The sequence below is a fragment of the Castor canadensis genome, chromosome 19 (genome assembly GCF_047511655.1).
Source record: "Castor canadensis chromosome 19, mCasCan1.hap1v2, whole genome shotgun sequence".
Taxonomy (NCBI): Eukaryota; Metazoa; Chordata; class Mammalia; order Rodentia; family Castoridae; genus Castor; species Castor canadensis.
This window is the reverse complement of record NC_133404.1, coordinates 33,790,669-34,079,026: the sequence shown is the minus strand read 5'-3', so window position 1 is coordinate 34,079,026 and position 288,358 is coordinate 33,790,669. Positions and strand designations below refer to the sequence as shown.

General features: G+C 36.0%; 2 long non-coding RNA genes across 3 annotated transcripts; one reads left to right on the top strand and one right to left on the bottom strand.

The window, feature by feature from the left end:
* Positions 1-66,040: 66,040 nt before the first annotated feature.
* Positions 66,041-166,576, top strand: LOC141419197 (uncharacterized). Of its 2 annotated transcripts, XR_012443853.1 has the most exons (6): positions 66,041-66,265; positions 66,348-66,498; positions 84,854-84,954; positions 158,250-158,385; positions 163,044-163,140; positions 166,310-166,576. It is a non-coding gene; the product is annotated as an uncharacterized lncRNA (long non-coding RNA). The 2 variants fall into 2 exon arrangements; XR_012443854.1 differs by lacking the exon at positions 158,250-158,385 and having other exon boundaries at positions 166,310-166,570.
* A 54,489-nt stretch (positions 166,577-221,065) lies between these two features.
* Positions 221,066-268,405, bottom strand: LOC141419218 (uncharacterized). Its single transcript, XR_012443879.1, has 8 exons — positions 268,345-268,405; positions 265,745-265,856; positions 264,579-264,733; positions 258,841-258,914; positions 257,527-257,608; positions 251,878-252,101; positions 227,959-229,147; positions 221,066-221,590 (listed from the first exon to the last, which is right to left on the bottom strand). It is a non-coding gene; the product is annotated as an uncharacterized lncRNA (long non-coding RNA).
* Between the last annotated feature and the right edge of the window lie 19,953 nt (positions 268,406-288,358).

Genomic DNA, 288,358 nt, shown 5'->3' with positions numbered 1-288,358 from the left:
GGTGGGGAGGATATAAGGAAAGAGTGTTGTGGGGTGAATATGGTGGAAATACTACGTACTCATGTATGAAAATGGAAAATGAGACCTGTTAAAATTATTCCAGGAATGCGGGGAGGGGGAATAAAACAGAATGATAGAGGGTGTAAATTCAACTATGATATATTGTAAGAACTTTTGTAAATGTTACAATGTACCCCCAGCACAATAATAAAAATAAATAAGTAAATAAAAACAAAAATCAGCATTCTAAACAACAAAGATGTATAGAACAGTAGAATTAGTTTTAAGCTCTAGAAGAATGAGCCATCTTTTCTTTTTGATATTAAATTCAGAAGAACTTAAACTTATTTCATCACACAAGATGAACAAGAGAAGAACTTTCTAAATACGGCTTAATAACTTTTTCATTACCAAGAGAACAGTTACAAACTATCAAATGGGCTTTTGTGACTTTTCTGCCAAAATTTTCAGTGACATCTTTCTGTTTTTCTATAATTTTCCAAAGTTGGGTAAGTGTGCTTTCTCAAAAACACAATCTATTTAGAGAAAAGTGTATACAAAAAAGGTCAGTGTAAGTAAGTAGCTAGTATCATGGCATTAGTCTTACTGAGTCCCAATGAAAACAGGAAGACATCGCTGGTGAAGAATCCTCTCAAAATTTTACATTCGGTTTGTTTCCAAGTGATCACATATTTTAGCTTCAGGTTAAATAATGTATTTTATTGCTGTCTTTTTTCCCTTCTTGCATTTCCACATCTTTCCTGTAATACTACATCTCCTTTCCCCACTCCATACACACACACACACACACACCCCATTCCCCCACTTCCTCACATTCACCAACACACACAGCACATAAACACACACGTACACAACACTCAGCACACAAACATAAGCAAACACACCTTCTTAATCTGTTTATTTTCTCAGTTCCTGCAGAATTATGGCTTGGCTATCATGAGTATTTGGGATGTGTGCAGAGTAAGGAATCAAGAGACAAATGGAAAAGGTGAAGAATAAAACTGTCTATAACATGCACACATCTAGTTTTTTTAAATAATTGATAATATGTATTATCAATTGATAATATGTATTAGAAGCTTTTAAATAATGTCCACTGATCTAGCAATTCATATTTTTAGAATATTGACCAAGGAAGTTATCAAAGGCAAAAAAAAAATAAAATTTTGTGCCCTGTTTTATAGTGATAATTATCATGTTATTAATAGTGGCAAAAACTTGAGTATAAAAAATACCCAACAATGATGACACAGTAAACAATCAGGTATTCTCATAATGGGATGATAAATGCCATTAAATTTCTACCTTTGAAATGTTTATAATAATAATGAAAAATGCAAATTGTAAAATTCTAATTGATATAACAGAATTAAAATCTGATATATATACTGACCTCAATAATGAAACAAAGTCTATTATTTATTTAAAAAATAGTATTTAAAAGATAGGTACACCAAAATACCAGTAGAAAGGATCTACAGGTAATATGATTTTAAATAATGTTTTCAAATTTCTCACAATAGAAAATATGATCTTATAATAAAAGTAAATTAAATAAACTTCATTCTAAAAATACAATGAGATTGATTAACTCTGTTTAGCTTTATCCATTTGCATTTTCCCAGTGGTTTTATTATTTAAATTACACTACAAAAAGAGTGGAATTCTTGGACACAGTACAGGTACTCTTGATGCACTAAAAATGTATTTGCTAGAAAAAGTGTAGCTATTAAGAAAAAGTTCATTAAATATTACTTAAAACTTGTAAAATCCAAGCTCATACCAGTTTCTCATAGCTAGCATCTAATTTGTAGAAAATGTGGCATGTTTCTATTCCTATTTATAAATTTCAAACAATCTTGAATAGTACCAGTGATACCCAAATTCTAATAGTGAGCTAGAACTTAAAAGTGAATTATTTAATTTACTTTTATATCAAATGTGAAATGAGGATATGGGATTTGATTAATCATGTTTTTATTTTCAAGAAGAAGAAGACAGATATTTATTCAGTGCCTACTGTTCAGACTGTTTTAGATCTCTTCTAACTTTGGAGCCTATGCTCAGAGGTCAAAGCCCAGCCTCTGGAGTGATACAAAACTGGGTCAGTTTTCCATACCAGCATTAACTATGTGACCTAGGGCAAAAAATGGGCTATATGTCAGGTTCTTTATCTATAGATAAGGGCATAAAAATGGCAGAGATTGGGGCTGGAAGTATGGCTCAAGTGGGAGAACCCTTAAGTGCAAGATTCTAAGTTCAAAATCCCAGTACTGCCCAAAAAAAACAAGACCCAATAAAATAATGGTAGAGAGTACATTTGAGACAAAGACAGAGAGCCATTTTTTGCAAAGCCTCCCCCTAAATGCCTACTCTATTTTTGTGATTCCCCCATGAAGATGGAGGTAAGGGTATCAGTGGGAACAGAAGAGAGAGGTAGGTGAAGGTAGATAGGCCAGATGCCTGTCAATACCCATTGGATCTAAACTTCTAGGTTTCAACTTTACCCTGAGGACATTAGGGCACAGCCAGTTGGGTGACATGAAAGGGATATGCTTTTCTACAATTTCTAGAATTATAGGACAGGGTATTAAAAACTTCTCTGCCTGCAGAGCCATTACCACATATATTTTGTCCTAGGTCACGTTTGCATAGTATAATATGGTTTAGAAAAGGTACATAAAGTCTTTAAGGCAGTCTCCTCTGATTTCCTAAGCATGGGTTAGGGGGGTAGATCCTATCCTGGGTTTAGTGTTTTCCTGGGGAAGGAGACCCCCATGACAAATGTGTTTAGTCTTATCCCTCAGTCTCTCCTGCCCAGGAATGGAGCTATCTCAGCTTAACATAAGTTTGGAAAGAGGAATTAGCCTACCTGGCTCTCTTGCTTCCTTGTCTTCCTGCAAAGGTTGTATACACCTTGGGACCTACAGTTGGCTTAGCAGAGAAGGCCTTATACTAACTGGAGTTCCCTGGTTTCCAATACCATTTGTCAGATGGTGATGGGTTGTGTACAAAATACCATTCTCCAACCCAACCTGAATAATGGTAATATTTTACCTTCCAGCTACACAATTCTTATCATTCCAAGTTTTACCTGAATCGACCCTCCACAAATCCTGCAGTGCCTATAGGAACAAAGTCTGTACCAGTTACGATGGTGTAACACATAGCACAGAATGAATATATTTAGCTAGTAGAGTAAAACAGCTTTATAATACTGGTTAGGGAGACCCTAACAGCTGCCTTATATGCAAGGCATATTACAGTATGGTCTTGTAACTGTACTTCAAGGGACAAGATAGAATTCACTCTCCATCTCAATCCATGCAATGATGACCTGTGTTAGCCTATGGTTCTTCTGAATACAGAAAAATGTGACTGAGCAGAGCTATCTTCTTCTAAAATGCTCTTAATTTGCAGCTACAGGATCACAAAAAGCCCCTGATGTCATCAGACAATATGCTAGCATCAGCCAAGGAATATGTAACAATTTTGGTCATAATGGCCACAGTGTGTTCACTGTTGTAGAATGATATTCTGGGGGTTTGGAATTTTCACTAATATAATTATGCTGTTTGCTCTGCATTACTATCAAGTAGATGAACAAAAGATCAAGTTTCTGCCAAATTCATCATCAACAATGAAAAAATAGCCACTATCTTGAGACTGTTGCCAAAGTTGATTGGGCACAGCATGACATTAGTTCTTAAGATTTTTTTTTAATCAGATGGCATTTTACTCATATAGAAATGCTATGTACATTTTACAAAGTTTTGCTGTAATCATCATAAAAAGGAATGCAGGGTCATTTGGAGAATTGGAAATCACTGAAGGGAGTTTGTTCTGTAGAATTAGTTTAGCAGTATCGTAGCACTAAATGTACTGAACAAATCAATTCCAGATCCGGGCACATACAACCAATTTCTAAACTATATGGAATTGTCACACCAAATTTCTATGCTAAACAGCAAACAATCAAACTGACCAGGAAGCTTTCCATAGCTAAGTAATGTTCATTTTCCAATTCTCTAAACTTTCAGTGGAGGATTCTTCTCTTTCCACATTAATGGGTTTAATATTTCTAAGTGACGTGATGAAGGACATTAAAGGCCATTACATTCCTGGCTTCAATCCACCAAAATTGGGGAGAAGAAATTATCTTCTTTATTCTGTCTTGCTTAAAAGATCAATTGGTCCTCTAATGAGAGTACCAATAATATAAGTATGCATGCTTTAAACACATACATGCATAAGAAAAGACACATTTTTTAAAGAAATGGCCAGAAAAGTTATCTTTTCTCTATCCTTTAGTAATTCTTTAATTTTGCCATTAACAAGGCTATGACACTTCATAGTAAAAACAGCTACAAAGAATGAAGACACCTTACAATAGCATTACACTGTATTGCAGTGATTCATCAAGGGTATGATTAATTCAATAGTGGCACTACCTAAAGAAAATGAGCAACAATTACTCTTTTATTGTAAATACAAATGGTTGTCCATCATCCTTATTAATTATTGTTATTATATTATAATAAGGATATTTGATGGGGACTGGATGGTTAGGCAGAGAGCTGTGTTCTTTCCCTCCTTCAAATACAGCTGCTTTCTCTCTCCCATAGAAATTGTCTCTATGAAACACATTTGGCTTATTTCTTTTGCAATGAATTAATTTGCTTACCAGTACAAAATTTTTCTTTAGTGCATGTACAATACACAGAGTTTTGGTGGAGTGAATTGTATACTTTATATTTCCTCAAAGTTGTCAGTACTTTTGGTTATAATTGTATATATGCTGTTCTGTGATTCTAAAACACTCTTCCCATTGTCCTCTATATTACCTCTTTTTGACTTGATAACTTCTATGTTCTATTTAGTTTAGATATCACTTCCCTTTCTTTCCTTAGACTGCATTAATTTGGCTTCATATATAGTTTCACAGCATTGCTGTTGTGGAAATTAGAAAGCAATTGTAATTTTCAGTTGTTCATACTCATATTGAACCACTACCTTCCTTCGAAGGAGAAATCCGTCATCATTCTTTTCTTAGTACATGTGCAAGATTGAAGCCTAACTTATATCCAGGGCCGTTGGCTGCTTAGTCTTATCTCAATTCACCCTGGAGAGATGGGTTCTTCCGGAATGCTACCCATCACCACATAAGCACAACCCAATAGCACTTCATTTCACACTTAGCCTTCCCCAAGGTTATTGAGGCCATCTTATGTACAATTCAGAGATGCAGGAGGATTAGCTCTTTGCCTGGCAAGTCACTAGGACAGTGGAGCCAGGGAATAAAGGTCTCTTCCTTCCTTCTGTATAATGAACTGTCCTGAGTCACAGACTTTCAATGATTGGATGGAAAGCAGTTCTGAAAGATCTGGACAGCAGGCTCAGCAAGACCTCCTAAGTAAGGGCCCTTCAATTTCCCTTCTCATTTTTTCTTTCCTGGGATTATAGCAACAAAAGAGGAGCACAGAAGCTATTGTTTAAGGCATTCACTCCTGAGAGACTCAGTTAAAGACACATAGACAGTAACTAGTACATTGTAGTTGTTTAATAGTGATTTTTATGGTTTTGACCTTAATTGTTCCCAAAAGGTAATATGTTGAAGGTTCCTCGCCATTGAGAGACTGTAATCTTCAGGAGAATGGAGGTTAATAGAAGAAACTTAGATAATAAGGGAGATGCCATCAAAGCAGATGTTGGGACCCCAGTCCCTTCCTCTCTCTCATTTCTTCCTGGTCACCATGAGGTATACAGGTTTCCTTCATGTTTCTGCCATGATGTACTGCCTCACCACATGACTACAAGTAATGGGAACAAGCACCCATGGACAGAAACTTATGAAACCATGAACCAAAATAAATCTTTCTTCTTTTAGAGTTGAGTAGCTAAGGTATTTTGTTATAGTGACAGAAAACTGACTACCAAAGTTATTAACTGAATTAATAAGCTCTTTTAAAATCAAAATTTTAAGGCAGAAATTGTAGACTGATAGGGAAAATTGCTCTTGATAGCATTTTATCTCTTGGTAATTTATAAAGGTACAATAGTTGATAGCTCAGAACTTCCTCTGACATTATCCTTAGTAAGCCCAAAAGACTTACAGTGCTGTTTGGCATAGCCTTGGATATCACACATACGATAGAGAGCAGTTTATTGGCAAGAAAAGGGGCTGGAAGAAACAGACAATGTTTTAGTCACTTGTCAACCCTCTAGCAGCATGGGTTTGGTTAAGTCAACCAAATATTTTGAGATGTGGTATCCACACCTATAAAGTGAGAAACTAGACTGAATTTGTCTTCCTTAACCCAAACAATACTATATATTTATAAACTAGATTCACTACCAAAATCCCAAGTCTAGGGAGGGATGGAGAGAAACACAGCATAAGAATGGCTTAGCTATAAATTTGCAAGGAGAGTTGTTAGATAAGAGAATGGTCACAGAGCTGGGCAAACTGGCCTTCCTCATCAACCAATGGATCTTTGCCTAGAAATAACAATCAGAAAGAAGCCACATATTTCTTTCAGAATCAAACTCACATATATCATTGGATTCATTTTTGAACACCTATTCTAATTGGAAAGACTGAATTTACATAAGGGAAAATAATTTTGAAGTGACCTATCAGTAAGCTCAGTCACAATTAACATCCTATGATGGAAAGAATGCCTACCAAAGAAGGTTAGTAGGTTACAAACCCTATTTCAAGTGCTTTATATATGGCCACACACACACACACACATTCTCATAAAAGTTGGCATTGATTTTTTTTGTGTGTGTAGTGTACCAGTTGTTGAACCCTGGTCCTTGACCATACTAAATACTCTACCACCGGATGGTACCCCATAAAGTTGGCATCCTTACCAAGTCTTTGTAAGAGGAAAACCTGCTTTGGTTTTCATCTCAAGTAAATGTTCTGCAAGTTTCTCTATTCATTCTTTATTTTAGATTATTGTACTTTCTTCACTTTAACACTTTTTACCCAGCATAGATGGATTAAATACCCTCCACAAGAATTAGGTCAAGTTATTTAGGTTCAAGAGAAATATTCATGGTGTGAAAATTTAAAGAGAGGAGAGCCTATGCCAAATGGCAGAATGAGCATGGGTAAATTATTTTTTGACCTCAAACCATAGAATTGCTAGACAAAATATTATAACACACAAAGTTAAAATCCACTACAGAGTTCATGTGAAGAGCAGGAAAGTAGATCTTCAGGAGCTAGAAGCAAAAGGAAACCCACAAGTGAGAAGTAAATGAAGCAGTGATGTCATAGTTAGGAAGTGGGGTATTTTTAGTTTGGCTATAGGCCATGGGTTTGGAAGATAGAAACAGGGTTTTAATACACATTTAAGAGGAGTCTCAGAAGTAGAAACTAAAGAGCAACTAAATATTCTAAGTGAAAAAGATGAGAAATACTAAAAAAAACCAAAAAATCAAGTAGTGAATTGTTGTATCAAGAACTAATGAAGATAAGCTTAAGTCAACACACATGTATCTCATATTGTCATCACAACTTGTTCTCAAGTATGAAGACAAACACAGATAGCCTATAAGGCATGACAGTCAGACAAACAGCATCTGTAGGATGTATTCATGATTCTTACTGTAGGTTGATGTCATTGAGTACAATATACAAAACCAACAAACATAGGAATGCAGCTTTATGCAACAGGGCTATTAAGAATTAGAAATTCTGTGGCCTAGTTTCAATTCAGTCTCTAATTGGGATCACACATTCCCTGTCTTGTTTCTGAGTTTGGTTTTTGGAGAATAGAAGTGCAAGTTTGTGGATAATGGATCCTGCAGTTGGTAGTTTCCTTGATGTATATCCTGCTCAGTTCATACACTTAGCCTCTCCTAATCCTCCTCCACTGCTTCTTGCTGATCCAGGGCTTTCATTCTCAATAGGATCAAAACATCCTCAAGGTGTGTCAGACTCTTTGTTGTGCCTTTGCCCATTTCTGGGCCACAGGTGCAAAAATGAACCTTTGATAACCTACAGCAGTTGTTCATCCCTCAAACATTTCCAAAGAGTTTGCATTCCCTTCCCATCATCACACCAAAGAAAGGCACAAAGCATCTCACAAACATAAGATATTAGTCACAGATTACATATCAGAGCATATGCAGATTTCAACATTTGTTGTCTCACCTCCTCATCATAGAAAGGCCCTAACACACGCATATAGAAAAAAATATGTGTTAATTAAAATTCATAAAACACATAAAATTAAAATTCATCCTACAATGAGAAAGAATTTGATGTTTGAAAATTTTGATGTGTGTATGGATGTATGTTTGTTATGGATTTTTCTGTAGAAATTATCTAGATTTTTTTTCAGCCATTCAAGGCAATATATTGGTTATATCCAAATATATACATATTCAAAGTATTTCTATTTGTGTAACCAATGGATTTTTCAATTAGCTTTTATAATACTATTTCAATGTCTTCTAAATGGAATCAAAAGATCCAAGTTCTTACATACTTTATTATAGCATAAACACAATTTCAATTTTATTGAAAAATTCACCCTGAGTAGAAAATGGTGTTCATTTTCCTTTTTTTCCCTAAATATACAACTTAACAGAAAAAGATCTTTCACTAAGAGAATCTGTTGGTTATTTTGACAAGCATTATAATTAAAAATATACAGCAAACTATGAGAAAGATCCAACTAAATAAACAAGGATGCTTTATGTTAATAAAGACATTACTGCCAGGAATTTTGCAATTCTTCTATGTCATAGAGACCCATGAAGACCACAGTGCAGCTGGTGAGAGACTTACAACCTCCAAATAATGACCCACCTCAGTCCTAGGCTTCTGGTTTCCCAAACAGCATGTGTGCAAGGAAAGTTGGAAAATCAGCCTTCTCAAAGACAGAGTGGACTGTTGGCTTGTTTGTTTAAACCTGCTTTCTGGGATTAGCTCTATCTTACTTTGTGCGTTTTCAGCTGAAGGTTAGACAAGGGTCAAGTAGGAGATTTCAACACATCTGATAGAGGTTTGTTCTTTGAGAGAAGAGGAAAGCTTTTCACCAGTTGGCCCTAATGCCCTCTTCTTAAACTCTTTGTACTATTTGTATGTGTAAAGAGACTCAGGGCAGGACAGGGCAATTTTAAACCCCAATGCACAGATCCATAACATTCATCTTTATCTATCTTCAGGAGCTAGTCTACAGTCTCAAAGCTTACTGTTCAAATATGGCCTTGCATTAGCATCAGCCAGTTCATGCAGGATTGTGTTAGTGGATAAGAAACTACCTGGAAACTTTCTTTAAAAAGAGAAATTAGCACAGCTAAATATTTGTGAAAACAAGAGTATTCTTAAATTGAAATGCTATTATTTACTTGCTGTTCTTAAAAAGAGGCTTTAATGATTTTAAATATCTTTTCAGAAATGATTGTCCATTCTTTATACAGATCACTGTGTGTTTGTTGGGGTAGATTCTGGTCTTATATACTTTCATGAATGCATAGAGTTGCTATTAAAAGTTTCACCCTCCTCGATGATATTGTTGTTTATACAATTGTAGTTTAGCAGAAACAGAGAAAATGAAATTAAGTAAATGTATACGGAACAAGGATGACTGATCCCTGCCTCAGACCTTCAGTGTTTGCACTAGGAATTGCAGCCACGTGAAACTATCTGTCATACACTGAAGGGTCTGAGGACTGGGGAAAGGGCTAGGGAGACATTTTCTTGCCTGCATCCTCAAGCTTGTGCATGGACTTGGGCCCTTGCCTTTGGATGGTGGTTAGGAGAACGAAAATTACTACATATTTCTAAAATTAAATTAATCACTCTGTATTTAATGATCTGTTTCCTGTTTTCCTTGCTGGAAGATAGCTAACTTGAGTGGAATCTCTGTCTCATTCAAATCCATACCTCTAGATCTAGACACAGTTTTCAGAACAGAAAATCTTTCCTATAAATGTTTAACAAGCGAATAAAAGAAAACTCACTATTTCTTCATCCCCCTACACACACTTAAAAGTACATAATATTCAAGGTCCATGCAACTAAAGCCCACATCTTGAGTAAATGGTTGTGTCTTTTTGACAGAACTTTTCTGTCTTTCACCATCGTCACGTTAGAGTGGTACCCTGATCTGTCCTTACTGCTCTTGAGTTATACAGGGCATCATATATAGTTAGCAATAAAATATTTATATGGTTCTTTCTACTCTTCATACCATAGTCATAAATAGGAAAATGTTTTTTAAAATATGCAATAATATCAAATAACATCCTGAGGAAAAATGGATAATAAAAAAATCAAGGTATAAACTGAAGATGTCAAACACTCAAAACTGAAAGCAACCAAATAGGTGTGCATGATATGACAAGTCAATTTGAACGCAACTAGATAATAATGTCATAATTAAATGTTTTCTTCTACATTACTTTCTAATTAAATCCCAAAGCCAATCACATGTTAAAACAATCCTCCAGCAACATTCCTGGGCTGGTAAACTTATAACATTCTTTACTCCCTGAATCCTGTTTTATTTTAAATTTGAAATGACCATGTTTTAAATTGCATGTCACATTTTTCTCATGCACTGTGATTTTATTAGGTAATTGTTTGGGATTAACCATGTAATTAAAATTATAGCAATTACCTCATTCTGATAAAGAATAGTTACAGAAAAATGACCCAAGTGCAACACCAAGTATGGTCAGTAGGTTTCTATAGTTTTTAATCTGGGAATACCATTACTTTCTTTAGTTCATCCTCAATGCTCATAATACATCTTTTCTTAATCAATCATTTTCCATATTTTGAATGAGAATTAACTATTTCCATGACATTGAATAGAAATCTTTCATTCCCCAGCCTTTCTTTTCTTGAACTTGCTTTTTTACTTGCAAATTCATATTTTCTCTTCTCGGTGGTTTTCTTTTTCTTCCTAAATATCAAAATCAGAATCTGAGACAATTCATTTATCCCTGGTGTTTTAAATACCCTAGACTTTTCACTCTTATTCTAGATCACAAATATCTTTTCCTAGAGCCTCACTTTTGCCAAGCCAGATTCTACCTTTGCGTCTTTGGTCTTGCCAACCTGGAGGGTCTTTCCCATTACTTTATTGCAATCTTGTCTATTCCTACTCTTTTTTGGTTCTTGAGGACTTCTCCAAAAAAGCCCAATCCTTAGTGACATTTATTTGCCAGAGTTAATATGCCTATATCCCACAAAAGTCCCATTAACAATTGGCATATATACTCTATACTCTCTTTCATTGTTTATGTATTATTTAATGGCTGATAGTAGTGGCCTGTCATGAGCTAATAATAGGAATTATAAATTCATTCTGTAAATGGTGAGATAGTAAATATTTTAGATGTTTTGGACCTTATTGTCTCTGTCATAGCTACTGATCTCTGCTGTTGTAGAGTAAAAGCAGACACAGATCATGCATAAATCAGGAGGAATGACCATGTCTCAGTAATGCTTCACTTATAGACACTGAAATTTAAATTTTGTGTAATTTTCACACAATGAAAATTATTACTCTTCTTTTGAATTTTTTCAATCATTTTAAAATGGAAAATCCATTCATTGTCCTAGGACCACACAAAAATAGATGGAAAATTGGATTTGACTAAAGAGCCATAGTTGGCTGAGCCCTGGATTGTACCTTTCTTAAAGGAGGAAATGTGTTTTATAATTTTGCATGTTTTCCCTTGTGTAACAGTCTTCTTTAGAGGCCAACACATGTTCCTCATTCACCTTACCCAAGACAAGGACCAACAATTTTAGTTGGAAAGTATGGAAATGTTTGGAAAAGCTCAGATTTTAGAGGTTGTAATTCTCAAGGGATAGGGAAGCAAAGCCTCAAGTTGTCTCCCAACTTGGTGAAGTTATCAGGATGTCTATGTTCAAACACAGTATTTCTTTGAACTAAGCAGAAACTTCTGAAAGGACAGAAGGCGGGTTCAAAGATACAGATGCTGTTTTGAATGCAGACTTCATACGGTCTCTGTGGGAGTCTGTAAAACCCAGTGCTCTCCTCTGTGGGAGTTCTTCACTCTTAGCATGATGGTTCTGTATTTAATTACACTGTATATTTTCTTCTTTAGTGCTGCGATACAGAAAGACAGAAAGAATCCCAGAGAGTGGAAGAGATAGGAAAGTGTTGCACCCCAGCCCTATAGATAAGGGATGTCCTCAACATCCAAACCATGAAGCACACTGAGATACTCCCCCTCGACATTATTTATCTAGAATGTTCCATTTGAGTTATAGTACCAAAGGGAGGAAATACACATTTAATGAAGAGAGAGTTTGGTCCAGTTTTAAAAGCCATAATTTTGTATGCATGTCAGAAAAACACATAATCTGAACAATAAATTCATCCAGCCAGACTGAGGGCCCACTTGCCACTGGAATCTGTTTTTCTTTTTAACACAATGAGGAGACATCCCTTTCCTTGGAGAGGAGAGTTCAATAGTTTAATTTTTGTTAACTGAGATCCCTTGTACGAAGGTAAATTACATTGCCGTTTCTATTACTAGCTCTGTTAATTGTCAAGCAATCAGAGTTTATGCACTCATCCAAGACAGCGGAGACTTTCCTATAATGTTACAAAATAAAACCTGACAAAGCACAATAATCTTTAGTTTATTGATGTGCTACTGGGCTGTTGAAAGAATCACATCAGTAATGTGCTTTGGTTAGGAAATTGGGGTCTAGGGAGAAATATTGGGAGTTACAGAGAAAACATCAGGGCTTGCAGAAAAAATATATTAGTAGTTAAAAGGGGAAAAAATGTTTGTGGTGGGATTTTAGATTTTATGAAAAAAAACACCAAGATCTTGTAGAGATTCTGAAGGAAAATACATCTGGGGTAGACAGATGAACTTTGGCCCCAGTGGGCAAAAAAGATTTATATTTTTGTAGGGGGAGGTGCTGCATATCATGATATAAATAACACACAATGCCAGACTTCTTGTAAAAACACACTCTGCGGAGGTTCATTGCAAATAATGAGAGCTTCTACATCATGGTTTCCAAAAAAAATTAGGAGGCCAGGATTGCAAAGCTGAATCTAGATTTGGTTTTCAAAGGTTAAAAATAGGGGGCTCAGTAAAACAGCCTAGGTGTTTCTCACGTATCCTTCAAAATCTTAACTTCTGATGGTGAGAAAAAAAACAACATATGCTTTGAGCCTTTAGGACTTTTAAGACCTGCAAAATTTATTTTTGGAGGATGGCTTTCATCTCATTATGCTCTTTCCTAAGTTGTCCTATTCTTCCCCTATTCTGTGTCAGATAAGGCATTCTGCCTTGGACTTGCCAGACAGACACCCCTTAGGACTAATGTGTGTAAGTCATGGGTCCAGTGCACTAATTATTATGAGCCTGTGGTCTAAATGCTTCCTTCTAAATATTTGTAGATTTGAGTTTCCATTTAAAAGTCTAACTTTTGCATCCATATTGACTCTAGAAATTGTATTTGATCTGCTTTATTTGACTGTTTCCTGGAATCGGGAGATTCAGGTATAAGAAGCTAAATTCTTTATGGCTTGACGGAGAGCTCACGTAGGAGCCAGCTTTACATTAATATCGTAAGCATACACAAACTTAATTTAAGAGGATCGTGGACAAATTTTCCAATCTATGAAAAGAAAATATTGATCAAAAACTATTTCCATAATCCCAAATGCAAACTAACTAAAGGCAAAAAAATGTGATAAATTTCTGATTGGGTAGTTTAGTATTTTTTTAAAGGATCGATTTAAAGTTTGTGAGTGTGTGAGAGGCTGTTCAGGTAATATTGCATAACATTGTGTCTGTGTGGGGGTGTAAGGATGCATGTGTATGTGTGTGTGTGTGTGTGTGTGTGAGAGAGAGAGAGAGAGAGAGAGAGAGAGACAGAGAACAGAGATTGAGATTCTCTACCTTGCAATAAAGATGGCAAGGTGATAAATTAGTGCTCTCAACTGAAATTGATTACTTTGTGTTCCCATCCAATTCATACGGCAGCCACACAGATGCTCTGAAACACCTTAATGACACATTGGAGAAAACTTCTCAAGTGGGCCCCCATGCAGTGTTCTCTCTCTTCTTCCTCCCCCACCCCAGCTCTCAGAGTGAACTGCTGTGAACGCTGCATACATTAGGGGAAGTACCATGCAAACACCCCTCCAATCCCTCCTGTCCAGAGATGTCTTCATTTTCTATCTCAGGAATCCTTTAGACAATTCTAGGAGCCTAACACTAAAATGACAAATGTAAGTGATTGTCTCCTCAATGCTTGGATCTATCTGTCCCCTGTTCTCTGGAGAGGCGGCACATATAGCAGAAAGATGAAGCTACATCGAGCCACCTAGAGGCAATCTTATCCAAGCCTGCCCAGCAAAGCAAAGCAAAGGAAAGTTATGAGGCTTATTGCCATAATTGTAGATTAAATGAAACTGCTTAGTTTACTCACAGGGATTGAAGCAGACACTGTACCATTTAAGCCACATCTCCAGTCCATTTTGCTCTGGTTACTTTTGAAGATGGGATCTCACAAACTATTTGCCCAGTCTGTCCTCGAACCACAATTCTCCTGATCTTAGCATCCCAAGTACCTAGAATCACAGGTGTAAGCCACCTATGCCTGGCTAAGATCCTACATCTTTGAAAGGGGACAGAAATTTCCATTTTCATGTCAGTCTGTAACTGGCTCTGTTAAGCCTTGTGGAGATTGATCAAATGTTCTGTAAGTTATTCACATAACATGATTAAGCTTACATGATTAAGAATCTGTGTCTAGGGATGATGGAGTGGTCAAGTGGTAGAGCACCTGCCTAGCAAGTGTAAGTCCCTGAGTTCAAACCCTAGCAACGCCCCCAGAAAAAAAATCTGTATCTATGTTTTAAATAATTCTAGACACTGAATAACTGAATTTGTACTACCTACTTTTTAGTGTTCTATATAATCTTACTCTCAAGCACTGATAATTTCCATTTGGGAAACTCAAACACAGAGCAGTTGTCCCAAGAGTGATATGAATTTGATTGACTATGGTCAATGTAGGAGACTATAGGGGCCAATAGATATAAGCAATTGTATATGCTTTTAATATAGCTCAAACTTATAGTTCACTACCCAAAGGAATCCAAAAGCCCTCAAGTTCCTACCAAGGTGTTCTGCAGCTCAAGCACACCACCCTCTAACAGCACAATTTAATTGCCTGGAGATATCTAATCTCTCTGTAATCCCCTGGCCTCCTCCCCACAATTTTATCAACCCTAGCTCCGTTCCTTCCTGTTCCTCTATTGCAAGAAACACTCCACAGTTCATCCCAACCATGAGACTAGGTGACACAAAGATCAGAGTGTGATGACACTATGTTCCAGCAAGATTGGGCAACTGTCTTGCCTTAGTCCCACTACTACAAACATAGTACAATAGTACCCGCATCATCTCCTTGTGAGCAAGCACTCTGGAAATGTATACATTTCCCAACAAAAACCTTACAGAATTTATTGTTGCCAAAACACTGTTTTCTTTTTTTAGTTTTTTTGTCTTCTCTCATGGTGATGGTACTGGGGTTTGAACTTAGGGCCTCATGTTTGCTAGGCAGACACTCTACCACTTGAGCCACTCTGCCAGCCCACACAGTTTTTGTTTTCTTGTAAAGAAGAAATAGTCTCTTGTGAAGTAAAGCAGTTTTGACTCTTTTCCCATCCTTCTTCACTACTTGTCTGTAATTTAAAAAGAACTACATTGTTAAGATCTTTTAATAGAGGAGAGCTTCAAGTTTACCAGCCATAACACAATGACTACAGAAAAAGTCTCCCAAAACGTATAATGATTAAATTTGTCTCAGTTCGTATACCAAAGAGATTTCATTAGGTTAACCAAAGCGCCAGTACCATGGTTATTATTGTCTGTTTTCCTCTTCAAATAGTTCTTCACATACTCTCTTAGTTGGTGTTTTTCAAGGTAAGGGCACTGGTACCATTCCCTATTCAAAGATGGAGATACTTAGATCTCAAACAACTGGTGCAAACAGGGTAGCAACTGACCTTGGTCTGGTGCAGCTAGACAATGTAAGGGGTGGGTAGATGGGTAGCTTGGCTGTGGTGCAACTGATGTTGTCCAGGGAGTTTTTTCTAACCCTACTCAGTTGGCCTTTTGGCAAAACAATTAATCTGTGACTTGTGTAATACAACTTGCATAGAATAATGATCAATTAATACTGACAGTGTCATTAAATTTCTAAAGTTCTACCCTTTGTTCCCTGTGAAATTGAAAGTCATACGGGCCCTACAAACCCTGATGTACCTCTTAGTACCACCAAAATGTCTTAAGCCTTTGACACTCAGTATTGACCTCTTTAATAATAATCACATTTAGAGAAGATGAGAGAGTGTGGTAAACAAGGAAGGTACATACCTTTGTACCTTGCATCTCATTTTGTTGACGAAGACCAAACCAGTACACCCTGTTTTGCCTAGGAGAAACTTTATATTCCAAACAAATGGTTGTCAAACATTGTTTTTAAGCATTTTAGTGCCTATTGACCTCTCAGGACCCTAGAACTCTGGACAGCCTAATTTGAGAATTATACTCCAACATAATCAAGTTAGAAACATGTCACCTTGAACAGTGGTCTCGTCTATTTGTGTTATTGGTAAATTGATTCAGTCATTATCACCCCATGTCCTCCCCTCCGGATATTTCTTGAAATCATCCTAAAGCCATTTTTGTGGTTTGATTAAACATTTTCTTACAACACTGACAGAATTTCCTTGTAAGATTCTTTTTTACCTTCATGTTAATCCACCCTCCACAAATACCTTTTCCATCCAATAATATCTAATTGAATATCTTCACTGTGTCAGGTACTAAGAAACTCAAAAATTTATGTTTAGAAGTTAGATTTAATTCCAATATAAATAACTCTTTTGTCTTTGCCTTCTACTGAAAATCTATAGATTTTTTTAGATATATTCAACCAAAAAATGAAAAAAAGAGAATGTAAAAATTGTCATAACCGTGGAAATCTAAATTTAAATAAGTGGGAAGTCACATACAGTTACACCTAAGAAGTATAAGCAGATTTTTGTAGAATAGTTGTTGCATTGCCTTTTATTAAATAATATAATAAATTATTTGAATAGTTCTATTATCTATCCTTAACTGAAACATACAGTGCCTGTCCTACTTCCTCAAAAAGCTTGTTAATATGCAATCACCTAGTACAACTGCTAAGTTTTTAAAGGTCACCCATGTTTTATTCATAAAGGGTGGTTTTCTGGAAGGGAAAAAGGTTACAATGTCATGTAATGCCATATTCTGATAGAGGCTTTGCTTCCCAGCATATGTCCTAATGGATTGGATGGGAAAACAGTGAGATATGGGGAGAGGAAGTGAGTAGTTTCAGAGTTATCAGGAAAATTTCTTTTAGAGCCAGGGGAACAGGGGAAAGGGGTTTGTTCTGTTTTTTAACTGTCATGTAAGACTGGCAGACTGTGTTACTTATACAAATACTGGTTATGTTATAAGACCAGATATCTGGATATGAGTAGTTCCCAGTCCCTTGAATTTAAGCTTGGTCATGTGACTAGTTTTGTTCAATAAAATGTGAATGGAAGTGATACAGTCACTTCAAACAGCTGTTTTCCATTGACACTGTTTGAACACAGCTCCCTCTTCTTCTGTCATGGCTACTGGAAAAACAGCATTCTAGATGAATAGATGAGTATCTGGGGTAATGGAGTTACTGCTTGCAGGACCATCACCCCAGAGATTTGTCCAAATGCAAAGTTTGATTGGAATTATCTTCCATGAGGAAAAACAATGAACATTTGCTGTGTTGAGTCACTAAAATTTTGAGGTTGTTACTATAGTGTAACATGGTCTTTTCCTGGTACTGACCAAGAGATACCTTCTATACTTAAGAATAGTTGAATATCTAATTTCATGGCCAAGTTTAATCATGAAAACTAGTGCAACCACTATAGAAAGCAATATGGAGTTCCCTTTAAAAAAGTAAAAGGTGGACCTACCATACAATACAGCAATTCCACTCCTGGGCATATAGCTAAAGGAATGTGCTCTAGGACACTATAGAGACATTCACTTGCCAATATTTATTGCAACACTATTTACAATAACCAAGCTTTGAAAGCAGCCCAGACACCCCATAACTGCTGAATATATTAAGAAAATGTGGTATATATACACAATGGAATTTTGTGTAGCCATAAAGAAGAACGAAATTATGTTGTTTGCAGGTAAATGGATGGAACTGGAGAACTTCATGGTAAGTGAAGTAGGCTATGCTCAAAAAGTCAAAGATCATATGTAGAAGCTAGACCTATAAGTTAAATGTATACATAGCTATGTATGATCATATATAGTGAGAGAGAGAGAACAAAATTGTATTCATTTGCCAGTCTGAGTAGACTGCAGGAGGTAGAGGAGAGAAAGAAAATGTTAGAGAACAATAAATTTTGGAACAACCCATCTACTACATGTGATTATGATATAAAGCACTGTATTGTGAGCTGTTGAATATTGGGTGAGCATGGTAGTAGAGAATGAAAAAGTAATGAGAAGGTTGATTTAATTAAAGCACAAAATATAGGCCTGAAGTGCCAAGATGAAATCCCCTTGGACTATTGATATTCACTTTAAAAAATGCAGGACAGGAGGGTAAAATACATATTTTCCAGGGATGGGTTCCAGTGGGAGGTGGGTGGACATAAGGAAAGGAATAATGAGGGTGAATATGGTGAATGTGTTTTGTATCCATATATGAAAATAGAAGAATGGAACCTTTTGAAGTTGTTCTTAGAAGGAAGGGAGAGGGAAGAAAGAGAAAGAAGGAAGGGGTTAAATTATATATCTTATAGCTCTAAGATATATAACTAAGATATCACAACATACTGCCCTATACAACTATTATCTGCTAATACATTTTTTAAAGAGGGTATAAAACTTACCCAGTTCATCATATTTTTTAAAAATATTAATCCAGGTTTTCAGTCATAAAAATTTTCTAAAAACATACAATGAAAAATAATTCACATATTTGATTCCTAGTCCAAAGATGTACAGACATGTAGCCTGTATTTTTTTTTCATGTTTTGTTGGGTGGAGGTACATTGTGTCATTTACAAAAGTTCTTAAAATATATCAAATATATCATACTTGAATTCACTCCCTCCACCATTCTCCTTTATCCCTTTCTTTCCTCATTCCTGGAATAGTTTCAACAGGTCTCATTTTTCCATTTGCATGCAGGTGTACATGGTATTTGCACAATATTCACTCCCTCCTCCTCCTCTCCCATCCCAATGATATCAACCCTCGAGACAGGGCCTATTTTGCCTTCCAGTTCTGAAATTTTGTAAAAGAAAAAAAATGACATTTTTTATTGTTTAAGATAGCTATACAGGGGGTTTCCTTGTGAATTTCCATGTCTATGCATTACAGCCTTAATTGAAAGTAACCTGTGTTTTAATAGGACACTATTACCATTGGACAACTTTTATCCTTGGACAACTTATGCTTTCCATTATATCATGCTGAACTTATATGTAGACAACAAAACTGGAACTTCTGAGAAGTTCCCCTGAAATTTCTCATAGTGTCTTGAAGTCAACCACAGAAATCCATGCCATGCATCATCACAGTCTTGACAAGGTCAAACATATTTCCTTATATTAGAGCTCAATAAATGTTTGACCTTAATTGCATGAAAATGTAACTTCCATTTTTTCCCCTTGATTCATTTTCACCATTACCTTTGTAATATCCAGAATTAGACACTGCAAGGTCATTTTCAATTTTTTTCCTCTTCAATACTAAAGGCCAGATACTAACAAGAAGTTTTATACTATCTTTACTTTGGATCCAAAATCTATACTCCTCTTTTCTTACTACCCATTTAGCCCTTTGTCTTTCAACTTTGACCTGTCTTTTTAATTTTGGTTTCTGATATTCCAGCCTTCAGTATTGGTTCTAAAATTAAATCATATTTCTTCTCACACTCCTTCTTTCTTAAAATTGTCCTTCTGATCAGAAAGGAATTTTTTTCCTGGAGGGAAAGAGTAAACATGCATAGTGAGTTGGTAAAAAAGATAAGTCATAGAGCTCAACATATCTAGGTTTGCATCCTGAAGTCTGGTTTTGCAGCATAAAGACTGCTAGGATGTCAATACTTCAGTTTAACTCTATTTATAATGATGGTCTTGGCAGTTACTTTTTACATGTTTTTAGTGGTCTCCTAATAAAATGTATTTATGTACAAACCCATACATACACCCACACACATCCATATTGCAATGGTGAGAAATATAAAAATAATGACTGATTTCTTAGGGCTAGAGCAGAGAAAGCCTTACATATTACCTCCAATAGACCTTTTCCTACTACCACTGCCCACTTTCATTTTAGCTCTATTCTAGGACATCCTCTTTACACTTCAAACAACTCCTTGTCTTTGTTTTTACATGGAAGAAATTAGCAGCCATAATTTTCTTGTGATTTCACCCTTAAGTTCAAAAGTTTGTATATGTTCTAAACGTATATATCATTCACCAAAAGTAATTTGCACTTAACATTTTCTTGCCCTGCTTAACTTGGAATACTACAATTGTCCTTATGTTTTGAGGGTATTCCATGGTCTAAGGTATGTAAAAGCTTAGGAAAGAACCTAGCAGCAGCACACCCAAGTTCTCAATAAACATTGGGTATCAATAACTCTTTTGTAGAAACATGGGTGCCTTGTTTCTTTGAGTTTTTGTGAATGACAATCACTTCAGATGCTTCTGTGGTTGATACAAATCAGAACATTAGGGATTTACAGGTATTTCATTCACACAATAACCAGAGACCCAGGCTCCTTCCCTCCATTGTTTGCTGTGATGGAAAAAGAAGAGGGTAGGAACTACAGGACCAGTTTAGAAGACTCGTACATCACTTCCGACCACTCTTCATTGGCTAGAACAGTCATATCACTGTACCATAAGCTGAGAAATTGGGAAATGTAGTTGTTTTTATCCAGAATAAGGAAATAAGATTAGTGGTCTAGTCCTGGATCCAATTCTTAGCCATAAAAGCTATGGTTAAGGGCCAGATATAGTGTACAGCTATAATCCAAGCCACTCAGAAAGTAGAGACAGGAGAATCTAGTGGGAGACTAGTCAGGGAAAAAAGTTAGTATCATCAAACAAGCTGAGTGTGGTTATGAATGCTTGTAAGTAATCCTAGATAGTTAGGAGGCAGAGATAGGAGAGTCACATTCCCAAGCCCACCCAGGGCAAAAGCATGAGACCCTATCTGAAAAATAAAGTAAAGTATAAAGGTCTGGGGACATGGCTCAAGTGACAGAGTGCCTGCCTAGTAAGCTCTGAGTTCAAATTCCAAGAAAATCTCACAGTTATATATATATATGTGTGTGTGTGTGTGTGTGTGTGTGTATGTGTGCACACACACACATATATAAAACATTTTTGTAAAAATTTGCCACAGGATTACACTAAAGTAATATTTACTATAACACATACATGAATATATATAAGTGTATCTATTTATTTCCAGACCTAAAACAATTTAATGACTTTGGAATTTCTTCATACTTTATACAGAGAAATAAAAGTTTCTAGATTACCAGAGTCCTCATTAATACATTGGAAATAATATAATCCAACATGCATGCTAAGAGGCACAGATATTTGGTAAAATGGAAAAATAGACAAAGCTAAGGTTAGACAAAATGGAAATCTTAAGCTGCAAATATTAGTAATGCTAATTAAGAAAGATGAAGTGTGTCAAAGGAAAATTGGTGAAATACTTATTTGTTTGTTTTCTCCTTCAAGCAGCTTTAAAATTGGCCAGTTTTTGGTACAGTTTATTCTCTCCTCTCTCTTTTTCATTATCTATATCTATATCTATATATGTATGTATATGTATGTGTGTATCCATTCTTTTTTAAGCAAAGTAACACATTCTTTCAAGCTGAACTTATATAAGAACCAGATACACTTTTGGGAAAAGGGCCCCTCTTCTCACTGGCCCCTTTATCCCTTCTCAAATATGATCAAAAAGAGCCCCAGTATGATATCATAAGTCAAGAGGTAAAGTTTAAATTTTAAGGAAGCTGCTGTGCAAGATAAAGCCTGCCGAAGGGAAGTAATAATACAGAATACATTGGTTTATTGTCTAGACTTTTATTTGTTAATATTGCTGCTATTATATTTTAAGAATATATTATAATAAATAATTTCATTACATTTCTACCCAGAGGCTTTGCACGAAGGATGCAATTTTTAATTACAACAAAATGGATTAAATAACTTGTGTGTATATGCATAGAATGCACACTCAGTCTGCATCTGTGTGTAAAAGAAACCAGCAAGATTGGTGATCTGATGGTCGACACTCAAATCTTCCACTTTACCCCATTCCTGTTTTTTTCCTGTCTTAGGAAGCAGAAGACAGTGCTAAACTTAAACAGTTCCAAGGGATTTTTGCTTTTAATGGTACTGGGGTTTGAACTCAGTGCTTTGTGCTGTTGAGGCAAATACTCCATCACTTGAGCCATGCCTTCAGCCCTTGTAGGATTTTTGTTTTGTTTTCCTTGTTAGTAAGAGACAGAGGAGGCAACTTGGCTACTTGTGAGGTTAGTGATAAAGTTGGCCATCAAATTTACCCACGTTTTCTCGACTCTTGCCCCATGTATATAACATAAAAAAAATTTAGCTTAAACATTGTCTTCTGTAGCAAATAAGTTCCTTTAAGATATTTTGCCTACACTTTTGTGTGTAAATGCATTTTCATGTTTAAATTGAAAAGAGGAACAAGGTGCCCAATCTACATGTTTTCAGATGACTATGCGAGATTGTTGTCTTGGTTCTCTCAGTATCCAAATTAAAAATGCAAATTGACCCAATAGAAAATTAAAGTGTCAGTTCAGTCAGACCATAAGGCACTTGAGTTTAATCTAAGATGCATTTGTGAGCATTTTAGATGAGCTAGGTAAGGAGGGTGAGAATGGGGCTTTGGACAGAGTAAGATAAGAAGGCCTGGTAATTTGGAAGTAAGGAGTCCCATCCCCTGTACACTGCTGTGAGTGGAGGGAATGTACAGAAACAGATTTGAAATCCATAGATAGGAGGAAGGGTCAAGAGTAGGTTTGCAGGTCCATATATTCACAGGTTGGACACATTGTTTTGATGGGCCTCAGGGCTTCCTTCTTGCAAAGCTGCAAAGCAAGTGCTCTACAGCTTGAGGGAAACCTTCAGTCCATTTTGTTCTGGTTATTTTGGAAAATGGAGGATTCATGAACTATTTAGCAAAACTGACTTAAAACCTTCCTATCTCACCCTCCTAACTAGCTAGGATTACAGGCATGAGCCACCAGTGCCCAGCACAGTGCGGGGGGACTTTAATTGCAGTCATTCCAGAAAAAGAAGCAAACATGAGTGGAGAGCAAAGCTATAAAATTAGATGACTTCATATTTTCAATTGAAATTCAAAATAAAATTTTATCTTTTAGAACCTGTGTGTGTGTGTGTGTGTGTATTTCTGTGTATAATCCACAAATTCAAATAGTACCTGTCTTGATCAATTTTCTGATTGCAAAATTCTTTTTAGGTTCTATAAAACTGATCTTTCAGTGTTGGGAATGTAGCTCAGTAGTAGAAAGTTTGCTTAGTGTGCAAGGGCCTGGTTCATCTCTACTATAGCTGGGGGACTGAAGTTCCTTCCCCCATTTTGTTTGGCCAAGTCTGACTATAAATACGTGATTGTTTCGTTTTTCTCAAATGAAACACAGAGAACAAAGTTTCCTGACAATTTATTATGCCTTTACTAATTTTTGTTATCTTTACCTGATATGTCCTCTAAAATATAGTCTATACAAAAAGAATCAATTTCTTCACCAAATACTAATGTGTTCATTTCTTGCAACTTCCATACAGAGCTGCCAGATGAAACACAAAATGCCCACTTAAATATACATTTCAAATAAGCTATTATTTGCCAAATATTTGTCAATTTTACTCTTGGAAGTGTCCAAGTCCTTATGGATCATGCAACAGAAACACATCAGGCACAGGACATAGAATCCAGAGTTTCATTTGCCTCCTTTTTTCTGTGGTTTTGAACACATCTACTATTTCAGAACACACAGACAAAGCATTTTCTCTGTATTTAGTACATACTTGGTGTTGGTTTAGGTGCTAGACATAGCAAGATAAATCAGTGGTCCTGTAGAAAAGCAATGCTTTTAGATTCTAAAAATATAGTTTTCAAACACTACTATTTTCAATGTTTTTCAAACATTACTATTTTCTTTTTCTCAAGAACTTACAATGGAAGTACAATACATACAATACATTAAAACAGAGCTGCCGTGAGTGACTGCAAAGACCTGGCTTCATGCATTCTTGGCTGGTTTTTATTGAAGACTATGGTCAGCTCCAGTGACCTGTGTGGAACATTGTGGGCTCCAACTCACACTCCAGATAGTACACAGCTTTAATTCACTAGTTTGAGTGTAAAATTGCTAATCGGAGATTATACTGAATGGAAAAAGATAAAGTAGAGTCAGATTACAGGTGTTGAAACTATTTTGCTACTTTTCCTCTCAAAGACTAAAATAGTTCCTTTTAACATGAACACCATGTAAAAGAAGATTTTGATTTCATTTTTGTTGAGTTTTTCTCCCATTTGGCAACAACAAGGAATTCTTGAGACAACTCAATGATTAGGTAGAAAATTCCCATGTCCAGAGTTGGTAAAATAGTCCATTTGAGCACCTCCTTGGGCAAAATAATGTCTGTTGGCAGGTACAGTATCAGTATAAAATATCTTAATATGGTTGGCTAGTATGCAAATTCCCTAAAGGTACACATTCTAAGAACAGATTATATTAAGAAAGGAGGTAACTAATGGGTCACTTGGAAAGATATTTTGTTTTGGCCAGGCTTCACTGGGGACAATTTTTCAGCCTTCCTCTGCTGAAGGCAAAGCTAAAAGCCACTTAACTCAAAGATCTGCCTGTGTTTGTGGAGGTGTTTTATTATTGCCACTTTATTCAAGCCTAAGAGACGTGACTCTGAATTGTAAGTGAATGAAGCAACTCTTTACCTTTTACAACTAGCAAGTTCCTTGGAGTTATTTAACCAGTGAAAAAACAGTTTGTTCCAGCATTTAGACTCCAAGTGCACTTACTAAATAAATCCCAACATAAATAAGGTTCTAAATCTATGCATTCATTAAGAATGTTTACCAGTGGTGACATTTCTTTGGACTCTCTAAGAGTTTCTATTTTGCTCTTTAACTTGAAACCTTGGCACTTGGAAACAAATAGAGTTGGTAGCTTCTACTCTCCACAGAAAGTATTCATAAGAAGGTAAGATTTGTGTGCAAGACCCTAGATTCAATTCCAGCATCATACATACATACATACATATACACATAAATAGAGATATGATCAGACAAAGCCTCAGAAATATGTCTATTAAAACAAAAGTGTCACAGAGACAAAAAAAAAAAGCAGGCACATCTTTGGAAGGAACCAATTTACTAAAACATATTTATTTGCTACTTTACTCTGCCTTATAGGTACGCATTAGTCACATAAGTTGAAAAAAGAAAATTTCTTCATCCAGCTTTATTCTGAGTTCTCATTATCTTAAACATATCAAAGATATAAATATTTACTGAAAATTCAGTTGGTTAGACCTTTTCTCTTCCCAGTATCAATGACTGGAGACATCTGGTAGAAGAGAAAAATTTATATATTAATCGCAAACATTAATTTAGTAGTTGGCATAAGCCTTCAGAAGAATTCTCAGGGAGCAGCTAGGATATCTAAAAATGTGACTGAAATGAGTAATAAAAGTATTTGCATTGATAATACAAGTTTATGATTCTCAGTGTTTATGCATTTATCATCTCACTTGGTTTTCACAAATTCTGAAATTCATATTCATATTAAATTCTTTAATTTCTTTAATATTCCTTAATATGAAAAATGAGAGTTTCAATCACTTGTGTTTATAGTTCAGATCTTGCATGTCCCCATACATTAAAGGCTTGGTCCTTAGCCGATAGCACATTTGGGAGGTTTTGGAACCTTTAGTTTGTTGGTCATTGTGGAAGAATCTTAGGTCACTGAGAACACACTGAGGTGTACTTTGAAGTGGATATTGGTACATCAGCCTTTTCCTGTCTCTCTCTTTGCTTCCTGGACATCATAACTCAGCAGGTTCCTCCTTCATTCACCTCCTTTGTAATGTGTTCCTGGTCACAGGTCTGAAAGGGATGGGTGTGCTGCCTAATCATTACTGAAAACTCAACAGTAGTGAACCAAAACAAACCTTCCTACCTTTTAAGTTTATTGTATCTAGTATTTTGTGACAGTGATGGAAGTTGAGTCACATACTTGACTATGCAGTTGATCTGATTTTTTCTGTCTGCTAAATGATACCTAGAGAATCCAAATTTAACAACCTCAATATAACTTTGGTATCTGAACATCTATATTTGATGAACTGACAATGAGCTATTGAATTGGGGATATGAATATTGTGAACCTAGCTTTTAAGCAGGTTGTTTAAAACTTGCTCAGGTTTCCTTCTGCCAATCCTGGGAATTCAATTTTGAGGTTTTCCTAATTACTGTTTGAATTTACTTGGCTCACCTTTCCTTTCTTTTGTATATAGTAGTCTTATTTTAATGAGAAGTTTGGGTCTATATGACTACGTAAGTTTATCCTGTTTTTAAGCATTCTCCTATGAATAGGCTGAAGCTCAAAGAATAATTTCCAATGCAAAACGGAATAGCAAAGATATTATTCCAATGAAAATTTACCATTGATTTTGTGTGTTATTCTTCCCTGTGCTGTTTTGCTACTCAGACTCAAAACACATAATCTAGGAATTAAGTTCTCCATAGAATCAGATATCCTGCCTGAGGTCTTTTCACTTCTTTCTACCGTGTGTAAATAAGACATTTTTGAGGCATGAAGCACTGAATCTGACGCTCATTTTTTCTTCTATCATTTCGTTAGTCTCTTCCTGCTCATGAATCCCCAAAACAGTGCTATTCCTGGGCTTGCCAGAAGATGAGAAGCAGGGAAAAATGAAATGGAAATATCAGTCACACAATACTTGCCCTTACTATATTTTCTTTCCTGAAACTAATCATTCTGGCTTGAGAAAGAAAAGCAAAACTAATAAAATATTCTGTGAATCTCTGCTTGGTTTCAAGATTTGCTTAGAATCAAACTGTTGGGCAGGGCTCAGGTGAAAAGTCTGTTAGTTTTTCTATTTTAGCAAAAGGTCAAGTCCCATCATGTAGTCATTTCCTATTAGATTATTTTGCGGAATATTTTCTCCCTTTCAATTAAAAAGTAAATTCTCTGGTTTAAAAACAATAAGTCTCCCTCTTTCACTTTTAAATGAGAGCTAAATTTTAATTAGAAGGGAACATGTCAATTGATATTGCTATAAGAATGCTACCAGCCAAACTCACCAATTTACACCTCAGGCATTTCCAACACACTAGAAATGACAAAAAATCTTGTCACCTCTTACACCTTCAATGAGGGACTGCAGGCCTGGGAGGGGCAGCCTTGCTGTGTTCTTTCAACAGTTTCTCTTTTCTCCTTAATAAATTTTATTCATCTTCAAGATTCAATTTAGGAATCCCTTTCTTCTCAGTCCCTCCTCGTGTGTTCTGTTAGCCCTTTGTCAGCTCACAAATCCTAGGTACTTTTTTGGTCCTGTTTCACATTATTTATGATAACCCTGCAAGGTAGGCTTCTTTCTTGTAATTTCATACATAAAGAAGCAAAAGACCCTACCCAAGTCATACAGTTACACTGGGATATTTTTGTAACTGAATACAGAGCCCACCTGCAGACTGTGTACTCAAAGATTACTAAGGAGGCATGCTCTGAAGACTTGTATTGGGATTTTTAATGGTGTTGCTTGAAATACCCATGAGGAAAATATCCTAGGCTAAAATGCATACTATAGAACTGTGCTATAGGAAGGTAACAGTTGAGATACTACATGAAGACAGGGGCTCATAATTGACTCAGTATTGAAAATACTGACTGTTCTTTAGATTTTTAGCTCACATGAGCCTAAAAACAACTTGGAGAAATTGTTAAAAGAAAAACTTGATGAACCTTGTTTTTCCCATTGACTCACAAATGTACTTCTGGTGGAGTATTCATAACATCCTTTGGAAAAAATGCTCCTGGAAGAACACTATTTGTGAGTTGAACGTGGAGGCACTTGAAATGGTTCCTAAGGAATCTGTTCTCCCCTGATCTGAGGTAAGAAAATATCTGCTACATGATAAAAGTACCTTTTCACACCTCTGCTTAAGATTGGTTGCCAGGTATTAGAATAATTTATTAATCAAGTTCACATAGTTCTTGCCCAAGAATACTACCACAAACTCTGTCTTTTGTCCTTACCAAATATCTAAATGGGAGATGCAACACTCAGTGATCTGACGTGTAAGACAAATCACAGCCAGCATCTCTGCATCCACGATGGGTATGTGGGTATACAAACTTTGGTCTCTGGATTCACTAATCACCACAATCCCTGCCTATGGGGATGAGATCTCTGTAGAGGTCAATTTGAAAGTCAGTTTTCTAAAATCTACTGTGGGTTCAGATAAAATCATAAGAGAGCTAGATGTTTTAGTGAAATAATGTACCTCTTCACAGACTAGTTTTTGCTGTATTTTTCACGGGTGTTAGATCCCTTTAAGGACATTAAAAGAATTGCCACATCAAACTAAACATTTGAGTTGTTGTATGATGTTGACATGCCTCTCATTCACTGTATAGTACAATATTCTCTAAATCAGAATCATTGGGGATTTTTTTCCCTTTCATCTCAATACCTGGAAAATCTCTTTTGTTTGGTTTTACCAAAAGACCTATTATCTTGAAAGTCTTCATAACTGATTGTGTTTCTTGCTTCACTCTGACTACTGGGAAGCAAGCTTCAAGCCAAGTTTACTCCTAGAAACTTTACAACACTTCACAAAAATTATGGCTTGTTTCTTGGTGTTAGATTGCCTTTACTCTTTCCCTAGCCATGTTTTCTTTCAAGAGTCCCTTTATCATTTGTTTGATGTCTTATTCATGCAAACTTATACAGTACATGCATACATTCATATAAACATTTGTGTATAAATGAATATGAACAATCACAGATTACAATTGCTTTCTGGAATGGAGTGGGACATAAAGAAATACTAGGACATATTGTAAAATTTTTTGTAAATGTTACAATGTACCCCCAGCACAATAATAAAAGTAGAGATATGCCATGTTGCATGCAACGTCTCACTGTGTAGCCTTATAAGTAGAAGGTGCTAGATAAATATTTCAAGATTAATAACTGGAGAGATGAGATTTACTTAAAACATCTTCTCTGTTAGATACTCCAGTAGTTTTATTATTGGTACCCTTTCAGTTATTTCCATACTAGAAAATGTCTTTAAAGCCTATGTTTTGTTATCACTTACCAAAGGAACTTCCAAAGAGTGCCAGGAGCACAGTGATGAGGCTGGAGTCTAAGGCTGAGTCTGGGCCCTCAGGAAGAGCACATTTGACTAGTATTGATTGCAGGTGCTGTTGGAGGTGAGGGTCGTGGTGGTACATGTGTCCTAACCTTGCCAGCCCTATATGACAGTGGTATTCTCAACAAAATCATTCACTTCACTTTGTCTACATTTAATCCATGACATGAGAAAGAAACCAATAACTTTCATGTAAATACAGACATACTTGGCCACCAAATAATCTCCAAATTTTCATTTGTTTCTACAGTTATTCCTCCAGTTAGTGTCAAAACCAATGGAGGAAATAGTCTCTAGCTTGACATACTTTTAGTTCTGTTAGTACATTAATCTTCTATTACCCAAAAGGTTTAGAATATCACTGAAATGCTTTCCTGTGGATTCCCACATGTATTTTTCACACAAGGAAGATTGAAATATATGTAAGCATGTTTCTGAACATGCTGGTATAAAAACAGGGATTAAATTTTACTCACCACACTTCTAACTAAATTTCACAGATGTTTTATGTGAATTAGGATTGTAAAGCACTTAGAACAAAAGAGCAAGTGCAGTGATTACCTTAAACTCAGTTTTAATGCCAGACAAGTTATTGCATCTGTTACCAAATGGAATTTCAAATTAACAAATCTCTACAACCTGTTCATACCATTAAATAGAACTCTGGTATTTAAATGTCTAAATTATAAAAATTCAAGTGATAGGCATGAATTAATTTGTTTGGAGATTTAATACTTGTATGGAACTTCTCCATTGGAAGGAATGTCCTGGGATAAGATAAAATATTTCCAAGAATTCCAGCCTGCCAGTGCAACCCTTCTCTCTGATTTTAATGTTTTCATTCAGTTTCCATAGAATAACCTGCCACTGCTGTTTGACATAATGTTATTCTATTACTACCAAGAATTCATACACAGAACCTAAAATCCTAAATTTTGGGGGAAACAAAACTAGCATAGCTAGAGCATTTTCCATGGAATGGCTGTATTTCTGGATTTTTAAAAGCTTTATTGTATTCAAATATATCTCATATAGATATATTCCCTAAAAAGTATAAAATGAAGTAGATTGAGATGAATTAGACTAATTAATGCATATGAACTAGTTTTGTACCCCAACAGTTGTACACAAGTTCAATATAAGAACCTAAATCAGGGTTTGCTATTCTAAGACCTAGTGGACATCAATTCACATCATATAATTTGGCAGAGTTGGCCGAGAAATGAACTTGTCACAGAATTGATCCTCCCATCATAGTTGGGGCAATGCAGGGAAAGAAAATGAGAGTTCGTGCATGCACCCTCTCTCCCCCACACACATCCCAAAGAACTGCAGCTCGCTGACATTTGCTTCAAACCAAAGGCATTACTATAAAGGAATCTACTGAATTCATTGGTTCCCAATGAAAATCTTATCAAATACCATCATTGTTCCTCACTCTTAATTGGTTTAGATAAAATAATTCTAGTTAAGACTCAGAAATAATCTGTTTATTTGCATCCCAATTTAAGCCCACTGGGCATTCATCCTCTAAAACTAGTAGAATTTTAGCATACAGGCATCATTAATATTTATCCGAGCTCCTCTGTAGCTTGGTATTTTTAAAAAAAAATCCATAAAGGAATAAAAATTTCCCCCAAATAACTCATCTTTTGAAAGTACACATTTTTTGCAATTACAAGCTAGAAACTCTTATAAAACAATGCAAATGTAAGTGAATGCACAAATATAGTTTATACATACAGTAGTTTTGTTTACAACTAGCACACAGTATTGCTTTTCTATGAGTCTCCCACTTTTTGTACAGAAATGAAATTGTGGCAAATAATTCCAATGGGGAGCCATCAGCAATCACCCCAGGACAGAGGGTCCCTCAAGGAACCCCCTGCCAACCAAGAAGGACAGGGCTCAGGGCAATGGGTCAGCCAGCCAGGGTGGGCGCAGAAGCTGGTTTGAATCAGAAAGTGGTGAATGACAGGAGGGAGGATGGATTTCAGAGAAGCTTTCTGTCACAGCAGCCATGCTAACATGATGAAGCACTGCTTGGGGCCTTGGAGAGTAATATTGCTTAGTGAGTATTTGTACATTTGGCAGTAAGAATATTATTTTACTGTTAATGTAATTTTCTCAATGCTTGGTGGCTGAAATATACAGCAGAACCTTTTCTTAAAGGTCACATATCCAAAAAAATAGGAAGTAATGCAATTTCCTAAAGGCAAAATATTATTTTGTTAAAAAAAAAAAAAAACCTATGTCAATACATACCAAGTCTGAAGAATTTTAGCTAAAATGGTAAGTGATCCATAGTCAGGTGCAAAATTTAAGTTGTGCATTTTTAAGCTCTAAATGCAGAATCCATTCAAATAGTTGAGAGTCCTCTAACTGAAGCATCGTATCCAGTGGTAGCAAGTCTCCAATTAGTACACAGTGACTTCCTGACTGATTTTGTTTATTTAAACTGTCCCTAATCTGTACATGTATGTTTTCAGGGTGTTTTGAAAATAGGCACCTTCTAGTAGTAAATAAAACAATAGCAAGATAGGTAGATGTCTCATTAATAAATGTATAATCATTGTGTGTAAGGAATCTTGGCAATAACTTTTGGGAGTCTCCTTGCACTCACAGTTGATGACTAAATGATTTAGGAAGGGTGAAATTGAAGTTATTAGGAGATTTTCTATGTAGTTTTGTAAAATTCAAATCCTACACACATGGCAATGGAATTTGGCACATACTGTATCCAGTCCAACATAACATTGTAATTATCAGATAACTGTGCATTTTCCTTTCTCATCTATAAAGAAGGAAAAATAAATTGTTTTAGTTTATAAGCTATTTTTCATTATCTAAGTAACCTCCACCCTGCTAATTTTTTTTCTACTGTAAGTTTTGGTAAGATTTAAGCCATCTTTGGTTACTATTATCAAGAGAGAGTACGAGAAGTCATAAAGATTATAAAGATTTATAAAGATCAATCATATATATGCCTTTTGCCTTTACCACATTGTTACAAAGACTTTCTGCATCAAAGTCTATGACAAATTCATTCTGATGAGAAAATTAGAAAAGTTGGACGTATTTATACCAGTCATGTAGTTAAATAGGTCATTTCCAATTTTAACAATTCCACCCCTGATTTCATTCAACATCTTTGACACAGAAACCCAGTTTAACTTCTCCTGGGAGGGGCAAAGCCCTGGAGCAGCAATCCCTGAGTGGGGTTGCACGTCCCTGGGATACCTCTTTTACTTAAGGACAGTCTCTTCCACGTGCCTGCTTCTCCCAGCAGATGTGCTGCTGGGACACCAGGGAAGGGAAAATTATTTAAAACATAAAGGGAAATTCACAAAATGTATTAACTTCTAGAGATGAAGGAGACTAAGAGACACTACTTGTCAAAAAAAATAGAATAAAAACCCTGAATTTAAGCTCATGTATGTTCATTCATCCTTGAGAACATTTAACATGCTATCCGTACTTTTCTTTCTTTTATAAATTTGATATAGAGTGTTTAAACTCTGGGATTTCTTTATCAAATGATTAGTTTATAATTGACAAAGATACCACTGACTCCTTCATTTCTTCTCATTATGGAAAATCAAATCCTTTCTTCCATGTTTGTTTCTGCTAATAGAGGCAAAGATCACAGTCAATCCCCTTTTCCTTGCATTTTCAAAAATCACAGACCCTAATACCTCTCACCAACTCTCACCAAGTTGCAGTCTGGAATCACCTTTAACATCTGCATAATTTGGTAAAACTACACAGGAAAGAAATAATGCAAGTAGTAAAAGCCTTGTGAGGAATAACAATGGCTAGTGCTGGAAAGGCGGATGGCAGAGTAAATTGGGTCATTGACCTTGACCCTCTAAAGGCCTGAGGTTAGATCTGGATTAAATCCCGAGTGAAATGATCACAGAGGTTTTGCCTCAGAAATTAGCACTCAGGTTGATTTGCTTTGACAGGAGAAGGCGAGGATGCCAGGGACTAAATTAAATAGAATTAGATTGTTATGCCTAACTGGGGCATCTGTTGAAGTTAAAGCTTTATTCTCATCCATCTTAACCTAATGAATACTCAAGTTGGATTTTTTTTAATAATGCATGGTTTAAAAATAGTTTTGAGATGGCATAAAGAATATCAAGATAGTACAAGAGGCTAAAAATGTATAGTGGCTGTACTCATTTGGCAAAAATAGTTGTGAAATTAATTACAGTTGAGTGGCAGTCCTTGAAACCTACTAGATACATCTGTGCTTCATTAAAGTATTGTTTTAAATTTATATTCAGTTTCCATCTTTATCAAACCTTTCCCCAGTATGGGGGAAAATACCTCCATTCGTCTGATGGAGATTATGCTTATGTGGGTCCTTGTATCTCAAAACGAATAACCATTTTTAAAGAGAGGTAAGCCTATATCTAATAGTAGGTAATATTTATGTAGTGAGTGTTCTTATAATTCCAAAAACTCTGTAAAGTACTTCATGTTTATTCCTTCAAGTACACTTCAAAGAGTAGCATAAGAAAATTTTAAGGAAAAGCTTAAGTAGTTATAAAATCACTCCATTTTAATAATTTCACTTCAAAAATTATATTTTATCTATTTTTTGAGAAACTATCATATTCATTTAGTTAATAATTTCTAAAGTTTAGACAGTAAAAAATATCTCCCTTTCACCCATCATTCCATTCATTCATTTTTGTACAATTTTCTAGAGATTCTTCTTACTTAGATAGTAAGTACATGTATATATGCTACTGCATATATATATATATATATATATATGGTTGCAAATATATTGTAAACATTATTTTACTTTTAGCAATGTTTATGTGAAATTATTTCATATCAGTAGTCAATACTTCCTTGGGTTTTTATGTAGTCATGTTATAGTCTTCCATGTTTTCATTAATTATATAAAGGAGAAAAGGAGAAAGATTTGGTGTGTTTCCAGTAAGTGTAAAATAGATTTTTTAATGACCAAATTTCTCTTTCTCTCTCTTTCTCTTTCAGTCTCTCTTCTCTCTCTCTCTCTCTCTCTCTCTCTCTCTCTCTCTCTCTCTTTCTGTCCCCCTCCTTGCCCCTTCCCCACTCTCTCTCCTACTTTCTCCCCCTACAACACAAAGGAATTAATCCTCAGATTGTACACAGTCTTCATAAAAATAGCTCAAAGCCAGGTCATAGTAAAATAAGTAGGAGCCAAAATTTTCAGTAAAATGAAATGGGTTATGTTATGAGAAGAATGTTGAAGACAACTGGGCAAGATTGCAGAGTGATCAGGCAGGAATTCTTGGGGACTTATTGCAGGATTCATTCACATCCAGGTTGTAAGTGGAGTTTATAGTTGATCTTTGCTGGCTGAAATATCAATGAAGGAGCAGTCAGAGTGGTCTTCCATCCTCCATGAACGTGATTTCAGGACTTTGCCATTAAGTTTGTTTCTGCTTTGCACAACTAATCCAGAAAGACTACGACAGAGGGGATTGGGGTGTAACATAGTGATAAAACATTTGCCTAGCATGTGCAAGGCCCTGGATTTGATACCCAGCACCACACACACACACACAAAAAGGAGTAGGGCAGAGGGTTCCTGTATGTCTTTGCTTTCCATTACTATAACAAAATAGCTGAGATAATCAATTTAAAGAAAGAAAGGTTTACTTTGGCTCACAGTTTTGGAGGTTTTGGTCCATGTTTGTCAGCACCATAGCTTTTAGGTACATGGCTTGTAGCCAGTGGTGGAGGGGGATACTTACCTTATAGTGACCAAGAAATGAAAGAGAGGGAAGAAGAGGGGCCAGGATCCTGTTATCCTCTTCAAGGGCATGCCCTCAATTACTTAACTTCCTTCCACAAGGTGCCTTCTGTAAAGATTCCATCACCTCCAAATAAGCTAATGACCAAACCATAGATAAATGGCCTTTGAGGGACACTCAAGATCTAAACTATAGCACTAAGGGTCCTGTTCTCTGTGTCCTAACTTCCCAAAAAGAGAGTATCTGCTATTTTCCCTTGTTGCCATGCTTTAATAGTGTCATCTTCAACATTAGAAGTTTTTAAATTACAGAGGTCTATGATGAGCACCTGGCCTGCATATTCTGTTGACCAACTATAGTTATGTGTTGGCACAGTTATCTGCTTAGTACCTTACTTAGATCTGTCTGCGAAATAGATTGAGCAAGGACTGCCACACACAGGGAAGGGGTATTGTTTACAAATGTGATGGAACTGGATTCAGGGCACCCTGATTCCTGGTCTAGTGTCGTTGGCTCTCGGTCCCCATAACAAATTAAAGTTGTTAGATTGTTAGGTATTCTTCTCCATCTGGAGGATGAGCTCCATGTGACATTGTCTTCTCTTTTCTAATCATATCCTAAAGAACTTGACCTAAACATAAAGAAAAAATAAAAGCTTATTTTATTATTTTATTTATTTTATTTTATTATTTTATTATCTATGCTTTACACATAGATGATACAAATAAATATTTATCTCCTGTCTGTTTTCCTCCCATTCTTCCAAAACATGAGTTCCAAACCAAAATTCTCCTGCCCTGGATAAGCAAGCCCTACTAAGAAGGACCAGTGCCTGACACATAGCAGCACTCAATACAAGTTTGTGGGCCTAAGCACTTTGAGTTTGAATCCACAAAATACTAGCTTTTACTAAAGCACTGAATATCAACCTCTCATGCTATAAAAAAAGGGCAGTAGAAACACTTACCTTATGGGAAGGGAAGGGGAATGGCAAGAAGGGGAAGGAAAGGCAAAGGAAGAGAAGGGAGGGATGGAAAAAGGAAGAGGAGGGAGGGAGGAAGGAAGAGGGAGGGAGAAAGGAAAGAAGGAAGGAAGTAAGGAAGCAAGGAAGGAAGGAAAAAAGGAAGGAAGGAAGGAAATCTCCCAAGGTAGTTGATACATAGGAAGTGGTCAACAAATTTTGATCCACATTTCCACTTTCACCAAAATCTCTCTGTGTTAAGCCAGCTCCCTATTTCCCTTTTTCTTGTTCTTTCAAAAGCATGAATGATTATCCTTAGAAAGTCCCAAGGGATCATAAAGTCCCCTAATTAACTAAATTCATCATTTACTAAGCTTAGGTAGGTTTCTAGATAGGAATAGGACAATGAACAAAGAACCCCAAGCTCAAGGGAACTACATTCTTAATAGTACCTATGGACCACATTGATTATCTTTATTGCTTCTCAAGGGACCCCAAAATCTGGCATGACATTTTGGTTTGTAATACTCAACCACAGTGAAATTCATAATCACCCACAGTGGAACATATGCTTGCCTAGTCTGTCTTCTATGAATTAGAATTTTAAAACATTTGTCACATTGACTATAAATTAATGTATAGGGGGTTGGAAGATAAGACAGTTGATTTCCTAGGTACACTAGAATTTGATGGTATCCAAGATGCACAAAGGTTATGCTCTCCTTCAACTTTTTATTTTAGAAAATGTCCAAGTCTATGAAATCCTAAAGGAATGGCATGATGAACCTAGGTATCTGGGAACTGGATTCAGGAATCATTCACAATTTACCAAATCATTTGAAAGTAAGATGTCCGTGTTGAACCCTGCACATCTAAATCCTTTGTCGAGTATCTCCAAGGGCAAGGGTTATCCTCCTACATCACGGCATAGTAATCCCACAGAGAAACTAATACTGATTGGACCTGCAGTAGAACTACAGTTGTAAAAAAAACTTTCAAGGTGTGCTTGCTCTGGTGGATTTTACTACTGGAGAACCTGCCCTATTAACTCTGATGACCAGTGGTCAGAATCCCACTCCTTTATTTTTTTAGATTTATTTTCTTTTCACATTTTTATTGTTGTGCTGGAGGTATAGTGTAGCATTTACAAAAGTTCTGATAATATGTTAAATACATCATACTTGAATTCACCCCCCACCATTCTCCTTTATCCCCCTCCTCATTCCTGGAATTATTTCAAAGGGTCTCATTTTTCCATTTACATACTATAGATTTTTCCTTTTACATTTTGCCATTTAAATACTGTGTACACAGTATTTATATCATAATGACCTTTCCGTACTCCTTCCCAACCTCCTCTCCCCTCCCACTGGTACCAACCCCCTTGGACAGGACCTGTTCCACCCTCCTGTTCTGTGGCATCTTTGTTTGTTTAAGATGGCACGACATTTCCATGTATATAGGTATTATAAACTGCATTGGTTCATCTACTCTATTTTTCTTTTTTTTACCTTAGTTCTTGTCTTACAATTACAGCAATATAATGAAAAACAGGTCCCATTATGTGGAGGTCGTATATGAGAGATGGAGTTCAAAAGAAGGAAGTTAAGAAGGTGAATATGGCTGATGTACTAGCTATACAAGAATGAATATAAAAATTTTTAAAATCTGCTGAAATCACCATAAGAAGAATTCCACTCCTTAATAGAAACAGAGGGGCCAGGAATTTTTAGCAAATTACAGAAGTTCTGGAAGTGCACAATCTTGTGTTTGAATGCTAGTCCTGCCATTTACTTTCCATGAACTTGACCCAATTTAACCCCAACTAACCTCTTTTCTTTCCTTACAGAAGGGGATAAGAACATGCATGCCATTGAGCTGCTATGAGAGTCAACAAAATGAGAGATAGAAGCATCTGGCCCATAACTGATATCTAATAAACATTGATTTTCTTTCTATGTGGTACATACAAAAAAAAAAACAACAACAAATACCTTGGAATTTGGTGGAAAAATATCTCTTAAGAACAACGAAAAGGTAACAGCAATAATAGCATTGCTGGGGATTCAAATAGAGCACAGGAAAGAGCCAGAATGAGAAAGAAGACTTGATTCTGCTCACTTGTCTGAAATACAATGATAGCAATTGAGCCTGATCTCCAGTTCAAGAATGGGTCAGAGTTTTCAGAGTAAATGTATGGATGATTACTTGTTTTACTTAAGCAGTTTGCATAAATTTAATAAAACATCAATAATGTAAATAGTGGTAGAAAAAATGAGCAAGAAACCCAGCCTGATACCCATGTCTATCTCAGTGTGAATCTTACCAGTCAACAGAATTGGTTCCCCGGTAGGCAAAGGGTTTTATTGATGTCTCTGAAAAATGCCAGCTTATTAAACGGTGTCAGGTCCATGTTCTGAGGGGAGTAACTGAAAAGAGAAGATCAGAAAAAGAGGCTAATATATTTTAGATCATTTTGGGGCCAGACTCTATATAAACACTTCATATCCGTTGTAAATTAATCCTAACTAGACACTCTTGTACACAAAGTTATCATACCACTTGTCAGATAGGCAAAGAAAAAGAGAGCTAGGCAAGAGGATTTTTTTTAGAATGGCTTAACAAAATAATGTTTACAATTCATCTTGAAGCCTTTTGAGGAGAGAGTTACCTAGTTCTGCTCTCTACTTCCATTTAAACATATTACATTCATCACAGAAATTTAAGATGTATGTTTTTGTTGGCATGCGAAGTAACTGGCTGGTGTTAATACAACATACTACTTTAATTAAGTCCTTAGTGAATAATTTTAAAAGTTCCAACCTCTTGTCTCTCTGCAGCTGGTTATGTTACCTTAGGAATCTTCCTATGTAACTGTGATTCTAGTTTTTTAAATAAAAATGTGTCTTGAAAAAGAACTGTAGTGTTAGCATAGTTTTCAGTAGATAATAGATGATATAGGTATTTCTTTTTCCTGCAGGACCACCAGAAAATCAAATATTTTTGAAAATCAAAACAATGTCACTGTGACTTTCAATTAGTTTCCATTTCCATGCCGCCTCCAAACTTCCTGATTCCAGCTGGGATTGTGATCAAAAATGCAAAAACATATGTAGAAAAGTTATTCTTGTGGAACATCTGACCGGAAGCAGGAAATGCAAGCTATCTCATGGGACTGCCTGTTATCAAAATATACCCAGCTCAGTATTGCAAAGAAAAGAGAAGTTTGTTTGTAAAACATCCAGATAAAGAGAATCAGAGAGTTCTGCTATGGACACATGGCTAGGAAGTGAGATGGGACAGAAATGTTCCATATAGTTTCTAAGTCCCTAATCCACTGCTTTAACACTGGGTTGACCTTGCAAAGTCCCTCTTCACCTCCACATACCTCATTAAATATATCCACAAAACAAATTTTAATCACTAATGTACAGCCAAAGGACTAATAACATTATGTTATAGTTGAGATTTGTGTTATATAGAGACCAGCTGCTCTTGTCACAAAAAACTATGTGGCCTGATAAGATTTGTGAATATGCCTCACTAAGTCACTATTTTACTATCTGCATATATCCTGTAACATCATGCCATAAATATCAGATGTACACAATAAATTTTATTTTAATATATAATATTAACTACAAAGCACATATCCTTTTAAAAGTCTCATAAAATGGGAAAATTCCTATTATTATTACCTACTCATAAACAGATTTATACTCAAGGGAGTCACAGGTAGAGAGTGCCACAGTCATTCCATCCCTATGAACAAAAGTCATTGGATCCTGCTTTTTGAATTTAAAATCACACATTTAGTTTTTCCTATAAGCCTTGAAAATAATTTTCCCAATAAAATCAAATTTCATGAAAACCTACATTTTAATTTAAAATGGTGTTAAATTTTAAATGATGTTTTCTCCTCATTTAAAAAAAATGAGCAGAAAAAGTAGAAATATTCCTCAAGAATTCTTGCCATGTATTCTAAACTCATCCATCATAAAATCATTGGCACACAGAAAACAAGTGGAAAAAGGATACCTTTTAACCTCAACTGGCATAAATGTGTGTATTTACTTTTAAGAAGTGAAATATAAACAGACATGCTGAGAGCCAAGGGTTTTATGAATAAAAAAAGATTCCATACGCACACACACACAAGTACATATAAAACTTTCCCCAGTGGGCCACCGGGATTTATATGAACGTGAGATCTATTTACTGTTAGTATTAAGGAAATAGTGGCTTTTTAACAAGTTACTCATGCCTGGAAAAATTCCCAGTTTTGCAAGTTATCCAAGATTCTTTGCCAACTGTCCGTGGGAATCATTGGGATGGGAAAAGTTCAAATTTGTTTTAAAAGAACTTGCTTAATGGAAAATTTTTTTTTTTAAAAAGTAGAAGAAAACCAGCAACCCACTGTGCTAATCTTTTGGTTAAATAAGAATGAAGTATGGCCCAGTTGCTTTATTTTTCTTTAGTATTATTTTAAGGAAAGGAGAAAAAATTCCATTTTTATGCTATCCCATAAAGCCACATTAGGACTTTATTTCAGTTATCCAAGGGCATGATGACTTTCTGGCTTTGATTAGCCTAAGATTGTATCAAAAAATGGTATGGGCCTTTGGTTAGCACCAATAAGCCAGATGACTTGAATTGGGTTCTTCTGTTGTATTCTTAAAGCTCTTTTAAAATTTTTTTCTAGAACAACAAAGTCCAGTTACATTGTTGCTGTCAATTTCAAAACTACCAAGGACTAAAGAAGTCAACACTAAAAGTTGTGCAATTTGCAGTTAGAAAATGCCAGGCAGTGTTCTCAGTGCTTGTCTTGGTTTATTCTGTTGAAGTCTTAAGCCAATCTTGCTGATTTGGTAATTTAGGAATGGGCAGAATTACCTGGTGTCACAGAATTAGCAAGTGGCAATGCTGGTCCAGAGAACCATATGAGTGGATCTAGCGTGATTATTCAACTTTCAACCTCCTAAACTATGCTGCTTCTGAGAGATTTTTTGCCAAGAGGTTTTGCTAGACTACATCAAAGATTAATGTGATTCTAATTTGATATGACAGAACCTACTTTTCAAACAACAAAAGATGTGAAATGGAAGCTTTGTTTTTCCATTTATGATGAAATAGAATTGAAAGTTACCTTGCAACCATCAATCCAGTGGGCATGGATGTTCTAGTCTTATTCTTCCAAAGGGTGCTTGGACAGAAACATCAACTGTAGGTGCAGGGGCCCCTATTTTTTTTTTTTTTTTTGAGTCAGGTATTCACTATGGTTGACTGCAAACTCTCAATCCTTCTGCCTCATCTTCTCACATTCTAGGACTAAAGGTATGTACCACTATGACCAGTTTTAGGGACAGTAAACAAGCAAACAAAAAAGAGTCTCTCTTCCTCCCCCAAATAAATCTAGATAGTTAGAGAGTTACTTTTCCTTTCTGGAAAATTAAGGTGATAGAAAAAAAATTCTAAATATGATCTATTTCCAACAGATGGTTGAAAAAGTTGGTTCTCCCAAGTAGATGTTTGATTAAAAAGACTTTTTCACTGTATTAATACTTAAAAGCACAGTTGAGCATGTTCTTGATATTCTATCTATAGGTTACTCATATTCTAAAGAAGAAATAGTATCTAAGGTCTTTCTTAAAGACCTGTGCATTTATTTCCTTGACTTTTTCAAAATTTGATATCTCAATATTTTCCTTTGCTTGACATGCTGGGGAAACACTGCCAGTCCAGGTCTATATTTTTCAAGAACACAAAACAACAAAACAAGAAACTTGTAGTTTTCTTAACTTTGTTGATTTGGAAAGTTAAAAACATTTCATCTCTGATTTTGTCAACTTGTAAACCAAGAAGTCATAATTGGAATTTTTTCCTGACAGGAAGCTAATTCTTCATTGATGATAAAGTACTAAAGTACTTATGTAAAATAAGGTTTAAAAATGGCATTCAAGTGGGATTACTCACACTGTTCCTTGATATGTGACATAAATGTATATTTTCGCTTATAGAATCCAACTGGTATGACTAGAACAAGGTTCATGTTACTGATTGTAGTGGTAATTTTCATAACTAAAATACTAGCCAGCATTATTTAATATTGAAATTTTATGTTGAAATCTAAATACACTTGAGAATTGGGGTGGAACATGTTATAAGAATAGATTTAACTTGCAAATTAACATAATGAACTTCTCCAAGAACCTTACAATTTATAAAAATAACAAGTGTGTTCTTACATTTTAAAAACATAATATTAACAATACTATATTTGTAAATCACAGAAGAATGTCGTGTAGGACACCTGATTATTATCTATTTTGCTTTAAAATATACAAGATGAGGCCAGGTGTGGTGGTACATGTCTGTAATCTCAGCTACTTAGGAATTGGGGATCGGGAGGATCATGGTTTGAGGCATGTCCACGCCAAAAGTTAGGAAGAACCCATCTTGACAAACAAGCCATGTGTAATGGTGTGCATCTGCCATCCCAGCTACACAGGAGGTCATGGTCTGAGACTGGCATCAGGCAAAAACGTGAGCCCCTTCCTGAAAAATTAATGCAAAAAAGGACTGGCGGGTGCGTCAAAAGTGGTACAGTAGCTGCTTGGCAAAACAGATGGAATTTCAAATCAAATTTTGAAAGATTGTATTATTCACTAAGTCTTGTTGGACTGAATTATTATCATTAACTAAGAAATAAAGTCAGATTCTTTATTTTAACCTTATTTGCCAAAATAAATTCCAGAGGTATTAAAGTTAAAATAAGAGATGAAAAATAAAAGACAATTATTTTCACTTGATTAATGTGTCCCATTACAAATTATGTCTTCAATTAATGTCAGTTACAATTGCTTCAAAAGTAAATATTTTTTAAGCAGGACACCCACAGAACAATGATTGATAGGCTCATTGCATTAGAAAAAAAATTTGAATTGAAGATCACTATATGAAAATGTCAGGCAAATAAAACCTGGGTAAAATATTCAAAATATTCAACTTGCTAAAGATAAGATTCTTTATAAAAAAAAGTTTTGCAATTCTGTAAGAAAATGGCTAACACATGGGTAAAAAAATTTAGTACATTTATGAGTGTACATAAAATTTCCCAAGTAAAACACATGCTAATTAAAATAACTGCCTATAATATTTTCTTTTTCAGATTAGCATAAATTATTGTCAGACCTTGTGTGTGGGGCTACAACTCCAAATACACTCCTCCAGAGAACAACATCTTGAATCCCAGCTATTTTACTTTCAGCAATTTATCTTATGGGGAAAAGAGTGGAAATTCACAAAAATATAAGTTCAGGGGCAATTGTAATAGGATGTACATTAGCAAAAATTTGAAAAATATTAATAGAAATATTAAATTATTTGTGGAAAATATAGAAGGTCACATGGTAAATTATCCAAACATTGAAAATAATATCTAGATATATACTAAATGACATGAGAATTTACCCGTGTTGTGAGGTTAAAATCTATATTTCATATGTGTGTCTGTGTGAGAACCGATGCTTCTCCTCACACACATACCCCATGTCCAGTAGTTGAATTCTTTTCTTCCCTTTTTACTTTTAGTTTTCTGCATTTTTTCTATTGTTTGTATATTGCTTTTGTGATGTTTGAAAATTTTAATGATCCCACTTTATTATCTAAATGCACTGTGTATTTTACTGTTTTCTAGAAACAAATTCATGAATACTATAGATTTTCATTAAGTGTGAAAAAGTTTTGATCATATTTTTTATTCATAATTTTTGACTTCATAATTCAAAAGAACAATGGGACCTTAACTGAGTGCCTATACGGTGATATTTCACTGTCCTGTGGTAAAGGTCTTATAAAACTTCTATAGGAAGAACAGTATGAGACACGTGAAAATGAAAGGAAAGACTCTATCCTTAACTTTTGTTTCTCAGATCTGAGAAATTAAAAGCAAATATATATACATACATATATATACATATATACATATATAAATATACACATACATATATATATATAATTTGAACTCAGGGCTTTGTGCTTGCTCGGCAAGCATTCTACCACTTGAACCACATCTGTTTTTTCTCTGTTTTGTTTTGGGAATAGGGTCTCACTTTTGCCCCCACTGACCTAGACTACAATCTTCCTATTTATGCTTTCTGCTATAGCTGGGATGACAGGCATGTGCCACCATCCCCAGCTTTTATCCATTGTGATGGGGTCTTGAAAGCTGTATTACTCAGACTTGTCTCAAACCATGATCCTCCAGACCTAGGTCTCCCATGGAACTAGAATTACAGGTGTGAGTCACCAGCTCCCAGCTACTAATTCTAATATTCTCAATATTGAGAATGATACATTTATGAAAACCCAAGGTGATCATTAAATTATCAACCACCACTTCTTCTTTGTTTCTCTTTAAAGGGTCACAGTATTATTTTAACCAAGGTTAGTTTTTTTTTCCTTTTAATTGTTTCCTGCCCTTATTTTGTTGGTGTGGAAAGTAATTTAAGCTTTATGGTTCATTTGAAGCAAGATGATTTACATCTGTATGCAATGTCTGTGTTCATGTAATTTATACTCTATTCCTACTTCTCAAATTACTTCTTAAATTCCTCCTACTTTGTTGAATTTATTTCCATTGTAACCTTTTTGGTTTTTACTTCATTTAGATAGAAATTAGAAAAAAAATTAGTTTCTCTAAGAACTGACAATTGTTTGTGTGTATGTTGTACTTGTGTCAAGATTGCTTTTTCTCTTTTTTTGTGTTTGAAATTTTGCTTTTGTTAGGAGGGAAATAAACCATGGAGTGAGTTTGATAATGTTAGATAAAGCTTTAATTAATCTTTTTAAATATTCATCTAAAACTTATAACAAAATTACTATGAAGGAGTCACAGGAAAACATTTCCTTGAAAAGTATACCTTTAATCAATAAGGTACAATAAATTTATAACTCAAATTAAGATTTCATATCTTTAGAGCAAATTAGAAGTTCTTCATTTTAACTTAATTAAATTAATTATTTGTTCATGTTTTTGAGGTGCTGAGGATTGAACTCAGGCTCACACACATGGCTAAGCAAGTACTCTGCCACTGAATTACACCACAAGCCCTTCATTTTAATTTTAATTATGGACTCTTGAGTTTTAACTCTCTAGCTTATCATACTGCAACATAATATAGTATAGCTTCTTTTAGGAACTAAGATTTAATTGAGAAAAGGATGTTTATGAAAGAATGTTCACTGTGGTTACTGTATTCTGCCTGAATGCATCCTGAGAAAATTGTGTGTCAATTCCTATGAGCTGGTCTGCGTACTCATGGAGGATTTTTAAAAAAATGTTTTCCATTTTAACGTTGATGATTATATGACATGTTTGTCTGAAGAAGTATTTTAAATAATCATTAGGCTGTTCAGATACACAGATTGAACTCAAAACTTTCCCATACTTCTGTTTTCCTCAAACTTCCCAAGTTTCTGTGTCTCTAAAAAATGACTTCCATAGAGAGACATTCATTAGGGTATGATTTTACTTTTTTAATTTTCACATTCCACATTTCTAATTTTTCCATATTTCTCAAATTTCATAATGCTCTGTTCTTCTCTGTTCATGCCTGAGATTCCACTTCAATTCAACAATGAAGTTTCTTTTCCATGTGCTCCAGACCTGTTCTTGTTCATTAAGAACAAAAAAATGAAAGTCAATGTTGAAAAGGAATGTTGGGTAAATCTTAATATTGAAAATGAAAGAGGTATAGAAAAAAAAGACTAAACATTGTACCAACCTCCTCTTGAAGAAAATAGGATTAATCAAAGTTCTAAAGATCTCTACCTAAGTTTTTCTGTCTTGCTGTTAGTAATGACAGCATTATAGTTAAGTGGCTTATAAAGAGAAATGACCAAGTGTGGGGTTCCGTGAAGAGCTTCCTCCTCAGAAGTAATAAGTGGCCCTGGTGTGTGGTTTTAAGTAAATTTCATTAGGGAAAGAAATCTCTCTTTTGTTCTTCTAAGTGGCACCTGATTCAAATAAAAAAACAATTTCGTCTAAACAGGTTTGTTGAGAGTGGCACTAATTATTGGCCTTCATTTTTCATAAACTTACATAAAACTTGCTGCTTTATGTGTTTTGTTCCTATTGACAACTGAATTGGATGAACTTCTAGGGAAAAGATGTAGAACAAAAATAGAATATAGTATGTAAAACAGTCTTTTTGCTAGAGAAGTCTTTGTTTCCAAGTTCTCATGGTACATGGGATTGTGTTTTATGTAAATGTTGATGTTTAAGATTATAATCTCAGGTTCCAAATCAGAGAATTTCTTCCTTACATCTGATTCCACCATCAACTTCTTTTTTCATTATTATTTTTAAGGTAAACAAATATTCTCATCTTCTCCCTGCTATTTAAAACTGTGCAGTCACATTTCCAGAATAAATACATAAATAAGACCATCGAGGCTTCAGTTTTGCAGAAACTGAAATAAGATATAACAGCCATTTTATTTTTTGCAGTGAGACAAGTTGTCAAAATAAGCTCAATTGGGCAAGGAGGAAAAGCTATCACTTTGCAAATGCATTTGTAAGGCATTACAATTAATATTGATATAATGCCTCTATAGATCTATTCGGCACCTGTTGAATTGCTGTACTTACACATTAACACTCCATTTAATACCAGAAGGCAGTTAATAAATTCTTCCTTCCTGTGCAGGAAATTGACTAAAAGACACAAAATTAGCTTTTAAATTTTAAAGAATTAAGATCTGTACAGCTGACTTTTCCCTTTATTCAGTTACATAAGAGAATGGATGTGCAAACTTGTTCTTTATACAGCTAGAACCTGTTAGATCCCCAGACCTCAGACTCTGCCTCTGAAAGACACAATGTATGGCCTTTCTCAGATCTTCTTCGCAGCAGTTCTCAGGGAAAATCCAGGCTTGGATGATTGTCTAGGCCTCAGGCTTCAGAGGCCAGAGAGGTCAGGCTTTTGTACTGAAATGGTGCCTGGATTTCTTTACATTCTTTGTCTGATAAAAAGATAGTAGTGGCCTTTTGCACCATCTACACTCCACCCCCAACTGTATGTACAAAGGCATGCTATCCAAAAAAAGGATAAACCAAAGAGGGGCATCTTTATGGCTTCCACGGAGATTTTATATGGTTGTTTTGAATCTACGAAACAAAAAGAGAAATTGTCCAAAAATACAATACAAGGGTTATGATTCTTTGCAAGAAAGTCCCAATGCAAGAATAATGCATATACAATATAGAAGTAAAAAATACAACCTCTTGTTGATCAATTCTTATTTAGACCACCTTATGAACTTTGTGGAAATATAAGATCGCTCTAATTATAGACACCAACAGAAAAAGCTGCTAGTAAGACAATGTAGGGACAGTAGTGAGTTTACCCCTTTGTTTGTTTAAAAGTTTAACTATTTTGGGGTTGTCAGTGTGGCTCAATTGGTAGAGTACCTGCCTAGCAAGTGAGAGTCCCTGAGTTCAAATCCAAGTACCAGCAAAAACATTAAGTGTTCATGTGCTTTCAATGTCTATTTAATTAAGGAGAGAAATATTTATTTTCTTTTATATATTCAAAGGAATACCTAAAGTCTTTGTCTCCACTATCTCATGCTTCCCCAAAATTCTGTTAAAAATGCATCTGATTCGAAAATCCAACAGAGTTCATCTGTTTTTTTGTCCTCTAGCATCAAAGGTCTTCATCTTCCCCTATGTCCCTCAATGGTAGTAGAAAACTTCCCAAAAATATCATAAGCATATACTTTAGAAAAGGAGAATTTATATCTCCTAAACAAGAATAGCCAATTATCTCCTGAGACACCCATAATTTGTGAGGGTGCTGGAGAAAAGAAAGACAGGTGTTTACATTAACCTCTCCTCTAGGCAGCCTTTGCTCATCTGTTGAGTATTTGTGTGGTCGACTTTTGAAAAAATTCTCTGTATATAGCATAAATGTAGAACAGTGGTGAATAAAATAGTATATATATATATATATATATATATATATATATATATATATATATAACTTTTAGGTCCATCTTTCCCTCCTTTACAGTATTTGAAAAGTCTTATAATGAGAAACAATTCTTTGGGACTCACTTCCAGAAATTAGGGAGTGAGTCCCTAATTTCATTCCATTCTTGGAATATTCTCTTTCACATAATAGCGGTGCATACATAATAAATCTAAATTTGTCTTTAATAGGGATAGTACATTTTAAAAATATTTTAAAATAATCAATTAATTGCCCTAAAATCTTTGAAATCAGAGCATTAGAAAATGTTGAGACACACAGTTATTCCCTATATATTATTTCTTTATTTTATTTTTTTTTGTAATTTCTTTCTTCAAGTTGACTTGTTTATAGGACAATGAGAAGTGCTGTTGTCAAAAACTAGAACCACTTATTAGCTCTCCAGTAAACATACAGTCATGAGAATTTTCCTGAAGGTGTTGGAGAAACTGACCAAGGTAAGGTATTCATGCCACTGAGCAGAATTTTCCAGGTAAAATCATGACTTAAAGTGGAAAGAGCAGTGCTGGGGTAAAGTCAGAGCTCTTGACCTGAACTGGAAAAAGCAGTGTTGGGGTAAAGTCAGAGTTCCTAACATGGTCCTGTAGAAGTTGGTGCTGTGTCTGCTAGCTACCACAGATGTCTGCTATTTTCCATTAACACTGAGCCCTCTGTGGACTTTCTGATTCCTTAACGTAAACTTGGTGTCCAAGACTGAAGCACGGTCTTTTATTGGTCCTAACTAGAGCTAGGAAGTTGTCAAATGATGCATACATACCATGCCACTTAACGGAAACTTTGATCTACACTTGGGTGGTAGCCTAGCTATTTTTAGGTCATGCTCACAAGTGCTCTATGCATCCAACCTCAAGGGCTCCACAGTTTCAAAGCTTTGCCCTGACCTGAAGAATCGCAATCCATTTGACAAACATAATTAATTCCTACTTTATTCCAAGTACCAGACTAAATAATGTGCAAATATTATGTAAAAAAATTGATACCAGTTTGCCACCAACATATAATTAAGATGTTTCAACCCTATCCTAGCATTCTTATAGAGACATAAACTTACTCTAAGAATGCTACTGTCTCTGTGGGTTTTGTAGTCTGATGGAGAAAAATATATGTTCACAATGAAAACTATTTCGAAATAATAAAGATGGTATTCTCTTCCTTATTCTACAAGAATTTTCTCCTGTCCTCATAAAGTTAAAACATAATAATCTTGCTCCATTTCTATGAAATGATACATTTCTAAGACAATGCAGAGAAAGAGCATATTCCAGATCTAGAGAGATTTTCAAGCATTGTCTTTTCTCTGAATGCTGAGCTTCCTTATGCAGCTGAGGGAGCAAAAAGTCTGCTCAAATGCTGGATCTTTTGAGTTTCCCTAATTGTTAAGCCTAAAGTACAAACCAATATATGCCTAATCAATGAACGTGTTTTCACATTCAGACATGAAAAGCACAATTTTGATTGAAAAGCACAGTTTTTGTAGCTTGAGCACGTTTTGGAAAAGCTATGAAATCTCAGAAGGGGAAGATCCAAATGGTATGAATTCTGTTTTAACAAGCAAGCATTAGCTCACAGTGGGTCCCAAGGCAGGATTTCTGTCTGTCTGAAATGTTTAAATTTGTCCTCAGATTTAACAGACACTTGCTAATCTTGTCTTTGACTTGTTTTCCCTACCTCCTCAGAACATATGCCTTATATTTGTGCCTCACCAGGAGTGTCATATTTTGTCCAATTGGATTGCATTTTGGAAGTCATTGCTATGGCTTGTCACTAATGAAAAACAGGGAACTCTAACTGCCAAGCCTCAAAGCTTACTGGACAAGGTTATTCCACCTGGTCACCATTTTCCTGGACACAGAGAAGAGTTCAGGAATGTTTGTCTGGCTGCCATGATATACAGCCAGGGATTTTTTGGTCTCTTGTCTTTTAACCACTGAACTGCTGCCCACAGTCCACTTTGACACTTGGGACAAATTTGAATCCAGGAAACACTGGTTTCATCACTGTCATGTTGGTGAAATCATAGAAAGACATAACGAGAATACAGAAAGTCACATTTTATAAACACCCTAATGTATGGCACATGACTAAGTGATAAATCTTGACAAGTTTACCAAACAAAGGGAAAAATCTTCATTTGTCTTATGGAAAGAGAAGTTCTCCCATGTGTTTGGACATCTGCACAGTCAACATGTGGCAATTATTGTGCAAAAAGTAGGATAACTGTAATTGCTGTTGCAAATTACACCCTCATTGATTAGTTATTACTCTCCCTCACATTCTCTACTTCATCACAAATAAAGAGACACATAAATTCATGGCCTTTGGAGTGATTTCCCTCAAACTGTTTTAGAATAGCTTTACTCCCAGCAAGCTCTCCTACACCATTATACAGTCATTGCTTTCCATGTAAGGATATCTGGAATATTTCTTACACACCCTCCTTATATGTTTGCTTAAGCACACAATTAAGTACACATAATGAGTCATCTGCCACAAGCAGAATTAATAAATGGAGTACCATATTGCTTTGAAGATGTATGTTCAACAAACAAGTACCACACACCTTTCTCTGTGGAACTTGGCATTTCTAATTCTTTCCTGAGAACATTTGAATGGGTCCAAAATATTTTTGGATTGCCTATTAAGGCAGGAAGCCTCACTGATAAGTTCATCCCATTAAATGTTTCCAACTCCTTATACAAAACTTTCTGTCATGAAATGGTAATGTAATATACATACATTATGAAATATGGGAAATTGATCAGATGAGGATTGTAAGATGTCACTTGTTGCTTAAAGTGTTTCTGCTTTTAGGTTTGCCTTTTGTTTTCCTTTCACATTCTCCAGGGTTGATTATTTTTCAAGATATGTATGAGGGACATTCCCAGATGATATCAACCTGTCCTATCACATCTATCAGAATTTCTTAGAAAAGCAAAGACTTGAAGTATGAAGCAGTCATCCATGAGCAGCACCTGACTTCTACATAAATATATGAAGGATTGATTATTTATGCCATTTCTTTCAACCCTGTGTTTGTCTTTATTTCACAAGTAAATTCCATATTATGCTGGAGATGCTATAAGGCCTAGCTAAAGTAGAGAAATGGAGTTTAGCCTTTGAGCAGGGGGAAGTTAAACTGAAGTTCAGATTCATTTCCATCGTGTCACTCTTAGATAAAAGGGGGCACAAGTTGATATGTGTTCAGCAATACTTCTCATCTTAGAAAGTGAAGATTGCTCTGAGGAGAGAGGGGCACAAGATGGATTGGCTCAGGATAAGCAAATTCAGGCTGCTGTGCTTTGTGTTTGTACAGTGCAGCTGTCCTAGCTTAGTGGCTCCACCAAAGGGTTTGTTCCAGGGATCACTGAGATTCTTTGCTATTTTCAGGCACACTTCATCACTTCTAGATTTTGGATCTGGAATGTCCCCAAAGTCCTATGTGTTAGAGGTATAGTCTCTAGTCCATGGCACTATTGTTATATGGTAGAATTATTTTATTTTATAATATATTTTTATTAGTATGCATTCATTACACAAGGGGGATTTGTAGAGACAATCCCAATTAGACTTATATTGTACATTAGTTACACTGCCCCCATTATCTCTCCCACTTAGCCTCCTCCCCACTCCACTTAAGCAATTGCAAGAGGGTTTTCAGTTCAGTTTCATATAGGTATATGAAGTCCATCAACCAAATACCGTCATCTTAATTTCCTTCCTTCACTCTTCCCCCTCTGTTGGTAGAATCTTTGAGAGGTGTCATCTAGCAGAAGGAAGTTAGGTTATTGGGGTGTTCCCTTAAACAGGATATTGGGATGCTGGTATTTTCCTGTTTCTTTTTGCTTCCCAGTTGCCATGAGGTGAATAGTCCTCCCTGATCACATTCTCCTACCATGTTGTCCTGTGTCATTACAGGCCCAAAACACAGAGCCAGGTGACCATGAACTGAAACCTCAAAGACTGGAAGCTAAAATAAGCCTTTTTCTCCTGTTAAGAGTATTCTCTCAAGTATTTTGTTACAGTGGTGAAGAACTTAGTAAATCAACCACCAAGCCATTCTTTGATTGGTGCACTAGTAATTCTGTAAATAACACACAAAAGGAAAATCCTGAGCAGACCACTCACCAGTTTTGTCAGAACATAGCAAAAATATTTTTCTTTCTCTCTTTTTTTTTTGATCCACCATTGTTATTAGGATATATTTGTTGTATGGGGGTATTCATTGTGACAATTCCAATGGTCATCACTCCCCTCAACCTCTTTCCCACCCCACTTAAAGCAATTGCAAGAATTTCTTTGTTGTATTTCATATAAGTATATGAAGTCCATTGACCATATGCTCTCACTTTAATCTCCTTCATTCACCATCACCCCCATAATTAACCCCCACACACACATACACTATGCCTATTTCACAGTCTTGTCTTTTATTATTAATATTTAAGTTGATGTTCATAAGGATATCTCATAAGGATGTAGCCTGAGAGTCAACACTTCCTTGGGGTAAAGAAAAAGTTTTGGGGTATGTTTTCCATATTCATCACCATTCAGGAACCTGGCTAAAAATTCTACCCTCCAGCCCATGTCTTTATTCACTGCAAAGAATAATCCCCAAGGACATGCAAGTTACACCAACTGAAAGGTGAGCTTTTCTGGAAACAGAACTCAGGCCACCTCCATCTCCCTCTCACCACTGAAGTTTTAACTCAGGTAGAAGCATTCCTGAGGAAGTTTTCCTCTCTGTGAACCTCACCATAGGAAATTCTGGGCATTCTCTGGAGATAGCTAGTGTGAAGAATTTAACACCATCATAGTTATCACCTATTATTGATTGAGTGAAGGAGAAAGAGTAGGAAGCAGTCACTTGTTGAACACTGACCATGCACCACACTGAGCTAGGCACTTGTAAAGATGTTCTCACTCAGTTCTGCAGTACCCTCATGGAAGGATGTTTCAGCTAACAAATGATGAAACTGAGCCTCATAAAGACAACCAGTGTGAGAAATTTCACTTGAATTTTATGTGTATCAAAATCCAGAGCTTATGTCTTTGTGTGTGTGTGTGTGTGTGTGTGTGTGTGTGTGTGGTACTCGAGGTTGAACTTAGGGCCTCACTTGGAGGCAGGGATTTTTCCACTTGAACCAATCCAACAGCCCTTTATGCATTGATTATTTTTGAGATAGCATCCCACTCTTTTTCTCCAGGTCAGCCCTGACCTTTATCCTCCTAATGTGCTTATATCCATTGCTCAGCATGACATATGGGTACCATTGCACCCAGTCATTGGTTGAGATGGGGTCTCATAAACTTTTTTTCCCCACTGACCTCAAGACCTATCCTTCTGATAGGTCTCTGCCTTCCTAGTAGTGAGGATAACAGGTTTGAGCATCACACTCAAGCCAAACTTCTTGTCTTTTTGCTTCAGGATACTTCTTATTGTTTTTAGTGATTTTTAAAAATAGCCCTGCCTAGAGTTCATCTTGGAGAATCTTACCAGCACAGTTGAAGGCTAACTGTGTGAAAAACAATATGCTGTGATATGACAAAAGGCTGTAATGCCTGAAGTGAGGTTGACAATCTGCATGGTGGGTGAAAGATCAGACCAGCAGGCAAAGAGGTACATAAATGGCTCCATACTTGCCCTTCCCCACTGCTTGTCTCTTTTATGATGTACAAGTGATAAACTGTACAGAGAGCTAAGCTTAGTGCTTGGTAACCAGAAGATCTTTCTGTTGTTAGAGTCCAAGAAATAAAAATGCACATAATTTTAATTTCTGATAAAGAAATGAATAACTTTTTATTATAAGTATGATTTACAGTTTGTATATGAAGTATTCCCAAAAGGCATATTTGTTGAAGGCTTAGATTTTGGCTGATAGAAATATTGAAAAACGAATGCCTCACGAGGGCTCTGACATAACCAATGAATTAATCCATTGATGAATTCATAATTTGGCCACATTATTGGGAGGTGGTGGAAACTCAGAGGTGAGACCTAGTTGGAGAAAATATGTCACTGGCACATGCTCTAGAAAGGTATCCCTTGTCCCTGGTCTCTCCCATTCCCTCTCTGCTTCCCAGCCACCAGAAAGTTGGCAGCTCTGATCTTTCACATGCTCCCCTCCGTGTCTCACCAACCTTAGGAAAAGCAGAGCCAAGGGACCATGGTCTCAAACTGTGAGCTTAAATAAATATTTCTCCTTTTCAGTTATTTGCTCAGGCATTTTGTCACAGCAATGAAAAACTGACCAGCACATTTGTCCCATGCAATTACTAAAATATCATTCATATTTTAAAATCTTAAATTCCAATTGAGTTTCAATTGAAAATCTGAAATGCCCAACTGTTGGGCTTCCAATATTTACTGTCTACCTTCCCTGTAATAAAAGGGATCTTACTCTCTCAAGAGAAAGATAAATTTCAAATTATTATAGATAATATAATGCCTGTTTCATAGTTAGCCAAGAATATTGTAAGTGATCACATATATCAAGCACTTAGTGTATGATTGAGTTCTAGTAGAGAAAATGCACATGTTTCTTTCCCCTTTTGTGTAGTCAATTTAAAGCTCCCTATCTCTAAACCTACACCCAATTTGAGATCCAAAGGGAAGACAAAGAAAGTATGCCTGCTGCACAAAGATGTCTCTTTTGTTCTCTGTAAACCTTCTTAGAATCTTTGTAGTAACTCAAGACAATTGCCTTTGATCAAAGAAAACAAGCAAAATAAGTGTCAGATACTGTTTTAAATAAGTCACAGGCATCAAATCATTTCATCTTCTCAACAGCTCTACACAGATTCCACCTTCAATTCTACAAATTGGACTCAAAGCAGGAATGGTAATGTTACTTGCTCAGCGAATCACTCTGCTAGGGACTTGGGCAGTCTGTCTCCACAGTCCATGCTCTTACCCCTACATCAGGACACAGGACACCAATGGATCTTAAAGAGCAGGAATACTCTTATGTTCAACTACACAGGGCTCCCTGCAGTTGCTGCTGGCACTTGCTGCTTCCCACAGCATCCTCAAGACAAGAGTTTAAAGAGATGGATGTAGTTAGGAGTGGTAGTTCATTCCTGTAATCTTAGCTTCTTATTAGGCTGCAATCAGGATGATCACAGTTCAAGATCAGCCTGGGCAAATAGTATGTGAGACTCCATCTCAACCAATAACTCAGTGTGATGGCACACAACTGTCATCTCACTGAAACTGTAAAGCAAAAAATAGCATCACAGTCCAACCCTGCTTGAACAAAAGGCAAGACTCCACTTCCAAAATAACCAGAGCAGAAAGAACTGAAGACATGGCTCCAGTAGGAGAGTTCCTGCCTAGCAAGAATGAAGCCCTGAGTCCAAAACACCCAGTACTATTAAAATATAGATATAGATAGATGAACAATAGATAGATAGATATTATTTGGAAAATATCATTGGATGGCAAATATTAAGTCTCCACTTTTCCAGCCCTCCTCAGTTGGTAGCTGGGGATCTAGGGATTATTTTCTGTGTGTGGAAGTGCAGGTTGGTTGTGAACCTGAGAAAGTGTCCTTAACCATGCAACAGTGTGAGGTGCTAGCGTTTGTGCCTACCAGTGCTTTGCAGTACCTCAAAGTGAAGCATCTGCTTAGAAGTTAATTCTCCCCATGCTGGGAACATCTTGACATAATGAGTGTTGCCAAGTGAACATTGACTTAATAAGCCAGAGCGGTTCCAGAGGCCACCCTGCAAAGGAGCTGTCACCATCCACTGAGAAGACAGTTGGCTGATGAGCTGAGCATTAGAGGTCTGGAGCGCCTCCTTGAACACAAGTGGATTTCAATTTAGTCCTTCCTTTAATACTGTTAGGAAATAATGTTTATTTAAAAGCACCATTAAACAAAAACTGCAAGAAAATCCAGTCAGTTTTACCCATGGTGGACAGAAGTAGTTCACGTAGTTCTGAGGAAGTACAGTAAGTACAAGGTGAAATCCTCCACGCTCATTTCCAAGGTAAAGTTGAATTTATTCCTCAAGATAGGTGAGAACTGCTTTCTCTAGTGTACAACTGAAGACAAATAAAGGAAGAAAGGGTGCAAAGAAGTATGGAAGGGACCTCTCTCAGCATAGGGCTTCAATAGAGATTATATGACCTAATGGAAAGTTTCTGATATTGCTATTGGGAGGCATGCATTTAAGAAGTAAATTTGCATGAGTTACCAGGTAGCAGTATCTTTAGCTCTTTGCCACTTAACATTTCTGGAAATCCCTGAGAAATAGGTACAGAGCACACAACTTATCCATAAATCTTATATTATATCCTATGATTCTCTATTACATCCAGTTCAGGTCAAGAAAAATCATAAAAGAGTTGGTAACTAAATTGTTATCCTAAAGGAATTTCTACCACCATCAGCGCATATTAGGACTCCTGGAAAGCATAGTCCAGTGTTACTCTTGCTTCATCTGTCAAGAAGTTGCCTTGAACTTGTTCACCCCAGAATTACAGAGTCCCATTCATAAGCCTTTCAGGGGCAAATATCTGTCTGAAATTAGCACCAATAAAGAGTAAAAGCAATTTGTGATTACTTATTTCATAGGTGGCATAAACTATATATCTGAAAACCTTTCTCTGTTTACTTTGGCTGCCAGGCAATTGAAATCCAACTCTTACATCTGCCCAAAAGATTAGTAAGAACATCACAGCCAATTTTATTATTGCTTTCGCTTTATGGCTATACTTTTTCCAACCATTGATTTTAATTCATTTAATCCATAATATTATTTTGCATACCCTTTAATGCAGTCAAAAATACTTTCAGAAGGCATGGAAGGAAGGAAGGAAGGAAGGAAGGAAGGAGGAAGGAAAGAGGGAGGGAGGAAGGAATGAGGAAGGAGGGAGGGAAGGAAGGAAGGATAAGTGTTTTATCAATGTGATATATTCATACTATTAGTGATAATATCAATGATAGTTGCTGCTGTTTTTATTATTATTCATATTTTATTTAGAAGGTAATGAATGGAGGGTAAGGGGAAAGAAAAAAATTACATTAAGCCAGACCCAGTGCTAGCTATTGTTAGGCAGGCAACTTCATTTCATCTTCAAGAACAATCAATGAGATCAGTTGTCAATATACTCATTGGATAATTGAGGAAAGTAAGACTCATGGAGTCAGCACTCAGATCCCACAGCAAATGCTGGGCTGTTGCTGGCCATGTCTCTCCACTTTAGCACATATGTCATTTCTAGCACCTCTAGACAAAGAGGTCAAAGTCCAGCTATTGGTTAGTTTTATATACATCATCATCTCATAACAGATAGAAGAGGGTGACACCTTTTGCTTATTCGACACAGTCCTCCAGAGAGGATTTTTGTGCTTCTTGGGAGGCTGCTGTGATGCACTCAGACAATTTCAGGGTTCTTCCACTATATGCACATAAGGCTACATTCTTATCTCTACTGACCACTGGTCAGCAATATCCTACAGAGAGGGGGCTGTGACTATCTTCTCCAGCACTGCATTTATGGCACTTTGGAAAGTACCTGGATCATGGCCAGAGCTATTAGATAGATGTTGAACAAACAAATAAATGGTAAGTGGAGAGCTGAAGCTGCCAAGGGCTATGACTCATAATCTCTGCACTACACCATCTTTCCCTGTGTTTCTAACTAGGAGCTATCTTCTTTCTTCTCACAACTAGACCTTCCTCTTTCCCATGGACTGGGTATTTAACCTTTGCATCCTTAAACATCTTGTTATTTTCAGTCTTTCACCCATAATGCTAGGACTATAAACTGGTGACTTCACATATTTCTGAATAAGCTATATCCAGTGGTCACTCAATCAGCTGATCGAACAAAGTACTTAGAGAAGGTTGAAATCCGGGTCACTCCTCAGATTGCCAAATTGGAACTCCCAGGATTGGACACACTAATGTGTGGGAATAAAAGGAAAATCAAATAAAACCAAACCCACACATCTGAAATAAACTTCCCTTAAGGTATAATAGTACCTCATGTAGAATAGTCATAAGTCATACCAGATAAATGCACTGGTTTTACACTTGGAATAATACCTGTCTTGAAATTCTTTCCTGTCAGATTAGAAATTTGAAGACATAATTTTTCCTGTCCCATAAATAGTAGTTTTTCTCATTTCCAGTTCCCATCCTGTTTTTCTAAATTTCTAAAGCAAAAGTATCTTAAAAAGGTGAATGCTCTCTCAAGTCAAAATGTATGAGAAAGAGACAAAGACAGAAAGGAAGACAAAGCAAACTTGAAGTACTCATTTTGTATATTTCATTTGTCCCCCATACTTCTAAACATCTTTTACATTTTAGAGTGGGACCAACAGATTCAGGCCAATTGAAAATTAATAAAACTAGTAACAATTTCTGGATGTCCCTTCTTGTAAGAGGTTTGAGGTGAGGGAGAAAGTACTCCATGTCCTTTCTTTCCCTGCCACAGAGACCCAGAAAGATGGTTGTCCCATCCACTTTACCTATTTACATGCAAGGAACACAAATCTCTGGGTCAGTGCTAGAAAACATGTCACCCTGGAAAGCCACTGCATCCGAAGAGGATTTAGAGTAAAGTGGAAACCATCTTTTTTTTAATAAGCCACTGAGAATTGTGGTATATTACCAAAGTATAACTTTTCCATCTAACCAAGGTAGAAAAAAATGTGTGGTAAAAAGATGAATACAGAGATGCTTTTCATGCAATGCTCAATGTACTGTGTATTTCAAAATTGCTATGAGTAGTTTCTAGATGTTCTCATTTTATGTTGCTGTATGCCATACGTCCCAAGGTGTTGTAGGATATCATATGGTGAAATGAAACATCCAAACTCAAATCTCCTCCTCTTCATTAAAGTCAAAGTCTCATTGGATTGGGGCCCCACTCTTACGGCCTCATTTAGCCATAATTAGCTCACCTGAAAATAACCATAGTCATGTTAACTTTTTTCCTTGTTAATATTTCACAGTGGGGCTTTAATTTCAATTTGAATGATGTTTGCAATATTTAAATCATGGCAGAAATGGAATTTTAAAAGATGTATAAGGAATTGTTGTTTAGCATGGGATTTGACAAGCTTTGGACAGTAGGCTAAAATAAAGACACAAAGGTACTTAAAATTAGGGTATGGCATTTGAATTTTCTCCTAAAGATCATGGGAACTGGTATGAATGGTGATCATGGAGTAATGTGATCAAATATGCATTTTGAAAGATCAGTTTTTCATGGAGAGATCTTTGGGATCATTTAGCCCTAGGTGTGGGTCGAAGTATTGGCTTTAGCATAGATTGGCTGTGTGAATTGATGAATCATTTGTCTACCCCCACACTTTATTCACCATTAAAAAGGGGGTGATCATTCCCATTTGTTGTTTGTTGGCTTCCCCAGCATCTACTGTACCTCTTCCACACTGAATAGCAGTCAGTTGGATAGGACTCACTATAGGTCCATCTCAGTCCAAGTCAGTCAACCTAATCTTGCCCATCTTTCCAGTATGATGGATTCAGGGATGGGAAATTAATCCAATAAGGACACAGAGTGAGGGTTTTTTTTTTTCCTTTTTCTTGACTAGTATTATGTCTGAACTTGAATTCTGAAATTTTGCAACCATTTTGCCACTTAGAGAAGTTAGCCTATGGACAAATTCAAGGTCAAGGAGACAGAGGGAAGAGACTAACTAAGAAATTGAGAGGTGGCTGTGATCAAAATCATCCTCATGTACACAGTATCCATGTAAACTCAGGAAGTTACATATTAAGGAAGATAGAGGAAAGATTTTTGAAGATGGTTGAATAGAGGCATTCAGTACTCACCTGCTCCTCCATTGGAAGAATTGAAGCAACAGGTGTATAGCTACATTTAGAGGTGAGTGATCAACAAGAGAAAATGGAAACCTTACAAGATTTAGAGACCAATAGCAATAACATAGGATGATAGTTCATCTTGGCTTCACAGCTGGGGAAGGAAGAATCTCTCTCTCTTTCTTTCTCTGAAGGGTATGGGTGACAGAGAGTTCCAACATTCTACCAGCATGGATGCTGACAATCTCACAACCTTCACAACCTTCACAGGTTTGGAGCCTTCTCAGATTAGTAGCCTGAAGTCTGCACAGCAGTGTTGCTTTGGAAAAGGATCTCACATCATCTCCAGAAAATCCCCAAGGTGCTGTAGCAAGGTGTAATTTTGAGTAGGGAGCTGTTATCTGGACTTAGACAGTTCTAGGAGTCAGCAAGCCTTGTATTTTTCCATCTCTGGTACCTCTCAGACATTCTATTTTATGGGCTCTGTGGTTAGCTGCCTCACAAACCAAACTTGACCCACTAGAGTGACTGTGAGTCACATTCACTGAGTGCCTTGCACTGTATAAAACAAGTGTTCAGTCACAGAAAGGACAGGAAGGCACTACCTTCAAGAACTGGCAATTTTGGAGTCAGCATTCTGAGATAAGGGGTGAGACAATTTGTGTGTGATTCATGCTGATGCCAGGAATGAAGATGGTCTCCCACATAGGTCCTGCCATCCCACTCCCCCAAAACAGTACTCACAGGTACATGTCAGCAACATGTCAGAGAAAAATTCTGTGGTTCCACTGGTTGTCTTAAGCCATGCCTGTGGTTTCAATGGTGGTCTTAAGAAATGCCTGGCTGCAGCTGTCATTCCATATCCTGGACACATGCCTAAGAAGGTCCTCAATCTGGCTGCTTCCTGCTTGTGTTTGCTCCCACAGGAACTTCAACTGAGAGAGGTAGGGAAGAAAAGCCTCATCTACAACCCTGTCTCTGGATATGCACAGCCAAAGGAGTCCCCAAGAGGAGTGTTATCCACCTTGAACCACAACACACTCCTGCTTTCTCCCTGTGGACACTATAGTTGAAAAAAAAATGGGGAGCGGGGAGAGTTGACTGTCACTCTATACCTTGTTGAATATGGCTAAGGGAACATGGGGTCCCACTTCTGATCTACATGCCCACAATAGTAGCAGAAAGACCATGACTCTTGCTGCTACCATCTCTACAGTTCCCACTACAGTCTACCCCCACACTCTCTGTGACTGCACTGTGTAAACACAGCTGGCTGTGACTTCACAGATTAGGTAGTATGGTTCCTGCCACTATCTTTTCTTGTTAGGAACATTCACCACATGTCAAGGGACCAGTGCCTTAGGCCTATCACCATTATTGGTATAACCCACACCAAATACCCTTATAAGGAGCAGCACCAACACTAATAGTGCCTAAAGGAAACACCTCATCAACTAATAGGGACCACCACTCTGATTGTAGGAGTAGCAGCATTATGTGTACTACACACATTCTGCTGTCTACACCACACCTGCTTGTATGACTGGAGTGTCCCAACTCCCTCATGACTCTCAACAACACTGGGTCTCTCTGAAACTGAAAATATGCTCTGTGCTCACTAACACAGCCAAAGAAGCCACAGGGACACTATGCTGTTCAGATGGAAATAAAGCCAATATTGCATAACAAACCAATACCACAAGACATTTCTGGAGAAAGTAATTTACTATGAAAGGCATCCTATAAAATTGGTAGAGGTATCTGATCTTCCAGATGCACAAATCTAAATGTAGGAACACAAAAAATTATGAGAAAACAAAGTAATGTGACACCACTAAATGATCACAACTCTCTAGTAACCAATTTCAAAGAAATTGAAATGATGAAATTCCTGACAAATAATTCAAAAGAATATTTTTTTAAAAAATCAAATGAGGACCAAGAGAATAGAGATAAACAGTAAAATGAAATTAGGAAGCCAATGGAACATATAAATGAGAAATTTAAGTTAGAGATTTTGAAAATAATCCAATGGGAAATTTTGGAAATTAAGAGGTCAATAAGTGAAATAAAAACTTTGGGTGAAAGCCTAAACAGCAGTCTAGATTAAATGGAAAAAAGAATATCTGAGTTTTAAGACAGGTCCTTCTAAATATATCAGACTGAAAATAAAAAGAATAAATGAAGAGGGCATTCAAGGTCTTTGGGACAACATTAAACCATCAAACATCTATGTCTTTGGATTACTTAAAGGTGAGGACATAAAAGTTAAAGATAGATAAAACTTATGTCGCATTATTCAACAAAATGATAGCAGAAAACTTCCCTACTTTTTTGCACTGGAGATTGAACTCAGGGCATTGCACTTGCTAGGCAAGTTCTCTTGAGCTACAACCCCAGCATTAAACTTCATTACCCTTGGGAAAGACATGGACATATATGTACCACTGGTAAGAACCCCAAACAGGAATGACCAAGAAAATTCTTTGCTATGATATATTACAGTCAAATTGTCAAAAATAAAGTGAAAGACAGAATTTTTAAATATGTTAAGAGAATCTGTTAAGTCATATTTAACAGCAACCCCATTAAACTAATAGCAGATTTCTCAGCAGAAACTGTATAGACAAGGAAGGCATAGAATGATTTATTTCAAGTCCTGAAAGCAAATAACTGCCAACTATTACTATTCCCAATGAGGCATAGTAATGCTTTTCTCATTTCTCCTTCAAAACCGAAAGAGAAAGACTTTTCAAGATAAACAACAACTGAGGGAATTATGACCACCTGATTAGCCTTACAAAAGATGCTCAAGGGAGTTCCTACATCCAGAAGTGAAAGAAATATAGCTGTCATCATGATAGCATGTAAAAGTATAAATGCCACAAAGAGGGTAGATGCAAAAAAAATAAATAAATAAAAGAGAGAGAAATACAAAAGAATCAGTATTGTCAGTGTTTGATTACAATAAGCCATTATGCCACAAAGATGAAAAAAAGAAAAAAGACAAAGAATATCTAAATGAACTAGGAGAAAACCAATAAAAATAACAGGCATGTCTATATCATTCAACAATAACCTTGAATGCAAATGGACAAAATTCTCCAATTAAAATCTATGAACTAGATGAATGCATAGAAAAATAAGACATAACAATATGCTGCCTAAAGGAAACTTACTTTGCCAGGAATGACATACACAGAATGAAATTGTTAGGATGGAAAATGATATTCTAGGCAAATGGAATCCTAAAGCAAACAAATGTATCTACAATTATATCTGACAAAATAGATTTTAAGAAAAAAATTATAAGAAGAGACAAATAAGGTCACTATATAATAATCAAACCATCTGTGATGGTTTGAATAAAAAATGTCCCCCTCAGGTTCATGTGTTAAAGGCATGGTCCCAAGCTGGTGGTGCTATTTTGGGTGGTAGTAGAAACTTTGGGAGGTGGAGCCTGCTTAGAGGAAGAGAGTCACTGAGAGCATTTCTTTGAAGAGCATATCTTGCCCTGGCCCCTTCTTATCTCTTTGCTTCTTCTCTGCCACTAGATAAACAGCTTTTGTGGCATTCTTCTACCACCATGATTTCCTGCCTCATCACATCCCAGGAACATGGAGTCAATTAAACATGTATTAAACCCTCTGAAACTATGGCCTCACATAAACATTCCTTCCTTAAACTGTTCTCTCAAGTATTTTGTCACAGAAACACTAGAGCTGACAAACACATGATCAATTTAAGAATGTATAATGCTTATAAATCTATATGCTTCTAATAACAGACCACCCAATTTTATGGTACAAACACTATAAGACCTAAAGGGAGAGAGGGACTCCAATACAATAATAGTGAGAGACTTCAATACCCCACTCTTGCAACAGAAAGATCATCCAGACCTAATAAAATCAACAAAGGCACATTAGAGTTTCATTATGTTATAGATCAAATTCATTTGGTTGGTATTTACATAATATTACATCAAACAGCTGCAGTTTAATTCTTTACATTAGTGAATGGAACTTTCTCTTATTTTGTGAGACATAAAATTGGCCAACAAAAAAACAGACCAAAACAACAAGTCTTAACTAATACAAAAAACATTGAAATTGTATCTTGTATCATTTTTAACAACAATGGAATGAAACTAGAAGTCAATACAAAACAAACTTTAGAATTTATACAAATATAAGCAGACTGAACACACTTTTGAATGAACACTAGGTCATTGAGGAAGTGAGAAGGAATACTTCAAACTTTTCTTTAAAAATATGAAAAAGAAAAACCAACATATCTCTTATGGTTTGAATATGAAATGTCCTCCCCAGACTACTGTTTTGAGTGCATGGTCTCCAGCTTAGTGGTGTTATTTGGGAAGGGGTGGAAATATTGGGAGGGTGGAGCCCAACTGGAGAAAATGGATCACTAAGGTGTTCCTTTAAAGATTATACTTGGTCCTCTGCCCCTTCCCCTTTCTCTGCTTCCCATTCACCCTGAGGTAAAAAAGCTCTTCTGCCATATACTTTCCAAGTGCATGGGGCCAAGCAGCTATGGTTTAAATACTCCGAAACCACAAGTCAAAATAAATCTTTCTTCCCTTAAGTTGTCTTCTCAGGTATTTTGATAACAGTGAGAAGAAAGCTAAAACAATATCAAACCTGTGGCATCCAGGAAAGAGAGAGAAGGACAGAGAGAGAGAGAGAGAGAGAGAGAGAGAGAGAGAGAGAAAGAACATCAAACCAAACTTGAAATTAGTAGAAGGAAAGGATTAACAAAGATAAGAATGGAAATAATTATAATAGAGTCTAAAAACAGTTAAAATCAGTGAAACAAAGAGTTGATTCTTTGAAAAGATAAACAAAATTGACAAACCTTTAGCTAGACATGACACACTAAAAAGAGAATATCAAATAAATAGAATTAAAGATGAAAAAAGAGACATTATAACTAGTACCACAGAAATACAAAAAAAATCATTAGGGATTATTTTGAAGACCTATATGCTAACAAAGATGATATTCTGGAAGAAACAGTCACATTTCTGGATACATCTGATGTACCAAATTTGAACTAAAAGGATACAAAAAGCTGGAATAGACCAATAGTAAGGGGATAGAAGAACACAATGCATAACTTTTATCCTCATATTATGTCCTCAGGGTACCTCTTTACAGTAGATCTGTCTTTTTGTTTCTTCCAGTCAAAGATACTACCTTATATCCCCCCTAAAAAATTACACAATATAGGTTGTCATGCCTAACGTTTTTTGTAATGGATGAAGATTATATCAGGCAACATTAGGCACCAGGTTAATCTAAACTTAGCTTCCTCAAGTAATATTGAAAGTGCACCATTTTGCAGGTGAAGAAGGCAAGCAAGATTCTGCTCAGAAAGATTTAAGCACAGGTCCAATAACTTGCTCATGAAGCCATCTTGTGTGCTTCAGGCCAAAGACAGATCACCTGCTTAGCCGCTCTCATCAGAACAATTAAGCAATTTCATAAACATGAGAATAATCATTATTTATGTCTTTATCTCAAATCCAGAGTCTGGCTATCATTTCATCCCCCAGGCCACCCATCAAGCCAGAAAGAAAGCTCAAATCATAACACTCATAATCTCTTGATTCCAGCCTCTACCCTGAGACCACCAGGCTGGACTGCCTCACCCAGAAATAGTTATTTTATCCTTGGGAGACCAAGCCTAAAAACAATATAGTGGTTCTGTTTTTTTATGAAGTTCCCAAAATTGTGCATGCTTATCGGAAGGCTATCTGAACTATTTGTGTCTCTGGGGAACGCATAATTGGACTGGAAGTTTCCTAAAACCAACCTTTTTTCTAACCATTTCAGGCTGTCCTGCTTTGGGTCAGTAAGAAATATCCTTTATAGCTATTTCGTGTGATTTCTACATTGCTAAAGGCTGATGATAAATAAGACAGGAGGAATAAGTTCCTAGTTTTTAAAAAAATAAATGAGAGGGAAATTTCAATTCCCCCACTATCCTTGCAAAAATTTTATTGCATTTCCTACCAAAATCTAGAATTTTCCCCATCATTTGAGAGAGGAATGGTAGTCTAATTAATGGTAAGTTAAATAAAAGCATTCTCTTACTTTTTCCCTTAGAAAGTGCTGAGAGTTTAATAACGCTATGCCATTACTTTCTTAGGATAACAACTAAAGAGAAGAATAGGAAGGAGCACTATGCCTGGAATACTGCCCAGAACATTGCATTAGGTGGCTGGTAAAAGAAGAGCCAAAGAAAGAAAGAGAAGGCAAAGAAATACATCAAACAAAAAGAAAGGAGCAAAGGAAGAGTGGTATGTCTTTCACAATGTTAGGTCACTATGTGTGAATGTGGAACGATTGATGAATGATTGATGTTCAGTTATTACAAACACAGACCTAAGATACAGTTACTTGAATTTTTCTTTTTATTATTTGAGTTTCACACTAGAGGGACAGAAATGACTTCTCAGGCAGCCATTCTCTTCTTGAAATACAGATGTCAATTTTCCTTTTATTCATGTCTATTGATCACTAACGGAACAAATTTAATTCAGAGAAAATTGAGTCAGCTTTGTTTCACTAATAGTTGGTATTTTCTTTTAGGCTGTGGCATATAGCTACAAAGTGCATGGAGGTATGAATTTTCACATTATTGTGTCTGACTGTTGAGTGAAGTCTGGTGGGATTTTTGGTGATTTGAAACAAGCTAAGGAATTCATTTCACAGCCTGCAGTAAGAGGGAAGCACATTATTTAAAACCAACCTGGATCATTGCTATATTGTCATCTTATGCTTTTAACAAGACCTTTTCTGTAGAACATATAATTTTCTGTCTAGCTTGTAGATTTTATGATTTGGATTTTACTCTTTGGTGTTAACATTGTTTTTATCATAAGTGACTGCTTAAAATAGTTATCTATTTATTAATTTGATTATAGGCAAGTTCTTTTTTTCATTATTTTCTGATTTATTCAAGTAAGAATTCATTTAACTCTCATGACAAAAGCAATAATTATATAACAACTAGAGATGGCCTCTTTCCTCTTCTTTGACCTTAACTCATAGGTGGTAGGTGCCTTCCTCTAGAAAATTTAGCACATAGGTATTTCTTTCCTTCTCTGATCCTGTGCAGTGATAATTTTATTTTCTTCATTTTGAACTTTTTACAGAGTGACTTCTAGACACCAGTGATCCCCCCACAAGTAATCAGGTTTCCAGTATTTGTAGAGTGGTCTAGTCTCCCTCTTCATCAACTTCAAGCTAGGCTTTTGATTAGTATTAACTGGGACACTGTGTGCTAAACCAGTTCCAGTGTGTCAATGGTAAAGTCAATCTTCCAATGAGAAAGCCAGACTCAGTCTTTGGACTTTTGGGAGACTTAAAACTTATAAGAGGTCAGGCTATCCTGTTACCATTTTAAATCTCTGAGTGTTAGAATCATTGCTTATGTGGCAATTGATACATTCATAGACACAGCACTTCCTTCTTTTTATGCTTTGTGTGGGTGTTAGTAACTTTATTATGTATTTTTGCATCATTACTGTTTATTCTGCTTCCATATCTCAGTACATAGCTGAAATAAGCTTTAAATAGTATTAAAAGCATGGATGAACTAATGACCATATGAATGATCAGGTACTGTTAAGAAAACTAATCAGTCAGGGTAAAAAAGGTGTTTTATCTGAACATCTGAACGCATCATTCAAACCAAATTTTATTGACAATGTGGACCCAATCCAGTAAGACGGATGTAACTTTTGCTCACAAGGTGTCTAGACCTCTGTTATTTCAAATTGTGACAGGGACTATAAAGCTACAACATAACTGAAATCTATGAAAAATGCAGAAATCCAGGCCCCACTCACACCTGCTAAGTAAGAATCTGCATTTTCAAATATTTTTCATTTTTTTCTTTGGTGATCCTGGAGTTTGAACTCAGGGCTTTGTGCTTACTAGGCAGGTACTCTACCACTTGAGCCATGTCCTCAGTTCCAGAATCTGCATTTTAATAAGACCCCAGGTGACACATTCTTCTTAAAGTTTGAGAAGTATGACTGGAAGACACCTGCTTTTCTTTGTTCTTTGTGAGTATGACAAATGAACATGCTGAAAAAATGCTTTAAATATATGACAATAAATAGGATTCTTTGAAGAAGATATTATTTGTCATTGACTGTGTTTCATAAACAAGTGCATCCTGATGTCAACAACATCCCCATTTTCTAAAGACTCCCAACGCAGCCCCAGTGTCACCCAGCTGTGACAGCCTGAGTGATTTCAAACACCACTGATTGACATCTTAAACGTTGCCTGGAAATGCCGCGCTGTGCAAAATCCTTCATCACAAGAACACATCTGCCTTAAAGTCAGCTGTCCAAATGAGGGGCATTTCCTCCAGAAAGCAAAACACCAGGCTTTCATGTCTTCAAAGCAAATCCTTATTTTTTGGTACAAAGAGGAGTTTCCCTGCCTCTTCCCAGCAACTTGAGTGCCCCTCCTGGGGCAGTGTGGGCCTTTAGCCTTGGGCCCTGTGCTCAGAACAGCCGAGTGGAAGGATTATGCAGACGATAAACCTCAGAGCTACCAAGCAGTTGCCATATATCCTGGGATCATGTGTGAGTAGCTGACAGGAAAAACTCAGGGGTATCAGCTTACAGGAAAAGGCTGTCATTTATTTATTTATTTTCTTCCTTCTGTAACTAATTCTAAAAACAGACCCCTGCTTGGGAGCTGGAGTATAAGAGAACAAGGCAAATTCTGCAAGATTCTAATTGGGGAACAGTTGACTTAATTGGTGTCCATTTGGCAGACAATGGGAAAGGCTCCCCAGCTGGGCTGGGAAAGGACTCTGGGGGAATATAGCTTTGCAAAAAACCCCAAAGCTCTGGGGACTGATTGTTTCCTGAGGTGAAACCTGGAGACCACAGAGCTTGGATTAACTCTACAACTGTCAAGCTCCATTAGGGACAATCAGAGGAGACAGACCATGGGTTAAACACAGGAAACAGAGCTGACAATGGAGGCATATGTCTCTCCAAGCATAGAAGGGAGACAGGCATATATATGTCTAATAACAAACATAAACATTTTTCTTTCAGGTTCAGATGCAGCACTGATGGGTCAAAGATATTCTTCAGTATGGGGTGTTAAATGTCAAATATTTGGACTCTAAGTGGGTCAATTACAAACGCTTATTTTGTGTGATCTGACGGGGCTGAAGATATTTCCTGAACATCTAAAGTCCATAGAGAACTACTGCTGATGTTGACTATTAGAACCTGAGAGTTGGGTGGACCAAAGCCTAAAAGGATCAGGTTCTGCTCCCCACATTACCATTAACCAGCTGTCTGCCACTGAGCACTCTAAATCCTGATTCATCATTTTAAAAATTGGTCATTTTGAGCAATCATTGCTGAGAGTCCTCCCAACATTAGTATTCCATTATCAAATCTTGCCTAAATTTAAGAAACACAGAATCCTTTTCTCTTTGTATTTCTCTCTGTGAAATAGGTATATACAATATGTAATATAGTCTGTTGTATACTTACAGCACAAAAGCAGTGCATTATAATTTTATTTTTTTACAAATATTTGTGTCATATCACAAAATATACCATAATTATATGTAATATTTACATATTTTAAAATATTATAGATAAGAGTTAAAGTCATATGAACTGCCAACATGGGATATCTGTACAATAATTGGGTGAAAATTTAAAAGAAAAATTCATCTGTGAAGGATCTGAATGTATTTGGACTCTGTTCATATGAAAGTGGTACTCTTTGGTACTTTTTACCCAAATAGTTCATCTTCCCCAAAGATAGAAGACCTAAACTCATCCTTTTACAAGGAATTTCCCTCAATGACCATGAGTTCCTGAAGAACAAGAGCTGTGTGGAATTCTCATAGGGTCAGAGCACAGTGCTTGAACAGAGTCAGATGAGATGTGAGTATACTAGTTCAAGTATATTCACTTTGGGCTGATCTTTAAAACTCTCCAAGAACAAACTCCACAGTGAGAGAACATGGACTGACAGGTGAAAGCAAGAAGAAGATGGAAACTGAGTGACCCACAAGGTAATACATTAAGAAGTGACCATTGCAATCTGGAGCAGTTTAGACTGGAAGGAGAGGTTATCTCCTAAGTCACTTTCTTAAAATCTGTCTAGAATTAATAAATTAATCATTCTTTCTCCATCTCTAGAACAATAGAACACACAATAGGAGGCTATTTTGCTGTAATAAACTAGGTATCCATAGGCAAACATTCGACTTCCCAGAGAGCAAATGGGGAGAACTCTTGCTTTTATTCGTGGGCATTTCCTGAATCCTAAAAGTGAAGTCAGGAGTTTAAGACTAAAAACACAACACTAGTCTGCAACAACCTTGACCTTTAAAATTGAAGGTTGGCAAAATCCATTTTGATCTAAGTTCACCTGTCTGCCTTCCCTCCTCTTCTGAAATGTCAATCTTACAGAAGAATTTGGTTTTGTGAGATATGAAAAACCTTTATAGGCAAAATGGATATTTGAATGCAATATTTTTTCCCTTTCCTCTTAGGTGTACCAGTAAGGGAAAACTGTGCATTTGAGTTTTTTGGTTTTGAGGATTTTTTTTCTCCCACTTTTACCCTAGAAGTATAACTTTGAATTACGGCAAGTACCTTCCCTGTCCCATGAGGAGTATTTAATTCAAAAGAGGCTTTTCTTATTCGGGTCAAGATATATTTAAAGCAGGTGAGCTGTTACTGGTGCTGATATAAAATTAAGAAAAAAAGAAGAGAATTTTTGTGACTGAAGATGGATTAAACTGAAAAATAAAAGCACTGGAAATAAGAATAAAAGCATTCTCTGGTCCAATTAAATCTTGACCGTGCAATAGAACCATCTGGTTTTAGCCTCTTAAAATTTTAACTAAAGGCTGTTTTATTCTCTGTGGCTCAAATGTGTTTTCTTTTTTATTTTTCCGTTTTGTGTTTGTTTTTGTATTCTAAGTATACCATTCTGCCTTGTCTGGCTGAGCCAATAGCTACTTCTTTCATTTCCCTTTAATTCTTCCTGCCCAGCATACCTGTAGTGCACCTTTATCTTTGCTCTTTGCATCTCTTCCAACAGGCCGACATGAGCCCCAGGGCTTGTCAGTTTTATGATTCATGGGTATATTTTCCCTAGCCTCCTTCAAAGAAGGTCTTGGAGTAATTTAAAAGCAGGTATTTCCAATTGGTGAGCAGAGTTGAAAAAAAAATTCCCTTATTGACTGGTCTCATCTCATATAATATAATCTAATAATAAGATCTGTTCTCAGAGGACATATTCAGTAGATATTATACTGCTAAAGAAGATTTTAGACAGTGTGCTCAAACATGTTAAACAAAACAGAACTGTCCAGTTAGTTTCTATTTATCATGCCATTCTAAAAGGAAGGGCATGATGATATTTTTCTCAAAGACCTAGGAGTTTTATCCCTCTACCAGTAATACATAAGTATATAAACCTAGGATTTGCATAGTGGTTAGTTAAATGTAGAACAATATAAGTAAATTCAGTTGACTTCTAGCAAATATACAATACCAGTTTCCTTCACCTGCCCATAATTTTTTTAATCAGCTTTCATTTTCTGAGTGCTTGCATTTTAAAAGCACTTGAATATGTATGATTTTCACCACCCATGCATTTTGGCACTTGGTTTTCATTGTGTTACTGGTGGCAATAGAAAAGGAGGCAGGTGGTGATGTCAGTTATGTGGTTGATAGGTAGCAAGATTGGTATTACAATACAAACAGTCAAGCTCCTTAGTTTATGTCAATCTCTTAGCATGAGATTGTGCTGGTAAGACTCTTAGATTCTAATCTTCTACTAAATCTCAAATATGATTATTTTATTCTGGAAAGAGGACTTGGATCTACAAGACAGAAAAAGAGAAAAAAGTGTTCACTGACTACCCACCATCTACACCTGCCAGTACGTTCAACACTTTATGTTCTATTGTTTCATTTTTACACAAAGTAAGTCTTATATATTTTACAGCAAAGAAACTAAAGACTAGAAAGGCTAACAACTTGGTCCAAACCAACCAGTAACACTTTTGTTGTAGGATATGTCTCATTATGTTTTTCTCTAAAGTTCATTCTTCTCCTACAAGATCCTATGCATCCTCCAACTTCACTGAAAACATACCCTTCAATTGGCTGTCATGAAACAAATCCTTGTCAATGGGGCTGTCATCTTTAATCTAGCATTCCCTATACTATAGCTAATATTCTTAATATCCTCTCTACATTCCTTCTTTCACTCATTTAGCATGTGCTTTCATGGTCCATTCAGTATAAACCTCATGCATGTTTCCCACAACATAGATAGTGGCCATTTTCAGAAGCCCAAGAAAAATACATGTTATGTTTTGACTATAAAATGTTCCCAAATGTTCATGTGTTGAAGGTTCAGTCTCCAGCTAGTAGCTTTTTTGGGGAAGTGATTGAATCATGGGGGCTCTAACCCATCAGTGGATTAATCATAATTTGATGACTTTAATGGAAGGTGGTGGAAACTCTGAGGTAGGGCTTGACTAGAGGAAGTAGGTCACTGGGGTGCATGCTTTTGAAGGGTGTGTCATATTCACATCTTTCTCTTTCTCTCTCTCTCTTTTTCTCTCTCTCTCCTTTTTCTTCCAGGCTGCCATAAATTGAATAGTTTAACTTACCATGGCTTTCTGCCATGATGTTTTCTGCCTGATCATACATAGGCCTAGAAGCAATGACGCCAGCCAGCCATGCACTGAAATCTCTAAAACTGTGAGCCAAGATAAATCTTTTGTGGTTTAAGTTGTTTCTCTCATATATTTTGTTACAGGGATGGAAATCTGACTAACATATTATGTTGCTGATGCAAAAAGAGATTCTTGTGAGTACGTCACCTTCCACCAGGCTGACTATCACCTAGTCCATAGATACTTATCAAGAGTCCACAGTGTGTGAAATGCTGCGAACACACCTTTCTTTAGTCGTAAACAAAGACTGTTCTCAGTCTCCCAGACATTTTTGTAGACCTTGTGTGCTTGCCATAGTGACTTTGAAAGAAGTTGCAACAGCTGACATAGACTTATGTCAGAGGACTACTGATCTTCCTCTTCCCATACTCATCTGAGAGCAATCCAGGTACATTGGTAACTGCTCAGTAAATGTGCAATTAAGTGGAATTTGACAGTCTCCCAGAATAGAAAATGTGATGTTTTTAAACTTTGAAACTATATGATACCTATTTTCATACTTTTATCAGCAACTTCTAAATTGTGTACTTGCTTGAAAGAGAATTAGATCTACTTCTTCTTTTTCTTTCCTCATACCCCTGCTCAGTCCTCATGATAGCTCAGTGCAAATCACTGCTTATGATCTATCTTCTGATTAAGAAAGAAGCCTCCATCCCTCCAGACACCAATATGTAACTTCTGATATTATATCCAAGATGCCATAACTCCCTCTATCAAATTTGTTAAATACTTTTATTTTTCCATGACATGAAATATTATCCATACAACAGTATTTAAAGAAGATACATTTATGATTCCAAAATGTTGGAAAACAATTGTAATATCCATCAATAGGCAAGTGTTAGATAAATTATAGTATGCTCACACAATGAAATACCATCCAGGGTTTAAAAAGAATGAAGCAGTACTATAAAAGACTAACTTCCAAGATTTCTCCTATGAAGAAGAAATCCACCACTCTTCTTCTATACATTTTTTAAAAGCTTACATAATACTTAATCTTTTTGTGAGACTCTATTGGAAGGCTAGACTGGAAACTGCTGATAATGTTGCCTTTAGTAAGGACAGAAATGGGGAGAGAGCCATAAGTTTCACCATGCACCCTGCTGAAATATTTGCATTTTAACATGTGCATATGTTACCTACTCAAAATTAGTGTTTTTTTAAAAAATACTTTGCCTAGCTTTTAAGACATTTTTTGCTTTTTCCTTATATCCTAACTCATTTCTACCAGCAAACATATTTAAATAAGGGCTTTACCAAAGCATATATTTCATATGCTGAAAATCAGCTAGTTTTTTTAATAAAATGTACCTTTTTGGGAATAAAATAACAAAAGTTAGCATTTTTAAACCCCTCCCCCTTTTTTGATGGTGGTACTGGGGTTTGAATTCAGGGCTTTGAGCTTATGAAACAAATGCTCTACCACTTGAACCATACCTCCAGCCTTTCTTGCTCATATTACTTTGGAGATAGGGTCACACTTTCTACTCAGGACAGCTTGGACTGTGCTCTTCCTGTTTTAGCTTCCCACTGTCACCGGGATGACAGATATGTACCATAATGTCCAACTCTTTTCTGTTGAGTTGGTGTTTTGCAAACTTTTTGGACTAGGCTGTCCTCGAACTGGTGTTCTTCTGATCTCAGCCTCCCAAGTGGTTGGATTACAGGAGTGAGCCACTGGTACCTAGATCATTTTCACTCTTCTTAAGTATACAGTTATATGGCATTACTATAGTTAGACTGTTGTGCAATTATCACCCCTATCCATCTCCAGAAGTGGTTCATCTTCCCTACATGAAACTCTATGCCCAGTAAACAACTCCATATTCCTCCTCACTGAGTGCTGAGTACAAAACACTCCTTTCCCTCTGTCTCTGTGAACATGACTGCTCTAGATCTCTCAGATCACTGGAATCAGAAAGCACTTGTTCTTTTGGGTCTGGTTTATCTACTCAGCATACATAACATCGTCAAGATTATGCCATGTTGTATCATGTGTCAGAATTCTTTTTTTTATTAGGGCTGAATAATATTCACTGACTTGTACATTGCACATTTTGTTTACCCATTCATCCATCTTTGAAAATCAGCTTTACCAAGAGAATATTTTCATTAGTCATGTTTCCAGGAGGAACCCTTTCAAAAGTTTAAAGGTCATGAGACCTGGACAGATGCCTGTAGGTTGTGTAAGTGTAGGTTTAGCTTGATCTTACCTAGAACATGTATCAGTACTGTGTGGATGAATGCCTCAGAAATTTTTTTTTAATTTTTCTTATTTAACAAGATAATCATATTAATAAATCATTTTTCCATTCAAAATACACAGTATCTGCAATAGATTTTTTAAAATATTTGGTTAATGATATTTAATACAGAATATGTGAAATAATTGAAGCAATGCCTAACATTGACAACATGGGTTTCTTCATGACACTCGCAAGCAGGAGGCATCTTAACCTATGAAATATGTAACTTAGCAGACATTTAATGTGAAAAGGCAGAGCTTCCAATACAAACATATCTTTAGTAGAATATAGTTTTAAATTGCCAACATTTAGTTACTACATTTTGTAAATTTACTGTGCATATAAAAATTATACCATTAACTTAAATGAAATTCCTTCTAGAACTTATTTTTTTCATTACCATCATTATTATTATGATTAAACATATTTTACCTGGAGAACTCCTCACATCTCTAACATATTGGGGTCATAAATCTTTAAAGAAAATAGGTCTGAAATCTAATATATATATTTAGAGACTAACTAAATTCCCCTGCAATTGGATGTCAGAAAGCATCCAGCCTTGCTCCAGACATTGCTGTTGACTAAGAGTCAAGTGAAGAAATTCTTAAGCCATTTTGTTTTTCCACCAAATTCAATTAAACATTTCACTATGTATTTCTCACTCTTGGTTTTAATAATTAATTATATTAAACATGAACGTGGTTTCATATAGGTAACCCCTTGAATGGAAATGACACTGAATTAATTTTATACCTTAAATTGTAGTATGTATTTAATGAAATCAATTCTAAGTGGGATCTTAGTGTGAGGAATGAGAAAAGCTCTGTAATCAGAGAAATTGGTGTTTGAAATACAGCTGTACAATTTATGTCCTTAGGAAAAAAAATGCACAAACTCTAAGTCTCCATATTGGGGAATAAAAGGAGAAAGAGTAAATGGGTCCATGTGGACATGTGAAAGGAGATGAAGCATGCAATATGCCATGAAGCCAAGAACATAGCATGCATTCAACAAATGCTGGTTATTTTTTTCCCTTTTGATGTATTTATCATATAATCTTATGATGGATTCCCTTAAAGTGTTACTTTTTATTAAAATATAAGACATGTGAGAGCTCACAAGCACTCCCTGATTTCACCAAATTCAGTACTTTGCAATGGAAGTTTCTACAATTTCTACATTGATTTATAACCTTTGAGGAGAAAAAAAAATCTTAATTCTCCATGGTTTCTGATCACTTAGGCTTTTCTGGACTGGGGTAACACAGCATGCCACATGTTTTCCTAACAAATTGCATTCGGACACTTTCCGACACTTTCATTATTTTAACTCAGGTAATAATTAGTCACTGTCAGAGGAAGGACTTAGGTTGTGCAAATCAGAATAAATTTACCTTGCCGTAGCAACAGTCACAAATGAAGCAATAAATTAGAAATAGCAAATTGTTATGGGCTTAAGAGATCACAAATCAAAACTGCTCCCTGAAATCCAGGAAAAGGTAGAAGACTACCAAGATTTCTTGGACAGCTTAATTTTTCCAGATAAACTTTTGAATTAGATTGCTTTGTAACCAATCCCAGAGATATTTTGGACACTGATCACAGACAACATCCTAGAACTCTACAACTATAACACAAGGTACTATGCACTACTTCTTACTTTCTTTTTTAAAAGCACATTTTCCTTTTAAGATATTTGAAAACTCATAAATCTTTTAAATATACATACATATGAACATACATCTTATACACATATGTACACATACAAATATATATATAGATATGTATATATGTGAACATTTTCAGACTTCTGAAAAGTCCCTTAGAGTCAACACAGGTGTTTTTGGTACACCTGTAGTCAAAACATCTTCTTCTGAGATCATGGTAGACTTAGCTCCTAGGCTTAATTTACCATCTGTCTCATAGGTGGACAATGAGTAATTGTATGTCACTGAGGTGAGCCCTTTCTAGAAGGAGATAATGATTACCCTGTGTTATATCCTATCTTGGTCCACGTATCTATCTAGGAGCAGAAAAATGAAATAAAAACATATGGATGGAATTTTTTTCTTACATAAAACAAGAAAGGATCTTGATCACAGTGAATGATAGGATGTGAAAACGATGGGTCAAAATATAGTAAGCGGAGTCAATGTTAAGGTCTTGCACTTTCATCCAAAGAAGTAAAAGACCTCAAATTATGGGTTTTAAAACCCATGGTTTAATCAAATACTCTTCAGAAGTGATTATTGGCTTTGATTTTGAAAAAAATGTGTGTTATGTGTTAGCAATGGTATGGGACTCCCAGTAAACTAATACAGCGATGCTGTTGATAATAGAAGGAAGGATTATATTTAAGTCATCATCTTAAGTAAAGTTGTTGTCCTAAGTAAGGCCTAGTTAGGAACAGAGAACACTGTATTTGTTTGTGTGTTACATCCTAAGAAACAAGTAGGAACATCAGAGCAAGAAGTTAATGGGAAAAAATTCCAGTCTGTGCAGGGAATAAGCCTGTTCTATTCAGATGTGCCAAGTTCTGGGTCAAAGTGAATATTCATGAAATTTGTCTTCCATTACTGGTAGAATTAGCATATAATAGAAAGAACAGCTTTATTTTCTTTGGAGTAAAGATAAAGAACAGCCTTCAGCCTCAAAGAATGTAACTAAAAGTAATATGTATATGTCTAGTTAAAATTGCCACCGGTCGTTGGGCATCTAATTTTCCCCATACTCATCGAAGGTACCAGTAAAGTTTTCAAAGTTTTCCAACTAAGGGAAAGCCTGAATAATCTATAGGGACACCTCAGAAAATCTGAGGAATTCCTGCTGTGTATAACATACACACACACACACACACATTAAATATTCTGAAAAGTTTCTTTGAGTATACACAGGATTTCCTGCTATGCCTGTGACAAAATGGCAAAATCTGAGCAGTCAAAATGAAATTGATGAAGAACTTTGAGTCAGCTTGTGACTGTCCTCCCTGATAGAATAGCATGGCCTCATCACGAGGAAGTAGGGAAGCCCTAGTGGAGTCCCCCTAACACTTCTATTTGTACGAGAGAGGCCCAGAGGACAGTCAGCAGCTTGTTTAAAGACAAGATTTCAGCTCAGCACTATTGATGGGCTGAGAGGGTTTAGAAGCCATTCTGAAGTACATATAAGAAAAATTGGCCAGTTCCATAGCTGTCAGTCTATTGTGATGTGTGGTTCCTTCCTGGTGCTATGATAGACAACACTAGGGGGATGACCACATCCACGTTGTGTACTTGGCACACATCCTAGGTTTATTAGAAAGGTTTTTGGTGTTCCCAAGAAGCCGTTTTACCGCTCTTAGTGAGTCCAGGCATGTGTTACCACACCCTGCTCAAAAGAAACACTTTAATGGGACAAAAAGTACAATATGAAAATGCCAAATGCCATTAGAACAATGATAGTGAAACATTGCATCACAAAACCATAGATCCTATGTTGCAATTCTCATTTAGAAACCAGAAGAAAAATAAGAAGAGTTAGAATTTACAAAAGAGGGCATCAGAAATAAAAATCCCAAATAACAGACATTTATAAAGAGAGAGAAAGAGCACATAAAAAGGAATTAAAACAAAAAGCAAATAAAAATTATAGAAAAAGAATTTGAAAGACTGGAGAATACTTGGGTGGACTCAAAGGGGATTTTGTGGGTCTCAAGTATTTGCCCTGGTCAGACTTAAACTGCTATCCCCCCCACCTCTGGCTCCCGACTAGTTGGGATTACAAACATATGCCACCACATCAGGACCTACTTGATAGATTTTAAATAATTGAGGGAGATATGGAAAGTAAAGCTACAGAAGAAATATCTAGAAAAACAGGTTGAACAAACAAATAAAAAATTAAAGTAGGATTTAAAATGGAATTGAGATGGTTATTAATGTTTCTTTAATGTGAGGTGAAAACTTTTGATTCAATCTTAATAAATAGAATATGGAGACACACTTTATATTTTCAGATGGACTGAGTTCTTATTTGGTTTGTGACAGACTAGTGGGTGATTTGGTCTCAGACAAGATTCAAGCATAGAGCTTGTGAAGTCAGAGTCACTGTCGTCTTCCTAATTGAATATGATGATTTCCTTCCCTAGTCCATTGTAAAACTTCTTTCAAATTCTTCTTCCATAGCAATTAACATGGCTTGGCTCTTGTTTGGTTCATTTACTGGAAGTCATTTCTTGTAACTTCTACAAGAACTTAAGCTCCATGATAGTAAAGTTTACATTCTGTTATTGTTTTGTCTTTGTCTTTCTCATATTCTAACCTTGTTGGTCCAGCATCTAAAATAAATGTGCTAAGTTCTTAACGATTGCTGAAGAAATATTCATAAATCTGAATTCAATTACATGTCTACTTAAATCCCTAGTAATTGTGCTACTTGCACAAATACAGAGTCCTTGAAGAGTGACTAAAAATCTATGAAGTAATGAGAGAACAATACAAATTCATACAAAAGAAACAATAATCGGTTGAATATAGGTGCAGAAATGTTTTTCTGCAGAATATGTGCTCTTAGACAGTCAACCTGGGATGATATTGTGGCTAGCTGAAATTTTGATAGGAAGAATCATTGAAAAAGTGAAAATTGAGATAGGACTCAAAAAGGTAGTGAAGTGTTTTTCACAAAGAGATGTGAGAAGGATCTTTTAAGTAGGGAAACTTAAAGGATCTCAAGAGAGAAAAAAATTCACACTCCCAGACATGCAGTGTAATAAAAGCTACAAATATTAGAAAAGGGAGGATGGGTTCAAGGGGCAAGAAGTAGGTAAAACTAGGAGCTACACTGTAGTAGGTAAGGAACACCCAGGGGCCCACAGCAGAGACACAGAGCTCTCTGACATTCTCATCTGATTTCTTTAAAAAATGAGTGATTCACTCCGTCGCCTTCTTACTTATGTCAATCTCGTTTATTGAGAATCTTTTCAGACACAGAAGATTCCCTGTATAAATGGTACATTTTGACCCTCCATGGTAATTGATAAAATCACATTTATCTAAATACAAATTATTAAATAACATTTTGGGATTCCTTACATACTCGGTTACTGTTGTAATTATCCCTATGCTTTATATTTCACATTTATCTCTCTTTTCTGCCTGTGTTTAGACTATCATGACTTTCCCCCTAGATTACTACTCTAATCTCTAGCTCTAAGTGTCTACCCATACATTCTTTCCTCCATATTATTGCTGGATTATTTTTTTCTACAACGTAGTTAAGTGAATTTGAAAAAAAGGCTGAACCTTTGCCATCTACTCAAGTATTTTCCAAGTTGTTTTCTTTGGAATACTGGGTGCTATAAATATTTTGCAGAAAAGTGTTTCCCATAAAGTTTGGGAGCTACTGATCTGCCTATTGGTATTCACGATGAATAGAAGCATCCAAAAGACTGTTGATACAAAAACCAACTAAACTTTATGTAATCCAGTGATTTCCAAATATATTTAATTGCATTCTAGGAAGACCTTTGGAAAACACTGATACAGTTCACTTATCTCATTTCATGGATATTTTCAGCTGCAGTCAGCTTCTAAAACTCTATGAAGACTTTTCTGATCCATCCTCTTCCTGACAATTTTGAAGTCTCTTTTTATGTTTTCCAATAGCAATTGTTCTTTGGAACATGCTTTCATTTTAAAGTATTTAGCTGATAAGTTAAACTGATTCATTTCACATTTGCCTTCCTTTCCTGGTAGAATGTAATTCCCTGCGAGAGAAAGACCATACCAATTTTATACACTACTTTCCCTAGTGCTTAGACTACATCTGGCACATAGTAGGTTGAATGACTGGTTAATGGTATTCTTGTAAGCACTTATGAGCATAGTCTATGTTATACCCAGTTAGTTTTTTTTCTACTTTGCGTAGTTACAGAATAACCAATTTGGATGGAATCATTTAGAACAGGTAAGATCCTATGGCTGGAGGTATCACAATACCTGACTTCAAACTATATTACAAAGCAATAACAATAAAAACAGCATGGTACTGGCACAAAAACAGACATGAAGACCAGTGGAACAGAACAGAGGACCCAGATATGAAGCCACACAACTATAACCAACTTGTCTTTGACAAAGGTGCTAAAAATATATGATGGAGAAAAGACAGCCTCTTCAACAAAAACTGCTGGGAAAACTGGTTAGCAGTCCACAAAAAACTGAAACTAGATCCATGTATATCACCCTATACCAATATTAACTCAGAATGGATCAAGGATCTTAATATCAGACCACCAACTCTAAAGTTGATACAGGAAAGAGTAAGAAATACTCTGGAGTTAGTAGGTATAGGTAAGAACTTTCTCAGTGGAACCCCAGCAGCACAACAACTAAGAGATAGAGTAGATAAATGGGACTTCATAAAACTAAAAAGCTTCTGCTCATCAAAAGAAATGGTCTCTAAACTGAAGAGACCACCCACAGAGTGGGAGAAAATATTTGCCAACTACACATCAGACAAAGGACTGACAACCAGAATATATAGGGAACTTAAAAAACTAAATTCTCCCAAAACTAATGAACCAATAAAGAAATGGGCAAGTGAACTAAACAGAACTTTCTCAAAAGAAGAAATTCAAATGGCCAAAAAACACATGAAAAAATGCTCACCATCTCTAGCAATAAAGGAAATACAAATTAAAACCACACTAAGATTTCACCTCACCCCCATTAGAATAGCCATCATTAGCAACACCACCACCAACAGGTGGAAAAAGGAACGCTCTTACATTGTTGTTGGGAATATAAACTAGTACAACCACTCTGGAAAAAAATTTGGAGGCTACTTAAAAATCTAAACATTGATCTACCATTTGATCCAGCAATACCACTTTTGGGGATATACCCAAAAGACTCTGACACAGGTTACTCCAGAGGCACCTGCACACCCATGTTTATTGCAGCACTATTCACAATAGCCAAGTTATGGAAACAGCCAAGATGCCCCACTACTGACCAATGGATCAACAAAATGTGGTATCTATACACAATGGAATTTTATGCAGCCATGAAGAAGAACGAAATGTTATCATTCGCTGGTAAATGGATGGAATTGGAGAACATCATTCTGAGTGAGGTTAGCCTGGCCCAAAAGACCAAAAATCATATGTTTTCCCTCATATGCGGACATTAGATCAAGGGCAAACACAACAAGGGGATTGGACTTTGAGCACATGATAAAAGCGAGAGCACACAAGGGAGGGGTGAGGATAGGTAAGACACCTAAAAAATTAGCTAGCATTTGTTGCCCTTAACACAGAGAAACTAAAGAAGATACCTTAAAAGCAACTGAGGCCAATAGGAGAAGGGGACCAGGAACTAGAGAAAAGGTTAGATCAAAAAGAATTAACCTAGAACGTAACACACACGCACAGAAAATTAATGTGAGTCAACTCCCTGTATAGCTATCCTTATCTCAACTAGCAAAACCCCTTGTTCCTTCCTATTATTGCTTATACTCTCTCTTCAACAAAATTAGAGATAAGGGCAAAATAGTTTCTGCCAGGTAGCGAGGGGGTGGGGGGCAGATGGAGGGGGCAGGGTGGTTGGTAAGGGAGGGGGTGGGGGTAGGGGGTAGAAATGACCCAAGCGTTGTATGCAGATATGAATAATAAAAAAATTAAAATTAAAAAAAAAATCCTATGGCGAGTGCCATTAAACCCAGGTAGAGGACTCAGCTGGATAGGGGTACTAGGATCGATTCCTACATAGTCAGTAGTATTTATTGAGAATATAAATGAATGAATAAAAACCATAAAATCTCTTAGACCACCAGTTTCACCATATGTGGTAGTGGCTTCAGAGAATGTTGAAAAATAGGTATAATTTGTACTGAATGTGTTTTCATTCTCCTGTTGAATTACCTGTTAGATACCAATGGTCCCTTGTATCCCCTACCTTATGACTAACTTCTAAGATACTATATAAATGTGACTCCCTCTCTTTATTTCTTCATCTCCTTAAACACACTATCTTGAGATCTGCTAACCTATTTCCTCAGTGGGCCCTTCAGCTGTTTCCTTTTTAGCTGTGGTACTGATAACTTTTGTGTATACCAGGAAGAGCCCTAAGCCCTATCCCTATTGGGCTACAAGTCCCATTTCCTTCTCTTAAGAACATTTTGAGTGTAAAGATGGCCCTGACTTTTTAAATCTTTGCTTCTTTCTTCTCAACTGTCCTTACCCATAGCACAAAACTCTTGAGGCGACCAAATGGAGTCATGTAAATGATAGTACTTTGCTCATGATAAAGACCTCTGTGTAATAATTTCTCTGAAAACCCTAGTCATGTGAGAAACTCTGTGAAAAACTTTCCATGACACAGTATGCTTGAGAAGCAAAATCTACTCTTCCTGTTTTAGAAACCCACAATGCACATTAGGAACCAGAGGATTGAACGGTTGGCAGTAAATAAGCCTGTTGGATCCAGAAATTTTTCCCAAGTAATTTCATCGCAAATCTTTTCTTTGTTTGGTTAACATAAAAAATATATATTATATACATATAATATATATTATATTACATATAATATAATATACATTATATTAATATAATATAATGTATATTATGTAATATAATATATTAATATATTATATATATATTACCATCTGACATACACTAGTGTCCCACAAAGTTAATAAAAGTTAATAAAAGGGAATAGGAACCTGCTGATTTGCCAGCGAAGGTAGGCAGCTGTTGCCTTGACTTGTATGAAGGGCCAGTTTTTGGAGATCCTGGCACTAGTCTATCAGCTCCTTTTCAGGACCTCAATATGGTTCCTGTCTTCATTTTCTTTCCCATACACCAGTTTCACAGCTTCTTTACTAGACTCTCTGCATGGGTGTTGCTTTTGGTCATTGTATATCATCCTTAAAAATTTGACCTTGTCCCTTACTTGTTAAGAGAATCCTCCGTGACTTGGATTTCGTCTCTGTTCTGAGATGAAGAAGCCTAAACTTGTTAACAAAGAATTCATGATCTTTCATGGTTTGCCTTTAACCTATCTTTCCAGCTTCACAACTGTCTTAACCACACCCATTCTTCATTCCTCTGATATTCTACTGTTCCTGAAATATGATAGGCCATTCCAGGATACAAACCTTCACACAAACACTATACCTTCTGTTTCAATGCAATCAACCAAATTTCTTACTTAGTAAGTATCATAAGTTTAAGCCTGAGTGGCTTAAACAGCACACCATTTTCTCATAGCCCTTGAAGCTGGGAGTCTAAGACCCAATGAGGACCCTCTTCCTGACTTATGGAGGACTGCCTTTTCTTTGTGTCTTCACATGGTAGAGAATCAGAGAGATTCTTGGTATATTTTCTTACAAGAATACTCACCCCATCAACATGCCGTCCCATGACCTCATCTAACCTTAACTGACTCCTGCTGTGGTTTGAATTCCCCTCCAAAACTCACCTTGAAACATTTAAAACTGCTATGTTAAATGGTATTAAGAGTTGGATCTCTAAGAGGTGATTAAGTCATGAGGACAGTATCCTCATGAATAAATTGAGGCCATAACCAAGAGAGTGCATTAGTTACAATGCAGGTGGACCTCTGATAAACGAATGAGTTTGATCTGATGTCTTCCTCTTTCTCATCAGGACAGTTTCTCATGATTCCATGACCTCTGCCATGCTATGAGGCAACAAGAAAACCCTCTCCAGATGCTGGCACCATGTCTTAGACTTCCCATTCCCAGATGGTAAGAAATAAATCTCGTTCTTTATAAATTACTCTGTCTTAGGTGTTCTGTTATACCAACAGAAAAGGAAGGAGGCCACTGCCAATGATGTCTCACCTCCAAATACCATCACATCAGAGGTTAAGGCTTCAATATTTAAGGAGACACAAACATCCAGTCCAATACAGAATTATTTATATTTGTTCCTGAAGTACCTAGCACATATAGTACAATGTATATGCCACTGACACATGGTAGACACAGCAAATTTCGTTTTTAAAAACATTGACAAACAAATGGACCAAAAAAAATTCTAATGAAGAAGATAAAGCTACAGAATCATATACAGTAGGTGGAGATGTCTCTATCATCCCAGCAGGCAGCAGCAAGAAATATTAAATTGGAAAAGGCACCCATCTGAAAGGTCTGAAGTTGAAGGAAATTAGAATACCAACTGCAGGGGATCATGGGAAAGAACAAATGACAGAATGGTTTTCATTGAACATCTTTAATTTATCAGAAGTGTGGTTTATATATTATGTTTACCATCATATATTTTTAGAATATCAAATATTTTTGCCTCTCTCTGTCTTAAGAAAACAACCAAAAAGGAAGTTAGGAAGCAGACAAGTGTCTTCAAAGAAAAATTCTCATTGGATGTGGAGGTTTACGCTTGTAAAGCCCAGGTTCTTGGGAGACAGTCATCAGTAGGTTCTCAGCTTGAGGCCAGCCTAGGGAAAAAATTAGACCACCATCTCAATGAAAATCTGGGCACAGGGATGCACAACTGTCATCCCAGTTAATGAGAAGGCTCAGTTAGGAGACTCATGGTTCAAGCCAGCCAGGTCAACAAAAGTGAGACACTAACCTGAAAAATAACTAAAACCAAAAAGGACTGGGGGTGTGTGTCAAGTGATAGAGTTCCTGTCTAGCAAATCCTAAGCCTTGAGTTCAAACCCCACTACTGCCAAAAAAATTTTAAAAATCCCTAGCATTGCAATTTCAGGACTGAAATATAGTAAGTCTATATAATAGATTAATTCTGTTAAAATAGTTTTGGGGGTTGATAATTTCAAAAGAAATAGAAAGAAAATTCCTTTAAAGTCACTGGAAATATATCGTCATAAGACTCATTCAATGCATATTAGCTGAGTATCTACAGTATGACACTCTCCAAGTCACTGACACAGAGCAGAAAGCAATTCACAAAAGCTAGGCTGCAAAATGAGCTGTGTCTCTCAGCAACTCTGGAGATGGTCGTTACCAATTAGAGTGGCTGACGTCCATTCGTTACCTCCTTAAATGCCTGAAGGAGCTGTTGATTGCTGGCTGCTTTGCTCAGGAAACTACCATATTTGCAAACACAAATGCATATTTACACTCTGATGAATAATGAAGGTTATTTATTGCATGTGCTTGAAATAATGGTTGATTTTGGAGTGCCGTTCATAAAACTCACATCAAAAAGTGTGTTATGGTCTGACGTTTTCATTGCAGTTCAAGTAAAATAGTCCTTGGAAATTGTCTTACTACCAAATTGCAATCGTAAAGGCAGGGGTTCAGACTGTGAGAATCATTTTATATTGTGAACTTCTGGATAATATATAACATAACGAGTTTAATTGAATCATTCAGTTCTGTTTTCACCCAGAAACGTGGGAATTTAAATGCTGATACAGCTTTAGCTTCCAATGACACCAGTCAGCACTCCTTAGATTGGATGTAAATAATCCTATTTGCAGATATGCAATATGATAGGGGGACGGCTTGTCTGTAAACTTGCTAGCCAAGATAATTAAATAATTCCATCATGTCTTAATATGTATAAAAAATCACTGGCCTCAAAGTAATACTCGATATGCATTTTTCTTCTAGCTAGTAGAAGGACCACTGAATTTTTTTAGCAACCTTTATCTTACTTTGGAACTGCAGGAATAGGATAAAACATACACATGCACACACACACACACACACACACACACACACACACACACACCAAGCTCAGAAGTTACCATAGCAACAGTAGCATCTGCTTCTGACCTGCTTCAGAAGTTTGCCCCAAACATAGTCTGACCTGATTGGGCTATGTGATTGTTCTTTCTTAGGATTAGAAATTTGAATTTAGCTCAGATTCTACATTTTAAAGTTCATCTTGATTGAAATTCTGTACTTCTCAAGTCTTGTTTCCTGAGCTCCAACCTTATCATAGTGTTCTCAGGAAAAAAAATCAGCCATGGGGTCACTTAGAACATTATAACCGAGTCAACACACAATAGAAATGAAATGCTTCTGAAAACAAAAAGGCTGCTTTGGGTTAGAATGGTCAGAAAGGGACAGTTCTCACTATGCTTAAGATGGACTAAATATGAAAGGAAGTTATACACAAAAATTCTCATAGAAAGAAAGGAAAAAGCAATTTATCACAGTACCCGTTCCTCTGGAAATCCACCACTCTGGAGTCATCCAAGCTACTGATGACTGTTTAGGTATCACCTTTGATCCTTATTCTTGATACTTCACCTCTTTTTGGATTATTAAGTCTCAGTCTCTGTTTCTTTTTTCTTTCCTTCTTGACTCAATGTTTAGACACTGGTGACCTGGGAGCACCATCCTGGTGCCTTTCCACTTCTCACTGAGTGTTCTTTTCCCATATGACCTGCAAACGATCACCTTCTCCATCTCCGTTGGTTGCTCATTTGCTTTTGCATTTGAGCTTGGATATTTGCAGTTATGCAAACTTTCTCTTCTCCTCCAGATTTTCTCAGTGCAGTGGATTTTTTACACGATCTACCTCTTTCACACATCCAGAAATCTAACCCTCTTTGTACCCCAGTGCTACCTTTAGTTTATTCCTCACCCTCTCTCTCGAGGGCTATTTCACAGGATTTCTGACCTGGATTCCTTGTTCTCCCCTACACACCATTTTTTCAACACTGCCCCAATTGTACCATGTTTAGACCATCCCTAAACCTTGACATTCATTGTTTTGGTCTGACTTTGATTGTCCACTAACATAACTCCCCACACTTTAGCACATGTGTCTCTTCATCTTTCCTCTTCCTATGTCTTCAATCAGGGGTTATGATCTAGGCTGTCTTGCTAAATGGTCTAGAAGGTAAAAGCTATAGTAGGTCACTAAAGAAAATTAGAAAGCCCAGAAGAACAGAAGCAAGCAAATATCATCTTAAATATAGTCCTATTTGATTACCTAACAGTCCTAGACAATCAAAATTCCATTGGAGGCTCAATACAGCCTGTGAGCCTGTGGGAGGCTCTTGCAAACTCTGTGCTCTAGCCACACTTAAAGTTCTAAATCCTGTGAATAAATGAGACTCTCCCAAGACTCTAAGCCTTCTCAAGTGCTGTCTTCTCTAGATTCTTTGCTGGATATCTATAAAGTTGCAATCTTTCTTCTGGAGAGGACTGTTTCTCTCTATATTGCCTCTAGTTGTACTCATCAATAAACTGACCTACATTAGTCAGCTTCCTATCATTGTGACAAAACACCTAAGGTAAATAAAATTAAAAAGAGAAAAAGTTTTCAGTGTATAGTCAGTTGGCACTTGACTTGTTCCTTTTGAACCTGTGGCAAAGTAGTACATCATGGCTGGTAGAAGCATGTGGCAGATGAAACCCATTTACTTCATGACCAGGAATGAGAGAGAAAGAGAGAGAGAGAGAGAGAGAGAGAAAGGGGCCAAAATCCCAACATCTCCTTCAAGGATATGCCACCAGTAACACCTTCCTTGCATTAGCTCCACCTCCTCCAGGTTCCAGCACCTTCCAATACTGCCATAGGAAGACATCCAAACCTATAAGGCATAGGTCTTGGAGGACAATGTAGTGAAACCATAACAGTACCCCAAGTATTTCTTACTTATAGCCTCTACTTGTCTGGGGCCCGGATTGTGAGGGAACAGAGATTAGGCAAGATGTTTAAATTGTAGTTTTGTTTCCTTATAAACTTGTAAATAGCAGTGAAGTTTAACATGTGAATAGCCTATGACAACTTCCTGAGCACTTCCTATTTTGATGTGTCTCAAAACAAATAAACAATCAATAAAACACTTTTAGAGGCAAGAAGAAAGCAATAGGGAATGGAAGAAGACTTATTTGCAGGCTGTGGGCAGATCACTGTGATGATATAACAATTAAAAATACATTTAGCTAAGCCCTCGTGGCTCACAGCTATAATCTTAGTTATTTGGCAGGCTGAGATTGGGAAGATCACAGTTCAAGGCCAACCCAGGAAAAAAAGTTCTTGAGACTCCATCTCAACCAATAAATGCCCAGGCACATGGCATGTGCCCATCATTCCAAGTTATGTGAGAAGCTGAAATAAGCAGTATTGCAGTTTCAGGCCACACCTACCAAAAAGTTTCACAAGACGTCTATCTCGATGAAAAAAAGCTGAGCATGGTGGCTCCTGCTTGTCATCCCAGTTATAGCAGGAAGCATAATTAGGAGGATCACAGGCTAGGCAGACTTGGGCAAAAAGTCAGACCCTATCTCCAAAATAACCAGGAAAAAAAAAAAAGAGATTAGAGGCATGGCGCAAGTGGTAGATGTATGCTTAGTAAGCATGAAGCCTTGAGTTCAAATTATAGTACCACTACAAAAGAAAAAAGAAAGGAAACAAAAATTAGCCATCATTCTCTCTTATAGCAATCTTTAGGATCATTTCCAACTTTCAAAAATGTGAATAATCACCCCAAATCCACCTTATAGATCAGTACAGGTACAATGGGACCTACTTTTAGTTTTGCAAAAGCACATACCAACTTTTCTTTAATTATTACCATATCATGGTCCTATGAAGGTTTCATATTTGAATTTATGGAATTGTTATATTGAAATGGAATTGTGTTACACCTTTAAACCTCAAGTGGCTACTAATATTTTATTAAATACAGCTGCCACTAGGCAATAAAAATCTCCAAGGGGCCAAGAAAAGAGTGCGGTGTTTTTCATATCTGCTTTCTTCTCACATGGCCATATGCTAGCCATACATACATTCTGTCTGGTGTTCAATATACACTGCAGCTCTGTATAGAATTAGCCTAGAGCATTACACACCACCTGCATAATTTCAAAACAGTGAACACTAGATGTCACAAAATAAAAACCCTGAGCTCTGCTTCTCAAGCTCAAATGCATTTACAGTTACTTAATGAGATACACAGAAAGATGCTGCAAAGCCAAAGAAGTTAATTTCATTTTACAAGGGTAGGAAATAATGGTAGACTTTTGAGGACAGATACTCTGCACCCATAATTAGCTTTAAGATAAATCCATTTGGTATGCATTCAGTTTTTCATTAGGACATGCGTTTCCACTCCCATGTGCAATGTTTGAAAGGTTTACATTACATAAAATTAGGCTGGATAAACTGTGTGCTTCATCTCTTTCTTTAATGTGATTGTGCCTTTCCTTGAACACAGTAGCCTAAATGATAGCCACCATTGTATGCTATGCACGTCAATAAATACCGAACATGAATGTGAATCAATATTGTGTTAGTATTGGGATTAAGCAAGCTATTTTCTCCTCCTTTTTTTTTTCTTCTTGGGAGATGAATATGAGTAAATAAAATGAGTGTTTGTCTGAAACTGTGTAGGGGGATTAGGCTTTGTGTTTTCCTTTTGAGGAACAGCATGCCAACTGGCAAGCCTTGGCTGGCTACCTGGGCCTTGCATGGAAAAGGAGCCACTCACCCTTGTAGCAGCAAGGCTTGCTGCTTTGAAGGACGCGGGGAGGAGGGCCTCCTCTGGCCCAGAAAAACCAGGTGCGGTTTCTGCAGCAGGGAAAGGTTATGCTTCATATGACTTCGTTTTCTCTCTGCAAATTAAGGGAGAATTTATGAGTGTCTAGACAGGAATTAATCGGAATAATATTGGCTGCTTTTGACCCGAGAGTGCTATTACAATAAAGTATATACAACACAAATATAGGACAAAATCATTTATATAGCCTATTATCATGCCAGCATTCCTGAGACACCTTACAATAATAAAATGATTTACAAAAGAAAACACTAACAAAAACATATCTCTGATGATGGATGGCTTTGCAAAGCAAACTTACTCTGTTCCTGAAGTTATAGTTAGTGTCTGTAAGTGCTTACAAGATAAGGAGATTTTAAATGATGGTAAAATAACAAAAGAGCTTGGTGGTAGAGGACCACAGATCTAGGATAGAATTAGTTTCTATGATTTATAAGATGTCAGGCTATGAGAAACTTCCAAAATCCCCGTAAATACAAAACCTGGAGAAAATATGTTCAAAAATAAGTGCACTAAATGCCTGAAAATGTAAATAGAGATATTGTGCATTAAAAAAACAAGGCAAGGAACATTTTTTCTATAAAAATTTTAAGAAGAAAAGGATTTTTAAAAGTGATTTTTTTTTAACCAAAGGAAATGTATTATTTTCTCAGAAAACTTGAAAGATGTATATTCCTAATTTTTCTGGGTAAATTTAAAAATGTTTAAAGAAATAAATAATTCATAAAGATAACTATTAAATAAACCCAGTTCTAAAACTTTGCCTGCTTTAGTTTTCTGTGTATTTTCTAAATTTAAGTAGTTTACTAAATAAATGTGAATGTTTTTGTTAATCTTTTATTTGGCAAATTCAACTTTTTAACCTCAATATGAGGAAATATGATATTATATGATTTCTTTTAAAAATAATATTTCTTAATTACTTATTATTTACAGGGCACAAGCTCACTGCACAAATCTTGGAAAGTACAGAAAAGTTGCGAGAATACAAGATTCATGCATAATCTGTAATTCCAGAAATAACCACAGTTAATATCTTGGTGTATTTTTTCTAAAATGCTAATTTTTTTCAAATTAACTCTAAATTGATTCCAGCCACATTTTAAACTGGCAAAGTGAATTAACTATTTCTATTAAAAAAAAAAAAACTTCTGCCACATCTAATTAGGAACACCACCAGGTATTCTATATCACCCCAACGTTTTTACCAACCTTGGTAATTATTGCAAAACTATTTCAATTGAATTACCATGGCTTTAGATTAGTAAAGAAAAACAAATCTATCTTTTTTTTAACACCAAACATTGATTTTATCTGTATCTGTATGTGTGTGTGTATATATATATATATATATATTTGTATTTATATACATCTATATACATATATATTTATTATTGCCTTCAAGCATAGATATTTAGTCATTCACTTTCTTTTATTGCCTGAAGTTACAAATTGACTAATAAATTTAACATTATGCACACATAATTGCAGACATACATGCATACTCATTGTCCATGTATGTATTAGACATATACATGTATGTTTTTGTTCATTTCCTTTATTGTAAAACTAGAAATGTGTCAACTTTTCTCCATATGTCTGCTTTCCCAAAAGAGGCAAAGCAAGATGCAAGACAGGATATTTTTCTGCTTTTGCTCCAGCAGCCTGGATCTGAGTGATCTTAATCACCTGAGATCCTGCGGGTAGCAGCAGGCTGGACTCCCAGGCTAACTCCACCCAGCACTGGCTCTCTGTGGACTGGGCAGGAACACCCGGTGCTCTGTTTTGATGTGGATTATCTCAGAAAGTTCCATTGTGAATTGCTGTTTTAGCAGGAGAAAGAACAAGGTCAAAATCTTCAAACAGAAAATACAATGTGAATGCAATATGAGTGCTATCAGACAAAAGGCTTTTAATTTGTACTTTTGTCGATCTTTTTCTTTTTCTTTGCATCTTAAGCTTGTGACTCCATACTTACAGGTAAGGTCAAAACTCCTCCACATCCAACACAGCAGTTTTTCTTGTTCATCTGATCTTCTATCTGATTTCAAAGATTGATTCCATAGACCCTTGGATATTCTCTTGCTTTTCCCTGCTAATATCATGAAGACAGTTTCAAAACCAATTTTCCTGTATTATACACTTGTTTTTTTTTTTTTTTTACTTATTTTCCATTCCATTACCCTTGATTGTGGTGATTGTCCATTCTGTTGGCTATTGCCTCTTAAGAAAGTTAAATATAGAATTAAGATGGTAGTAGACAATATATCAGCAAACAGAAGAATTTACTCTCATCACCGTCTAAACCTTAATCTGAACTTTTGAGAACTTTAGGGCTGGAATGATAAATTCCCACCATCTGATTTTGCTGGTGCAAACAAGTTGTGTGAATTGAATTGTCCTTCTAATACTTTTAAGAAACATGGGGAGAAAACATCATTTGCCATTTGGGCAAGAAAATTTCTTTTTCTCAAGTTTCTGAGTTATGTTGTTTTCTTTGCTATGGTAGCCTTGTCTCACCCAATAGAGCAAAGAAATACTCCAGATTGGCTCAGAACTCCAAATGGGAATTCCAAAGAGGTGCTCTGGGAACTGAACCCCAACAGGAGCATTCAGTGTCTTGAGGCTTAAAAAATTTATTAATCTCTTTCCACAAAATGCCAGGTTATTGATGACACATTTTTTTAAATGTAAAAGAGACACTTATTTTCACTTATTTTCTTTCTCTTAAAAACTTTGTCCCTCTCAACACACTATTAAATGGGTTCTGATATGACTCTTCTTTTCCTAACATGAGTTCTCTCCTGAAGCAGATGCTGGTGCAGATACTGTGGGCAACCATGCACCATGCACCATGCTTGGGATACACTATAAAGGAGGTCCTCTAAGCACCTGGTGGCTGAAGACAGCATTCCAAGTCTTATGGTGACTACTCAGAAGTCTTTAGAGGCACTACTGAATAGTAGCTCCTGGGTTAGGTTCTAAAGTCAGATAGTGTTCAGGTAAATCTTGTCCACTCAGTGTACCAGCTGAGAGAGCCAGGGGTCATAGTTAAATTGTTTATGCCTTCTTCCAAGCGTTCGACCCATGCATCCTTGGGGGATATGTTCAAACTATGTCCACATCTTAGCACTCTTTCATCGCCTTACCTTCTTCATGTCAGCCCCTCTAATTCTTGTCCATCCTGTGGGATGAACTAAAATATCATGAAAGGCCTTGGAAAAACCTTTCATGAAGTCAGGGTAAAATAGATAACTCATGACACACATACACTATTAGCACTCCACACTTCACCTTTCCTGTTTTTCACACATTTCCACTCTTTAGTGGCCTGCAATGATTTCCATCTTCCCCTGCCTTCCATATTTCTTGGGGGAGTTTCTTTATCTATCCTGCCTTATCATTAAAGCCACAGAATATGACCCCCTGCCTTGTTCATGACACTAGTTCACAATGTTTATACATCCTAGCACACTGCTTGGAATTCTAAAACATTTTATAGCATGCTAAAAAGAAATTAAGACCTAGAAATTCTTGAGACTCTGACCATAGTAGGGAATTATCCACCATCATCCATCCTTCTCTCCACTTCTCTAGTTTTCCACATTGCACACAGATATTCTTACAGGCCATTATGGTGACAGTCACACATTCAGCAAGCAACATTCTTGATGTCAGCCTATGTATTGTTCCTAACTTGGAGCAATCATGCCCACCACAATTTGTCCATGGGAGCTGCTCAGCTCAATGTCAGTCTATTGGCGAAACCATGCTGTATTGCTATAAAGCCTGCTGAGTGTCATCCTATCACTGTTCTGCCTTTCTTCTTTTTATGGATAGAATCCCCTTTTCCTGAATTTTGATTACTAAGAAACCACCTCATAAAAGCTAAATCGCCCAGACTTCTTGCTTCTTATTATGACCTTGTGAATGTTCTTGCCAACTCCACACAAGCAAAAGTTGACATGTACAATTACCTCTTTATTTCCATCCCCTCTGTGACCTGACTTTCCTTGCATTTGTGGGCTAAATTGAAGTCATGGAAATGGGTGGCCAGGTTTTACTACGCACTCTGGGGCTTCATGTTAGGGGATTGCTGAACAGCAAGAAAAGAAACAGAGCATCTTTAACATATTGGGGTGCAATCAAATACTCCCTCAGACTTTCATCTATCTGGAGTGTTCCACAAAGGGAGCAACTTCTATCTTGCCTGAGTCTTGTGTTTGGATTCTTCTGTTATCAAAGCTTAGCCTTATATCAACAAATGAGGATGAAACTATGCAGTTGTAACAAAGAAAACCTTGATAAAAAAATTAATGGAACTTCTGAAGAATTTACAGTTTATCATCATGCCTTATCTCATGACTCAGAGGTCTAGAACCAATACCCTGCACTCTCTAAACTAGGTGCAGTTGCTCACACCTTAATCCCAGGCAGAGATCAGAAAGATCACCATTTGAGGTCAATCTGGGCAAAAAAGATAGCAAGACTCCATAGGTGTGGTGGACATGCCTAGAATCCCAGCTATGTGGCTGGCATAGGTAGGAAGATCACAGTTCGAGGCCAGATCTGGGGAAAAATGTGAGCCCATAAGAGGAGCACAACTAAAAACCAAAAAGGCTGGGAGGATGACTCAAGTGGTATAACACCTGCCTAGCAAACACAAAATCCTGAGTTCAAACCTCAGTACCATCCAAAAAAAAAAAAATACTCTGCACTACCTAAAATGACAGAAAATATTGATGTTATCAGCAACTTCCTAGAGCAATCACTATCAACTCGGTGTCAATGGCTACCTCTTACCTTCCAGTGTAGCTAGATGGGCAAGCAATATCCTTGAGCCATTTTATGCAGATAAAGTTGAAGAGCTCCATCTGGTCCTGGGAGGCTTAAGTGTTGGTGAGGATAAGTGTTGGTGCATTCAACTGTCATTTCTTCATGGATGCTCTCATTATCTTCTGTCTGGACTTTCTAACTGATTCTGACAAGTTCTGGGACATGGTGGCAGCACTAGATGAACAAACAGTCAAAAAAATCTGCTATAAAGAAATGGAGAGATGGTGTGCCTGACTTTTCTGTCTAATTTAACAGTTATATTTTTCTTTCCCATCACAGTGGTGGTGGACACATAGGTAACCAGGTACATAAAGATGACAATATTGGAGAAAAGATACCAGGAGAGTATGGCAAACCTTAAACTTAAGGCTGTCATCAGGAGAGGATAGGAATGAAAAGATTTGAAAAATGGGAGGGCAAAATAGAAACCGTAGAGGACAAATGCCCCAGAAATGAAAAAGACATAAGTCTAATTAACTTGCAATAGAAGAAGGATCCCAATTCTAATGGTTAAGAATATTGATTGATCATGGCTGAGCCTCTGCCCAAATCAGGAAAGTGCTTGAATTAGAAGTGAGAAGTCCAAGTCTGTCCGTTTTGCTTACAAGAAGCTTTCATTGCTATCCTTGCCCATTTGATCCCCTGCAGGATGGTGTGAACTGAGAAACCTGGACTATATTTATAAAACATAAATATCCAAATGTAAAGCAAATCTTCATTATTTATCATAGAGGTCTGTCTGGGAATCATAATAAACAATTGTATAGTAAGCCATGGGGCTGTCTCAAGCCTGGACTAAACATGTACCCCTTCCAGCAATGAAGAAAAACACTGGGGTCAGGCCAGGCTCCTCTGGGGATCGTTTTCAGAATAACAAACTAGCAGACATATTTTAGTCTCAAAGAGTTTTTCAGAATGACATGATGGTCAAAGTCAATTTTTAGAGTTCTCCAGTTGATATAAACATACTGATATTTGTGTTCTCGAACTACCATATGCAGAACATCAAGACTTGGGTGTTTACCAAATAAATAATTCAAATTGATGAACAAAAAGTCAGGAATGATGTCCCAGAATATGAAAAGCTATTAGCTAAATCTGAGTGTAAGGCAAGTAAAAGTCAGTAAGTTTATGGAATTTGGGAGACAGGAAGAACCAATCAAAAAGCAAATTGAGTCAGGAATATCCATACACCATTGACTTTTAAAGTAAAGAAAGCAATGTTGTACTCATCCATTGTGATTATTTACACATATGCTATCTCTACATTACTACCTTATAAGTTATTTGGAATTGATGTGTCTTCTACTTAATTGATAGTTCATGGACACCAGTTAGTGAAGCGACTTCTTAGAAGTAAGACAGACATGATGGAGAAATGAGTGGTGTAGAAGCGAGTGTAATATTCACAGAACAGGGTGAAACAACCCCGAAAGGCTAAGATAGGACTAAATCACAAAAGATTGAGAACCACCCATTTTATGATTTTCTCAGTTTACAGTCAAATGACAGATGGATCTCCGTTCCAAACCTCCAAGTGCATTATTATTCATTTCTAAAGTGGAATTTAATAATTAGATGGGTAGATTTTCCAAAAAATATGAAAAATGTTTATGAAGAGTAAAGTAAGAATGTTATAGTTTGTCACATGTTAAGAATATAGTGAGTTGTAATATAGTAACAGACTTGGAATACAGTCAGTGGGTTTATCATCTGACACAGAGTGCTTACACAGCACGCTTAAGTTAATTCTTATAGTGCTCACAGTTTTCTTGGAAAGAAAGCTATATTTTTCTTTACTACAGTCAGAGAGTGAATACACAGAGACACAGAGACTTGTCTAAGGTCTCATAGATGGTAAGGTTCAGGCTAGGACTCAAACCCAAAATCTGGTTTCAAAATCTGGAAGAGGAACCTCTCTACAATACAGTACCACCTCCTTGGATAAATTTGTCAGTCTCCTGAAATTTTAGTGTCTTCAAAAGCAAATGGTGAATAAATCATTTAAATTTGGGGAAAGGCCAGCATTCAAAATAACACTACCAATAATATCTATTTATGTGGGAAATGTCTCTTGCTTTCTCACCATATTTCTTAATGTACCATAAAGTACATTATAAACTTCATTTTATATTATGTAAGACATTAGATTCTTCAAAAAAAGTCCAGAGGCTTAGAATAACTTGCATGGTTTGTAATAATAGTCAAAGGAAGGCTGAACTGTGGTTATGATTCAAGTTGATCTTAATATGAAGGTGGGAAGAGAAGACATCATTCAAACTTACCATACATGAACTAATTAATGTCTTTCTGTCCACTAGCCCTTCTTTTCCTTACTCCTTGGGTCAAGGACTCCAGGGCCTCCTCTTTTCTCTCCGAGCAACTTTGACAAAACATATTTTTAAAGACATGGCTCCTAAACTGATAGCAGTTGTCTTTAGTCTTAACCAAGGTCTGCTTTCTTGAGAAGGTTGTGAGCAATTTTGGTACTCTGTAGCTGAGAATATCAATTTAAATGGTGACCCTATAATTTATTGTTCAAATTTAGATCCTTTTGAGAATAAAAGGTAGTTGAATAAGAACTGCAGTGGCCAAATAGTTACAAACTTGTCACATGCAAGGGGAAACTGTGAGTCTTGAGGGCCAAATTAGGGATCATGTTCTTACCTTGAGAGCAATGGTAAGACAGACATTTTTAAGGAAAGTGAAATAATCAAATGTATGTTTAGAAAGCCTGGATCACACAAATCATTACATTGTGGAAATTTATTTAAGGACCTGAGAGTGACTGCAGGTAAAAAACACAGTCAATGAGCTATGACAGTGGTTAAGATTGATAGAAGGGATCAGGTTGGAGGGGTCCATTGAGGATACAAATTAACAGAAAGTGAAACAGGTGGAATGGAGTAAGAGGATTAGGGGAAAAGAAGATGGAGAATGACTCCTTTATAATTTATTTAAGTAGATTGGATGGTGATCCATTCATTCAGGACTGGAGGAGGGCTAAGATGGTGGATACAACTCAGCAAGTTGCATTCCTTCCCATCCCTCAATGTTTTATTAAATGGCATCTTCTTAGAAAGCCATCACCTGACACCCTTTGAAAATTTTGCCATCTCTCACACCCTTTCCCATGCTCATCCACCCTCATATTCCTTGCCGTGTTCTGTGGTTTATTGTTTTCTTTAACACTTCACCCACCTAGTACAGTTTGCATATGCATGTGCATTTGCATGCTCACACAAAGGTGCACATATTTAATTTTACTTTAAAATATACCTTGCTTTTTCTCCATATACTTCAATAGAATATTGCCTTCATAGGAAAAGGTTTTCTCATTGTTCCTGTTGTATTTCAGATGGTAATAACTGTGTCTACAGATACAGTAAAACCCTAATAAACATTTATGAAAAGAAAAAAAGTAAAATGAATCAGTAATTGACTATAATAAACCATGTGTTGCCATGTATTAAAATTCAGGTATTTGTGTAACACATCTCTATGTTTAAAACAATCCAATGTGGTATTTCCAGATTGACAGTTGGGCAGGACAGGGTAGAATGTTATAAATCAAGCTCTCTGCGTATGATATTCAATTCCCATCATGGTATGGCTAGGAGAATGTCTTGGATTCTCTTACACAGTGCCCTTGACTGAACTATGATTTCCCAATCACTTCTGAGGGGTTCTTGGCTACTTGACTCAGCTGACAACGTCCACCCTGCCCACCTTATTCACATGTAGACACTTGTCTTCAATCGCCATCCCTCCCTGAGTCCTGTCCCACTAGTGAATACAATCCACCAATGTAATTTGTTCATGTAGTGAAAAGACTCAACCCAGAAAGAGCACAAAGGAAAAAGAAACAGAAAACACAGAGACTTTGACTACAGAGTGTTTAAGACTGAAAGGCAGAAAAGATGAATGCCAGAAAGTCTGAAGGAACCTCTGCCTGTCTCCTGGTCTTTCCTCCCAGAAGCCTCATCATCTACCCATGGAGTCTCCATGAGATTCAGTAGGTCTCAGCAGGAGTCTCCCAAGGGAAGATTTTTCCCCAGGTGTTTCCCCGTGTAGGTGTTTTTAGCTACTCTGTTTCATTGGCTGAAATATTTAAGAAACTGAGGCACAAGGTTCAATCTATCTATTAATTTATTTATAATTACAAAAGTATTTATAGAGTCCTCCCTATGTTCTAGTGATGTGCTAAGGATGGGAGTTTTAGCAGTGGAAAGCTGGTCATTATGCAAGTCCCTTAGGGTATCCTAAAGTTTACCTATGACTATCCAGGAAGCTGCCATACTTCAGAGTAATATCCAAGTGCTCCCTATCTGAATATCCCTGAACAGCCCAGATTCCTCATTTTAAAGCAAAGGAGAAAGACCTTTGATCTTCACTGTTTTTTTTTTCCAGGAGTACCATGCCTCTAGGTCTATACACAGCATCTGTCCATTAAGAACATCATCGCTTCACTATCCATCCCCAAATTATTCAAGACAGTGGCCAAATCAGAGCACCATTTGTGAGCTTTCTTGAAAGGGCACAGACCCTTTTAAGCAGCCTAGGATATTATCTCTTTCCCTTAAGTGGTACCCAAAAAGGCACAGTGATCTTCCAAAAGGTGCTTAAGAAAGAATGAGGGAGGTACTTTGGCCCTACAAAACTATGAGTCATTAAATAATACTTGCTTTAAATGCACCAATAAAACATTGTACATTAAGGCTTGGCAATCAGAAGGATGAGCCCAAAGACGGCTTCTTAAATTCCTTTCCAGGGAACTGGAGCAGAGACTCTCTCTCTCTGCTCATCTTCCTATCACAGAGGGTGATCTCCCCAAAGACTTTATTGGCAGCCTCCTCCTGCCAAAAGTGCTCACAGTGGACATCGCCCTTGTCTGTCCTCTGTGAGAACAAGGTCCTGTGAGAAAGCACGTTCACCCAGCTCTGCTGTGGGAAACACCAGGAGAAGGACTTTTCCCAAATCTGTGCGAATTGAGCAACTGGAAGCAACACTCCCGAGCTTCCTTGTTTATGTTATTCTCTGTAAAAATATTGGAAAACCAAAACAAGTCAGAAGCGTGTTGGCACTGAATTATGTCAGAATAAACATTCAATTCAAAAGAATTGCTGGATTTATTTTAATAGCTGAAAAACCTGGAGGTATGCACAGTCTATTCTGGCTGTCAATTTATGATCTTTAAAAACATTTTTTAAATTGACTGGTTCTTAAATACATCCCACCTCATCGTGTTCAAGCCAAGTTTTACGGATGCCATCTTAAAAATCAATTCGAAGAGCAGCCATAAACTGAAAAGCTTCCTACTTGAAGTGTATATGGCAGAATGCAATTTTGCTTAATTTTAATTGACAGAGATGTCAGCCTAAGAGAATATTTTAGAATATTAGTAGGAACAGTAAACTTGTGCCTTGACATTTTTATGGTATAATGGTATAATTCCCTGGAAAAAAAAATCTTCACTGTCAGGATTTACACTAAAGCAATCCATGTGTTACTTTTTTTCCCCACTCAGTAGAGAAGTGACAAATGTATTACTAATTACACAATTGCTTTATTATGTGGAGCTGTAACTAAAATCTTTTCTGGATTTTCCAGCAAAATTGAGCTTCTTCCGAAACGATTAATTCTAGTAAGTGGACGAGTGTACAAAAAATTGATTCCAGCTGAAGGAAAAACTAGCTCTCTGCCCCTTTAATTCAGAGACCAAGGCATGGATATCACAGAAAGTATTTGTGACAGATTTTCAGCACTGAAGTTGTGTTGAATTTTACCAGGGTAGGAGTTTTTCAACAATGAATATACAAAGACAAATGTTTAATTTTTTATCTTTAGATATAAATACAGGCAAGAGAATTTAAGCTGTATGTTCAAGAATATTAGGAACCCAGAGTCCTTTGGGTTTCTTAACCTTCATGTTAGGGCAAATGACTCTTTTACAACTTTCTCTGCAGACTGGAGGTATGGCTAAAGCAGCAGAGTGCCTGCTTTACAAGCTCAAAGTGCTGAGTTCAAACCCCAGTCCCATCCTCCCCTCAAAAATGCTTCAACCTAGAATGTTCATTGCATCCAGCACATATGTAGTAAGCCTTACACCTTACTAAATCTTGTTGAAATAAAGCCTTTATCACCCATTCAAGTACTAACCAGGGCTGATCCTGCTTAGCTTCTGAGATCAGAGGAGATCAGGCACGCTCAGGGTGGTATGACATTAGATGAAATAGTATCTTTATTTATGTGCTTTTCACTAGGGTACACTGAGAAGTCTAAGTTGCACCCATGATGCCTTCTACATATCATACTACATAATAGATGCTCAGCAAAAGTGTGCTGAACTAAAATGGCAATATTAACTCAACAGATGTAAGTCAAGTATGGCATCTCTGCCATTTTGGGATAAAACAAAGAATATCACTTTTCCAAAAAAATGTTCCTATAACTCCAGCAATAACTTTTGTTCTCAAAAGAACTATGTCATCTGGTAGCATAGGATATTCCTTATCAAATTCTTATGGTTTTTAAAGTCTAAAAAAAGAGTCCAATCAAAAATTCAATGACCCTAGCAAGACATTAATGCAGGACATCTTTAGGGGATTGACCAAAGCAGAAGAAACCTGAAAAGATAGCATATTTTCAGGTAACTCTTTAATCTTAGTCACCCAACCTGACACCAATTTTAGCATAGTGCATGGATTTTAATAAGCCTCAGTAAGCCTCCTTCATTGTTAACAATGGTGATTACATGAGAATGGGGCTACAGAATGGGAGGACAGATAGGTCCTCATTTTATAGATTATACATTAATAAGATCATGTATGCATATCCTACTATTGCAACTGGCTCAGAATAAATGCTTAAGAAATAGGAATTAAAATAAAATCTAAGAGTAATAAAAGAAATGTGTGTCCAGTACTACCAACCATATAAATTGCTAAGGAAGAACCAAAGAAGAAAAGATTAGTTATAAGAAGATCAAAGCAATCTTCCTAGGATTTATTGTCATTCTTTAAGGATGAATAAAATTTTTAGGAAAAGCCAGAGGGTGACAGGATTTTTGGTTTGGAAACACTGAGAACCATGGCAAGGGTCAAAGAGGCACATTGTGGGCTTAGAGAATGAGTAGTGTTATGTATGAAAGTAGTGTTATGTATTTAGGTTGGTCTATGAACAATGGTTGACCTAGTTAAAAGGATATGTTTAAATTTCCTCATGTCAGGCTATGCATACCACAATACCTCATAAAAAGTTAAACCAAAAAGTTCATGCCTGCACTATCTTTACTTACCTCTTAAAAATGCCCATTGCTGAGGTCATGGTCCTTCTCTACCAAAACAGACAACTATACATAAATTAATTACTAAGACTTCTAAAAATCATTGTCCAAAGGCTTTGAATTTCATCTATTTGGAGTAATGTCCAAGAGTCACTCTTGGATCTCTATTTCTGTGTTTCAAACAGATTATATCAATATTTAACAAACTGGGCTCCAAGATCCATTGGTTTACTAAGGTACTAACTGGCATTTCCCCCAAAGAGTTGTATAGTCCTGGAGGTTATAAACATGCTAGGAAGACTATGTTTTCTCTAGAAGATTCATGGTGCACATTCGCAGATAAAAGGCTCTGAACATCCAGCAATTGAAAACCAGTTTCACTATAGTTCATCCTAAATCTCACAAACTGTTTTATACCATGAAAATCTTTCTCTCTCTCTCTCTCTCTCTCTCTCTCTCTCTCTCTCTCTGTGTGTGTGTGTGTGTGTGTTTGCGTGTATATATTTGTAGAATAACCATTGACATCTTACTAATATAATGTTAGAATATTTTGACAAATTTCCAGAGCCATTCCTGAGCTGTTGCAAATGTCGTTTTGGGTGGAACCAATTGACTTTGAGCTCCAAAGAAAGCCTCATGGGACCCCAGATACTTGTGGGTCTGTGCTGCTCATTTATCTTTGAGGTATAAGGAAACAGATGGCTCCCAGACTGTATGTAAAATCATTCTATAGTCTATGAAATGCATCCACCCTTAGCATCTAAAAGGTTTCAGTGAGTTATAGAGACTATCTCTACCCAAGTATTTCCACATTCTAAATGCAGGGGAAAATACTTGCTTCATCCTATTCTCAGATGTGTTAGAGAAAATTAAGAAGTGTCTTAACCGCTTTCTAAAGTCTTCAGCTCAATACAGACTGGCTTGCTTGAGGCCTCACAATGTGGGTGCAAATGCATTGTTGTTTAGCCATTCAACAGTAGAACCCCCAAAGGTAAGAGTGGTGAAGGAGAAGTTTGCCTGACTTACTCCAGTTACATACGAACTTATGTATGCTTAAGTCCCACAGAGAATTCAAGACAAGTCACAGAGTGGAATACATCCCAGGCTGCTTGTTTTCTTCCTCATTGTTCTTTCCTCAACAGTGAACATTCCCTCATACCCAGAAAGAGGAAATTTCTTTGTGTTTGAGATGAAGGCTTCACAAAAATCCTAGATGTTCTCTGGATTATTTTCCCACTTTTACTATACGGCCATACCTAATGGTAGATAGTATATTAACAGGGTTTCTTTGGCTCACAGTTCTGGAGATTTGTGGGCATGGAACCAGCATTGTTTAGGCTCTACTGAGGCACTCATGGTTGATGGCATCATAATGACCAGAGCACTTGTGAGAATAAGAGCTCAAATGGAAAGGCAGAAAACCAGAGCACAAAGAAAGTCCAATCTTACTATTTTATAACAACCCTCTCAAGAGCCAGACTAGAGTCCTGCAAGAACTGCATTAATTCTTTGCAAGGGCAATGCTTGTGGTGCAATTCCCTTGCATTCCTCCCTACCTCTTAAAGATCCTACCACCTTTCAACATTGCCATGGTGGGGAGTAAATTTCTAAAGCACAAAGTCTTGGAAGATACAACATTAATCCATATCCAAAACATAGTATTCCCTATTAAAAAGAGGTGTCTAAGAGAAAGGAAGACATTATTATTAAGTCAATTTGTAGTAAAGATAACTTTGGAGAAGAGAGACAAGGTCTGTCTTCTGTCAGCATGTCTATGAGAGAATATGTTTGCAGATATGCTGGCGATGAAAAACAGTCAAATGGCTACATAAAAATGCACTGTGCCTAGTGTGACCTAAAGTCAAAATGCAATGCATTTTAAGAATGTCTGACTTCACAACACATCAATGATCTTTGCCTTTGTGTTGATTCTCTGTCCTCAAGACTCATCATTAGTACATTTCAAATTGTTTTATTCAGTAGGAAAAATGAAGTGGGGTTGGGGTGGAGTCTAGGGCCAAGAAGAGGAACCAAGGGCAGTGCAGTCAATGCTCTATGAGCTGGGAGTGTTTGAATTTTAGGTCAGCTAAACCAGAACACAAAGCTACAGCTGCTAAACCACGAAGTCCCACATATAGCTTCCCTGGCTCAATTGCTTTCCAGCCTCAAATCTGTGGAAGAGAGCCTTCCATGGGGGAACCTTCTTCTCCCCCAATTAGTGCCTTTTCACAGTGGCAGGATAGAAAAGGTTTTACTCGGCAACATTACTCACTATCAGTAATATGCAAAAGATCTGTGAAATCAATTCCCATTATTTCAAAGGACGCTGCCTAGTAAAAATAATGCATAGTAAAACACTGTAATGAAACTACTGCGTAATCTGCTGTGATTATCTAAGACAGAACCAGCAACTCTTTCATCCTTTATGAGCAGCATCTGCTCATAAACTGTGAGTACCACAGCAATGCTTCATGCCATGGATAGTGGTTGAAACTGAATTTTGAGGTATCACTAGGATAAACATTCAGGAATTGAATATCATAGGGCATAAGTTTTCCCCCATTCTCACCTCTCCTGACTCATTTCTTTTCTGCTTTTTTATTTCTCTGAACTACCTACTTTTTCATATAAAAAGCTCAAAACGAATGAAGTGAAGCAAAGTGTTTTGTTAAAAAAGCTAGATTTATCATTATGCAAATAGAATGAGGCCCATCCTCTCACCATCCTCCCTCACCCCAGTTTGTCCTTCTGCCCCTTGCTAATAGTCTGCCTTGTTTAGCCTCAGCTTGGCAAAACTCTCTGGCATTTTTGCCGCTCTATATTTCAGCCATGACTTTTGTCATATTCTGAAAAGATACTTGCACCTGGCCAACCAACTTACATGCCAAGTTCTGGTCCTTTGAGATTTGAAATGAATTTGAATCAATTGGCCTATGAAATTAAGAATGTATATAAAAAGGCAGAAGTAAAAAAGTCAAGGTAGAGTTTTCTTGTAGAGTTACAAATGAAATACAGGGTACTGTGACCAGAGGTATTTACCTTGCAGTACACTTTAAAATGCAAAAACAACATTTTTTTTTGTTACATGCAAACATTAGGAAAGAAAAACCAGCTGATAAAATATGTCATGAGAACAGAATACATTTTTCTGTTAGCATAACTGCTATTAAAGAAGTATGTGTTTTTATTATTGTTATAACAACTTAAAATTAACTTGGTGCAGTGGTATTTGCCATCGGATAATTTATTATTAGTTACATTTTGAATAACCCCTTTAGAGAGAAATAGAGCCTTCTTGTTCACCAGGGATTTCTGCTTCCATTACAATCATCTTCAGCATTTCCCACTCTTCTTTGATGCTTTCTGCTCAGCCAAGAAGACAAGCAGAGAAAGGTTATATATATGTGAATTTACCAATGAAAACTATAGTCAGGCAGTAGCAAGCATCTGAAATGGCCAGTAATCAAGAACATGCTGACCCTCTCCTAAACCAAATGGAGCCCAAGAAAATGGCAAATGGCCTCTCATTCAATCAAAATGAACCATATATGTGAATCACTTTGGATCATATTAAAACACAGGTTTTGAGTGAGTAGGTCTAGGCTATGTAGGACCTGAAGTTCTGCATTTCTAACAAACTCCCAGTGATTCTGGTCTGTCAAGGGACTAGTCTGAGGACAACCCCTGGAATACCAAAGTTTGAGTAGACTGAGCCCTTTCCTTTCACCCAAACGTTGCCAATATATGAAGACAAATATCCAAATGCCACATTAAAATTGGAAAGCGATGGCTTTAGAACCAGAGAGAGTTTTATCACAAGAATTTCTCATGGTCATAACATGCTATAACACATGCATAATTTGAAGAAAGAAGTCCTGATGCATGTAATAAAAATCAGACACTCAGTAGGTAGAGACCTGGGGACTAGTCTTCCATTCTTAATGCCCCTGCCAGACAATGGCGTCACTTATATAGCTTCAATTCTACTTGTAAATGTTTTCATCTACTTCTACTGAACAAGTGCATATCTTTCATTCAGAGCAGATTCCATTCCAGTTCTTAATGAAGAAATCCATTAAAAATAGCTAAATAAATAAATAAAATTTTTTTCTCACTCTGTGCAATGAAAGAATGGTTATTATTTGTAATATTCTGTAGAGCAAAGATGTGGGTGAGTATTTGACAATGTACTATGTCACTGGAAAACCCACCCTTAAGTCCTAAAGACATCTTGGTCAATTACACAGAAACATCCAAATAAATGGGGATATATACCACATTGAATTTTGACTTTTTAAAGATTTGTCTGCATAAACCACAGATTTAATATTTTCTGATCAATATTATGCAAAATACATTGTGAATGATATTCTTATTTTAACCTACAAAAAAACCAAAAAAGATTATTTTTAAGCTTTGCCCCAAAACAATTGTGCAATGGCTATTCCTGGAGATTTACCTCTCAGCTCCTGTTCCACCCTGTGTGAAAAGTCAGTTGTCAGCACTCTGGACATCAGGGTCTCTCTCTCTCTCTCTCTTTCTCTCTTCTCTTCTCTTCACTTTTGGATCAACCTAGACTAAATCAGAGAGAATCAATAATTACAAGCCTATCTTGTCTTCAGGCAAAAAGAAAAAACAGAAGGAAGGAAAAGAAGACAATACTGAAGAAATAATGCTCGAACATAACATTGATCTGAATATCATTTTATGTACCAATACAATTTTTACGCAATTTTTTAAGCAAACTACAAATATGGGCAATAGATAAAGGCAACGATTTCATCTCGACCACACAGGGAGATCCAAGGGAGGCAAAAAGCACAGATCGCATCTTCAAAAGCACAGGGCAAGAGTGATGTCTAGGTCAAGTTATAAATATATATCGCATTTTTATTCCTACGTAGAACTGAGAAACTAAAGTGGATTTTTATCTTAGTTTCTAGGTAGCTTATCTACTCAGGATAATGCTTCTGAACCTATGAGTTGGCAGAAGGGATGTGAAGCAGCTTATGGAGATAACTTTTATGAACCTGAGAAAAATATTTTAAAAGTCCTAATAAATAAAAGATTATAAATTCAAGATGAATATCATCCTCACGAGCGGCAGTCTTCTCGTTTTGGTAATGAACCCATTTCAAAGTATAATGATGAAAATCAAGTTTTACCCCTTAAAAGGGACATAAGCAAATGAACTATAAGAAGAATTATGGAAGGTTTCCCTGCCTTCCTAATTTTGAAGCATTTTTTCCCAAGAACACAAAATCTTTAACTGACTTTATATATATATATATATATATATATATATATATATATATATGATATATATATATATATCATCGGTAAATGGTTTTCAGGCTTCATTTTGCCAAACTTTTCCCTTTCTGTGTAATTTCAAACATATCTCCACTTTTAAAAGTAAATGATTTTGCAAATGCTGTGCTTTTTTCACATTACTGCCAAAGAATCAAAATCCAAGGAATGCTCTTTTTGCAAACACAGATAAACAGTTAGATTTGGAAGTGTTGTTGAAAGCCTGAATGGTAGGTTGTGTATTGTTCCAGAGTTATATTTATAAGTGATATGTTTATTTTTGTGATCAGTTAGAGATTTGGTCTATGACTCCCAGCTGAGAATCCCAAGCACTTCCTCAGTTCCCAAGAAATGGAGAACACCTGGAAAAAGATTCTCTAAGTGAAAAAATTTAAACTCCCATCCCAAATGCACACCAACAAGATGCCGGAGAACAGCCACCCTGTTTCCAGTTTGAAAACAAACAAAAAAGTACAAATCAAATAGCATATTTCTGTCTGATGGTCCTTCACCTGCAGTCTTTGGTTCAAAATCAGCAGATCAAGAAATAAACATTCCCAAAAAGCAACCACCTCCCCGTACCCCACCCCAGTCCAAGCTATTAGGCTCTCCAAAGTAAATAAAAAGTGGTTGTAGTGCCCAGCGTGAATTGCTGGGCAATTCCAGAGAGAATTCTGATTTTAGCACTGCTGTACCAAATTTGTCATTTAGGGAAGCTCTTGTTCCCTTTATTGAGTTTCACTGTAGCGAACAATTTCTCCCTGCATCCCTCGTGTGTCCTTTTGGTTTATTATCTTTCACTGTGAATTGAGCCTCCCGCAATCAGTTTCACGGGAAGCCTAATTTCACTCACTGCTTATACATATGAGGAGACACCCTCCCTGCCTCCCCCTCTCCCAATGTTCTTATCAAATGAAGAATTGTGGATAAGGGTTAGGTGCAGATAAACATGAGTGTAGCACTTCCAGAAAGGTCGTGACCCCCCCATAAGGTGCTTCTTGTTATGCCTGACCTTCAGATTTTCATCATCAGCCCGCCTGACAACTTAATAATGCAGAGGAGCAGGATTCATTTCGCCCCTCTGAGAAAGCCAGCACGGGACGCCCTTTTCCCTGATTATTTTCCTGCACTCCCGGCTGCCCTTTATAAGCCAACCAGAACTCCATCAATCATGCTCTTCTCTTCCCTCGCCTCCTCAGCCCCCAGTTCCGAAGGCTCTAAAGCTGCCCTGTTCCTTTTGTCTGGGGCTGGAGTGTGTATACAAAGATTCCCCCAAAGGGGGGTGAAGAACACCTACAGCAAATAACTGCTTCCCTTCCTGTTTCCTGCTTCTGAGGCTGGGCCCTGAGTATTGCTTTTCTTTCTGTTTGTCTCCTTTTTCCCTTGGTCTTAAGAAATGCTTTGCAAAGTTCTCTTCCTCATTCTTGCATATTGCTATCATGCACCATCTCTGTTAATGAGTTCAGCTAAGTGCTGGGGTTTAAACAACCAGAATGTTGGTAGATGTTTTCTAGTTTGGGGACCATGTTTCCTCATTATTGTGGATATTGTTGGCATAAGTGTTTTTAAGGTTCTGGAAGTAGTGGAAAGAGATGAAACCTGTTTCACACCTTCCTTCCCAGCCATTTTTCTCCTGGGTGTGGCCAAATGAAATACGGATAGAAGAGAGAGAAAAGCAGAGACAGAGGAGACCATGAGAGGACTCAGGTTTGTGGGAGTCAGCACATACCTACCTCACTTTGGTCAGAAGAAAAACAGCATGCAGAAGCTTTGAGGGAAGAGCATAAGTGCTTTTAGAAGGTGATGATATAAATTGGAATCAACTCTAATAGTTGTAATAAACCTGTTCAATAAAATATGCCTGGGCTTCACCCTTCACTGTGCAAGTGTATCCAGCAAATATAGAAGTGGTTTCAGCAGAGGGCATGGGGAACCAAATGTGTCTGCAGTCAGGGCAGGCACCATGGCCTGTGGCAGCTGCTCTGCTCTCTTGAAAAGGGACAGCATGTCCCCTAGGCCAGTAGCTCAGCTGGATGAGGGAATGTCAGCCCTGCTAGATAGTGGACCTGCCTCCCAGGCTGCTGGGTGAGTAGGATGGAAATCTCTAAGCAGCGAATTACAGTGGTATTGAGTCAGCCCTGCTTGAATCAGACTGCTGGACAGAATCAGATTGGTTTTTTTTTAAGAAACAGAAAGGAAAAATATTATAGATTCACTTGGTAGCCAAACACTTGTTAAAAAAAATTCAAGGAAAAGATCTTAAATCATCTTTGACAAAAATAAAGCCAAGAAGTGTAGAAAATACATCACATAATGTTTAATCAAAGGTATAAGTCTTTTCTTGACTTCCCAGTAAAAATTCAAAACCTTATGTCAAAATAGAAAATAAGTCACTCAGTTTTGTTTTCTTTCTTTAGTGGGTGACCGACAGTCTCCAGATAACGAATCTCTAAACACAAGAGATAATGGACACAGATTTATTGAGGGCCTTGTTCTTACCTCATACTGATGAGATGCTCTGATGCCCAGAGTCTGATATTAACTAGAAATGTGAATTATAGATGTGCAGGGAAGCTGAAATCAAGATTTTCGACTTTAGCTTTTCAGTTTTGAACTCCTATGTACAGAAACAAATGGAAATACTTTGGCACACAAGTCTTTAATTTAACTTCCAAAAATTTAGTGTACATGTCATCTTAGATGTTGCATGTATTTATCTACAGTTTCTAGGATACAATGGTCAGTATTCTTAAAACATGGGCTGTTCTAGAAGGTCAAAGATGAGATCTCAAAATACCTGTCAAGAGACTTACTTGGGGGGACTGGGAGATTGAAGACATAGAATGACCATCAATGACCTGTGCCTTCCATGACTGCATGAAAAGTTCCTAGGCTGGTGTGGGCCCTCCAGCTAGGGAAAGCTCCCCGAAGAAGCAGGTTTAGAAAAGAGGAAAGTATCTTGACAATTCTTGAATTTGATGCTTGCCAGACATGCATGTGGAGATATCTTTGAATGGACAGATGTATATATGCATTCTGTGGTGAGACCAACACTAAACAGATTATTTGAATCTGTGAGAAAGTACAGCAAAGCATGTTGAATGAGAAGAGAAATTAAGAGGGGACTCTAAAAAAGCAGTAATATTGAAGGATTAAAGGAAGAAAAAAGCCTGTCTGTGAGACAGAAAAAAGTTAAGAAGTATCAAATGAAATTGCTTTGACTGGATGTTTATTTGCTTGTTTAATATTTCTCCTAACCATCCCCAATTTGTAAGCCCCTTTAGGGAAATGACTTTGTCCATCTTGTTCATAAATTTAACTGAATATATATAACAGAACAGCAAGTTCTATTCACCAATAAAAATGGATAAATGAGTCAAAGGAAAACCTAGAGTGTGGTACTGCAGGAACATAGAAGTAGAGCTAAGCATAGGATTATTTAAAAATATAACACAGCAGAGAGAAGTCACAGTTTAAGAATTAGGAAAATAGACACTGAATTTGCAAGAGAAGGACATGATAATGGGTTGAGGGTCTTCTGTCAGCCGAGCAGTAAGAGTGGAAATCACATCGTTCAATGCTGAAAAACAAAACAAGTCCATAAAGTTTAGGCTGCTGAATGTAGAATTTATTTTCAAAAAGTGCATAGATACAAAGGGTTTGTCAACAAGGCATGTGAGAAAACTGGCAATAGTTAACCTTTTTTCCTTTTCAGGAATTTTCTGGCTGTGGATGGAGTTGAGCACCAAAGGTGGATATTTATTATGTTTTACCTGCCCAGGAAAATATAATGATAACTAATTAGTATTATGCTAAACATATAAAGACATAGAAATGTTTTTATTATTATAAGTAATGCATATTAGTTATATAAAATTCTAAAATTAAATAAAATCTAAGCCATACCTTTTCATCCATGTTTAGCATTTTATGTTAACTTCTTATGTTTTCTGCACATATATTTTAAAAACTGAACTGTTCTGTACTTACACTTTGCATCTATATATTATCAGGTGTTTTCTTTTTTTCATGTATCACACTATTAAATGCTCTGGAAATAGGACTCTTAGTTGGCCATATATTAAGCCATCCTATGAATATAAATTTAACTATCTTCCTATTTGGGCATATTTAGGTTTGTGGAGGACATTTTCTATTCTTTGACTTCCTGCAACTTTTGAACAGCCTTCCTACAGTTAAGCAATTTCCTATACACACACCCTGGCTTCCCATACAGGAAAACTTAATTCACTCTCCCAGAATTCCTTTCAAGAGAGGTGAACTCATGTGATCAAGATTATACCAATCAGAACCTCTTGTACTCTTCAGTTAGGAAGAAAGAAATGGGCAGATCCACATCTGTTGAAGACAGCAGTGCTAAGGCCTGGTGTTTGGGGTTCTTGATGGCTGGAGTTCTGGCACCTAGGATCCAGCAGTGGTATGAGATTTTGGTTCTGTGACAAACAACAGGTTAGGGTCTTCTTTGGAGTGGTCCCACAATGTATTGGTAAAGACCTTAAGACTGATTTCAGTCATCCTAGGAAATATGTAAGCCATTTGTGATAAATTCCCTTTTTGTTCAAACCAGGTAAGGTGGGTTCTGGTTTTGTCTGCCTAATCTAAGAAGATAAAGATTCAAAGTTGTTTTTCATGTGTTTGGCAAAGATGAGTGTGAAATTTCTGAGTCAAATGTGAACATGTTTAAGTTTTCTTGTATGATTTAGCAAATCCTGGAAAGACTACCAACATCCTGTTAGAGTGGTAATATAGGGAAAGTCATCTTTATATGTCCTCACTAGCATTGAATATTAACTCTAAAATGTTTTGAATCAAATGGGCAGAGATAACCCTCTATTACAGTTTATTTCTCTTTATTTCATTACTGGCTAGAATAGTTTCATATACTTACCAAATTTATTTTTCTTTTGAAATTTTATCTGTCACTTTGCCCTATAAAATTAAGGTGATAGAATTTTCTTATTAATGTAAAACATGCCTCATAAACTATGTCATGACCTTTGTCATGTATGTTTCCAAATATTTAATTATTTATTTGGGAGTCTTAATGGGAGTTAAGCTTGAAAATTTTATAGGATCAAATCTGTTGAATTTTCATCTTATTGCTTTAATATTCCTATGCTTACAAAGTTTCTCCTATTTAGAGACCAGTTAAAAATATATCTGTATTTTCTGAAAGATTAGTTCTTTACCCATTCTTCTTGTATAAGAAAGATGTGTAACAACATATAAAAAGTGCTGGATGCTCACAGGTCAGTCACTGGATAGGAGAGATAGTCACTGGATGCTGAGAAGGCCACCCATGGCCTTCCATGAAGGAAGTTCTTTCAATAGGACCTGAAATTTTACTGCCTTAAATTAGTCATATAACTGAAACTGTCAGTTTTGTTATCCCTTCCTTGAATTCCTCTTCCAGATGCATTTTACAAAAGAACTATTTCATCATGACCTAGAATTTCTCAGTAGCTTCCAAACTTTCTGAAAACACGTATGAATAAATGAGGACTCCCAAAGCCTAAACTAGAATAAAAACTGCAGCTACAATTAGTCTAATGAGTCTAATCCTGCTGAACCATCCATGCATTCCAACCCTCACCAGCCTCATTTACATTGTTCGGGTATAAGTTAAAATTGCTGACATTTGGGCATTTTTTGACATTAAAAAGTAGTCATTTTATTTGGTTCAATTTATTTGGTTTGGGGAAGTGTTTGTTTTTCAGTGCCAGGAATCAAACCCAGGGCCCCAGACGTGTTAGCAAGTGCCACTGAACTACTCCCCAATTCCTCATTTGGTTTCATCTGAATACCTCTAGAAAATACATACACAGTTACTCAATGCTGGGTTTTTTTTTTTTGACTCTTTGAAATCTCTTTTATTGCTTCTAATTTCTAGAATATTACATATACATTATTTGATTTTTTTTTACTTTAAAATACTGCATGTGAACATACACAATTATATAAACAAATATCCATATGCAAGATCACATTGTATGTGATTATTTTCTGGCCTTTTTTATTATCATAATATCATTGTAGTGGGGTCCGTTGTGACATACACAAAAGTTCTTCCAATATGTCATAGTTGAATTCACCCTATCCGTCAGTCTCCTTTATTCCCCCTCCCCCGTTCCTGGAACAATTTCGACAGGTCTCACTTTTCCATTTATGAACATGAGTACATCGTATTTCCACCACATAGACCCTCCTCAATGCTGTTTTGACAGCATTCTCCCCACATGAAATTCTGTCTGATTATTCATCCAAGTATCTTAAAGACTCCACTGCATTCCCCTTCATGTTAAACAAACTTCGCCGTCATCATTCTTACTCCTTTATTTATAAACAACCACTTCAGCATCGGATAGTAACTGTTCCAATACTCACTTGCATTAATGAATTTATGGTATCTGAACTCTTGTGCATAAATATATTTGTAACTGCATCTGTGAAACACTACCACCATCCACTTTCCGGGGTCCCCATTTTTATTACCAGGTAAGCAATTTCCATGTTCCAGAGATTTGCTCCTATGATACATGGGACTGGGCAAAATACCTTGTGGTGGAAGTCCTCAAGCTGCCAAATTATATAATTACAAGAATTTGTAACTGTTGTGGGGTAAGAATCAAGCATAATGGTCCCCTGAGAGCCCTCAAAAGTGAGACTTTAGAAAATAAGGTAAAACATTTGTGGTGCAAAGGACAGAAAAACTAGTAAGCCTGACTCTTTCACCAAACCAGAGATTTGGAAGAAGACATAAAAGAAGGGCAGAAAGTAGAGAGAGGAGCCAGGGCTGACTTCAAACCATAGAAGAAGAGCAAAGATCATGAATGGTTTAAACAGTGGGCAGAGTGTGAGGTGCTGCTCATGTGTAGAGCCCAGCATAAACTTTCAGGAGGTGCTGGGGAAACAGAAGGGAAAAGGAGCACACACCAGGTGTACCAGATGGGTTGGAGATGCTGAGGGATGAAGAAAGAAGTAAAACCTAACATAGCATCTAAAGACTGACACTTTTGTGATTTAAGCAAATGATTTTCCTCCACCACGTGTATGATTCTAAGCCTCTATGATAATCTGTGCTTTGTATGTAGATGGACTCCTATGCTAGCTTGGGAAAGAGAAGGAATCCCTCTTATGGTTAGAACTTCAAGAAAACATTGTCATTTAGAGAGAGCTGAGGATTTTGAAAGAGGAGTGTAAAATGGAAACAAAATGGTGAGTTCAACTTAATTTGTTTAGAGTTTTACTTAGGCTAAGTTTGAACAAAATAGGGAATATGTAGATAAGAGGCCAAGGAAGGATTTTTCTTCTTCTTCTTCTTCTTCTTCTTCTTCTTCTTCTTCTTCTTCTTCTTCTTCTTCTTCTTCTTCTTCTTCTTCTTCTTCTTCTTCTTCTTCCTCCTCCTCCTCCTCCTCCTCCTCCTCCTCCTTCTCCTCCTCCTCCTCCTCCTCATCCTCCTCCTCCTCCTCCTTCTTCTTTTTTTAACAATCTTTTACCACAAAGAACTTAATGTCTTTAGGGTGAGGAAGAAATTACAAAATATTTGGGGAGTGGTACAAGATTCTGTGTCCTGGCAAGATAAATTAATCATCTCAAAATCAGAGGGTCACAGAAAGAATACTGAGACTCCTATGTGGAATTCTTGGAATGTGGTCTCAATCCCACATTTCTTCTTACCTCTAATCTTCTTGCTCTCCTTCATCCATCTTTTCTCCACACCTCTCCTGCTGCCTGATAATTAGAACTCTCATTTCAACTATCCACTTCTTGAACACTTCTTGCATTCAAGAACTTTACTTCCAACACTTTCCTCAGCTCATGGCTGCATTTCAAGGGAAAAATCATAACTTCAGCTAAGCTTAGGAACTCTTGAGGCTTACCACTAAATCTGTGAAAAGTCACATTTTCCCAGCAAAACTTTTCATTAAAGTCTAAGCTGCTAGGGTACAGTGCCTTGTTGGTTTGAATATTGCTCTTCTGTCTCCTATTTAGGAAAGCATTATCTCATCCCCAAGAATCTAGCTACAGTGTAAAACATTAAAATTTGTCTGTGTGACTACACAAGTCCACTCCCTTATTTCCCTGTTTATGAACATAAGTGTGAGGTCAGTAGACACCTATTAATGCAAATTAAAGTTGCTAGGCAGACTTAAATCAAATGAAATTTTACTTTAGTCTTAGGAGCAGTACCATAAGCATTTCTTCACTGGAAGAATTTACCTTGGTTATTAGGATAAGAATTGAAAAAAAAAAATCTTTTGTGAGGGTAAAAGGCATGTTACTACTACTTATTATTATTATTATTATCAAGTGTTGACATAACTTATACCTACTTCTGTTATTTTCATTGACCAAATTGAAAATTTCTAGCTTTGAAAAAACCATCTCCTTTATAAAAGTCCAATATGTAGAGAAAAAAAAAAGGAAGATAAAATCTCCATCCTCTCATTTCAAAATGCAGAGAACTTAAATGTATGCTGTCAAATGTGAAATGTTGTTGGGGCGTTGTCCCCCCAATCGCACCAGCTGTTGGCGATAGGGAGACTCTCAGGGAATGAAAAGGATAATCGCTTTTTGTCTCTCCAAAGTTAGGTGAAAAGTGCTCTCTTGGGTGTGTAGTGGAGCCTGACCTCCATGTATCCATTCTCTGGCATGGCATCACCTCGTCTTGGAAAAGAATAAAGCAGTAAGCCTGAATAGATTAAGACACAAAATATTTAACTTACATATACAGAGCAGAGTTTGTTCACGTTCTGAAATATAGAGATGAGACTTTGATATTCATTTCTAAATAAATCCCATTCTCATTATGGGGGAGAGCAGGTTATTTTGGTAACTCAAGCAGGATGACCTAATTAAAACTTGATATAAAAATTCCTCATGCCATATAGTACGTTACCTGTGTAAAGTAAACGCAGACAAGCACAATTTATTTTACTGGAGCATCTCTCATGCAAAATTACTAGTGAGTACATCACAACCAATTACAGACCACTGTATATGCAAATTATTACTCTTTTAATTATTTATAGAGCACTATCAGTGTACACAGCCCTTTATAGAGCATCAAACACAGAAGACAAGGTCTCTGAATGAGGAAATCTGAATAGCGGGGACTATTCATGGAATGGCATGTTTGGGTGACAGAAAAACAAAATAAAGTTCTTTGAAGACAGCTGAAGAAGGAAATGAAAAACCAAACAAATAAAAGAACATGAATTATGCTATTCCAGAAAGTGAGTGAAAATTATTGACTGAATTAATGATGTTCCCACACAAAACTTTAACCAAAGCAAATGTTCTTATTTCCCTAGCTACTATCCCCCAATCTTAACACCACTGTACCATCTTACTGCAGCTCTGTAACAGAATTTTTTATTTTTATTTTTAACTCACACTTACATTAAATAAAAGACACCGTAAGCAAAGTTAAGAGGCGCAAAATAAACAGAAATACAATATTTGCAACATAATTAGCAGTCAAGGATAAATATCTGGAACCTATAAAAACACTCAGAATCAATAAGAAGGTAACATACAACCTTCTCCCAAATTATAAAGCAAAAGCCATCAACATAAAAAAAAATAAAATTTATATATATTATATATAATTGAACATTTAAAAATTTGTACGTATGAAAAATTATACAAATAAGAGGACATTAACCAATAAGAGGAATGAGTGCCAACTGAAATTAAATACCCTTTAGGCAAAAAGACTAAAATTTGGTAATATGCTAGCAGTGAGAAAGGGAAATAGAAACTCAAACAGCTGGTTGGAATGTCTACTGATATGATTATTTTAGAAAAAAAACTGGCAGTTTTCAAATTAATTTTTAAGTGTATGTCCAGGCTCCAGTCACTTCACTTCTTTTTTGCTATCCAAGAAATACACTTGTACCAAGAAATATGGTTAGCAAAGCTCATGAAAAGATATTTAAGCCAGTGAGAATATTCTGTAGGATATTTTAATGGTTAATGTATGACGTCCAGCATTTGTCATCCACCACACACAAAGAATGAGCCCAAATGTAAACTATGGACTTCACTTAGTAACAGTGTATCAGTATTGGTTCATCAGCATTGTTTCATCAATTGTTAAAACAAATGTATCACAGCTAATGGAGGATATTAGTAATTGAGGAAACTGGAACTTAGTAAGGGTTAAATAGAGAAATTTTCTCTACTTTCTGCTCACTATTTATTTCTTTAAACAGTAAAGGTTATTACTTTGCAAAAACTAAAATGAAGAAACCTTAAAACTATTTAGAAATGGCTGTGGTGTCAACAATGTCAATTCTAACAATGGAGATGATCTAGAATAAGGAGAGAGAGAGGAAGAGAGAGAGACAATATACCTATGAACTGTGGTAGTAAATATTGCTTCTTTCTTTGTGTTTTTGTTGATGTATAAGTGCCTTTTCTCCAATTAAAGAATACTTTGGAAGCTTGAAGTGTTTCCTTATGTTGTCTTCCTTCTTAATCACCCTGAACAGAAAAATATTAATGTCAGTAATTTTAAGTTATTGTCTAAATAAGTATAACTTCTTACCAATTGATTTCAATTTACTTAGAATAAACCAAAACTCTGCCATTTAAACAGAAATGGTGAAGAGGGGCAAATATGGTGGATGTATTTTGTATTCATGTATGAAAACAGAACAATGAAACTTGTTGATATTATTCTAAGTGGGGGAGGGGAGATGAGGGAAAACCATGGAAGGGGTAAATCTAATTTTAGAAGCAGTGAATTTAATTAAAATGTATTATAAGCACATATGTAAATTTCACAATGTAGCTCCCCCTACAACTATTATATATGCAAATAAAAATTTAAAATGTCTTTTTGTTTGTTAATGCTAAGGGGAATTTAAATGTTAAAAATAAAAAAAATAGAGATAGAAGAATTTGTCTTTGTAAATTCATGAATGTTCTATTAAACATTTTCTGTAGCCTAAGAACTACTTTGTTTTCATGGTCTCCACATTTTGCCTGCAGCTCTACACGCATATTTATACCAAACTCTTAACATTCACCTAACATTTGAGACACTAACTACAACAAAGTGTCTTGTTTGTGGTTTTAACACTTGTTTGTTTGTTGTTTTCATTCTTGGCACTATAAACCTCTCACTTTCACTCCTCTCCTGCCTCCTCACTCATAAATCTTAATTGGATACAGTGGCCCTGCCAGGTCTCATCTGCCTCTCATCTTCCAAGTCTTTGTGTCTATCTTTCTGCAGGGCTACCCGCCAAAGTTTCCTGACAAATTGGATGGCACGTTAGCAAGTTACCAAGTAATCCTTCCGTGTATTCAAAGAACGGTCAGTAGAGCCCCAAGATTAAAGTTCAAAAACTGAAAAACCTCCCTGGATTTTAGGGTGGGTTTCTGAGTTATTGAAGTTCACACAAAGAGGTCAACATCATCTGATATTTGAGAAGAACTCTGGAGTCGGACCAAAAGACTGTTGAAAGATCCAAGCCATTGCAAATTGACTTGGCATAGGAAGCCCCTCCTGAGCAGTGAAGAAAACCAGCCACTGTCACTTAGGCAGCAAACACATATGCTTGACTCAGCATCCATCACTGGAAGGTGACAGAGCCAGAGAAACTTACAGATCTGACAAGGAGGGTGACTGTCAACTGGAGCACAACACTTCCTCTTAAACAAGTTTACAAAGACACATGCCTTGCCTCAAAATTTCCACTTAAACGTAGAAATGCAGCCCTTTATTATGACGGGCTTTTATTTCCATTTTGAAATTCTGGTAAAATTGCTTAAAAAATAAAGGGAATGATGTGATGGAAGGGAGAGTACATTCAGCTGAGACAGGTTCCTTGTCAAGAGTTTAAATATGTCAAGATACACTCCTGTCCTTCTTGAGGATAGGAAATAATTGGAAGAAAGAGGATATATCAAGACCTTGACTGAGGCTTACTGTTCCTGCCTGTTTAGGCTTTAGAGACTTTTACTTACTATTGATTAAAATGTTTGGGACACACATATTGTGTGTTACAGCATTTCAAAGATTTGATAAGTAAATAAGACTAACTTCATTACCAAAAATAGCTTTCTTTTAATTTTTATTAGCATTGCACAGGGTGATAATTCCCAATACTTTACATGGTACATTGGTTATGTCACCCCCACCATCTCCTCCCCAACCCACAACCCCCCACACCCCACTTAAAGCAATTGCAAGAGGTTTCATCATTCTATTTTATGCATGTATATGAACCCCATTAAAAATAATTTTCACAGGAACTTTGAATGAAAATATTGAGTAAGAAAATAGATATATGATTTGAGAACCTTATTTGAGCAATACTTTTTTTCCCCTGATGATAATATGGTTTGAACTCAGAGCCTCTCATTTGCTAGGCAGATACTCTATCCCTTGAGTCAGGTCTCCAGCACGGTTTTGCTTTTAGGTAAGATCTTATGTTTTTGCCCAGGCCATTCAGGACCAAGATTCTCTTACCTGTGGCTCCTGCATAGCAGGAGGTGTGCACCACCACACTAGAATTTTATTGAGATAGTGTCACAGCAAGCTTATGCTCAGGCTGACTTCAAGCAGCAATCCTCCTTATCTCTGCCTCCTGAGTCCCTGCGATTACAGGCATGAGCCACTGCGCCTAGCTAAAAAGAACTTTGTGAATGAATGCCGTGGTACAGCAATACTAAAATAGTCCAAGAAAAAATTTTCACTTTCTAACAGAACTGAACTAAGGGATAAGTGAGTAAATTAAATTCAATAGAAGTAAAATTAATACTAATGAGTGTATGGTTATTATGAAAATAAGGGAATCTTAAGGAAATATAAGACACAAATTTATCAAGAAATATAGCATTGTGTTTAGCACTTTTTTGATTGGTTGGATTTGTTAAATTATAAAACACCTACACATGGAAAGAAATCAAAGTTATAGAAAGGAAACTATAAATCTTATTCCACCTTTAAATATTAACCCTTTTCCTTTGATAATCAATACCAAAAATATGGAGTGTATTCTTACACATCTTGTCTTGATTAACAATAAAAATACTGTAAATATTCTTAGATAGATCTTAGAATTCTTTGCAAATATGGATCATCTATTATTCAACTATATCACTTTAGTAAATAATAATTGAATACACAGATGAATTAACTAATGTTTACCAATTTTTGGTTAATGAAATGTCATGAGGCAAGATTTTGCACCTTGCTGATCTTTGTATTCTACTTAGCTAGAACATTGCCATACAATAGTTTATAGTCAACTCATTTTTTTGAAGTGTTGAATAAATACAGGATAAAGAGTGAACTGCAATTCCTAACTTGTTGCTTATGTGGGAAGTAAAAAAGAAAAGTAAATAACAAAATGAATAAAGAATCATACAAAGGGAAAGATGGAGGAGGAAGGGAAGAAAAACAAAGAAGGATAAAGGACCAAAGAGGAAACCCTACAGAGAACACAACATGGGAAGATGAAATTGAAAAGAGAGCTCTAAACAGAATACAGTCCTTAAATCTCAGTGATGCGCGTGTCCAGATCATCCTTACTTCTTTTATTTCCTTTTTGTCTCTATTTAACTAGTAACTGAGAGCATCTTTGATGTTTGGCCCATTCTTTTTCTTTCTTACCAGTTTTTTACACTGTCTTCCTACCTAAACACAATCTACTATATATCTGGTCATTGAATTAATTCTTTCTGAAATACTGTTTAAATCATAGCATTGCCTACTAAAATAAATTTAGTGATTTTATCCTGCTTAATAAACCAAAATTCAGAAACCCTACACTCAGGGCTCTCTATCATCTAGGTATGTTTAGTGGTCCAGTCAAGATACCTGGACTATCCTGTCTAAAATAATGTCCTGTCTAAAATAATGATACATTTGATATATTGTAAGAACTTTTGTAAATGCCACAATGTACCCCCAGCACAGCAATTAAAAAAAAGTAAGTCTATAAATAAATGTTAAAACCTTTGCCTCTGGGGAAAAAAATTACATCATGAAACTACAGTGTGTCAGGAAATAATGATGAATAAGAAAATAAACATAAATTACCTTCACAAAACCTAAAGTATATTGGAAAACATAAGTAATCATAAGAATAGGTAATAATTACTATAATAGGAGAAAAAAGGTGCTCTCAAGCATAGTAATACACACGTCAAAATGAGAATAAACTGGAATAAAAACTCATTACAAGATTTTTGGAAGAATTTCTGTTGACTATATGACCAAATACAATTGAACTGGAAAAAATAACCATAAAAATTTCATGCTTTATGTCGTAATAAATACCCTAAAAAAATTGAAGTTGTTTTATCTGATCATCTAATCCCTCTCATAGAAGCCCAGAATTTGTTCCATGCTGAAAGGTGGGAAACTTTCATAATTATGTAGCCTGTGCTGTTTTCTTCTATTTTCTTGTTTTTGTTTTTGTTTTGTTTTGTTTTAATCTGGGGAGGATGCTAAGGACTCAGGGCTTTGCACACGCTAAGCATGTGTTTTACCACTGAGCTACACCTCCAGCCACAAACTTTTATTTCAATCTTCTAGAATATGGTTCTATTCCACCATTGGACAGTACATTCAGAGTTCTAGAAAACAATAAGGAAGGAAACAGAATTGCTGATTAGGTCCCTGGAGTTACTTCACTCATGGTGCCTATCATTCTGTAAATTCACCACTACTCAGCATCCTTTGCCGGGGAGGTGAGTGAGCAGAAAATATCCCATCCCCAACAGTCTTCTGTCCAATTTTACTAGTCATTGACTATTCCTCTAGGAATCATTTCTTACAGTGGTTGTAAAATTATCAATCTCATTAATGTTGACCTTGCTAGTGGATGTGAACTATTCATCTTCTTGTAGTTTTCATTGATAATTTTAGCATTTCATATCATATTTGGCAATTTTTTATACAGTTGTCATTTCAATAACTCACTCCTTGAAGAACCTGTTTGACCATCTTGTCTATTTTTTTCATGTAACATAATCTTTTTCTTGAAAATTTATTCATATTAGTTTTACATAAATTTAAAAGAAGATTCAATTGTCTTATGTGGATTTTATACAGTTTCTTCCTTTCTACATCTTTCTTTTCAGGCTCAATTGTGTTTGATAAATATAAATACATTAAAATAAATAGGTTAACTTTTTCTTTATCATTTTTTAAATTTTTTGTTTAAGGCTTTGGGGTGGCAATCAGTACAAATCGGGTACAAAGTGATGATGTGATCATAACAAAAGCAAGGAAACAGAGGGGGATTCCTAATCTGAGACATCCCCTGACTAGGATGAGACATGAGGTTAAAATGAAGTCATTAACATTTTTTCTAAAACAGTCTTAAGTCAGAGCCAGCCATCCTACCTCCATCTATATGTCTTCTTTATACACAATTTATTCAGGTCCAGTGTGGGAATGTCCAGATTGTTTAGGTTTCTCTCACTACTTTATTCCAGCTATTATCGCTACATCAAGGAAGCATGTACAGAATATGAGGAATAATTTAGGAGTTTTAAACATAGTGGTGCAGAGCAATAATGAGAGTGGAGTGAAGCATAGTTACAAATAACATTGAGCTAAAAAAAAATCTAGAAAGAGAAAAAAATCTGAAGTGTGGAGATTATATTGATATTAGTGGCTATAAATCTTCAGACACACAAATGATAGATGGTTAAAGGGTTAGAAATCTCTTTTATCATAACACATATTAAACTCTAATTGTCAAATTATTTATCTGTCTTTTCAATGATCTGTTAATTTCTTGGGCACAGAGTCTACATCACCTACACCTGGGTAGCCTCCCCACATACATTTAACGTAATATTCGGCACAAAGAAGTAATTTAATAACTGAAGATTGAGAACACAGTTTTATGAATGAGAGCCAGTGGAAGACAATGAAGTAGAAAGTACAAAAACACCATCCAAAAAAATACAGCATCCAGAAGAAGTAAAAGCAATAAAGTCACCCTTTTATACACAGAGTAAAAGGTTTAGAAGTTCAAGCTCATGTGTAGACATGTCATTCTCACTTATAGAGAAAAATGTGCTTAAAAGCATATTCTGTACATATTTTAATCAAGGTGTTATTGAAATCTATAAAAAACAGGAATTTTGCTCACAAACAATGAATAAGAAATAAGCTATTTCTACTCTAGGAGCAATTAGAATTTATTTTACTATGAAAAAAATTAACAATTGAGTTACTAGTTAAATACCATCCAATTTTTAAGATAACCAATGTGGATTCAAGATCTCATGTTTATGAAGTGATTAGATGAAATCTGACATGAATGCAAAACAAATGAGGAGATAGGCTGCTACATTCATTCAAACTTAAGCCCTGATAGCCTATCATCACAACATAAATTCCTCAATTGAAAGAAACTATATATTGTATGACATTAAACAGAAAATTAATAATAGCAATAAGTTATAGTCCAGAAGCTCCAGGTTAAAGTGTATGTATATGGAGTTCATTTGCTCACCTTAGATACTTAAGTAAGGGCATTAGAGTTCTACTTTGCACATTAGAAACAGGTTATTTTGGAAAATAACTGTTAAACAGTGTTCTCTCTATGTGACAATATATATGAGATTATCAACTTAAGAGGAAGAAAGACTTATTTTTGCTCACAGTTTCAGTCCATGGTCTCTTTGCCTTGTCACTCTGGGCCTGTGGTGAGGTAGAACACCATGTTAGTGACAGCATATGACAAAAGGAGCTGCCCATTTCATGGGGACCAGAAAACAAAGAAAGGAAAACATGCCAGGGTTCCAATGTCCCATTCACGGGACATTCCTTCCACTAAACACCATCTCCTAATGTTCTACCATCTCCCAACAGCAGAAAACCTCCCAATAAGCTGGGGACCAAGCTTTCAACCCATCAGCCTTTAGGGGACATTTAAAATTCAAACCCTAACAAGAACATATACCAAACTATTTAGTATATACTCTCATCAGCTTGTTAGTATCCCTTATAAATCTATGATGGGGAAATTAAACTAAACTATGTTTGAATGTTTTAAAGAATATATGTGAATTTCAAAATACATTTCATAGAAGTACTAGATAAATTTTATATTCATTTAATTTGTTCATTAAACATTTCAATAGCCCCTCACTGAGCCTAACCCTCTCCTAAAAGTTTTGAAGTTACAAATGATTAACAAAATGATAGATGGTGTAAAATGCCATTTTCTCCTTCCATGTGTAATTGTGAAGTCTTTATGCTCCTTCTCATCAAGCTGAGACATGTCCTCAGGATCCCTCTCACCATGGGACTCCAGGCAGCCAATATTATTTGGTGAGAAATGGCAGGCAAGATGCAACTCATTTACCTTTTCTGATGTATGACAGACACCAAAGTAGTTGGAGGTAGTGCCTGTTCCCTAAACGTTTCTGTGTTTTGACAAGACAGTTTTTGATGGTGTGGGCCATGTGTGTTCAGCAAAGGGAAAAGCTTCCTGCAAGCTGGAGCAGGAGCAAAGGTGAATTCAGGTAACTGGTCGACCACTGGATGTTGAAGTATGGCTTAGAATTTAAAGGGAACCAATGTTCTCCCAGAACAAGCAGTAAGAACAAAAACATGGGTAGAGAATTAATGTGCCCTGTATTCAATTTTATGCAAAGTAGTATTTCTTTTAAAAATATATACTGATGTCATTTCTTTAATCCCTATGGAAACAACCAATTCCAGTTTATTTTACTGTGACTGTTCAATAAACATACTTTCTTCATCCATGCAGTCGATGAATTTTAAACTTTAGACATGTTTCCCTTCAGCTTGTGTCTTTGCAGCTAGAATTTAAATTTTCCAGTCTATCACCTCTTATCACCCCTGAGCATTTTATTTGTCATTCTCAGTGCAAGTTGCAAGCACATGGACACTTTCTTGAAAAGAGTAAAGACTGCGATGTTGATAGCTTCCCATGTGCAGACTCAAATGACTTTATGAAGAAGTACTGGTACAATCATCTTGGATGATCTGCTTCATGACCTTTCTTTGCACATATAATCCATCATTAATTCCTCCCTTTATTTATCAAATATTTACTGGGTGGCAACCACCCATAAGATCTTGTCTGAAACATTAGGGTTAAAAGATTAAAAAGATATAACCCTTGCTGGTAAAAACCAAATGAAGACTACAGATACATAAAAAAGACTTTTAAAAGAAAGTTAGTAAAATGCAATCATAGCTATATTCACAGAATGTCTTGAGAGCAATAAACCTAGCATGGGGAAGGAATAAATCAAAGAACACTTCCTGGAAGCCAATGTATCCAGTCCATATCCTGAAGGCTGCAATGATGTTTGCTGGGATAAGGGAGAGGCTTCTGAGTTTCTCTTTTCACAAAGACAGGAACACATGGCTTATCTCAATGGACACTGGTATATGTCTTTTGCTATCACTCTTATTCTGCCTGCAACTCACAACTAAGTTTTGGCCTCTGACCAATAGCCACCCACATTCAAAACTCAGTACCAAACACTCCATATAGAGTTTTGTGCTTCTGATTCACCATGGAGACTGTTACACTGGCCTAAGTTATAATGGTTCGTGGATGATGCAGAAGGAGCTCACTGAGCTGAAAAAAAAAAAGTGACTTACCCAAGATTTGTGTTTCTGCAAATATAGTCTGTGGATTTGTGGCATCAATATCACGATGTTAGAAACTGACCTTCTCAACCTGCACCTCAGACTTAACTGAATCAGAAACTGGACCTAGTCCATCAATCTGTGCTTAACATGCACTGCAGGTATTTCTAGTGTACTTAAAATTTGAGAACAACTTTCCCAGATAAGAACAAATCTCACCATAAAAATAAGCATTGGCTTCCCAAGGCAAATCTGTAATATTTTTAGCAGAAAAGGAAAAGAACTGAGAATGGCCAAAACATCTAGAATAATCAATTAAAAATGACACCTAGACTGGTGCCTTTTCTATATAAGTTCAGCTGTCAAGTATTCAATTTAATTCACAAATACCATATTTAGGAAAAATATAAGACCATGTGTATAAGCCCTCATTTCTTTAAACACTTTACTTATGGAGTTAAGGGAATTTAAAATACATCTTTTTAAAAAATCACATGGCTTTGCTTTTAAATTAAAGACTTCAATTCAATTGCTCCATTATACTCCATTTGTTCTACATTAGAATTTATCCATGCTAAAGAAACCTGAAAATCTATATTTTTCCATTGTACCATTTTAATATTCATTTTAATGACATAATATAAAAATTCCACTTTACTAAGAACATCCACAGCATAAATAGCCAGTAATAAGACATTTTTATTTCAGCAGCAAAAAAAGTACCCTTGTATCACTCTCCCATGGTAGATAAGAGCATCCAAATTAGGTCTTTAGCACAACCTTTGAACTACATCAGTAAAAATAAACATTAACATAAGAAATATATGATGGAAAATCTTTAGCACTCTATGAACAATTAATTCAAAGTGGAATATTGATCTTTAAGATACCTAAAATAAAATGTATAGTAAGCAATTCTGAATAATTCTTTAGCAAAGCCCTCAATTTTACATACTTTAAAGAGACCTAACAGAGGAAGAACTTATTAAACATTCATGCAAATATTTTAAGTGTAAAGCCAGAGAGTTTATTGAGATAGGAAAGTATAAAGTGGGAGAGTGATGCCCCAGATTTGGTGGTGTTACCTCAAGAGAGGGTACCCCTTGATGCAAATCTTGATGATTTAGGTGACAAATTAATAGGGATTCCTAGTCAGACATCCATGATTAGAAAAAAATATTCTTATAAGTGACACTGAAGTTAACTTCTTTTTAGATAGGTAAAGAAGACGCCTTTGCCATTTTGATTCTCTACTGAAAAAAACTGCTCATATATACTTGAATGAAATAAATAGTTGATAGAAAAGTGAAAACCCTGTAAAAAAACACATCATTTGGATAGAGGAACAGGAAAGGGTACCATCTTTCATGAATAAAATGGGGAAATATATATTAATTTTTCTCTCTATTGTTGCTTCTCACCATTGGTGACAACACAAAGGTTAAAAATCTAAGAGAAATGCTGACTTTCCAGTAAGAGACTGGAAAAAAGAAACTTTAAAATTTGAGAATGTGGATGAAATTCTGAAAAGATGAGCATTCAAATTACATGTATAAGTAATTTGAATTTCCTGCTTTACCTCTCAAGGTGGACAACCACAGAACATAATGCATAGCACACACTTTTTTTTTGCGGTACTGGGGCTTGAACTCAGGACCTACATGAATCACTCCAGTAGCCGTTATTTGTGTGTTGGGTTTTTTCAAGACAATATCTTGTAAACCATTTGCCCAGGTTGGATTCAAACTGTGATTCTCCTGAGCACTGCCTCCTGAGTAGCTAGGATTATAAACTTGATCCCCCAGTGACTGGCGTGGCACACATTTTGAGAGCTGAACTACGATATAAATTATTACCCAACTAGCTGAGAGTTTGAGTAGCACCTCCAAGGGGACAGACAGCAACTCTATAGAAAATCCTTTGAAAAGTCAGTGGACATTGCAACAGTCCAGAGTAGGTGTAACAGAATTTGTGGTCTGAATTTGACTGGTTTGCTTGACTACATAAAAATTTCAAAATTCTTCATCTGATTTTAATGAATTCCAAAGTCTCAAAACATAATGTTCAAAGTTCTCAGGATGCAAAGTTCTTTAGTATACAAAGAATCAGGAAAAATTGAGCAATCTTCAAAAGAAAAAGTAATCAATAGATACCAACCATCAATCCAGATGTTGGAATTATAAAGCAAAGACTTTAAAGTAGTTATATAACTATTTTCCATAAGATAGAAAGGAATGCTTTGATGCAAATGGAAAGGTATCATTTTCATTTGAAATGGAAACTCTATTTAAAATGAAAATATAGAATTTGAAAACACAGGGTCCCCAAATTAAAAAAAAAAAAATCTCTGTATAGGCTCAATAGTATATTGGAGATTAAAGAGGACAGGAACACCAAATTTAAAGGTAAATCAATAGATATTATTTAAAATGAGAACAAAAATTAAAAAGAAAAACAGACCTTGGGAACACTATTGAATATTACATAAAGGTCTAACTTGTGTAATAAAGGACTATCAGGAGGAAAGGAAAAAAGAGACTGGTGAAGATAAAATGATAAAAATAAGGGCCAGGAAAATCTTCTAAATTTGGCAAATTACATAAATGTATAGATTAGAGAAGTGTGGAGAGTGCTAAACATGAAAAAGTAAAACAAAACTATGCCTAGAGGCATCATCATGAAACTTCTCAACAAGTAAAAAATGTGAAACAGGCAGAGAAAAGTGACATATTAGAAAGCATTGGAATGGACTTCTAATCAAATATTATGACAGTCAGAAGGCAGTGGAATTATCACTTGTTTTTCCTCTTCCTCCCAGAAGAATCTGTCGGTGCAGAATTCTGTGTCCAGTGAAAATATCCTTCAGGGGTAGAAGCGGGAGAAGAAAGAGGAAGCAAACGGTACAGGAAGGGGAACAGGGTGGGAAATGAAGAGGGAAAAAGCACATTCTCATATGAAAATAGGCTAAGAAAATGAAGATGAGGCAGCAGAAGTAACACTCATCTGAGAAAGCATTATTCTTCTCTTTAAATTTCTTTAAAATATGTATGACTAAAGAAAGCAAAAATTATTACATATTTAGGAGGTCAATATAGATAGATATCATCAAAGAGATAAGTATAAGACAAAAGGTAGAAAAGAGACATGAAAGTCTTCTTTATAAACTGTGAAAAGTAGTGATCTCTAGAAAAACTCTTAAAACCCAAAATGGTCAAAACCCAACAGATAAATTCTGAGCATATTCAAATTGTCCAAAAGAAGGTAGAAAATGGAAAACAGAGGAACAAAAACCAGAGTGGGCAAACAACAAACAATAAAATGGTGGACCAAACTCCATCTACTACAATAATTGCATTACATGAAAGTGAATTAAATGACCAGTTGAAAGAAAGGAATTGTCATATTGTACTTTAAAAACAAAGATTCTATTTAAAGGAAATCTACTTTGAATGTATTGATAGAAATAGCATAATAGTAAAAGAATGAAAAAACCTACAGAACAAATCAAAAGACAGCTCTAGTTAATATACTATATATTACAAAGTAGATTTGATAATCCATTTACTTACTTTTATAAAGTTAAATATAAGTTTACCACTCCAACTACTAAGTGTTCATTGAAGTGATATGAGGAAACACAGGCCTTAAATTTTTTTATGCAAATGTTTTTAAAAGACTTTTTTGTAACTTCCTTAAGAAATCCAAATGCCCCTTGATTAGGTAATAAATAAACTATGGAATTTGGCTAAATATGATTCTATTAAATGAATATGATTGAACTTTTGAAACTTGGAACAACATGGATTAATCCCAAATGCATTATGCTAAAGAAATCAGATTCAAAAGGCCTTCTGATACATGATTACATTTACATGTCATCTAAATAAAACAAAACTCTAGCTGTGGAGAGCACATAGGTAAGGGCTAGTAGTAGGGGAGGAGGGAACTATATTGACTTATAAGGGACAAGAGAAAATGTCACACTACTCTGTATCTTGATTGTGCTGATGGTTGCAGGATTCATAGCACAAGTCAAATGTCAAATAACTGAATACCCAACAGAGTGACTTTTATTATGTATACATTTAAAATAAATTTTTAATTTTTTATGAAGAAGATATTTGATATGAATGGAAAAGTCAGGCTTATACAGAAGAAGAAGACAGAACATATGGAACAGGGTATTAATACTTGCTGGTGGCTCAAGTGGTAGAGCGCCTGCCTATCAAGCGTGAGGCCCTGAGTTCAAACATCAGTGAGGCCAAAAGAAAAAAGAGATACAAATATTCTAATATGTTCAAAGCAAATTTTCTTTAAAAATAAGAATTATGTATGTATATCCAAGGGCATATCAGTAAAAAAATCTACATTCAATCACATAAATAAATTTCTATTTTGGCTCTGGTAGAAACATGCCACTCATTCTTTGTAATTTTATTGTCATACATTTTATTTCAACCTATGTTTTAAATCCTATCTTATATTTTAGTATTTTGCTAAGGACAATGAATTAGCCTTATTATAAATATACATATTCAATATATACCACTAAAATATGTATATATATATATATATATACATATATATATACACATATATATATATATATTTAGCCCTATTTATATCACTTCTGGCATTTTTGTTTCTTTGTATAGCTCCAAATTTCCATCTGATATTTTCTTTTTAAAGAACTTCCTTTACTATTTCTCATAGTACATATCTCTGGGAATGTATTTTCTTACCTTTCTTGTTCCAAAAATGTATTTATTTTGCCTTCATCTTTGAAAGATATTATTACTGTTATAAGAAAAAGCTAGCTAGAGTAACTAAGAATGGAATTAGTAACTAATTCCATTCCTACAGAATTCTAGGGGTTTTTCTCTTTCAGTACTAGAAAGTTACTGCTCTATTGTCTTCTGACTTACATAATTTTTATGTGAATTCTTCTATAATGCTTATACATGTTTTCCTCAAAATAATGTTTATTTTAATCTAGCAGCTTTACTTTACTTTTGGTTTTCATCAATTTGACTATAAAATGCCTACTTTTTTCGTTTTCCATCCTATTTATTTGTGCTTGAGTTTCTCTGGGATTCTTCAATCTGTGATTTGTTGTCATTCATTAATTTTGTAAAATTGTCAGCTATTACCTTGTGAGATATTTTCTGTGACCAATATCTCTGATTTTTACCTCATATTCTCTCATAGCTTGATATATTCTTTTTTTCCATTCTGTTTTCTCTTTGTAATTATATTGGGTAATTTCTATTGAACAATAATTAAGTTAACTGATCCTCTCAGATGTGTCCAGTGAGCTCACAAAACTGACAAGAGAAATTTTCATTTTTATTATTTTCTAAAATTTCTAGAATTTCAATTTGACTTTTAATAATTTCGTATCTCTGCTAAAATATCTCTTCATTTACATTGTCCACCATTATTCTGGACCCTGTAGCATTCTTTTCACAATTTTTTTTAAATTCCTGCTGTCTTTAGGTCTGTTTTTACTAACTGCTATCTTTTGTAAGTCAGTACTTATATTTTGCATTGTTTGGTTTGAATGTCTCAAAATTTTTATTGAATAGTAGGCATTTTCTGTAAATTTAAAATGTAGCGATTGAGTCAAATAGCATTTAGGATCATAATTATTCACATATTTTCTCTGGTTATTACAACGTGAGTTGAGCCAAAGTGGGAAGACAGTAAGCTTGATTTGGCATTTGTTCCTATAGTTTTTCTCAAGGCACTTCAGACTACAAGAATAATAGGGGTCGCCAGACACAAGAGGAGTCTGCACTTACCCATCAACTTTTTTTCCTCTGCATAAACTAGGTACTCACAAGAAATACTGTTGGTAGGACAGGAGACAGGAAAGAACCCAGGAAAGAGACAAGAGAGGACTGATAGAACACCATTACTTTGTGCTTGATAAAAGGCTTCAGCATTTCTCACTACCCCAATTCCACATTAACTTTGGGCAGTCCCTCTACATAACTGCAATAGAAGGATCCTTCCATGCTTTCGAGCTTTCTCTAATACTAAACTCTGGTTCATCACTCAATGCTTGACTTGTCGTATGGCTACAAGGGTAGTATTGATCCCCCTGGTCCAGACTCAGTCTTTTTAAAATTATTATTATCATATTGCTATTGTACTGGGTGTACATTTACAAAAGTTCTTACAATATATCATAGTTAAATTCACCCCCTCCATCATTCTCTTTTATCCTCCTCTCCTCATTCCTGAAATAGTTTCAACAGGTCTCATTTTTCCATTTTCATATATGATTACATAATAGTTCCACCACATTTGCCCTCCTACACCCTTTCCTTATATCCTCTCCTCTCCCACTGGTACCAATCCCAAGACAGAACCTGTTTTTTACCTTCTGATGTCAAATATACCCAGAAGAAAAAGAGCAGTCTCCCCTTCTGTCTGATGTTCCCAGTTATTCCATACTGTCACCTTAGCCTTCACTTGATCTGTAATAATTCATTAAAAATTCAACTACCTTATTTTCACATATTTTGAAAGACATCCCTTCTTCTACCTGTGTTCAATCAAAGGTGAAACAGCTGGTGGGCTCTATCTCTGTGTAAAGAGTCCTAACTTTCTGGATTTTAAGTCATTTGTTTACCTATTGACCTCAGCTTTCTGATGGGGTCTAGAAAATCTGGGATTTTGTAGCTTTGCCAGCTATTTCTCTTGGTTAAGATAAGAATGGCTTTCTACTGTCACTTTTCACATTCCAACTGGATGAACTCCATTCCAAAGTTAGTTTTGAATCATTATACTTCCCTTCCTGTAAACCACCCAAAAATCAAGACAACAAAAACAACAAAAACTGAAACTCAGCTATCAGTTTTAAGTGTGACAATCAACAAATAGAAAAATCTCACACACTACAAATCATGAGTAATTCTATTTCTTAATTTAAAACAAATAAAATCAACAAAAATAAGATAGTTGATGACATATAAAAAAGGCAAAACTACATTGGAGTCTTGTAGATTTAAAAAGTATTAAGATACATAAAAACAAAACTAATTCTACGTGTATTTTGTTTTTAAAATGCTATAAAAGTTACCTTTGAGACCAAGAAAACTGAATATTGTCCATCTATTAAATAGTATTGTCAATATTGTTATAGTATTTTTAGTATTGCTATGTCTCTTAGATGTCACAAGGTTATTATGCTTATTAAATGGAAAGTTGCTTACATTGAGAAGATGCATCCTGAAATACTAATCAATAAATGTCTTCTGATATCTGTGGCTTAATTTCAAATGCTTCAGCCTGCCCCAATTGTGTAAAGTGAAAAAAATAAGAAAAGGGTATCATGAAGGGTATCATGCCGTTTAACATACACGTCTTCACAATTTGTATAGGTTTGAATTTGTTGGGAAAGTAGTTGGGGAAGCTTTTTTCAAAAGTTTTGTTTTTAGGCTCATTTCTAGAATCTTTTATGACTAATAAAAGTCATAATTATCCTGTTTTAAATTAAAAAAATATAAAGGGAGAATATCATCCAAAGAAAATGACCTGTGAAAGTATAACTTGAGAAAAACATGGTCTAAACAGATTTTGGGCAGGCCAGCACAGTGGCTCACATCCATAATCCCAGCTACTTGGAAGTGGAGATCAGAAGAATTGTGGTTTGAGGCCAGCCTGAACAAAAGGTTCACAAGACCTCATCCCAGCCAATAAAAACCTAGATGAAGTGGCATGTACCTGCCATCCCAGCTAAGCAGGAAGACTGAATAAGAAGATCAAAGTCCAGGCCAGCTAGGGCATAAACACAAGACCCTATTAAAGAAACACCTAAATCAAAAAGAGCTGGGGACATGACTCAAGTGGTAGAGCACCTGCCTAGCAAGCAAAAAGCACTGATTTCAAACTCTAGTACTACCTTGGAAAACAAAAAGAGAGGTTACGGGCAAAAGATACAGGGTTGCAGTGACTTCCATATGAGTTAACACTGTTTTTTATTTTATTTTATTTTTTGCTGAAACACCCATAAGCAAAAGATAGAAAAGAAATGAGAATAAAAATATTGGCTTCAGTTTGTTTTTTTATAAAGAGTTATAACCACTGAGGCAAAAAGCATAAGTGTAAGTGCCACATGGACATATTAACAAGTATGTCTGGGAGAATCTACCCAACAAATGCTGACCCCTGAAAGGCTATGCTAGGGATGCACATTATGTGGGATATTTTTCCTTTTTGTCACTATGACAAAGTGAAGGCAGATAAGGGACCTATGGCAAAATAATCTTATCATATCATTACCCTATTTAAAATTCATGGGGGACTCTACCACACCATGATAAAATATGAATTATCCAGCTTGCCTAACAGAATTTCCATAGGATATTCCTGCTCTACATTTTATCTCTTTCCTACTGATTCTTCCTTCCAAATCGAACAGCTTGTTACCTCAAATAAGCCAGACATTCACAGACCTGTAGACTATGCAGATTTCCTTGTCAATGTCATTGACCACCCTGTCTAGCTACTCAAGTCATTCTCAGCTCTCTGAGCTACGCTCAGTCATGGTCACTCTTTCACAAAGATTTTTCCCTGGATTTCCTCACTATGATGAGCACTTCTCCCTCTGAATATTTATATATATATAAAGCACTGGGGTTTGAACTTAGGATCTGACACTTACTTGGCAGGTGCTCTACCACTTGAGCCATTCCACCAGCCCATTTCTGTGATGAGTTTTTTCAAGATAGGTGTCTCAAGAACTATGTTCCTGGGGTGGCTTGGAACTGTGATCCTCCTGATCTCTGCCTCCTGAGTAGTGAGGAATACCAGCACCAGGCTTCATTTTAAAAAAATTTTTTTTTGGCATTTCTGGGGCTTGAACTCAGGGCTTTACACTTGCTAAGCAGGCATTCTACCACTTGAGCCAGTCCTTCAACCCCCTTCTGTGTATTTCTTCTAACATTTCAGTGACCGCACTGAAATTATGTGAATACAGTTACTCCTCCAAAGCCAGGAAAATGCTTTATATGTTCTGCATTAATCATTTCTAATATGGGAAAGTGTTGACTCCTAAATCCTTAAGTGCTTGCTTGCTACAATATCTTGGGTTGTCCACTTATGATGGTAGATGATGGTGCATGAGCTAACACAGTAAAGAAACAAACTCAAAAGTGAGTTTTGCCAGTATGGAAAAGGATGACCATTCTAATGACAAATACACATTAGATTCACTAAACAGGAACACACATATGATTTGATGCCAAAAAATTAAAATAAAATAAGCTTCTTTGTATTAATAAGCCTTTTTTGCTCTCTTGAGGAGGGGAATAGAGAGTATATGTGCTGTAGGGAATTGATTAGATTAACTCAATGATCTAAGGCTGAATCATCCCACAATGGTCTTCTGCAGGCTGGAAGGCCAGGGACATCAGTGCCTATTCAACTGTAGAAGCTGGAAGTCTCAGATAAAACAAGGAGACCAAAATCTGAAGGCTTGGACGCTCCCTAGAGAGTTGCTGGTTCAAGTTAACATTCTAGGACTGAAGAATCTGAAGTCTGTTATCTGCAGGCTGTGGCAGCATAAAAAACTATTCTGCACCCTCTCTAGAAGAGAACAGTGTTATCTGGATAGTGCTTGCATCACCTTCTTCTGCTGTGTGCTCATCCTGGCCCCCAGCCTGTTGGATAACACACCCACAATCATGATGGGTCTTCCTCTTTCACTTCACTGACCCAATGACATTTGTCTCTGGAAACATCTTCACAGACACACCCGGATGTGGACCTTACCAGTTTTTGATGTATCTCTCAATCTGTTCAAGTTGACAATCAAGATGAACCATCACACCCCGAGTCACCAAAACAAATAGATTTTATTTTCACAATATCAAAAGCAATCAAAATATGAATAAGAATGCAATTGTGCACTTTACTTGATTATGTATCTAAATATCCAAAAATATTATTTAGTATAAAAACAACACATAACATTTTTAATATTTCTAAGACTTTTTAAAGCCTCAGAGTGGTTCTGTAACACCTGACCCAGATGTAAACCTCAGCATCACCTCGAAGCTTGATGGCCATGCAGATTCTTGGGCCCTAGGCAAGACCTACTGAATCAGAACACACATTTTAATGAGACCACTAGGTGAGCACATATGCATTAAAATTTGAAAAACACAGCTCTAAAAGATACCAGGTATCTGGAAAAAAATCCAAGTTTGACTAAGCACCTTTGTGGAAAAACAAATTTCACATTGTTCTTTGGCAGTGTCAACTCAACAGTTACAGCCTACATTCCTAACACACGAGATTGCTGATAGCGTGTGTATCCATCTTGTATCCGTGTTATCAGGCATCCATGCTTGTCTGCATCTGCTGTCCCCAGATAAAGTTAGCATTTTTGAAATGAGTAGCCATATCAATCTATTTACACTCACATAATAGCTAGTGTTTATTTTCTTGCTGTGGAGGAATGTGTGTGCATCCACACGCTTCCACTTGACTTCAGAGTCTCTTCATTTTTTTTTTTTTTTTCAATTCTAAGAAGGAGAATTTAAGATGTATTTTGGCAGGGAATCCACTGGAGTTTAGGACATTAAAAATTAAGAGGAAAGAATTAGCTCAGGTGAAACAGCTGTTTCCATGTGAGTTCCTTTTTTGTACCCATGCTTTCTGAAATTAACTTCAGTTTTGCTCTTCACTTATAATTTGAAATGCAAATGATAAAGTTATTTAAATTCCTAGTGATTATGCTGGGCTTTTAAAAAAAAAGAATAAAGCATCTTTTACTCAAAGACTTGAAGTGTAATAACCTGTTTAGAATGGAAAAAGTATGTTCAACAGTTAATAAAAACAGTTCCTTTTGCAACTAAAAAACATCCCTATGATTTGACACTCATTGTTTCTCCCTTAAAATATATGTGTGTACCTTAGCCAAGGAGGATTTTGGTAGCTTGACTACAGATAAATTCTTCCACAGGTTAACAGACAAACCTATAGAAGCTAGGCATGGTGCTGTGTGCTTGTAGTCCTAGCTACACACGAGGCAAAGTTATGTGATTGCAGTCAAAAGCATGAGACCCTGTCTGAAAAACAGACTAAAACAAAAAGGACTATAAGGATAGCTCCACAGATAGGGTACTTGCCTTGCAAGCACAAGGCCCTGAGTTTAAATCTCAGTACTGCCCCCAATAAACAAAACAAAATACCAACAAGGAATCAAACAAAAAACTGTCACTGCTCCTACCAATTCAAAAAACAAAAGTATAGGGATGAAAATAAATTTTAAGTATAATTATTATACCAAACATATTTCCTATAGTGCAGTTTTATATTTTTTTTAATTTTTTTATAGACTTAGATTAATAGATTAAGTTTCAATGCTCCTATTGACCCAATTCTTTTTTTTTTATTCATTTATTCACATATGCATACATTGTTTGGGCCATTTCTCCCCTCTGCCCCCCACCCTCCCTCGCTTCCAGGCAGAACCTGTTCTGCCCTTTTCTCCAATTTTGTTGAAGAGAAGACATAAGCAATCATAAGAAAGACAAGGCATTTTTGCTAATTGAGATAAGGATTGCTATACAGAGAGATTCCTAGCATTGCTTCCATGCACAAGTGTGTTACAACCCAACTTGATTCATTTCTACCTGACCTTTTCACTAGTTCCTGATCACCTTCCCATATTGACCGCTGTCACTTTAAGCTTTCTGTATTAGCTCCTCTGCAGTGAGGACATCAAATATTATGTTTTGGGTTTCCTACCTCTCCCCATAAGTCCTGTATGTGCTCTCCTCTTAGCGTGTGACCCAAGTCCAACAACATTGCTGTATTTGCCCTAGATCTAAAGTCCACATAATTCTTAAACTTAGAGTTAAGAATACAATGCATCTGCTCATTTATACTAATTCAATTGAATCCATATGCTATGGTAGATTTATGGGTAGAAGTTAGGGGATTATCATTTGTGTTTTGATTTTTTTACATTTTAGTATTGTAGCATATTAGGTTTAAAATAGTCATAAGTCTAAAAAATGAAAATGATAATTTATTCACTTAGGTTTTACACAAAATGCAAATATTCTTCTCCAATTTCTAGTGTAATAATCTTTGGTTCTACCCAAAGTGCTATCTTGGTCCTACTGGTTTCTGTGACTTACAGGCTTTCCTTTGAAAATGAATAGGGAATTGCACAAGGCAAAAATAATTAAGAGAATCAAAGATTTAAATAACTAATGCTTTGGTAATACATTAATTGAAAAATATCTTACAAGAATGATGAAACAAAGAAACTGTATTGAAAAAAATCTTACTTTCCATATTAGGATTCATTCAAAAGAAAAGGGGTATCTATCTCCTTGCATGAATGCAATTCCATATTTGATTTTCTGAGAACATGGTCATCTAAGAGGGATATAGCCAGTTTGTTCATGTAAATCTACACCTAATAAAAATATGAATTTCATAATCAACAATCAAGAGAAATCTCAGCTCTGCCCTTTACTATATTTTTAATTGGGGACTTATTTTTTGAGTAAGTGACTGACTTTTTAAAAAAGATATTTGGCCAGACGCCAGTGGCTTACTCCTATAATCCTAGCTACTCAGGAGTCAGAGATCAGGAGAATCACAGTTCAAGGCCAGCCCAGGCATAGAGTGTAAAAGACCCTATCTTGAAAATATCCAAAACAAAAAAGGGCTGGTGGAGTGGCTCAAGTGGTAGATTGTCTGCTCAGCAAGCCAAATTTCAAACCCCAATAGAGCCAAAAACTAAAACTAAATAAAATGAAAAGGAATTTAGCTTGCAGATAAAACAATTTTGCAGTTCTACCAACTAGAAAAAGGAGTAAGTAGAACCAGTCAGAGATGATGCAAGAGAAATGCCATTTCATACACCAGCCTCTAGTTTGGTAAAACAGAGAGCATAGTCTCTATGATGCATACAGTCTGCTCCCGTGTATTATTCTACTAAAATACTACCTAAATTGTAATTATGTCTTCAAAAATTGAGATTATTGAGCTAAGTTATTATGAGTATAGATAGTAATGGAACTGTTTTCCTGGTTTTAACAATAACCACCACTGCCCCCTTTCTAGGAGCAGATGGTCTAACTCCCAGCATCTTCATCCGCCCTTCTTCCCCCTTTTTTTTTTCATAGTACTGGGGTTTGAACTCAGGATTTCGCTCTTGCAAGAAAGGCACTCTACCACTTGACCCACACCTCACCTCTTTTTATCTCTGCTTATTTTGGAGAACAGGTCTTGCTTTTTGCCTAGGCTGACCTCAATCCTCTTAATTTATTTATACTTCCCACCATTGCTGGCATGACAGGAACATGCCACTACACCCTACTTTTTTCTATTGAAATGGGGTCTTGGGAATTTGTTTGCCTGGACAAGTCTAGAGCTATGTTCTTCTCAAGCTCATCCTCCCACATAGCTGGGATGACAGGGGCTATAGCACCCATAGCTATTGGTTGAGATGGGGTCTCATGAATGCTTTACCTGGCCTTATCTGGAGCCATGATCTTCCCAATCTCAGTCTCCTAAGTAGCTAAGATGACAGGCATGAGCCAAGGGCACCCAGCTTTATTCTCTCTTGCTTTGGTCCACAGAGCTTCTATTTTTAATGGTTTGTAGCAGCTTTACACATTTCCTCTTCTTTTTAAGAAGTTTTCTGGTCACCCCATGTTCCAGTGGCTATACAACCTAACCTCCTTTCAACTTCTCTGGAAGCAGTTTCACTCAATATTACTATTAATCTTTTTTACATGTTTTAGATTTCCATGAGATCTGTGATATCACAATTGGTGCCTGCTCTGGTTGGTCTTATCATTTCAATGTTAAAGAAAATAATCCTTCAAGATAACCTTGTCCTTTCAAACTGTTCTGTCAATAACACATTTTTGAACACTTACTTTGCTCAAAATAGAGTTTTAAGCACTGGAATGGGAGAACATGGAGGAACAAATAAAGCAGAAATAGGGTATACTTCAAGATGCCTATGGTCTGATGTGAGGTTAAAATATACACCAATACCTTCAAGATGGTGCCATTATGTGTTTTGAATTTAGTTATAAATTGAAGGGAGAGGTGTAAAACTTGGAAGAGAAATTTATATAGTTTACACACTTTTACATTTGTTAAAGTGTGTTTTAAAATGTTGAATGTAGTCTGACTTCCAGAACATTGTATGAGATCTTGAAAAGAATAGGTATTCTGCTGTTGTTGGATGGAGTACTCTATAAATGCCAATTAGATCAGATTGATTGATAGTGGTCTTCAGACCATCTATATTCTTACTGATTTTCTACCTGCTTGACCTATCAATTACCAACAAAAGAGTGTTCAAGTCTCCTACAAAAGAGGGGATTTGTCTGTTTCTCCTTTCAGTTCTATCAGTTTTTGTCGCATGTATTGTAATATTCTGTTGTCGAATGCATGTATGTTTTGGGTTGCTAATTTTTTTTGCAGCATTGGCCATTTTATTATGTAATGCTCCTATTTATCCTTGATAGTATTCCTAGTTTTGAAGTCTAAAATTAATTTAACCCTTTCAGTTCCCTCTTGATTAGTGTTTCTATGATCTTTCTCCATCCCTTCAATATTAACCTTTCTGAGTATAAAGACCTAGTCTATTACAATATAAATGCTCAAAACAGGCCTCTTTTAGACAACATATAGTTTGATTTGTAAAATCCACTCTGACATATAAATAATGTATTTAGAACATTCAGATTTTAAGTGAGCATAGGTGTGGTTGGGATAATATTACCATCTGTGTATCTGTTTTCTATTTGGTCAATTTGGTCTTTTTTCTTTTTATTAGCATATAATAACTGGAGGGGGAATACATTGTGACATTTACCTGTGTATTCATAATATATCTTAATTAGATTCAGCACCCCCATCCTTCTGTCTCATCCTCCCTCCACTCATTCTCAGAATAGTTACAATAGGTTTCATTTTTATATTTTCAAACATGACTACATAACATTTTATCATATTCACCCTCCTACACCTTTTCCTTATATCCTCTCTCCATTCATCAGTTTTAGGGCTGGTGGTATCCAAATCTTGGCTATTGTGAACAGTGCTGCAATAAACATGCATGTAAAAATGGCTCAATTGTATCCTGGTTTAAAATTCCTTCAAGTATATGCCAAGGACTGGTACCCCTGTATCAAATGGTAGGTCTATTTTTAGTTTTTTGAAGAACCTCCATACTCTTTTCCACAGTGGTTGCACAAATTTACATTCCCTCCAACAATGCATAAGGCTTCCTTTTTCCCCAGAATCCTTGCCAGCATTTGTTGCTGTTCATTTCATTGATGACAACCATACTTAATGTAGAATTTGCATTTGCACTTCCTGTGTAGCCAAGGATGTTGAACATTTCTTTGTGTATTTATTGGCCATTTGTACTTCTTTTAAGAATTTCCTATTCAGTTCATTTGTGCATTTATTCAATGGATTGTTGAGTCTATGTGGGATTACCTTTTGAGCTCCTTGTATATTCTGGTTATTAATACCTTTTTAGATGTATGGCTGGCAAAGATTTTCTCGAGTTCTATAGGATATCTCTATACAGTCCATACCTCTAAACAGTCTAGAGACTGTTTCCTTTGCTGTGTAGAAGCTTTTTAGTTTGATGCAGTCCCATTTGTCTATTCTTTCCCTTAACTGCTAAGCTACTGGAGTCCTACTCATAAAGTTATTATGTATGTTTATATTTCTCAGTATGTTCCCTAATCTTTCCTGGTGCATTTTTACAGTTTCAGAGCATACATTAAGATCTTTGGGCTCTGGAGATCCAAGATAGTGGTTAGCAGGATGGGAAGGAGCCAAACTCTCAGTGAAACAAGGCAGAAAAAGTAACAAAGGCTGAGAGCAGGGGTGGGATGACAAGCCAACCTCCTAAAATGGGGCATGGTTGATCACTGAGCTAGTCTCGTGGACTGAGGGCTGTACCTAAAACTCAATTGCCCCATCTTACTGGGGGAGGAGCTGACTAGACTGAGTTGCAGATGTAGAGCAACTCAGCTGACTCCTGGTGGAAAACAACAGCTGACCACCTTGCACTAAATGGCAGTTAGTTACCTCAGGTCCAAATTGCAACCTGCTTTGTGGACAGAAAGAACAAAATACTGCTCACAAACCAGCCACCTGGTGAGACCACTTCAGGGCTTCCTCTTGCAAGATCCACTTGATCTTGTGGGATGGCCCAAAAGATCAAGGAAACCAGGAAAAAAAAAAAAGAAAAGAAAAACCTACAGCTATCTCCACCTGAAGCTGTCTGACAAGACGGCTAGCTCCCTTCCCCACAAAGCCCAGAATAACAAGCACCAATACCAGGATTGGACACCAAAGGAATAAGTCCAGAACTTTTACAGAACAAACTGAACTTTTTGTTTTTGCTGTACCTGTTTTTTTTTCCTATATTATTAACTTTACCACCACTATTCTCTTATCCCTATGCTTACTTCCTGCACTTTCCCTCCTTTTCTTGTGCTACAATATATTGCTCTCCCTCCCAACTAATCTTTCTGCCCCTTCTTGTCCATTCACTCCCTATCTTTGCCCCCGATCCTCCTCCAACCTGTCACCACACTACCCCGCCTTCTTACACACTTACAACCTGCTGACTAGCTTACTCTACCAACTGTACACACTCCAGCACTCTGCAATCCCTGACACAAACACTCTCTACTACAACAGCAGAAACACGTCCAAACACACACAAGGACAACAAAACCCAGCAGCCGCTATACCTCTTTTCCCACCTTCCTTTGTTTGCCCCCTCCTTTTAGTCCCACCTTTTCCAATTACCCAAGTTTCTATCTCTAGGCAAACAACAATTACCCCCCGAACTCCCATGGTTTATAGATATTATCACCAAGGGATTTTATATATAATAGATAGACAACTGACCTAGCATTGAACTTGTGAATTTGATATTGCTAATTTACACCTCCAGGCCAGGGACAGAAAGAAAACATCAACCAAGCTAACAACTAAGTCACCATGCAAAAATTAAATCAAGGGAAAGAAAACAAACAATTAAAACTGCCAAGTAGCCAATCAAGAACATACCTGCACAGCTCCTATTGGAACAATGAGGGGAAGAAGAAGGGACAGAAACTAGACTCTTCAAAAAAAAAAAAAAAAAAAAGGAGGATTCAGTGGGAAATGAAGAAAATGGATACCCAGTTCTTACTCCAACAAAACAATGATAAATATCACTAATGAGCCAGTAAAGACCACAAACAATCCCTCAAAGAGGAAATCATGGAAGAGGTCACTAAGAAACTCAGGGAAAAGATACTAGGCATGGTTAACCAGAAAGTACAAGATGCACTCAAGAAATTTCTAGACACCACAAATAAAGAACTTGAGAAGACACAGAAACAACTAAAGGAACTCAGAGAAGACTTCAGCAAATACCAAAGTGAAACAAAGAACACTATAAAAAGAGAGATATATGAAATAAAGAAGACAACACAAAATATACAAAAAGAGTTGAACAAAGATATGGGAAATCCTCAGAAAAAAAGAATCAAACAGAAATCTTGGAAATAAAAAGTCCCTTTAGTCAATGAAAAAACACAGTAGAAGGTCACTCCAGCACACTAGAACAAGTGGAAGACAGACTCTCAGAAGCTCAAAGATAAAACAGAAAGTAAAGAAAAAGCAGAAGAACTCTTAGTCAAACAACTCAAGAGCTGTAAAAGGAATATGTAAGAGCTCAGTGACTCCATCAGAAAACCAAATCCTAGAATCATAGACATTGAAGAGGGAGAAGAGCTACAAGCCAAAGGAATATACTATATATTCAATAAAATAATAACAGAAAATTTCCCAAACCTAGAGAAAGATTTGCCCATCCAGGTACAGGAAGCCTCTAGGACACCAAACAGACTTGACCAAAATAGAATCTCTCCACAGCATATTATCGTTAAAACAACTAGCACAGAGAACAAAGAAAGATAATGAAGGTTATAAGAGAAGGAACAAATAACGTATAAAGGTAAAACCATCAAAATATCAATAGATTTCTCAAAAGAAACCTTAAAAACAAGAAAGGCATGGACTGAGGTGTTCTGGGCACTGAATGAGAATAATTTCAACCCTAGGATACTCTACCCAGCAAAACTATCATTCAAAAATGACATAAAAGTCATTTTAATAATGAAAAGGAAATTTAATAAAAGTCTTCCATAACAAACAAAAACTAAAACTACATATGACCACCAAGCCACCACTACAGAAGATTCTACAAGGAATTATACACACAAAAGATGAAGTAAACAAAACCATTATAAGATGGGTAGTATTAAACAGCAGGAGAAGAAAAGACAAGTAATCAGAGAGTAGCATTGATTTGGCTTCACACACTTAAGTCCTTAAACAATGAAAAACAACTAAAAGGCAGGACTCACCATATACCTATCGATATTTACACTGAATGCCAATGGACTCAACTTCCCTATCAAAAGACACTGTTTGGCAAGCTGTATTAAAAAGGAAGATCCAACAATCTGTTGTTTACAAGAGACCCACACTTTTGACAGAAATAAACACTGGCTTAGGTTGAAAGGCTCAAACGAGATTTACCAAACTTATGCTTCTGAAAATAGGCAGGAGTAGCAATACTTATATCATCCAAAGTAGACTTCAACCTTACATTGGTCAAACAAGACAAAGAAGGTTACTTCATACTAATAAAAGGGGCAATATATCAAAATAACAATTATCAACCTATATGCACCCAATGTTAGTGCACCCAACTTCATCAAACATATATATAGCTCCCAATACAGTGATAGTGGGAGACTGTAATACACCTCTATCACCAATAGTTAGGTCACAAAAAATCAACAATGAAATCCTAGACCTAAATAACACCATAGATCAAATTGACCTAACTGATATCTACAGAATATTTCATCCAACAACATCACAATATGCATTCTTCTCAGCAGCCCATGGAACTTTGTCCAAAATAGGTCATATCTTAGGGCACACAGCAAGCCTCAGCAAATATAAGAAAATTGAAATAGCCTCCTGCATTTTATCTGATCACAATGCAATAAAACAAGAACTCAACAACAAAAATGGCAGCAGAAAATTCACAGACAATTGGAGGCTAAACAACACATTGCTCAACCATCATTAGGTTGAAGGAAAAAAGTTCCTGGAATTTAATGAAAATTAAAACACAACATATCAGAGCCTATGGGACACAGCAAAGGCAGTCCTACGAGGAAAGTTTATAGCCATGAGTGCATATATTAAAAAGACAGAAAGATCTCAAATAAATGACCTAATGCTACATCTCAAACTCCTAGAAAAACAAGAATAAGCAAAACCCAAAACAAGCAGAAGGAGAGAAATAATAAAAATAAGGGCCGAAATCAAGACCAAAAAAATCATACATAGAGTCGACCAAACAAAAAGCTTATTCTTCAAAAAAGTAAACAAGATTGCCAAACCCCTGAAAAATCTAACTAAAATGAGGAGGGAAAAAAATACAAATTAGTAAAATCAGAGAAATGAAAAAGGAGAGATAACAACAATCAAACAAATCCAGGGAATCATCAAGGACTACTGTGAGAGCCTATATTCAAATAAATTGGAAAATCTTGAGGAATTGAAAAAACTTCTAGATACTTATGACCATCAAAAACTGAACCTAGAGGATATTAACCATCTAACAAGATCAATAACATCTAATTAAACTGAAACAGCAATGAAGAGTCTCCTAAAAAAGTAAAGTCCAGGACCTGACAGATTCTCCACTGAGTTCTACCAGACTTTTAAAGAAGAACTAATATCAACACTCCTTAAACTTTTCCATGAAATAGACAGGGAAGGAACACTGCTTAACTCATTCTATGAAGCCAGTATTACACTCCTCCTAAAACTGGACAAGGCCACATCTAAAAAGTACAACTAAAGGCCCATCTCCTTAGTGAACATTGATGCAAAAATCCTCAATAAAATAATAGCAAGCCAAATCCATCAGAAAGATCATTTGACATGACCAAGTTGGCTTCATCCCAAGGATGCAGGGGTGGTTCAACATATGCAAATCATTAAATGCAATGTAGCACATTAATAGAAGCAAAGACAAAAACTGCTTGATCATCTCAATAGAATAGATAATATTCAACACCATTTCATGATAAAAAACTCTAAGGAAACTAGGAATAGAAGGAATGCACCTCAACATTATAAAGGCTATATATGACAAACCTATAGCCAACACCATACTTAACAGGAAAAACTAAAATGATTTCCCCTGAAGTCAGGAACGAAACAAGGGTGCCCACTCTCCCCACTCCTATGCAACATAGTTCTGAAACTCATAGACAGAGAGATGAGGCAAGAAGAAGAAATAAAAGGAATACAAATAGGTAAAGAAGTCATTAAACTATCCCTATTTGCAGATGACATTGTATTACACCTTAAAGACCCAAAAACTCTTAGACATCAACAGAAAAGTAGCAGGATACTAAATCAACTTACAAAAATCAGTAGCCTTTCTATACACCAACAATGAACAGATTAAGAAAGAATATAGGAAAACAATTTCATTTACAATAGCCTCAAAAAAAATCAAATACCTAGGAATAAACTTAACAAAGGATGTAAATGACCTCTACAGGGTAAACTATGAACTACTGAAGAAAGAGATCAAAGAACACTACAGAAGGTGGAGAGATCTCCCATGCTCATGGATTGGCAGAATCAACATAGTAAGAATGGCTATACTACTAAAAGCAATCTACATGTTCAATGCAATTCCCACCAAAATCCCAATGACATTCATCACAGAGATTGAAAAATCTGCCCTGAAGTTCATTTGGAAACACAAAAGACCATGAATAGCCAAGGCAATATTGAGCAAAAAGAACAATGCTGGAAGTATCACAATACCTGACTTCAAACTATACTACAGAGCCATAGCAATAAAAACAGCATGGTACTGGCACAAAAACAGATATGGAAATCAGTGGAACAGAATAGAGGACACAGATAAGAATCTACATGGTTACTTCCACCTAATTTTTAACAAAGATATCAAAAACATATGGTGGAGAAAAGACAGCCACTGAGCTACATCCCAGCCCTTCAACAAATGTTGCTGGGAAAAGTGGTTTCTGCTTGCAGAAAACTGAAACTAAATTCATGCCTGTCACCCTGGACTAGTATCAACTCAAAATGGATTAAGGACCTTAATATCAGACTCCAAACACTGCAGTTAGTGCAGGAAAGAGCAGGGAATACTCTGGAAGCAATAGAAATAGGAAAGGACTTCCTCAGTAGAACTCAAGAAGCTCAGCACCTAAGAGAAAGGATGGACAAATGGAACTACAAGAAATTAAAAAACTTCTGCACAACAAAGGAAATGGTCTCTAAATTCTTCTGCCACAGAATGGGAGAAAATGTTTGCTAGCTATATATCAGATAAGGGACTGATAACCAGAATATACTCCACAAAAATTAATGAACCAATAAAGAAGGCCAATGGAACTAAATGGAGCTTTTTCAAAGGAAGAAATGCAAATGGCCAAAACACACATGATATATGCTCACCATCCCTGGCTATAAAGGAAATGCAAATAAAACTGATACTAAGATTTCACCTCACTCTTGTTAGAATTACCACCATCAAGAACACCAACAACAAATGTTAGTAAGAATGTGGGGAAAAAGGAAACTTCACACACTGCTGGTGGGAATATAAGCTAGTACAACCTCTAAGGAAAGCAATATGGAGTCCTTAAAAAACTAATCATAGATCTGCCATAAGATCCAGCAATACCACTCCTAGGGATATACCCAAACGAATGTGAGTCAGGTTACTACAAAGGCACCTGCACACCCATGTTTATTGCAGCACTATTTACGGTAGTGAAGCTATAGAAACAGCCAAGATGCCCCACTACTGACAAATGGATTAAGAAAATATGGTATTTATACCCAGTGGAATTTTATTCAGCCACAAAGAAGAATGAAAATTTGTCATTCGCAGGAAAATGGATGGAACTGGAAAACATCATCTTAAGTGAAGTTAATCAGGCTCAGAAGGCCAAAAATCACATGTTCTTCCTCATATCTGGATTATAGACTTAAAACAAATGCAGTAATATTATTGGACATGGGTCACACACTAAGGGGAGAACACGCACATAAGGTTAGGGAAAGGGAAGGAAACCAAAAACTTGAATATGGTTGATGCACTCACTGTATAGGAATGAATATAGTAACCTAAAACTGGCAGCGGTCAGTATGGGTAGGAGACCAGGAAGTAGTGAAGAGGTCTGGTAGAGATGAGCCAGTCTGAGTTGTAATATACTTGTGCATAAGCACAACATAAGAAATCTCCCTGTATAGCTATCTTCTTAAACAAGCAAAACCGGTATGTTTTTCCTTTTATCTTATATGTTTTTTCTTCAACAAAATCAAAGAACAAGAGGACATAACAGGTTCTGCCTGGAGGCAGGAGGAGGTGGGTGGGGGGAGGCAGGTGGCCCAAATAATGTATACACATGTAAGTAAATGTAAAATGATAAAATTTTTAAAAAAAGATTTTTGGTCCACTTTGAATTGAAACTGGTACAGAATCAGAGACTGATATCTAGTTTCAATCTTTTACAGGTAGATATCCAGTTTATCCATTCATTGAAGAGGCTATCTTTTTCTCCAAAGCATGTTTGGGCTTTTTTATCAAAAATCAAATGTTTCTCCCTTTCTTGCTTTGTTTGGTTTTATTTAAACATTTTATGTGACTCCATTCCTCTGACTTATCCTATCACTTACACTTGTTTTTCAAATTAGTCATTACTTTAGGGCGTACAACACATGTTTTTAAGTAATCTATGTAAACCCCCAAATAACACTCCATCCCTTCATATGTTTTACAGGTACTTTATAACAGACCGTTCCTGGTTCCTCTTTTATGATGTCATTTATTGTGGAAATATTTCAGTCATTATTACTTTAATCATTTCTTATATTCTATTCTTATGTCTCCTTCTGATAGTCTAATTGTGTTTTGGTATTATTCTTCCATCTTTACATATTCTATATTTTTTTCATTGCTCTTTTTACATTTCTCTTTGGGATGCTTCTTTTGCCATATCTTCAAATAATTCTTTATTTGACTGTGTCTAATTTACTAGCAAGTCTGCCAAACACATCCTTCATTGGCTATTCCAGCATTTCTCATTTTTACCATTTCCTTTTTATTCCTTCTTAGCATTTTTATCTCTGGTTTTTGTTTGCAGTTTATATCAGTGTATTCTGACTCTTTTTTCTTAACATATTAACCTTAGTAATTTTAAATGTAAAGCCAGAAAATGTCAACATATGTGCTGTGTCTGAGTCTGTACTCAGATGATTTTTTTAGAACTTTTTTATCCCTTTTATCATATCTTATAATTTTGGCTTAAATGCAGACTTGTTCTTAAAAATGGGAGTGGAGGTAAACTGGTCTTTGTGTGAGGAGTATGTTAATGGGACTAGGACTTGGACAAAGTAAAGTCTTTTATGGCTCTCTGTATGACAATTCCTGTAGCTCCTATTTTGGTCTTGCCTCTTGCTTTTGGGGTTTCCCTATGTACTCTCCTAGAAGACAGTTGGTGTCTTGCAGCTCTTCCAGGTGGAATACAGTGTTATTCTGGAGCACTACTGGTGTGGCAGTAGAGTGTGGAACAGTGAGATGTTCTATAACTTCTTGATGAATTCTGTAATTTAGTCGGCTTCTGTCTCATGGCTCTTCCTTGAAGTCCTGTCTCCCATTGACTATGCATACTCACTCCTGATGTCTTAAGTCAGACAGGAAGCTGTGGGGGTAGAGTAGAAAAATTCCCTTCCATCAATTGAAGTATGGTTTTAGAATTGAATTCTGCTTTTTCCCTTTCCCCTGCCAAAGCCCAAGTGAATTCTTCCTTGGATCCTTATGATGAGAACCTGATGAGATTCCTGGAAGGAATTCCTAAAAGTTGTGGGGGCCCCAAAGACTACAACCAGCCCCTGTTTTCCCCTCTCTAACTAATGCATGCGATCTTCCAGCAATTCATCAATATGACCACTTAAATCCTCCTACCAGTGGATGATTCCAAAAGCTTCTTTTCCAAGTGACCAGATTTCCATCTTCACCATCTTGGATTTCTGTTTCTCCAAGACTCTGGTGACAGTTTGTTGTGACACCTCAGTCCTCTGATGGATCTAAGACAGTAGTTGATGTTTATCTTGTTTAATTTTGATATTTTATTGACTGTTTCTTAGTTCTTTATCCATCAAAGTTGAAAGCAAAAGTTCATAGAAAAAAAAAGAACTTTAGAGAAAAAATATGGTAGGGCTTATTCAAGAAGTTTTTGATTTGAGAAACAGTTCTTAGATATGAAACAGTTCTTAGAGCAGAAGACTGCTACAGCAGATATCAACTTGTGCAAAGTGGTAATGCCTGTGCAGTGAACACTGACAAACACATGGGACAAGAGTGGGAAGGGAAGGAAATCGATGGATATAAGAACTGCAAAAGCTCAATTTTCAATTCATGGAAAGTGGAAAGAGAGGGGAGAGGAGCAAAACAATGATGATTCAAATATTTTAAGATAGTGGTGATAGCAGTGGCCATAATTTTCATAGAAATAAGGCACAGCAAAGAAGGCATAACCTTGGGAGGACATAATATTACTGAACTTGGGCAGTCAAATTGGAATAACTCATTAAAAATATATCAGAGAGAGATTTATAGTTAGAAGTCAGCTGCCTACAGAATGCAGTTGAAGTCAAGTGACTGATTGTCTTAGGGGATAATAGCATTTCACAATATTTCATTGAACAATATTTAACAATATTTATTAATCACCTACTGAAAATGAGAGTTTATGCAAGTATTGCTTACTCATTTTCTTGCTTAATCACAGGCAAAAGAGATTTTAAAAAAGATACAATAAGCTGTCAATGAGTAAATCTTTATCTAATGGATGAATCTAATATAGACCACATTTTTAATGGACCTCCAATGGTGTCACATTTGTCAACCACAAATCTATAGCCAGAGGTATTAAGAGATGTGTAAATTTATGGACACAATTCATTGGACATGAAGTTGACCATAACACAGGGCTATTTTTATCCTGACATCACTAACTACGGCCTGAAATTCACATGGGTCTTACCAGAAACATCAAAGAAATTCCCATGCAGCTGATATCCATAGGCACTTTATCTAGGAAAAGATATTTCTCTTCAATTAGTATGTTAGAACATTCAAATTTCATGTATATATAAACAAGCAACTAATGTCAGTAATTAGGAAATAGAAGTAAGTACATAGAGGGGTAATTTCCAGTGTTATATATTTAGGGACCATCAACATTAGTTCTTAAGAAGAAACCACAATTGTGTTCCAGCTCACAAATTAATTTGAAAAAATCAAAGAAAAATCTGCTGGGCCATAGATTATTAACCAATTCTTTTCAAATCTGAATTAATAATATTTTATTGTCATGGATTGGGAAGGGCTAAATGATCCAATATTTTAACTTAATGTTATTATAAATAGACAAATCACTACTAAAGGCAAATTGCCCAGCATAGTTCTATACTATTTCTACAAGTTTCTGTTTACCAGGTTTGAAATTAGACCTGGATTCTTTCAGAATCATGTTGACTGTGTATGTCCAGCAGTCTTGCAGCTTTTGGAGATCTGTAGACATGGTCATGTAGAAGATGAGCTACTTCCTGTGGGGTCACACAACACCTTGCAGTGGGAGTTAACGCAGTCACTGTTGAAGAAAAGATGAAAGCTAGAATCTTTCTAGGTGGGATGCAAAGACAGAACACCTCAGACGTTCTCACAGAAGGCTATAACTTCTGTGCCAATGGCAGCCTAGCCTACACATAAATATTATAGATGTATATTTTAAAGCACATGCCTTACTGTGAGAATGTTTTTACACTTATAATTCATTTTTAAATAATTGTTAAGTTAGCACTCAAGGATTTCAATGATACTTCTAAGCAATCAGAACTCATTCATTGCAGGATTAGAAAATGAAAGCAAAGGAATCTTATGCCCACCTGGAAAATAATAGAAATAATTATAGCCAAGGAACTTCACAGCAAAGGAGACTTGGTTCTACATGGCACAAAGAGAAAGAGTGGACTTTTTTTTGTCTTATCATTGGTTGCTGAACAAGATCACACTCTTCTCCATGACATCATAGTTTTTTAGATTAGGTCTCTAAATATTAACCCAATAAACCAAATACACTTTGTATTCCACATTGCTTTCTATGATGTAGGCAAGTGTGCAAACCTCTCATAAAATACACACTAAAAGTAAGTTAAGCTGAAAGGATGTATCTAATATGGTTCTAAAACTTGCAGTAAAACATCAACACAAAAGTTGAAAAGTTGCAAAGAGCATGAACAAATCATATTGTGTTAAATGTATAATATTTTAAGTTATAGATACTAGTGATATCTAAAACTCTTCTCCCATCTAAGTATGAAGCAAGCCAACCCTGCTTATCTTCTAAGATCAGGCCTTTTTAGGGTGGTGTGGTGGTAGACGAGGACTCTTCTTGTAACTGTGGAATTATGACTCATTTGAAAGAATCTGGATCACCATATTTTTTTTAGTGGTAAGTGGGTTGCAATTCAGTTTATTGTACTGAGGTCTGGTGAGGCTTCAAAATAGTCCATTTGGTCTAACTGGCCATGGAAAGCATTCTATATTTTGCTAAATGCTGTCTGTATAGGCTGAAATTTTTCAAGCCTAGTCTTTGATCTTGAACATGCTTAGAAGGAACATAGGAACATATGAGGGTATTAAATGTAATGGGGGTTTAAAATATAAATGGGAGCCATACATATCACATAAGAATTCATATTAATGTAGTAAGTATTTTCAGGAAGAACTTAACATATTTGATTATAAAATACATGCTTATTTTAGAAATAGAAAGTTAACATATATTTAGAAATATCTGGGACAAAAATAGAAAACAAAATAAAAATTAACTTGAAAATTTGCAACTCAAGGAATCACATTTTGTCATCTTTGTTCCTATTCATTCAGTCTCTTTTTAAACACTTTAAACAGAACAACAATGGCCATCAACAATTTACTACTTCAAAAAATATTAATTTGCTTTTTAGATTAGGATAATTTATGCTATTTATACACTATAAATTCTAGCAAAATAGAAAAGGCCAATCAGGAATTTAAGCCCCAAATCTTACATTTGAGCTGCAGTTTTCTGGTCTGATCAGTATGAGTGCAATTGTCCTGATCTAAAAGAATTGGAGCACCATTTTCATGATCAACTTCACGTTGCATATTAGAAATGGTTTTGCACACATTCTTAAATAATTCCACTTCAATATAACTACTAAGCAATTATGAGAAAGAAGATATCCTATTTAAATAAGAGATAAATACTCACTGGTTGGTGTTATAATGAGGGTAGATATTGTCAAATGCTGTATCCTTACCTGTGTGAGAAATGTACTAGGAATTAGAATGGTCTCTGTTTTAATGTATAATAGAGACATTTTGTTGAATTTTTTTCATTTCTCCTTCCTTCACCTCAAAATGCAGATCAGCTAATAGGAAAATATTCATTCATGAGTTAACCTACTTTTTTACTATTTCAATCTCACTCTTCACTCTTTAATCCACTGCACACATTACCAGACAGCAGACCAAACTGTTTAGATTCCATTTACTTTACATCTTTTCTGGCAAAATTATCACTAGATTTGTGCTTTAAAATTACATTCACAGACAGCCCACGTTGAGTGCATAAACATGTTTAATTCATTTGTCGTTAGGCCCTGTGACACCCTGTTCCTTTAACTTTGCAGTCCTTGTGGCAGGCTAGCAAAAGTCCCTCTTCTCTACGTGGGTTAGTTAAGATGTATCTGGCTGTTTTGCACTATCTTTAGTATGCAGGGAGCACAGAGATGGAGATAAAAGGCGAAATGTCTATCTTTGAGTCCTCTGCAATACCGAATAAGTTATCAACCCACTAACATGCATGTCTGAATAGACTCCTTTGGCAACAGTGAGATGTTATCTTCCATGACATGTGAATTCCTCCCTCTTGTCAATCCATGAAAGTACTAAAGAATGAACGTGTTCGTAAAATGAACGTGGCAACACCACTGGGACTATGAGAGCATCCTATTCTCCCCCAGCTCCTTTAAAAAACATTCTCCAGTTGAATCCTTGATATACATATAAATTAGTCATTCTGAAGAACTGCTTGAAAATCCATCTCTTTAATCTCATAGAGTAGGCATAGGGAATATACTCTGTTTAAATCTCAGAGGCTTTGTTGTGTTTTTTTTTTTTTCCTTCTTTCCTTTTTGCCATCTTTCTTCACACTCAGCCCACAAAGAGGTAAGTAAGAAACATGTAGGATGGAGGCTGGGCAGCTGTGCTGGTCAAATATACTTAAACTTGACTGTGACTTGACCCAGCATGGACCAACCCTCACCAAACACAGACAAATTCATTCAAAATGACAAGCATAAAAAATAATAGCAAGCAGTGTTGTTGTAAAAACCACAGTTTACTGGATGCTGTAGAAGCACTGTATATCCATAAGTCATTGGTCACTCTCAACAGTCCTACAAAAATGATTTTTATTTCAGTTTTACAGGCGGGGAAACAGAAGCATAAAAAGCTTATATAACTAGGGAGTGGTGGGTTGGTAGTTTGGTATTCTTAACAAAACATTATGGCTCTGATCTCATTGCTTCTGCCTACTTCTTATTCAAACTTCTTCCCCCTTTCCTAAGTATACACTATGTACTTCTGTCAGCATAATCCAGTAGGGCAGACTTTGCTCTTCCCATGCTTACAATGCACATATACTATGCTGCAAGAGTCAGTGAACACACAATCCTGGGTAAAACAGGCAGTTCGTTCATGTCTCCATACAATAGCAATATGATCTTAGGAACTTTGAGAATAAAAATGAAATGTATCTTCTTTTAATTTCTTCAACATGAGATAAGGTCTTTGTTAGATATGATAGGTTATACAACAAATTTGTAGTACTAAAGTTTGAAAAAGACAAAGAAGGGAAATTTGAAATCTTGATAGATAATAAGCTTAAATTCTTTTACATTAACAATATATGTTACTTTGAGTTTATATATGCCAAAACTATTCCAGTACCAAGGAACAAAGCAATTAAAATGAACATTTATTTCAAAGGGCACTGTCATTATTTAATTAAAAATATAGAGAGATGACCATCAATACTCATATCAAAATCAATCAATTGATCAATTTATCTATTTGGAGAAAGGAGATAGAAAAAGAGCAATAATAACTAATGAGAAATCTGTTCTAATATTTAATTAATCATAATTTTAATCCAGAAGCAATTATTAGAACTTCCATTACATGTGAGATACTCTTCTCAGTGATATAATTAATGCAAAGAAAAAGTTTTAAAATACCATCTCTTAGGTATGTACCTGTAATCCCATCTACTCAGGAGGCAGAGGCAGAAAAATCACAAGTATAAAATAATCTTGAGCAAAGTAGAATTGATACACCTGCTCAAAAACAAAAGTGAAAACAAACAAAAAATACTGAAGGTGGGGCTCAGTAGTAGAGTGCATTGTTGTCATGTGCAAGATCATGCATTCAATCCCCAGTAACTGGACAAAAGAAAAAAAAAGTCATCTTTTGAAGTTTCTAATATAAGTAGAAAAAAGAGAAGAAGGTAACCTATAATAAATGACTGGAAAAAAAACTTGTGTCAGAAACATGAGCATATCCATTCTGCATAAAAGTTAGGGAATAAAAAATGAGGTAATAATCCAAAGAAGATAAGTTTAGTTCGGGAAGAATACTTGGAGGAAGAAATACAAGGATGAAGTGAACCTTGTAATTTATGGACATAACAGACAGTAAGGATCAATACCAGCATCCAAAAAAGGCCATATTGAAGTTACAATACTACACAAAGTTAAAGAGCTAGTATTTAGCTTTGGAGTGGTGAAATCAAGAAGGGACAGTACCAACCACATCACCAAAACAGGATAATCAATGCCAGATGATAGTGAGAGGGCACAAATTCCAAGCAACTTTATTGGGATCAAAAAAAAGTGTTCAAATAAATAATAAATATAATAAGTATAATAAATATAATAAATAAATAGTAATAAGTGATCAAATAAGTCAATATGGATTCCTGAGCAGGCAGTCTATATGAAATGTTATATGGGGTGATATTGGAGACATAGTGGAAACTTTCTTTCTTAGAAAGAAAGCAACTCCTAGTACAATTCCATATTACCATGAGTCCAGGCCCCAGGTGTAGTTTCTGGCCCACCTTAGCCTGGAAATTCCCTGAGCAAAGTCTTTAAGACTTCTTTCATACAGCCAGTATCCGTAGAGATGTACCAGCAATGAGAGAAGAGATAAATGTGCAATTTCACTGCCAGTTAACAGAGCTTGAAGACTTACCTTATGATTTTATAGGTGTGACAAATATAACTCTGAACAAATTTATCCAACAAACTAAGAAATAGGACAATTAAGACTCAAATGCAGGCATGTCGAAGTCCACTTCCATGCCCTCGAGATGGTTACATTCCACACGAAAAGCTCAGATTGCATTATTCTCTCTCTCTTTTCCTTCACTATATAAACATTTGCTAGTGCTTTTCCATTTAAAAATTATGTGCCAGTACTCATAAGTTGGTAGATGATAAAATGAATTCCCATCCTCCCCATTTCCCTGTGCCCTCTCTCCCCTTCTCTATTTGCATTGGCATGAGAACTTCTAGTTCCACTAAATGAGTCATTTGGGACAAGAAAATTAATTTATTCGAGCAGATGTATATAAACGTTGCTCAGAATAGAATCACAAAACAGCCCAGTATTTACATAAGGTCCCTATAATTGATGACCTTTTATAGTTTTGTGTGAAGAATCCAAGGAGCTGACTAAGAAGCTACATGGGAAATATCAACAAGATTGGAAATACAGACTTGTCTTTTTAATTCCAATTCTGTAGTGTGACATACAGTGAACCTAGGCAAGAAAAAACAGTCACGGAATTCCTCAGTGGAACAATACATTCTTTGCCCTGAAGTCTAGCTGACACTATAATTTGAGAGTATCACAATTATGGTATCCAATATTGTTAATGACAGAGGTTTAATTCCACTTTTGCCATAGTAGAAAACATCTAAGTTTTAAAACAAAACCAAGCCCTTGTCTTGTGTTTGCCTTCCATGGCACCATTCTATTTATATTAAAACAAATCATCCCCACTGTGTGACATTTTCAAACTTCTGACTGTAGATCGTTCTGCACTAAATGAAGAATACTCTGTTTCAACAGCTCATAGCTAAGCATAACTCTTATTTTATGGATCAAAGGCTTTCCCTCAAGATTAAGACCTTTCATTTTGCAATATTGCAGATTCTGTACTTCTCTACCAAGAGGAGGAAGAAAAGCCTTGATTTGGACTTACAGTCCTTGAAGGTAGTAAGTGGAGATTTCCAAGGGAAAAAAGAAACATTCCAGGTACAAAAACCACATACTTCTCCAAACACAAGTGAGTACAAAGATGGAATAATAAAATTCTTGAAACAGCAAATAAAAAAGAAACTATTTTGAACGGGAACTAATTATCTGAAACTTAAATGTGTATAACATTAGAGATGCCACTTTATTTTGAAGAATTGAAACCACAAAATACTTTTAGGCTAAGAAGTTAAGAAGGAAAAGAAAGGCAAGTAAAATGCAGAATAAAGGAAAATATACAAGAAGAGTAAAATCTTCAGAGAAATTCAAAACAGGCAATTTTCAGTGAAAGAATAGAAGTCTGGCAAGTCTATTCCCGACAGGAATTTTATGAAAAGTTAGAAGAATAAATTTGGTTACTGCTTAGAATAATAAGATAAAGGTCCATGGTTAATACATTTCAGCCTATCTAATGGTATAAAAATTAGTCCCCCCAAACAATAATAATGATACTTATCTGAAAAATAGGAGCAGATATTTTTACATGTATTTATTAATCCCTCAATAAGATATGGAGTGCCTCCTTTGCAAAGGAAGAACCCACCCCTAGGTGATATTAAAATCAGTAATTTGTATTAAGAAAAAGATGGAGCTGGCCCTCAAGGAGCCCACAGTTTAGTGGGCAAGATAGAGAAATTGCTCTTAAATTCGTGTAGCATGTTGTTATAGTATGCTGCAACAGAGAACAAGATAAGGAAGTGCAAGAGGAATCCAACTACTATAAACAGCCTCATTCGAGCTCAGAGTCTAGTCTTATCAGGTGCAAAACACCCATCTTTATTCTTAGAAAATCATGAACAGTAGTAACTATGAGTGAAAAGACATTCTTAACAGATGTATATACTGAAAGAAAAACTACAAATGTAATGAAATTGGTATGTGATTCTAGAGATGGAGTATCTTAATATGTACATATATAACATTTATTAATAAAAAGATCATTATAGATTACTGAAAAATGAATTAAAAAGAAAAATAAAACTTACTTCTAATTTAGTCTACTATATTTATTACTGATACTGTGTATTTTCTCTGAGTAATTGTATTTTTTTTGTAAAGACACCTAATGGTTCTGTATTTCTATTCTAGTACCATTAAAAGTTCTTAAAAAGTTTTTCCCAAATATACCTCACATACTTTTTCACATTGCCACTAGGAAGAACCATAGAATTTCTCACCTCTATATGTGTAACAACACAGTGCTTCCAGAGTGAAAGATGTCCTAAGTAATCCTAGAGCCCACAAGTTGATATCTCAGAATACATTTGTTTTTATCATCTTATTATGTTCTATCTTATCAATGTATACTTTATCTCTCCAAATAGATAGTAGTGTCTGTGTGGGCTGGGATCATCTTAGACTATTTGCATCTTTGATAATATAGGAACAGAGCTAGGCATACAGTCTGTGTCAAAAAAAAAATTGATTGATCTGTCAGGTCTTAGACTTGGGTAAGAATTTAATCACACACCCTTGGACTCCCATGCTCAAAGCAAGACACCCAGTTTAACTGGTCTTAAATGAATAGGGATTTGAGGCAGAGTCACCTGGACCTTTACCCATGAAATCCTGGGACTTGCATGTTATAAACCTTTTAGACTCTTTCAATGTTACAACCATAAATTACCTAATTCTTCTTAACACCAATTATCATTAGGCGATCCTGAAACACTTGCATTAGTTGACCTCGAACTTAAGTGAGCTCATATCTGAGCCAGAGTTATTATCCTTCTTTTAATATATTTTTTTCAATTTTCCAAAGGGAAAGTACCCTGAGGGTGGCCTTCCTCTGAGGTGACAGTATGATGTAATAACATTCAGGTCACAGTTCATGAGCCATTGTCCAGAAAGTGATAACCCCCATGTCCACCCATCCATCCTTGAATGCTGAGGTTGGATTCAATCTGGTCAAATGGAAAGTGGTCAGCCAGAATCAGATATTTCTCTCAAACCATCTACTCACTCAGAGCTATTTTAAGCAACATGAAAGCACATTTTAAAAAAAAATCACAAAGCAGCAGATAAGATTCCATGTGATGCTCTCCTGCAGAATAATTTCCTGTGGCAGCTAGAATTTGTTTGGTATCTTCCTTAGTTTGCTGTATCTAAAATAAATAAAAAAAGAAAGAAAGAAAGAAATAGCTTCTTTTTTCCTCTTCCCCTCCTCCTTTCCCTTAGGGCCTCAGCTTGTGTCTGTGCATAAGTCCAGGGTCTTGGGTGTCAAATGTCAGGCCTTGTACCGAGCTGTCAAAGAGAAGAATGGGCTGTGATGATTGATGACTGGGAGGCCTGAAACCCAAACCTTCACTGCAAATGCTTCTTTTACAAAAAAGCTGGGGCTACCCACAGCGCCTATATTCAAGGTCACTTCGCATACCATTACACCCACTGCTTTAGGCTCCAACAAGCCAGGCCTTTCACACTGGGCCCTGCTCATTCTGCCCCCTCCACCCTTCCTCTGCTCCTCTTAGAGTGTCCAAATGTTGGAATACTTAATCTCAATCAAATAAAAAAATGTACAAAAAGATAGGATCTTTTTGTCTTGTTTCATTTTCTTCAGGCTACATTTGCTCTGAGAAGTCATGGACTGGAGCTTTCTGGAGCACAAGTCAGATGACAAGATTATTAATGGGAGCAGGGCAATGTCATATCTGATTCCATGCATATTCATGAAGGGAACTACACAGCTGGGACCATGCGCTGTGGAGAGGGAAAATAAAGAGTGCTCTGCCCCCAACCCCAGGCATGAAAAATGTCATTGTGGAGGCAAAGAGCTGATTAGAAAAGTTTAAGTGATTGTATCCTTCATTTTGAAAAGAAGGGGATAGAATTTTCTAAAACAACAATTATGACTCAACAAGATTTGGTACTTTAGTCAAACTCAGTAACTCAAAACTGATATACAACCTCATGCTTAAGATTACTTACGTAGAAGTTTCCCTATTGAAGTATGCAGAAAGACAACCTTTGCAAATGGTGCCAGTAAAGAGTTCATATGTTGAAAGAAAAAGCAGAAGAAAACAAAAGAGTTCATCATTGCAATTGAAATATGAAATATTTTTCCAATAAAGGATAAATTGATTAGTTATGGATTAAACAATTGAAATATAAGGGAGATAAATCTTACTTGGTTATTAAAATCAGGATCAAATAGCCTTTCATTCCCAAGAAAATGACTGCCACCAAATCATTTGCAGTGTTAATTCTGAGGACCAGATATGCAGGAAGCTGTTGTCCCCAGCATGGTAACGTTTTGGACATTCAATATGGTATTACAGAGCCTGCTGATCAAACTAAAAGACTGAACAGAGATGAAAGCTAATCACAAAAGTGCAGCATGCATCTAACTAGAAAGAAAACAATGTCCTCAGGAGGCTTTGGTAAGAGAACAACTGTTGGGAAGACGGCTCCTCTCAGCCATCCAACTGCACTCAACCAGACACAAGGAGTAGTGACCAGTGAGAGAGGACACACAGCAGATGTACCCAAACAAGAGAAGTGGCCATATTGCATATTTCCTCGTTTTTGATTTATGCACTCATTCACTTATAAATTCCCTCATTTGATTATGCAAATCAATCACTTTTAAAGTCCCTAATGGGTTCACTGTAGAGCACAAAAACTTTCTGCACATTCACCCCAATCATTAGCATCATTAGTAACTGTTGGATTTAATAATACCATTCTCCATAAGAGAACTAGAGGACCAACATACTATGGAGTAAAGGCAGACCAGCTCTTGATATTGCTATCCCCACATCCTTAGTCAGAGCACTCCCTTTTTGTGGTTGTTTCTTTTTTTCTGAGGTGGAGGGCAAGTAAGGTGCTAGGAATTGAAACTAGGGCCTCTCGAATATATCACTAAGCTATTCCCTAACCCTGCCCAACAACTCATTATCAATATATGTGCCTGTCTTAAAATTTCTCTCATCTCACTTAGGAAACTTACTGAACTGGGCACCTTAAGTGGCCTTGTAGAATAGACTAAAAGGTTCAATGCTATGTGATTTTTCCAGTGTTTATTTTTCTGGAAATCTATACCAAAGGAAAAATTCAAACTATGAAATAACCTGCACAGAGTTATTTATTGCAATATTATTCATATTAGTAGAGGAAAAAAATAAAGTGAAGAAAGAATTTAATATTAATCTAAAGATAAATGGTTTAGATATAGTCCATCAACTGAAAAGTATAAAGTGATGGCTTCCTATTCTGAGTGACTTTTGATAGTCAATAGGACATTCCATTCCACCATTATTCTAGGGCTTTTTTTCATAATTCTGTGAATGGATATTATTTTTGAAATTTTGAGTAACTATCAGCCATTTGTACAAAGGGACCCTATATATTCATGATACTTAATATGGAGATAAGATAATAAACATGTTTCTACCTATTTATTATCTCCAATATAATGACAAATACCTAAGTCCATGACCTACTCCCTTTCATGCCTCCAGTTTCCTTTTCCCAGGTAATCCCATTTGGGAAATACTGAGCAAGATGAAGGGGAAGTGAAGAAAGAAAGAATTACTAATTTTTATCTTGTGAAAACTAAATGATAATTCAACTTTTCTTCTTGACTAGCTCTGACTAGTGTGAGAAAATTGGCAGAAAATATATAATTTGGTTTTCCATTTTTGTGGACTTGAAAACTGACTATCTCTTCCCTTTCTTTTCTTTTGCAAGCTGTGTGTCAGATGCATAATTCCTTTCAAACAAAGAATTGAATTGCAAGAACTCAAATTTCAATAAATACAAGTTCAACATTTGAAGTATTATACAGGTAATGGATTTTTTTTCTTTTAATTTCATGAAAAATCTAGGTAGTGCAGTGACTCAAATTAAAATGGTTTATATTAAACCCTGATTAATAAATATTAAATGTTTAATAGAATGCTAATAATAGATTACATTTTATGGAATGCTAATAATACATTAGGTTTTACATAAAATATACCATAAAATATATTAAATTTAAATATTTATGTCTAATAATAATGGGGAAATCTTGGGGGAAATATGTTCTGGAATCCCCCTCTTCCACCTCCTTTTCTTTCTCCCTTATTACTGCTTTTTTTTAACAGAAAAAGGAGCAGCAAGTAAATATGTCTATAGAATCTCTCTGTGCATTGCTGAAAGATTCAGGGAGAACATAAAGAGGAAAAGAGAGAAACTTAAAAAGGATCTAGGAGATCAGTCTTGCAGCCTGTTGCTGATTCCGTACTGAGAAACCCAGTAAATATTGGGCTCTCTGAGAGGAGGGAGGTTTTGGGTGCTGAGTTTTGGAATGGTTTGGGATAGAGTGAAGCCTTAGTAGCCAACCTTTAGGAGACGTGGGGCAAAGACTGAGTTCAACCTGGACAGTCAACTAAGTAAGGGCAGCTAGAAGTTGGGTAGCTACATAGAATGAATGAGACTCTAACAGCAGGAGGGGGATTCTAAATTCTGGAAGACAGAGATGTGTTGAGGATAGTCAGGGTCAGGCAGAACAGGCTGGACAGCACTGTGAAAGCTGAGTTTGCATTATCAAGGGGCAGGCTGGAAAATTAAAGCAGCCCATGGTCCTAGCCAGGAAGCCCCTGGGCTGCAGTCTTTAATCTTAGCTGCATATTAAGAACACCTGGGGAGCTTTTAAAACATACCAAACAGAGGTTCCGCCCCAGTTTAATTAAATAAGAAATTCTGAAGGTCACAGGCCAGAAATTGGTATCGTTAAAAGTTTGCAGGCTTAAATTTGGGGTTAGAGTGACACCAAAGTGCCAGAAGGAATTATCATCTGACTGTAATGTCACCAGGAGTGCATCAGAAAGGGCTAGATGAGCATGGTAGCCAACCAGCCGCAGGTTTCACTTTGTCCCTGTTCTGAAACCCAGATTCCCTAGTCAAAGGTGGTAGTTATACTAGTAACTCCGTCTCTCGCTGTGCTTTTAGCCATTAGCATTTTTGCTCTTCCAAATGACCAATTGAGGCACACCATGCCTGCAGTCCTGTAACTACTGAGTACATGGTAGGGGGCAAGAATTTGAATGCAAATGCATCTGCATGCTAAATTATATCCAGCATCCAGGTCTGCAGTGACTAGAGATATGCAGTGACTAGTGCTATGGTCTGCAAGTACTCCCCAAAGGCCAATATCTTAAAGGGTTGGTGGCCAGTGTGTGACCCTACTAGAAGGTAGTGGAACCTTTAAGAGGTGAATCCTAGTTGGAAGAAATTAGGAAACTGGGACACGCCCTTGAAAGGGATAGTAGGACCTCTGCTCCTTTATTTCTCTTTCTTTTTGCTTCCTGGCTACCATGAGGTGAGCATGGTTGTCCACCAGGTGCTTCCCATCATGATGTTGTGCCTCACTGCAGGTCTGAAAGCAATGGAACCAATAGACCATGGACTAAAACTTCTGAAACAAGCCGAAACACCGCTTTTCTCCTTTTAAGTTGCTTGTCTCTGGTATTTTGTCATAATGATAGAAAGCTGACTGATACAATTAGCTAATGGCAAGGGTGTATCATTGTTCATAAATTTCTTAAAAGCAGATCACTTATCTCTTAAATATCTTGCCTATCATTCTAAAGCTAGTACCTGCTTTAGTGGGTGGCTTTCTTACCTCTCAAATAAGGATTACCAAACTGAGCCATGTTTAAAATGAAATGCAAATATTACTTTAAATATTTTCCAAAACACAAACTGCTAGTAATATAATAGTAATGACTTTCTTGGAAATACTTGTAAGAATCATTCAAATTTCAGACCTGAAGCTCAGGCCTCAGCTCTGGTATTTTTCTGGAGATCTGTTAGCAAGTTGGTTTCAGGAATGGTTTGCTAATGAGTGGCTTGTTTTTATATACAAATGATTTGTTATCAATTACTTATATTTCTGTACACCCAATGTGAATTTTAATCATTTCTATGGTACACCTAGTTTCCTCTGGCCCTCAGATTCCTCTGAGCTTTGCATATAGGGATAGAATAAAATCTAGATTCTAAAAAAGTAATCATCTAAAATTGTTATAATGTTTGAGTATCAGAGCCTACCAAAACCATGTAGTATCATAACTACCATGTTAAATGGATAAATAACACTTTATTCAATAATTTATAGATATATACATATGAATATGTCAAGAATATCTGCCTATTATATAGGCTAGTAAACTAAGGTTCCAAAGGTGTTAATTAACTTTCAAATAATAATAAGTGCCAAAGACAAACTCTAATCCAGGTTTCTCTAAATCCAATGTGCCACACTGTCCCCATGCCATGAAAAATGCTTAAATTTCTTTACATAAATACCTTATCAAAACAAAAAAACCTAGCTTTGAGTGTCTTTCTGAAAATTCATATTCTTTTCTGCTTTCTTCATATCATTGTGGATTTTGTCAATACTATATTTAGAAGAGTATAGCAGAGATCTGTCACCCATTCCTTCCTCTTAGGGAGAGAACTCTGACTGCTATCCAGATGCAAGGTCATCCAGAATAAAGACTACTTATCCTAAGTTCCCTTGTGTCTAAATATGGCCCTGTGATTAATTTCCAGAAAGGCAAACAGCAAAAATTTTCTTATTTCCAAGGAATACCCAAAGGGCTATGCTTTTCCCTTTTCCTTCTTCTTACTGTCTGAAATATAGACATGGTTGATGCTAGAGGCGCCATCTTGGGCCATGAGGAGGAAACCACAAAGTTAAAAAACTGGAAGATAGATGAAGCTATCATCCTAGTCCTGGATTATCAGTGTCTAAAAAGCAATTTTTAATAGCAAGGATAGGCAAATTATGGCCTGCCAGCCAAATCAGACCTACCATCTCTTTCTGTCAATAAAGTTTTGTTGGATTACAGGAATGTATTCACTTAGATATTGGTTATGACCGGATTTGTGCTACACAAACAAAATTGAGCAGTTGTCACCCTTCAGTCTACAAAACCTGTAATTTTTTACTTTCTGGTCTTTTACAGAAAAAGATTACTGATCCCTGGTTTGAACGATTATTCATTTGGGTTTTCTATCATGGAAGACTAAAATTAATTCAAACTAGCAGAGAGGTCTTTGATTTGTGCCATGCTCCAAATTGGAAAAGCTTCCAGGTGATTATGAGATTCTGTAGAAGTTCTTTTTGTTAAAAAAAAAATTGTACTGTTTTATCATTAAAGTGCTGTAATCTGAAAATATTTAAGGTGTGCAATCTGATGCTTTGATAAATTAACATTTCTGTGAAATCATCACCACAAGATACTGACTATGTTCATCACCACCAAAAATACTGACACACCCCTTTGCAGTCCTTCCTTTCTGTCACCTGCTCCCCAGGCAGTCATTAAACTTATTTGTCATATATGTTATTATTTATGCAATTATAATTATATAAAATGTGCTCCTTTTTACATGGCTTTCTTCACAATGGTCATGATTGAATTTATACTCGTTCCTGTTTATTTCAATATTTGTTCTTGTTCAACTTTTTGTTTTATTTTCCTTTTGCTGAATATCAGTTGATTGTATGGATATCCCATCATTTATCCACTCACACATCATTGAGTTTTAGTGGGGTTTTCCCCCAGTGATTTGATACTAAAAAAAAGTTATCCTAAGTACGAATGCATAGGAATACTGCATAAATTATCATATGAAAAGAGGGTTTTTTTTTTTACATCTATTGACTAAACCCCTAAGACTGAAATGGTTGGGTTAATAGATGATGTTTAAATTTTTAAGGAACTATCAAACTGTTTTTCAGAGTAGTTGTGCCATAATGCAATCCTACCAGCAGCATATGGGAGTATCAACTGGTATCACTTCCTGCCAATAATTGATAAGGCCAAACTCTAGACTTAGAGTCAAGCTGATGGGTTTGTAATTGAATCTCATTGTATTTTTTCATTTGAACTTCCCTGGTAACTGAAGATAGTATTGTGTGAAAATATTTTGCCACTATTTATTTGTTTTGGTCATATGTTTGTTTTTGAGTAGTAAGAGTTCTGTATATATTCCTTAAATCCTTTATATATATACATTTTTCTTCTTCTTTGTGACTTGCCTTGTCATTTTAAAATTTGTTTTTAAAAAAAAATCATTGAAGACAGCTGTGGTGGCTCATAGCTTCAATCCTGACTACTTAGGAGACTGAAATCAGGAAGATTGCGGTTTAAGGCCTGAACAAAAAGTCAGTAAGACCTCATCTCAGCAGACAACCCAGGTGTGGTGGCATGCATCTGCGTTACGTGGGAGGCCTTAGGTAGAAGGATCACAGTCTGAGGCTAGCCCTGGGCAAAAGCTTGACATTCTATCTAAAAAATAACATTAAAAAATGGCTGGAGCCATGGCCCAAATGTCAGAATGTTGCTTGGCAAGCACAAGGCCCTGAGTTCAATTCCCTAACATAGCAAAGGAAAAAAAAAAAAAGAAGACATACAAAGAAGAAAAAAAAATTTCATCAAAGTATAATTTCCATACCATACATTTTACTCATTGTCACAGTGCATTCACAATTAGTAAATTCATGTAGTTGCGTAGCCAATCACCACAATTCATCTCTAGAATCCATTTTCATCACTTTATAATGTTTCATTGTCCAATTTGATATTAATCCCTGCTCCCACCACCAGTTCTAGGCAACCACTGGTGTGCTCTGTGTCCCTAGATGTGTGTGTTTTCTTGGGATTGCCTGTAAAAGTAAATTAATTGCCCATACATTCCCAATTAAATGGAGTTATGCAGTGTGCAGTCTTTCGTTGTCTGGGTTCTTTCATTCAGCATAGCGCTTCTGAGGTTCATTCATGCTGGAGCACATATCAGAAATGCATTCCTCAATTGAGGAAAAGCTTTGATCACTGATTCAATTTCCTTATTTTTAATAGGTCTAGTAAGGTGGCTGATTTCTTCTTGAGTCAGTTTCAGCAATACCTATCTCTCTAGGATATTTAAAAATTTATTTATGTTCTAATTTGTTGACAGAAAAGTGTTCACAATAACTCACGCCTGTAATCCTAGATACTGGGGAAGTGAGAATTGGGAGGATTGCAATTTGAGGCCAGCCTGGGCAAAAAGTTCACAAGACCCCATCTCAATCAATGAAATGGGTGTGGTGGTATGCACTTGTCGTCCTAGCTATGTAGGAAACATATATAGGAGCATTGTGGTTCCACCAGGCCAGGGCACAAACTTGAAACCCTATCTCAAAAATGACTGAAGCAAAAAGAGCTGGGGTCGTGTGCCTGGCAGTAGTGGTAGAATGCCTACTTAGCATGTGCAGGGCCCTGAGTTCAAATCCTATACTACCAAAAAAATATATTCTTTAGCTTTGTTTTTAATTACTTTAGAAAATAACTTTTGCAGTTTGTTTCTTTTTGTCTTATTCTAGATTAAAGTTTTTCAATTGTGTTGGTCTTTTCAAACAGTTAACATTTAGGTTCTTCAATTTCAAATCTTTTTTTGTATCTTTTCTATTTTACTTATGTCTATATAATCTTTGCTGTTTCTTTCTGTTTGTTTTGGAGTTAATTTACTCTTCCTAGTATTTTAAGTGAGAAGTTTAGAGTATTAATTTGAAACTTTTTCTTTCTTCTAGTACAGATATTTTAAAACTCTGAATGTCCTTAGCATTGTTCTAACATGTTCCACAATTTTTCACGTGACTCTATTCACTTAAAATATTTCATACTTTCCTCATGATTTACTTGCGTGTTATTTAGTAGAAAAGTATTTGATGTCTAAATATCTGAAGATAAGCCAAGCATCTGTCATTAATTTCTAATTTAATTTCAGTGTGATCAAAGAATATACTTTGTATTTTCTCAATCTTTTTTAATTTACCCAGACTTATTTTATGGCTATCATATATTCTATACTAAAGAATGTTTTATGTAACCTTGAAAAGAAAGTATGTTGTTTGTCATTGGCTGGAGTATCACATAAAGGTCAGTGAGGTCAAAATGATTAATGCTGTGGCTTAAATATTTATATCATTGGATATTTTCCCTCTGTCCTTTGGTTGAGCATCAAAATGTTACTATTGAATTGTATTTTTCCTTTCATTTTGTCATTCATGCATTGTGACGCTATATTATTGCATGCATATATATTTACACTCATCGTATTTTCGTGACCTATTGGCCTCTAGCAGCATTTCTTCTCTTAAAGACTATGTCATCTGATATTTGTAGAGCCATTCCAACTCACTCTGACTCCTTTTGTCATGGTATGTCTTTTTCTATTCTTCAGTTTCTACTTGTTTGTGTCTTTGAACCTAAAATATGCCTCTTGTAGATGGCTTAGACTTAAATATTTAGTTTTTATCCAGTTTATCATTTACTACCTTGTCATTGGTAGGCTCACTAGTCCATTGATCTGAAATGCAATTATTGCTATCATTGGATTTACAATGCATTAGTGCTACTTAGTTTTAATATGTCTCAAGATTTTTATTACTCTGTTTCTTCATTCTTGTTATCTTATTTTTGGAAATATATTTAGGAGTAAGATAAATAAAAAATAACTTTGATATAGGTTACATTAATATCCTACTGCATCGTTATAATATAGTCAATATACAATTGGTATATTTGAATATTTAATATACAAATATTTCATATTTTATGATGACTATAGGCAATATATAAATATATAAGATGTAAATATTGTATATGTATCCACAAAATAGGATGGCAGGAAAGGAGAAAGAATAGCAAAATAGATAGGGGAGGGTAAAAGAAGAAAGTTAAGAAGGTGAATATGGTTGATGTACTCTCTATACAAGAATGAATAGAGAATTTTTAAGCCTGTCAAAACCACAAAAAGAAAGGAACTAAGGTAGTAGGAAGAAAAATAGAAGAGATGACCCAATTTGGGATATAATACATATATACATGGAAATGCCACAAGGAAACTCCCTGTCTAGCTATCATAAACAAACAAAAAGTCCTTGAAACTGTTCCAGGAATATGGGGAGAGAGGATGAAGGAGAGCAACAGAGGGGGTGAATTCAAGTGTTATATATTTTATATACTGTAAGAACCTTTGTAAATGCCACAATGTACCCACCCAGCACAACAATAAAAAAAAATGGAGAACAGTAGAACAGGTACTACCTGGGGTGATTGGTACCAGTAGGAGGGAGAAGAGGATGGGGAAAGGGCTTGGGAGTGTGAATTTAGTATAAATACTGTATGTAAATGGAAAAATGATACCTGTTGAAACTGTACCAGGAATAGGGGTAGGGAAGACAAAGGAGAATGGTGGAGAGGGTGCATTCTAGTATGATATATTTGATATGTTGTAAGAACCTTTGTAAATGCCACAATGTACCCCCTCCCAGCACAACAATTAAAAAACAGACATAAAAATCTAATACCAAAATAATATGGGTCATCTATGACTTATATATACATTACATATACATACACATATATATACCCATTTAATGTTTCTATTGATTTAAACACATATTTTTACTTGTTTTCTATGACTTGCACAATTATTACCTCAAGCCATGTTATAAATTAGTTTCTTATGATTTTGAACTTTTGTACGTGTAGAAATGTAATGAATTTTTGTAGAAATGTAATGAATTTTTGTAAATGTAGAAACTTTGTTCCAGTGTGGCTTTGTAGCTTTGTTCCAATTTCCTCCTCTCTGATACTGCTTTTACAATCATAGGTGTGTCTGACTCTGTGTATGCGTGTTTATGTAGTGCTGGTATATTTTATAAATCCAACAATACTGGGTTGCAATTAACATGTTAGTCAATCTTGTGCCTTTTAAAGAAGTAAAAAGACAACAAAATGTACTGTTCAATATTATTCATAAAATATTACATCTTACCCATATATTTATCATTTCAAATGCTCTTAACTTCTTCCTGTGGGTTTGAATTAATGTTTGATGTGATTACTTTCATCCTCAAATGCTTCCTTTTTTATTTCTTTTTGAGGTTCTGGGGTTTGAACTCAGGGCCAACACCTTGAGCCACTCCACCAGACCTTTTTTGTGATGGGTATTTTCAAGATAGGGTCTTGCAGAACTATTTCCCCAGGTTGGCTTTGAACTGCTATCTTCCTGATCTCTGCCTCCTAAGTAGCTAAGATTATAGACATGAGCCACAGGCACCTTTTGTTTCTCTTTAGGTTGGTCTTTATTTATATGGCTTATTTTAAGTTATTAAAATGTATATTCTCTTTTAATATAAGCTATAAGTTTATTTGTATACATCGTTTTAGTTGTACCTCACCAATTTGAATATACTATATTTTCATAAAAATATTCTCTAAATTTTCTTATGCTTTTATCCTTCACCCATGAATAATTTAGGAATGTGTTGCTTAATTTCTTAATTTCATAAATTAGTTTCTTATGATTTTGAACTTACTCCCTTGACAGGTGGTTAGAGAACACTTGTGCTATTTTATCTTTTTAAATTTACTAGGGAGAGGCTGGTGGAGTAGCTCTAGTGGTAGACCACCTGCCTAGCAAGTGTGAGGCCCTGAGTTCAAATCCCAGTACCACCAAAAACAAAAACAATAAATTTACTATGGATTGTTTTATATCTCATACAATTTATTTTAATGTATATACTGTGTGTACTTGAAAAGAAAGTGTACTTTGCAATCGCTAGATGTAATAATCTGAAGCATCAATTAGATCAAGGTACTTGAAAGTGTTGTTCAGCTGTCTTATTTCCTTACTGATTTTACCTTGTTCTACCAGTTCACGAGAAACAACAGATGTTAACAAATTTTCTCTGTGAAATTATTTATGTTCCCCTCTTGTCTGCCATTTTTGCTTTTTTGCATTTTGGGACTATTTTATTAAGTGAATGGTCATTTTTATGTCTCACTCATTAAGTGTTCCCTTGCCATATTGAAATTTGCTTTTTATCTTATGAAATACCTCTTTTTCCTCTCTAATAGTACTTTTGGCCATAGGCTTTATTTTATCAGACTTTAATGCTTATTTGCTTGTCATGCTTGTTTGCATGGCATGTATTTTTGCCATCCATTTGCCTTCCATAAGTCATCTTTATTTTTAAAATACAGTGTGTTTCTTATTGGCAGCTTGTAGGGTCTTGCTTTTTAATCCACTGTGGAAATGTTTTCTGCTTTTTCTTAAGGTGGACAAGGTAAGTTGTGAACATTTAATATGATCATTAATATAGTTGGAATTTGACCCATCATTTTATTACTTTTCTCTTTATACCAAGTGCTTTTTGTTACCCATTTTCAGTCTTCCATTAAATTATTTGAGGATTTTCAGATAATTTCAATTTGTTTTCATCTCTGAGTAGTACTTTTAGTGGTTACTTTAGCAATTTTAATATACATACTTAAGCCTTTGCAGCTAATATCATATCACTTTATCAAAAATACATGTATTTGCCATGATTTTAATTCCTTTCCCTATCATATTTATGTTCAATGCATTGCATTTTCATACATCAAAAACCTCACAAGACATACAATAATGTTTGTTTTAACAGTCATACATACTGTTTGTTTAAGGAGATGACCGTATTACTCATATTGGCCCCACTAATTACTATTTTTATAGTATTTCTTTCATTCTTGAATACCCATATTTATTTTTCCTTTTTAGCTTAAATAAATTTCTTTATCTGTTCTTATAAAGCAGGTGTGCTAAATATAAATTATCTTAGCTTTCTGTTTCTGGAAGTTTCTTTATTCACCTTCATTTCTGAAGAATATTTTTACTGGAAACAGAATTCTGATTTGACAGGGTTTTTTTAAAGCTATTTAAAGTAAAATCCAGCATTCAAATCATTCTTACTTTATAAGTAATGCCATTTTTCTCTACCTGATTCCTAACTTTTTCTTCATCTTTGGTTTTGAGCTAATTGAAATATACATAGTCATGATTTTCTTTAAATTTATTCAAGTTGAAATTAGCCAATCTTCAATCTGTAAGTATATGTCTCACACAGAATTTAAGTTTTCAACCATTATTGCTTCAAACTTTTTTTCTGCCCCCTCCTTCCCTTCTTCTTGTGAACTCCAACTATACCTGTGATGACAGGCTCTGCTACTGTTCAAAAAGGCTTTAAGACTGTTCTTATTTTCCAATCTATTCAGTCTCTGCTCTTAGGTTAATTTTGGTACATTATTTAATCTTTCTTCTCTTTTCAAAGGTCTGTTAAGGGGCTCATCTTATATTTTTAATTTCTTACAATTTTTAGTTTTAAGTTTATATTTATTTCATTGTAAAGTTTCTGTTTCTCTGGTGACATTACTGCTTTTTAATCAATCACTTCAAATATGCTTTTCTTTAAATACATAATTATAAAGGCTGCTTTAAAGAATTTCTTTTGTATTTCCAGAACTTGAGCAATCTCAGCCTTGACATATCTTTATTTGTGCCTTTTTTATTTTGTCACAGTTTAAAGGTTTGTTGTTTATTTTGTTTCTGTGCTGATTAACTTCGGATTATACGCTGGACATCATGAATGCTCTGTTATTAGACACTGGATTCTGTTAAAAATCCCCTGAGGAATGTTGATATTTTACTTTTATCAAATGGTCAACCTAGTAAGGTTTAGATATTAAAGTATGCCCTCTCCTCTTTGGGAGATGGGTCAACAATTATGTTAGATTTCTAAGCCTTGTTAAATTGTTTCAGTTTGTCCTATGTGTGAACAGTTCAGAAGTTTGTCAGGTATTTGTGTAGAGATTTCAAGTCAGTTCTCCTAGCCTGCTCCACTTTTGTTTGTATCTGTTGTGGATGCATGCTCCTTGCAATTGAGCTGAAAGATTTACAAGTGCAATTCACTTTTCAGTTCTTCAAGCCAAGTCTGAGCCAATGTATGTCCATCCACAAGCAGACAGCCCATGCCTTGAGAAATTCAAGGCTTATGCCAAGACTTTTGTGCATTTATGGACAGAATTAGGAAAGCCTCTTCTGTCTCTTTCAGTATCCCTCCAGTAATTTTTGACTTTTGGGGACCCCTTTCCTTGCTTTCTTCAGATAGAAAGGTTGGGCCTCTCTCAGAAAGTTAGCTGAAAACTTCCTCACTACTTCCATGCTTCCATGCATGAGAGACAGTGCATGGCAGAAAGAGAAAAAAAATGCTATAGCATCTTTATATTTTGGCTTATTAATATCTGCTTTCTTTTACCTTTCCAAGGTCTTTGGGCAGTCATTTAAAATTTAGTTGTAAAATCTTTAGATGTACATTTTCAGATAAAATCTTTAGATGTACATCTTCAGGTTAGTACTGAATACCTTTACCCCCCCAACCCATGATCACCACATACAAGGTTTCAAATAAAAGAAGTTAGTTGCTGCCAAATGGAAAAAAAAACATAATAAACAAATTGTTATTGAATGATTTCATCTACATTCCAGCCAAAAGTGGCCTGAATTAAGGGGAGACACTGGAATAGAAATCAAAAGAGCACTATGAGTAAGAATTGACAGACTATGGGAATGATTGGATGTGACAGGTGTCAGAGAGGAAAGATCAGTGAGCGAAATCCTGGTTCTGATTTAGCTTGCTATGTATTTAACAATGTACATCATTAATAAGGTGATGAAGAAGATGCAGAGAATTTTAAGGATGGGTGGGAGATGAGATTTTTTTATTTGAATGTTAAGTTTGGGATACTAGTGGTCACCACAATGGACTGTTTAGTAAGCAGTTCATTGTATCACTAGCAAAAAACAGGTGTTCCATCCTTATGATGGGCAATTTAAATTAAAATTTTACCTTTAATAGAAAAGTAATGGAACTATCTTAAGAGTCAAAACATAAGCTATTGTCATATGTTTCATTTCCCCTTGACTTTATCTAACAAAGAGATATTTGATAAACCACTGAGGTTATTGGCATTTTACTTAACAGTGATACCATCAGTCAAGTTTAAATTTACAAATGAAATCTGGAGTTCAGTGGCAGCATGGCCATTTCTGTTCTACTTGGGTGCCTTTTTTCTCCCTCAAGTTCAGACTTTGAGGATTTCATTGATGACATGATATAGAATTACTATGTATTTGTAGTTGTGTACTAAATACTAAAATGATGCCTTTTGATTGATTCAAGTATCAAATTTGCAATGGGCTGATAAAAGGCTCTAGTTATTAAAACTGCATTTGCACATCACAGAAAGCAAGAGAGCAGCAAAACAATGGTCAATAATGTATAGAAGCAAAAGAGAGTTTACTAACTGAAAAGGGCAAAAATAAAGGACTAATGTTTATTGAGTCTTTTGAAGAGCTAGCTCATTCATATCTGTTATAGCACTTGAACATCATAAAATCTTTCGAGATAGATATAATGCTATCTACTTTAAAAGTTAACTGAGACTCAGAAAATGGAAACATTTGCCGAAGATCACACATACAGCAAACAGCAAAGTCTAGTGTCAAAATCAGCTGGAGGACATTCACCTTTGATGCTCGAAGATAGGGTCATCTGTCTATGCTAGCTACCTTAATTGAACATCTGAACAAAAATGTAAGAATCCTCAAACTACATTTAAAGGAAGACATTAAGTTTGTAAGGTATTAAGGCAATGCCACTATCTGTTATTTATGATTAGTGAGTGATCATCTCTGTAGCTATTGTGGTTGCAGAAAAAGTTTTCTCATACCCAATTTTGTCCACAGACACGTATGAATGTGTGGATGAAATTTTGTGGTGAAGCCCCAGTTGGGGGGAATCATGCTCAATATGAAATCCTTTATTAATTTTCTGTATGCTAGGCTACGGCATTGTTTCCGCAATCAGTCGAGTAGTGCATAATTTAAAGCACTAAAAAATGCCATTTTTCTCAGGCCAATAAACCAAAGAAAATCCACTGATAAAGAAAAGAAAATCCAGTGTGCTGAACATGACAGGGAGATCGGAACAGAGGGAATAGCATGTTAATGACATTCAATATTCTCCTGTGTCAAGTCTTCAGCATTTTTATTGCCACTATTTCTCAGCATACACTATTAGAATTTATTGAGTCAATCTGTCTCCATCACCTGTGATATAATATATTTTATTCAATAAGATATGCAGTAATATTTATCTTTCAACTCCAATGACTGGCTTTCAAGACAATAATTGCATATCAACCGAGCATTGCAAGAGTAGGACTGGTTGTACATTTTAATATCTGACCTGAGGGTTGTCATTTTAGCATCTCTACATTTGATATTAAGAAAGGTACAGACTTCACTCCAAGAAATCACTCAGATTTAATAGTTATGGCAAATGATTGCCTCAAATGACGTTTTAAAGCTCTTGTATGGTAAAGCATATTGCAAGAATTTGGGGGAAGGCAAGACTAGAATCTGAAGTTGATTCTAGGAGATAGTTGTACCAGGTTCTCTATATCGGAAATGAGAATCAAGTTCATGACTGATCTCACTTATGTCAGAAGAAATAGAGGATGGGAAAATGAGTGGGTTTTATGCCTCAAACAGCCTTCATTCAAAAACTGCAAGAAAGGGAAATCTGTAAGTAATGTCCTCAAGTTGTCTGTCTGAATCTGGCTGTATTCAAGACTGTACTTTGTGACTCTGATTATCCATGTCATCAGTGGACTTGATTTTTTATGGCAGCCTCCTGGAAGGAGAACTGCATTGTAGATGGCTGCTTGGCTCTTTGGAAGAAGACATATAGGTTTAATAATCCTTGCAATAGAATTAACCAGTTCTCAACTTTCTATACAGTTCCGGTCCTTGAGTCACCTCAAATAGTTTTGAAAAAGTTTCAACTGTATTTTTTCCTCCTATGTGCTTTGATAAACACATATTTTTATTTATGTATATCCACTTCTTCCTACTTATCTCCTCAGAAACCACTTATTTTTATTTATGTATATCCAATTCTTCCTAGTTATCTCCTCAAAAACCCCATATCAGTGTGTGACAAGGAACTGTCATAGCTCTGACATGACTGAATTGGTATTTGGTAGTTTCACCTCAGAACTGAAGGGGTCCAGAACTCCTGCTGGTAAAAAGCTCTAATTCATCTGCTGTTAGCTTTACTCACCAGGAAGTCCCCTTTCTCAGCCAGAGAGCAGAGAAGTGCACACTTGCTACTTCCTGTCAACCAGTTTATTGCTTGATTGTGTCAGCTATTGCTGACCTGCATGAATGGGTCAGGCAGTAAGTAAAACACAGAGATATCTGCCTTCCAACAAGTGCATGTCATCTCAACATGGGTCACACGGGCATCATGTGTGCACAGTTCAGCCATCTTTACTACTTCTTGCCTCTGCTCTTCCTCTCTCTGTTTTACTTTATCCTGAGTACCATTACAATGACAAAAACTTACAAAGTCAGCTTCTTCTTTCCCAAACAACACATGTGGATTTATTTGCATTTTTTGCACATTGGAAAAAAATTGAAAGTTGAAATCATCATATTTGAATTCAAATCCCGATCAAGTTCCTTAGTAGCTATTTGATGGTAAATCAAGCCATCTCTGAGTTGTAGTCCCCTTGCCATTAATGCTATTAAAGGACTAGGATAAAGATAAAATAATATATGTGCAAGGATTGCCCCCATGTCTTATTCGTTGTAGGTGCACTTTTTTTTCTTAGGGGTTACAATGAAACAAATAAACTTTTTGGTTATCTTATTCTCTCAAAAGAAAACAGAATAGAATGTTGCTTGTTTGTTAATTTATTTACTTGTTAGTACACAGGAAGGGGGAGATGGGAAGGAGGGCATGTAGTAAGGAGAGCTCATACCTTAACCCCCATTGGGAATTGCTCTAAGTGTGTGCTTTTTGTGTCCTACTTACATCTTGTTAGAGTCTCCATTTTGAAAACATGTCTTTTCTTTACTTTGGCACCACACAGGACAGTAACAATAGGATTAAAAGGAGTGTATCTGGTTTAAGGTTTGTCTTGAAGCTTTACCAAAGTCAAAAGGAGGTGTTATATTTCTGGCTTAGTGGAAGAATGCTTGGCACAAAATAACCTCATCCACACATCTTTGGCTGTCTTCCATAGATCTGAGGTTGCTTTGTTGTATGTGTACATTTGTGTGTTGATGTTTGAGGGAGAGGTGTGAGAAATTGGGTGAGACTTTGAGAAAAGTGAACAGAGTTGGACATCTGATAAAGAGACATGTGGCTTTGGATCCAATCCTGCTTTTGTACTTCGGCTATAGAGCCAGACAGTCTGGTTTGCAGGTGTTAGCTCTACCAACTTAAGCAGGTCTCACTTCATACATATCCTTCAACCACAAAGTACTTGACTTTTCTGTGGAGGAGAGCAGAGAAAACTTCTTATGGAAGCTAAGTGAAGAAATACATTGAAAATATAGAGCAATGACTATTCACTACCCAATGCATGTTAGTTCCCTCTTTTGTTTTTCAATGTGGCTTCTTACCTTACGTCCTGAGAGAACTACACCTGGTAAGGTCAAAAAGGTGGCATTTATTCCCCTGCATAAGTGTTGAGCAATGTAAAAGTTACCTGAGAACTTAGTTTTCCTATCGAGAATTCATTTCAGACCTTTGCTCCCATTAAGTAGAATTACACTTTCTTGAACCATTGGATGTCCAAACTACGTGGTTCTTTGAACCCCACATGGTACTCTTCCTTTTATATATGAAAATGAATAACCCAATGAAGCATCTGGACCAAAGTATGCCTCAGTTGCCCACGGGGACCCAACAGAATAATATTCTATGGAATATGGACCGATTTAGTGAGAATCCACTAAATACCAGATGCAGTTCTAGGTGCTGTGGATATAGAAGGAAGCAAATGGACAAAGACTCTGAATTTCAGATCTCTTCAGCCAGTGATGGAAGCAAACAAACTCTCAAATGCACACATAAAGTAGGGTCTGGTAGTGAAAAAATTCTTAGAAGAATATTTAGGCAGGGGATCAGGACAGACAGTAAAAGAGGAAAGGAGCTGTGCTATTATGCACAGAAAGGGCCAAGGAAGTCCTCTCTGAGTAGGTAACACATCTGAGTGGAGATCTTTTTGTTTGTTTTTTATGTGGTACTGGGGTTTGAGGTCAGGGTTTTCCCCTTGCAAATTAGTCTTTCTACTACTTGCTGGAGCCATGTCTCTCTCCCTGTTCATTCTGAATAATCTGAAGATAGTATCTCACTTTTTTCCCAGGGCAGTCTGGCCTGTATTCCCTCTATTTTATGTTCTCTGAGTCACTGGGATTACAGGCTCATACCACCACTGCCACTTTTTTCCATTGAGATGGGGTCCTGTAAACTTTTTTGCCTGGGCTGTCCTAGAACCACCTCCTGAAATAGCAAGTGAAGATGTTTTGTCTTTATACTTCATGAGTTATTATTCTAAATCCTGGGGAAAAGTATCTTGAGTCAGAAATTATTCCTTCTGTATTTTGTCCAGTACAGAAGTAGGCATTGATTGCCACAGGTATCACCGTGAGAGGGGATTCCATCACTAACATTGTCTTTATTTGAAGAAACACATCTCTGACTGAAATCTTTTAGGTACATATGCAGGAGTCCTGCACAGGGGACTGTATGACTAGAGAAGAGTAAGGGGGTAGAAAAGGTAGATAGCATGTAAGTGAAGGAGAAGTTGCTGCCTGCCCTGAAAGATCAGTGTATAATCTACCATAATGGAAAAGAAACATAAGACCTGAAGATGGAGTTCAGCAAAAGACATGGGCATCTTTTATGAAGTTGACAGTAGTGAGAAGAATAGCCAAAAGATTCTTTAATTTATTAGAAGCGTGTTACCCTTCACTAGGTCAAAAACATCAGGGTGCTTTCTCCAAACACAAACTTCAAAAGTCTGTGTGCTTTTGGACAGTCAACCACCTCCTAATAGGTGGAAAATCCATTTTGTATTATATTTGTTAATAAATCTTAGTAAAGCATGAATTATAAAGAAATGTAAGGTCTTAGCTAAAAGAAATCAATAATGCTTTTAAACACCAGCTCATTAGTATTAAAGATTATTCCCATTTTTCATTATATTAAGAAAGAAAGAAAATGATAATCATATCAATGCATGCCATCCATTGAACTAATGCAATGTTAAACGCATTGTCTAAAAAATTAAAGTGCCCCATACAAATCAGACATTATTTATTTATTTACAACCCTTCTTTATAGTAATCCTTCTGCCACATACACACCATTCTTTCCAAAGGGTGTTTGAGACAGGTTACAAAGATAAATAAAGGAATCAGGAAGACATACATTGCTATTAAAATAGCCTGTCATATAAATGATAAAAGGAACAATTACTATCTCATGTTATTCAGTAGCTGTTGCTTTTATCTGGTAACCTAAAAATGCTCTATAGATATGATTCTTCAAATACTTCCATTATATTTGCCCAGGTGGTTCATTTTAGAGATCATTAATACTCAGGAGCTATCAAGTAATTGGAGACTACTGTAGATATAAGAAATATTCTGAAAACCAGCTTTCTCTCTTTCAGCTCATTTCCACATGATATTTTCATAAGTGCATACAAAAATTATGATAACACAACAAAATACCTGGAATACTGTCTGTGAATGCCAACCCAAACACACAAAGCTATGTTCTCACATGTTTGCTTATCTTCATGCATACACATGTGCTGTGTTTTAGTATGCACAGATACATGTTTACTTGTTTATGTCTGGAGACAAAGACTTTCCCAGAAGGCAATGATGAAAAAAGACTATCATATTTCTTAGCTCTTGGGATGCACAAGTCAGCACCACCTCCACAAAGCTAGACAAGTGGCTTTTTGCCAAGTGGGATTTAATCACTGTGTGGCAGGAAGTTCCTTCTTCTCACCTCTGACCACACACCCACAGTAATTGTAACAAGCATTGAATTCCTTACAGATTTAGGGATGGGGGAAGGTTTACACATCACCTTGGGGAAAGGAGCTAGGGAATGGTGATCACATGAATGTTTTGCAGAGTGCAAATCTGTACTCCAATTCCAATTCACGACTAAGTCATTGTGTCAGGAAACACAATAAGAAAGAAGCAAAACACAGGCCCAGGCAGGGTAACTTACATCTGTAATTCCAGCAACTTGGGAGGGGTGATAAGGAGATCACTGTCTGAGGCCAGCGAGGCCAAACAGTTAGTGCCTATGTCAAAGAACAAACTGGGTATAATGGAATAAGCCTATAATTCCAGCTACCTTGGAGGCAAAGGTAGAAGAATCACTGTCTGAAACTAGCCCTGAGCAAAAGAATAAGAACTTCTCTGAAAACTAAATAAACAGGAAGAACTGGAACATGGCTCAAGTAGAAAAGCACTTGCCTAGCAAGAGGCCCCAGTACCAAAAAAAAAAGAAAGAAAGAAAAACACAATTTTTCAAAGCAGTGAAAAATTTTACCAGTGGTTTTTGCACTCTGCATGAATTTCATTTCAAATATTTATTGGAGAGTCCTGCTATTTCCCCGCCTTTATCTGGTAGGTCTTTAAGAGAGAACATTTCATTAACAAACCATGGATATAAAATATGAAATCAAGATTGCCTACCGCAGAGAAGAAGCCAAACACCACTAAAAAGGATTAGTTTCTTTCACTGTCTAGAAATTTTTCATGGAAGACCTTGGCTGGCCTTTTGATATTAAAACTTCCTAACAAGTATTACACAGGAGTTTTAAATTAGAACTTGCTGTCACCAAGACAGTTATAAACTGTTAAATATGTCCTTTCTATGTAAGCACACGGCCCTGCCTGGGACACTTTTCCTGACAAGTAGCAGGATCAGATCACAGAGATGTTTGCAAGCTGCCTGCAAGGCCATGCAGGTGGCCCTGTTGAGTGTGCATGCGTGTGTGTGTGTGTGCGTGTGTGTATATTCCAACTCAGCTGTACTTCTCTGCTTCTCAAATCACATAGTTCTCACCAATGAAAACATCTAATAGAGATGCATGTTCTATTTCTTAATGATATCTGCAAACCAAAGATTGATTTTCAAACTTATTTTTCATGCATCAGACTAACTTAGCATTGAATTTTCTCAAATAGCAAGAACTAAGCAAAAGAAATCACTCAAAGGGCCAAGAACGGTAGCTCATGCCAGCTATTTGGAAGTCAGAGATGGGGAGGATCACATCTATTTTAGAGTCAGAGATGGGGAGGATCACAGTTCGAGGTCAATCCAGGGAATAAAGTTAGAGAGACGCAAATCTCAATCAATAAGCCAAGCACAGTGGTGCATGCCTGTCATCCCAGTTATGTAGGAGGCATACGTAGCAGGATCAAGGTCTGAGGCTGGCCCCTGTCAAAAGCATGATAACATGCTTAAAAAATAGCTAAAGCATTAAAAAGAACTGTGGGTGTGGCTCAAATGGTAGCATGCCTGTCTAGCAAGTGTGAGGTCCTGAATTCAAATCCCAGTCCCACCAAAATATATATATATAACAAGTTATATGTAACTAATTAGTACTTAATTACTTAATTAATATAAGTAATTAGCATTTACATATATATACATATATATATGCCTATATATGTCATTCTGTTCTATTTCAATATTTCCTGTCAGGTAGCACCTCACAACTTTAATCTCTGTAACAGAAAATGTAAGTCATCTTTAATATTTTATTTTCCTTTTATCAGTACTTTTCACAAAACAGAAAATTAGTATATGAGGCCAAGGACCACATGGAAATCAAGGGGCAATGGGAAAAAAGACAGCAAACTCAACTTCTCATTTTTTTCATTCCATGGTTCATTTTGTTTGTTTCATAATATTTATAACAGCAAAAATCTCCTCCACGGGATGACACTGGAAGTTGCATAATACACTGTGCATTCTCCTATGTGACCAGTAGAGCCTGTAATTAGTAGTTAATTATAGTTTATATGGCCACTTTGGCCAAGAAGAAAAGAGCAGCTTTGTTACAGTCAATGAAGTATTTAAAGCTATGCCCAGGACAGAGATGGGTTTATTAAACACTTGGGTAAGCAATAATAAACTTACATTGATTGGGCAACTCGATAGATCTCTTTTATGTGCTGCTTACAAAAAAAAAAAATTCAGGTGGAAATGAAACTCACTAGCTCCAAATTCCCCACAAGACCAACAGAATAAGAGAAAAATTCCTCCCTCCAAGAAAAGCACTCTTCAAAACCATGAGATGTTTCTGCTCTTTTCTGATTTTAACCAAAAGGATGGACATAGTTTTCTTCTATAATAAGAAGTAATATATCTTTAGATCCAGGCTTGGCCTCAGCATTTTACTTGGGGAAGAAGGTTAAATAAGTTGTTCAAGGTCACAGAGAAAGAAAAAATTAATTAATTAATTTCACAACAGGAGCACTTACACTCCAAAATGATAAATTTATCCTCTTTGTACTAATAGGGATGCTGCTTGTGTAGGTATTAACCATTTATTATTTTTAAATTTTGTAACGTATTCTTGCCTGGCCATTCTCCCAAAAGGAAAAGTTGTTGGGAGACAGCATCCCCTACTCACTATGAACACTAAAGACACTGGTTACTCGTTTTCCTAGCTTCCTTTGCAACAAGAATTCAGCAGGTATCCAAGCACCAGCCAAGAGCAATGCAAGACTTGAATCAGGAGCCAATGAGGCTCACAAGGGAAACAGACAACCATTCATTTTGGAAGTAGCAGATAGCAGTGGAAGCAACATTTCATCTCTTAGAGCTGAGAAAGCTGCAGTGCCCTTACTGATGCCAAGGGGACAACAAAGAGTGAAGAGGTTATGGGGCCGGCAACTTGCAGCAGCTCATCTGTGCCCACCAGGACCAGAGCAGTGTCATGTCATGCTATTCCACAACCTGGTGAAGACCAGGTTCTTTGTATTTCTGTTTTCTATGCTTGCTTCTTTAATCTTCTCCCATTTCTTTGGTGGTTTTCTTAAAAATGTGTTTGCTGTTTCCAACCCCCAGAGTTGATTCCTTGCATGCAACTGAGATCCACACTTGATAATAAAGTGCTAGTTTTACTTATTTAACCACTTCACAACATATTTGAATTTGTGCTTTGCAAATACTTTGAATTTGTAAGGTTACTTTTAAAGCTTTATCATTATGGGACAGCATCATCCCCTTTGCCACCCATCAGTCAGCACAATGAATATTGAATTCTAAACCCACTACTTCTGAGCCCACACACCCTCTCTCAGAGGTGAGAGGAAGATGCCTACTTTGTCAAACTTTTCATTTCTTTCCTAGAAACATTGCTCAAGACAGAATAGTGAAACAAAAATGGAACTTAATACAAAATGCAAACAGCTCTCTACTTCCTTTTATTCTTCCTTTTTTTTGTTTTGTTTTATTTTAGGTATTTTAGTATTTTGGGGTTTTTTGAGATAACCCAGGATGATCTCAAACTCTGTATCCTCCTGCCTCGGTCTCCTGAGTTCTGGAGTTACAGCCATCCACCACAATGCCCACCTTTACTTTCTTTCTTAACCCTCATTTATTTTTAGTACCAATTATAATCACCACCACCACCTCTACAATATTCATTTCTTTACTCATTTGTTGCATAGGCTGAACCATGCCCTTGCCCTAGTACAATTTAACAGCCAGTGGTAGGAGAGAGGGCACACAACCAAGTCATTGTGCAAATCCACTCTGTTAAAGAGTAACATATTATCACCAATTCAGTGCCTTAGAAACCTATTTCTAACAGTTTCTTGGGTCAGAATTTGGAATGGGTTTCATTGGGTTAAAATCAAGATGTTGTCAAGGTTGTTTCTTTCTTTGTTTTTCCTTCTGTACCAGGGATTGAATCTAGGGTCTTGTGCATGCTAGCAAAGTGCTCTACCATTTAGCTATACCCTCAGAACTTTTGTGGGTTTTTTTGTATTTTGTTTTTTAAATAGAATCTTGCTACATTTTCCCAGGCTGGCCTCAAACTTGCAATCTCCTGCCTCTGCCTCCTGAGAAGCTAGACTTATAGGCATGCATCATCACATCAAAATAAGTCTGGTTCCTTCTTGAGATGTTAGAGGCAGTCCATTTTCTTCCCTTTTCTAGTGTCTAGAGACATCTTGGACTCTGTGACTCATGGATCGTTCTTTCACCCTCAAAGCCAACAGGGTAGCATCTTCCATCCTCTTTGAGCAATGCTTCCCTTTTTCCATCTTCTGTCCCTTATTTTGGACATCCTGCCTCCTTATTATTAGAACTATTATGTTAACATTGGACCCCCCTGAATAATCCAGGATAATCTCCTTAACCAAAAACCCTTACCCATACTTGCCAAGGTCACTTTTTTCCATGTCAGGTAACATATTCACAGGTTCCAAAGCTTAGGAAGTAAATGAGGACATTCTGGGAAGAGGAAGACCTTGCAGACAGGGTCATGGTGCATTCAAGTGATGAAAGAGGGTCAAATGGAGAAAACTGGGAAGAATGTAGCATGACAGAGACCAGTGGGAAATAAGGCAAATCACTTGGCCAGGGAAAGCCTCAATGGTCATGTGTTGAACTTTGCTCTGTATCCTAATGACAGCAAAGTGCCATGATCAAATTTGAATGTTTAAAGATGGCTATGATTCTAAAGGGAAGAATATATCATGATGAGAAGAGAGAGAATGAAGCACAAGGATTATGAACAATACATTACCAAGGAACAAGAACTCAGACTCTGGGATACTGTGAGAACCTAGATAGAAGACAGAGTTAGACTCTCTCTAACCCTTTTTGTTTAAAGACCATTATACCACAAGCCATCCCAACCATGTTGTAGAGTTTCTAAACAGAAGCAGATTTTTTGGCTGTATTAGAGTTTGAACTCAAGGCCATGTGCTTGTTAGGCAGAAACTCTACCACTTGAGTCACTCCTAGAGTCTTTTTGCTTTTAGTTTGTTTTTTCAGAAAGGGTGTTTTGCTTTTTCTCTGGCTGACCTGAGACCATGATCCTTCTATCTCCATCTACCTAGAATGTGGGATTACAGGCATGCACTATAATATCTGGACCAGAACCAGGATTTCTAGTTCATAGCTAGCCAGGAAGGGATATATATAACTTAGGGGGGATCAAAATAGAGCACTTAAAGTGACATTAGTGATGTATTAAAGCAAAGTAAATTCCTGAAGAAACACCCTCTAAAATAAACAAGAGTTCTTCACTGCAAGTTTTTAAAATAAGCAAGCAAACAAATTCATCTCAGTCACTCTGTTATTGATTCAAGAGGTTTAATTATGGAGACTCCCTTTTTTACAGGAGTCTCACTCGTACGGACATTAAAGTCAGTCTCTTATATTTGCCTAATCATTTGTTTTGTTTACATATGCTTCTGCAAAAAGAAAAAAAGTGCTTTTCTATCCATCCCAAGTATTAGCTGAAGTCACCCTTAAGCTTAGCCTAGATAAAATTCTGTAAACACCTATTATATGTTCAGTGCAAAGTACACCACCAACCACAGGATCGTGAGGAATTCTAGAGACATGATAGTCTCCTGGTCACCTTTGGTTTTGACTCCCTTTCTTATATGAATTAATTTAGCTTAATGATGATCCTACTATGCTATGCACATTCCACCAGTCCCTGGTGCAGGCACAAAACTTTTTTGTTCACTTTTAGCAAGTAAAGAGGTCACTAGGATGTAAAATGTGTTTGGAAAACAAAATAAAATAATGTCAATTAAGTGTTTAAATTATTTAAAATCTGAGCCTCTTTCCATTAAATGTCAGGGAACCAATTCTCCAGATATTCCCAGAGACTCACTCCAGGAATATTTACTCAGTTAAAGAGGAAGGGGTCAGGGCTAGTGGTCTATCTCAGTGGTAGAACGCTTGCTGGTATGAATCAGAGCCTGGATTCCATCCCCAGTACTGGAAGGAGAAAAAAGGAAGGGACTGGTGAACTTTGCTAGAAGCATAGACATCTTCCAAAGGAACCCACACTCCCTCCAGAGACTCATGGTGCTGCCACCAAAACCCATTGATGACCACTGTGGTCATTTCCCATACTTGTTTCCCAAGGCGGAGGATCTAAAGACCCTGGCTCCCATGATTGTTATGGGCATCTAATTGCACATCTGAGAGCTACTTCCTCCTTCAAACATTGTCTTTCAATGGTAAAACAATGCTCTTTTGGTTGTCTCTAGACCTATTCATCCTCTTCAACCCAACTATTATATGTGTGAGTCCTCAAGACTCAGTCCCAAGACCCTTCTCTATTTGTATTTTTATGTATGTAACATCAAGTATACTAGTTACTCAAATTATATTTTGCTCAAAGTCCTTCAAGATTTAGACCCAAAACGCATCTTCACAGGATAGTCACCACATTCAAGAACATAGTTTGGCTCTTTACAAACTCTTTTTCCGAACCTGGGTCTCTTCATGTTTCTACTTCACTGATCGTCCATCTCAGATGGGCAAATCAGAAAACTGAGTTGAGTTTGTGATGTGTCCTTAATTGCCCTCCCTTACATATATCTGTCCCCTCTTGATTACCAAGTCCCATTTATTTTATCTCCTAAGTTTCTCTTCAAATCACTTGGTTTTCCTTACCTGCACCTCTATAATAATCCATATTATGGTATGGACTACCACAACTATGACTGTCTTTCATTGCCTTGTAGATAAAGGACTTCTTTTCCCTCCAGGATTTTTGTATATGTCCTTCACATTTAGTTATCTCAGATTTTAAAACTCATCTGTACAAGCATATCCTTAAAGAAGATATAGTTGGACTACAAATTTAAATTAATTTTCATCATTCTTACTCTTTGCTTCACAATACTTAAGAAGAAATTTTAGATTAATTTATTTATAGATAGACTATAATTTACATGAAGGCGAGACACTATTTTCTGATTTTAGACTGGCATTTTATAAGAATTAGACATGTCATGATAAATACAAACATATATTTCTTTAATGAATGAATACATTTGTGATTCAGATAATCACAGTAACTTCTAACTTAGGTGAAAGGTCAAAACTTTTTCCTTAAGGCCCAGATAGTAAACATTTTAGGCCTTGTAGATGTGTCATCATGAAATGAAAGCATCTATTGATAATCTCATCTATAAGCAAGTAGTTCTGACTGTGTCCCAGTAAAATTTATTAGCCAAAACTGGCTGCAATCTGAATTTGACGCATGGGCTGAGTTTGCTGACCTCTAATTTATGCTGTTGAATTCTTAAATAACTCTATATAGAGAATATAAACTGTTCTGTTAGACCATTTCTTCCAATTCCTTTCAGTAAACAATACATTGAATATCTCCATCTTTACAACAATTGCAGTTTCCTCCTAAAACAAAGAGTCAATACTTGCTTATATTTTCTTCACTAAATGGCCACACCCAGTGGTTTACTAAAATAAAGAAAGTCAACATTCGGGGGATTAAGGATTTTACCCCCAAATGGCACATCCCCCAATAACACTAAACTGAATGAAAATATCCTTTCAGTAATGTTACTGGCCTTCTCATCTGAATGGGAAAGAATTGTTCTTCCCTGGCTCATGGCCAAGTGACTTTCTTTGGCCAATATAATGTGTTTCAGTGTTAGGGTCAATGCCAAGCAGAAGTGCTCAGAGCTAGGCAGTACTGCTTTTCTTGCCATTGATGACCTCCAGTGTTCTACATAGAGATTGATCTACAGTTCTGCAGCCCAGAGTGAAGAGTCAAACCTGAAGCATATTACCTATAGTTAATAAATACATAACAGAAGTGAGAAATGGCAGTTTATTCCCATAGCCATTGAGATTATGGGCTCAATTGTTACTACATCTTATCCTACTCTAACTTGACTAATACACTGGAAACTTTCCTACTCAAAAATAAAAAATCATTTCTCAAAAGTCACCATTGATGTGAAATAAATAGATTTGTATTGATTCAATAAGCTTCCTAGTTAGAATCAGCAATAAAATGATAGAATTAAATTGAACTGATGGACAAGCTGTGTAACAAAGGAAGCAAAGCATATTTTGTGAAAATGTGTCTAAGAAATTAAATCATCATGAAAATATTTTGCAATCTCTCATAAAATATAGATTTGTCAACTTTCCTAAAACCGCAGAATAGCTGGTATAATAACCTCAATTCCTAAACAAAAATGGTGGCTGAAAGCAGAGTTTCTACTGTCCACCCTCCCTTTACACACAGCACTAATGCTGTAGTTTGCCACAAATCTTTCCACTTACAGTAAATACAAATGCTTTCCACATGCTTTCCCTTAGCACCTTTCTTCCCATCTCCCATGGAAACCTTTATACCTTCCTGACATTTGTCTGCTCCCTTCTTCAGTGAGATTCTTGAAACTAGCTCTGGACTCACTCATCTTTGTATCCTTAGCTCTTAGCACATTGCTTGGAATGTAACATGTGTTCAATAGTCATTGACTGAATACATAACTGCAAAACACTTTCTACAACTGGAAGTTTGCATAGAGCTAAACATGTAACAGTCAACTAGGCTTGGGTTCATTTTGAAAGCAATGAGCATATTAGCCCATCTAAATAATATTAAATCCAAATCAGAATCAAGTGCAGTGGCTCACAACTGTAATCCCAGATATGTGGGAGGCTTCAGAAGGAGGATCACAGTCCAGTCTGGCTTGGGCAAAAAAATCACAAGAGCTTCTCTGAAAACATACCTAATGCAAATAGTGCTAGGGGCATTGTTCAAGTCTTAGACCATCTGACTAGGAAGCACAAGGCCCTGGGTTCAATCCCTACTACAATAAAAAAAAAAATCTAAATCAGTTGCAAGAGAATACATATGTAAAATAGGGTAAAGAGAACAGGAAGGTTGGAGAGGCAAAGGAATACTTACACACTTCTGGCAAGTTCTAAAGTCTTCAAGGTGTTTTCTAATATGTAGTTGAATGCCAAAGATTTTTTTAAAAAGCAGATTTTAAGGACATTTTCAGTCCTGATATTTAATACTAATATGAGACTTTTGCTCCAAGTTAGGTCTTGTTAAGGTTCATTCAAGTCTCTGGAAGAGGGAATAAAATTTGATGTCCGTGAGCTCAGAACTTTAATATTAATCACAAAGACTATCTCCTTTTCCCAAATCTGTTGTATTTCACTTCTCCGTCCTTCCCACTCCCCACCCTATTCCTTGGTCCATTACTCTTTATTCTCTTCTTAGGGGTGGGTGGCAGAGGGAGAGGTAATTCATGCCGCATCTTCAGACCGTGTGCAGAATGTGCCTCCCTTCAAGGTGAACTGCACTAAGTCAAACTCTTCATTTAAGGGGTGAGAATAGGATCAACAGTCTGTAAAAGAATAATACACACAAATCAGCAGACCCACAGCCAAAATGGATCACGTTCAAAGGAATCACTTGGATTTAGTATCTGTTTACCTTCTGATATGTTCAACAATAAATTTTTAAGATATGCATAAAAATGGGGACACTGTGGTGACTTATCAGTCACAATTTAATGTCTTTACAAAATAATGTTAATTTATTTTGATAAATAAAGGAATGTATATATAAGTAGCTAATTTAATTCTGTTTCATTTTCATGACACACTTGATATCATTAATTGATCACTATTACTTCCTATCATATTTTATATAGAATTGTTATTAAGAAGACCTCTGCACTCAATTTTACTCTCTCTGGTCTTCTTATCATTTATCTGCATTCTGCATGGCTTTATGACAGGAGAATCACAATACCTTATAAAAGAAAAAAAGAAACTCAGTGAAAGGAACTTGCCCAAGGTGCTTGTACTTTATTCACACAGGTGAATTTCTATTGTCCATTATCACTTATATCTAATATGAACTATCCTGCAGTGCTTGCCTTTAATCCCCTTTCTTGTTAAGGAGCTTAAGAGGAGAATCAGTTGATTTCAAGGCCTTTTGGAGTTCAAGGGCAAAGTGATTATTTCCTTAAAGGAAAAAAGATCATGGACTCATCACAATTTCCAAAGTTCAGCAATTTTTTGTTTCACTAATTAGAAGCCAGACCAAATGCATATCTGGAGGCTTTTATACAAGCGATCAGCCCTTTGCCCTGGGACCAATTACAGAAAACTGTCTTTTATATATTACTCTCTGAGAATAATCTTGTGTTCATGTAAGCTGTCATGTTTGACCATGAGTCATGCTAAGACCACAAAATCACATAGTTGAAGAGCTAATGATATGTTTGCTCTTCACAGTTTAATTTATGAACATAATTGCACTCAAATGCTTATGTTTTATCTGTCATTTAAACATTAGTGCATACGAATATACATATGTGTAAGCATGTGAAAACTGACACTAATCAGTACATAAGATCATCCTCTGTCATCTGAAAACTATAGCTTCCTAGCCTATGTCTAATTCCCATACAGAGCATTTTTTTTCTTATAAAATGAAAGCAACAGTTGAATGTTTATAGAGATTGGTTCGATGCCAGCCTAAATTGTGCAGTTTCTTTCCTGTGTGTTTCTGAGAAGATTGAAACACTGGTTATAGAGATGTATTGTTTTAAATGTTTCATCTTTTCTACTGTATTAGTCTGAGTTCTCTAGAGATTTGATGTAACAAATTGGCTCACATGATTAAGGAGGATAAGAAGTCCAAACTTGTCAGTTGGCAGGCTGGAGACCCAGACCATCTAGTGATGTAAGCCTCAGTTCAAGTCTGAAACAGAAGGGTGGGGGGCTGGTGTCTCAACTTAAGTACAAGCAGGCAGTGAAAGAGAATTCTTTTGTTTTCTATTCTTTCTATTCTATCTAGGCTTTTTATGGACAAAATCTGGGTTCCTCATATCCCAGTCAAGTTGACATATAAAATTAACCATCACACCAGCAAAACTATCTTAATCAGAGTCTCCATATTTATGTTTCTGGTGGTCCAGTAATGTCTAATATAAGTAAATCTTGATCTAAAAGAACTTATGGCTTGTTAGAGCTTTGGAAATTTGATCCAATTTAAACAAAAGATAATAAGAAAAACTTACCCTTAAGAAAAAGGCAACAATACACCATCTTCTCACAATGTAGATTCAATGGAAAGATCAGATGACACTTAGAAAACTATCAAGGATTCGTGTCAAAGGCCACATGTATTTATCAATAATTTCACTTTTTAAAAAGGGACACCTAATGGTGACATAACAAGTGAGTATTATTGAATGTTGTTAATGGTTTCATGAAGAAGAACTATACTCAAGGACAATTTCTGCGTCTTCTACTGCAGCGAAAACTTGATCATAGTTGATGAAGAAAAAAAAATGGCCTCTTCAATTAGTTGCCATGGCAAAAAGTGAACTTAATCTTTGTTTTTTTCATAGAGATAGATCAATTTATTTTGATAAATAAATATATACATAAGTAGTCATTTTATCTATATCTTACTTCATGAAATCCACAAAGTGTTTACAATATCTGCTGCCATAATTTTTGACGTGGGTGAAAAGAGATTACTAAAGCTAAAATTTATAAAAAGAGGATGGTCTCTTCTTGTTATAATTGTATGGCCATGTCGGGATGGTCAGCCAGGGCATAAGACAGACTTCTGAGAACAGGTGTTTAGAAATATTTGTAAACAACTTCTTTTTGTTTTGTTTTGTCTCCGTGGTACTGGTATTCAAGCGAAGAGGCTTACTCTTGCTAGGCAAGAACACTACCACTTAAGTCATGGCCCCCAGCTTTAGTTATTTTTCAGATAAAGTTTCATGCTTTTGCCTGGGGCTGATCTTAGATCCTCCTACCTACACCTCCTGCATAGCTGGAATGACAGGCATGAGCCACCATGTCTGGCCCAACTAGTTTTTCAGTATGAGTGTCATATCTGTGAGAGTCCTTTTCACATTCCATCCTACTCCCTGCATTTAAGGATGCTCTTTCTAAAGAAAGGAGAAAAACTCTTTAGTAATGACGTACAAATGAAAGCCATCTCTTCTTAGAAATACCAAACAAGCACTCCAGATCTGCATTCCCCCAACTATTGTGAATTATAGTCTATGTCTCCATGAAATATTAAAACAATCTATCCTAAAAGAGTTTGGCCTAGAATTTCCTTACTTCTGTGTCCACGTTTGTAAAATTCAATACTGCTCCTAACAATCACATTCTGCTTTTGATTTGTATAGGAAGATCCAAATGTGAGCTTCATTATTAATTCAAATAGCTTTTCTAATTAAGTAATATCAATTTATGATACTAATTGTTGTGGAATTCCAGATGACATGAAAGATCACCCTTTTCTTTGACATGTGAATAAAACTAGCTGCACACTTTAAGTAGAGGTCTACTCTGGGGCAAGGTCCATGCCTTTCCAGATTCTTACCCAACAAGATATTTACTAAAGTCTTCCCTCTTCTCTCTTCCACCTACACATTTTAACTCTCTAGCATCTCTTCAGTCTTTTGTCCCTCCAAGCTATTCACTGTAGGCTTCACCTTGTCAAAGTGGTCTTTCTCTACATATTGCAACCAAATGGCACACAAACAGATGTATTCTTTTGAAGAACATAGATGTGCAAAGAATGCAATATAGCGAATGTACACAATGTATCTATTATATAGGTACTGAAATGTGGTATTGGAGTAGAAAGAACAAGGTAATTAATTTCAAATTGTGGAGACCAAGAAGGTTTCTAAGGGTGTTTATGTTTGATCTGAACCTCTAAGATTGTAAATATTTGGAGGGAGGGTTAATAGGACTGGGGTTTGAATTCAGAGCTGTGCACTTGCAAAACAGGTGCTCTACTGCTTGAGTCACACCTCCCATTTATTTTTGCTCTTATTATTTTTGGAAATGGAGTCTGGAGAACCATTTGCCCAGGCTGGCCTAGAACCTCACTCCTACCAATCTCAGCCTCCCAAGTAGCTAGGATTACAGGCCTGAGCAACCAGCACCCAGGTTAAATTTTTGTTTGATTGAGATAAATATGCACAACATAAAACTTCTCATTTTAACCTTATTAAATATATGGATATGATTTCAATAAAGTATAGCATCAAACTGTAGACATTGAGCAGCTGCACACTCCAAAAGGAAATTTTGAAAGTGGGTGAATATTCCTCATCAATGACTGGGGTGGAAGTTTAGACAAAGTTACAATGTTTGAAGATAGGTAGGTTTGGATTTTTTTTTTTTTTTCATTTTGGAGCTTGAACTCAGGGCCTTCCCCTTAAGCCACTCCACCAGCCGTATTTTGTTTTTGTGAAGGGTTTTTCGAGATAGGATCTCGCAAAATATTTCTCCAGGCTGACTTTGAACCACGATCCTCCTGATCTCCACCTCCTGAGTAGCAAGATTACAGGCGTGAGCCACTGGCACCCAGCAAGTAGGTTTGATAGTCATAAGAGAATCATGAGATTTATTTTGCAGATTATGGCGAAACACATAACATTTTTGGAGGATTTTAAGACATGAAACTCTCTGTAATCTGGAGAATTATGGAAAGCAAAAAAAAAAAAACAACCCAAAATAATGTTGCAAATGTCCAGATAAGAAAAAAAGAAAGGCCAGAGACCATTGCACATGCCTTTGATACCAACTACTTAGGATGTAGAGATAGGGAGGATTATGGTACAGGAAAAATTAGTGATACTCCCATCTCAAAAACCAAGCTAAGTATGAAAGTGGGTGCTGGTGACATCAGCTACATGGGAAGCTGTAGGCAGGAAGACTGTGATCGAGGCCAACCTGACAAAATTGCAAGATATTATCTGAAAAATAGCCTAAAGTAAAAAAGGGGTGGAGGAATTGCTCAAATGATAGATCACCTGACTAGCAAGTACAAAGCTCTGAGTTCAAACCCCACCACCAAAAAAAGAAAGAACAAGTAGGAGGAGGAGATGGAGGAGGAGAAAGGAGGAAAGAGAAGGAGAACATTTAAGTAGAAAGTTGTTAAATAGAAAGTTGTTAAGGAAGAAAGACCTAGGTAGACAAGATTTTTAAATATTACAGAAATGAGATGTTGGGAGCTTAATCAAGAGTGAAACATCAAGGAAATCAAGATGGAAGGTAAGTTCAAGAATGGAAGAATTTCAAGAGAAACATGACAGTCAATATTGTCAAATTCTTCAGAGGGGGTTTCCCCGCCATTCAAAAATGAAAACGAAAACTGCTTCCTGGAATATTATGACATTCAGCTGGCAAAATGCTTCCCAAATGTAAATTTTCTAGTGCTGAAGATGAAGTACACCTCTGGAGGTCCAGAGGTGTATGTAATTTAAGAAAAGTCACAATAAGAAAAGTTATTGCAGTTTGGGAACTATAGGCTTACCCAGCTCAGAAAAATGTACATCCCACTCTATAACTTCTCCCAAATGACCCAGAAATTCAGCACTTCAAAGGAGCTAAATATATAACATTGACTATGTTATGTGGTAAGAACTATCAATACTGGGAGATTTTCTAGTCAACACTCAAATCATGACCACCACTGCATTACAGATGTGAAAATGAGAAATAGATTCAGAAATCAGTTGAGGGGTATTTGCGGAGGTAAGACAGGGAAAGAAAACAATGTCCCCCAAATGGGGTAACCAACAATAAGCACCACATAAAAATCCTTATTTAATATGACAAGTAACCATAAAAATTTAGGAAATATAGAAAACTTCAATTGATTTCTTAATTTAAGATATGCACACTATAATATATAGTATTTTTAAGTTTTTCATTTGCTGCCTAAAAGCAAATTAATTTGTGAATTGATGTATAAGCCAAAATAAAGTCGCTGCTTGCTTTAAAATATACAAGATAAATGCTCTGAATTTCCCCATATGCAGATTCCCTGTATACATGGCAGTGCTTGAGTTATCAATTCCCACTTAAGAACACCTATTCATAATTCTGGAATCAGTCCCACTTAACACCATAACTATGCCTGTGTGAAATGTATGGGAAATAGTCAACATCGGATATTTCAAGAACTGCCAAGATTTAACAAAACTGTCAACTGTTATGTTGCTAAGTTCGCAGTGAAGAATAATTCTGGGAAAAGACTAAGGAGATGCCATATCTTCAGCTAATAAATTACTACATTCTTCTCTTTCTTTCCTATTAGACCTTGGATGAATGCATTTATGTCTTCACACAAAGGTCATGTTATCCAGCAATTATCGTTATTAAACCAAAATATGCTGTGTCCACCTGTCCTGTCAAGTGTGTGCCCTTCTTGGTCCCACTTTACTTTTTAAATTCCTTAGAATTTTCTTTATTGTGATTTCTGCAGTAGTGAAAGAGGCAGCACCTTATTTAAATGGAGTTATCAAGAAATTGTATGGCCTCAATTTCTTGATTTTTTTCTCTGATGTGGCTCATTTACACTGGGGAATGCATCCCTAGCTGTCTCTGACACATGGAGGGACAATGCAGAGGAAAGAGGTAAGTGAGAAATGAACAAAGTTATTTCTCTAAAGGAATCCAGAAAGATGGAATAAAAATAAAGTTGGGTACTGAAGCAGCCCTAAAATGAATGTCACTTAAATGAGATAAACTGTTGGTAGCTTGAGGCAGAGGAGCTAGAAGAAGATGAATCATTTGAGCTGAGAATTTATTCCATAAAAGAGAAAGAAATGGAAGAAGTTGGAAGGGAAATTATGGTGAAATTTCATGGGACCTACAGAAATAGTCAGTTTATCTTGATTTCTGACGTTCCAGTCCCCTGATCCAATATGGAAAGAAGTGTGATCTTATAGCTAACTTGGGTTTTATGAGTTTCTCTAATAAATTATCTTTTTCCTTTGTATATATTAGCTGGAATGATCTTTCTTCCTTATAACCAAACAATCCCCAAAATACAAATGTAGTAGGATTTTTGAAGTTTCACTATGCACTTATTCATTATAAAATATTATAGTACAAAATACCTATCCACATGAATATAGAATTTTTAAACTTGTTAAAATCACCATAAGAAGGGAACTAAGATACAAAGGAGAAAAAGAGAGGGGAGGAACCATTTCTTGTTATAATACATCTATACATGGAAATGTCATCACAAAACTCTCTGTATAGATATCTTAAACAAACAAAAATGTCTGTTTTCAAAAATGGAGAATAGGAAGGTAAAACAGGTCCTGTTTGGGGTTGGCACCAGTGGGAAGGGGGACATTATAAGAAAAGCATGTAGAGGGTTAATATGGTGGGAATATTATGTACTCATGTATGAGAATAGAAAAATGAGACCTGTTGAAACTATATCAGGAATGGGGGGAGGAAGGATAAAGGAGAATGATGTAAGGAGTGAATTCAACTATGATATATTGTAAGAACTTTTGTAAATGTCATAATGTATCCCCAGTACAATAATAATAATAAAACTTTCACATTTATTTTTAAAGTAAGTAGGTTTTTCTGAGATGTATTCATCACTAGCTATGATGTCATTCTGTTATACATGATCAGGAGAAAGAATGGAAAGAATTTTGAGTGACATTTTTTAAAATATTTCAAAATGACTTCTGAAAGATGATTATTTTTTTAAAGCAGGCATACTTCCTGACTGCAGAAGAACTGTTGCATTCATTTTTTTCCAAATTAACTTCAAGAAAGGGAAAGTCCCATATATCTCCATTTCTGAAATGAGAACAGTGATATAAATTTTATTTTGAAAAAAGCTATTGATTTCCACATGTGCCAGTCCAGGTTCTTAAACAGCTTGTAGCTGACACCTACAAAATTGGAAATAATTGGTGTTGACCTGAGTACATGGATATAAAATTATTAAAATAAATAGTAAAAGATTTTCAGAACACAGAAAGTACATGTAAGTGTAAATGTAAATTACTTGTGTTGAAATGGAAGGACAAAAGACTGTATGTAGAGTTGTGTCATTAAGTATTTGTGTGAGATAAATTGTATTGCACAGTCTGGTTACAAAGCACTAAGTCAGTTTGCTCCAAATTTTCTGCTGAAGACAACTAGAATAGCTGGGTATAATATAAAAGCATATCTACTATAAAAAATTGAGGGATAAAGAGAAAAGTATTTTTAAAAAATAAATCCAGAGGAAAGAAAAGAAATTTCCTTAGAGGAACAATAATAAGACATGCACATAACTTCTCAGTAGAAGCACAACAAGCAGAAGGCAATGAAATATATATTTGAAATGTTAAAAATCAGTATCTTTCCACTTATAATTTTATATCCAATAAATGTGCCCCTTAAAGAAAAGAATTATGAAAAAATTTAGGGCAATATTAAGAGGACTTCTTACAAGCTTTCCTGATAACAGGGAGTGCTAAAATGTTTTTTTTAAACAACAACAAAAAAAAAAACTAACGTGAGATAGAAGATCAAAGATTCAGAAAGAAATAAAAGAATGGAAAGATAAAATTAACATCAAGAGTTCTGTAGGTACTATTTCATAGCAATAATAATTAACAGAAAAATTGTATAACTGTCTCTTGAGATACAGAAAAAGCAGCTGAAAAACAAGTGTGTATCAACAGTAAAATAGATAGGTATATTGGGCTATAATAATACAATGGAATTGTATTCAGCAATCAAAATAAACGTTATGGAGTTAAGAACACACGAAGATCAAAGAAGCTGGACAGAAAAGAATAAGTGCTAAATGATTCCATGCATAAAGCATGAAAAAATTTAAAGCACAGTGTATAGGATACTGGCTTGGTGACAAAACCAAGCAAGCAGGTGCGTAAGTACAAAGACACTTGGTTACTTTCAGACAGAGCTATAGGTTCCAGTGGGCACACCAAGCTTGTGGAAGCCCTGGAGTTTGGGCCTGAGTACAAAACTCTAGTTTCAGTAGGAAAGTCACAGACTAGAGGAATAGAAAGGGTGACAATCATCCTTGGAAAACTTGAATTGAGAGGGGAAACATGGTAGAGTTAAGGAAGAGTTAACCAAATAGTCCCCACTGATAGATGGGACCAACATAGAGTGCCACCAGAATTTTAACATTCCAGAATCATTTCAACTATGATTTACTTTGCAAAATTAAGTCTAAAAGCAAGAAGGTACTGAAAATAGGGGAAAGGACATAAAAGGAGAGAAATGAGTTTAAACTAGCAAGGGACAAAGTTTTAATGACAATGACTATGGAATTAGATAAACAGGAATAGAAAATAAGATGCGAAATTATTTTGATTAAAACTAAACATAAATAAACTCATTCCCCACACATAGTAGTGTTAATGCTTTTGTGTTTTTAAACATTGTCTTCTTTAATCATGACTTGAGGGGAGTGAAAATACAAGACACTCTGCTGTAAAATCAATGCATTTGACTCTTTTTTTTCACTTTCAGATCACTTCTTTTAGAACCGTAGAGACATAGATCTGAGCAATTTTTTTTCAGTCAACAGAATTCCCCCGTCACACTGCCCCACCCTATTAGTGGGAAAATGGCTGAAAATGGCTCCCTGACAGATAACATTTTTTAAAATGGAGTTAGGGCTCCATGCTGCAGTGCAGTTCACACTGTGTCACAGCTAGCCCTCCAAGCAACGTGCTCCTTTAGAGGAGAGATTAGGGATGTGCTTGGCCCAGGGGCAGCAGAGGGCACTCCAGGCCAGAACAGGTTAAGTTGTGGTCACTTTATCTCTTGTTGTTGACGCAAAGTCCTGAGGCCATGGCCCAGGGTTTTCCTGTAGAAATGTGTTTACAAGCAGGTCAAGGACTTGTAGACAGATAACCATTAGCAAAACAACTTTTCTATTGACAACAGAGCAAAGAAAGGTGTGTTTACTGATGAATTATCACTTGCTTCTTAAAAGAAAAAAAAATAAAAGCTCATTCAAATTACTAAATCCCAGCTTTCTTACCCCTACAACTGAAACTTCTAAGAACTTCAGGACAGCTGCTTCTTATACATTTTATCCGCCATAGATAAAACTGTAATGACATTTTTAGCCTTTGTTGATCTCTACAAATTATTCATTTAAGTCTTATTTAGATGAAGAAACAATTTTACACCAGAGTTTGAAAATTGGATAAATGCTTAAATAACAATAACAAGAATCACATAGGCAGATTTTGGGAGGGTCTTATTGCTACAAAAGTGAACTCACAAAAACCTGTTGAAATTTCCTAATTTGAACCTCACTGTTAAGATCTTTGGGTTGAAGATACTTTTGGTGAAACCTGCAGTTTGTAAGAGTCTGAAGACAGAAGTAAGAGCTAGTCCAAATCCACTGAGGCAAGAGGAGAAACAAAAACAAAACAAATCAATAAACAAACTAAATTAAGTAAATGACTTAAAATAAGGTTATCAGAAATAACTTGAAGGAAAAGATGGCTAGTGGATGTGCTAAAGGCTTTTAAAATGATAGCCTATTTCAGCCTGGGGTGTGATGTAACTCTTGCATAGAAACACAAGGAAAATAACTTCTCGTAGCACATCTAGTCTTATGCTAAAGACGGACAATGGCATTTTCACTAAAGGAGAAAAATCTGAACTTGGGGATCTGCACATGTGTAAATATAAGCTGTCTCATTAGAAAGATACTTCTCAATTAGTTTTCTTTTCATCCTTTTTTTCTTTCTGCTCACAGCCTTCTGACGCACACCCACACAGGCACACAGAGTCCTGCACTTGCGAAGGGTCAGAAAGGTTCCTGGTGATTTCTCTCCATAGAAGTCCTGACAATGTGGCATGTGCAGTCTCGACAATGACATGCCACTCAAAATCCCTCCCTTCAGATGGTCCCTCCCTTTAAAGGAGACAGCCAAAGTGAATGAAACACTTTTTCCCCCTGGGTACATCTGACTTGCTTTTATTAAGCTAGATACAAAGTGCCTCTCAGAGGCCTTGGACAGTGGAATTCTTTATTTTCTTAACTAGCAAGTCATTTGATGCTCAAGAATAGTATTAAAGCTTTATAGTTTTGGATATTTCTTATTTATTTTATGTTGCCACTGCTCCATGAGACATGCTTATAAAAATATTACCGTGTACTGTAAAGTCTTCATACTAAAAGGATGTTTTAAAAGGTTTCATCTTAACATGCTTCTGTCACTCAAATTGGAAAACTTTGTGCTGGTTTCTTTCCAAGCTGTTAAAGATTAGCTTGATGTAGATAAGGCTATTCCCCAAACTCATTATCTGTCTTCCAAATGCACCTTAAGGACTCCTTAATAAAGTCAAGGTTACATGAAGAGTATTTTACTGAAAATCAGTGAATGACTATTAATAAATCTGAATTACAGACTGGTTATTTTGTCTCTGTCTCTCATCCTCACAATGGATGATCCTGCCTTTTTATCAGTTTCTTTAAATAATAAGGCTATTACTTAATCTTACATCATCAATGAATCAGTGGTCATGGTGGTTGGAAACAGCTAAAAATATTACTGCCCGTTTGTAATTAAATGCAGGCCAGGCTACATGCGTTACATAAATGTCTTTGCGCTATACATCACCACCAAATCGAAATTGCTTCTCCATACTCCACCACATTTTTACTAATGCTAGCTGCTAGATATACATGCATATGTGTATACACACACACACACACACACACACACACACCTCTTACTAAATAGGAACACAAGCAGCTCTTATCTACTCTATTTTTTTTTTTTTTTGGTTTGCAAATATCTTATTTTTATTTTTTTTTCTTTTATTATTCATATGTGCATACAAGGCTTGGGTCATTTCTCCCCCTTGCCCCCACCCCCTCCCTTACCACCCACTCCACCCCCTCCCTCTCCCTCCCACCCCCTCAATACCCAGCAGAAACTATTTTGCCCTTATTTCTAATTTTGTTGTAGAGAGAGTATAAGCGAGAGCACACAAAGGAGGGGTGAGGATAGGTAAGACACCTAAAAAACTAGCTAGCATTTGTTGCCCTTAATGCAGAGAAACTAAAGCAGATACCTTAAAAGCAACTGAGGCCAATAGGAAAAGGGGACCAGGAACTAGAGAAAAGATTAGATCAAAAAGAATTAACCTAGAAGGTAACACACAAGCACAGGAAATCAATGTGAGTCAATGCCCTGTATGGCTATCCTTATCTCAACCAGCAAAAACCCTTGTTCCTTCCTATTATAGCTTATCTACTCTCTTTTTAGTTTTGCTAAAACAAAATTCCAGTCCATAGGATTAAGAAAGCAGGTGTTTCTACAGACCTTATGGTTTTAAATAAATAACAGTATTACCTACTTAGTAATTTTATTATTATCCCCATCCCTAAGTAACTGGAACTCCACCCTAAATATTACATTCTGATTTATTCTTTCATGAAATCTGCGCCTTCACTAATGCACTCAACAAATGTCATATATTGCTTACCTAAGAATCACGGGGGCTGAGTGTAGTGGCTCACGACACTTATAAGTGCAGTTGCTCAGGAGGCAGAGATCAAACGGATTGCAGTTTGAGGCCAGTTAGTGCAAAAAGTCAGCAAGATCCCATTGTAAGCAACAAGCAGGTATGGTGGTACAAGCTTCCCTGCAGTTCAGGAGGCATAGGTAGAAGGGTATTGCTGTCTGAAGGTGACCTCAAGCAACAACACAAAACCCTACCTAAAAAATAACTAAAGCAAAAAAGGGCAAGGGGTGTGGCTCAATGGTACAACACTAGCCTACAAAGTGCTAGAGGACCCTAAGTTCAAACCTCAGTACCACCAAAAAAGAAAAAAAAGGTCACTGGCTTTATTGTTTTAACTCCTCCATTTCCTTTTTATTCAACAAATTCAAGATCTCAATGTTATTTGGAATGTGACTTCATTAATTTATAATAAGCAATCATAAAGACAGCTCACCATGTACTATTTGTTCATAGTGGGATTTTTACTGGTTTGCTTTTATCACATATGACAGAGCTGAAAACAAATCTTCTCATGTTTGCTGACTAATAAAGGAATGTTTTCATCAATTGCTCCTTTCTAACAAACCTGAGCCATCCTCAAATCATTTGTTGAGAAATTTAACTGGGCAACTTCCAAGTACCGTCTTTTCAAAACTGATTTTCTCACCTTTTTCTGATGTAAACAAATTAAAATACAGTGTGTGTGAATCATCTATATTTATTGATAATGTTAGCTCAAGCTAAAAATCACACACTGCAGACATATAATCATAGAAGTGATGGAGGGAGGTCAATGAGATAATGGTGAATTTAAAGGCTCCTGGGAATTTTATGCTCCTAAAATTGCAACCCCATAATCTTAAATATGAGCCAATGGAATCCTTGTTTTTGGACCACACTTTCCCAATACCTACTTTTTAGTGCCCCAAACATTCATAACTCTGGACTCATCTTGGTAATTGAAGACAAACCTTGCTCCAGGTTGCAGGGGATGGGAGGAACTAAAGACCAAGTTCTTCAAGCAAGGTGTGGTGGCATACTAGTGAGCTTCTTAGGAGACAGAAGCAGGAGGATCACAAGTTCAAGGCCAGACTGGGCAAAGTTAACGAGACAAACAAAAATACAAACCAAAGGACTAGGACCGTGGCTCAAGTGCTTGACTAGTAAGTGTGAGGCCCTGGGCTCATCCCTCATGCTTCAACAGAAATAAAAATAAAAGATTAAATTCGTCAAGTCTCTTCCACTCCATTCTTCCCCAAACATCCTGGGATGTTTTGATTCTGTAGTCTCCTACAAGACACCAATCTTGTCCTCAGCTGACCATCCGGGGTGATTCATGGTTGGTAGAATGCAGAGGTGGAAGCCAAGGACATCCAAGGGCAAGACGAGAGCTACAGGTCAATGGGGCTGCAGCTCGTGACAATGGTAGTGCCTGAGCAATAAGTCCTCAGGCTGTGGTTGTGCACAGCTGTTCCAGATGGTCACCACAGAACAATCCCAGAGACCTGAGGGACAGTTAGCTTGGATTGAGTCATTAATAATATCCTGTTCCCTCAAAATAGGTTTATGATACAAATGTTGCAGATGACCTAAAACTGAAAGTCCTTAAAATGTTTTTATGTCCTGTAAAAGAGAATCATAAAAGTGGCACATGAAATAAAGATAGAATCAATGACATTTTATACATTTTAAATTAGTAATAATAGCTACTGTATACTTTAACTACCATTTTCCAACCTGTATTTGCTCTAAATTTTCAGTAAATCCCTCTGGTTCCTGTGTCACTGAGAGATGTGGAGGTTTATATTATTTTTTAATATTAATGTACTTTTAAAAAATTGACCATCATCTATATGGTCAATGTCATTCTGATTTTATGACTCAGAATTATTGGTTTCCAACTTGAGAGTTGGTCTTGATACCAACCCTCAAGTATGAGATCTTCCAGGTTCAAGGTTTACTCAGTGACCTGTTTTTGAACTATGTACTGAGAGACAGGGAATCTCACTGGTTGAGGTAATATACTTTAGATTCAGACTTTAAAAAAAAAATCTGCCATTTAGTAGCTGTTTTTTAGTTTTTGCTATTCGTGATAGCAAAAATTGCAATTAAAATTTTAAAAACTTGATATAGCTCTTTTACTTTAAAAAAACCATGTTTGACTCAGTTTTCTGATCAGTAAAACTGGACAATATTACAATCTTATTGCTAATCATAACTTGTTAGTGACATTGTGTATTAGAAGATTAAAATGTGGGAAAATAAAATTAAATAACTATTTTAAAAACATCTTTCCATGTCATGTATCATGGCTAGCAACTAATGACTCACCACACCTCTCCACACACAAGTATACACATCGCATATATATATGTGACTAGATATAAAAGATGTACACACAAATGTGTGTATACTACGTAAGCATCTGTATACCCATGTCTATGCCTGTTTTCTACAGTTATATGTGTGCTACTATAAGTAAAATTTTTAATACTGCCTGAAAATATATCTAATTAATTCCCCACTCACTCAATCACAGGGACGCTGTGGGAGAGACCGTGGTGTCAAGCACACTCACATGGTTTTGCACTTGAGAAGACTGGTTTCCTCTCTTGGCAAACTGCAAGAGGCACAAAGAACAGTAATGTCCCTAATAAGCATTTGGTGTCTCCTAACATGATTCAGATCAGGCTATTTTGTTTCTGTAATTCTCTCTATTATTTTGTTTCCATATTCTCTTGCTATATATATATATACATTATGTACATTATGTATGGCTTTATTTGTATTGGTACACAGGTACATACCAAATCAGACTTCTTGTTTCTACCTGATAAATTATAAATTATTTCTTCTCCTCCTTCTTCTTGGGTAGTACTGGGATTTGAATTCAGGGCTTTGCATTTGCTAGGCAGGTGCTCTCCCACTTGAGCCAGTGCACTAAGACCGTTTGGCTTGACTACTTTGGAGACAGGGTCTGGCTTTTTACCCAGGCCATCCTGGACCATGATCCTCATAATTTATGTTTCCCACTGTAGTTAGGATGGCAGGTGCACACTGCCACACCCAGCTTTTTTCTGGAAAGATGAGGTCTTGCTCCATCCCCAACTCCAGGCTGTCCTGGAACCCACAATCCTCCTGATCTCAGTCTCCCAAGTAGCTGGAATTTCAGGAGTGAACCACCAGCACTATTTATTCTTTTTACTTCTGGTAATGACTTTGCTTTAAAGTCTGTTTCATCATATATTATACCAGTGTGGATATAAAACAGCTTTTTTTTTTGGTATTTGCCTGTATGAATGCATATGTGCACGCACGTATATGTGAGGCACACAGGCATGTGAACCCTCCTACCTTCCACTTTTCTCTAGCCTTATAGCTGGAGTACCTCCTGTAAAAAATATAGAAGTAAATTTTGATTTTATATTCCAATTTGACAATCTTTCTTTTTATTTGACCGTTTAGTCCATTCATACTTATTGTAGTTACTTTTGCATTTGATTTATTTAGACTAGAGGTTTTTTCTAGTTTTATGCACCATCAAACCTTTTTTTATTGTTCTCTCATTCTTTACTCAGAGCTTCTTAAATATACTTTTTTCATTGTAAAAGCAATTAATGTTATTACAGTGTGATTTGTGATGTACAGATATTATGTCAATCAAACAGGTTTTATAAAAAGTTAACTTTCCAACTCTAAAATATAACCTTACTTTTAATTGAGATGAAAATTTACATTCAATAAAATGCACAGTGTTCAGTTCAGTGACTTATTTCAACTGTGTATAACCTAGTAACTACAAGACAAAATAATCTAAAAACCATTCTTACCATCCCAGGAAATTCCTTTGTTCCAGACTCAACTCAATTGTCAAACTTAAGGCAACAACTGATCAAATTTCTATTATCAGAGTTCAGTGTTGTCTTTCTAAAATTCCATACAAATGGCATGCATTATATTTAGGTTTAGCTTATTCCTCTTGATATACTGTTTTTAAATACTATCCATGTTTTTGTGTATATCAGTGCTTTATTCCTGTTTTACTCCTTAATATTCAATACATATTCCACTAATTGTATATTATTTTTGTTTTGATGGATGCTTGGGTTTTCTCCAGCTTTCAACTATCATGAGTAAGGTTGATACCATTCTTGCCCAAGTCTTTGCATCTAAACATATGACTTCATTCTCTTGTTTAAGTACCTAAGTTTGGATTGGGATTTCTGGGTTTTAGGGTGGTTGAAAGTTAGCCTTATAAGAAACTGCTCCTTAGTTCTTCAATGGCTATACCACTAGACAGTCCATGCAGAAATTTATGAGAATTCCAGTTGTTCCAAGCTTTTGCCCTATATTTTGTGCTTATACTTTTAACTCTATCAACTGATTGATATCTCTTTGTACTTTTAATTTATATTTGCATGGTGTCTAACTACACTAAACACATTCTCTCTTCTCACTTCTATATGTTCTTCTGTGACTACCTTATTAAGTTCTTCACCCATTTTCAACTGGGTTATTTGTCTTTTTATAGTTGACTTGAAACCCAGAAAAAAGTTGTTGACATGTGCAATGTAGTACATATTTCTAAACTTGATAGTGTCATTTGAGAGCAGATGATAAATTCTGAAAAATTCCTTATATGTGTCAGTTTCTTGTTATTGTTTTAGTACTGGGGTTTGTATTCAGGAATTCATAATTCCTAGTCAAGTGCTCTACCAATTGAGCTATGCCTCCAGCCTTTTTTTGCATTAACTGTTTTTTGGAAGGATCTTGCACTTTGAGCCTCAGCCCATATTCTTTCATATGGTCTGAGTTCCATTTTCTATAATTTTCTTTTTGCTAAAACAACTTATTTTAACATTGAAAATTATGTGCTTCTATTGATTTAGAATTAATTCACCCTGAAATTCATTAAAATTTCTTTTGAGCTTGGAATGCGTCAGGATGGTATGTGCTGCTATTTTTAATACTTCCTTCTCATACAGAAACTCAGAAAGCAATGCTCCATTTTATCACCACTGAGAATAGTAAAGAGTAGTCATTGATGTTTCAGGTACCAGGATCAATGACCACTCTTCTGGCATGTAGGAATCCCTTCGACATATGGGAAAGTACCTAGCCCCTGGATAACAAATACCTAAATGTCACAGAGGTTATAGCTGGCCAGAATGGAAATCCAAGTGTGCCAGAGTGTGCCGCAATCTGGTGGTCTATACTCAGCAGAAACTTATTTGCATAGGATGTCGGAGGCTTCTTGGGACATAATTTACACAGAAGGAAGAGGAAATGAGGCACAAATATCATTAGCCAATATGGCAGCTTGTCCCATCATGATTTCAAGACTATGAGCCATTCAAAGAAAATCTCTAAGGAAGATTCTAAGAAATTTAGAGATAGATGCTGATTAAAAAAAAATTACCATGAATATGGTACTTGTGTTTAGTTACTAATAAGAGGAGCGATGTATGAATTACATAAAGCAAAAAGTTCTGGCTGGGTGCCCGTGGCTCAGTGTAGTTAGCCTGCAGTCCTAACTACATGGGAGGATGATATTGGGAGAGCTGTGGATCAAGACCAGCCCAGGCAAAAAGTTCTCAAGATCCCATCTCAACTAACAGCTGAATGAAGTGGCACATACCTATCATCCCAAGCTATATGGGAGGCACAGATCAGGGAGATCCTAGTTTCAGCCAGCACTAGGGAAAAAGTTTTTGAGATTTCATCACAACAGAAAAAGCTGAGCTTGGTAGTGCACACCTGCCTTCCCAGTGATGGTGGGAAAAGTAAAATAGGAAGGTCATTCCTAACCAGGCTAACCTGGGCAAAATGTGAAATCCTATCTCCAAAATAGCAACAGCAAAAAAGGGCTGGGGGTATGACTCAAGTGATAGAGCTCCTGCCTGGTAAATCCAAAGTCTTGAGTTCAAACTCCAGTATTGCCAAAAAACAAAAGACAGAAATTCTACAGAAAAGATTGTTGGATAAACTTCTGTGTTCTAATTAAAACTCTGAAACTAACTAAAATGCAAATGATCATATTAAGAAAACATAAACGAAAATTAATCATTATGTCTAAAAAGTTCTTAGAAAAGAATTACTCTATTAAAAAATGTGAAAGATTGAAAAAGGTCATTCAAAAAGAAAATGAAAATGAAATATAAACATATAAGGAGTATTTTCAATGCTTACTACTAAAAATGCAAATCTTATGACAATAGGGCATATTGCTTCATTTATAATATTGAAAAATGTCTTAATAACATACAGTATCATGCAGTTTCAGTGACAACTAAAGGACAGATGAAACAGTACACTATTTCTGTTGAGAAAATGGTAAGTAGTATCATAGACATTAAGACACTCAAACTTCTGGACTTCCTGATTGGACTTAAGCGAATTTATATTAAAAACAAAAATCAAAAACACATCCAACATTTAAATTCAAAATAATGAATAATCTACTGTGCAGAAAATTGTAGAAAAGGCAACCTAAATACAAAATACAAAACACTGTTTTGTTTTGGTTATTTTTGGTGGTGACACTGGGGTTTGAACTCAGGGCTTCACACTTTCTAAGAAGATCCTCTACTATTTGAGCTAAACCTCCAGCGCAAAATTTGAGTTATTAGTAACCATGGTTTATTCATTGATGAGAATCTATGTAACCATTCAATATTATTTAGAATAAGCTGTAAATTTATATTGCTAATGAAAAAACAAACTCTCAATACAATTCCATTTTGGGTTTTTTTTATTAAATTATAAATATGTAAATTCAAAAGACTGGTAGAGTATTTGTATGCAATCCTTATCAATATACCTATTACCCTAATAAATTACAAAACTACAATTATGAAAATTTCATGGAAAATAAGGGTTTTAATGAAAAACAATGAAATGCTTTATACTTAAAGCATAAAAAGTAATCTGTTACAAATTGAAAATGATCTTTAACATTCAACAATACCTGCTGTAGTCATTATTCCTACTACTAACTTGCCTTTTTTAATGCGCCAGTGAATTTTCTTGGAAGCCTGTTATTTGCTAAAGGCAATATATTACTTAATTCCATGATATGCTGCTGAGTTTGAATTTCTAAAACTCTATTATTGTTTTGTTGTTGTTGACCCTTTGTTTCTCCTTTTTTAGTTTCAACAAATTTCAGTCATTTAAATATCCTTCTCTAGGTCTTTGTACAAAGGCAAAATTTTGCATATCTGTTCATTTATTTTCATATCCAAAGGGTGAATTTTCAAGAAATCTCATCATTTTGCACATGCTTTAAGGATACTGAACTGAATTCTATATATGAAAATATATTGTAGAATTTTAAATTTCTGCATAATGACATAAAACAGAGATATCTTAATACTTCTGCTGGCCAAGCTGGGATTGACAAAGGGTTATTATACCTCAAAATCTAAGCCATGATTATCTGGACAGAATTACAAAAGATATCTTCATTTTTCTACCCTGTAATATCACATAATTTTCCAAATTTATATAATAATGTATCATAATCAAAAAAAATAATGAGTGTTATATAGGAAGACATACGAGACCTGTAGTTATTGGGGGGAGCTAAAATCATTTCAGGCGTACCCAAAGAGGCAATAATTGGGTGTTTTTCCCTACACAAGCTATACCATATAACATTGATGTCTTTGGGGGCAGTAGGAAGAGATAAGCTAGTGTCTTCTTGCCCTGAAAATATCATATTATTGTGGTTCCAAGAAGAAAAGTGTAATGTAATAATTTGAGAAGTCAATAGCAATAGTCCACGTAGGTATGCCCAATTTCCTGGTGCTCTTAAAGCTTAGAGAAATTATTTAACCTGATGTTGGCACAAATGAAGTTTGATATATGAGTATGACAATTCTCATCGAGTTTGCCATTTTAAGAAATAGAAATAAAAACCCCAACGGAAAAAAAATGAAAAAGAAAAACATCCTTCCCTTTTGAAGCAAAATTGGATTTTCAACATTTCACAGTTTTGAATTTCACATGAAGATGACCTTAAAAACAGTGACCATTAAAAGAGTTGTTAGAAAAGTGTATTATTTACACGCCAGGCACTTTTGAAATAGAGGTTACAGGAAGACATAATCATACTATTCTGTAACCTACTTTGAAAAGTGTAGGCAGCCTAGCCAAAAAAAAAAAAAAAATGTCCTTACCTCACACTTGTCAAGAAACAGAAGTTTTATTACCAAGGAATTTCACTTTTGCTGCTTATTCTTAACACTAGTCCAGGGACTGAGAGGATTTGTTGATCTAATATAGATAGTGATGTCTTAGGTTCGTTCAGATTTATATGGACAGCATCTGTGGGATCAGGAATTACATTTAAAATGTAATAAAATGTTCCTGTGCACTTTAACTTACAAATACTATACTTAAAAAAGTAAACATCAAATAATCTCAGGTATCTTTCAAGAAAATGTTGACATAGCTCAAGCAGCTCACACAGATATCTTGGAATCATTTCTAAGTAAACTTAATAAACTCATTTTCGTATTCTATGGCAGTACAATAAACTATAATACTCAGGAGAGGAAGAGACACGAAGGAATATGTTCTCATTTGCCACAAAATGTATGTTTTCTAGTTTTAAAATGATGGGCATTTTTTTTCAAACACTAGGAGAAAAGTCCATTCAAACTAAGAGTAAGCATTTACAGGAGACAATCAATACATTAAGAAGAGGCTACCATAAAAATAACAGTGATCACACATGAAAGAGCAAAAAACCCTTCATGTTATTCTCATCCAATTTTCCTAAGGTGCTAACATCATGCTCAGAGTTACTCTTAAACAGAAGATAAAGGGGACTTTCAGGATTTAAGTTTTTTGTTTAACTTTAGGGCTAAATTTTTTTTTAAGCCTTTGGACCAAAACCTTCCCCCAAATTGACTTTGATGCTGAAACTCAGAAATTCACTCCAGTGGGATTTAAAAACAAAAAACACACAAACTCAAAACTCATATTTTCCAAATTATAAATTTTACTTTTTCTTTCATATCTGAAAAGATGTTAACAAGAATCTCTCCCTCCCTTCCAACCACTGTCTTAATCCAGTCAATACTTCTGCTGGGTTTGGCTTCATGCAGACCACTGAGAATTCAGGGTAGGGAGGAAGGTGGTTCTGTAAGTAGGAAGAAGACTGTAATTCTATAAGTTTGTTGAACTGAAATTCTTTCTTTCTTCCTTCCTCCTTTCTTCCTTCCTTCCTTTCTTTCTATTTTATTTTGGGTACTGGGGATAAAAGTAAGGGCCTGGGCACTCTACCATTTGAGTCACAACCCTAGTCCTTTTTCTTTTTCAGTTTGTTTTTCAGATAAGGTTTCATGTTAACTTTGCCTATGTTAGCCTAAACCACAGTCCTCCTATTTCTGCCTCCTGAGCAGCTAGGATTAGTGAAACTACTTTTCTAATAGAATCACTAAATTCAAACTTTAATGCACCACATTTTGACAGATTTTATTTTAACCAGGGCTTTTAACCCATAGGGAATCCTCACTGTACAGTTTGGATGAAGAAAAATAAAAACCATTTGTAATATTTTGATGATTATGTTTCAAGTATTCATTTGATTTTAAAATCATATTGGAAGAAGATGTGTAGTGTCAACCTGCTGTGGGTGACATAGAAAGTTATGTTTTTCTAACAGTGAGCTACAGACAACCATCCTCATATTTCAGGGAATTCTACTGGCTAGAATTAATGGAGATAAGCCTAGATATAAAGAATAAAGTTTTTATTATACTTTATTTGCCTATGTATGCTTTATACTATAAGACTATTGGCTTATATAGGTCCCATCTTGGGGATATATACATAAACATATATATATATATATAAATGAATTTAATAGCTCTTATAGACCATTAATTCTATTTCCTTCAAGTGGGAAAGAAAAAATACCGTTCTTACTGTGTCATGTTTTATTTTTAATGATGCAATTTTAAAGTTGATATCTACTCTTCCTGGAAAGGTATCAAATGGTTTGAAATTTTGTGTATAGGGGTGACTGTATATGTGTGTGAGATAGAGAGACCAAGAAAAAAAGAGAAGGTAAGTTTTTCTTGGATTTTCTTTTACACAAATGCTTCTACACAATTGTTTTTAGTTTTATTGCATGAGATTGGGAAGCCAAACATGTGGTATATGGATGAGTTTTGTGTGGTTTGAAGCACAAAACCACTAAAATAGCAAAATTTTCAAATAGACGCTCCCATTCTTGAACTAGAAGGATGACATGAATTAGAATTGAACTTGAATTAGAAGATGATATTTCCTCTAATATTTTGAGCCAAACATGGAGAATTTGGCAGCTAAGCTATTTCTCTTCATAACTCAGCAACATAGAATAGTCAATATCTCCTAAGAACAAGCTGCAGGTTTCCATCTGTTAAGAGTGCTCTGACGACTTCAAAGGACAATTCTTATTTTTGAGTCCCTTTTGAAAACTTAAAAGGAGATAAATAATTTCAATATGGTTAAATATTTATCTGGAAAACATGTTTTCCAAAGGCTCATTCAGCAAGTTGGTACTCTAAGAGAAGAAGGAAGCTTCATGCCAGTGTTGCACTGGGCATGAATGTCTAGTAGGCAAATTTTTATAGCGATCCTACTATGTGCTGAGCACAGTGATGAGCTCCTTTCTGTTTTTTCTGACAGCAGAAATCTGCAGAATCTGCTTGAAGTTTACATCTTCATGGATCATAACATGTAGTTTTATGATAATTATCCAATAGGTATAAAGATATATAATTGGCTGAAAATGTATTAAATGATTGCAAACAAGAGAAACTACTAATTCATTCAAAGACTCTTGACAATTTCAATGTCCTTCAAAATAACACTAATCTAAAACAAAGCAAGCTATGGGACCCTGGCCTTTCTTTGTTGTTTTACCAACACTGTGAGAAACATTTTGGCACATGTTGCCCTCGAAATGTCAAAGGTGTCATATTATCATGTCCCAATCAGGCCACATTTACAGCCTGGCCATTTATTACCCAATACCAGAAATCTACACAATGAATATTTAACTTTCAAATAAAGTAAGATTTGTTTAATTTGTATAACTTCCCCCTCTTTAGAAAGTGTGACCATCAAAAATCAAGAGTAAAATATATAATTATATTTGAGATCTGTATTACTATATGCTGGAAGCAGTGGTTCATGAACATATTTTAAGAAGAAATAAATAGCAGTTTTTAGATTATAAATTTATGTCCCCTGAATAGTTTGAAAAAATATATTACTTACTATTATGGATACTCTTTCTTAAACAAATATTCAGGAACATCCCATAGATTTCTCATCAATGCTTACCTTTTCCTTGGTCAACTAATCCTAAACTAGAAAGATTTCATAATCTCAATAATTCTTCTATTCTTCCCAGGGGCCAAATGGAGGGAGACTTCACAAACATATCAAGCTTCATTTAAATTCCAGCTTTGTTTTATGTTGAATATGTCATCATCAACCTGTTCCTTAGTTCTCTGAATCTGTTTCCTCACCTGTAGGATGAAGGCAGTAATACCTGCCTCACAGAATTACAGTACAAGTAAAAGCAATTAGTTCATGCCTGGCCTAGGTAAACCACAGCAACAGTCACAGAATTAATAGGCTTTAGTTTTAGGAATTGTAAAACCCAAGTCTTTGAATGATTTAATAAGAAAATCCATATTATTTTTAATTATGAATTAGCTATTGTTCAGCAATATTCAATTCTCCTCTAGTGGAGGCATGGAGGGGACCTGTATTTCTCCATGCACTAGCAGCTAGCCTACTTTCTGTGATCACTCCTGGCCACTGGAATAAGCAGGCAGGTGATGTGCACCAGGCAGGAGCTGCTTTATCCAGACATGGTGGAAGGCAGAAGAGGAAGAGGGCAATGAACTCCTTCCATCAGGCGTCTTTTGTAAGTGTCTTAGTCCTGCTCGTGAGGGAGGAACCCTCATGCCCTCAGTGCCTCTTAAAAAGATGATCATATGATCCTGAATTGTGAAAGGGACACATTTAGATCACTGCAGGAACTTTGGCTCTGACTTTCTGATTTTTGACAGTACACATCTTTCTCTGATGCAGAGCTGTGGAAGCCACCCATGACATGGAGTGACATGGAGCAGACAGCCTCAATGGCCAGGCCAGCACATCTGCCTGGACATGTTGTCAACTTTCAGTGACAAAAGTGTAGTAAGAAGCTACAGATAGCCTAAGAGTACTTTTTTTTTTTTTTAATGGAGGGAGGGCTGACACTGGGAAGAAGCGGTACTGGGGATTGAACTCAGGATCTCTGATTGCTAGGAAGCATTCTACTATTTGAAGCCACTCTCCCAAGCCTTTCCTTTTATTTTCTCACACTTTTGCATCCATGGGTCCTTGACTACAATCCTCCTACCTCTGCCTCCAGAGTAGCTGAGATTACAGGTGTATACCACAAAGCCCCTGAGAGCACCTTTTTATTGCAGGGTAATTAGCCTCTGCTCACTAGTGGATAGAGAGATAAAGATATATGAAGATAAAATTATATAAAACTTGTTGGAAATTGCCCTTGATTTGTTAGCTGTTACACTGATTTTCAAAGCCCCTTATTCTCTTTCTCCCTTTCCCCACTCCCACTTTCTTACCTTCTGTTGTTGATAGAAACTGTGAGTTGGTCTTATTCATTCAGGAAATGTCATAAAAATGATTCTTAAGTTTAGGATTGATATCAAGAGATACAGACTAAAACTTTTCTACAGATTCAAGATGGAATATCCAAAACTGGACATCAGTGTTTCAGGGAAGTTTCAAGACACTGTTGTGAGTCACAACCTAAACATTAAAAGAAAATAATTGATTAAAATTATGTAATTATATATGTGCATGTATGTGTGTTTATATGTATACATATATATGTGTGTGTATACAGGATATAAAGAAAATAATCATAATAAACTATAACAAAATTCTGTTTTAATTGTCTCAAGATTCTTTGGAATTTCATTAAGTCATGACTTTTGATGTGTTTATGATATTCTCTTTTTCTTGTAAGTTAAGACATGATCATGCACCAATCATTCTCTTCATTGATTACACTTGTGAAAGATATCAATTTATTGGAAACAAGATCTCTATCAGTAGAGAAACTACAAAGTCCTAACATTCATTGATCGGGACTCTGTTGCTTTTGGGTCACACATGGGACTTAGTAGAATATCACGTGCAAAGATCTGCAAGGCATTGTAACAGAATATGTGTGGAATCTGTGATTCTCTACTGATGTATTAGCATGGAAAATTCATTTTGAATTCTATTTTGAAACTTTAGTTTGTGCAATTAGGATATTAGACTAAGTAATGTATTAGAACACTTCTGAACTTAATATTCCATGAATTTAAGCCTATTTTTTTTCTTATTTAATCCCCTTGTGTTTCTTTTGATTTTTTTAATTATCATACTAATTTGGAAGGAGGGCAAAGAATTCCAGAGTACTGAATGGCATATTTTTTTCACTCTCTTTCCATCACAAGTGTGAATAGCAAGAGGAGATAAACTTTGTAGAATTCATTAAACACATTACTGTAAAAATATCTACATGTACTTTGAGGGTATTTTCTTTCTATTCTTAAGTGTCACTATACTGTTAAGTATCTTTGGCTTCCCACCTTTTTCTCTAGCTATTCTTTTAAAATTATAAGTTTTAGTAACTGAAAAAGTTGCAGAAACTTATGCTAGTGTAAGAGAAAATGTATATCCCATATATGCTCATTCTCTGTGCTTGCCTATTGATATGCACGGATACACTTGCCGTGGTAGTCATTCATGGATTATAACATTTTGTGTTCCTCAGTTTTAGTTAACTTCCACAATATTATTTTCTCATATTATTCTATCTATCCCCAGTTCTTTCTGGGGCAAGTTTCATTACTTAGAGTTACTTTCTGCATCTGAAAATACCTTAATAGGGTAGACTTTCAGTTTACCTATTTTTCTTCTTACTTACCACCGTTTTCTACATATTGCCTTATCCAAATAGAGATTGTAATTCCAATAACAGATCAATAGTATTTTAGATCTCTTTCAACTTTGGAAGTACTGTGTCTATTTTACAGATATACATTTAAAAAGAAAAAGGAAAAATCAAAGTAGGTACAGATGGAAACAATAAAAATGATTAAAGCATGGGGAAATGGGACCTTTGAGAAAAGATAAAAGGACATGAGATTATTTGTTCTTCAGCAAACAAAACCAAAAACTGAAGGATAGTTTTAGATTGTTCTTAAAGAATGTTCAGAATTATCATAAGAACAAATGTTTCTAGTTGTTTTGTCTGTTTTACAATAGAAAATGGATAAGTGGGTTTAAATAGTGATTGAGGTAGGCATTAAAACTCTATGATGGGATGGCATCCCTTTGGGAGAGGATCACTCATCAAGGAAGCTTTTTAAGGACATGGAATATTCAGGTGCTTTCTACTTCACTAAAGAGGAAGATGTCTTGCCACATGTTGTCATTGCGAAGACACTAACTTGTTTAATTTCCTGGGCGTCTGACATAGATTCTCAGTAGCTACAGTCTCTGATTAATATTTCAGTGTTGCAGACACTAAATGGCATGAAGAATGGTTGTAATAGATAACCAGCTCACCTTCCAATGTAAATTTCATCTCCAAATCTTAACTGCTTTCAAAGGACAGGGAGATCCTTTGAATTCCGATTTTGCAACAAGCCAGGAATTCTCCCCGATATCATTCTACTTTCCCTTCTTTCTGTTGTATATCCAGTCTACTCAGCATACAGCAAGCTCATTAGATGCTAATTTTTGAAGACCTTATGATAATAAAAATTATATATCAACTAGGTAATTCTCTAGTATGCTGTAAGTTTTTCAAAATAATTTTAGAAAAATTATTATACATGTATGTAAATGGAAAAATGATACCTGCTGAAACTATTGCAGGAATGGTAGGAGCGGCGGGAATAAAGAACAATGGTGGAGGGAGTGAATTTAAGTATGACATATTTGATATATTGTAAGAACTTTTGTAAACGCCACAATGTACTCCCACTCAGCACAATAATAAAAAAAGAAAAACAAATAAATAAATGAAATTATTCTTGGAGTTATTTCATGTTTCCCTTATTTCTAATTCCAATCTGACCTTTCCTAATACTAACCGAAGTTCCTTTTGTCACAGGGAAGTTAAACCTAGGACTTCTCATCACCAAGTCCAACATAGTATTATTTGTGCACTAAAATTCTTTAATTGTTTTAAATTAGTAACAATCTCACCATTTTGTAAAGGCTGTACTTTATAAATGTTTATTGTGGAGACTCTGGTCTTAGACATTCTGGGTTCATATTCTGGCTGGAACACTGGTTTGATAGACTTGGATAAACTCTTTCTATGATTCAGTTTCCCTAATTGTCAAACTAAATTAATATGGTTTTCATTTCATAGTCTCATGGCTTTAACATACTAACCTCTAACTAAAGATCCTATAACGATTCTAAGCACTGTTCTCCATTCCTTCTACCTCCCTACCAAGTTTGCTCTTTGATGTCTACAAACAACCACATTCCAAAGTTTAAAAGACTACAGGGGTGTAGGGTGACCATGCCCATCACACATTGACCAGTTTTTCAAGTTTACCTCATTCATTGTCTCTTTTCTCAACACCACTATGAATTACCCATCCTGCCATTTGGTACAGAGAAGTCCAAATCCTCCTCTGATGCAATTCAAACCTATTGCACATTGCACAATCCTTTAGCTCTCCCTAGGAAGAACCTCAACATCAACTCTTAAAATAGTAACACCATGCCCCATTCATTACTTCAGAGTTGAGTCCTGGCTCAGCAGCTCTGTAGGTTTGTGGCTTTGGCCACAAATTCTCTCCTGTCTAACAGCCATCTCTTCATCTGCACAGCAAGAATTATAACTTACACAGTTTTAAATGGTCAATACATGCAAAGTGCTCAGCAGAATATCTGACAATGGCACATTCATGGAAAATTTTAGCTACTTTATCCCCGAACTCACTGAATTTCATAATAATCTAATTAAATTAAATGTACAAAAAATAATTATCAGCTAGAAAAGGACTGATTTTAAGTAAGATTTTAGCCATTATTGGAAGTCACTTCCTTTCCTGTTTTCATCTTTGAGTCCAGATCTTTGCAGAGCTTATGATAATAAAAAACATATCAAAAGCATATATTGTGATAACAAAAATATATTACTAGGTCCAGAATGTATTCCAGAAGGAAAGGGAGTAGCTCTACACAAAGATCATTGTGAATTTTGTATCAATCTTCTTGCCGTAAGTGAATTTGCCAGAGAGACTTCCAGTGCTTTCTTTTGCCAAGTTACCAACCAGCCTTTGCAAAAGGCCGCCTTTCTCCAGGACATTAAATATGTTCATTTTCCAGGGCATCTAGTGCAGCCTCTGATTTATGTATCTGTTAAACGTCATGAGGAATTCTCACAATGGATACCTAGCTCACCCTTCAACGTAGATTTCATCTCATGATGCTTGTTTTCTCATTGCCACATTTTCTTACCAGATCATGTTGCCTAGAAATATATTTTAAGGCTAAAAATGTCTCTTTATCTCTTTTGTTTAGTACTGGGGTTTGAACTCAGGGTTTCATGCAGGTGCTTTACCACTCCACCAGCACATATAGCCTTATCTTGCTTCAAATTCCAATTGGAATTATGGCAGAAATGAAAAATAAGAACTCAGTAACTATAGAGGTCCACCTTACTACATGAATGTGTGGTGTCAGACAAATACAAGGCAGTAGATGTGACTTTCACTTACTATCACCAGTTACAAATGTAATCTATTCAAGCAGTAAACACTCACCCAGTTCCAGAGGGTTAACTTTAAGTATTTATGTGTTTCAAGCTTGATATATTCTTAAAGCTATTTTTAAAAAAATCTTCTACTTCAAATTTGCCAAGCATTTAAAAAATAGGTAGCAAAAGTTATGTAAGGTTTGGTTTTTTTTTTTTACTTGGGGGCTTTTATCTATATACTTATGTATGATTTTGACCACTGCTTCTATAAGTCATATAAATAGATTTCTACTAGATAATCCTTCTTTTATTTTAATTAAATTCTATTTGGACATATATTATCATTTTTGTTCCTACTAGAAAATGTAATATACTAAGAATCCATTTCAGAATTTTGCCTTTAAAATTTGTAAAAGAATAACTTACACTTCTGTGTTTACCTCAGAAATGTTCATGAAATGAAAAGCACACAGCCATCTTCCAAGTACAATATCTAAAGTACTAATGTCATGTGCACAGACACATTCTAGATTTAGCATTATCTGGGTTATCTATATTCAAAAGTGAATTTGAGAACATTTCTATCATTTGATCTAGTTGCTTTTTTTTTTTTATCTGTCATGGTGTTTGCATTTCCATTGAGACATTGAAAGAAATTGTCATTCAAACTATTTTGATGAAGTACATTTTTTTTAGTCGTTACATTTTTCTAAAGTTATTAATATGCTAATGCTTATAATTATACATTTGTAATTTGCATTGTGTTATAGAACTCTTCATATTTGTATTAAAATAAATATTGACTAATAAAATTAAAGTGTTTATTTTAAAAATTATCTCCATACCTATGTATAGAGCCCCTTTTCCTTCTATAGTTTCATAAGTTTTTACCTTTTATTGTTTTGACTCAAGTGGTAGAGCATCAGCTTAGCAAGTGCAAAGTCATGAGTTCAAACCCCAGTACCACCAAAAATTAAATAAATTGGGTTCTAATTTCTAGAAAGCATTTTACAGTAAAATGGTCAGTGCCTGTGATCTTTGAAAGCTCTTTATAGAATTTTGAGGCATTTTGGGTTAATAAGATTCATTTTAATAATTTTTCCAAGGCACCTGGAAAAATAGGTACTCTGTTTTTGGATAGAAAGTCTCAATATACTTTTAAAGAATTGGCCTAGTTTGTTAAATTCTTCTACCACAGTTTTGGTTTTGCCACATGTTTATCAGAATTTTCCTGGACTTTCACATTTTGTCACTTGGCTCTGTTATTTTTAGTAGTATGAAATTATTTGTTTAGTATTGCATCTTGACTTCTACTATTCCATCCCACTTGCTTTCATTCTTGTGTGCTTATGGTGTGTTGTGTGATGTGTATTTGGTATTCCTTTACATTAAGCTACTTTTTAATTTTATCATTCTCCCTGATACACAGAAAAACATTTTAATATGATTCTTTGACTCGAACTCTAAAGTGTTTGTCATCAAATGGGAAGGAATAAGGCAGTCATTTTTGTCACATTATATGTGTTTCTATTATTGTTTGTTAAATTCTATGCTTTCTCTCTTTATTTTCTCTTTATTCTGGTTATTTCAAATAAATTCACTTTATTTTTACTGGTTACCATTATAATTATCACAAATCTACTTGAATCTATTTTTCTCTGATTATGTATGTTGAGAGTCATGAGATACATATTCAGAAATTTAGCATGCTTTATATCTTTTTACCCATACTAATTTTTATTCACAGAATCTAGCACTTTACCCAAACTATAATTAAGAAATAATGGTTTTTACATGATTTATACTACATTTTTCCAAATGTTTTTTGGAAAAATGGAAAAATAGGTATTTATTCAATTCAAATCTTTTAATAGCTCCAAGTTTTCATTTTAATAATCTTCATTCTGGTTCATCTCTGGGTCAGCCAAGGTAAATCTCAAGTTTACCTTGTCCCTCAAATACATTATCTGCTGAAGGCATTGTAGTCATCCAGTCTCTTCCACTTGCATTTCCTTTTCATAAATGTAGGACTTCTTTACAGGCTCATCCATCCTCTCTCCCAGCTTTCTGCTTCTTCCAGCTCTCAGACTCTACTCACCTGCCTGAGTCCAAACTCATGTTTGTTTCCTTGCTTTCCCAGGGGAACTGCAGCATTTGTTTCTTGAGTGCCTTTCTCAGGGGAGAACTGTGAAGCAACTGTTTGATTCTCTTAAGTACTCCATGAAGATCCTTTGACATTCCCCTACAGAAATTCTTCAAATGTGCTGTCATGAAAAGATGAGTTCCCCAACTTTGAATGCCTATGTCTGCTTTTCCCCACAACATGGTCATTGTTTTCATGCAGACCTGCCAAATAAAATATAGGACTCCAGATTAAATGTGAACTTCATATAAACAATGAACAACTTTTTAGAACAAGCATCTCCTGTTTGGCTTTATTTTTGTGTCCTCTAAATCTGACAGTCTTACTTCAAGTGGAAATCTGCACTGTCATCTTAAAAGTCTGCTACTTTTTCTCAATCCATTTTAGACTTCCTTGCTTTCCACTTATTCTCCTTTATTTCTTATCTAATTTATTTACCCCAGGTAGTGTTTATCATTTAGCTTGCAATAACAGAAGCCATGTCCAGCACAGATATTAATGAGGTCTTATGTGCAATTTAAGTTCTAGAGGCTGGGGATAGGGCTCAGTGGTGGAATATGTTCACAACTTGGACAAGACTTGGACAAGCTCCACAGGGAAAAATAATAAGGATCAGACTCTACTTCACTCAATTGAATGAATACTGTGCATGCTGAATACTGAAGGACTTCCTACCCATGTCCATAATTGCATGTTGGTCACACAGTTCTTTCTTGTATTGCAACAAGTATGGAACAGCCTTGCAAAGATCTGACTTCATCAAAGAATTTAGCACAACCTAAAATTGAAACCATGAGCTGCTGGAAGGTGGTAGAACACACACAAACACTGTTCAACAGTTTTTGTTGTGATTACCTCAGACTTGTTAAATAGCTTGTGAAGCCCTTTAATTTTTTGGTGATGCTCTGATAGAGTTTGTGGATCATGTCAGAATCTCACTCCTAACACATTTTTGACAAAGTCAGACTTCTTAATTTTGCCAAAGTAATGGGTATAAAATCATATAGCCTTGTGGTTTAGTTTTCATTACCCAAGTTACTAAAAAGCTTCAACACCTTTGCAAGTGTTTATCAACCAACTTCATTATCTCTGCAGTAAATTAGCCATCATTATTTTTATAAATCTGTTCTTTTTTGTTAGAGGTGTCACTTATATAGTCTAAAGACTAAGTCATGTATTACATGTGATCAAATACAGTCTTTCAGTCACTCTATAGTCTTCTGCTTATTCGATCTCTGTTTAGTTATTTAAGTGGAATTCTGGTTCTAGCAGAATTAAGAACGTTAAGACTCAATAAGTTCATCTACTTTAAGCTTCCCATTTTATGAAGACAGAAATGAGAGGAGTAAAGCTTACTCTACTGAATTTAGAGGATGTGACATAAACTGAGACAAACACTCGTGTTACAATGTAAGGACCTGATGTACTGAGTGTGTGTGTGTGTATGTGTGTGTGTGTGTGTCTAATTCTATTGAAATGACAGCAATGAAGTAACCTATTGTATTTTTTTTACCACAAAGAATTCTTAAGAAATAATATAATACACCAAATTCCTCTATAATTAAAATGGAGAGTCTGTTTGTTAAATACATTCTGATTCACTTAAATATGGAAACTATTTAGGTTTAAAAAAGAGCAAGTTAGTTGTAATTAATTCAAGACTTAACTACTCAGTGAAATATTTCTTAACAATTTTATAATAGTTCAAGTGCTTGATAGATGCTGACATTTCCACTATGTTATTAAGATAATTTAATACTATGAAAGCAAACAAAAACTTTGTTAATTGATTTGTTTTAGGTAACCATGTAATTGTTTTAAAGCTATCATAAATGTCCAATTACTAAAGATGGTCTATTATACCTAATAAGATTATAACTAAGACTTCAGATATAATTAGTTTATGAAATCAGAGATGTTACCACTCAGAAAAATTGAATTATTTTTTATTTATTAATTAGCTAGATTTAAACAATCACAATCCCACCTATATATTCCCCAATTATGATTTTACTATACGGTAGATTTTGAACTATTTTGGTATGGATGTCACTGTAAATAAATCTAAAAATTAAAGTACAATGAATGAACATTCATGTGACGTTTATCAAATTAGACAAATAATTAAACCATTATTTTCAGCAGTATCATTATCTATCCTAAACAATTTGTTAACAACAGTGTAAAACTCAAAAATATTGGCAAAATACTTTCATTTTGAAGAGGTACCAAACTTATTTTGTTTTATCTCACACAAATAAAACTTTTTAAATAACCATAAAATACAAGTAAGTGGTTTGATACATAACATTTTCATATGCATATATCAATGTGTGTGTGTGAAAAAGGCTTCTACAGAAGTTATCTTTCAATAGCTTCTAAAAATAAGAGCTCTCTCTCTTCTCTTTCCCTCTTACGCAGAGAATCTCATAGGTAAGAGTAGGAATTTGTGAAACATTAAGGAAGAGCTCAAGTCTGCCTACAGAGCATTGTAGATTCACACACATAGAAGCTGGACCAATAATTACACCCATATGCACCCATATAAACTCATCCAGAAATGAGTTTTGTAGCTGTAAGTGAAACTCAAGATCCCATCAAGTTAGAGCACAGCTTCATTAATCAATAGATTAAATGAAATTATTTTTAAATTAATTCTCAAGTGATTGGATTTTCTTTAGTCAAAAATATTTCACATATGATATAAAGTCATGAATATAGAAAATACACAAATAATTTTTTAAATAGCGATGACCAAATTAAATAACTCAGCAGATAAAAAAATAATATCTTCCATCTGACAGTTCCAGCTTTAATACATTTTGTTTTGGTAGAAGACTGGCAAAATAGATGGCCCTAATTATTGTCTCTAATCTAGAAATAACAATGAACAAATAAAATAATAAATTAATGATCAGTATGAAAGTCAGCACTTACAAAATACCATGTGCTAGGTATTATCCTAAACACTTTACACATGCCCAAATCATTTAATTCTAGTTATTACTAATCAAATACTATTGCAAGGGATGAGAAGGAATGGTATGTGACTATTCAGAGAGAAGGCTAACATGGATTTTTCACATAAATAGTAGGAAACTTGGAGAATAGGGTGTTCAGCCTTTATTCAACCTCACATTCATTTCTTATTCTGGGTCATAAAACAGAAGTGCAAAGATTTATGAGTATCTTGTTTATAAATAAGTGGAAATGTTCTGCTGATACCAAGTCTTAAGCTGTTTTCAGTAAGAGACCTAGATAGTTTTTAAAGACAGCATTTTTTAAAGGAATCAGATTATTCTATCTGTAATAATTCTCGAGCATTTTAATATTTAATTTTTGGAGAGTTGGCCCTCTTTTTCCATGTTCCACATAAGCCTTGATTCCTCAGAACTTTCTGAGTGCTAACACCTTTCTTCACCCTGAAAAATCTGAGATTCAATAATATTTAATACCAGGACATTCAGTGCTTGAACTATTAAAAAATAGGTGTTGACATGATACTTGCTGAAAGTATTCCAAGAATGGGGGCAGGAGAAAATAAAGGACAATGATGGAAGGGGTGAATTCAAGTATGATATGTTTGATATATTATAAGAACATTTGTAAATGTCACAATATACCCCCACTCATCACAACAATAAAAAAATTGGGAAATAAAGAAATGCTTCATGCTGTAAAAATAGGTATTGGATTATGTCATAGTAAATGTTACAATTATGCATATAATCTATTCCTAATGGACTCTGGTTATGACTATTGATAATTGTTATATTTACTTGTGATTTGATACTCAGAGTTAGCAAATGTGACCTATTTATGTCACTGAATTTGCTATGCCCAGGAAGGACTTATTGCTGCATTCAGTAGAATTTTTATTTCTGAAAGTAGATAATATCATTCCCTAGACCCAAGCTGACAAAAACCAGAGTATTAAGAATCATCTAAAATTTGGTCTTTTCTTTTTTAGTCTACTAAGACCCATAGACAGAATACTCAGGAATTATCTACAAATAAGTGTTTTAAAACATAAATTCAACTGGATAAAAAGTAGGTATATATATCACATTAAGAATAAAAGATAAAATAAAATGGTTTTAATACATACTATCCAAACAGGGTGATGTTTTCCTTTCATGAACTATCCCAGGACAGATGTAAAATGAGTTTTGGGGATGCTGAGACTGACATGCAAGCTACATTACACAGAAAGATGTTTTATGACCTAGGACTATCGCCCTGCAGAGATGTAGCAGACACCATGGACCACTTCACCTGAGGCCACAGATCACACTCAATTTGAAGTTCCCCGAGGTCCTATCATTGCAGGATACCATGGGAATCCCTTTTGTCCAGATCCCAATCTCTTCCCCTTCCTTAGGTCAAAAGAAGAGCCAAAGGCACTGAGAGAGTCTACATGAATCTATATATTTTCATTGAGGTAGGGGAGATGTCTGATTAAGGTAAATTTCAATTCCATAGTGGACCATGAACTGTCAGTAAAATACCTTGCTGACTTTGGGATCCTTACAGAATTATACTTCTTGAAAATAATAATAAAATGATAAAATAGAAACATTTTGAATTTTCCCTAAGGAGATAATATGCAAAGCTCTCACTTTTTTTATCTGAATTTTGATTCCTGGAGAGTCTATTGAATGACCCCTGTTTATACTGTCATGCCTGCTTTAGGGGCTACTTCCTTAAGTGTGTAAATAAAGTCTATTTATCCAAATAATGGGCTTTACTGAGAGAATCACAGGGTATCAGTCTGAAGCTGTCATATCTTTAACACAACTCCAACAGAGGATATTTTTACAACTGTGAATAGAATCCGTGCATTGATGAAAACACTATGCATTTGTGACGAGCAATATAGGAACAAAAGTGCTAGGCCTGGGAAGAATTTGTTTGGATTTCTTATTTATTACATTTTTAATAGAAACTCAGAGAAAGCCTTATCTGCTGTCATTTGGTTTAAATTCCACAGTACTTTTTGTATTTGACCAAATTCCCTTATCTGTTATTTCCTTGTATTCTGCTCTGCCAGCCTACTAACAGTTGATATACTTATCTGTGGTTTTATAATAAAGTTTTAGCTTCTACTGAGGGAAAAAGGAGGGGGGAAGCAGCAAGAAAAGGAATAAACCAGTTGCCTGCATCCATTATATGACTTTGTAAGATTTTCCTGTTCTTGGCACATGGAGCCCTTTGGGGGTTAGTTCCATCCAATGTAGAGATTATACAGTGCCTTGTGTCATAGACTCTAATTCTTTATAAAACAGGAGATGAGTATGGTGTACAAAGTATAAAAAAGGGAAGAAAAGTATAATGTATACACATAAATGGACAAACAGAAATAAAGAGAATTGAAGTCATTCACTCCTAAGATGCCCTTGTTTGTTTGTTTTCTTTTTTTTTAATTTCAGTTAAAAGTAAGTCATTATCTTCACTTTAAAATGGAAGAAACCCATTTTTGACAGGACTTCTCAACTTGATATCAACTATTTCACTTATTTCAATCTTAATTCAAAAATTAAGGAAAATTCAAAACTAAGTGACATTGACATGTAGAAAGCTAGCTGAAAATTCAAATTGTCTCCAGTTATGATGATGTGGATTCTGAAAGTCTCATGGTTTTCATGCAAGGAGATAAAACACAAATTCGCAAAGAAATAAAGACTTGTTAACTTTGGACAGTGACATTTCTTTTGGAAGTATTGTTGGAAGATGAATTTTCACACCTGCTATGATATAATAAGATCCAATTCAACAAACAGTTGTGAAGCAAAGAGTCAGTGATGCATCAGACACTTTTCTAGATACTGGTCTTCCAGAGATAAGATATTACCCTGACCCACAAGTTAGAATCATACTACCATATGCCACAAAGAAAACTCATCTAACCTCTGAACCTCACTTAACAGATCTGTGAGATGAAGACCCAACTGCCTATTCCACTTGAAAGAAGGAAACAAAAACACACAACATTTTAGAAGTCTTGCTGAAGCAGATGGATTTACGACTTGAGCTATTTTGTTGGTTCTGTAGAACCAAAGGAAGTCCTATAAAAAGATCGTCCAAATGAATTTCCTTAAAAGAACCACTTGGAGTTATATGAAGCAAAATTGGATTTCTAAGATTGCACTGAATGCCAGGGAATCAAAGCACTAAGTGTAGGTCCTTCCTGGATCTGCCCTTCTCTGTCCATTTTGTTAGATTTGACACCAAGATGCAGTTATACTATATAGAAAATGCATAATTTCTTTTCCCTGATTTAGAGCCCATTGGGTGCCTCACTGAATCTTGGATACTGAAAGTAACAAGCTGTCACTTTTCAGTGTCAATAAATTCCCCAGAACTTCTCTGTAAATGTGTATAAGAAAGATGAAGAATCTCCTTTTCCTCCCTTGTCTTCACCAACAGATGTTTTGCCTTTGTGACAGAGAACAATAAACCTGTGAAATAGTGAAGGCGGAGCTCATACAGAAATTCTGGCTACTTTTGAAGGGAACAAACTGATTGGATCATTTCCAAGATATTCCTTTCTGACAGAATGTGACAACTTTACCTTTTCATTTCCTATTCAGCCTCCAGGAGATGGAAGATTTAGTACTGTTTTGTATACTTTTAAGTCTAAGAAACTTCTTCTTATGGCTTCTTATAAGTACTGAAGTCTGGGGAAAAAAAAAAAAACAAGTTGTTTGAGATTTGCAGTAAGGACTCACATCTCACATTAAGTTGCTTCAATTTGCAGGATTGGTGCTGGTGGCACTTTGCAAATATTGTCACTGTTGACCTGCAAAGGTTGTTCATTTAAACCTCTGAGCACTGCTCTCATGTCAGCAAATGGCTGTTTTCAATCCCTGTTTCAGGTTTCTTGTTATTCTGCCAGGCTCCAAGCTGAGTCTGTTAACATTACTATAACTTGTGATCATGTATGGCCATTGGTTTAAAACAATTTCCATACACATTCATTCAGGCCAAGCCACATGCAAGAGGTCCCAAGGTGGCAGGTTCTTGCATTACTCTAATCCAGTTACCTCTTAGTTAAAATGCTTTTATTATAGTCTCAAACCCCTGGGAGGAAGTAGGTATGACAAGTCAGACTTTGCTTATTACGTTTTAAACCAAAATTGACTCCAGGAACTAGTACCAAGACGGAATGAACACATTTCCACACATTTCCTTTCTTCTTTCTTAGTACATCTATGTAGTTCTCCTTAATTTGAACTTTTCAAGGTCTTTTAGCCCACCTTACTGGAGATCAATCTGGAAAACAAAACTATAAGCAACAATTACAAAATAAACCACTTACTCATGCAACATCCTTTGGAAATCTTATGTATTTTGGGCATGCATTAACCTGCTCCCAACCAACTCAACTAAGATGTTTTCAAACTGTCTATACCTGTTCATTTAAGGATTGGTGAATTATTAAAAATGAACTACTTCTTTCATCATTGTACATGAACACTCTAAATCAAATATTTAAGTTACAATTTGATATCATACAATTTACTTATCCAATTAATATTTATGAAACAGCTAGTAAAATGTAAGTATGGTTGCCATGATCCAGACTTCTAAGTTTAGTTGAAAAACTGGACAAGCAAATACATAATTCAATAATTTAAGATACATACATTTTGTTACAGGAGAAGGAAAGAAGTATAGACGATGTCTCAGGATCACTTGTAGAGATGGTCATCTAGACTGGACAGGAAGAAGCTTTCCTTAATGAAGTGATGTATCCTCTGCTGTGTAAGGAAATGGTGAACATATAGTTGAAGGAAAGACAAAAGACTGTCACGCAGGATGACCATGCAGCTATGCATAACAGAAAACAACTGGGAAGGATTTGAAAGAATCCTTCTTTTGTTAAAGAAAAGAAGCTAGTGTAGCGGTTGTATTCCAACAAATCTATCTGCAACCTCATTTATATATCACTGATAAAGATAAGTGAAATACACATTATTTGATAAAGATAAGGAAAATTCACATCATTTAATTTTCCCATGGTAGTTGGCTTTCTATTATTGTGAAAAAATACCTGAAGTAAACAACTTCTGATGAAGTTATTTCAAAAGGTTTCAGTCCATGTTTGCTTGGCACTGTTTGTTGTTCTGGACCTGTGATGGCACAATACTTCATGGGGGAAACAAGTGGTGGAGGAGGAGTTTTCCTAATGGTACTCTCGAAACCGAGAGAGTGAAAGGAGAAGGGGCTAGGGTTCTAATAGCCCCTTCAAGTACAAGGCTCTCACAGACCTAACTTCCTCCCACTAGGCCCCACCTCCTCAGGTTCCACCATCTCCCAACAGTGACAGGGTAAGGACCAGGCCTTTAACACATGGGACTTTGGGAAACATTCCAGGTCAAAACTACTGTTGTTTTAGTTTTAGAGACATCGATCCCAAAGCCATCACATGACTCTTTGCTTTCTCATATAGATTGTTGCAGTAATTCTTCACTACTTGATTTATTGTGAAAAAATTATGTGGTAATAATGCAAGTGGTATATTTCCATCTAGTTCATAAAATCCTTGAAATCCTAGATCTTCTTTTTTATGCTTTATAAACTCTTAGTGTGCAGTATATGCTGACTATAATGCTCAAATAAATACATGAGTTTAAAAATAGCTTAGCAAGCTTAAAGCCCTAGGTTCAACCCTCAGTACTGCCAAAAAATAAAAACAACAAGGGAAAAAAAAAAAAAAAAAGAACAAAGTTTGTGCCTTACTCATCTGGGCAACAGCTTAGGTCAGAGACACAAGCATGCAAGATTTATACTTTGGCATTTCTTTAGCATTTGCTCAATAAATTCATTAATCATTTTAATAGAGTATTCTAACTTATCACCCATTTTATGCTTTTGAAAATGCCTACTTTGGAATGTAATGGAAAGTTGCAAGTATAAAGAATGTTATAGAAAACTCACAAGGAACCAGTTTAGTACTTGAGTTATTATAATGTAATACACAGTAAAAAAAAAAAAATATATATATATATATATATATATATATATATATATATATATGCATCTTTCTGTTACTTTCTTCTCTAAGAAGTTGCATCTGCCTCTGGTAGAAACCAAAAGGAAGCTACAATTGACTTTATTTCTTACTGTGCACTTTCTTTTTTGTAATAGAAAAATGGAGCTTGCCTAACTCTAATAAGGCATGTCTCTGAGAAAGTCTTAATAGTTAGAGTCTAAGGCTAACCTAGAGTATATTTCTGCACAAATCTGTATCTCAGAAGGCTGGAAGCAATTTGGGGCAGAGAGAGGCTTACAAATTCTTATAAAGTGACTGTTGGATACATTACCTGAAAATCTGAATTACTCAAACACCAGCAAGATGATAAACCAATTAACCACAGGAAGTCATTCCTACTGTCTTCCTATACAATACTGTAATTAACAATTCCCAAATACTTCCAACTTTTTTCTTCATCTAGTTTGAAGGCCATATGGAAATGTATAAGAATTGTGATTCCCAGGTGTCTATTATGTATAAAACAATGGCCTTACAGATGCAGCTGGGATTGTAACAGAGTGGAATCACTGCCCTCAAGATGCTTGCATTCTGCTGGCTGAAGATAAACATCAAACAACTGGAATCTTGAGTGCAATAACTGCTATATACTTAGGTTTTAAACAAGTGCATAGTAGAAAAATTAAGCAGGACTGTAGAATAATTTAAAATATCACAGTGAGAAGAGGCTTCATTGAAAAGGGAAGTTCTTATCAGACACCCAAAGAGAGGAAAGGACAAAAGCATTTGGTTTTCCTAAAGAAGAGCATTCCACTCAGACACAATGGTAAGTGTAAAGGCCCACGGGCAGGAACATGTCATAAAATGAAGGAGTTGAAAGGACAAGGCATGGCTGAGGCAGAATGTATGCTAGGCAAAGTGGTAGAGGCCAGCCTCAGAAAGGTAGTGCAGGCAGGGATTGCCAATCGTGTAGAGGCATCAGAAAGACATGATCTTTTACTGTGAGGTAGGAAGTCATTGGGGTTAGGGGCAACAAATGACATGATCTCATTTGCTTTTTTGAAAGAAAAGAAAGAGATTTGTTAAGACTTTCTGTTAGAGATTTCTCTGTAGTGTTACAAGAATGACAGTGATGGGGTGTGAGCAGGACAGGGATCACAACCTCAACTGAGAGCTGGATCCAGTGAGAAGAAATGGTAAGATTCTGGATGGGTTTTGAAGGGGATGATGACGGGATTTGAGGATAGATGAGCTTAGGGATATCACCAACAGGAGAGTCACAAAAAGCCCTGCGTTTTTTTCTTTGGTACCCATTCAAAGGTTTAATTAGTCTTGATTTTAAAAATGATGCATAAAAAAATCTATACCAAACTGAACCAAAACTTTTAACTTCCTGATATATTAAGCAAGAAAATAGATATCCTACCCAAAGAAAATGGAAGCTCTGGGCTTTCAAGTGATGGCCCTGTTTTGTTTTGGTTATTTATTTATTTATTTTGTTGATCCTGGGGTTTGAACTCAGAGCTTTACACTTACTAGGCAGGCACCATACCACTTGAACCACACTTCCAGTCCTTTTTAGTCTGTTTATTTTGGAGATAGGGTCTCACTTTGTACCCAGGTGGGCTTAGGCTATGATCTTCATAGTTTACACTTCCTACCATAGCTGGGATGACAGGCATGCCCCACCATCCCCAGCTGTTTGTGAAGATGGGAGACTCAGGAACTTTGTTTGCCCAAGCTGGCCTTGAACCACAATCCCTTGATCTCAACCTCCTGCATAGCTAGAATGACAAACATGAGCAACCAGCAATTGACTAAGCTCTGGCTTTGGATCTGGGGTTTTCTGCTTACTAAGTGCCCTGCATGACTAGAGAAGAATTATTTTTATGTAAATATAGGTCCATATAGAGTGACCACCACCTTGACAGTCACTAACAGATTCACTTCTTTCTTGAAACTAGAGAAAACCAACCATTCTGATGGCAGTCAAATTCACCACAAATCATGAAGAATAGGTGTAATATTGGCATATACTGTTTTTTTACTCAACAGATTTTTAGCTACACTGGTTGAATGCCTAAAGTGCAGAGGTGCAGATGGAATATGGAAAAAACAGCATGTTCCTATTTCTTTTTCTGTATCTTTTTTGTTTGTTGAATGATTTTTGTTGTTGTGTGTTATTTATTTACTTCTTTGGAAGAATGGGGTTTGAACTCAAGGCTGCTAGGCAGGTGCTCCTGTTTCAAAAGAACCTACATGGGGTAGAGGAAACAGGTGTGCACACAGCATATCCTAGGAATGGATGAAAATCACAAGAAAATAGTGGTGTGTGAGATTGAGTATAGAATTGATTTGGCTAAAATATCTAAGAGGAGATATAGTAAAATCTCTAGCCTATAGTGTATTAAACTTTTCATCCTTTTGATAAAACACGTCATATGCACAATGAAGGGAGGAAATATATATATTCTGGCACACGGTTTAAAAGATTTTAGACCATCATGGCAGGGAGGGCACAGTGGAACATCTCACATCATGGCAAGGAGAGAGAGAGAGAGAGAGAAAGAGAGTAAGAGAGACAGAGAGAATGGGAACAGGGAGACCAGGAACCATCTTTAAAGGTATACCACTACCAGGACTAAGAGTAGTGTCTCAAATCTGTAATCCCAGTTACTAGAGAAGCAGAGATCAGGAGTGTCACAGTATGAGGACAGCAAAACCTCCCATTTCATAAACAAGCTGTGCATAGTGAATGGTGCCTATAATTCTAGCTACACAGAAGATATAGGTAGGAGGATCTCCATCTATGGTCTGCCTGGGAGAAGAGCACAAATCCCTAACTGAAAAATAACCAAAAAGCAAAGACTGGAGTTATAAATCAAGTAGTAAAGCACCTGCCTAGCAAGTTCCTGAGTTCAAAGCAACCAGTGCTGTCCAAAAAGCCATGCCCCCCTACTCCTCAGGCAGCGATCTACTTCCTCCAGCTAGGCTCCATTTCCTCAGCTTTCCACAATCTCCCAAAATAATGCCACCATCTGGAGAACAAGTGTTCAACACATGTAGAGTCTGTACAGGATATTTCATATTCACACCACAAAATGTAGTAACATTATTTTTTGAAACAAAATCAATACATGTGCTCTAAGGAATTAAACCATTTGGAAAACACAGGGCCAAATATTTGAACTTGAGACACTCCCACAATGTTCAACATTTGTGATAGTTTTAATTGGCATTGAATCATAGTAATTATTCCATGAGAAACTTTACATCTTATCTTCATGAAGGTGAATATCACTGCGTCCATAGGTCAGGTTTTTTCAAACAGAAACTCAGAAATACAATTAACTAAGCCTTGAGTTTGAAGTGTTTATCAGAACCAAAATCAAAACCTTGAAGTTTGTCTCCTTGCCATGATTAATGAATGTTTAACACCCTGCTAAGCTGGTCTCCCACTCAGCTGTTTTCTTCAAGTTGGTTGAATAACTGGTATTCTTCCTGTTCACAAAGTCTTTGTTAATGTGCATATTGCAAAATCACCCAAAGCCAACAGTGTGTGTCATCTGTATTGAAGAGAAGAAATGTATGGATTAGTGTACAATAGCATGGGTTAGAGAGAAAAGTGAGTCAGGAAAGTAGCAGGTTCAAAGGAGTAAATAACTAAATCATTACCTTGATGCCTGACTTAGATGTCTGTAGCTCTCAAAGGCATAATGTCTACAATATAAAGACTATTGTGCAAAGCCCAAACTCATTATGGTTGGTTGGTTTAGGAAGGAAGGCTAGGGGCTGTGCCTATACTTAACAAAACACAGGATTGAGAAGACAATAATGGGAAGAGGTTACAATGATATCCAGCAAATTTCTTACTAATGAGGGTGAAAATCAGAAGTCATTACTAACAAAGAGATACAGGAGATAGGAATAAATTGACTTGCATATCAAGCATAGATATATCTAGATGCATCTTCCTGAGAAGATTTTGACCCATTTCTTTAATCTGCTCAGTGTCCCTGCTGTAGAGGAAACAGAGACAAATAATCTATATCATTGACAATGACACAGGCAGGAGCAGATATGGCAAATACATTATATGAATGTATTGGATGCCAACTGGCTCAAAGAGCTACCTGTGCCACTATTTTAAAAGGGATCCTGACCCAGCCAGAGAGAATTCTGTGCTCATTTAGACATGTCTGCCAGAGATGCTGTGATGGATGGGAAAACAGAAGAATTAAGTGTTTGACAATAGTGAACAAGTGAATGATAGGCTTGGAAACAAATGTGCATGCAAAGATGCTAACAGAAATGTACAGAGAGCCCTCTGGAACACATAGGGCTGTGGTGGATCACAGAAGGCTTTAAAGGAGAGAGCACATCTGATTGGAATGCCAAAGGGTAATTAAGTGTATGCCAGGTAGACGGTGGTGGGAGTCCAGGACTAAACACCTGAGAGAAATGTGACAAACATGGACTATGAAGTATTCACAAATATCTTGGCATTATAGAACAAAGACTGACCCAATGTGTGCCCATGTGCCCAATTCCCACTCATTCTAACTCCTAAAATATTTCTCAAAACCTCTCTATTCACTACATGCGGACCAGCATCAAACACCACCCATTACCTTTCACGGAGCCTAGCACAGTAGCCTTCTACCAAGTTTTTGCATACCCCCAATTTAGTGCTCTTTCTATTTATTTGTTCATTCATTTATTCATCCAACAGCTTTATTGATGAATTACATGTCAAAAATTCTTTCATTTTGAGCATATAATCTGGTGGATTTTGTTAAAGTATTGTGCAACATCCTCACAATCCAACTTTAGAAAACTTCCAGCCACTCCCAAAAATGTTCCATGTCCATTAGCTGTCACTCCCCACTTCTGTCTCCTGGTAACATGAGCACTCTGAGTCTCCAGAGATTTGCCTTCCTGTACTCTTCATATACATGAATTCATACAATAAATGGTGTTTTGTGTCAAGCTACTTTAACTTAGCATAGCGTCTTTGAGACCCGTGTTGGACTACGTGTGACTACTGTTTTATTCAAATGCAGAACAGTGTGTCATTGCAAATGGATTTATCATCACAATGTATTTATACATTCACCAGTTGCTGGGAAGTTGAGGTACTTCTATCTTCAACTGTTAAGAAGAATGCTTCAGTGGGCATTGACACACAAGTGTTTGTGCAGACCTGTGTTTTCATTTCTTTGGCTTGGATATTTAGGAGAACAATTTCTAGGTCTTATGTTAAATTTAAGACACTGTCAGCTCTTCAAGAGTGACTGTTCAAATTTTTATTGCAATCGGCAATGTGTACAGTATTTCCCTGCTGAGTGTTTTACTCTATGCTGTTGCCAGAGGGTTCTTTTCAAAATTCAAATACATCATGTTCTGTTCTGAAGGTGTTGAAGGGCTTCTTGTTGCTCTCAGTGCAGCACACCAAATTCTCAACAGAGTCCATGAATTCAAGAAAGAGGTCTGGTCTTTATTTACCTTTTTATATCACCTCATGTCTTGATAGCTTTTTCTCTGTCCTCCAGTCACACTAGCTTCCTTTCATTTATTTAAATATAAGTCACTCCCAAAGCAGAGCCTTAGTAAATGCTTTGCCTGAGACTAGAATGCTTTGCCCAAGACTTGAATGACATTTTTGTCATTCATACTTCTCTATCCTTTAAATATCACATCAGATGCCATTTGCTGGACTAGACCTTCTAAACTCCCGACACTAGGTCAGATTTTCTTCATGATAAATATTTGTATCTTATTTATCTTGGTTGATAATCATGCTTCTACTTAGTTAATGTCTTTCTCCACTAACAGAATGTAGGCTTCTTGTAGAAAGAATAATATCAGCCTGTACTCATTCAAAACACATTTGCTGAATGGAAAAAACAGAGTGGAGGGAGATGTTGGAGAGCTAGAGATGGATCAGATTATGAAAAAGCCTTGGACATCTGTGAAAAACCTTGCCCTCTCTTCTGTGGGTGATGAGTAGTTGAAGTACATTAAGAAGGATAGAGATGTAGATATGTGTTTAAAGCAGCTCACTTCAGTTTCCTTAAGAGGGAAAGGTTTAAATAGGTAAACATTAGAAACAGAAAATCTACATTAAAAGTAGGCATGGAGAGAAGGGTTTAGATTTAAGAACTAAGACTTGGTTTTCTAGCTGGCATAAATGGATATAAACTCCACTAAAACAGAAAGAAAATGATCATAGAAACATAAAGAAAATGATGATTGAAGAATTTAATTTGTGTCTGGCACTTGGAAAGGAATCTAGACTGGGGTATAAATAGTTTATGCAGATGATAATGAAAACCATGGTCACCTAGGAGAGAAAGAGAGAGTTGGGGAACAGTTAAAAGATGGAACCATGGAGAATCTTATCATATAGCATGTCCCAAGAGGAAAACACAAACACACACATTCACACACACAAAATCTAAGCAAATTAGGTACTCAAAGCAGGAGTGCTTCAGTAAGGAGAGAACTCCATCATCATGGCCACTGATGCTTAAACCAGGACTATGGAGATCCATGGTTTTAACAGAAAGAATATCTACCAAATTGTTGGAGTCAGTGGCACAGACTGTATTCTGATTAATTTTCTGTGGATTGGTAAATCCTTTATTTTGGCTGCACATAGATGTTTATCTAGGAGATCGCTGAGAATTAAAAAATGAAACTTGACTGGGTCCAACTTTCTTCTGTCTTTCTGCCTTCCTTCCCCACCTATTTGACATCAAAACTGCCTTGTTTTGTCAACTGAACTGGAGACAGAAAAGGATGGCAGGTATGCAGCTTGTGCCAATACCTAAAACACTATTTTCAAGTCTGAATTATCCACTCATTCACTTTCCCCTCTATTCAGATTAGTGACACAGCCCACAATCACCACACTCACCAGTGACACGTCTCCACTGCAGGAAATTCCAAACACTCTGTTTTATTTTCTTTAATTTTTTCATAATGAAGTGACTTATTTTTAGCATGCATTAATAATAATGTTTCAATACGTCAATAGTACAAGGGGTTTCATTGTGATAATTCCATAGATGTATACAGTATACTCGGAACAGGTTCACCCAAATACATTGTTTTAGAAATCCAAATTATTTTGTTTAATTTTTACTTTTTCCATTTTAGTTCATTTTTAAATTACTTTTATAAAAATATATGTTATATATTATTATATATAATATATATTGTTATATAAATATATTCAAATATATTGAACTAATTTTATTATGTGCATATTTAATGCGTTTTCTTATGACCTCTCAAAAATTAAAATCTTAGAGGCAAAAGAAATTAGAATAAAGTTAGGGTAGGGTTGGATAACTCTGCTTGATTCTGAAAAACTTTATTTAGCAGACCTATGCATTAATAGTGTCCTAAAACTGTGGAAAACTCTCTTTGGAATCTGCAAAATGTTCATATTTAAATGGGAAAAATACCATTATGAAATGGTTGCAACTGATAATTTCATAAATATATTACAAATTTTTGTAGGTGTAATACCTAGTCATTTCTCAGCACTATGAATATTTGAATTAATCATGAAATATGGTGCAAATTTAAAAAATTAGTCATTGTTTCAGATTAAAACTTTCTCAGCATTTCTCACTTGGGGAATTACATTTTGAAAGAAAGTTTTTGGGTGTTATTTATTCATTTATTTAGGTCTCTTACTCACAAGTGCTCTACCAGTTGAACCATATGCCTATCCTTTTTTTTTCTGCTTTAGTTATTTTTCAGATAGTATCTTGTATTTTTTCCCAAGCCAACCTGGACCATAATTCTCCTATCGATTCTTCCCACATAGCTCGAATTACCGAAATGAGCCACCATACCCAGCTTTGTTGTTCAGATGGAGTCTGGTTAACTTTTTCCCTGGGCTGACCTTGAACTGTGATCCTTCCACTCTTTGCCCCCTGAGTAGCTGGGAATATAGCTGTGACTCACTACATCTAGCATGAAGTGCTACTGTGAAACAGAATTTAAAATTATAGGTAAATTTGGACAGGTATATTTCATGAATATGAAATGAAATTCAAATTTAGATTTTAGATTCAGATTGTAAAGTAAGGTTAATAAAAAAATAAGAAAAAGATGCCTATATGGCTAGTCAAAGAGTTCATTGGTCCAGTGAAGATCAGAGAAGTATGCACATGGGGGTAGAGAATCTGGGTGCCAAAGCCAAAATCCTTGAGTATGAATCACACCACACAAAATTCAACAGCTATTTAGGCAGCAAAGATAAAGGGCTAGTATTCCAGAGCAAGAGAAACACAGGGAAGTTGATCTCTCGTGTGACATTACTTTTCTCTTAGAGACAGTTTCTGATTCTAAGGACACATGATAAACACAGCAGAAAGTGTCACCTTGAGAAGCTGAGGAGTTGAGCAAAGAGTCCAGCAAAGAGTTTTGTAGCTGGGGTGACAACATTGGGGTTTAGACCCCAAATCAAATCAAATGAAAATAACCTCATTTCCTAAAGTACAAAAATAAATTTCACAGAAAGAAGATAACCAATTCCAAAACTCCTAATTGTCTCTAACATCTTTATACCTGGTGTTAAGCATGAATTTAAAATATATTAGTGCTGGGCACCAGTGGCTCAGGCTTGTACTCCTAGCTGTTCAAGAGGCAGAGATCAGGAGAATCATGGTTCAAAGCCAGCCCAGGCAAATAGTTCAAGAGACGCTATCTCGAAAAAAAAAAAATCATAAAACAGGGCTGGTGGAGTGGCTCAAGTGGTAGAGAACCTGCTTAACATGTGTAAGTCTCTGAGTTCAAACCCCAGTACCACCAAAATAAGTAAATAAATAAATAAAGATCTTCAAGGAAGAAAAAGGAAAATATGTGGATAAGTAAAAATGATCATGGACTATATAAAATAATTATAATTACCTATTTAAAATGTAGACCTACTTAAAATATAAATCACCTATCACATAAAGGTGAATATTCAGTTGAAGTATTCTGGTTTTTGAGAGTTCCAAAAATTGTTTATGATATCATTTTCAGTAGTAATGCATGTAGCATGTCTAGATAACCATGGAAAATAATAAAATCTAGAACAAAAACACTAATGAGGGGAACTTTGAATAGTAAAATAGAAATATAAAAGAAGACAGGGCATGGCATTGAACACCTGCAATCCCAGCTCTAAACAAAAAGTGGAGACCATGATTTGAGGCCAGCCTAGGCAAAAGTTAGTGAAAGGTCCTGTCTGAAAATCAAACTTAAATAGCAAAAGAAAAGTGGCTGACAGAGTGGATCAAGTGGTAACAATGCTTGCATAGCAAGCATGGAGCCTTGGGTTCAAACTCCAGTGGTGCCCCCAAAAGTAAATAAATGAGAAAAGAAGAAAGCAAAAGGACCGAGGGTGCATCTCAAGTATAGCGCACTGGTGAGACTCAATTTTGGATCATAATCCGAAACTATAGATTGTATATGAGTGCACACATGCAGTCATTATATGGGTATGTTTATAGGACCACATGAATGTGTTACATATACCCAAAGTAGACATATGTACTTATCTGTATGGATACATTCACAATTAAAGTACGAATGGCATTGGGTCATGCTATATTCTTTTTTACAACTTGTAATTTTCACAAAACAAAGTCTCCTAAAGTCGTTCATGTCATCTTGCCTATTTTGGAAAATTATATTTGACTGATTCAATAAAAATAAAATGTCTTAAATTGCTCCTCACATCCTCCCCTCTCCCACTGTTACCAAGCCCCTCCCCCAAGGCAAGTGCTCTGTGTTTTCACTTTCATTGACCTTTTTGACTGAGGTAGCAGCACTTAAAACATCTTCCTCGGTGACTGTCATGCTACTCTCATTGTTCATCCCGTTCTCCTCTCCTCAGCACTCTCTCTCCCCAGCTACAAGTGACTATTCTTTTTGTTTGAATTCTCACAGTAAAATTGGCACTGATGCATGCCAGCAATGTATTCAATATTTAATTTCTATACATGCATAATTTACATAAATAGTATGTTTTCTAAGGTCATTCAATGCCTTTCTTTTCCCCCTCAGTACTTGTTTTTCATGCTTGTTTCTGCATGCTATCTCTTCAGTTTTGGCTCACTGCCACTTGGTACTCCACAGTATACGTTGACCACATTTTACTCATTCAGGATTGCAAAGGGAAGCTTCCAGATAATGCCTCCAGCAAGTTCTCATGTCACAAATAACACTGAAAGACACACACCCAGGCACGTCCCTGAATGTACCTCAGTGAGAATTTTCTTTGGTGCATCTACGTAAGCAGAACCAGCAGTTGCTTTTAGATGAATAGATTTAATTTATCTAAATATTATGAGACTATTTTCCAGAATGTATATATTTTACTAGCACCACAATACCATTTCATTCTCCATATTTCTCAGTTTTCTATATTTTGTTAATTCAATAAGTGAAGTGATAATTCTTCATTATTTTTAGTTTTAATTCCTTTAACTCATAAATGTTCAGATAAATTGTCTATCAACAACTTGGTCCATTTTCCTCTTGTTGATTTGCAGGTGCTCCTTGTATATTCAAGGTACTGCTTTCTTGACAGTTCCTAACATTACAGCTGACTTCTCTCATGCTTTTATATGTTCATGTTATTACTTACGAATCTCACATTTTTATTGTCAATGTAATCAAATTCATTTTTGTACAGTTGATTCGAGGATTTTCTTTCAAAGCTATTCAATGTGCCTCAGTCACAAATATTTTATCATACTTTCTTTCATTAATTTTACCTATCTGATGTACACCATTGACGAATGTATAGAGTACTTGGTATAAAAATATAATGCTTATCAGTTGGATGTCTTTAGTTCTTCTTAATGGCTTCTCAATGTCATATAAAATGGGTACACTTCAAGTTATTGAAACAGTACATAAATAATGACAAGTCACATGATATTTTAGACATTATTACACCCAATGATGTAAGGAGTTACTTAGACTTGTGAGATCAATGTGTATATTTTTTGCTCACTTATTTGTTTGAATCAATATTGCCAAACTGTTCACCAATGTAGAGTTCTAACTGTGGTGATTTTATGGTTTTATAAATATATGTTTTACATTTCATGATCAAAAATTTATAAGCAACAGAAAGTTATCCATGATTTGATATTCTACTTTGAAGAAATCTATTTTTAAATTATAATTCTTTATTCTACCACCTACGCTAATGTTTAAATCTTATTTTCACCTTGGATTCTTGCATTTTTTGACATTTCTTCAATCTCATGTCATATTATATATTATAAAACTTTCCATTTCCTAAAAAACACAAGGAAGATGATGGTGAAATGGTGGCAAAAGTGTTACCAAAAGTCTCTTGAAACTGGAACAATTTGGGTTGGTGGAATGACTCAAGTGGTTGAGCACTTGCTTAACAATTGTGAGGCCCTGGGTTCAAATTCTTGTACCACCAAAAAAAAAAAAAGAAAAGAAAGTAATTCATGATCATGTCCCCCCATGAATGATACAACATCCGAACATCATATGCTGATATCATAAGTATCACTTACAAAGCGACTAAACAAACCTAATCATAATCATACTTAGTTTTTGAAAGTTTTTTCACCAAAGGACTCTTGTCTTATCAAATAAAACAATGAAAATTATTACCAAATATTATGAAGGTACTTGACTGCAATTTTTGGCTCAAAACAAAATATTTGCTCAAACCAGAAAGCATTTAGCAGTTGGTCCTATTCTGAAAGACAGACTTGAAATTATTTTGTGAAGAAAATACACTTGGCATATAAATATAACACTAACTCATTTTGAAGCAAAGTTAAACATTTTATTTCAGTTAAGGAAAAACCTCCTGTATAAGTGAAATATTTAGTGGTTGAGCTAAAAAGAGACAGTGCTAGTATATTTTTATTTTAACAGAATGTTGGGTTAAAATGTGAGGAGACAGTCACTGTCACTCATTGCTGGTGGATCTGTAAAATAATACAAACACTCTGGAAGGCAATTTGTAAACTTATTCAATACATTAACTATAGGGTGTTATTTAAAAAGCAGGGAAAGAGTTATTCAATTAAATGATCTCTGATACTACCAAAGAAAATATATGAACAGAAAAAAATCATTAAAATTTGTTAGCAAAAATGAAGTAATTTATGGAAATGAATACTTTACATATAATTTTGCTTGTTTTGGGGCAAAGTTGCACATCCCATATACTTCCCTATTAATGTCAGTCATTAAAATTTCAAAGTATGTTGATTTAAGTATCTTGCTTTTATTTTCTTCCTTCCTTTACACTTTTAATTAATGTCAGATTTTAAATTTAGATTAATAATGGCAAATTTTTCTGACTTTATTAATCTCCCCTTTCAATAATTATTTATTACATACATATTGTGTTCCTTAACTAAAATTTACAATGCATGTTTGGAACAACTCCAAAGTTTGTGGGTTACATTTCTTCAACTCTTTCTTATATATCATATTCTTTTAGTTACTTACTGTCTATTATTTTAATTCAGTTTCATTTGATTAAAATATATCCTCAAATAATTTTTTCACAAAAGATTCAGAATGCTCTACTTTCTCAGACCCAATAGACTGGAGAACATGTTTTATCCTTCATGTTTGAATAAGTAATAGCTTCTCTTCAATTAGAAAGCTTAAATCATTCTGGGTGTGGTGGTCCATGCTTGTAACCGTACATACTTGGAAGGCCGAGATGACAAGGATAGCGGTTTGAAGCCAGGCCAGGGAAAAAGTTAGCACTACCCAATCTCAACCAATAAAAAGCTAGATGTGGTGGCATGCACTGGTCAACCCTGCTAGATAGGAAGTGTAAATAAGTACAAAGATAGCAGTCCAGGCTAGCCTGAGCATAAATGGGGAGACCCTATTCAAAAAAATAACCAAAGCAAAAAAGGATGGCAATGCCTGCCTAGGGAGCGGAAGACCCTGAGATCAAACCCCAGTGCTGTCAACAAATAAATAAACAATTTTAAAAAGCTTGGATCACAGTTTTTCACCCTCAAGGTGTTTGAAAAAATGTGATTCCATGTCCTAAACAACTTATAAAAAGGAGAAATTTATACCAAATTTACTTTTTCTCTCTTTCCCTATAGCCTTGATTTTGTATATGCTAGTGTTCATAACATTTTTGGGTTTTTTTCTTCATATTTTAAATTCTCATCAGAATTAGATTAAAAATAATCTTCTCTATGTCATAGTTTCTATCTTGAGTGTCCTCCAAAAGCCTATGGATGAACAACTTGATCCTCAGTCCTTAGTGCTATTGGGACATAGCAGAACCTCTAAGAGGTGCAGCCTCATGAAAGGAAGTTAGGTAACTGGTAATGCCCTTTGAAGGGGATATTGGGACCTTGATCCCTCCCTTCCCCTGTTTTTGTTTCCAACCACCATGGAGGGAACAGACCTTGTCTACCACGTGCCCTTGCATGATGTACTGAGCCATCACAGCCCAAAGCAACAAAGGCTTTGGATTGAAGTGACTATTGAAACCATGTGCCAAGAGAAACCTTTCTGCCTTTTAAGTTGATTATCTCAGTGACAGAGATCTGACTGGAACACTTTCCTCTTACAATATTTTTCTCTGGCCACTTGAGTTTTTGTTTTTTTTTTTTTTAATTCTGCAGATTTACTTGTATCTGAGCATAAGAGAAACTTTCCTCTGTGTGAGCTAGAAGGGAGGTGGGACACCTCCTGATGTGGACTGTGTGACATTTGCAGAATGGAGGAACTCTTCATATCTGTCCACATATCCCCACCTAGTATTCATTAGTACTACGTATGTCAAATTTCTATACCTTAAATCAGAGAAAATTATTCCTGAAAGTAATCTTAATGCTTATCAAGCCAACCCCCACATTTTATAAATGAGAAAAGTGAAATCCAGCTCCATTTGCTGACGTATTAAGTGGAAACCCTGTCTTTGGGGATTTAGTATTTCTGTATTTAGAAAATAAAAGCAAAGAATGCCCAGTTAAGTTTAATTCCTGAGAAGCAAAAAATAACTTTTCAGAATAAGTATATCCATGCAATCCTTAGGACAAATTAGTAGCAAAATAATATTTATTGTTTTATCTGAAATTTAACCTAGCTAGCCATTCTGTATGTTATTGGCAATCTTAGTTACACTTTCAAATCACTTCATCCCGAGGTTCAGATAAAGCTCAACAATAGAGCATTTGAATAGCTCGGTATTCAGCCATTACTGCCCATACTGTCATGACCCAGGTGTGGGCTACGAAATCAATTTAATGAGTGTGGCAAATGTGTTTTTTAATGAAATGGAATAGTCTAGAACAGAAAATATTTTCATGTAATTACATATAGTAAGGATTAATATTTTGTGACAATTTTCTTTCTGTAATAGATTAATTTGTGTGTGTGTGTGTATGTGTGTGTGTGTGTGTGTGTGTGTGTGTGTGTGTGTGTGTGTATGGGATCACTAAAAGCTAAGCCCATTTCTGGCAACAGAAAACTAATCCAAAATTGGTCCTAAGAACTGCCAGTGTCCTCTTGCTCAGAGACCCTATTTTCCACAGGGTCTCAAAGGCAAAGACCATATTAACCTATAAGGCAACTACCTGTACCATACTACCCATTGCCGTTGAAGAAGAAAAGAGGGCTTTATCGAAAGGCACAAAGGTTTATAAGTTGGTATAAACACAAGGAGGCAAAACATCTCTGAATAGCAGGCAGTGCTTCTCCATCTGGATGGTTAAAATCCCTTGGACTATGACTGTCTGAAGAAAGTCTATTTTAACAGTCTCATAGGAACCAACCTTCCATGTTAACTAACAAACACTTCTTCTAGCATGACACATTACTAGATCTTCTGGGCTACAATTATTAGACTTGTAGTCTTTGGATTATTTTCTTCAGAATTTTAAATACTTCAGCAGTTTAAGGTTCCATCTTAAGTTTTATTTTTCTTCCATTAAATGCTAATTCTATTTTCAGAGTATGTCAATTATAAATATTGGTTTTGTTTTCCTTACTAGAGTAACATTTTAAAAAGCAGAATTATTTATAAAATAGAATCAATTCAAAGCATGGAAAAGTTTCTGGTGGTGACTTAATTGGTCAGCATGTGCTTGTTCAGAAGCTGAGCACTATGCAGTGACTTGACTAATGGAACAGAAAAATGCTTCTATGGTTACCTTCTAGGACAAGAAGGAAGTTAATACCTTATTTTCTATACGTTTTCTCTCTCAAATATATTGGAATATTTTATTATAAACAAATGATTAGGCTAGGCGCTTGGAGGTTCATGGTTTGAGGCTAGCCCAGGCAAACAGTTCATGAAACTTCATCTCTAAAATAACCAGAGTAAAAATGGACTGGAGGTATGACTCAATGATAGAGTGCCTTCTTTGCAAGACCAAAGCCCTGAGTTCAAACTCCAGTCCTACTGCAAAAAAAAAAAAAAATAAGACTATGCAACAACCTTATTTTTCTCCTACCCCAAACTTAAAACATCTAATCTAATTAAAGCAGAACATCTGGCACAACAGTGCTTTGGTTTTTGTTGTTATTTTATTGCTGATGTCCATCTCTGCTTTTTAAAATCTTAACATGGAAGCTACAACCTAAGAAAATATTTTCATTCTAGGTGTGCACACCAACCAAAATATAAATTTAGAACAATCTCTGAACTAGACATTATGTAAACCATATATGAAATTGAATCACACATGACTTTTTAATTTAAAGCACTTAATAAATTAAAGTGTCACAAAGGAGTGAAATCAGTAATATCAAAGAAAAATAATTTAATTCTACTGCTTATATTTTTTAATATTTATATAAGTAGAATGAAGAGTTGAAGGGTGGTACCTGTGAAAAGGTGACAGTCCAGCCCTATAGCAGTAACACAGAATAATAGTTGGGATACTCCTATCTTCTTAGAACTGTTCCTTCTTTTTAGGGGTTACATATGATGTAGACAGCTATCTCAGGGAAAGGAATAGCTCTTCTCTACATTTCTAAGTCTACCTTTAGGGTTGAGAACTTTTACAGAGGGTCACTTCACATTTGCTGAAGATATAATATCCTAGAAAATGAGTAAGAAATAAATATCCTCAGATTAATGCTATATAAATACATTTGCTATAGGTTTCATCAAATATTCATGGTACACACATGTACAGGTCAAATTACCTTTAAATATTAAATTTCTTTCCAGTGGTGGAGAATTTCAGATTTTTTTTTTTTTTTAGTGCTTGTAAGGAACTGAGATGAAACTCATGCATTATTATCTGTAGGAAATTCAGCTTCTAGTCTAATGGTTCTCAAAGGTTACAGGGGACATCACCCACAAAACTGTGAAATAGCCTCATGTTTCTTCTCTGTGTCCTACAAATCACAACTGGACATCAAAGATGCACTAAAAACATAAGCATTTTACTCAGACTTTAATGAAGAAGTGGACTGTTTGTTACTTCCTACATAATGTGTGTAGGTCATGTTACACAAATCTCCTTTAACATAACAAGACCTCTGAAATAGGAATTACTATTCTTCACACAATGCAACTGATGAAAGAAAGATTCAGAGAAATAAAGTAAGTCAACTGTGACCCCAATTCAAGTTTGGCTCTAGTAATGCCAGTTGTCCCATCAGTTGTTCAATGGGGTCCTTATACAACACTGTTTTCAAAGCATTGATAATTGAACAAAGAAGGATGGTAACAGACCCTTATGCACTACAGAGGGCATGCTCTGAATTCAAGTGTGAGGGATTGGGTTTGGATCCTATTCTACTTCTGAATGTCAAGAGGTGCTTGCCTGGAAATTTAGCATTTCTCAGATCTTTTACTTGTCAAAGGTAAGGCAGGGGACAATATTTAAAGTACTGTGTACCTCATCGGAGTGTCAGAACATTGGTTAAGATAATATATGGCACCATGGAAGTAAAATACCAACTCCAAAACAAATATGGTCTCAGCACCCATCCCAGAGAACACATTGGGACACCTTTCTTTCACCACCTGCCTCTGATAGTGATGTCACTTCTATACAGGTCACACCTATATTCCTCCACCAAACTCTGCCCACCATGCTGTCAACTAAGACTTCTGGTATTTCTCTAAATATATTTTACAGAGGGCTATGGAGACTATTGGAGGATGTGGAAATAAGGGAGCACACAGGCTTTTGTTTTGTTTTGGCTTTTGCACTTTGCAGTACTGGGGTTTGAACTCGGGGCTTTGCATCTGGTAGATGGGCACTCTACCCATTGAGCCATGCTTCCAGAACTTTTTCTCTGTTTGCTCTGGTTATTTTGGACATAGGGTCTCACTTTTTGCTCAGACTGGCCTTGTACTGCAATCCTCCCAATCTCAGCCTTCCAAGTTGCCAGGAGTACAGGAGTGAGCCACCAGTGCCAGGCTATCCCCAGGTAGAGAAATACAAGGAAACAGTCTACGTATACCCCTATGTAGAACCATCCAATTTAACTCTCCTGTACAAATATGTTTTAGATTTCTATACTAAGTTGCATAAAAACACAAATTGTATACACTAAAAGAGTTAATTTGCTAAATGTAAATAATGTGAAATGTACCACAAATCTTCTAAGTTTGTTTCATAATTCTCTAGCTCTTTGACATGCCAACTGCTTCAAAAAATTTGGAAGTGAGCCAGGTGCCAATAGCTCATGTCTGTGTAATTCTAACTACTTTGGAGGCTGATATTGGGAGGATCAAAGTTGGAGGCCAGTGCAGGAAGAGAGTTATCAAGACCCTATCTCAACACATACCTCAGTGCAGTGGCAGTGCCCGTTATCACAACTATGTGGGAGGCTGAGATAGGGAGGATCACAGTTCCAGGCCATTCAGGCAATAATGTTCACAAGACCCCATCTCAATAGAAAAAAGCTGGATGTTGTGATACATCGCTATCATCCCAGCTACAGCAGGAAGTATAAAATAGGAGTACAGTCCAGATGACCTGAGCAAAAAAAAAAGAAAAAAAAGTGAGACACTAGCTCCAGAATAACCAGAACGGAAGGAGGTTAAAGGTGTGCCTCACTGGTAGAGTTGCTTACCTAGCAAGCATGAAGCCTTGATTTCAAACCCCAGTACTGTGAAATAAGAAAAAAAGACTTTGAAGTGGTCCAGAAGTCTATCCACATCACTAGAGTTGACCTGGTCCCAGATTATTTTGTGGCAGTTGATACTACAGAGGTGCACCTTTCTTTAGTGACACCTCAAACTCAGTGTAAGTACCACCAGCCTCCTCTGAGCATGCTTTTTCTTCCCTCACAGTGCTAAGGACACCAGGTGATTGCCTGGAGTTCTGTTGTCTCTGGGAACAATACCTGCCTAAGCAGTGTGATATTTTGCTATTTCTCAGTTACAAGGACTGAAGACAGAGTAGAGGTGTAAACAAGCATCCCTGTTTTGTGGTGGTACTTCCAGTAGATTCTGTGCCTGTGAGTGCTCACAGCCCACAGGCCAGGGTGCACCAGCAGCAATGTCAAAGATTTCCAGAAGTAAGGTGGAGAGCCAGAAACCTGAGCTTCTGTTGGCAGTGTAGGGAGACTCAGAAATGTGGATTCTGGGGAAAATGAGGTGACAAGGATTCATGCTGTCTCTCCATCTGACACTTACCTACAACACCATCTGGGACATCTCAGGGCCAGGAAGTCCCATGGCCTCTGGGGAAAATGGGAGCCCTTCCTGCAGCCCCGCAGAACCTGAGCTGATAGACAGCTGCTCTTGGAGGTCAGTGGCAGCCCTGGTTCAGAAAAGGAAAAGCTCAACTAAAGATGCCCTTGGAGAATCCTCTAGGAGACTCTGATCCCTGATGCCTGCTCAGTAGGACTCCCATGCAGCCCCTCCTTTTCACCTGAATGAAATCAAGTGAATGAATCATTTCATACACACACAAACACACACATACATCCACAACTGCACAAATACACATGTACACACATACCACTTAATGTCCCTACAAGTTTAAGTCTGATTTTCACAATGTTATGAGTTTCTGCCTCCTTTTTCATACAATATAATCTCAAGGGGACAAAAAAAATCAGTAGCAAATAATCACTGAAATTATGATTATCACTATGAGGAAAATGCAGTTGGTGCTCTGAAAGGAGATAAGATGGGAGTCTATGGGAAAGCACCGGAAGGCCAAGAGATGTTGACCAAGATTGTAAGTGATCACTTCTCCAAGGATCCTTGTAACAATAGTATGGGGACAGGTCCCACCCAGGATGTCTCTGATGTCTTTAACCCCCTGGTCCCTTGGTAGTGTCCTCTGTCTAATTTAGCTGTCCTTATGGCATTCTTGGCATTAATGTGTTACTATAACCTACTATGGATGCCTGCTGGGTACTGAGCCACCACACATGCTATCTGAGGGAAGAAGGAACTCCTTCAAGCCACTGTAGTTTAAAGCCTGTGCTACCCACACTTTGCCTTTATACAATTAACACAGCTGTTCTATACACATATTTCATCTTTCAAATAAGGCATTATTAGCCCATTCTATACATTGGGAAATTGAAATGTAAAGTTTCTTAAATCAGGGGGAGGGGGACCAGGGCCAGCGGGGAGAGATGGCCCAAACAATGCATACACATTTGAATAAATGTTTAAACAATAAAAAAATTTAAGTTTCTTAAGTCATATAATTACTTTTATATAATCACGTAATTATTATATGATTATTATATTATTATATAATATAATATGATATGTCATACAGTTATTATATTATAAATCATATAATTATTCAATCCAGTAGCCCAAACTTAAATATTGATATGTTTTTTCCTTGGCAAGCCTACATTTGGATATTTTGTTCAAATAATTAAATATTTGTTCTTAACAATAAAAATACATATTTTCTAATTATTATTCAACTGTGGTTTCTGAAGAACACAAAGAAAAAGAGCCTGGATTCAGTGGTCTTCAAATATCTTAACTGCCATAAAATTGGAAAATTATTTAGCAAGTAGAATATTTTTTTTTAAGTAAAAGTGAACATTTTTATATCTGGAGGTGCTTGGTGACATGTCTTAACTGATGGTGTCATCGATGGTAGGTCACCGTAGAATCTGGGCTAAGGATTATGTAGAAACTCCATGTGGCGTTGCCTGGAAAATAAATTACTAATATGGAAAATTAGAAAAAAAACCCTAAGACTAAATTATTATCTTCTCTCAGACCAAATTATTTTCTTCTCCTGGATGCTAACCTTCTTAAGTATAGACTCTCAGTAAGATGAGTCTTTTTATCGACAGGACTCACACAGTTCTAAGCATAGCATACATGTTAAAATATCCCTGTTCACTTAAATGATATGATATTCCAGTTGTAGTTCTAGCCCATAAGAACAAACAGCATTTGCAAGGTGTTTTATACTTTCTGAATCACTTTTTTTTATGAATGATGTTTTAGGTACAATTGCTATTTTTATCTTCTGTATAAGTTATAGAAGATAGAGTTGAGAAAACTGTAATGGTTTGCCAAGATGTCATAGCTTTCAAAAAATCATGCTTTCACAGGCCCAATGTGCACCTTTTAACTCCATATCCTAGAAGTTCGAGGGTCCATATGTAGACTTAGCTAAGTGAATGGATGTGTCAGTCAATCAATCGCTTGATGGTTTCACTCAATGAAACTATCATGAAATGAGCAGTAAAACCATGTTACTAAACAACCAGCTAATTGATAATCAGTGCCAGGATTTTTATTTATGTGTTCTTAATTATTATTGTTTTCAGACAGGAATATGGCAGATGAAAAATAAACATAAAAGCCCTACAAAAAAGATGCCCCACCAAAATCAACAGTCATAAAATCTCGCCAGCTATGTCCACCTTGCCATCCAGGATCATGTATGTATATTTGCAATCAAGGAGTTCAGACTGCTTGCTTGATGCAAAAGACTCATCAGGGGCTTGAATATTTGGCACCCAGTCCAAGTGGTTCCATATTGGCAATGGTCATTGTCATAAAGCTGAATTTAACTTTAGAAGTACAGCATGCCATATAGCTCCAAGTAGCAGATCTATTTTTTTAATATCAAATTTGCAATAAAACTACACACATGCTCAGTGTTGGGTGAGCTTCCATTTTTAACACAACTGATTTTCACTAGTCTTTCTGGGGCCCCAAACTGGGTGGGCTTCTTTCCTGTGCTCTAGGCCTTATCTCTGTCAAGTTGTATGATTAGGATCCCAAAGTCACTGAACAAACAGGGTCGGATTTTCCATAACAGACCTTTTGTTCATATACATTTCCCTGGCTTTCGTTTGAGAAGTCAGAGAATGGCTATCATCTCCACACTAATAATATCCTTCAGTAAATGATAAAGTCAAGTCCAAAGTAAACTAAGAAGCTTTATCAGCATGTCAAGGCTATCCCCTTACAGCTCTGTACTTGCCAACTGTGCATCCTTTACCTAGACAAAGACTCGATGCACATTAAAAGGCACTTACCAGAGTGGGTGTTTGTTTGCCAAAGAAGAGCAGACTGCCCTCTGATTCCAGTCACCTGGTTGTCACTCTCATCAGAGGAAGCGAGGTATATGTTACAGTGAGACTCCCTTGATGATCTTGAATCGAGGCAGGGGGAGAGTGGGAGCTTCCTGCCAAGTTATTCCTTTTCTTTCTCCTTGTTAATATTAACTGATGGACTCCTCCAAGGGAAAGTATATTTCTTGCTGTGAATAGAGAAAACGCTGTGGTTGACCAGTTATTCTTCCACCCTGTTGTCAGAGAAGATGAGTCAAAAGGGATTTACACACCCAGTTAGTTCTAACAGATGGCCCTTCCCTTGTATTTTTAGAAAAGTTCAACATCCATCCACATTTCTCTCCAACTCCAAATCAGGCAAATTAGCACACTGGCCTTGATTTTTGGTAAGCAGATTTAACAAAATGGATATACCATGCAAAAAAATGAAAAGGGCAAAATTTAGACAGGTGTACATCTCCCACATCTCTCAAAATTTTGTGCCTTTTTTGACATTATCTAGAAAGTAGTGAAAACAATGAATGTGTTTCCTTTCTTTTCTGTGTGAATGTAATTTATGACTCTAAGTCCAGGAAAGACTGCTGTCTGTGTTCCTATGCTTGTATACTCTCTGCCAGAGACTATGTCAATGTACAAAATGTAGATATTGTATATGCGTCATACACCCAAATAGCACATGAATCTGTATAGGCAATAATAAGAACAATGGGAGGTGGCCTACATTGGGAAATAACAATATGTTGCAGGTTTTCTTGACTTTTTTTCCTTGCGATTGTAGACAAACATTCCCCCGGGAGTGGATGGCTCAGGGAAGGTGTGATGGGATATGAAGTCTTTTGTCATAAAATCCCCATATAAAAATCCTGTCAAGATTGATAGGGGCTGAAGTGTACGTAACACTGTTGCTGTGTTGGTTTCATTCCAAGCACAGCATGCTCTGAATGATCTGTCATTACCATCAGACCTGAAGTAAAGAAAGGCAAGTGTCAGAGAGAAACCTCTCATTGCCACCTATAGGCTGTTAGGAGGAAGGCCCAGGTGACAGCTGCAAGACTCAGAGAAGCAGCAGGAAAAGGTGTTCTGAAGGTCTCCCCCAGTTTGTATGCACATTTACACTGTTTATTTCATTCTTTCACAAAGCATTTATTGTGCCAGTGTTGGTCTAGATGCTGTAGAGGATGCAAGCATCAAAAAAGAGGTGATGGGTTTGGTGAAGAAGATAGTCTTATTATTGGAGCACATGTTCTGAGGACTACAGAAATACTGTGAGACAAACAAGGACAGAGAGGCCTTCCTGGGAATAAGTGACGTTTGACTCTTGTTAAGCACTCTAAAGGGTCAGGAGGATTTTTCCAGATAGAGGGAAGTGAGTGCATTTTAGGTTAAGGAAAATGTCATAAGCAAGAGAAATAAGCAAAGGCAGTAGACCATGCATTCAGTGACCTATAGGAAGATCTCTGTGTGACTGGAAATATGTGAGAAGGAATGCCAGACTACGAAAGGCCCCACGTACCATGTTATGATATTTGGAGCTTATGCCAAAGTCAAGGTTGCTTGTCCTCTGAACCTGCAGTATCACTTGGACATGAGACTACTGCTGATCCATTTGGCTCACATATGGAATCATCAGAAGCAAAATGAGTGAGGGGACGCAGATTGAACACAAAGGTATGCATTCATGGTCCAAACTCTGTCGCTTTGTGGTTAATCTAATCACAGAAACTCCACATCACTCTGAAACTTACATCTTCTCAGTATTGTTTTCTCTTAAGTGAGATCAGTGTTTGCACAAAATGAGAACCTTCATTATTTCACCATTGTCATTGACCTATTTTTGGGTCTACCCAACTCCCACTTTTGCCTTCCTGAGGAACCTTCCCCCTCCCCAGGGAAGGCCTTCCAGTGTTCACATGTGAATCTTACACTCCGCTCCCCTGGCTACAGGATGTGGTATCAAGTCACCCCCTTGGCCAAGTGGGTCAACTGGATTCTCTCATACAGAACTTCAGCCTATTTTTTTCTTTATTAGCATCTATTTTTTCTGGTTTCATATAATATGCGTGTATGTTTGTATACATCCTTTAAATTCATACAATGTGTTTTGGATAAATTCATCCCCTAAATTACTCTTTCTAAACCTCCCTCCCTACTTTACAATTTTAATCAGTTTCATTATTCTGTTTTCATACATGTATATAAAGTATGTTGATCATATTCATCCCACCACCCCCCTTTCAACCTGACCTTTCCCAGGTTGAGAAACCTGACCCTCTCCCATAGAGAAAACGTGATAATTGTATTTCTGTCTTATTTCATTTACTGTGATTATCTCCAGTTTCATCTATTGTCATCCTACAAATGACATAATTACATTTTTCTTCATGGCCAAATAATACTCCAATATGTATGTATAACACATTTTTAGTCCATTCATTGATTAGTAGGCATCTAGGTTGATCCATAGCTGGCTACTGTGAAAAATATTGCAATAAACATGGGTGCACAAGTGTCTTTATTATATTCTGACTTCCATTCCTTCAGATATATGTCCAGGAGTAGGACTTCTTCCCTTCAACAGAGAAGTTCTGATAGCTAAGTCAATTCATGGTATAATCTCAAAAAGGAAATACTTGGAATCAACTGTTCTTTGAAATCTCAGAACTGACATATTTCCTTTCTTTTTGAGGCCACTTGACTCAGTCCTCCTATGATGGCTTCAGCAGACTTTCAATGAATAGCTTTTCTTTAAGCTAGCTCAAGTATTTTCTGCTTATCACAAATCAAACAAAACAAAACAAACCACTAGCATAGTTTATGATATTTTTATATTTTATTATTCTTAATTAGTATAAATTTTTGGTTATTTTCCCTTGTTAGATAATGATCTATTCCCAAGAAAACATTTTCCATTTATTTTCAGAGTAATAACATGAGAGACCAACAAACTTCAAGTCAAAATTGTTATTTTAAGTTCCCAAAGGAAAGTAACTTACTTTGCATGTTTTAGGCATTGCACCTGTATGTTCCAACAAATAGTAACTAGCTAGCTAGATATTTCCCTCATTCAAAACACAAAGGCCCAATTTTTATGAAGATTTTATCACTTAGTAACTACCAGAAGAAAAATAGTAATCTTACTTAAGAATTAGAGAAAGGGCTGGCCAAGTGGCTCAAGTGGTATAGTGCCTGCCTAGCAAGTGTGAGGCCTTGAGTTCAAACCCCAGTACCACTAAAAAAAAAAAAAGAATTGGAGAGAGTTTGTGTATAGACCCATGTTTATGGAGATGGCTTTATCCATTTCACTAATGTGCTAAAGAATATTTATCATCTACCTAATAGCTTAACGGAAATTCAAAGCAGCCATATTTGCAATTGCTAATGTGTCCAAAAATTAGCCCAACCATTAGAGAGAGGTTGCATCTGAAGAAGATACTGAGTTGCTCTTGGAATTTCCAATAAAAAGGTTTGCTATCGGTGTGACTCCTTCTGTCCTCCTATTTTACCTCTTTTTGAGCAACCATACAGGTAGGGAAGCATTAAGGCATAGTCACAAAATGCTTCATCCAACAACAGATGTCACTATGTGGCAGAATCCACAGAATTAGCTATTCCTTTATTGTGGTGACAGAACAAAATAAAGGGACCACCTAGACCTGGAGCTGGGTATGGCTTATATTCCATCCAGATAGTTCAAAGATCCCTCATCTGTACTGTCCATGAAGAACCATGATTGAGGCAAGTCAGCAGTTAGTATCTTGCCTATGTTCAGGCACCTGAGGTTAAAAACCCTTGAAAGCAGCTGCAAAATCAGTGGCAGTTACAATGCAAGTTTCAATTCCATTATCTCACCAAAGAATGAAGTATTACCAGCCATCACCCATAACAACTATTAATTCTACCATCTCCTCTTTGAAAGGGTTTCAGGTCTGAATCTCCTTTCCCCCCATCAGATGGAGCATGAGATATGTTCAGATGAGATTGTTAAAGCCCAAGATGTAGAATTCATGTGGCCGCCTGAGTCACTCAAAAAGTCCCCAGGACTCTCCTTTTACATGGATTATAATAAAACAAATTATTCTCGTGTCACAGACCTTGAATACCTACTAACCTTGATAAGCACTTACATCTAAACAAAAAGAGAATCAATTTGCATTTTCCTTTCTGCTGGCTAACATAAAGCTTCATTTTCCAGTTGCCATTAAGGGTTATTGCGATCTGTACATAGCACATTAGGCAGTTTGTATCCATTGTTCACGCATAGTTCTATCAGAATGTTTCAGGTTGAAGGCATTTTCACAATGATGCTGATTTTGTCCTGCCCGCCCCCAACCCCCACGCTATTTTCTTGAATGTGTTTATTCCAACAGGTCTCTTCAAGACCTGAAAACTGTCCCCTGTGAAAACACGTCAGTCATCACCTTTGCTCACAATTGGAATTAACAATATTCAAGGTCTCAGGACCTGCGTGCACACACAAGCACACAGAGAGCAGCTTACCTGGGTGGCCAGACAGGTAAAGCTGCCAAGCTTTCCCGGATTGACCTTCATGAATTGCAACCTACAGGGGCTAAAGAAACCTTGAACAATCCATAGAACTCTAAACTATTTCCCCAGGCTAACAGATGCTTTAAATATGCCATGCTCGGCCATTGAATGATATTTTTCTCCTCTCATCTATGGCCTCTTAATTTTCTGGGGCAGAGAAAACAAACCACAGGCATTCCATTAAGCAAACATCTATGGGATGTATGGGATGAAATGAGAAGCAAGCTCCTGATGGAAACCACAAAAACTTGAGTTAGAATAATTGAGAAATGACCACTGGCAGGTAGAATAACACAATTATTATAGATGTAACCTTTGGGGAGGTAAAAACAGAAAGTCTTAACCTAGAAAGATAGATGCACTTGGTGAAAAAGAATGATCACCAAAGAACATTTCATAATACAACAGCACAGAAGTAGTGGCCACAGACCAGCATGCCAGCATTGACAAATAGCTTGGTCAGAGATCAAAAATTAAAGCGTAAAATATTGATATTTTAAAATTGAGTTTTCATAATAAAAAAGCACAAAGGAACTGTTTTCTCCCAACATATTTTGGCAACCACATTTCAATGTATAGATGCTATTCTTTATTTTGTTTTAGCCCTGCATTCCTTGTACATCCTGATTACATTTCAAAATCAATAAAGAATACATCTGGAATATTTTTACATTTTGTGAAAAGCCCGAATCTTAATGCTAAACACTTAATCTCTTCATTACTAATTAATCACATTGAGTCATGGAGAAACTAGGTTTTAAGATCCTAACAGGTAAAGTATCTTTAAATTTTGTCCAAAACCTTGTGTGAAGTAAGTAGTGATGACAGAAGGATGGGCTGATAAATAAAAGTAACATAAACACTGGCAGAACTACTGATCTTTGGGAATATACGAGCATCCTTCAAAGAGTTTCAAATATAATAACATTCCACTGACAAACCATAGGCAACTACTTTACGTTCAGTGAACAGAAGAGAAGAAAACACCAGTTATAAAACAAGAAAGTGTGGGCACTGATCTAGTGTCTGGAGAAAGGTCCAGAGAGAAAGGTGAATAAGGCTTCATACCTGTTCCATATAGACGTTTATCTTCCAGGTTGGAGTTGTCAAGAAAGCAATCAAAATGTAACACAATAAGTGCTCAATTTCCCTGTACAAAATTGAAAATAATTACAATACTAAAACCTCTTTAATCCTCAAAACATTTTCTGTGAATTTGATATTACTTATAAATCTTTAGCTTCACATTGGGACATTTGGGGACATAGGGAAATTACACGTGAATTAGGCAGGAAGTCTGTATGAAACCCCATTTCTCTACTCCTAGCATTCAATAACAGAGAAAGCTGTGATTTTCCACAGTGTCTCTGTGGGAGTGTAGAACCCAGGAGCAGTCTAAGTTCTTCCCCAATGAGTCAAAGTCTAAGCAAGCCTGCTTAATTGCACTCTGCTTATTCTTCATGTGGCAAGCCAGGTCAGTGATACCCAGTAATAGACTACAAGGACTTGGCACAGTGGCTCACACATGTAATCCTAGCTACTCTGAAGATGATCAAGAAGATCTTGGCTCCAGGCCAGTTATAGCAAAAAGTTAGCAAGATCCCATCTCAACCTGGATGTTGTGGTGTATGCCTGTGGTCCCAGCTATGTGGGAGAATTGTGATTCAGGCTGGCCTGGACAAAAGTATAAGACTCTATTTGAAAAATATATGAAACAAAAAGGGCTGCAGTTACAGCTCAAATGGTTGACTGCCTGCCTAGCAAGCTCAAGGCTCTGAGTTCAAACCCCAGTAAGTCCCCTTGCCACTGTCATTCACAATTCCTCCACAACCACAACACATCCTCACATTACAACACAAATGAAATTTTACTAAAGAAAGTGAGGAGACAGTTATTCTGGAAAAATGGGTGTGATCTTTTTTCCCAAATTAAAATACTCTTAAGACAACTCGTAGCTCTATCCAAAGGATTTATAAAATAAGATTTAAAGCAATAAAAATGTTTAGAGGTGAAATATTTGTATCCATCCAAAGACTTTTCCTGTTTTGAAAGAGTTCCCTACAGAATTCTTCTAAATGGTAAACTCCCCTGGTGCCTTTAAACGGTTGTTTACAGACCATTAACTCCCTACAAAAAGGCTGGTGTAGAAAACCTGCCAAAGTATGAGAATCTCCCATGATTAACCAAAATTTAAGAGAAGATGGAACTCAGTTTGCCAGAAATGAATTTCCACACTCAACTGGGGAATGCAAAATTATATAACGATCACCATGATATAAGATTTCTTCCTTGAAGGCAAACAGTGCCCAAATCTTAACATCATGTTTAATACTGAAATAGTTGGTGTTCTATACAAGTACTAAAATTTGCCAAAAAATTTACCACTCCGGTGCTGGTAGTTAGATGGTCTCCAAGGTTTGTAATGTCCTACTGCACAAAGTTTAGCTGGCTTGAGTCTGTAAAAGTAGAATTAATAGATAAAATGCACGTAGACTTTAATGTGTTTGATATAATTTGTTGAAATGTTTCTTAGACAAGTAGTTTCAGCATATGCTCCTTTTACTACAATGTCTTATATTGAGATGAACATTTTGGAAATCATTTCTGAAGTCTTAATTGAAAGCATTACCTTTTGTTATTTATTTTTAAATAATTTCATACTATAAAATTGAAAGAACTCATTCTTTTAATTAGTGCTTTCTATTTCCATCTATAAAACAACTGGTTTTGCCCTGTTGGGACTCTTAGTCTCTTTCTTACTGATTTTTGTGAGTTTTCACTTATTAAGGTTCACATATTAAAGACATTCCAATACTAAGGTTACAGAATTTCTCAACCAGTGACTTAAGTATTTGTATTTTAATTTTGCTTGTAGAATTTTTAACATGTATTTTGACTTTTTTCATCAATTTTGACTTATACAATATTTCCCCTGGAAGTTACACATAGAAGAGTCATTTCTATGGTTGTATTAGGTGCCTCTAATACCTAGATGAATGAGGTCACTCCCATAATCTCTCTAAAACTATTATTTTTTTCCCTTTGTAACATAGAAATATTATTATAACAACTATTTTGCACAGTTGTGGACATTCTATGAAATGACACTTGAAACCTCTTTTCCTCAGAAGATGATTAAAATGAAAGTTCAATAATATGATTATAGCTGACAGGAACTGATATGCCAAAAATAATTCTGGCATATTTGAACAAGCAAAATAAACAAAATGCATCTTTAACAGCTTTGAATAGCACAGAAATTAATATGCCTTAGCCAAATGTAAAATAACTAAATTTTATGAGTTGCTTTGAAACAAACTTTGTGGTGACATTTACCCTTTTGTAATTGCTGCTTTTGTTTTTATTTTTCTCAAAAACCTTCTCCAAATAACATGTAATAAGAGGATAATGTGTCCCAGAGATGAACTGAATCTTCTGAACTCTTGGCACTTAAGATCTTGGGAAAAGATTTTCTTCCCCAACACTCCCTGGCCTCAGTCCCATCTCACTGCCCAGTTTAATACGGCTTGGACTGTCTTCTTGTGTCCCCAGCTCCTATATCAATCATTTTCAATGTTGAGTTCTGATGATTATGTACAAGGTCACTTTTTAATTAGAACAATATAGTAAAACATATGCTCAGAAGATAAATGAGTACAAAGCTAGCTCTGCTACAGTGAACCCTTTTATTGGAAAGCCCTTAAAAATAATAAGCGTCATGTATAGTCCAGGGGCCTTTGCAACATATTTCAGTACGGCAAAGTGCCTGCCATAGTGACTGAATACTCTGTTATAGTGAACAATCATTTGGAAGCATAGGTTATTTTAATGGACACATCACTTTAAACGAAGCATTCGCCATCTGTTCTGCCCTCTAATTACAGATGCAAAAAGAACATAATTCACAATTGCATCATAAAAAAGTAAGATATAAGTGATTTAAATGCATGTGTATCTTCTTTATTCAATGCAGCATGCAGCTGTTAGGTTGTTTTCATGTTTCAAACACAAATGAGGATGGAAATCGCTCTTCCCTGATGGAGTGAATTCCCTGTTACAGGACATTTTGGGATGTGCATAAGTGTAAAAGTGTGTGTGCCCACAGCATCTTCCCATTAAAGAAGAGGCAGAGCAGCCTGTCATGCACATGGAGTTCTCTTACTACATCTTCTGGGGCAACTATTCTATTTTTCACAGATTAATCAGAAATAAGCTATAGTTAGAATAGTCTCAATATCATCATTATTATTATATTAAAATGTGCAAGATTATAAACATAAATGAAATGTGTACGAATTCTAGTTAATATGAAAACAATGTATTAAAACCTATTGGTTTCATCTAAGGCTTCTGCATTTCAATGACAGTTTATTTTTCTAATAATCAGTGTTCTAACAAAGAAATCCTTCTTCAGAATAAGGTGAGCTCACTGGTTGCTCCAGATCAAAGAGCTAATTCTTGACCTAAGTCTTGTATTTCCTGTATGAACCCATTCAGATTTTCCAAGATGACTTTTGATTAATGCTCATTTCTTCTACCCTCATGTGTCAAATATACTTCAAGACTCCCACGTGGATTTTCAATTTAATAATTACTCATTTAAGAGAAAACATTTGGATATGCAAACTTCAAGGTGAACTTGAACTCCTCATTGAGAATCTGTATAACTTTTACTTACTTGCTTTTGACACAATCATGTTTTCAAAATACAATTTGGTTCTTAAAGAAGAGTTTGCTAAACTCATTCCATATGTGCTCAATTAGCTTTCAAACAATAAAGTCAGATGGTCAAGTAAAATTTTAATAAAATAAAGTGTTTACTTCTTAGGTTAATTGTTTGGGGATGGTATTCAAAAAAATGAGGTAATTGATGAAAAGTGCAAAGAAATAGTTTTAAAAGCCATGTAGATTGTTTAAAATTCCATGCTGTAACACTGTCAGTAATAAGAAAATATTGCCCAGCAAAATTTGTTCTCTCAGTTTTACTACCGTCTTGCTAAGAATGATGTGTACTTCACATAGTCGTTGTTAATAAATAGGTGTCTGAAAGTGTTTGCTAAGTAATTTAAGAATTTATCCTCTCAACTAGGCTCACAGCTCAACCCTGTCATCCTATACTTGGGAGATAGAGGTTGGAGGATCATGATGCAAGGCCAGCCTGGGTAAAAACATTTGCAAGACCTTATCTCAACCAATGACTGGGTGTGGTGGTGGTGGTGTGTGTGCCTGTCATTCCATAAATTGGAGGCTCATTGGTCCGGGTAGACCCAGACATAAAGTGAGACCCTGTTAAAAATAACCCATGCAAGAAGGACTGGTGGAGTGAATCAAGTGGTAGATTGGCTGCTTAGCAAGTACAAGACCTGAGTTCAACCCCCAGTACAGCCACAAAAAAAAATCATACTCTCCTAACAATCTATTTTGAATTTGAGTTTGCCTAGCAACTGTTCTATTTTCAAATTAATCAAAAATAAACAATAGTTGGAATAATCTCAAAATCAAAATTATAATTATAGTCAAAATGTATATACTTATATATACTATATAAGTATATCTTCTATTTAATATTTTTTAAATATGTGTATGTTATTTTAGATATATATATGCATACAGACAGCAGATTTGATATTCAGGAGAACATGATTCATCCAGATCAGCTTTACAGGTGGTGATGATTACCATTGATCAATGAAAGTACAGATCTAATTGCTAAATATTTTGCATGTTTTCTCTACATCCCTTTTACAAAGACCTAAAGACTAATGCTAACGAAGGTTGCCCTTGAGTGGATATATCAGAAGAAAATAATCTTATGTATTATCTCTAAACTGCAAAGTGTCATAGTGAATATTTATAATCTTTTGTGGAAAATCACGAAAATGTGTAGTTTAAAAAACCCAAAATCAGAAACAAGTTTGAGCATTAAGTTACTCCGATCCATTTTCAAACTTGCTGTTGAATTTGTGGTTTTGTGCCGTTGCTCAAGTTGTTATGTAGACCTTGTTTTTATTTCCTTTAATCACATATTGATTGAAATCAGAAATAACCAATCAATTCATTTTATCAGTCTAAAAAATAACTTGATAGCAACTATTATTTATAAAATTTTCACCATTTTAAAGGAAATATTGTACGCAATCAGAAATGTGCATCAAAATCACCTGAACATTCCTTCCTAATAACACTCTCATTTAAAAAAATGCTCAACAATGTTACTCTAATCCATTGATTCATAGCTAGTAACTATATGAGAAAAGTAAAGGAAATAAATTAAAAATTAAATGTATTTAATCATTTTGAACTTTATTCTGAAATTGTATTGCTTTCATTTTTCTGATTTTAAATTAAAAATTACAATAAATGATGGACTAAAAAAACTCATTGCCTCCCTACATTGATTCCCATTTAACTTTTTGGAAAACTTAAAAGTCTGTAGCTTGAAAACAGAATAGATGGAGACTTTTTGGAAAGTGAAAAGAATATCTGCTAAGCTTCACTTTTTTATTTTATTTTCTCCTTCCGTGTTGGAACTCAAACCCAGGACCTCAGTCATAACAGGTAAGATCGTTACCACTGAATTACACTCCCCCCAAACCACTTTTCTCTTTTAAAAAAGCAATCCAGTTAACCGACTGTGTGTGTACATCCTTTCAAAGCTGATTATATGTTAAGTATTCCCATAGGATGGAAGAGTAGTGTTGTCATATACAAACATGAAAACAAAACCAGTATGATCCACCCACCCATATGTTTTAAAAAGATTCCATTTATTTTTTAAAATTCTTCTTATTATAGGCAATAAATTTTACCCAAAAGAATGTGAATTACAGAAATGTTGAAATAAAGAGAGTCATGTATTAACAGTAACATATACATCTGAAACTCTACATTAGGTTTACTTTAGAAGAATTTAGGGGAAAAAAAAAAGTAAGGTCAATATTGCCACCCAGGTAGCTCTCTGGATAAGACTGTCTCAATAGTTGCTACTCAAGAGAGCAGTTCTCTTTATTTAAATCTTAGAAAGAACAAATGAATTACCAGAAAAATAATTTTTATCTAAACTTTTCTTTCAGTTCAATGACAAATAACTTTATATTTTTTAACAGTTGTTAAGGACAAAATGACTTTTAAAAAAGTTATTGATCATCCATAAATTCAGTTTCAGTTCACATTTCAGAGCTGTTAGTTAACTGTTAATAACTTCAACTTGAACTCATAAGTAGTTGTATGCATTGAATGCCATGAAACACAGAATCCACTTTTAGATCCCTACTCAGAATGCTGGTTACAGAAAGGCATAAGGAGAAGTGAGGGAAGATTTGTAGAGGGAGTCATGCATGCTTTCTCCAGAAGAATACAGCACTCCTCCCCACCAAAAAACATTCACAATGGATGCATGCAAAGCAGTGTCATCCTCTGGTATATTAGTGAAGTAAATCAGTCTTTCTCTGGGAAAAGTAGCTGAGCCTAGTAATGTAGATCCTCTACTATTTATGATAAAAAGGGGAACTCAGTTTAAAGAACATTTTATGCATGAAAAATTGAGAACTTCTACTAAATGAGGCAAAAGAAATAGAAAGTATATCATGAGTTCATAGAAAGAAGAAAGATTTAACAGGGTTAAATCACTGTTAACATACAGGAAATGAGAGAAAAAAGATAATCAGAGGTGAGTCTAAGGTTTGAGTTCAGACCACAAAAACGATGATAATGATACAAATACAAAAAAAAAAATAGTGGGGGGAGTGATGGAGAGAGAGAGAGAGAACAAAGCCCATTTTCCTAAGCAGAGACAGGAATTGAGTTTGAGCTATATCGTACTTGAGATTTGCAGGTTAATACATTGGACCTGTTTACTGAGTTATTTTCATGTGAGGTTGAATCACAGGGCAAAACAAGCTTGAGAACTGGAAAACAACAATTAACTCCCTAATTCAACTGATACTTGTCTTTGGAAATTTGGCATCAAGGTACATAAGTAATTTCAGGCATCCCAGTCCCAACATCAGTGAGGAGAGTGAAAATACAATCCAAACTTTCTCTTGACTGACTAGGCACCTAGTTCTACTTGGTTTCCTTGCACAGAGGAAGTTCTTGGGCCTTTAGATGAAAAACAGTACCTTTTAATTTCATTTGCAGCAGTCGTCAAAGTGATTGAGGTACAATAGAAGGTATTGTCAGTTCAATACAACTCCCAGAAAATGGGCCAGAGTCACAGTGTGAATCCTCAGCCTATATTGGCATACATAGGGATGTACTGAAATATCCATTTGACCTAAAATAAAAGTTTTATATCATGAAAAGAGAAACAGAGTTTTGTTGAAAATAAGACCTTCATCAAGCCAAAAGACAAATGTTTATTAAAACAATTTTTGAACTCTGTTTCAGAGGAAGGAGGCCAGGGCTGGCCATTGAATCCCATGGGGCATCGCATGCTGAAGTCCCTGCCTGGAAAGATGATTTTAGTGGTGCAGTTTAGCAAACTATGTGTCCTAGAGTAGAGCTAAGAAAACCCCAAAGGCACATCCATTCCAATTCCATGACAAATGCCTAAATATAGAATGGAGGAAATGCTTGGTCATGTAGACACATTAAATTCACTGGTCTTCCTGAATGTAATACCACGATACTTTAAGTGAGATTATACTCTTCAATGCCTAGTTTTCTAAAGCACAGTCTGTCTCATTGATTTCTATGATTACTTATGATGCAGCTCACTCTTAGCACTTAAGGAACAAGAAAGAACTGATATAAAATATAAGTCTAGTTTGCCCATTTTGCAGGTTAGAAAACTGAGAGAAATAAAATTATCCAAGCTAAATTAAGGCAGCATAGGACAGGACTAAGTTCTTCCCAGAAATCAGCCAATAGTTTTCTCAACTACCTTGTTGTCTTTCAGATTGAAGAGCTTCAGAACAAAACACTGTAAGACTTTCTCAATCCTCAGGTTTGCATAATAAACTTTGGCAGAAATTTTGTCCTGTGTTTTGTATTACAGTACACAGAATATATGGTGTGAGGTAGAGAGGGAGGAGAAGTAAGTCTAGCCACTTTTTGTTTGTGGTGCAAGGGGTGCTCAGAAGGTTGTCTCTGTACTTTAGATATTCCTTTGTACTGAAGAACCATGGAACCATTTCCCTCAAGAGAAATGTGGAGTAAAGGGGACAGAAAAGCACAGCAAATTTTGCAGTAACTCATGCCTCATAATCACATGAATATTCCCCAGCTATAGCCCTTACTTTTTCCTCCTTCCTTCCCTTCCAAACTGGGGCTTCTGTTTGCTCACCTTTAGTTATTATTTTCTCTGCAACAAGAAAAGCTTAGCACTTCATGCCCAAGAATGCCCAAATGATGCTCTATGTTCAGGAGGCCAGATGTAGCACTCAACACCAATGGCCCTGGAAAGAAGAAAAAGACTGGGGACTAGGTAGAGGGGCATAATTAGGTCATGCTGCTGTCTCCCTAGAAACTAGACCTGGAATATGAAAATGGAGTGGTATTCTAACTTAACATGTAGATTTCTGGTACAATTCTGCCTAAGTATAAATGAACACTAGCATATCTTAGAAATACTTATGGATTCAGTGACTCCAAAAGAAAAACAAAAGAAAATTGCTGAACTCCACCTTCTTCAAAATATGGTGCTCTTACCAATAGTTCGAAGTTATTGTCACAGAGCCATTCAGAAGCTAACCATGATCGATTTGAAACACATGCTTTAAGTTTACTAGAAAATACATTTGATAGTATAAAAAAAAGCTAAACCCATGCAAAGAGAAAAGTGGTTAGTACTTTATTCTCACAAAACAAAACTTGCTTCTCATTTTGTAAGTTTTTAGAGTTGCCATTTACTTAAAAAACTCATGGGGGACTGGGGATGTACCTCAGTGAGTATAGCATTTCCCAGGTATGTGTGAGACCCTGAGTTCAATTCATAGCACACATAGCCCCCTCCCCAAAAAAAACCAAAGAAAAGATCCAGCCTCAAATGCTTTTCCATCGAAGGGGAGATGTTCAATTTTTGCCTAAAGCAGTGTTTTCTGGAATGAAATTGTAGCAGAGTCATTTAGGATGTAGTTTTTGGAATAGCTTGAATCAATAATTTCTAAAATATACACACAAATGTTGAATGATGCAGTGAACTAGCATAAGTAGAATCTAATCTCGGGAATTTGAAGGAGAATGGAAAGGAAAAACCAGTTAAATGTTAAAACCAGTCAGCACATGATTAACCTAAATTTCACTGTTGGTAGAGAACTTTCAACTCTGAGTTTTCTTTGACTGGATACATGAAGACTATAGGTATTTGAGCTTCCATATTTTCCTTTCCGTGAATGTAAAATACTTTTGGATATTCTTTATAGACTGGATGCTCAAATATCTTGGGGTTAACTCTGGATACAGAGAGGCCTGATTGATAACAGACACTTAAGGCCTGAGAATGGCTCAAACATTATCTTCCAGTGAGCCTTTTCCAAGGGTCAAAAGACATATTGAAGGTGACAACCTACAGTGAGAGGATTTTGGATAACCTTTAGATTGGGTGATCCTTTCCAGCCGATCTGACTCTACAATAATCTATGAAACCCAGATGAGTTCTGGATTCTGCATTTTCAAATTCTGACACTAAAGGAAACAATACAAAAAGTTTATCTATGCTGATAAGCAGTCAACTACAAATCGATGATAGTAGCAATCAAGTGCAACAGACCACACAGGTATGTGCTCAGCTGTCAGCAGGTAAAATTCCTGGATTCTTACCTTCTACTTAAATTGCTTCTTTTAAAGTCCTATTACCAACATGTTCTTAGGGAAGCATTGTACTTTCTGGTCTTGTGATAATCAGAAAGACAGTATGGTGGTTTTTAAAAAATGTTTTAAATCACATAATTATACATATTTTCAGTTGTGCTTCTTGCATTCATTTTTTTCTCCCTCTAAGACCACTTCCAGAGATTGCCAAAAAAAAAAAAAAAATGAAAGAAACCACTGTGACCAAGCTGGAATGCATGAAAACCATACCACCTCCTCCTAGACAAGGAAGAGATCCCACGACTCTGTGCTTGTCCCTAGTCCAGCCCCTCGAGCTACATGTCCACTCTGCACTCACTTGGCTGTCCCAGCCAAACCCTGCCCTTGCTTCTTGGCAAAAGGGAAGATGGTTCTATCTCCTGAGGCCATGATGTAAGGCCTGGGAGGAAATGTTGTCTTTTGGAAAATAGCAAAATTGTGTGACTACATTAAAGTCAACACTATTTATCTTCACTTCTTGTTCTATGGGCTGACAAAGGAACACCACTGTTAGGCCCAACCCCTGTGCACAGCTGCAATAGAAAGAAGGCAGGGACTGGTACTTTCAAGTGTCAGACCTTTTGTGCTTCTTACTACTTTATGAGGCTGATGTCAAGCATTGCAGTCAATGAAGTCTTTGTCCTAGGTGTACAGGGCAGGACAGTGGAAAAACTGCTCTCTCTTATCCCAGGCCCATCCATCTTCCCTCACCCTTTTTCTCAACTTTTCTGTCTCTTGAACAGACAGAGAGAGGATCCCTCCTGGGTTAATGCACTGGAAAATTGCTCTGCATGTTTATGAGGGGGTGCCTTCCAAATGAAAGAAAAAAGGAAAGGGAAAAAAAAGTGGGAAGAAGAGTCGTTTTTCCCACTGAACTCGTTGCCCTTAAGCTTGTGGGTCTGACCCTGATTAAGAAAATTTCAATGTCCTGCTAGGAGGTGTATTGTGAAGTTTGGCAGAATGCACTTCCGATTGAATTTTTTTATTATTTATAATCACAGAGTGGTTTTGGACAGCTCCCATCACCCACCCCATCACCAACAACACACACGCGCACACACACACACACACACACTGGTACATCTAAGCCCTTACCTTTGAAGAGGCCTTATTCACTCATATCCACTTTGCCCCAGAAGGATTTATTCTCCTTTCCTTGGAGGAAGAACTAATATCCCCAAGGCAATTCTCCATAAATAGCAGGCATGTTGTTTTCATACAGTTGCAAGGAAGGTTGGATCATGTAAACTTTGCTCTGAATGGATGTTAAAGCAAAAGGAGACTGTGTTCCTTGCTATCACTCACTTATTTATTTTAACTTTTTTCCAACTGAAAATAATATTCTCTATCTCTAACCTCCCTGCCCCACTCCTGTATTTTATTCCTTTCTGGGAGACTTTAGGCTAAAATAAAATGTCATGTGAGTGGTTAAGACATCAACATGTATGCTCGTAAAATAAAAGCCTGTGCTGGCACCAAGAGATTTTACAAAACCAAACAGTTCTTCCAGAATCTTCCATGAAAAGCCACAAGAAATGGGAGCACAGAAGTCTGGGTACTAAAACCAATGTAAAAGCCAACAGACACACAAAAAGTATTCTTTCAGAAAGCAAAGAAAGAGGATTTTGCAGCTTAGTGCATTTTTTTTCTTTCTTCTACCAGTTTTGCAGAAATTACTTGATAACTCCATTGGTATTAATTTAGTCAGAGGAATAAGAGACTGGGAATATTTACACAAAAAGTGCTATTTTGCTTCAAACAGAAGAAAAAAATAACTAGAATGCTTTAAAGGAAAATTTGTGTAAAACAGCAAGAAAGTAACTCAAAAAAATAAGATTAATAAAATGAAAGGATGAATGTTCAGTCTTCAACTTCCCCTGAATTGTGAGTTCTGTCATCATTTTGAGTTTAGGGCACCAATTTCTGAAACAAAATGACACATGAAGTGTTAATGTCCTAACACATGAATGACCATCTCATCTCTTCTGTTAAGTTGAATGCAGGATGTGACAGAGCACAACTACAACTGTTCGTGTTCTTCTATTTGTGATGCCAAAAGTTGTGAAATTATTTAATTCCAGCACCTGAAGAATTTCCTTCCCTCCCATCTTCCCCTTTGTATACTTTTCATCAAGATTTTTCCCCATTAAAATCTTTCCTTCTGACTTTTAAACTCTGTCTCGCTGACAACTGTGAGGCTCATTTAAATATTTAGCAAGATTATAAAAAGAAATGGGGTGAAACCAACAAATCATGCACAAGAGATTGGGAGCAGTCATTAAGTCAAACACACACTTTAATAGAGACCCCTAATCTCTGAGCCTGGCCCCTTTCATGGAAGGAGGTCAGAAGACTTGGTCCCCAAGCCTGCTCCCTGAAGACTCTTAATAAGCAGATGTTACTGTAACATGCTCAGGGAATCAAACATAAATATGACCTCTGACCCCAGCTGTCAGCTGATCCAGAGTCTCTTAGAAATATACTCTTCACTTTTCTAAACGCTCACTCTATCCCACCATCCCCTCCTCTCACCCAGCGCCTCTGCCCAGTTTCTATACCTGTGGCTCCTGCTCTGAAGCCCTCACACTTGCTCTCACTATGACCTTTCTCTTCATGGAGGTCAAAGGCCTGAGACCTCAGGCCAGCCTCTTTTCTTGTTGAAGGCCAGTTGATGAATCATTCCCAACTTGAAGGGAACAGAGGAAAGGGAAGGGCTCTGAAGGCCTTTTGAGAGAAACAACTGTGGCCTATACATCAGCATTTACACTGGCCTGACACTTTGAAAACTCAGGCTCCTCTCTGGGAAGCATAGAAAGAAGAAACCAGAGGACACACAGACAGGGTTAGAATAAGTAAGAACGAGCATGATGGAAGCCTTCGTGATTGTGCAATGTGACAGTGTTCAGGAGAAAGAAAGAATTGGGGGCTGGAAAAGAGAGAGAGAACAAGCCAAGAAGAAATACAGGGGTCACTCAATCCACCCATCCCTGATTTCCATTTTCACAGGCACTTTTCACCAAATGAGAGAAAAATATGTTATTTTTGTTTTTTTATAGTACAATGAGAGTTTACTCAAAAGGATTTTGATTCTGGAGACAGAGAGAAGAGGATAGTGGTTGGAAACCAGATAGGGCAAAGTCAGTGAGACCTTGTTGCAAAAACAAGCCAGCTATGGTAAGACACACCTGTAATTCCAGTTACTCAAGAGGCAGAGGTAGGAGAACCCCAGTCGAAGGCTGGACCCAGTAAATGCTGGAGACCCTGTCTGAAAAATAAACTTAAAAAAGAAAATAAAAACTTTGATTAACTCTTCAGAATTCTCTTGCTTGCCATTGAGAAAAATATAAGTGATTCAATTACTTCTAAAGAAATTACAATATGCATTCTTTAGGAAAACCCTACAGAGGTTGAGTAGGGAAGGCTAGGGTGAGAAGGTGTGATAGTAGTCTAAACTCCCTAAAAGGAATCTAACTTTGCATTGCTCTGTTCTCCTGCACTGCTCTGGTTTTGACTTTCAATCTGTGGTATATATTTAACCTGAGGTCATTCAGTCTTCTGTAGCCTTTCAGAGAGATCTGCAAATACCACTGATGGAGCATCAGAAGGCTGGGGGTGGGGCACCCAGCTGAGTGTTCAGGTTCAGAAAATAAAAGGTGTCCTAAGACGACTCCCACGAGGAGACTTAAGGGAGCCATGCAGCTTGGACTAGAATCTAATTTGATGCTTTGAAATTCAACAACTCACCTTACTGGTCTTCTGAGAATTAACTGTTGTGATTCTCTTTCATTGTTTCAAGAGATTCACAGAAGAAAAATAGAGGAGATGAACCAAATTGGGCATACATATAAACATGGAAGTACCATACGGAAACTCCCTGTGTACCTATCTTAAACAACCAAAAAGGTCATTTTTTTTCTTCTTTTCTTATATAAAATCGGAGAACAGGAAGGTGGAACAGCCTGTGGGGAGAGGGGGCGCTAGTATCAGTGAGAAGGGGAAGATGTGGGGAAATGGGGAGTGAATATGGTGCAAATATTGTGTACAGATGTATGTAAGTGGAAAAATGAGACCTGTTGAAACTATTCCAGGAATGAGAGGAGGAGGTTGAAGGAAAATGATGGAGGGGTGAATTCAAGTATGACATCTTTGATATATTGTAAGAACTCCTATAAATGCCACAATGTACCCCCACCTAGCACAACAATAAAAAAAGTGTAAAAATATAAAAAGAAATTCATAGAGGAACTAAGAAACAAGAAATCTCATCCAACATTTTATGGGTTGAGATTAAAAAAACTGATTCATTTTGTGTTTATTGAAGCTTTTTTAAAAAAAAGCCTCAGAATTATCCTTGTTAACATCAAATTTCTTGTATTAAATCAATTTTTAATGCACTCAAAATTTAGAATAGGAGTTATATTTCCATCTTTGTCTAGAAAATATGTCAATGTTTATAAATGCTCTTACATGCTTTCATTCTCTTCTCTTCTCAATTTTGTTCCTTCCTTACAGCTGTCTGGTTTTCTTCTTTTGTGTAGGGGAATGGAACTATTGACAAAATATTTGGGATATTATTTTTCAGGTCTTAATATTATATATGATATACATTTTGTAGTCATTTATTATCAAAGAATGAGCATTCACTTTTGTTGATTTTATTATTTTCTGTTTTTCAACTGGATCTCACTTTTGCCAAATATGAATGTATTCTAGAGAATGTATGTGTTTTATACATTGTCCAGGAGGTTCTTCTTAAAAATAATTAATAAATTAAAAATAATTAGTGCAATAATTAATAAATTAAAATCATGTATGTACATGGTATACAATGTATTGTTTTGGAACGTATATTGGAATGATTAAATCTTGGTACTTTTTTTAATTGTTTATTAACTTATTCATATGTGTATACATTGTTTGGGTCATGCCCCCATCCTCCTCTTCCCTCCATCCCCCTCGCTTCCAAGCAGATCCTGTTCTGCCCTCTTCTCCAATTTTGTTGATGAGAAAACATAAGAGATAATAGCATTTTTGCTAGCTTGAGTTAAATATATTTATACAGAGAGGTTCCTAGCATTGTTTCCATGCACTTTTGTATTACAACCCACATTGATTCATTTCTCCCAGACCTCTTCACTACTTCCCTGTCACCTTCCCATGGTGGCCTTTGTCAATTTAAGATTACTTTATTAGTTATTCTACAGCGAACACATCAAGCACTTCCAAGTTTTAGGTTTCTTTGCCTTTCCCTGTTCCTCCTGTATGTGTCCTCCTCTTAGTGTGTGACCCGTGTCCAATAATATTACTGTATTTGCTTTAGGTCTATAATCCACATACGAGAGAGAACATAGGATTTTTGGCCTTCTGAGCCTGGCTAACCTCGCTTAAGATGATATTCTCCAGCTCCATCCATTTACTTGCAAATGACGAAATTTCATTCTTTGTAGCTGAGTGAAATTCTATCATGTATAAATACCAAATTTTCTTAATCCATTCATCAGTAGTGGGGCATCTTGGCTGTTTCCATAACTTGGCTATTGTGAATAGTGCCGCAATAAACATGGGTGTGCAGGTGCCTCTGGAGTAACCTGTGTTGCATTCCTTTGGGTATATCCCCAGGAGTGGTATAGCTGGATCATATGGCAGATATATGTTTAGTTCTTTAAGAAGCCTCCATATTGTTTTCCAAAGTGGTTGTACTAGCTTGTATTCCCAGCAGCAGTATATAAGGGTTCATTTTTCCCTGCATCCTCACCAACATTTGTTGATGGTGGTATTTTTGATGATAGTTATTCTAACAGGAGTGAGGTGGAATCTTAGTGTGGTTTTGATTTGCATTTCGTTTATGGCCAGGGATGGTGGGCATTTTTTTCGTGTGTTTTTTGGCCATGTGGATTTCTTCCTTTGAAAAAGTTCTGTTTAGTTCAGTTTCCCACTTCTTTATTGGTTCATTCATTTGGGGGAAGTTTAGTTTTTTGAGCTCCCTGTATATTCTGGTTATCAGTCCTTTATATGATGTATAGCTGGCAAATGTTTTCTCCCACTCTGTGGGTGGGTGGTCTCTTCAGTTTAGAGACCATTTCTTTTTTTGTGCAGAAGCCTTTTAATTTCATGTAGTTCCATTGGTCCATCCTTTCTCTTAGTTGCTTGTCTGCTGGGGTTCTATTGAGGAAGTCCTTGCCTGTACCTATAGCTTCTAGAGTATTCCCTGCTCTTTCCTGTACTAACTTCAGAGTTTTGGGTCTGATATTAAGGTACTTGATCCACTTTGAGTTGATACTAGTCCAGGGTGATAGGCATGGATCTATATGCATTGCCTCATATAGTCATAATTTTAAAACTACTCTCCACTGCATTCTGCTAAAAGAATATCACTCTTTCACCTTTTATTCTCTTAGGCAAATGTCTTCCAACTTAGTTGCTGACCCAAAGTTCACTGGCACATATCTCTGATTCTTTTTCTCCTGTTGCCTCTGCACACACAATTCCTCTAAAACCCCCTGCCTTGGACATAACTCTGATCATGCTATTATTATTGACACCATCTTGAAAACAGAGAACTAGCACATTTTAAACTCTGTATTTAACACACCATAGCATTTCACATTGTTTTTTCAGTCAACTTAAAAAATCAAGGTTGGGGGGTGTAGGTCAGCAGTAGAGCACTTGCCTAGGATGTATGAGGACCTAGGTTTGATCTCTAGCACTATAAAAAAAAATAAAGTTATTCAGAGGATAAAAAGATGTCCATAAATTTACCTGATGTGGATTGACTTAGCAGCATAAAAATAAACATAAACAAGATAATAAATATAGCATGTCAGGCTGACCAGCTTTTATGAGAGCTTGGATGATGGTATTATTTTAATTATGTCTTAAGTAAGACTTAAGAATAGAACCCACAGAGATATGTGTAGAACAAAGAAATTAAAAGCATGAAGGCACAAAAGATGATTAGGGAATGTCAGCAAATAGGATTTTCCAATCATGTGAAGCTATGCAGAAGAGAAAGTCATGGCAGAAAAGATTAAAATTATGTTTCTGTTTGTTCAGTAATTGAACATCACATTTATTATACCATTTGTAAGAGTATGGTTAGTGTTTCAAACTGAGTTTACTGACAACAGAAGTCTTGTCTTAAAAAAACAATAACCTATATTCATGAATTTAAAACAACAGAAGTCATACTAAGTGTATTGTCATACCACAATGGAAGTAAGTAAACTTATTAGCAATAGCAAATATATTTGAAAATTAAACAAAGAAATTAAATCTATGGGTTTTACAAAACCATAGCTCAGAAAGAAATCATAACAGAAACTATATTAAAATAAAAATCCAGCTTATCAAAATTTGTATAGTGAAAATAGTGCAAAAACTGAAGTTTATGGCTCTAAATGTATATATTAGAAAAGATGAAACATCATAAATCAATGAACTTAGCTTTTATTTTAGGATACCAGAAAGAAGAACAATTTAATCAAGCAGAAAAAAAGGGAAAAATAGGACAGGACACAGTAAAATTGAAAACAGAAAAATAATAAAATAAACAAAATTGAATGCTGGTTTTTTGATGATAAATAATGTTGAAATTCCTCTAGTTAAGTGAACCAATAGAGAAAAGACACAAATTGCCAATATCAGCCTGAAAGTAGTATTGATTCTATAGGCATTTAAAAAAATAATAATAAAGGAACACATCAAGAAAGGCTATGCCCATAAATTTCCTAACCTAAATGAAATGAGCTGATTTGTTGAAAGATACAAACTGTCAGATCTTATACAAAGAGAAATAAATGGTAGGCTGAATACTTCTATATCTATTAAGGATACTATGTTGATAATTAGCAGTCTCCCAACAATAGCACCAGGCCCAGATGGTTTTACCAGTGACTTACACCAAATATTCAAAAAGGAAATAATATCAGCTCCCCACAATTCTTTCCAGAAAATAGAAGCAGAAGGAATACTTCCCAACCTCATGTTATGATGTCAGCATTACCTGACCTTAGCTTTAGAATCAGATAAAGACATTCTAACATAAGAACATTTCAAGCCAATATGTTTTATGAAAATTCACATAAAACTTCACTGAGGTATTAACAAATTAAATACAACAGTGTATAAAATTGTGCAGTGAAACAAAGTGGGATTTATTCTAAGACTGGTTCAACATTTGAAAATTGATAGATAAATGTAATCTATTACACAAAAAGCCTAAAGAAGAAAAAATACATAACCTCATCAATTTATACATGCAAAAAGGATTAGCAAAATCTAAAGAACAGTGATGGGTGTTTGAAAAAAACGAAAACTGTCAGCAAACTAAAATCAAAAGAGAACTTTCTTGACTTAATTTTAAAAATCATTAAGAATTTAGAGCCAACATCACACTTAACGATTGGGAACAAGATAAGAATGTGCTCTCTCACCATGTCTATTTGGTAACATGCAAGAACTCTTGACTAATGCAATAAGACAAGGAAAATAATAAACAATATAAAGTAGAAAATGAAAGACTAAAACTATCTTTATTTTTAAAAAATGATCATTTATGTAGAAAATTCCAAATAATCTAAAACAAAATACCTACTGCTAAGGTAATAGGTAAGAAGATCACAGTCACAGGATATTAGGTGAATATATAAAAGTAAATTTATTTTTAGATACCAATAAGTAATAGTTTAAATATGATTTTAAAGCCATTTACAATAACATTAAAGCCAAAAAAATTTAAATCTACTAAAATGTACACAGGATCCATCCATGGAAAACCACAATGAGAGAAATAAAGAAAAAATCTAAATAAGTAGAGAGATATTATATAATCATGGGATGGAAGATTCAATTCAATACTTTAAAAAGTTGCACATACCTTAAAAGAATATATAGCAGAAAAAAAATGTAACAAAAGGAAATGCACCAAAAATTGAACAGCAGTTCTATGGGTATAGAGAGTAGACAAGCTGTTAAATTCATATTTTCCTAGTTAACATATACTTTTAAATCTTTTCTCTTGATCAGAAATGGCCTAAATTTCCTACATAGTAAAGGTTTTACAGTATGCCTAAAAAACACATTATTCATTTTTTTTTTAAAAATCACATTCACTCAAAAGAAAGTAATTATTCAAAATTAGTACCCTCTTATATAGTTGCTATAATGAAAAAGTATTTTGGCAATCCACAATAGAAAGACTACAAAAATTAGAGCTAACCCCACACTTGAGAAAAAATACTATCTTCCATTTTAAAAATAGGATCTGCCACAGGGTGGGAGAAAATACTTGCCAGCTACACATCAGACAAAGGACTGATAACCAGAATATATAGGGAACTCAAAAAACTAAATTCTCCCAAAATTAATGAACCAATAAAGAAATGGGCAAGTGAACTAAACAGAACTTTCTCAAAAGAAGAAATTCAAATAGCCAAAAAAACACATGAAAAAATGCTCACCATCTCTAGCAATAAAGGAAACGCAAATTAAAACCACACTAAGATTCCACCTCACCCCTGTTAGAATAGCCATCATCAGCAACACCACCAACAACACGTGTTGGGGAGGATGCGGGGAAAAAGGAACCCTCTTACACTGCTGGTGGGAATGTAAACTAGTACAACCACTCTGGAAAAAAATTTGGAGGCTTCTTAAAAATCTAAACATAGATCTACCATATGATCCAGCAATACCACTCTTGGGGATATACCCAAAAGACTGTGACACCAGTTACTCCAGAGGCACCTGCACACCCATGTTTATTGCAGCACTGTTCACAATAGCCAAGTTATGGAAACAGCCAATATACCCCACTATTAATGAATGGATTAAGAAAATGTGGTATCTATACACAATGGAATTTTATGCAGCCATGAAGAAGAATGAAATGTTATCATTTGCAAGTAAATGGATGGAACTGGAGAACATCATTCTGAGCGAGGTTAGCCTGGCTCAAAAGACCAAAAATTGTATGTTCTCCCTCGTATGCAGACATTAGATCAAGGGCAAACACAACAAGGGGATTGCACTATGAGCACATGATAAAAGTGAGAGCACACAAGGGAGGGGTGAGGATAGGTAAGACACCCAAAAAACTAGATAGCATTTGTTGCCCTTAATGCAGAGAAACTAATGCAGATACTTTAAAGTGACAGCGGCCAATAGGAGAAGGGGACCAGGAACTAGAGAAAAGGTTAGTTTGAAAAGAATTAATTTAGAAGGTATCACACATGTACAGGAAAACAATGCGAGTCAACTCCCTGTATAGTTATCCTTATCTCAACTAGCAAAAACCCTTGGTCCTTCCTATTATTGCTTATACTCTCTGTTCAACAAAACTAGAGATAAGGGCAAAATAGTTTCTGCCTGGTAGTGAGGGGGTAGTGGGGGAGAGGGAGGGAGCAGGGTAGGTAAGACAGGGGGTGGGGGGGAGGGGGAAAGGTGGGAGAAATGACCCAAACATTGTATGCGCATATGAATAAAAAGAATAGGATCTGTGTTCCATATTAGGAGTAAGGTTCCAAAGAGTTCCAAATGTGCTGAAGTGTCAGTCCTTTGGATGAGCAAAACACTAAGTGTTATTATTTTATTAGTATCATTCCTCACTTGCTCGAAGTGAAGGCTCACTTGCTATAAATGTAGACTCTAACGTATTTCTCCGTGAGTTTTTAGCCCAATCTGACTTACATATGTTGCATTCTGAGTAAATCACTCATCTAACTTTGATTAATTCGATTAGCTTTTCCTATGTTTGTAGGAAACATTAAAGGAAAAATATTTACCTTGTTTTAGCTTTTAATTGGCTTCTCTTCAGTGTGAAACACAGACATTAATGAATGGAAGAGAAATAAAATGTTAAGGAAGCTCAGTTTCACACATCTTCAGCCCTGACCAAATCTCTTTGGAAAATGAGTTGCATTTTGTCATTGTCTTTAGCTTCACACTGAGGCTGAGGTTCCTACATTTTCTTTGATCTGTTTTTTTGAGAAAATCTAAAGAGAGATGGTATTTAGAAGAAGAAATCAATGAGAAGATGTTTGCCAGTGAAAACAATTTCCAGGGCATGGAAACTCCATCTGCCAGCAATATTCTTGCTAATCAGTACCTTCAGAGAATGGAAACAGAAACTGACCCTCTCTGAAGAACTGGCTTTAAAGCCACCAGACCCAGCCCAGTGGACACAAGCAGTAACATGTCAAATGATGGACAGCAGTAACCCTGGGAGCATATTTTTCAGCCTGATTATTATAGAAATGATACTCAGTAATAATTGCTTCCATTTTCCCAGAGTGTGCTTCCATATGGACATTTATTTAATCTCTCAAAATTTGGATTAACTCCATATTCCATTTGAGGTGTTTGGACTGGCATAACTTGTGGGATTCAAACCCAGTTCTGTCTAACCCCAAGTCCCTGATCTTTCCTGTATTGTTGAATTTTCTACAGAAAGATTCTTCTATACAGTAGGAATGGTAATTGATATTCATCTCTGGTTCTCGATCCTTTCCCTAATTCCATTCACATGTGAGAAGAAACATAAGCCAAGTGCTAGATGGGCAAGGAGAGGAGGGGTACAGCTGGAAGTTTATATGGAACTCAAGCTGAGGAAAGATGAAAAATTAGGAATGTAGCTGTTGCCAGGCATGGTGGCTCACAGCTGTAATCCCAGCATTCAAGAGACTGATATAAGAGGATCATGAGTTTCAGACCAGCCTGGCTACATAATAAGACCCTATCTTAAGCAAACAAACAAACAAAGAATGTGGCTTTTATTAGGTATTTTGTGGGATCTAAAACTTTTCTCGAATTATGCCTGGAAAAATGAGAATTTCCAAGCTGTATGTTAAGCAGCTGTGCAGAGAATTGCTTAGAGAAGGGTGGGGCTTGAGAATTCAGTTAAGAGGTTAGTCAGAACAGGAGAGCAATCATGTGACTCTGAACCTGAGCCAACTCAGTGGGAAGGAAATGCATATGACAGACAAACACACATTACCAAGGGGTATTGATTGGAATCATTGACTAAGTAAGTACTCAGAAAAAGAAATATGCAGGGAACAAGGAGGATGTCTGAGATTACATACCCAGGGAACTAAAAGGAGAGTGCAAATGCCTTGAGATAAGAAAACCAGGAGGCTGGGAAGAAGAGGTCCTAATTCTGTCTTGATCTAGAATTGATCAATTTAAACAAAATTTCAACTAAGAACTGCCCTTCTAAAGATCACTGAGTTATAAAACCTCTCCATATAATTTTGGTCATAATCTCTAATGATGCTGATTTATAGCATAAATAAAAAATGTGATACCCATCATTAGAAGACAGCCTAACAGTGGCTAAGAATAATTCTTGGCTCATGTTGGGATTAAGCAAGAAAGAGACTCTGTGTACTTTCAAGTTAGATATAGCTTCGTGGGAAATGATAGATACTTGGGAAAGGACATAGAGAAAACAAATCCTTAGGGATACAAAGTAGGATCAATGAAATTCCTTGGTTCCACATTTTTTTAAAACCTCGAGAGGAAAGGGGATACATACAGATGGTTCTTTTAAGCATAGGCTGAACATTTTTTTTCAACTAAGAAAGAAAAAATATACTTGCCCTTAATTTACCCTCAGTAAATCTATAAATAGAACCATGTCTGCCTTTTTACTCAATCATTGCAATAAACATGTTCATATTTACATTTTATTTCTTGACTCTCATCAATTTCTTTGATGTTTTTCCTTACTGATTTAAACAAAAGATATATAAGAAAATAATTTGTTAGGAAATTTTTTTCCCATAGTAATAAGGAGTGTTCATTCAATAACTGTGTGTTTATGTATGTACTTTTTGTAAGTAGGTTTATAGAAATGCATAAAAACTTTTCAATCAGTCAACCTGATTTATCAAATGTTTCTTTGTACACATTGTGGTGACTGACAGTGTCGAAAATGGCAGTATCTTTCAAAAGTGCCAACCTTTTGAAGGTGCTGTGGAGTTGAAAAAAATATTTTCTTAGTTTTATCAGGCCCCTGAATCCAACTCAATAACAAGCTCATAACTGAATGAAAATTTAAAAACAGGACCCTATCTTCTGAAAGTAAGCAAATGTCACTCATAAATGCTGTCAATACCTCAAAAGTCTTGGTAGGAGCTATTTCTCTGGTTTTGATTGTTATCTCCACACATAGATTGCCAAATGGACATGTGTGTTTGTTCAGTGTATGACTGACCATATCCCCAAGTTTATGCATGGCATTTGTACTTGGAAGAGTTTTTATCCAGCCAGTTGACTACTCAGCAACTCCTTCTCATGGAATGTGTAATATTCAGGCACTTCTTTATGTAAATTCATTAACCCAATGAATGGACTGACTCTACAAATATTTATTGGATACACATTACATGAAGCACATCAGATGAATTAATCTCTTAGATGACTTACTTGGTTGTTTGTCCAAACTCACCAGAGGGATTTGCAAAAATGTTAAACTCATTCTTTGTGTAGAAACAGAAATATGATCAATACTGGTAAAGAGCTTGACATTTGATGTCAATGGTATAATGATCTAAGAGTTTTATACAGATTATCAACCAGGTGTCGGTTTATTTATGTCCTAAAGGCAGCTGGTATATGTTAATAATTCAACTGTACAGAGGGAACCTGGAAAGGAGACATTTTTCTATACTATGTAATTGATAGCAAAGTGGACATATAATAGCTCTTCTCTGATTTGACAAGCCTTCCAATATGACAGGTGAAAACTGCCTTCTGTGCTTAATGTCACCAAGGCAGAGATTTAGGTCATATGCAAAATATATAATAATTATACATTAGGTGAAATTATAATCATAATTCAGTTTCTAGAATAATTGTTGCTCTTGTCCCATTATTCAGTATTTTGGGTATATACTATGTTATAGGCATTACGTTAAAGGTGAAGACAGCAAAATGAGAAGACATGTAAGAAAAAATGATAATTTAAACAAGTAGCTAACCCAGTATGGTTCATACTGTATGTTGGATGTTCACAGATGGTATTATGGGAATTTGAGGATGACAATAAAGTCCCTGTAAGACTTTGTTTCCAGTGTTCCACTTAGAACTAAGACTTGAACACAGACGAGAATGCTAGGATGGAGGGGTGGAGACAGAGATGTGAAGAGACCCACATTGGCTACCTCACAGCATGGTTAGTGACAGACAGAGGTCTAGAACATAGGTCTAATACGCAAGTTCCTGACTTCAGATCCAGAGTTACTGCCACTAAGCCACACAGATCTCAAAGTATTTAGAGCGCCTGATGTTTCATAAACCTCATTTTGCATTTCACCAAGATCTTCAGTGCCTAAATCCAAAGTTCTTTGAAAGTAAAGACTTTATCTTTATCCTCAGCATCTTGCATAAGACCTATAAGATGAAAACTAATTTTTTTAAACAAATAAATGAATGAATGGACTGAGTAATACAAGGCTGTGGGAAGATAGGTAGACAGAGAGAATAAAAGAGAGACAGTAAGCACAAGCAAGAGAGGAAGAGACAGAGAGAAAGAGACAGAGAGAGAGAGAGATTAATAGCTGATAGACAGCTATAGATACATCCATATTTTGCTATATACAACGAGAGATCAGAAACACACATATTCCAGGTATGGTGCCTGTAGTCTCAGGACTCAGGAGGCTGAAGCAGGAGGACATCAGTGTTGAGGCCAGCTTGGGCCGTATAGTGAAACCTTGTCTCAAAAAAAAAGAAAGTAAATATGATGCTGAATCTCTCAAATATTCCTGAAATCCATCTCTAAACTGATCGCCACCTTACTAAAGTTGTGGTAGTACTTACTTTAAATACTGTCATTCAAGATTATAATATACTGGTGAGTGTTAAGCCTTATTGTCAATCCCCATTTTTTAACTAAAGAGTCAGGAGTGCCTCCTTTGCCATTTGAGACTCTCAAGAACAATACAGAAAAGGTCGTAAGAGCCCAAACTCTTTTGCAAAAAATTGTCTACAGATATGTAGAGATAAAATTAAGCTGACAGAGTCATTGCTAGATGATGATGATAATGTGATATAAAGTGAAATTATATGATATAAAGAGACAGAAGCTGAGACTGACTGGGATTTGCACTCTTTATCATGATATTTTGAAAATAGTCGAAACAACTGTCTCACGTACTTTAATATTCTTCAAGGGAATCACAATACCGTGTGTTTTCTCCTGCCAAACACATTTGAAGGAATACTGAAACAACTTCATCAAACCAAGCACAGGAAAGAAAGGGAAACTTTTGTAAGAATCTGGGGCCTTCCTCATTAATAATATCACAGATTGGAAATTACCATCACTTGAATAAATAATTGTATTTCTCAGGTTGGTTGTTATTGGAAATATATCTTACTTCAGTTAAAATTTAGATTGATCTGTTTTTTACTTTTGTCATAATTTAAAAAATAACTAACTGCTCAGGGAGCATAATGTTTTTGACTTTTCACCCATTCTTTCTCTTAAAAGAATCACCTCATTTCAGTGTTTCTAGAGACTCAGAATATTTTTCTTACCCTTTTTCCTATGAGGCATAATGTTTAAATCTTACAGATAGAATTTCTTCAGCTCACTTAAAGAACTTCACCTTCCCAACACCCTTGCATTTAACTTAATGTTTTTCAGATTTCCAAACTTTCTTACTGCAATGCTAAACAAATAACTATAGTTCAAAGGTCAGTGAAAGGGTCCTATTAGGTGAAAGGTTGAATAACTTGAAAGAAAAGAGTTGCCATTTTTAAGAAAGAAGTTTAACAGGTTTGGGACCTGTGGTGTGCTGGTCAGAGTCAATTCTCAATTCTTTCTTCCTTCCTTTTATTTATTTATTTTTTTATCACTAAGGTGTTAACTTTTTAGCTGTTGGGGATTTGAGTTTTATTAAGTTTTCTCCTTCCATTTACTTATAAAGTTAGAGGAAACATTGCTTCATGGACAAAACAATATTTCAGATTTTATGAATTAACTTGCCCTAGGGAAAGACTGAGTTAAATTTGTACCCTAAATTTGTTCTCATATTTATAACTGAGTAAATTCTGTAAGCATGATTCTTAAGAAACACACTGAACCATTCAGGTTAAAGCAGATGTTACTCATCCTTATATAAAAAGAACTTAAATGTGATTCAGTATGTTCTACCTACCTAGACAGAGAAGGCAATAAACAAAGGCAAACCAAGGACATATATGAAGAGTTTTATTATCATGTTTAAATTCTTCTTTTCTGCTTCTTTCCTCAAAACTTTGGCAAAGAAGTGAAAGAAAGTTTTTGCTGAATCTGTTTTCAATGATTAGATGGCCTGTTCATGACATTGAATAAAAAAAGTAACTAGCCAGTAAATTATGAGGAAGCCCCTGGCCAAATGGGGAGCTGATAGGTTTTCACAGAGATGAAAATGTGGAATCTGGCACCAATTAATTCATTCTCCTATCCATTCATTAAACAAAGACTAAGTGAGGCCTCAAAATGTGTAAGACCCAGGGCCAGGTATAATATTGTCATGAATGTAGCAAAGAGCCCTTGGAGACTAGATAGATGAATGTAGGAAGAGGATTTTTAAATGGTTGGATGCAACCATTTAAAGTTTGAAGTAAATTTATTAATTTTTGGTTGTATAAAACTGAGGTGTCAAAAGTACTCTGGGAGTACTATTTAAGTTCAAAAAATATAAATATATAAAACTCAAATACTTACTTATCTGGGATTTGCACCCCAGATGTCCATCAACTGTGTCAACTTTTTACTTGTGGTTAGACTAAGAGTAGCCATCCTCATAATAATCCAAGGACACATAGCTAAATAATACAACTAAGTCATCTGCTCAACTGAACACATTTTCATAATCCAGTTTAATCGTGGGAAAAGTTTCTCTCCAGCCTAGAAGTTGAATTTTCCTTTGAATAACCCTAGAGATACAGGATGCTGAGGTTGGGGCATGTTTTGTGTAGCCAGAATGTATCTTTTCAAAGAATGAGTAATATTTTGACATATCATTTCTCATTCCATCTTCTCATTTTATTATACATTCTTGTGTGCATGCCTGTCACCCCTTAATAAGCCCCTTTTAGGTGCATGATCTAGTTTAGAATAGAAACAGTCTAATTGGCTTTTGAATCCTTGAATCTCAACACACAATAGTAACAGGAATTCAACATTTTTAATTGCATGTGCCTCACAGGGTAAAGACAGCAACCTCATACCTGACTTGGCTATCTAAGGAAACTTCAGGCAGTAGCTGGCCTTATAAGTAACTGTAGAATTAGAGTGTGGAGACCCGCCTGTCCTTTGAGTCAAGTGAAAACATAAGTGTACAAAGCTATTCTAGAACTTAGTCCTCAGAAGTTGTGAGTTTAACTTGCTTGGACTTGGATGATATTTCCAGGCTACCATGCAGTCAGGAACATGCTTGGATGGGGTTTGCAAAAACACTTTTCAGATAGACTTGTCTAGAGTCAGGAAATGGTGGAGTGGGGGGAGACAGGGCAAGAAAGAAGGCATTTTTTTTCCAGCAGCACCTCCTTAGTGTAACCTGGGCAGAATGTGACCCATAGGGGAACTTCCAATGGTAGTTACTGTCAGTTGCTCTCCAAGAACTGTGCCTTAAATCTTGGCTGCTGGAAAGGAAGGGGCAGCTATCACTAAATTTACAAGCTGTTCTTGTGTTTACCATGAATTAAGATCCTGGAAAAGTCATCGTAATTCCAGGTGATGTTGGAGGAATCTGATTGTCCCTTAAAGTAAAGTTATAGCAGGAGATTCTATGTATGTCCAAGAGTCTGTGGCTTGATGACTTGCAGAACTGTCAGCAAACACCACATTAATTCCAGCATACCTGAGTCTATCAGGTATCAAGCTTTTCAAGGAGTGTGGAAGGCATTTCAATGGGAGGATAACGACACACTGTTTAGTTTATATCCAATTCTAAGTCTTTAAGAAAATTCCTGTGAAGGATAAATGGAAAACATAGAACTTAAAGCATTCATTGACATTGAGAAAAATGATGTACAAGACAGGCAGAAACGAAAGCATGTCATGGAGCAGAAAAACCAAGCAATCCACTGGGCACTTGCCTGCTGTGTAAGATGCACAGAGTCGCACAGGTGTGGCTGGGCACAGAGTCACACATGAGACTCATAGCCATAAGCTTAAGTAAACATAAATAAAAACATGAAAATACCAGTACATGAATTCATTATGTGGGCTCCCAAGCTCCCAGAGGGACAGAATGGAGAGAGGGAGGGAAGGAGAGATGAGAAAAAGTATGGAAGAAAGGAAGGAAAGAAGGGAAGGAGGGAAGAAAAGAAGGAAGGAGGGAAGGAGGAAGGGAAGGAAAGTGTGACCATATATATATATGTGCCACATTTACTATTTCCTCACAAAGTTTTTGCTAGTGTTTAAAAAGAAAGGAGTAAATGAAGTGTGGGAAGAACACAGAGGTGTCAGATACATTTCTATAAAACAGTGTGTGTTTTCAGAGTATTAAGTTTATTGTGGTGACTACAATGAGATAGAAAAGAATCTTAGACTTTAAACAAAACTAAATGAAAGGAGAAAAAAGTCTTTGCAAATACAGTAAAGACAGTTGAGCAATATCTCACATGCTATCAATGTATTTTTATATATTTATTTTTATTTCTTATTTATTTTTAATTGACAGTCTTGCAAAATACAGAGTATCATGTGAAGCTTGATCTATGTATACATTATAGAAAGATTGAACCAAGATAATTAATATATACATCAGCTCACCAATTTATCAGTTTTTCATGATGAGGACATTTAAAACTATTTGGGCTATTGTAAAATATACAGTATATTTATTTACTAACTTGCACTTTACTAGAATTGGTTAATAATACCAGTTCACTATAACTAATTAGTAAATTCATAAATATATAATAGCTGTGGGTAATGCCCGGGAATAGGTCACTGTAACTTACTGTTCCTGTCTGCCTGAAATATTGGACCATTTCATCAACATCTTCCCTGTCCTCTTCCCTTCCCACCTGCACCAGCTCCTGGGGACCATCTTTCTACTTCCATTCCCATGAGATTGCCTTATTGAGATTTCATGCGTGAGATCATGCAGTATTTGTGTTTCTGTGCCTAACTAATTTTATTTACCATAATGTCCTCAGTATGGAGGTTCCTAAAAAAACTAGGAAAGAATTATGGTAGGTTCCAACAATCCGACTTCTGCATATATACCCCAGGGAATTGAAATAGTATGTTGAAGAGATATCCTCACTCCCGTCTTTGTTGGAGCACTAGTCCCATAGCCAAGACAGAGAAGAAACAACCTAAGTATCCATCAGTGGATGAATTGGCCGGGAGGCGAGGGAATTATACACATAAATGGAATATTACACAGCCTATTAAAAAGAAGGAAATTCTGTCATTTGTGGCAACATGGGTGGAACTGGAGGCTATGATGCTAAATACAATAAATCAAGCCAGTTAGTAAGAGGAGAGAGAAAAAGAGAGAATTAAATGACTATTTCCCTTAAATTCTAATTATATTAGGAATGAGGAAAGACAGTAAAATAGAATTCTTTCTTTTAGACTAATAGAAAATCAAAGCAGTATTTTTCAAGCTTATTGACAGATATCGTTTTTTTACATTCTAGCCCTGGCAGAGGTTCTCATAGACAGCTCTCGGGAACATCCAATCTCTTTTGTCCTCCATCAGGGCCCTTGGCCACCAAGGAGAACCACTGGACCTCTGACCCAATTCTTAGAGGACATCACCCCAAGTGTCCACTTGGAATTTAAGTGATTGAGAAGTCATTTATGGTGTGTGACACCACCCATGTGGGAGTATTATTTTTGGCAATATCATCCTCTGAACCAAGAGAGTTGACACCCTTGTCTCCTGACCTGTTCCACTTTTAGGTTACCAGAGGCTTAGATACAAGGGGCATCTGTTCTTAGAACTTTCCTTCCTCTGAGATTACCAAGGGAAGATCAGAGAAATGAAGTGAAGAAGTATTACAGGTGTGCAAAGTCAAGACTAGCAGACATGATCCTACCTACTAAATGTGGTCAGCATGCAACCTACAAGACCAAATGTAAATTATAGGTTGTGTCTTCGGGAACTCTTTTATAACTCATGACACATTTACAATCTTCCTTTCATTTAAATCTTTCTCCACTTTTTACATCCTGGAATCTCTCTCTCCTTGGGAAGTTTTAATTCCATTAAAGAACAACTTGCTTCCCACTGTAGAGTCCATTTACCCCTGGCTTCCTAGTTCACCTCTTTCGTGCCATTTTAAAACCCTATGATTTGGGCTGGGGGGGGGGTGGATCTCAGTGGTAAACCCTTGCCTAGTATCTTAAAGGCTTTGGGTTCAAGCCCCAGCAAAAATAAATAAATAAATAAATAAATACAAATCTGTGATTCACTGGGAAATAGGAATTCACATTTTTCTAGTCATTAAAAAAAAGCAAATATTGTTTTCTGTTTTCTTTTTCTCTAAAGCAAGAATATCATTGAGATGTTTATTAGTAACTCAGATAGAACATAATAAAGATCTGTCATATAACTGCAGATCAAACAGAAGGGAAGCACAAAATTTTTATAATATATTTATTTCTCTTAAATTATCAAAAAGAAAAAAAATGAAGCTGGAATTACCTATATTATGTAACCTCAAGTTCTAAGGCAACCAATTTCCTAGCTGTTTTAGACAGGCCTGGTCCATTACAAAATTTTTGGAAATATTCCCAATGGTCATAATTTCCCAGAAGGTTTTATGGCCACGCTCTGTTGCAAACTTCTCCAACATAAACCGAGAGTTGAAAGGTGGAAAAGTCCACTCTCACTGAAAAAATAAATAAAGCTTGTCAGCCTTGAGTTTTGATTTAGATATTGTACAAATAAGCATTTTACACATTCCAGCATAACTTGAAAGGTTCTAATTATTTTTTAATTGCAATGTTTAGGAAGGTGTCGTTAAACAGAATGACTCTAAGTGAGAGTAGAAGTCATAAATGGCTGAAAAGCTTCAGGAAGCAATGCCTACCCACTCCAGCCAGTGAGCATCTCCAGCCCTATGCACAGCTGTGGAGACAGGAATAGTGGCAACT